General features: G+C 39.0%; 2 protein-coding genes across 2 annotated transcripts; both read right to left on the minus strand.

Annotated features, from left to right (window-relative positions):
• Window positions 1–108549: 108549 nt before the first annotated feature.
• Window positions 108550–111605, minus strand: LOC134852105 (protocadherin-11 X-linked-like). The gene is made up of 3 exons (XM_063868386.1): window positions 111419–111605; window positions 110640–111155; window positions 108550–108666 (listed from the first exon to the last, which is right to left on the minus strand). Exons 1-3 carry the CDS (start codon window positions 111599–111601, stop codon window positions 108550–108552), a joined length of 816 nt encoding a protein of 271 aa, XP_063724456.1. The 5' UTR covers window positions 111602–111605.
• A 158449-nt stretch (window positions 111606–270054) lies between these two features.
• LOC134852107 (uncharacterized) lies at window positions 270055–270387 on the minus strand. Its single transcript, XM_063868390.1, has one exon. It carries the CDS (start codon window positions 270385–270387, stop codon window positions 270055–270057), a length of 333 nt encoding a protein of 110 aa, XP_063724460.1.
• Between the last annotated feature and the right edge of the window lie 17971 nt (window positions 270388–288358).

A 288358-nucleotide genomic window follows, 5' to 3' on the forward strand; every position in this document is an offset into this window, starting at 1 on the left:
TCGACTAATCCGTTTGTCCAAGGTGCATGAGATACACGTGGTTTGTGTTTGATATTATATAGATGGCATAATGTGATTATTTCATTGTTAATGAATTCTGTTCCATTGTCTGTTACTAAAATTTCTGGTAGTCCAAATTTTGCTATCCAGTGTTCGTAGAGTGTCGTGTAAGCGTAATAAGCGTTACAATGTGGTACTGGGTTAAGTGCTACATAATGTGTAAATGCATCAACAATAACCATTATGTATGAATTTCCTTCTGAAGATGGGGAAATTGGTCCTTTTGTGTCAAATGATATTCTGTGATTGAAATTTAGACTTTGTCCTTTAAAATCTTGTTTTTGTGCTATTTTTTTTTTATTTGGATAAGGCTTTTTTAGTTGACATATTATACAATCATTGCATAATACTTTCATCCATATTGGAGCGTTTGGAAAATAAAAATTTTGTGCAAAATTTGAATAAGTTTTTTCTGATCCGGAGTGTCCTTTTGTATTTTGTGTATGAGTGATATTAAATGCTATCAATATCATACTTAAAGGAAGACAGGGGACTTTAGAATCATCTAATTGATATTCTAAAAGATCTGTGTTTTCGTTTATTGTTGCGTTATTAAATTTTCGGAAGTATCGAAGAAGTGTTTTGTTTCCTAAATTTGTGGTATCAGCTTTTGCTGGTTTTGTTTTATATTTGTGCCATGATTTGAGTTGTCTGATTACTGGGTCTAAATTTAGATATCGTTTCAAAAGTTCAATTGTGATTTTTTTCTGTTGGTGGGAGAAAAATATTGTCAATTTCTACTTTTGTTAGGGGAATTGTATCAAGTGGGTCGCGAAGGTTAAAAACTTGGTTGATATTATATTATGCGTCTTGAACTTGTGGTCCTGATAAATTTATTTTATCAGTTAAGTTTTCTTTTTCGATTGGGGGAAAAAGATCTTTTTTATGTGATTGTTGTTTGACTTTCTTTTGTTGAGTGTTGTTTTTTATCCATTGTGAGTGTGGAATAGGTTTAAATGTTGATGTATCTAGTAAATTAACTTCGTAGTGATTGTTTTGGCAATCTAGATAGAGTGGGAAATGTTGTAGATTATTTATTTGTGTTTGGTCAATGTCAGTTTTTACTGCGTATTTGCATTCTAATCGAGGTGATGTTTCGTCTTTTGCGAGATAGAATTTAATATTTTTTGGAATTTCAACTGTAGTTTTTCGTGTAAGTAGTTCTGGGGGTGTATTTCTACTTAAGGTGTCTGGTAATGCAAGGTTTTTTCCTGCTGTCCAAACTATGTGTAAGTTTTTCCTGCTCTATATACTCTATGATTTGGATTTGATTTTTGTGTAAAGAGAAATATAATTGGTTTATGATCTGTGAATAAAACTGTTGGATGCTTTGATCCAAGTATCATAAATTCATATTCTGTTAGTGTATAAATGATTGCTGTACATTCTCTCGTTAGTGTGGAGAGTCGTAATTCGGCTTGTGTAAAAAGTCGTGAATTTGCTGATATTAAACTCATTTTATTTGTTCCACTATGTGATTGTAGTAGTGCTGCGCCGATGCCAAAATTTGAAGCATCGCACATAGCGTAAAATGGTTGATTTGGGTCTGGAATTGTGTTTGATATTTGTTCCGTTAAGAGTTTTTTGACTTCTTCAAATCGTACTTGGTGTTCTGTGGTCCATTCAAAATTATTTTGTTGTCTAAGGATGTTATAAAAAGGTCTTAAGTATAGTTGCATTTTATAAACGTATTTACTTAAGAAATTTAACATTCCGAGGAATTCTTGAATCTTCTTTTTATTTGTCGGTGGTTGGAGTTTTTGGATTGCATCAATGCGTGATTTTAATGGGGTAATAGTGTTTTGTTCTATGTTATGTCCTAAAAATTTTACTCGTGTTAAAAAGAAATGTGATTTATCTGGGGCTGCTTTCAGGTTTTCTTTGTGAAGAATTTTATGATATTGTTCTAAAACTGTAAACATTTCGTCTTTAGTTTGTGATTGCATAAAGACATCGTCTAAATATGTGATTGCGTTTTTTTTAGTATTAGTGGTCTAAAAATTTTGCTCATGAAAGCTGAAAAAGCTGCTGGTCCTATGGATATTCCATAGAATAATCGAATAAATTCGTATTGTTGGTTTCCAATAACGAATTGTGTTAGACGTCGTGACTGTTCGTCTAAAGGCATTTGGTTGTAAGCACTGTTCATGTCTGCAGTTGTGAAATATTTTCCATTAATTTTTGTTAAAATTACTTGTATATGTTCAATGGGCCAATTACATTTAGATTCATCAATTAGTGAATTGAGATATCTGGCGTCTAAAACTATCTTTAGTGATTCGCCTTTTGCTAAAATGATAACGGGGTTGATAAATGTGTTTCCTTTTGGCTGTTCTTCTTTGTTTACTGGTGATATAATTTCATATTGTTCTAAATTATCTAATAATCTGTTGACTTTATCGTGTAAGCGAATTAGTACTTTACTTGCTCTTTGTTTTTTGAAAACTGCGTCTGGTTTTAATGGAAGGTGTAGGGATGAACTGACTTTTCCTACGTCAAATTTTGATGTTGCGTAGACTGATGAATATTTTAATAGCTGTTGTGCTAGCTTATCAAATTCACTTTGTGTTATTTGTGAATGCTGGAAATTGAACATAGTTAAAAATTTCTGTCGATCTTTTGTATATTTTGTTATATCAAAAGTTGGTTTGAAATATGGGGTTTTTGTGAAATAGTCTGTATTTCTTTTTTCATTACTTATTATATTATTTATAGATAAATCTTCATTAAGAATAGTGGAATGGCAAATGTCAAGTAATTGTAATATATTATTTACTCTGTAGGCTTTTTCTTGTACAGGTGAAGTTGTTGCGTTTGTTTCGCAATATCCCAATAATCCTAGGGGTAGTGTTATTTTATTTGATGTATTATTATATACGTGGAGTGAAAAAACATCTGAATTAATGTCTTTTTCATATCTTATTGATGATATGGTTATTTTGAAAAATTTATGAATTGGTCTGAATTCAAAATCTGACATAAATAGTTTTTGTCTATTTTGGTTTGTATTATATTGATGGACTTGTTTTATTGAGAACTTGTAGACCGTTCCTGATAGTGGGTTCAGGTGTCTTCGTTCTTAAATGTTAAAGCGGTATTTTTTATTTTTGTGTATTTATATTTTATGTGTAACTTACTATTTAATATATTTATGGTTGGTATATACTTAGTAATAAATGGTATACCTATGATTTTGTGTTTAATATCAGTAATATGAAATGTTTGTTTGAATGGCTTATTTAGTATTTTGTTTTGTTCCATTGTTCTTGTGGGAACAAGGAATAGTTGGAATTTACCATAGTTTGTTAACATCGATCCTTGTGCTGTCGCTAACTTACTAGATGTTACTAAGGGTTTTAGATTTGGATGTAATAACCTTATTTCATTCCATGTAGGAATATTGATGATATTTAATTCTGCGCCTGAGTCGATTAAAAAATCAATTTCAAGATCTGGTGGCTGAAATTCTTTGCTTTATGGGCTTTCTAAGAGAAATGGGATTGTCCAAATTTTTTCTCGTGGCGGTTCTTTTTGTACGTTTTGATATATGTGATTTGTGGTTAAATTTTTCATTTCGTTTTTATCAAATGAATTTTCCGTGTCAATTTTGTGTGCTTCTTGGTTGGTTTGTGTAGTATTATTATTTGGTCCTAAATAATAATTGTTAAGGAGTTCTAGTTGATTTTCGTATATGTTTGAACTAAAAGGTTCTTCATATGTGACTGATTCATAGTCATTTTCGACAGTTATCATGTTAATTAAGATATTATTATCTGTATCGCTTTCACTGTCTGTTGATTCGCAATTAATGTGATTTACTTGAAATTCGATATTTTCTGTGTTATCGATACCTGGGGGTCTGAAGTTATTTCTTCGTTTGTTTGTACTTGATTCATTTGTCGTTGATGTTTTGGTGTATTGCTTCTATGTCGATATTGGGAATTGTGATAACTATTATAATTCCTATGAGGTGATTGTGAATAATTTCTGTATCTGTTATTATAACTGAAATTTCGATTTTGTGAATTGTTTCTCGATCTATTGTATTGATTGTTATTTGATCTATGATAGTTTGATCTGTTGTATGAGTTATTCCGTGATCTATTGTTTGGATAATTATTACGGTTGTTGGAATAGCTTCTATTTCTGTTGTTTGAATAGTTTCTGTTCCTATTATTTGAATATTGTCTATTTCTATTATAAGATGAATTTCGTGATTGATTGTTTGAATAGCTTCTATTTCTGTTTTATTGGTAATTTGATGTTTGTTGTTGCATCGAGTTTGAGTTTGATCGTGGGTAGTTGTTTCGACTATTTGATCTACTATATCTATTTTGTGAAAAATTTCTTGAATTTCTTTGTTCAGGTGATCTACCTCTATGACTAGAGTTATGTGGTGATTGATTTCGAGAATGGTTTTGATTATTTTGAAGTGGTTTTCCAGAGCTATTGTTGCTGTATACATTTTTGTTTGGTAAATTTTGGTCTTTTTTCATGTATTGGTAAAATGATTTGTTTGGTTCCTTGTGTTTTGAAGGTTTATTCTGGTTATCTTGCTGTTTTTGTCTACATTCTGAGATACTGTGTCCGTATCGTCGACAAAAATTACACCATTTCCTAAAAGATGGTTTGCCTTTCCAATCTGGATTCTTTTCATAGATGTTTAAAATTTCAGTGATTTTTTCAGATAGGTCTATATCTGTTTCTTGTATATTGTTTATGTGTGTAGTTTTTGTTTCGATGTGATTAAGATATTGTAATTTCAAGTTTTCGGTTTCTTCGAGTTTCATTGTGATCTCTGCTTGTTCTAGTTTATCGACTAGTTTTCTGAAATCTAGATCAGGTTCACGAATTGAGGAAGGATGAGATGCTCTTTTCTTTATTGCAATTTTTCTTAATTGTGGTGTTAAGGTCATCATTAAGATTTCTGTCATTTTTGTGTTTTTGTAATCATGCGTATTAAAAGAATATGCTTTTCGAACTAGTGTTTCGATTCTGACTGCTAGTTGTTTTATTGTTTCATTTGGTAATCTTCTGATTTCATTACATAAAACACTTTGATGTTGTTTGTTTTTTTCAGAATCAAACATTTTTGAAAATTCTTGTGTGAATCTTTTCCAATCTGATTTTATTTCTATAGGTAGTACTGAAAACCATTTTTGTGCTGCGCCGTCTACTGTCGTTTGTATTAACGCTGTGCGGCGATGTATCCAATTTTGATGGAGTGGTGTATTTATTGGTTCAGGTCCTATATTTAGAATTAAATTTGCTGTGACTGCGTTTAAGTAATCTTCTACTGAGTATTCAGGATCTGTTCCTGTAAAAACCATGAGTGGTTTATTTGATGTTATTGATGATCCTCCCATGAGATATGGGTTCATCGTCATTTGTAATGACTCTGCGGCGTTTGGCATTTGTGAAAAATTTGTTAATTGATTTTTTGTGATTTCATGTTGTTGTAGATAATATGGTAATGGGATTTCATTTTGCATTTGATTTGGTTGATATGAATGCATAGTCATTGGATTTTGTGTTTGTATTGGTTGAAAAAATTGTGTATTATATGAAGTGGAAACTTGTGGTTGTTGGTCTTGAAAATCTAGTGGGTTTTCAGGAAAAGTTCTTTTATATTGGTTACGTTGTGGTTTTCGTGTTCGATACTCTTGTAGGTATGGTTCAAAAATATCTGGTAAATGATCATCATCTGATGATACATAATCCGTATAGTGAGGTTTTTGTTGTTTAATTTTGTTTTGTTGAAAAAAGGGGTAATTTTCACTGTAATCCTGTGTAGGACGTTGATTTGGTTGAAAATTTACTGAATTGTTGAATGTCATTGGTCTATCCCAATTGCGAGAATATATATGATTATTATTAGGTTTTCGTGGTAAATAGTTTGTTCTTGGTGGGTGTGTGTAGTTATAATTGTGTTCTGCAAAGTTGTTTCTCGTGAATATCCTCTGTGGTTTTGGTGGTCTTGTCATAGGTCTAAATGTTTGATAATCCATATGTGAAAATTTAGGGGCTAAACTGGTTGAAGGTTTTACAGTTGATTGTAATGTTATTTGTGGTGATGTCACCTTATTATTTTTTGGTGTTGTGAAATTTGGATGTATTGGTGAAATACTTTGTTGTGTAGTTGTTACTGTCGTGTGTACAATTTCTTCATTTATGAACTGTGATGGTGTTTGAATATCTTGCTGTGTAAGATTTCGAGTTCCATTGAGGTTTTCGTTTTGTATAACCGTTGAATTTAAACTATTATTTTGTGTATCGGGCAAAAATGTATTATAATTTAGAGGTGTGGCGTCAATTGTTAATGGTATAATATTTAAATAATTTCGGTGAATAGATTTTGTATCTATTGCTTGACTTGAGATAGCATTTGGGAAGTGTATAAATAATGGATGAGACCAATCGGGGTCCCAAACATAATCTGATTGTTCGTGGATGACTGTGTCGTCAGTGTTATTTTGAGGTCTAAAATTTTTTCTTGCTTCGTGTATTAAATCTATATTATGTCCGAAATAATCAATTATAAACCATGCTAGTATTTTTTGTAAATCATGTTTGGAATTTTGTGAAACGTCATTGTTTGAAAAATTTTCACGAATTGCGTATAAAAATGTAGAAAATGCAGTGATTTCATTTCTAACTTTGGTATGTCTAGATGTTTGAAGTGGTGATGTACTTTGGGTTTCTGTTGTTTCTAATATATTTAAATTTGTGTATATTATAGCAAAAACTTCATTTGTGAATATTGAGTTTGCTCTCTGTGAGTTATGGTACTGTATATTTTTAATATACTCTGTGAATACTTTTGAAAATTCGAGATCAAGATCATCTGTTTGAAGAACGTATTTCTTGTTTTCTGGTGTACAGATTCCTATAGTGTAGATACCGTATTGTTGTGTTATTTTTGCGATATCTTTTATATAGTGATCTATTAGTTGTCTTCTTATTCTTACATCTGGAAAATTTGCTTTACATGGACTGATTCCTGGTTCAAATAAATTTATGAGTAAATTTTTACAAAATTTTATTTGTCCTCTATCAGTATCTGAGTCTATAACAAAAGGGAATGCTTGTTCGTGATCTATGCTTTCGTCACTTTGAGTGTGGCTGCTCATCTTTTCGTTTGATGACTGTTAATAAATAGTTGTTAATATGTCTAATTGGTTGACTCCAATTGTACAGATGTACTGGTTTATGCTTATGTTTCTTTTTTATTCTATTTTTTCCTTTTTTTCGATGAGATTGTACTTGTTTCTGAGTCTGAAAAATATACTGAGTCCTGAATTGGATAGGATTGATTTATTGAATCTTCTACTTTGTGTGCCAGTCGGTCATATTTGGAAGTTTGACCTTGAGAAACACCAGAGTACTTGATTTTGAGGTGAAATTTAATTTTTCAAAAATTCGAATGGAGCCTGTCATGCACGATTTTCTCGCGATAACTAAAAACCGAAAATCAGAAATCAGAACAATCGAGTCACAATCGCGGGAAAGTTGCAAGAAAAATCAGTAGGAAATTGCTAATCGCAACTTCCGTTACAATAAGAACCTAGAGTAGAGCTGTCCGATCTAAAACAGAGACGAGCGTATTCCCACGAACTGGATTGTTGAGAATGGAGTGTTATTCGAAACTGGACTAGAGTGAACCTTCGGTGGAAAGGTGGACAGCTTAAGTGTCCCAATGGTTCACGAAAAACTACATTCTAGAGTATAGACTTGTTCTTGTTATCAAAACTGAAAAACATTAAAACTCATTTAGTTACTTTATTAATTCTTGAGTTGCTTACCGACTTTAATTACTCCCAATTCTTGAGCGTGCTACAATGTGAGTACTAATTTAAATTCTAGAGTGTGTTTTATGATTATTATGTTGAGGTAAGGCGAGTTTTAGGTTGATCCATCTGAAATGGATCAAAGTTCCACTGTCTAATAAAAAGAAACTTAACGGATTGTTCCGACCCGGTTTTTAACGGCGTTCATGTATTTTGGGTATTTTGAGACCTAAGTATGGGGACGTTCTTAATTCTAGAGTGGGGGGATATTTTGGTAGTGGCCTTAAGCTGTAACGGGTCGTAGTCTCATGTCACAAGCGAACCGAATTGGCTCCGACTGATTTGAGGTAGAAAAACACAAGAGATAGTGTCCCTGACTCTTGAGCCAATGGTTATAGGGCCTATTTTTCTTAAGCCTCATGTGTGACTGCAGTAGAAGAATGTTACATAGTGTTTTTATGGCGCTCCTGGGTGTTTACGACATCAAGACTACGGAGTCGAACCCACTTGAGACAGCTCCGGGCGGCATGCCCATTCTAGAGTACCGGTGGTACGGTTCGGCGGGAACGTGCAAACCTTCCGGTTGTACTATGATAGCTTTTTAAGAAAACTCGAGAAAACTTCCTGGTACGCTCTCCGAACGAGGCTTAGCTAACCGAGTAAGGGGGGGCAACTAGGGGGACAAAAACACGAGCAAAAAGTCAAAAAATGAAACAAAAACCAAAAAAGAATAGAAAAAGGAACAAAAACCATAAAACGAAAAAAGACATTGACTTTGACACCAGATTAGTTGGATCAAACCTTTATATTAATTAAATAGTATACCCATACTGTTTTAAAAGTTCGATCGTTTCGATCAACCTAGCAATTTAACCCAGTAACCTCAATAGAGTGCCCGAGAGTGGGGCGTTGTCAAGGGTTTTCAGATAGCTTGGAACTTAGCTGGACAACAAGGAGACTTGACTGGAAGAGGTGACCAGCCGAGTGGGAAAGTGGTTCAGGAGCACTTGAGCTGAACCAATAGGAGACTTGACTGGAAGAGGTGACCAACCGAGTGGGAAAGTGGTTCAACAGCACTTGAGCTGAACCAATAGGAGACTGGACTGGAAGAGGTGACCAGTCGAGTGGGAAAGCAGCCAAAGAGGATTTGGCAGTTCTCGGGTTCTCAAGCTGTGCAGAACGGGTATCGTTAAAATCCACGTTATATTATAGGAGATAAGTGTAAAATTGGATAAGCGAAATCCCCTGGTTTTGAGGAACGTTTTTACTTGAGCAGGCCTGGAGACAGGTCTACGGTTTTCTCTTGAGAGGTTTAGCACCCGGCGCTTAAGGTAATTTTAGGCTTAAGAAGGGGGGCTAAAAAGGGGGGAGGTTAGAGGTTGGCGGTTGCAAATTGTAAAAAAGGAGGAAATTAGAGTAACTAATTAATCGACATCGTTGATTTAGTTACATTAGACATTAACACGCGTTGGTAAGAATAAGTGGATATCCAAATTTAACTTGAGTTAAGACAGGTACGCAGGTTGGATTGCTAGGGGGGAACGGACATAGACAGTTTCGGTGATACCCAATAAGATCATTAGTTGGGGGGAGGAAAACGCGTGGCAATTAGGTACCAGACATTTTTTTCCATAGAAGGTTGACATTCGTCAACTTTGAATTTTAGGTGGGTTCATCTCTCTGTTTTTATTACTTTTTCTTGCTTAGATTTTTTGTTGCATTTTGGTGAGGATTTGTGTTTGGTTGTTGGTACGAACAGGTGATCACAAGATACCTGCACACAACCATTGGTGATTTTGGTTGCAAATTGCCTGGAACATTGAAAAAGAGGTAACTAGAAAAAAAGGGGTCAGCATTTGGCCTTTAAGAGAGGGTTTTTGGGAAAATTTTACTAGAGCTTGAGTGGTGGTACAAGGTACAGTGAATCAAGAAGTCCCTACAACGAAGAAAGAAAAGATCCCAACGCTCGGACACTTGTAAACAGTCTTGGGACAGTGCAGTCTTGGGACAGTACCAAAGAAGTCTTGGGACAGTGCAGTCTTGGGACAATACCAAAGAAGTCTTGGGACAGTGCAGTCTTGGGACAGTACCGAAGAAGTCTTGGGACAGTGCAGTCTTGTGACAGTACCAAAGAAGTCTTGGGACAGTACCAAGGAAGTCTTGGGACAGTGGTCTTGGGACACTAGCCTTGGGACAGTAGTCTTGGGACACTAGCCTTGGGATACTAGCCTTGGGACAGTAGTCTTGGGACACTAGCCTTGGGATAGTGGTCTTGGGACAGTGGTCTTGGGACACTAGCCTTGGGATAGTGGTCTTGGGATAGGGGTCTTGGGACAGTGGTCTTGGGACACTAGCCTTGGGATAGTGGTCTTGGGATAGTAGTCTTGGGACAGTGGTCTTGGGACACTAGCCTTGGGACAGTGGTCTTGGGACACTAGCCTTGGGATAGTGGTCTTGGGATAGTGGTCTTGGGACAGTGGTCTTGGGACACTAGCCTTGGGATAGTGGTCTTGGGATAGTGGTCTTGGGACAGTGGTCTTGGGACACTAGCCTTGGGATAGTGGTCTTGGGATAGTGGTCTTGGGACAGTGGTCTTGGGACACTAGCCTTGGGATAGTGGTCTTGGGATAGTGGTCTTGGGACAGTGGTCTTGGGACACTAGCCTTGGGACAGTAGCCTTGGGATAGTGGTCTTGGGACAGTGGTCTTGGGACACTAGTCTTGGGACAGTGGTCTTGGGACACTAGCCTTGGGACAGTAGTCTTGGGACACTAGCCTTGGGATAGTGGTCTTGGGACAGTGGTCTTGGGACACTAGCCTTGGGACAGTAGTCTTGGGACAGTGGTCTTGGGACACTAGTCTTGGGACAGTAGTCTTGGGACAGTGGTCTTGGGACACTAGTCTTGGGACAGGGGTCTTGGGACAGTAGTCCTGGGACAGTACCCTTGGGACAGGGGTCTTGGGACACTGACAAAAAGTTTTGGGACAGTACTGGACAGTCTTGAGACAGTAGAAAGAAGGTCTTGGGACGGTATAAAAATTGGAACAAAGTTGCAATAAGTGTTTCAGGACAGTTCAAAACAGAACAAGACTCTGTTTTTACCACGTTATATATTTCTTTTAAAAAAAAAGTTTTTTTTTTCACAAAAGATTTTATTCTTAGGATAGATTTGTGTATATAATAATATTGTAAATAGGAGCAATTGTAAATAGAAATAATGAGACGGAGTAGGGTACCGGTGCTCGAAAGAAGATCAACTGGATCAAACACGAAATATAACTCGTCGCTGCGCGGAACGACATCAATGGGGCCAAAGAAAGCAAAAGATTACTTTTCAGTAATCTCAAGTGAAAAAGACATCCTTCACAGACAAGTTTGCAATGATGGTCGGAATCAAATCGAAAGACAACACGGCTGAAGAAGCAAAAACAGAAAGAGCACGAACATTTGGTACAGTGAGCACGAAAGCGACAGAAGCCGGCCAGAAGGAGGAACAAGCTGGAGCAGAAGCCACGGCCGAAGACGGGAGAACGGCTGACCACGAAATAGCTACTCTTGAGCTTGGCGATCTGATGACGAAACTGAATCAGATCGACAAAAAACTAAAGTACAGTGAGGAAGATAGAGACTTAATAAAGAAAGAGTTGAAGTACAACAAACACGAATATCTGGAAAGCTATTTTAACCTGGCTAAGGCGACAGACGAAAGACTCCAGTAGATGTCGGATAAGATAGAAGCCACCAATGAAGAACGAAATAAGTGCATCACAAAAGATATGCAACAGTTGAAAAACCGATATGATGATGTCAACAGTCATTTAGGTAGCTTGGAAAAGAGGATGGATACAATGAACAGGAATCAGGCCGAAAGTTCGTGAGCAATACAGGCCAAATTGGATGCAATCTTGAGAAATTCTACCTCACAAGAAAGACCGGCTGCGGATCGCACACAAGGCACCAGAGTTGACTTTGTGGAACCACAAAGAAACAAACGGCAATCGACACCGTTGCCGTCAACCCGGGATGCGGTGAGCACAGCACCTATAGCTGCTAAAACAATCATGAAGAATGGAGCATCAAACACAATGGGTGGCCCGGGGGACTCAACAGCTAACAGCAACGCAGGACCGGATGCCATGACGTGGGCAAGCACTTGGGAGATGATGAACAGGACTCTAGAGGCCTTCGCCACGAGGAACACTGACTCGAGCGACAGGAGAGAAGGAAAATCAAGAAAGACATTCGAGAAGCCAAAAGAATTCAAAGACGACTCCGATGGATGCATTGACACTTGGGTGGAAGTGATGAGATTACATCTAGAGCAAGATAACTTGAATGACGAAAGACAAGCTTGCACAGCCATACTCAGCAACTTGGAAGGCACGGCATTAAAATGTGTGGTTGCTAAGAAAGAAGAAGAACGCGATACCGCAGACAAAATCTTTGAAATATTGCTGAATCGATTCGGGTCAGGCATGAAGGGTCACCAAGCGATGATGCGATTTGAAAAGAGAAGGCAGAGGGACGATGAGTCAATTGATCGATTCCTAGATGACCTTGAGAGCTTGAGAAGAAGGAGTGACCCAGAGGAGTCGACAAACAGAAGGAACTTTAGCATTGCCTCGAAGTTCATTGATGGGGTAAAAAGTGATGACTTAAAGACAATGTTAGCGACATACTACACATTGTCGAAAGACAGCGCACCGACCCCAGAAGAAATGAGACAGAAATCAAGAGAATACATGCTGATGAAACCTAAGAAATACTCATATTCAGAAAACAGGAGCACGCAAGGGGGAAGCCAACCTCAGAGGTCATCATGGTATAAGCCCAGAGATGACATGGACAAGCGCAGATCATGCGCGAACTGCGGGTCGTCGGATCACCATGTGGCTGACTGCACAACATACAAACAAGGCATGAAGGGTCTAGGATACGCACCGGATGAGGAATACATGAGCCAAATGGAGGAACACGAGTACTATAGTGGCTTAATCGTCAAGATAGGCGCGAGATGCTTTTTCTGTAACCAAGAAGGGCACTTCAGAATGGATTGTCCCTTGTTCTGGGAAGCGGTCAAGGACCAGAATCACCCCAAACATAAGTTGGCATTAGCGGCGGTGCAGAATCAACGGAATAGACAAAACGAGTTTGAATCAAGGAACTCAGGAGCACCAAGCACGGAACTGCCGACGAAAACAGTGAAAGCTGTAACACACGTTAATGGTGCGAGAGAATCCTCAGCCGGGAACTCTCTAGAGATAAATTATGAGAAAGCAGCGACGGAAGCAATTAACAAAGTGAAACAGGATCTGGCTGCGAAAGAAATAGAGCAAAGACTAAAACAGGAAATTGAAAGACAGAACTTCAACGAGGCATTAACTGGATTGAAGCCAACATCGGAGGTTGCATCGGGCTCGACAAAGACTGGAAATTGTAACACTGTGAAAATGGTAACGGGAAAGCCATTCGGCATATCGAAAATCGGGGCCAGAATAATGTCGATAATCACTGTGGGCGGCCACGAAGTTACGAGAAACTTGAGCGAACCATGTGACCAGACAATAATGCACATTGATGTGTACGCAGACTACTTGAGTGGCATAAGCCCGCAAACGACTTCTAGAGCATTGAGAGCACTACTCACAGAGGGGGGTAGCAAGTCGGTACGCGTTGACAACAGGTATACTGAAGCTTATGGTCCACACGAGGTGATGTTAAACATAGATGGAATCAACATCTATACCAAGACAATGATAACATGTGATGAAGACCTAATTGGGCAAATCTACGTAGGGAAAGAAGAGTTGAAAGTGAGATCGATTGGACACTGTGCCATGCTTGAAGAAGATGCGATGCACATCGGGACGGAGGCAGATGTGACAGGGCACGTGCTAGACATAAATGGCAAAAAGACTCAGTTACGTGGGTTACTCGATACGGGAGCGGTCTTGAGCGTCATACCAATTGAAACTTGAGAACGGATGGGCTTTAACAAAGGTGACTTGATAGACTCGAGAATACGGCTGTCAGCTGCAAACAAAGGGGCCCTGCGGGTGTTGGGCAGAACGCCAATAATAGCCCTCAATCTGGGGGAACGTAACCTGTGGATGAGCTTTCTTGTGGTAGAAAACCTAGATGAATCTAACCAATTTATTTTAGGCAGAGACTTCATCAGGAATTTCGACGTAGCGATTGACCTAAATAACGCAATGTTCAGAATACGGAACCCGGATAGGAGGTACGCAATCAAACCGGTAAATTTAATAATGGCAAATGAAACCAAAGCACCGGTATTCTTGAGTAGAAGGGCGAGGCTAAAGGCGAATGAAGCGGCAATCGTAGGCTTGATGATCAAAAATTTCAATGTACTAAGCGATAACAAACAAGTGTGTATAGTTCCGAATCCTAATAGTCAAAGTGCTGCTATTTTAGGAAGATCCTTCTCGATAACGAAGAGCGGCCTCTGCGTCAGTGTCTTGTTGAATACTCTTGATATACCGATCACGATACAGAGAGGGAGGAAGCTGGGATATGCTTTACCGGTTAAAACCCGATTTGAAATGACTGAGAACTCAAAACAAAATGAAGTTGTTGATTGTCCCAATCATAGGGACAAAATTTGTATCTTGAGACGATTACAGAAACTAAAAAGTTCATCAGGTCTGGTTAAATCACTTAAGTCAGTGACGGACGATGGACTGTCGAGCTGTTCGAACTTTCCAGAGCGGCCCACACTAGATGAAATGCAAATTGATAAACCGGTCCTCCCGGAGATTGAACACTTGAGGGGCAAACTGGCGGACGAACAGCTCGAAGCCACCAAGGACGTACTAGAGCGGAACGAAGAAGTTTTTTCGAAGCACAAAGCGGATATCGGGTGTTGTAATTTCGTTGAGCATGAAATTGAACTTGAGGAGAACGCGGTACCGCACAGGGAGGAGCGAGGCGCATGACCCCGCAAAAATCGGAGGCGTGTAGAAAAGAGATCGAAACGTTACAAGAGTATGACATGATAGAACCATCCAAGTCACCGTGGGCGTGTGGAGTAGTGATGACCAAAAAGAAAGGCGACCAGTTGAGGTTTTGTTGTGACTTTCGATACCTGAACTCCGTCACGGTGAAGGATGCCTATCCCATGCCTAGGATTGATGAGAGCCTCTCGAAGTTAGGTGATGCAAAATTTTTTACGACTCTCGATTTAGGCTCGGCCTTTTGGCAGGTATCACTACGAAAGCAGGACAGGGAAAAGACAGGGTTTGCCTGCGAGTTGGGTCTGTTTCAATAGAAACGGATGTCGTTTGGAATTTGCAATGCCACAGCCACGTTTCAGCGATTGATGGCACACGCGCTGATAGGCGTGACAAAGAAGTATGGCAATCTGGTAATGTGTTACGTGGATGACGTGGTAATAGCAACGCCAACATTGGAAGACCACATTGAGAGACTTGACGAGGTGTTCGCGTGCATGAAAAGATCGGGACTAAAGTGTAAACCATCGAAGTGCGAGATACTTAAGGACTCAATTAAATACTTGGGCAGGATGGTAGACAAGCACGGCATCAGACCTGATCCAGACGCCGTAGAGGCAGTCATAACCTGGAAGTCACCGAAGACGGAACACCAGTTGATGAGCTTCCTGACTTCGCTAACTACTACAGAGAGTTCATCAAAGGCTACGCGGACAAGGTGTACCCGATGCAACAATTGATGAGGCACAAGGGCAAGAAGTTCACATGGAACAACGCAGCAGAAGAGTCATTCCAGAGGATAAAGAAAGAGCTATGTGAGGCACCAGTACTGGGTATGCCGACTGAGAAAGGGATGTACGTGCTGGACACGGATGCGTCGGTAGTTGCGATCTCAGGAATTCTCCATCAGGAACAAGAGTGGAATGGGAAAACAGTCTTGAGACCAATAGCTTACGGGAGCAAAGTCCTGAGTGACACAGAAATGAAGTACGGAGCACCGAAAGCAGAGATGTTCGCGGTGGTTACCTTTGTTGAGAAGTACAGGGCATACCTGGGCAGTGAGCCATTCAAGTTGCGAGTCGACAACCGGGCACTAAGCTGGCTGAAAACGTACTCGATGGACCAGAGTTACATCGGGAGGTGGATAGTTCGCCTAGACGGATATAACATGATAATTGAGCATAGAACACGAGATAAACATCAAAATGCCGACAGCTTGAGTAAGAAGACGGAGTTCTACGAGAGGCAAGAACAAAGAGAGGCGGACAGACCTGAGATCAAAGATGGCTTCTCCTTCATGGATAAGGAAACGTACGACAGTCTTCCACTCACGAGATGGCTGGACAAATCAGGCAAGCCGATTGAAGATCATCCGGAATTACCTAAAGAACATCCAGAAAAGACCATCTTGAAGAAAAGCAGAAGGATTCCGATAGAGATAAGGCTCAGGTCCAAGATCGTGAGGGAAACGCTCAAGGCAAAAGGTTATGATCTCAACCAGGTAGAAGCGGGAACTGCTCGAATAGATGAAGACTTAATGAGGCTGCTTGAGAAACTATCAGATGACAAACCCGTGATCCAAGAGAAGGGTCAAGAAGAACCGGAAGTCACCATACTTCGGAAACAAGAGACAGTGAACAATACTGATTCCTCAACAGGGAACGTCGCTGATAGCGAGGACGTCGTGCGGTCACTAGTTGACAAAATCCCCGAAGACATTCTGGAACAGACCAAGGTTAGGAAAAAGAAAGTGGCGTTCAAAGAAGAGGCTGAACACCTGGGACTAGATCAAGAGTCCGGGGAGTGGTCCAGGTTGATGGAAGAAGAAGAAACCGGAGAAGGGAAATTGTCCGGGGAGCGTGAAGAATGGGATGAAGACTCGGATGAGAGCAGCGAGGACCAGGACAGTCTGTGCATGATATTGGCGGAAGAGAAGATAAGACAACACGACAGGGAGTTACAGACGGATCCATCTTCATCAACGTACAATCTGGACATACAAGAGGTACGAGGTGGTGAAGAACTTGAGAAGATTGCGGTTTCGAGGAAGCCATTCAGGGAACTATCATGCAACTCGAACGTCAGAACGAATCTAGTGCCAGAAGACGATATGAAAATCGTGAAAAGGATCATATGCGTAAAGCTAAGTGATGACATCCACAACCCTGGTGAGATGAATGGACAGATCATGGCGCTAAAGGAGCATGTCAAGGCGAGATATAGGCTGTCAGACCTAATAAGAGCCCAGAAGAATGAAAAAATGACAAGTAACCTCTCCAAATGGATCCAGTCGGGGATCAAGGAGAAGGGGGAACTTGAGGAAGACAGCTACAGGATCTTGAGCCAGTTCTACAAAGAAAAGAAAGACTTACTCTATCACACAGCTGATGGGGTGGTAGCGTGCAAGAGGAGAGATGAGGAAAAGATACTACACAAACACAACCTCATCATACTGCCACAATTGTATCAAACGGAGGTGCTTTTCAGATCACACGACCAGATGGGGCACCAGGGGATAGATAAAGTACAACAAAGGATACTTCATAGGTTTGAATGGCCGGCAATGAGAAAAGCTTGCGAGAGATGGGTGAATGCCTGCCTAGCATGACTTCAGGTAAAAGACCCAAGGAAGATGAAGTTTCCCCTCAAGTCTGTCGAGAGTTCAGAATTCAATGAAGTAGTGTAGATAGACCATCAAAAAATCTGCATGACGGAGTCGGGTTATAACCAAATACTGGTTATAATTGATCACTTCACAAAGTTGGCGGAAGCGGTTCCGTGCCAGACAGCCTCGGCCGAAGAGACATGTGATCATCTGATAACACACTGGATATCGCGGTATGGTTGTCCAATGACTTTTCAGTCAGACAACGGCAAAGCTTTTGTGGGGGACTTGACAAAAGAATTGATGAAGAGATCGCACATTGCTCAAGCACACTCGACGACCTATCATCCACAGACAAATGGGTTGGTAGAGAGACAGAACAGGACACTGGTCAACATGTTAAGGGTGTACTGCTGAAGATACATGACGGACTAGGACAAATACCTGCCACAGGTAGTAGGATCCTATAACAGTACTCAGCACTCAACGACGGGCATCAGTCCTTTCATGAAGTTGACGGGCAGGGAGAGGGCAATGCCTCTAACAATCTTCTATCCGGAATACGAGGGGAAGAGGACGTCGCCTCAAGCATATGTGAAGGAAGCAATCAAAAGACAACAAGAGCTAAATGAGCTATGCAGGAGAAATACGGCGCAAGCGCAAATGAGACAACGCAAGAAGTATGACGAAAAAATATTGCAAGCGAAGCCATATGAAGTGGGCCAGTACGTGTGGGTCTTCCAAAATGTCATACCAAGGGAACGAAGAAACTACTCAAGAAGTGGAGGGGACCATTCATGATAACGGAAGTACATCAAAAAGGACGGTTCTACCGCTTGAGTACTGGGCGAGCAGCACATTACGAAAATCTGAAGCCTCACGTCCCATCCCCGGAAGACTGGTGCCTACCGAAAGACATGGAGGGTCTCGAGTACCTGGTGGTGGAGCCAGCGTGTGAAGTGAATGAAAAGGGCACCAGAGAGAAAAATGATGGCAATGAAAACTTGAGCTTGGACGACAATGAGAAGATAGAGGTGGAGTCTGAAGCAGGATCGTTTGCAGAAGAAGACTGGAACGACCCGGAGCAGGATGAGGTACCGAAGTGGATGGAGCCAGATCGACCAATATCACCAGGAACCAGAACTGGCAATCGCAAACGGACCGGTATGAGGTACAACAGATACGGGATGACTTCTTGATTGACAAGATACAGCCAGACAAATTGGGAGAGGAGCTACTGAGTGCAGGCGAACTGGAAGCCGAAGAGGAATGGCAGGTCATCAACGATGATGGGCACTATCCGCAGGAAGACTACTCGGCACCAGAATTAGAGACGGATCTCGAACAGAGTGAGATAGAGAGGAGGGAGAATACGAACTTGAGGATACTAGAGTGGATGCGCGATGTCAAGAACGAAAGCCACGAAGGACAAAGCCTTCAACAAGTCGACATGTCGTCAGAAAAATATACGAAGGCGGAGGACCCTCTCTTCGGCTGGACGGCAACAGACAGGCCACTCGACATTCCACCGGACAATTCAGACCCGACACCATCGACGGGGACGTCGATAAATATTTTTGTCCGGGGAGTGGGGGTAGGACTTACCCACACCGAAAATTTGATGATAAAGAAGCTTAAGGAAGTAAGAGAAACGAGCGAATTGGAACTGGAAGAGGAAGAGCCAGAGCCTACCATAGGACGGAATTTCAAAACGAAATTTGAAATACCCAATGAATATTCGGAAAACATAATGATAACGGATAGCGACTTCATCCTGTCAAACAGGACTAGCGCGATCTGCATCACGGCGGACATGAGTTTCAAATCAAGACCGGAAGCTGACTTCAAAAGAGAATACCAGAACGTAGAGTTTCTGTTCAGACAGAGACCAGGACTGGGAGGGATGGCAGCGCTTCCACCATCAGTAGCACAAGTCCCGGGGAAATACCTGTGCTTCCTAGTGACGAGGGTCAATGACAGGAACACAATTGATCCCGAACACGTGATGTTGGCACTAACAAGACCACGAGACTTTATGATTGAAAGAGGGATAACGGAGGTCTCAATGCCGGTGTATGACCCAAACAGGGGCAAATTGAGCCCAAGGGAATTATACGCCATCCTACACGTAGTCTTCGCAGAAACCGAGATAATGGTGTATCTCCACAAGAAGTACTACTTGAGCATCGCCTGAGTCGGGTACATGGGGGTCTCGAGTCGGGAGTAAGGGAGTTGTCTTGAGTTAGGTACTGGGGTGTGGCACAGGTAGAGGGATCTTAAAAACGCAATTGGCATGACAATTGAATTTTAGAAGAATTGATGGTGCTAAAACATAAAATGAATCTGCATGCTTTTAGCGAAACTCCAATTTGAAATTGTTTTAAAGTGGGATAAAAATGATAAGATTTTAACCATACGGGTAAAAGGGGGGTTTCTAGGCTAGGAATATGGCATGGCAAGTCTTAATGCGGTTTCTGTTCTCAGATCAAATTTGAAAAACAAAGTTGAAAACTCAACCACACTCGAGCGAGAGACGGAAAAGAAAATCTTGACTGAACTCGCGATAATCGACACCTGCAACAAGTATTTGCAAGGAGACATTTCTAGAGAATTCTTGAGTTGGTATATTCTTGAGTTGGTATATTCTTGAGTGGGGTAATTCTTGAGTTGGTATATTCCTGAGTCGAATAACATTTGAACACGTCCCGGAATCACAGAAAATGGCAGACAGATTCTGGAAATCAATGCCCGCGGCCCTGAAGAAGCCCGCTCTTGATGAGTTGTACAGACGCTTAAGGGACCTGGATTATACCCAGATAGACGAGAGAATGGCGGTGATGTTGAATGCCATCCTCCAACTGGAAGAGCAGGGCGAGTGCAGGGAGTCTGCGACGGAGGCTGTCTTGATGGTAGGCTACACCACGGATGGAGTATCCAATCAAGAGCAAACCAGATGGCTGTCCTGGAACGTGGATGGGACGATAAGGGGGTTCGATTTGGCGAGGAACCCTGGCTTGAACAACAATACGGAGTATGGTGCAGGGGAATTCCCAATGCCGGTCAGAACATCATTCAGATCAACAAGCCAGAGCGCGAGTAAGATACCATCGATGACGCGAGCTCAACAGACGACTGAGGCATACCCGGATCTCAGTACTCTAAAGAAGGAACTCGAGAAGACACAGAAAGAGAGGAACAAGGCGAACCTAGATCGGGATCAGGCAAAGCTGGGCTGGGAAAAAGCTCAGCTTGAAAGGGACCAGGCGATCATTGAACGAGATCAGACTCAGAGGTTGCTTGAGATACTACGGGCTGAACAACAGCAGGCAGAAAGGGTGCGAGAGAATGCCGCGAATTGCGAGCAACCGAAGCAGGTTCTCGAGAGAGACCAGGCGAAACTTGAGAGGATCCAGAGACAACAACGCGAACTCGACATGCAGAAAGGGGCTAGGCCCAAGGAACGGGTAGTTACTACCTCGCGACCAGAATCACGAATGGAAGTGGATGAAGCACCCAGGGCAAGAGGACGGTTTAATCTTGACCGTGAGGCCCGAGAACACATGAGTGAAGGGTTGGAAGTCTGGATCTCGAATGAAGCAACGTCCTCCCTCCACAGCCTAGAGACACAACCCATACGCCCGTTGATGGATCTGGCACTGCCAGGGTACACCCCTACCTCAACCTCGAGCGGCAGTCAGATGAGCGGCGGCTCATCGCGTCTGAAGGAGCTGCACGAGAGGTTACAACGGAAAAGTCGTGAGGACTCAGCAAGGGCGGAGCTTCCCCCAACGTGGAGGGAACAACAGGTCAGAAGCGTCATGATCTCGAGCTTTAAGAAGAACACCGAAAAAAGATACCACAGGCACAATCGGTTGGATTGGAATCCGGAACAAAAGGTCAGGAGAGACTGTTTTCACGATGCAGCCTGGGTGGAATACCTTTCGCCGACCCGCGTGCCAGAAGGTGCGGTTCACCTAATTATAGGGGACAGCCTATTGCGGGTGCTGACCCGGATTCAATCGCACTGGCAGACGGATATCTTGAGTTTCGCTGGGGCAGCCTCGCCACAGATATTGGCGACACTTGATATGCTGGGGATGACGAAAGTTTACACGGTGACCTTGATGATCGGAACAAATGATGTATCCAGAGGGGAGCCTAGGAAGGTGACGAGATTGCACGACAAGATGTGCTGCCTTCTAGAGGAGCTGAGGATCCAGATGGACCCCATCCTGTTGGCGATATTCACTGTCCCCTACAACATGAGGTTCGACCAGCATGCCTTGGAAATGAATGAGAAGGTGCGAAACCTGAACACAGTGATCCGAGAGATTCATCGGAAGAGTGTGCTTCCCCTCAGATTGTTGGACGTGGCGGAACAGATGGAGCAGGCGGGATTACCTGATGACACCTCTAATGATGGCATCCACTTTGATAGACCAAGAGGAGTAGAGTGGCTGAACGACGTCTTTCAAGGACACATAAATGCGCTAGAGGCGGACCTGCTGGAGACGGCCCAATTTACTTTCGCACCACCCCCGAACCCACCATTCCTTGCCTCGGGGTCGACTCTAGAGATAGTTCAAGGAGCAACCAAGCAAGATTGTCGAGTGTCACACCAATGGAATCTGAGGAGGTGAGATCATCAACGCCCCCGAGTTCAGTAATATCCTCAGTGGTAGTGGCAGAGAGCAAGAGGGCAGAGAGGTCTGTGGAGGCTGCTCGCTTGAAGTATACAGAAAAGGTGAAGAAGCTGGATCTAGAAGACTTGGAATGTCGGCGAGAATTGGCGGAGATATTGGGCATCGATCGAGTGTCACATGAAGACTTGAGTAGACATCACTGCGTGGTTTGGCTGAAGGCTCATGAGGCGCATTTCTCGAGGGCGAAACTGATTAAGACAGCGGACTTGACAGGGATTCCCACGAAGACGATCATGGGACCCGTCAATTATAGACCTCTCAAGTTGCTGGGGAGCCCCGGATTCATATCAGAACCTCCCAAACACCGAACGAGTATTGCCAGAATCAGGTTGGCGTCTCCGGCATAGTTGATGGTGGTAGACAAGCTGCTAAATCCGGGAGAAATGGAATTGCCGGGTGCCGCCTACGAAGGTTCGAAGTTGGCGGCAGACCCTAGGTACGGGAAGCCCTGTGGGAGTACCCAGCTGGCCAAGACGTTAGCGGTATACGATAGAGCAGATCCAGCTGCTGCAAGGGTAGTCATCATAGCAGGATCCGACTTTGAAGGGACGTCCCCCAAGTTATTTTGGCCAGAGACGCTGATATACTCTTTGCCTGGAGCTGAGCTAAATCAGATGTTAACACTAGTGGTGGCAATAAATTCGGAGATGCCCTGTGAACCTGAGTTGCTCTTGTTTGCAGGAATGAATGATCACCTGCATGCGGCGGGACTTCTTGAGCAGCTGAAGGTCGGTGAACCAACACCGAGCAAGATCTGGGAAGCTATTCAGACGCTGTTCGCGGCAATGAACGAGGTGCAGGAGAATGTGGTCTCAAGATTCGGCTCCAAAACGAAGGTGGTGTTCACCACGTCCCCTGGATACGCGAGTATGTCACCTGCCCTGCACTTTGTGTATGCGGTCTTGATACTGATAGCAGAGGGAAACGAGTGGCGAATCTTGATGGCTGCTCCCAATCGGGAATTGGAGCCATCAAACCTGAGGCTCCGCAAATCAGAGTTGGCGGCGGCGTGGGCGGACATATCCCATGCACTCAGGGGCTTTTATGGACTAGCCGACATCCTGATTGTATTGGACGAAGTGCTCTTGCTGGAGATATCAAACTTTGCTCGGCAACTTAAGTTCAACCCGGTTATTGGGGACGACCACCCAGCGATAAACCAGTTGACGGCCAGCTTATGGTTTAGGAGCATGGAAGTGACGGTCACGGGTTCTACCGGCAAGTCTAGAGTGCCAAGCAATGAGAGGAGAAACGTGGCCGAAACGGAGAAGCAGCTAGAGTCAATGGCATACCGTCTGACACAAGAGAATGGTTGATGGCCATTTTTGACACCAAGGCTAGAGAAAGCCACGAACAAGACGAGGGAGGATGCACCATCCCTCGTGAAGCAAGTCTGGAGTTTCCTCGAAAAGCAGCTGGAGCTGGCCGAAAGAAGGGAGATGACGGTAGCTAGATTTGTCTCGGCAGCCAATGAAGTGACGATTGGAGGGTTCTGGAAAGAGCACGCGGAGGGCGAGCTGAGGACTAGAAAGGATCACGAAATCCTGAAGTTCTTGAGTCCTTGCTGGGGCAGAGACTTCATGGCGGAAGTGTTCGGCACCATGGCGACTCTCTTTGGAGCTTTTGTGCAGGAGATTCTAGGCAAGCCCATTAGCCTGCTATTGGCTTTATATCTGGTTTACCCCCGGTACTTGTTCAACATGGGCCCAATTTACATGTTCGGTCGAGGAGTAGAGACACTCCGGGTTGATGGGTACCTGGCACTAGTGCTCCTGACTCATGGGGAGTTGGTGTCATTTCATCGACTAATGAGATATGGGGAGCCGCTATCGATGGGCAAGACCCACTCGAGTATTGAAACCTCTTCTTACAAGTGTGCCGCGGACTGAAGACGCTGTTGGTACAGTACCTTATGATGCAGAATCGACACATGACGGGCGAGGAAAAGAATCCAAGGTCAAGAGAAGAGTGGAAGAAGATGAATGGAGGCATGCCTCTGTTGACGGACCTATGCCTGGCCATGAGGTCGGACCCGATGGGTATAATTAGAGGTCTAGAGGAGGTGGTGACTTGCATTTACGGTCCAGCAGTGACGTACGCATTTCCAGATCCCCTGGTGACAACGTATCGTTACTCTGTAACGCACTTGAGTCTGATCAGCATCCTGGATGGGATAGCGCTCAATTGGTGCCAACAGGAGGTGTTCAGGGCACAAATGAGCAACACGGTACTCTTTGGAAAGGTGAAAGATGCCGAGTTGATAGTATACAACTTCAGGGGACAGCTGCAATGTAGAATGGGAGGCAAGCGTGAAGGCCCCATCGAGGCATACCCGAAGTTCTGGAACCTGAACCCACTGACCGCGGACGGACGGGAAATCTTGAGAATTCCTGCTTGGAAAGAGAGCTTTGCAACGGTCAAGAGGGAACTGGAGACCATAATGGAGAGAGAAATCCTGCCTGCCATCATGCCTGAATTCCCAATAGTCAGGAGGATGACCTTAGGAATGAATAGTCCCTTGGTAGTCCCATCCATATTTGCAAAGGTCACGATGGAAGAAATACAGAAGGACTTCACCGATGGCTGGGACCCCTTGTTCATCGGCTACACCGCGGCGGTCTATTTCCACACGAGCGAAGCGAAAATAAACTCGTGGACGAAGCAGGCGAAAAGGATGAGAGGCTCGCTGCCACCCGGATACGAGGTGCGAAAAGTCTTGAGAACTCTTGAGAAGGAGGGACTTGAGAACATGCTGCCGGTGTGGGACGATGGCAGGATGCTCGTGAAGGAGGGGCACATTGCATTGGCGGACGACATGAAGTTCGCGACACGGAAGTACAAGGCTCCCTATGGCTTGGAACAGGTGGAAATGAGACAGGAGGGAAGAGAATTGAACGCAGCAGGTCAGCTGTATGTGGCTCTAACGGAGTACAAGAAGTTGGACCCGATGACACCGTCACCCCTGTCCGTAGAGACACCTGGAGATAAGAGGAGTGGACCCGTGGAAGACAGGTTCAAGAGAATTCTTGAGAGAAGAAAAACTGAGTCAGAAGAAGAGAGTATGGACGAAACTCTCAGCGAAGCCGGCGAGGATATGGAAGTAGGCAACACGCCAGAACCAAAAACATCAGGGGAGGAGCTTACCACTCAAGAGCTGCTGAAAGACTTGAGCGAGGAAAATTGGGCAGACACTGCCACACCACCTCTGACCCCGTCTCCCCGGAAAAACCTGGAATTGCCATTGACAAGCGAGACCTCTAATATGGGGATGATACTCTTGAGCTCGGAGGAAAGGGAAAAGAACACGTTCGAAGGCAATAAGGATATGTTCCTGGGAACTCTGGATGCCGATGCTTGGCGAAAGTTCTTGGACGAGTTCAATCAGGAAGTGGGCAGCGGGACGACGCTGGATAAGTTCAAGGACGAACTTTGGGATACAGTTGTGAAGTTCGGAGAACCGCTCCTGATGGGGACAGGCCTAGATGAAAAGGCGAGGAAGGAGTTGCTGAACAAGCTGATAGAGTTGAGGAAAACACGATCGAAGACTAGAGATGAAAAATGTGAAGACAGCTCTACTCTGAAACAAAAAACTGTAGATAAAATGATTGATGATATAAAAGGGGATAAGGTTGGGACTAGTAATATGATTAAAAATACTAATATCCTTAAGGCTCGAGCAGGGGGGAGGCAAGAGTTGGAAGGGTTGGATGTGGACAAAGAGGTCGAATCAGTGATGATAACGACGACACCCACAAGCAAAGATGTGAAGACTCGCAAGAGGAAGAGAGAAACGGAGGGATTGAGTAGTCCTTCTGTGGATGCTGTCTCGGAAGGAAACTTGAGGGAGACGGCGCCCATGGTTTTGGCGCGATGCAAAACGGCGGCATACAAAAGCAACACGGAACTTAGGAGACCACTCGAAGTAGAGAGGGAAATAGAGGCTTCCGCAAGTTCGACATCGGAGGAAGACTTCAAGCCCCAGAAGACAAACGTGAGGAGAGGTTCGACGAACGGACAGACGTGGGAAGTAGATGTCAGCAAGGAGTGGGTCTCGAAAGAACACCAGGCCACAGGGAAGCAAGTGACGAGTGACCCGCTAGAGAGGGGCAGAACAAGGAACACCTCCCGGCCATGGTGGGTGGCTCTGGAGACATTGAAGGAAATGGAAGACTGCTTGAAGAAATTGGACAGTGGAGTAGCTCGCAAACGACGCAATTGGGCCACCCAGCAAAAGGCTGAAGTTAACCAGATAGAATTGGCGAATCAGCTGAAGAGATCCTGGCAGAATTTGTTGAAAGATCATTTCGAAGAAGCAATGAGGACACCCTCGTCAGCACCACCACTGATGGCGAATCCCTTCGTTAGGACCGCAGGACAACTGATGTTCACATGGAGTCTGTTGGGAATAGAGTTGGAGACATTGACCTCGTATGACAGGTTAAAGTTGGGAAGCAAGAAGCTAGAAGTGTATCAAGCACTGATGCAACATGTGGCTAGGGATAATTCAGGCTTGAGCCTGGCCAGGCGGAAGGATGCCACGTGCTTCTTGAGATGGATAATGTCCATGATGTCGGATAGTACCATCTTGGCGTGTCACCAAAGAGCAAGCGGAGGTAAAGCCGTAGAAAAGAGAGTCTCGACGATCATATTAAACGTATATCAGAGTACTGGAATAGAGAGGGAGGATGGCCCCAGACTATCCCTAGAGATCCACCGAAAGCTGGATGAGGTGCGGAGGTTCTACAACAAGAAGTTCGAAGAGGAACACGATGTTCATCGTAATCTTACCTCGCCAGAGCAGTACTCGAGACTCAGCGAGAAGGGGGATTATCAATACGTGTCAGGGGTAATAGGGATAGCCTACAACCCCTTCTTGGATTCAGATGAGGTTGCAGATCTGCTGAAGTTTTGGACGGAAAAAATAGTGGAAATAGATGCGATGGAGAGAGAGAGGCCGAGCCTGGGCCTAATTCTTGAGAAAACACCGGAGGTGGTGAGCACTCCGCGCTCGAACAAGAGAGTTGAGGTGAACATGGGCAACGGCAATGGCTTGCTGATCACGAACTTGGGAGTGGTATGGAAACTGCTGAGACCCTCCTGGTGCCCACATCCCCACGCGAGTCTGATCGAGGAGACCACCGAGCGGGTGAGGCTAGCACCAACAGATGATGAAGATTTAGCGAAGTTGAGTGTGGTGCACAAACTGATCTTGCCTCAGGTGAAGGAAACAGGCGAAAAAGTGAGCAGTCTTGAGTCAGTAAAGAAAATGGAGCCAGGTAGTTGTCTGGATTCGACGTGTGGTAGCGGAGAGCACACTTGTGATGGACGATCGTGTGTCAGGATATTGTCCTTCCAAAAAGAAGATCTAGTCACTTGGTTTGAAGACATCACGGAAAGGGAGAAAAGTGAAGTACAAATAGTGGCGGAGTGTTACGCGAGAACTACGGTAAACCTAGCAACGGCTCTCGGATTCTTCTCGAGAATGTGTAGTTTGCAATCACTAGAGAGTCTAGAGTCTGAACACCATTTAGTGACTGCGTTGAGCGTGGAATCATGGCCTGGAGTATTGCAGGTGACTCAGAAGCACATCCGGAGCTGGAAAGTTGGTCTCGAGGCAGAAATGGGGTTTCCCATGAGCAAAGCCTATGGCTTGCCACTGAACGCGAAGTCCTTGATAGGATCAGTGATGGCCAACTTGTGTGGAAGCCACTACCCACTGCACATGGCAATGGTGGAAGTATCTAGCCAGAGAATATTAGTAGACAAAGCCTTTTCAGTGCCCAAATGCGTGAGATTGGCTCGGATGTCGCATCATTCACACAAGCTGTTGAGAAAAATCCGAGGGACAGTGCCGAAAGAGTTGAGAGACGACTTGAGTGATATCTGGGGAGAAGAACTTTTGAGGCTGGAGAGTGAAAACACGAGCGACCACGAGAGACAAAACGTGATCGGAAAACCTGTGGGGGGTGCTCCAAGCATAGAAGAGAGCGACGCGATACATGAGAAGATGATGGAGCTTGAGCCTCTCTTGGAAGCCTCGGGGAGCGAAACCTAAGGAGCATCGAAATAACCCATGGGGAATGTCCATGCCACTGTTTGGCGCAAAACGGTGTGGTATCCAGATCACAAGAACCTATGCCTGGTGTGGGATACAGAAGAAATTCGGTCGATTGGATTACCGGATCACCGGCAGAAGGTGACGCTCTTAGTAGTGAGTACGATGCTGGCTCTGAGATGGATAGAAGAAAATATAACGAAGTATCGGGAGGCGAGGACGCCAACGGCTGAGTCAATATATGCGATAGACTACAGTAGGAGACTCGAGCTGTTTGAGACTACATGCAAGGTATTCGCCATACCAATGGAAGTCAGACATGTATGGAGCCGCTTGAGATACTTTCCCTGGTTTCGAGCGACACTGACGTCTTGGTTATATATGACAACGAAAGATCACATGAGAAAATATCAAAAGGAGTATCGACAGTTCCAGGCCGAGATCGGGCCGGAAGCTTTCAAGATACCCCTGTTGACCCATCGAAATGCGATCACGACGGGGTGGAAGAGAGTGGGTAAAGTGTCTAGAGACAATACCAAAGCGAGGGAATCGATACTAGAGGAGGATTTGGCGAAGAACGTGAGCCTGAGCCTTCACAATTCCTTTTGTTTGAACCGGGAATCTAGAGTGAAGGCACTACCCAACCAGGCAAAAAGGTTGCAGGAGCAAAGGGAATGGATGCGATCCTACGAACAACTGAAGGCCTGGGAGGAGATCGTGATCAGCTCCGAGGATGAGGAGGAATTGTTGAGGCAATTTGCGGCATCCAGTACCTCAGAATCCGGAACCTCCAAGGCGAAGAGTGCGAAATGAGCGGATGGCTCGAAGAGATCTTGAGTCTTGAGAGTGAAGGGGGGCTTGAGTGTGAATCCGGATGAAATCTGGATTCACGAAAAAGAAATTTTAACGAATCAGATATTGTTATTAATATGCTATATTTACTATATAGGTCCAAATGTTGCATGACAGTTTCCTGATTAAATGGGACAAAAGAAATTTTAAAAATAACTGACTTGAAAAGCAAAGAAATCAAAGGTGCAGGTGTGTGCAAATTTTGATTGCTGTTTAGCGATAGAGTGAAAATTTTATATGGCCGTGAATTTTGGGGTGTAGATAAGCTTAAGTCTGCTGCAAACTTCTGTAAATGACCACTGGCACTGTATCTTGAGCAACACTCGGTTTTTCTGGGGCTCACTGGCAGACGACAGCACACGATGAGGACATCGATCTTGAGTCCGGGGAGTATGTGCCAGTCGGTCATATTTGGAAGTTTGACCTTGAGAAACACCAGAGACTTGATTTTGAGGTGAAATTTAATTTTTCAAAAATCGAATGGAGCCTGTCATGCACGATTTTCTCGCGATAACTAAAAACCGAAAATCAGAAATCAGAACAATCGAGTCACAATCGCGGGGAAGTTGCAAGAAAAATCAGTAGGAAATTGCTAATCGCAATTTCCGTTACAATAAGAACCTAGAGTAGAGCTGTCCCATCTAAAACAGAGACGAGCGTATTCCCACGAACTGGATTGTTGAGACTGGAGTATTATTCGAAACTGGACTAGAGTGAACCTTCGGTGGAAAGGTGGACAGCTTAAGTGTCCCAATGGTTCACGAAAAACTACGTTCTAGAGTATAGACTTGTTCTTGTTATCAAAACTGAAAAACATTAAAACTCATTTAGTTACTTTATTAATTCTTGAGTTGCTTACCGAGTTTAATTACTCCATATTCTTGAGCGTGCTACAATATGAGTACTAATTTCAATTCTAGAGTGTGTTTTATGATTATTATGTTGAGGTAAGGCGAGTTTTAGGTTGATCCATCTGAAATGGACCAAAGTTCCACTGTCTAATAAAAAAAACTTAACGGATTGTTCCTACCCTGTTTTTAATGGCGTTCGTGTGTTTTGGGTATTTTGAGACCCAAGTGTGGGGACGTTCTTAGTTCTAGATTGGGGGGATATTTTGGTAGTGGCCTTAAGCTGTAACGTGTCGTAGTCTCATGTCACAAGCGAACCGAATTGGCTCCGACTGATTTGAGGTAGAAAAACACAAGAGATAGTGTCCCTGACTCTTGAGCCAATGGTTATAGGGCCTATTTTTCTTAAGCCTCATGTGTGACTGCAGTAGACGAATGTTACATTGTATAGTGCGTCAAGACTACTGACTTCTGAGTCGGAAAATGCGTTTCGGTTCTTTCAAAATCTTTTTCGTGTTATTTGTCGTTGTTTACTTAGAATTGTTCTTTTTAGTGTTTGCCGTTTTGTGTGTATATATTCAGTTGTTTGTGTATGCTGGGTGATAACAAGATCGTATTTTTGATTTTCAATTTGACAATTGTGTATGACGATTGTTTGTTTATTTCCTAAATTTTTTAATGACATAAGGTTTAGGATGATGGATGCAAGGTTGTTTGTAAGTGGTTTTTATTTCCTAGACTGTTAGTCCTTACGATTTTTTGGTTAGCTTAGCCTGGGTCTTTTTATTCAGGGCTGGAGAGAAAGGTATATCAATTCCGGAGAATAATTTTTACTTTCTTGTGACTAATATAAGCTAAGGTGTTAATTTACTTAATCTTACTTAGGGGTAAGGATTGTGTTCAAGGGTTGGAGAATATTAAATCGATCCACAAGGTTCAGGTATAATTAGAACGCGAGTAGTTTGTTAGGTACTATTTTAAACTTACTAAGTCTATGATGTATCCTGGGTCGTATAAGAGGAGGGGGTCAAGTGAAGGATGAATAACCGAAGTTCTTCACTGTTTAGCTTCATTTGAATGGTTAATATTTGAAAAATTTCGATTAGTCCTGGGTCTTTTGAAAAGGTTGGAGAGTGAATCGACGTTTGAGGTCGTTAGACACTTGATAGGTGGGTGGGGGAGAACAAAATTGTTCTGTATGATCCAAGGATAAGCCTTGATGATCAGGATTTAAGTTAAAGATAGAAAATTAAATGAGATCCAAGGATAAGCCTTGATGATTTGGTTTTAGATTAAAAAGTTTTTAGATTTAGAAAGTATAAAGTTTAAAAGTTTTGAAATAGCAATTTGTGGCTTTTAGTTTTGATGAAGTTAGTTTATGTATGATGGCTGTTATGTTTAGGTGATGAAGCTGGAACAACAAGATGAATGATATTCACTAACAATTTATTGTCATGCTACTAATTTTAATTTGTATTTTTAATAAATTATTTTTCATATAATTTTTATATAGTACTGCAGTTGAAGGAACGATTAGTGATGTTTTTGTCAATCGTTATTGAACATTAATAATTTATTTAGCGCCTGTTGAATGCATTGAAGATTTTTCTTCATGAACTCTAAGTTTGCGAATGAAAATCTATATTCATTGCCGGTATGACTCTAAATATAAAAGTATGTTGTGGCTTTTGCCGTACTATCATGAAACTATTTGGTAAGTTTCTCCGTAGTCGTATGTCGTTTCTTGTCCGTGCTCTGAGTCCAAAACGTCGTTGTTCTAGTATTGTTCGGAAGAGTGGTTTGGATCTATTGAGTCGGAGAGACCATTCGATTAAATTATTATCGTATAACATTTTGAAAATGTTTTTTGTCTAATTTGTAATCTAATTTTTGTTAATTCTATGCTAATTTGTGTTTTAAGGTCTTGTTCGAGACTTTTGGTCGCACCAGATGAGTTAAGTCCTGTTGGTTAAACTCATAGAGTAATTTCGGATAGGGTACACCGTCTGTTCGTCACGCTATCTTATTTTCGGCCGGATACATTCGTGCAACTTCTTAGCTTATCTGCTAGGCTCAATAGATCTAGAGTATACTGGTATTGTTGCGGCTGCTGAAGTACTCGGAAAGAGTCAACTATTTTCTAAGTTAAATTCAAAACTCTCTGGTGCTGAAATTACAAGTAATTTCAGCACTTACAAATAAGTGGGTAGTTAAATAGACGGATTGTGATTGGTTAGTATTAAATACTTTACAGTGATTTAATATCTAAATTATGAATAATAAAGTATGTAGTTTGGATTAGGTTCCAAATCCTTCTTCTTCGCATCATGGAAAATAAATCTAAATTTCGATAGAAAAAATTTTATAAGAAAAGATTTTAAATATTTATTTTAATAGTTGAGCTGGAGATGTTTTGATTGAGAAAAGCTGCTTGTTTTAGAGAGAAAAGCATAAGAGACACAGGGTTTAAATTAATATCAGAAGTTTTAAGCTTATGTTTATACTTGTCGTTGAAAACAAGAAGTTATTTTCACAAGTTATTTGATAGTCGTTCGTACTTTCTTATTTCACGAATGGATACCATTTTTACTAATCTTATAAGCCCTCATCAACTTATATAAAATACTTTAAGCTTTGGTTTCCATTCTCTCTGCAAAGAACTAAAAATGACTGAGCATATGATGGCGGCTTCACGCTTTTTGAGCATAATAAAAAACTGTGTTTCTGTTTCAAAATGCTAGCGGAAAAAAAACAGCCTTCTATATGGAGAAAAAATGAAGATAAATTTTCAAATTACCAATTAAAATAGCGAGATACTTTTTTAACGAGCGAATCTTTTTTCCTTCTGGCCTAATTCGATTCATTTGATATCGTTTTAATAGAATTCACTGCAAAAAAAGACTTTTTTTGGCCTGTTACTCTCGCAAAATATGTGTACGTCAGACAAAACGCGTGCTAGTAATATGATTCTTTCGTTTTTGCATCTTAGAAAAAAGTCTAAGCTTTGATGGAAAACGTTTTTTATAAAAAATATTTTCAAACATTTATTTTAAGGGTGAAGGGGAGATTTTTTGGTTCGTTTAAGAGAAATCGGTTAGAATTATTCTCAGAAGTTTTCAGCTTATGTTTTTACTTGGTTGGAAAATTTCGCAATTTCCCATTGCAAACTTGAAGTTATTTTTTAACAAGGTATTTGATAATCGTTCATTTTTTTCGTATTTCAGGAATAAAATCCATGTTAATATTAATCCTTTAAGGCCTGAACAGTTTATTCCCAATAATTTTTAGGGAATCCCAGAGAAGTAGAAAATTACTGATAATATGATAAAATTTTCACGGTTTGTAAGCATAACAAATTCTATGTTTCTGTTTCAAAATACTTTCAGAGTATAATTAGCATTCTATATGCGGAAAAAAGTGAAGATAGATTTCCAGTTTGTTAATTAAACAAGCGAGGTACATTTCAAACAAGCGAAGCTATTTTCATTCAATCGGTGATCGTTGCTGAAGAAATTTTCTATGAATAGCAGAGGTTGCAGTTTTGGTGGACCAATTTGAGTCAGAAAACATTTGATTCCAGTTCATGATGATACCATTGATGTTCTCTTGAAAATGTTTTCGGTCTGTGAAGATGAGTTATTAAAGTGGGTGGTCACGTATCGTGATTGGGGAAGACTTTTTTCATTTGAAAAGCGTAGTTTTTTTAAGCAGCATTCTGTTACAAAGTCAAATCGTTCCTTAATAGCTATGCTTCATGTTTTTGGACACTTTCACAAAATGCCTTCCAATCTGTTTTTCACAATTGTATATTCATCCAACAGGGAGGTTTGCGTTCTTGCATTTAAACATTTTACGCGAACATACATTTTTTGGCAATCCAGGAGGGAATTAATAATGGAGTACAGTTTTCGTATTAGATGATAGGCTCATAATTGAATCGATTTATATCAGCAGTTTAAACCCACAAACGCTTAGTTTAAAATCCATATCAAATGGTACCGGCGAACTGGTCTTTAGCACCTTATAGGGTCTAACCTTACTGTTCGTTTCTCAAATTGAAAATTACTGTGAACAAAACATATTTAAAAAAAAAGGCGGGGAGGTTTTCATAGAGGTGCTCTCTTCCTTTTTAACAATTTCGAAGTCGGTGAAGATCTGCTGGGAATATATCGCAAAAAAGCCGGTGGGTAGTAGGGGTAGCAGTAGAAAAAACTGCGTGCTGAGTTGTTATTGTTGGTTGAGAAACCAAGAGGATCGATAGATGGGAGAATGGAGGGCATCACCGAAGCCTCGAATATCATATTCTAGAGTGGAATCAACAATTGTTGTCAATTTATGCTTCGGTATATCCTAGTTTGAGTAGGTTAGAAATTAGATTGGGTTGATGGGATTTTTTTTTTCAGAACAAAACTTGTTAATGGACTGTGATGATACATGCAGCCAATTTTATTTTTGTATGAATTGTTAGAGGGGATGTCTGTTTTATTTCCGACTTTTTCAATATGTTCTACTTGAGTGAAAGTCGAGGTTATTAGAGAAGTGAAAAACATATTTTACGATGCGGCAAGCATTCTTTTTGCAAAATGTAGTGAGTGGCCCGTCTTTTAGGGCTTTAAGGCTATGTAGGGCTTTCATTAAAATAATAGATATTTTTCAAGTATGCAATTAACAAAGAAAGAAGAGATCAATGTCAATAATAATTCGAATTGGAACCTAGAGTTGCTGTTTTGCACTCAGAAAATCTTTTTGAGCAATGAGTTGATTAAATTATTCAGAGTAAAAATATCGATTGATTTACAGTTTAGAGGCAAGTAGTTGACGGTAATCAAGTTAAAACTAATGTATTAGGAGCTGAGAGACGAGGTAGTTGACGGTAGTTAAGTTGAATTTAAAAATAGTTTTAGTTAAGAGAGAACGGTACTTTCAACTCGAATGCGTGGTTTAAACCAATCAGAATTGATTTTCCCTATTTTTATTGTGTTCGTGTCCAATCAAGTTCCAACATCCTTTTATGGAACTCTTTGATAGAAGTCATGTCCAATTGGTAATAAAGTTCTGTTTTGGAAAATTTTTCCACACTGTTGTTTCCAATCAAAAAATGTTCATTTCTGTTCAAGACGTCGTATCCAATCAAAAGACCTTTTTAAGGACCTAAATCTTCCAAATAAGTAAAAATAAACAAAAAAGCAATCGCAAAAATGATAAAAAAATGTTTGCTGTAAAAATGAGAAGTATTGCCAATTTTAGAAACAAATAAAGAAAATTGGAACAAAAAGCGCATTCAATTTTTTTTCATCAGTTAATTAAATTTTTTGTATCTGATCAATGGGGAAATTGCTGATTTTTTTCTGATAAAAATTCTGGAAATCTTATTCAAAACATGATCAAGCAGGTTTTCGAACTTTAAAAACACTTAAAGCATGAAGGTTTTTGACAAATACGGGCATCGAATATGGAATTAAAAGAGTCTTTGATACAGTATTGTATAAAACTTTCGAGGAAAGTGAAAATTTTTCTGTAGTAGTTTTAAGGCTTTGGTACTCAAAACTTGGTTCGAAAGTTACTTCTTTGAGAGTAAATTTCCCTAAATAAGCCTTTGTTGAGTCGGATAACTCTTTTGGACAACATAGACGTCCGAAAACTGTGAAAAAAAGTAAGAATCTACAATTATTTCACCAAAAAAGAAAACACACAGAAATTTTTCTGTTTTTTTCTCATGAGTATCTCGAGGAAGTTCAAATGTTTATTACTTGGCAGGTTTTTTTTAAATTGTTCATTCAAGGTTATGTCTAGAGTTTGCAGAGTTCTGAGTGGTTGAAACTTTTTCTGAAAAAAAATTAGAACTTTCGAAGACGACAATGATGACGTCAATTGCGTTGTTGGTGAAGTTATTTCTTTTGAAAATGACCTCATTACCATGAAAGAGAAAATGAGTGGGCCGTGACGTCATTTCTATTCAAAGAATGACGTCATTACCACAAAAAGATAATTGCGTAGGCAATGACGTCATTTTTAGTGTAAATACAACCCAAAAGTATCAATTTTTTTTTAGATAAGGCAAGCTCTTAACAGGAACGAGAAAGTAAACTGTGGAGATTATGGAATTTTTGAAAAAAGGTGCCAAAGGCGTTATTTCTTGTCCTGATTGCAAGTCTTTCATTTACAATCAACAAAAATTGAACTATTATATGGCCAAGAAGCATGAACCGTCAAGTTCGAAGCTATCGACGGTTTTTCCTTCTTATGAACAAGAGTTCCTAAATTACTAATCTCTCCAGCAACATCGGAGAAAGGAACCTAGAGCAACGGAAATATTGTGATAGAGGGCGTACTTGAACCAGATTGGGGAGGAAGAAGAGGAAAATGATGAAAACTTGAAGGATTAACCGTTCAACAGTTCCTAGTAGATACGTAAATGGACAACACTAGACAAAAGGTATTTAACTTTAAAATGTCTAAGTTAGATTTTAAAATAATCAACGAGAAACTTGAAGAATCCTCCAACGAGCACAATTCTGACGCTAAAACCAACCTTGCTCTGGATTTTCTTCTTCAAAATATATACGTCCATGAAAAAGTTTTTATTTTACAAAGCTCCCTTTTACTGTGTTCAAAAACTGACTTGATAACACTCCGAGAAAAAATAGAAAAACTTGAGGAACAATGTACCCAAAAAACGCCAAAACACAAAATGGAGATTCAAATTGATCACAAATGTGAAACATTTTCTAAATAAATGGAGCTGCAGATGAGAATGAAATTATAAGATGTTGAAGTGTCTGTCAAGGAAAAATGAAAAAGATCTTTGATCGGCTGAGCGAGCGAGATAAAAATTAATGAAGTAACAAAAAATTGAGTACAAAGATGAATGCGTTGAAGACTCGGAACAAACAGAAAAGTCAAGACAGTTTTTGAGAAATCAGAAAATCCAACCCATTGATTTGAAGCCTTATCTTGAGAGGTATGTGAATCTTGAGAAGTATTTGGGCATTTACGCTGGACTCGCAACTTTCACCACCAACTCAACAACCAACAGTTTCTACTACTATGAGTCCTTCTGCAACGCCAACCTCAACACGATCCTTTGTTGTGCCACTACCTCACACAACTTCAGCTGTCCCAATAGCTACAGCATCAAAGTCACCACCCCTAAAAATTTCATCCCCTGATTTCAAAATAATCATGGTTCTTTCGAATTCTCGAATTAAAAAGCGAACCCAGATAGTAAGACCATATAAGATACTAACGGCAAATACGCCGGTATCAACTTTTTAATATCCAATGACCATTAGGCGACAGCCCTTATACCGCACTGAATTGAATACTAAATTACATAATCAGTTAGAAAAGGAACGGTACATCAATTCTAACAGTAATCCCGGCTTCGATAGGGATCTCAATTATGCTTTGAATCCATTAACCAATCATTTAAAATTAGAAGCCTATCGCACCATAAAAATTTGTACTCAATAACTAATTCCCTTCTTGAGTATCAAAAAATCTATGTCCCATCAAAATATCTGACTGCAAAATTACAAACCCCCGATTTGGATAACTATACTGAGCAAATTCAGCGTAGTCATATACACGAAACCGATCAAGACCGGGAGCTAAAAAGCAAATACACAATTTGAAAACAAAAAATCAACAATTTGTAGTCCTGTTGGAAGGAAAACTTTAAAAATTTATCCTTTCATTTAAAAAATTGTCCTTTCTTTTAACTTAGTTATGCAGTATCTAGTACTAATTTTGCCTTTTCCAACAATTTTGATTTTTATAAAAAACAAAGAACAAAAAATACACCATTTTGCATGAACCAGTCCTCCCCTTATTACGCACACGGACACCCACTTAACATACTTCAGGACGAAAAGGAAACTTCGATAAAAAAGTATGTTCAAGGAAAAATAATTTTAAGCTAAACTTGAAATATTTCGAGAAACAAATAATTTTGATGTTTGATATTGGTTTATAATTATTTATGAATTATAATTTGTTTCAATTTTTAATTTGATATTGGATACTGCTACCTATAATGCCAACAAACTATTGATCAAAATTCGTTAGGTTGAACGAAAATAGCTTTGGTTGATTAACAATTACCCCGCTTGACTAGCAGGGTAAAATAAAATTTTTAGTTTTTAACATTCGCCCACATACTACACAGCGACGGTGCGTAGAAAAGTACCTATTAACGACTGGCAGGCGTCAGTTACCTTAATTCTACTCGTTTTTCACCGTCTCGACCTTGCCAGTTGATTTTCTGGTCTGTTTAGGGCTCAGTAAAAAGTTACTATTTTAGGCCATCAGTCAAACGACTTTTGATCAGCTTTCGTTAACATGCAAACACAACCACATAGCTGAGTCTCAGATCCTCAGTCTACGTGATTGATATTAAAAACACGGCTCGAACACCTTATTTTACATGTTTTTTTTGACAGTTCTATATTAAATCCATCGGAGATGGATTGACCCTTTCCTCTTTCTAACTATCATTATCTAAAATATCAGATTATACCGGTGTTAATTCAAAGTTCTATGGCATCCAAGTAGCTACAAAGTCAGTTTGATGCAGTCCTTCAACACATAACAGTCTCTGGGGGCCAACCCTCCGCTCCCGTATTATTCCCGAGATAACGTTGTTATCTCTCCCAAATCGTGGCACGGGAGGGTCCGTGGAATGTTCCTTCCCCACTGAAGCTTCTTTCTCCACTAATTCTCACTGCTAAGGGTCTTATCGTGTGTTTTTGCCACGATAAGAAGCTTCGTTTTTCTCGTTTTTCCGTGCGACTGTTTTCTACTATCTCTGTCATTGTTGTGTCTTTTTTCGTCCTTTTCAGTCAAAATGGACGTTTTTCGTATTTCTGAGAAATAATCCCTTTTCGATCGAAATTTAAAAAATAAAAATTCTAGAATATTCGTACCCTCCTTCGCAGCATTTTTTCGTTACTAAGGCCTTTAGTCATCGTATTCTGTGTCGCCGGAATGTTGCGCTGTGCCAATCTGGCGGAATGGCACATACTCTCTGGACAAGTCCCCATCAATGTCCCTAGTGATCGCATAACACCGGGTTATCGTCGAATAGTACTCCAGTTCTCTATTATTGATCTTACAAATCGCATTAGAAAATGAAATTTATCTACTCCACTTCAACTCACTACGTGTCAAAACTGGCATCGTACTACATTTCACTGCCTTCCAACATTCTCACAAAGTTTGCACCATGAGGAGTGTCCTAGAAAAAATTTCTTTTCTGAATACTTGCGTCATTTTGCCATAAAATTTCTTTTCGCTCTCTGTGATTAAAAAGTTGGGACGTGGCACGGCCACGCACCCGTTAAAATTAACTTAACGTCACTCACCAAGTATAATCAGTTATTTATGCGGTCCTATTTGATATTAAAACTAAGAAACTCTGTGGCTAGGAAAGTTATTGAGTTACTCACCCTTTCCGAGCGAGCTTACCCAAACTTACTACGTCGCCACACAGTGAATATGTGTCTTACACAGGGTAAAAACTTCAGTCGTGATTAAATAGGTAAATATACTCACATATATCATTCATATATATGTAAATTGTCATAACTAAAATCAACAATTTCAACAATTTTAACAATTGCAACAATTTTCAAAGTATGGTCTGACCAAACTAGATCAAAACTAAAAGTTTAACAAGTTCAATAATCAATTTTGGTTGATTAGTTCAAGTTTTAACACACAAAGACAATCAAGTTTTCCTCCTTCTCTTCCTTTATTGTTCACGTCTTCACTTATCATCTTCATTCCATCGCCTCTCCAGCGTCACTGTCTTCCAGAACTTTTTCTAACATGTCCATAGAGTTGCGGGCCGTGCCCCAACTCTCCTGTTCCAGCAGCCTCGGTTTGCAACAAGGTAGCAAGTCCACATTCACCTTTTGCTCCCAGTTCCTGCAAAAGCTGTTGTGGAGACACAGGCTCACATTCCGTTCTAGGTCAGCTCTTAAGACCCTTTCTTTTCATCTTCAGTTACACAAGGCGCTCCAGCAACTCGCTTCACCGCCGTGGTGACCGCGTTTCTGTGCATCAGGAATGCTCTCTTATAGGATCCCGGTCCTATATCTAGCTGGAAAGATGATATGCTTCCGTGTTCCTCGACATGTGACGCTTCGCGCGTTCATATATCTATGACGTCACCACTGCACGGAACCAGGGCATCAATCTTTGCCTTGACCATATTCCTTCAATGGCTTTGGGTATTCCCAGAACCTTGCAGGTGGTTCTGAAAAGATCCAGTTTGCGGCTCATCTTTACGTTACTCTTGTTTACTCGTGACCGCGTAAAGCCTCCAACCACCTAACTGCCAGCATGGCACTAACCACCAAGATTGACACTTGTTGATTCTGATCGGGTAAACCCGTAGAGTACAACATCTCCACATCCCATAACAGCATCAGATTCCCGCGCTTGGGGTACCATAACGTCTGCGCCAAACAGTGACAAGGATGCTCCCCATGGGTCCTCAGTATGATCCTTCGGGTCCGATACCTGAGGCTCCCAGCAACGGTTCCACTTCCATCATACTTCTGTGCAAATCGTTCTTCTCTTCTATAATGGGGAATTCAGTGGGTAACGCTCCACTCGCTTTCTGGTTCTGGAACTCGCTCATATTACCTTCGTTCAACCTCATGAACTCTTCGCCCACTACGTCTTGCAACTCGCCTTCAGATTTCTTCGGGACTGCCCGAAAGATCTTCGCCAACAAATCGTACGACTTTTCTGACATTCTGGCCAACCTCACGCACTTTGGTACAGAGAAAAGTTGATCAATCAACACCTGCTGCGTCCTCGCATCCATCACCACCATGTGCGTAGGATACCTGCTATTGCAGTATGGCGCGGAGCTTGAACCTACCAGATACTTTGAACCAGTAGGTCTATGATAGGCCTCACTATCCTTCAGATTCATTTCATTTTCCAGAGATTCCCGCCAGCCTCCAATCTTCTGCTCTGTCTGCAATGCTCCAGGGACTACTTCCACGCTGAGGGACGTCACTAGCTCATGGGCACGTTCCAGGCGCTCAAGCGATTCCATCGAGCTCGTCATGCTACAAAATCCCAAGGCCGTGGTCAAGTTTACCTCCGTCACCCCATGACAGTCCGCGACCAACTTCATGCCACTCTTATCCGACATGCTCAATCTTCCATACAATTGTGCCAGTTGTCGATGCTGCTCGCTCAGCATAATCAGGCAGTGTCCAAAGTTGCAAACATGTCCTTCCATCTCACTATGTTGAGCTAAACAGATGCCTTGCCTCAACCAATTGCCCGATGGACTCTCATCGGATGGCTCTACGGATGGGTTGCCCTTCCGCTTCATCGCCTTCATGGTCAGCAGATGGTGTATCATGGCCAGGTCGTGTAGACTCGCGTCATCATCCAGGTCTAACGTGATATCCGCCGCCATGTTCCAGATTAGACCGGCATTAGGATGAGGACACCAAGAAGGCTTCATGAGTTCCCACTTGGCTACTAGGCTGGTTTTCAAGGGACCGTGCCAAGAACCAGAATCAAAACTCACTTGCCCCTTCAGCTCATTAACCGAGGGTTCGACCACTCGTTTTTCCAAAATGATTCACAGATTTGGGTTGTTCCACCATCAGCATTCCCGTCTCCTTGATTCGTTCGACCCAGAAATTGAGCACTATGATTTGCTCATAGTCGTAGTACGCTTCCCTGGCTTCTTCATTCACGAAGGTATTATACGCCATCCCCGGTATGCCAGACACAAATTGGAACGACTTCAGTTTCCCTAGTGTTGCAAAATCTTTCTGTCCCCTGACTGTTTCAATCAATTCCCGGCTCACTTTCAATTCTTTGTTGGAATACCTTCTCACTTCTTCTAACTTGCGATAGCCCTCCATGTCGTTCGACTCCCTATTTGGTACAACCAACGGCATGTCCTGATATAATTCCAGGAGTGCCCTTAGGAAGTTTCAATCGCAATCAAATCGGCTTCGGCTTAGTCCCAAAGGGCCTTGTTGTGTGTCCACGCCCGAGTCCGGCCGTGCCGGTACGGTCAGGTCTCCTGCGTGATAGAAAAATTCATCATTCACCAGGAATTCTACCGACTCCTCGCCATGTGGTGCCAGGTCCTCTATCATTATGTATGAGCCTCCTCTGCGCTCTTTTGCCACTTTCAGCATCACTACTTTCACCTCTCCTGTCCACCTCAGTCTTGATAAATCATCTGTGGGTGCATACATGTCGTTCCACACCTCAGCCGTGACCTCTGGTCTCCTGGAAGGTTGTGCCTTTATCTTCTTCCTGCTCCGAGCATCGGGAAATGTGAAGTCAAATGTGTGTGCGGCTGCAACGTTCCAACTGATGAAGCGCGGCTTCATCCCTTCACTCCACTTCAGCATTCTCCTTTCTGCATCACTAGCTGCTCCGATGCGAGGGGCAATGACGGGAGACGTGACTCCCACCAACATCCTCCTTATCGGTGGGTATCGATGGCATTGGTCTGGCAGCGGCCTGGACCCAGAAAGCCACGCTTGCTGGTTTTCTTCCACGTGTGCGTAGGCCTCTGGCAGAAGTGGGACTCTCATTGCCGTTCCTGAATCCTTCATTACCGGTCTCAGATTCCAGAGCTTCGGGTTAAACTGGATATGGGATAGGTCTTCGCGGGCCATTCTGCACTTGAAGTTGTTGTTGAAATCCATCAACACTCAACCCGGCTTCGCTATTCTCCCGAACAGCCTATCGTCGCTGGCCAAACCTCTCAGCTCCTTCTGTTCTACCCAATTCAGTACAGAACAATCTACAACTGAGACCAGGTTGACATACAACACAGAGTTCCTGTATGCCTTGACTTGCACATCCGGGAATACGAAGGACATCACCGGTCCATACACCACTGTGACGAACTCCCGCAGTCAATGAATCAGAGCCAACGGATCGATCCGCATCATGACAGCCAAATCTGTCAGCAATGGCATGCCACAATACTGTCTGCACTCTTCCGCATCCGTTGCCACCTTATCTTCTCCCGTGACACTTGGGTTCTGTTGCAGGAGATATTGAAGCAGGAGAGTCCTCCAGTCCTTCATTTTCCTGAGCGAGGCGGTTTCCAACTGCGCGTTGAACTCACGACTTGTTCCCTGGAGTTGTTCGGGGTAACGCAACAACACACGCAAATCACCCAGCCGACCATAGGTCATGGCGATCAAAGTCAGGAGTCCATCCAATCTCAAATCTGCCAATGCTTGGGTGAAGAGATTCGCAGGTCCCTTCACGAAATTCTCATGACCAGACGTCACGTACAAAGCTAATATTAGGCCAATCGACAGATTTCTGATATCTTTGACGAAGCTCGCGATCAGATTCCGAGAGACCCTCGGATAGCACGTCGTCAGGAAGGATGCCGTCCATCCCACTCCCATTCTGCCCAAGATAGCATCTGATCGCTCATACTGTGCCCTCGTGGCCAGTACGTCAGCTTGGAACTTGTCCAACAACATCGTGTTCACATCCTGCATCAATTGCAACTTCATGCACCCGGCTAACTCCCGGTCATCCAACATGTTCTTCAGATACGCGTGTATCTCTTTGATCACTGCCGGTGCATGTTCGAACGCATCCTCTACCAAGGTACACAGTCTTGGTGACAAGTACAACCATGAGTTGTTGTGTGGCTTCGTGCGCAAAGCCATTGCCATCAGATCCTCTTCTGCTGACGTCATGTTTTTCCTGAATGGCCTTCCCTGTTCATTCTCTGCTTGATCCAACTGTCTGAACCAGAGATCATTAGCCACCTGTTGTACTAACAGATGATCGTCATCTACCCCTGGTCTTAGCTTTAGCAACCTAGCGAAGTTGGACAGTTCCAACCCCAGAACCTCATCTAACACCAACCGAGTTGTGCTACAATCTTTGAGTCCATGTATGGCATTGGAAACGTCAGCCCAAACGGCAGGAAGCTCAGATCGGGATGGGTAATAGTTGTTGGGGTCCACTACTCTGTTCGGGGCAGGAATTATTACGTTGAATCGTCCCTCTGCTATCGTTGCGACCATCGTGTACACAAACTGCAGGGATTTTGGCAATGCAGCATACCCAGGCGACAACACAAAGACCACAAGACCACCTTCACTACATTCTGAGTGAAACGTTGTTTTGCTGTTGTTTCTACCTCAACCATCGCCATGAGCAATGTCATTATCGCCTCTCCTATGACCTCATTGCTCGGGATCGATCCATCCGTCAAGCGAGACAAGAAACCTCTGCTTTGCAGATGATCATTCGAGCCTGCAATCACTATCACCTGCGGCTCCATGCTGACCACCCTTCGTACACTTATCAGCATGCCTACTGAATGTCCCCAGTCCAATTTGGCGCTGTCAAGAAAATTACGTCAGGCCAAAAGAGAGAACGGGGCGTATATAGATAATCCGAACTGGCCAATATCAGGTACTTGGCAGCTTTCATATCCAAGGGATCATTGGCGGCAAACAGTCCGTCACCGACTGGGGCCTTCAGTTCCCCGTAACTCCTGTCATCCCCATCCACTGTGGTCGCTCGGGGGTAGTCTCTTGAATACTCGTCAGACGTCTGACCAGGTGGTTTAGCAAACTGCCTGTACATCTTGTGATGATTGTTGTTGATGAAGAAACTAGCCCTTATGAGCAGGTGGCGTTAGTTCCCTGGCCCTCCGGCGGGCGTCCGTAAGAGATCGGGTATTCAGAGGTCCAAAGGTGATGTCCTGAGGCAATCCATTCAGGTCTGCCTGCCGGAGCATAGTCGTGGAGCTGAACTGCTCCTGCTCTGCTAGCAACCAGTCCACGCCTGGTATCCGATATAATCTCGACACTGTGGGACCTTCTCCGCCGATCATTCTCATCGCGTCTTCTCGACACATCAATGTGTTAATGTTTAACTTCGTTGACATGTCCGTCTTATATTGTCCCCAATGATTAGGGTCTGGGCGGTTCCAAAGCAGCACGCTGCCCGGTTCAACTGCTCCGTCGCCACGGCGCTTGTCGATGGTCCTGCTGTCGAAGCAGGGTTTGCTGTGGCGGGCGGATCACTCATCCTAGACACGGTCTGGGAGTTATTCCTGTTCTGGTCAACCGATCTCCCAAGTCGGCTTTCCAGCGGTTGTGTTCTGGGAGGAGGGGCAGTCCCTAACCTCTCCCTTACGTTTGAGCTCGGAGCTACGGGTGCAGCTGTAGCCGTCTCCGTTGCCAGGGGCCTTAGGCGGTTGGCAAGGGATTCGGGCACGCTTCCCCTTATTCTATCTCCCCCAGTCGAACTGGTCCAAGTCAGAGAACTGGTCGCCCTCAACTCCTGCTCCACTTCCCTCAATTGCGTCTGAAATGCGTCATTGATCCGGTGTCTCCCTTGTTGGGTATTGAAATATACCCCATCTCTGGTTAGCGCAATGTGATCAATCATGCGCAACATGTTCTCGAGACCCAGTAGTCGCAGCTCGCCAGGGTTGTTTCTCACCAGACTGCGGGTCATTTCGTTCCACAGGGTCACATTGCCATTCATAAAATCTGCCACTAAAGTGCCCACCATCGGGTTCTGTGGTATCGTCACAGCACCATAATCCTGGTTATGTACTTCTCCTTAAGTTCGTTCAGGAGGCAGACGAATAGAGGCTCCCACTTGCTCTCTGGAGTCACTGGGGCTCTCGAGACGTCGTTGGTCCCCAGTATTATCACCAGCGTGTCCAGGTAATCTTCACTCGTGAACTCCATCATCTTGATTACCTGAGCCACTGAGGCTCCTCCAAAGGACAGAGCGGTAGTCTGACCATAGACGAAGATCTCATTCAAATCCCTCACCAAACTGTCTCCTACGATCAAGTGGCGATTCCCTGGGGGGAAATACTTGGTCGCTCGTAGCGGGATTCCAGCTCATATCATTTAAGCATATTTCGTGAAATGGTCCATCATTACCAGCACCTGATTATAGCCCGTTGCTGTCATGCAGATCATTTAAGCAGGCTCGAGGATGCTCCGCGGCCACTTGTGGGATCTAGTGACGTCCCATCAGATTCTTTCCAATGTCCACCACACGAGACTTTTGAAAAACTCCGCCGTGCGCAGTCCCCGAGGACGCTACCGTGCAGGGTTCTCGCTCCGAACTATTGGATAAGTGATCACGACGTTGGGAAGGGACGATCCTACCCAGTGTCCGTCCAGTGGTTCAGTTAATCTCATCCATAGTTGATCTGGCCACTTGATTGAATGATTCCTGGAACTGGGGAGCGAGATAGGTGTCGGAGGGGGGGGGGGGGGGGTCTGGTATCGTGTTCCTTTGATTAGAAGCAGACTGTTGTGTCTGCTGAGGAGACTCGGGCCCTCTCGGTGTACACAGCTCCTGTACTCTTGCCTTGGTGCGTGTGTCCCTGGATCCCTCTGAGGACTTCATCGTCGCCAGAACCTCCTGTGACACTTGGCTCACCTTTGCCATATACAGCTCCTTCAGGTGCTTTATCTCAACCTCCTTGTAGGCCAACTGCAGGTCCTCGTACTTCTTTTTCCATTCGTCTCTTTCTCGAGCTATCGCCCTATACTCCTGGAGTTTGGCACACAGTTCACTCTGATCTCTCTCTTTCTTCTCCAACGTCTCAATCGTCTCCGGCGTCTGTATCTCTATCTCGTTGACCCTCACTCTCTTGGGAGGAGGAGCAGCTGTTGGAGAGTCGACTGAATGTGACGGGCCTGGCCCATTACCTAGTCTTTTCGCTCCGATGAGTGGCTGCCCAGGTTGGGTCGGCAAGAGCATCTCACCTAGCCGGCGATCCCTCTGTTCACCTAATCCTGGCTCACGAGCCAGGTCGTGGCCAGACATTTCTAAACGCCGCCATCGCATCAGTCGGTTTCGACCTCTCTCGGCGGTCCCGGGCTAACGGCGGTCGGCGGTTAAGGCCAACATCAACACCACTTCGGTAGGGCGATTCCCTCGACCTCCTCGTCCTAACGCATTGAGGAGCGCGACCACAAACATCGCCAGCCCCGGGTCTTCTCGTGTGAAATCACAATCGATCAGCCGCTGATAGATCTCCTCTAGAGTCGCTCCTAGACTCGCTGAGAGGAATTCCATTATTTCGTTCGTGTCACCCATTTCTTATCGTGTTGATTCTTTTCTCGTGAAGTTAATTCTGGCTCGTTTGATTCAAGGAATTCAATAAACAATCTCCGATCAATCAAGATCTAAAAAATAAGTCGCGACTTAAAACCATCATTCTTTGATTAAAACATCATTCAGATCTTTAAAACTCTTCATTGAAATTTTCTTCTCAATTCTGATTTAAAGGTTTTAGCACCAAGGTGGATCGTCCACCTGCATCTTTGCCAAGGTAGCACAAATGAGCGCTGTCACCTCGACCACCTGGAGTATTCTAGGTCTTTATAACACAAAACATAAAACATATCATAACAATAACATAGCACATAAACATCACACACCTACACTATCACATACGAACATAATCCCTAATAGCTAACCTAAACTTAATCCTAATCTAAAACTTGACCCTAACTCCTATCAAGTGAACTTAATAAAAACCACTTATCGCCAAATGCAAATCCTAGCATATGCTCAGATAGTATTTTTTATGTAAGTAAACCTCCATTTCAGTTTCTGAAAATATCACATGTACAATGGCGTACAACTCTCTCGGATGTATCTTTCCTCTACTTTGATCATATACTGGTAACGAGAGAGAAGTCACTCCTCTCTCAACCAGAAAATCTCTCAGTCGAGTCAAGGCCAATACCAAGCTCTCTGGATTTACGTGTTGCCTATCAGTAGCCTTAGTAACCAATAAGCATAAATATTTCGCTGGTATCTATGATGGAACAGGGGGCAACGCTATCATCCCTCCTACACCAGGTCTCTGTTTCCATAAAAACTCTTGTATTCTCTCTTAAAGTCAGCTGCTAGTGCTGTTTCGAAGCTTACATCCGCGGTTATCGCTATAGCGAATGTACGTTCCGTAAGTATGAACTCGCTGTCCGTTACGACGATGTTGCTTGAATAATGGTTCGGTAGGTCAAAATAAGATTCAAAAATTTGTCCGAAAGCTGGTTTTTTGGCATTCTCGCCTTCCGTTTCTAGTTCTCCGGTTTCTCTTGCCGATTTGAATTTTTTTATGATCAGGTTTTCGGTGTGGGTGAGTCCTACCCCCACTCCCCGGACAAAAATATCCATCGACGTCCCCGTCGATCGCCCAAAGTCTAGCAGATCGAGGGTGGATTGCGGAACACATAGAGGACCATCTGGGGCGACCCAGTTGGACTCGGTATTGTCATGACTGACGTATTTGATGCCGTCTTTGTCGACGTCCTGAATCGTCAGGATTATCTTTTTTGGATCTGTCGGCAGATCATGGAGCCATTCAAGCACCCGCAAGTTCATTAGTTCTTGCTCATGAGTCTGTTCCGTTTCTGGTTCGAACTCCACTTCCGGTTCTGATCGATCGTCGATCCAATCCTGATCCATATCATTCACCAGGTCGATGTCTTCTAGCACCGCTACTTCGTCCAGTCCTACCAGCGAGTCCATCATATCACTTACAACTGTACGGATTGTATTTCTTCTTGTTTTTCCCTCTCTTGCTCTGGCGTGTTTACATGGTGAGAGGAAAATCAGGCTGTATTCCTTTGTCAATTTCGATTTGTTCCGGGCAGTCCCAGTCTTCCTCGGCATAAGGTAGAGTTTCATCGTCCACCTCTACTCGCTCGGTCAACTCCAGATCCAATGGTAGGTCGCAATCGTCCACCACCTCATTCCCGTCGTTTTTGTCGCGAGTACCACTTTCATTCACCTCACAAGCAGGATCCACTATCAAATAGTCTCCCTCTTGCATGTCCGCTGGGATGCACCAGTCCTTTGACGAGGCATTTTGTGGTTTGATATTTCCGTAATGAGCTGCTCTTCCAGTGCTCAATCGATGAAAACGACCTCCTTGCTGCACATATGTTATCTGAAATTGACCTCGCCATTTCTTTAAAATTTCTTGGCTCCTTTTAGTGGAACCACTTCCTGGAACACCCAGACGTAGTCGCCAACTGAGTAGGCTTTTGCATCGGCTGTCCTTTTATCAAACCTCCCTTTTGTCTGATTTGCGCCTGTTGTGTGTGCCTCCTGCTTAAGTCTAATGACATCCGGCACATATGTTTGCGGTGCTGTTCTCTTCCCTTCATATTCAGGGTAGAACAACGTCAACAGAAGCGCTTTTTCGTGACCCATTAGCATCATGTGCGGTTTTTTCCCGTGGTGGAATGCTCCGTGCTGTTGTAGGCACCCATCACTTGCGGCAAGTGCTTGTCCCAGTCATCCATGTAGCGTGAGCAATAGACTTTCAGCATGGATACCAGTGTGCGATTTTGCCTCTCCACTAGGCCATTCGTTTGCGGTGATAAGTGGTCGAGCGGGCCTGCGCTACCTGCGACCTTTTCATCTGCTTTGCCATTGTCCGATTGGAATGTGATGGGTAGCCATGCCTCGCTATCCACACATTTATCAAATGATCGCATGTTTCTTCCACCGATGCTGTCATGCAGGGTGCTGCCTCCGCATATTTCGTGAAATGGTCCATCATTACCAGCACCTGATTATAGCCCGTTGCTGTCATGCAGATCATTTAAGCAGGCTCGAGGATGCTCCGCGGCCACTTGTGGGATCTAGTGACGTCCCATCAGATTCTTTCCAATGTCCACCACACGAGACTTTTGAAAAACTCCGCCGTGCGCAGTCCCCGAGGACGCTACCGTGCAGGGTTCTCGCTCCGAACTATTGGATAAGTGATCACGACGTTGGGAAGGGACGATCCTACCCAGTGTCCGTCCAGTGGTTCAGTTAATCTCATCCATAGTTGATCTGGCCACTTGATTGAATGATTCCTGGAACTGGGGAGCGAGATAGGTGTCGGAGGGGGGGGGGGGGGTCTGGTATCGTGTTCCTTTGATTAGAAGCAGACTGTTGTGTCTGCTGAGGAGACTCGGGCCCTCTCGGTGTACACAGCTCCTGTACTCTTGCCTTGGTGCGTGTGTCCCTGGATCCCTCTGAGGACTTCATCGTCGCCAGAACCTCCTGTGACACTTGGCTCACCTTTGCCATATACAGCTCCTTCAGGTGCTTTATCTCAACCTCCTTGTAGGCCAACTGCAGGTCCTCGTACTTCTTTTTCCATTCGTCTCTTTCTCGAGCTATCGCCCTATACTCCTGGAGTTTGGCACACAGTTCACTCTGATCTCTCTCTTTCTTCTCCAACGTCTCAATCGTCTCCGGCGTCTGTATCTCTATCTCGTTGACCCTCACTCTCTTGGGAGGAGGAGCAGCTGTTGGAGAGTCGACTGAATGTGACGGGCCTGGCCCATTACCTAGTCTTTTCGCTCCGATGAGTGGCTGCCCAGGTTGGGTCGGCAAGAGCATCTCACCTAGCCGGCGATCCCTCTGTTCACCTAATCCTGGCTCACGAGCCAGGTCGTGGCCAGACATTTCTAAACGCCGCCATCGCATCAGTCGGTTTCGACCTCTCTCGGCGGTCCCGGGCTAACGGCGGTCGGCGGTTAAGGCCAACATCAACACCACTTCGGTAGGGCGATTCCCTCGACCTCCTCGTCCTAACGCATTGAGGAGCGCGACCACAAACATCGCCAGCCCCGGGTCTTCTCGTGTGAAATCACAATCGATCAGCCGCTGATAGATCTCCTCTAGAGTCGCTCCTAGACTCGCTGAGAGGAATTCCATTATTTCGTTCGTGTCACCCATTTCTTATCGTGTTGATTCTTTTCTCGTGAAGTTAATTCTGGCTCGTTTGATTCAAGGAATTCAATAAACAATCTCCGATCAATCAAGATCTAAAAAATAAGTCGCGACTTAAAACCATCATTCTTTGATTAAAACATCATTCAGATCTTTAAAACTCTTCATTGAAATTTTCTTCTCAATTCTGATTTAAAGGTTTTAGCACCAAGGTGGATCGTCCACCTGCATCTTTGCCAAGGTAGCACAAATGAGCGCTGTCACCTCGACCACCTGGAGTATTCTAGGTCTTTATAACACAAAACATAAAACATATCATAACAATAACATAGCACATAAACATCACACACCTACACTATCACATACGAACATAATCCCTAATAGCTAACCTAAACTTAATCCTAATCTAAAACTTGACCCTAACTCCTATCAAGTGAACTTAATAAAAACCACTTATCGCCAAATGCAAATCCTAGCATATGCTCAGATAGTATTTTTTATGTAAGTAAACCTCCATTTCAGTTTCTGAAAATATCACATGTACAATGGCGTACAACTCTCTCGGATGTAGCTTTCCTCTACTTTGATCAAATACTGGTAACGAGAGAGAAGTCACTCCTCTCTCAACCAGAAAATCTCTCAGTCGAGTCAAGGCCAATACCAAGCTCTCTGGATTTACGTGTTGCCTATCAGTAGCCTTAGTAACCAATAAGCATAAATATTTCGCTGGTATCTATGATGGAACAGGGGGCAACGCTATCATCCCTCCTACACCAGGTCTCTGTTTCCATAAAAACTCTTGTATTCTCTCTTAAAGTCAGCTGCTAGTGCTGTTTCGAAGCTTACATCCGCGGTTATCGCTATAGCGAATGTACGTTCCGTAAGTATGAACTCGCTGTCCGTTACGACGATGTTGCTTGAATAATGGTTCGGTAGGTCAAAATAAGATTCAAAAATTTGTCCGAAAGCTGGTTTTTTGGCATTCTCGCCTTCCGTTTCTAGTTCTCCGGTTTCTCTTGCCGATTTGAATTTTTTTATGATCAGGTTTTCGGTGTGGGTGAGTCCTACCCCCACTCCCCGGACAAAAATATCCATCGACGTCCCCGTCGATCGCCCAAAGTCTAGCAGATCGAGGGTGGATTGCGGAACACATAGAGGACCATCTGGGGCGACCCAGTTGGACTCGGTATTGTCATGACTGACGTATTTGATGCCGTCTTTGTCGACGTCCTGAATCGTCAGGATTATCTTTTTTGGATCTGTCGGCAGATCATGGAGCCATTCAAGCACCCGCAAGTTCATTAGTTCTTGCTCATGAGTCTGTTCCGTTTCTGGTTCGAACTCCACTTCCGGTTCTGATCGATCGTCGATCCAATCCTGATCCATATCATTCACCAGGTCGATGTCTTCTAGCACCGCTACTTCGTCCAGTCCTACCAGCGAGTCCATCATATCACTTACAACTGTACGGATTGTATTTCTTCTTGTTTTTCCCTCTCTTGCTCTGGCGTGTTTACATGGTGAGAGGAAAATCAGGCTGTATTCCTTTGTCAATTTCGATTTGTTCCGGGCAGTCCCAGTCTTCCTCGGCATAAGGTAGAGTTTCATCGTCCACCTCTACTCGCTCGGTCAACTCCAGATCCAATGGTAGGTCGCAATCGTCCACCACCTCATTCCCGTCGTTTTTGTCGCGAGTACCACTTTCATTCACCTCACAAGCAGGATCCACTATCAAATAGTCTCCCTCTTGCATGTCCGCTGGGATGCACCAGTCCTTTGACGAGGCATTTTGTGGTTTGATATTTCCGTAATGAGCTGCTCTTCCAGTGCTCAATCGATGAAAACGACCTCCTTGCTGCACATATGTTATCTGAAATTGACCTCGCCATTTCTTTAAAAATTTCTTGGCTCCTTTTAGTGGAACCACTTCCTGGAACACCCAGACGTAGTCGCCAACTGAGTAGGCTTTTGCATCGGCTGTCCTTTTATCAAACCTCCCTTTTGTCTGATTTGCGCCTGTTGTGTGTGCCTCCTGCTTAAGTCTAATGACATCCGGCACATATGTTTGCGGTGCTGTTCTCTTCCCTTCATATTCAGGGTAGAACAACGTCAACAGAAGCGCTTTTTCGTGACCCATTAGCATCATGTGCGGTTTTTTCCCGTGGTGGAATGCTCCGTGCTGTTGTAGGCACCCATCACTTGCGGCAAGTGCTTGTCCCAGTCATCCATGTAGCGTGAGCAATAGACTTTCAGCATGGATACCAGTGTGCGATTTTGCCTCTCCACTAGGCCATTCGTTTGCGGGTGATAAGTGGTCGAGCGGGCCTGCGCTACCTGCGACCTTTTCATCTGCTTTGCCATTGTCCGATTGGAATGTGATGGGTAGCCATGCCTCGCTATCCACACATTTATCAAATGATCGCATGTTTCTTCCACCGATGATGTCATGCAGGGTGCTGCCTCCGCATATTTCGTGAAATGGTCCATCATTACCAGCACCTGATTATAGCCCGTTGCTGTCATGCAGATCTTCTGATGATCAATTTGCACCACTTCGTTGAATCCCGACGACTCTATTGACTGTAGGGGGAACCTTAGTTTTCGGGGATCCTTCACCTGTTGACATGACAGGCATGCGGCGACCCACTTCTCAAAAGCCTTCTTCAATCCCGGCCATTCAAATCGTTTCTGTATCCTGTTGTCTACTTTGTCCACGCCTTGATGGCCCATCTGATCATGTGAACGAAAGAGCAACTCGGTCTGGTATAACTGTGTTATAGAGGACCTTATCTTCCTCTTTACGTTTACAGGCTACAATCCCGTCCTTGTTCAGGTATAACAAGTCTTTTCTCTTCAAGATCTTATAGCTGTCTTCTTCCAAGTCTCCCTTGTCAGGTGCTCCATTCTCGATCCATCTCTTCAGACTGCTCGTCATTCTATCATTTCGTTGAACCCTTAGGAGATCCGACAGCCTGTCCTGGCTTTCAAATGCGTCTTTACCACGTTCATTTGCCCACTCATTATTTCCGGAGCATGAGCATCGTCCATCAACTTAACACACCATATCTTCTTCAAGGGTGTTGCTTCCTGAACGGACGGCTCCAGATTAGTACGGAGGACCGTACCGTGTGGTAGTAATCTGGTGGGGCGTTTCGAAACTGCTATCAGCTCGAGCTCATCCGCAGCATTGTCTACCACAGTGCCCTCTTCATCTGAGGTGTACCTGTCCCTGTCGAGATCCTGATGCATTTCTCGGTCCAGCCCGCGCTGCTTCCAGTCTACCAACAAGGAGTGGATCGTGATCTCCGATATATCGAAATTGGAAGTTGTTTCAGATGTGTTATCCCAGGACTGGGGCCTCGAGTCCTCACTTGAGCCGACTGATTCTCCAACATCATATTCCAAGTTGTCTGCGATGTTTCTCGACTCCCCGGACAAAACTCTGTCCCTCGGTTGCCTCGAATCCGGCTCCCCGGAAACATTCTACCCACAGTTGTCTAAACAGCCTCTCCCCGGACAAGTCGTCCTTTACGGGCTCAAAGGTGTCAGACTCCCCGGACAAGTCGTCCTTTACGGGCTCGACGGTATCAGACTCTCCGGACAAGTCGTTCTTTACGGGCTCAAAGGTTTCAGACTCCTCGGACAAGTCGTCCTTGCCGGACTCGACGGTATCAGACTCCCCGGACATTGTCTCGTCCACGGTCGAACAATCTGAGCTCGGCTCGTATTCTTCTCTTATATCCGTGAAATGCACTTTCCTCGTGAAGCTAGATCTCGACTTGACTCTGACTTCTTCAGTGGCTTGGGCCTGATTCAGTTTCCCATGTTCAATGAACGAAGTTCTCAACAAGACCTCCTTCCGCATTGAGCCAACCAGCTGATTGACTATCGACCTGCAATCCCGTTCAACACCTCGGCTGCGAATGGACATTGGCCTCTTCTCTGTTCTCTCAGTGACAGTCAACCGCTGCATGGTCTCCATCCACTCACGATCATGCCTATCCAAGTTCTGTCCAACAAGTCAAGGAGCTTCCCCATGACGTCCGGCACCACGTTCACCGTCCCGTTCAACAGAGCTATGCTGTTTATCCCCAGCATGGTAAGTTCTTGCTGTACCAAATTGGATCGGACTAATAGATCCAATGGAACGGGCTCGCCCCTGGCTAGAACCTTTATCTCCGCGGCCGTCTCCACTGGAAGGTCAGGGTATCCGGGTATAGGATGCCCTGACTTGTCTAACCACCTAGTAAGTGGCAGTTTGTCGTAGGTTTCCTTGTCCAGAAGTGAAAACCCTTCTTTGATTTCCGATTGGTTAGCCTGCTTCTCTTCGAGGCGCTCATACAATTATGTCTTCATACTCAGGCTATCTGCGTTCTGGTGCTTATCACGGGTACGGTGCTCTATGATCATATGGTATCCATCTATGCGCACGATCCAACGACCAATATAACTTTGGACCATCGAATAGGTTTTTAGCCAGGCAATGGCACGATTTCCACACGTAACTTGAAGGGAGCACTACCCAAGTAGGCCCTGTATTTTTCCACACAATTTATCACCGCGAACATCTCCGCTTTTGGTGCGCCATACTTCATCTCAGTATCACTCAGGACTTTACTCCCGTAGGCTATCGGACGGAGAACCGTTCTCCCGTTCCACTCCTGCTCCTGGTGAAGTGTGCCCGATATCGCAACTACCGATGCATCCGTGTCCAGCACGAACATCCCATTCTCTGTTGGCATGCCGAGGACCGGTGCCTCGCAAAGTTCACGTTTGATAATCTCGAATGAAACTTGTGCCTCATCAGTCCAAGTGAACTTTTTGCCCTTGTTTCTCATCAGCCGCTGCATGGGGTATGTTTTGTCAGCGTATCCCTTGATGAATTCTCGGTAATAATTAGCAAATCCCAAAAAACTCATCAGTTTTGTATCTGTTTTGGGTGCCTTCCAGGTCAGGACCGCCTCAACCGCTTCAGGATCTGGTCTCAATCCATGCTCTTCCACCAGACGGCCCAGATATTTTATGGAGTCTCTGAGGATTTCACATTTTGGGGGTTTACATTTCAGACCCGCCTGCTTCATACAAGTAAACACCTCATCCAACCTCTCTATGTGATCCTCAAGGGTTGGCGTTGCGATCACGACATCATCTACATTACACATGATGAGATAACCGTATTTGTTGGTCACGCTCGTGGGTGCCTGGGCCATGAGACTCTGGAATGTGGCCGTCGCGTTACACAAACCGAACGGCATCCTCATCCACTAGAACAGTCCCAGTTCACACTCGAAGCCTGTTTTCTCCCGATCTTGCTTTCTGAGTGGCTCTTGCCAGAACGCGGAGCCCAAATCCAACGTCGTGAAGAACTTCGCGTCCCCCAGCTTGGAAAGGCTCTCATCAATGCGGGGAATCGGGTCTTTTATCGTCACCACGTTCAAGTAGTGGAAATCACAGCAAATTCTGAGTTGCCCCCTTTCTTTTTGGCCATTACCACGCCGCAAGCCCACGGGGATTTTGACGGCTCGATCATATCGTACTCCATTAACATCTTGATTTCTTTTCTGCATGCCTCCGATTTATGCGGGGTCATTCTTCTCGCTCCTTCCCTATGAGGTACCGAGCCCTCTTCTATCTCAACCTAATGTTCTACAAAATTACAGCAACCTATGTCAGCCTTATGCTTCGAAAAAACGTCTGCATTCCGACTTAACACCGCCCTGAGCGAATCTAGTTCCTTGTCTGATACTTTACCCCTCAGATGCTCTATCTCGGGTAGGACCGGTTTATTTGCTGCTAATTCTGTCTCAGTCGGTCTCTCTGGAAAGTTTGAACAACTAGACAACCCAGCATCTGTCTCCAATTTCATTGAAAACAGTTTCCTGGAAGATTTCATTTCAATTACTGTCTTCAATATACATTCTTGGTTAGCATGCCAAGGACACTTAGTTACATCAAATTTTTTCAAGTTCTCCACACTCTGAAAGTCTGTGTTCAGAGGCAAAGCATAGCCAAGTTTCTTTCCCCTCTGTATTATCACTGTTGTTGCTTCTGTGTTCAACAACACACTCACACACAGTCCACTCTGAGTGAGCTAGAAAATTCTTCCTAAAACAGCCGAGCTTTTTTACTGTTTGGATTTGGTACCAGACACACCTGTCTGTCATTGCTGAGTTCATTCAAGTTCCCCATCCTAAACGTCGCTATCACGGCTTGGTTTGGTTTCAATCTAACGTTTCTATCCAAAAAATTTCTATCTGCTTGGCCTGGTTAATTAAGATCTTATTAAGAGGTTTCTTTTCATACTTTCTCTCAGGATCCTTGATCCTAATCAACCCGTCATCGAGATCGATCGTGACGTCAAAGTTGCGCAAGAAGTCCCTCCCTAGGATGAACTGATCGGATTCATCCAAATTCTCTACTACTAGGAAGCTCATCCAAAGATGTCTTCCTCCAAGCTGCAGTAAAATGATCGGGGTTCGTCCAGTCACACAGATCGCTCCCTGATTGGCAGCTGCCAACCTGATGTTTGTCGGTATGAGATCCGATTTCTCGAACCCCATGTTGGTCCAGGTTTTCACTGGCATGAAACTGACCCCTGCTCCCGTGTCTAGCAGTCCCTTTACTGAAAGTTGTCTGTCTTGCACGTCCAGCACGTGTGCGGCCAGATCGGCCTCGCAACCTATGTGCAACGCATCCTGTTCGAGCATGGCATTATGTCTGATTCATCTAACCTTCAGCTCCTCGTGACCAATGCATATCCGGCCATTATGATCACTCGCATCAGTTACGTGAGCTTTTGTGTAGATATTGATGCCATCCACATTCATTAGAATCGGGTATGGGCCATGGACTTCGATGTAATGTCCATCCATTCTCATCAGCCTCGGACTTCTTGTCGTGAGCAGCGCTCGCGCTGCCCTGGAGTCCAGTTGGGATCTTTCTCCCTCAGGTAGTCTGCATAAATGTCCAGGTGGACTAACGTAATCTCAGATGGCTCACTCAAGTTCTTGACCACCTGGTTTCCTGCGACTGAGATGATGGACATTATCTTCGTCCCTTCCTTCGTCATGCCAAAAATTCTGCCGGATATAACGTTCAGTTTTAGTCCCTGCTTGCTGGGTTCCTCCTTGTGTTCTTTTTCCGTCGTTTTACCCAGAATAATAAAATTTTCCCAAAGATCCGTGCTCTCCAGTTTCGACCTTACCCATTGCTCCACTTCTTTTGTGGCCAGCTCCTGTTTGACATTTTGCAACGCTGTCCTTGCCGACAGATCGTAATACACCTTGAGTGGGCTAGCCGACTCTGCCTCCAGGTTCGAGGCTACCACTTCGTCAGGCAATGTCTTCACCTTCTTAGTCGTATAGGTGCTCGGTATCGTCTCCTTTCTCCGAGACTCGGCCTCGTTCATCAGACGTGCTCGACTGGCCTTGACACCTGAAAGCGCATCTTCGTGGCGGAGATGTTTTGCGTCTGCCACTGCATACCAAAACTGAGTGCAATCCGACTTGAAATGTCCTTCCAAATTACAGAAGAAGCACCTCGGACCATATTTCATAATGAGCCCTCTAACGTACTCTTCGTGATCCTCGTCGGTCGCGTCGACGTCGTCGAGAAGGTAGCCTATTGCCTTAAAGTTCAGTTTGTATGCAGAACACGCGGAAACGTGATGGTCCATCGAAACACAACTCGCACACGACCTCCTCTTATCCATGTCATCGCGAGGTTTGTACCAACTGGAGTTCGCACCAGTGTTTGTCTCGCTGTAGTTACCACAATTGCTGTAACGGTTTTGCGCCCTCGAATTTATGAGTAAATACTCACCTGACTTCATAAGTAAATCATCGGGCGTGGGTACCTGGTCAAGTGACAGGGTGAAGTGCGTGGCCAACATCGTTTTCAACTCCTCACTCTTTACTCCGTCCATGAACTTCGAAGCAATCGCCAAGTTTCGCTCAGATATTCTCTCATCGGGGTTGCTTCTTCTTCTAAGCAATTCAAGGTCGTCCAAAAATTTGTCTATGGACTCATCGTCCCTTTGACGCCTCTTATCGAACTTCACCATAGCCTGGTCCCCTGCACTCCAGAGCCGAAACGATTCAGCAGGATGTCGAATATCTTGCGAGCGCTGTCTCTCTCATTGGTTCTTTTCGCCATTACACAATTTAGTGCAGTACCCTCCAGGTTGCTTGTTAGCGCGCTGCATTCTTGTTTCTTGGAGAGACTCTCTTCCTCAAAGTGCAACCTCATCACTTCTATCCAAGTGTCAATGCAGCCGTCTGACTCGTCTTTGTACGACTTCGGTTTCTCCATAGCCTCTCTCCTCTCTCGGTTGACTTCGAGAGCTTAGTGATGAATGTGTCGAGAGATCTATTCATAGGCTCAAACATCGAGGCATACATCGACGTATCCTGTGAGAATGTGGTCAGATCTGACACTGAACTGACTTGTGGCACAGTTGGCAACCTTGTCTCCGGAGTAGCATCTGCCTCCGGCGGGACCGGATTCGTCCAGCCAGGCCTTGACGGGGCTGCCCTTGGTCGCTCCCTTTTCCTAGGTTCGTAGTTCGTCCTCGAACTTTGTTGGGCCCTTGCATAGCTGCCCGTACCATCTCCATCATTCGCATGACGTGAGCGCTCCCTTGGGTTGGAACGCTCCTCCCAATTGCTCCCATTCAAGATCGCATCAAATTTCCGCATCATTAAGTCAGATTTGGCATCTAACATTTTTTCCAGGCTAGTCATCGTATGGGCGTAGGTATTATCATGATCGTTCAACAATCGCTCGATCTCTCTTGTCATCCTAGCCTCTCTTTCTTCTGACTCCTTGTTTGCCTGTGCCAGGCTGACCGCCAGGCATTGATCGGTGTTGCGAATCAATTGAGCCTGAGCAACCCTCGCCTGCGACTTCACGTGCGTCAGTTCATCTCTCTAATTCTCTCGACCCTGGTGAGCTCTCTCGTCAACTTGATCTATTTTCTTAGTCATGTCCCGTCTCAGTTCATCCAGACCGTTCATTACACCAGCGAACATGTCACTTATATCGCCAGTTGCCCCCAATGGCGGGGTTAGCCCCAGAGAAGATGAGGTCAACTGCGGCTGCAGCCTGGTACTTGATGACGCACCGCCTTTTTGCTTGTGCATCGACATCATCAATCTGTCGAACGTTGATGACGCTCCCATCGTTATCCTATCCGACATGGGCCTGGTCGTCGAGGCGGAAGACGCCTTCCTGCCCATGTCGTTCCTTGGGCACGGTGTGAAGTTCACATCCGGATGGGTTATCTCCCGTTGGTCATAACTAGAGGATAGACCTTCGGCTTGTAGTGACGCCATGAGCTCATCGTACAAAGACTTCCAACTCTTCTTTGCCTTCGAAACCGTTTGTTCTTCACTCGGACTCATACTCGACATCATCGTGTTGCTGCTCTGATTGGCCAGATATGAGTATATACTTGTCGGATGTGAAGGTTCTTTTCTCCATCTATAACTCTTAGTCTCCGATTTCGACATTCCCCTGTACAACACTTCCTCCCGAAGCCCGACCTCGGAACGCTCCGAGGTCTCCTCTGTCCTCTCGATTTCCTCCCGTTCGAGGTCCTCATCTGGCTCAAAGTCGGGTCGAATAAGCGTTCGTTCCCCTTCGTGAAAGGGGTCCACAAGCGTTTCGCTCGCGGGCCCGGCATCGGCGCTCCGCCTTTGATCGCCATCGAGGTTTTTCTCGCTCCTTAGTTTCATTTTGCTCACTGAAAGATCAGGTTGACCTTTAGTCGATTCGTTTTCAGCAAACACGTCGGAATTGCTGCTAAACGAGGATTGGCTACGCCTAGTTTTAAATTTTCGCGTGCTTTCTTGCTTAGCCTGGGAATATTAGTAGTCGATCCGAACGATTCCCTGCACTGCATACTTTTTAACAAATATTCTTGTAATTTAATGTCGATGCACACGTACCGCAAACAGGATCAAGTTAAAGTAATTAACGCTGCCTACTCAATTCCGTCAAAATGTCTCTTAGATTTCTTAATGACAATAATAGTGACTCAGCTAAAGTTACACACAGGGCCTACTCAGTATTCCTACAGTGCTAACTCAACCCCGTTGTATAGTATAACAGTATCACAAAATTTTCACAAGATATAATCAATACACAAAACACAATTGATAATCAGATAAGAATATCCTACAAGTGACAGCGACCTTTCGTCAGTATCAATTTACCGCCACACTCTTAACAAGTCACTGCTTTGTTAAAATCAAACACTCTTTGGTAAAAAGCAGTGATGTTGCAGAAATAGATCAATAAAACTTAGTCTCAAAGAAAAAAACTTCCCTCAATCGGAACGATACGAAAGAAAGAAGCCCAGGACACAGTCTTCTCAAGTGAGTGTGTATTTGCCTAATACACCCACCGAGGTCTTCTTTTAGGTGTCCTGCGATTGTCCGAGCTGTCCTACTAAGCAGCTCAAGGCAACCTCTGATCGAAAATTTCTAAAGTCTATGAAAAAGCTCCCCCACACCCGCAACGCTCCAAGTGCACGAGAGCAGGCAACAACTTCTCTTCTCAGGTGAGTGTGTATTTGCCTAATACACTCACCGAGGTCTTCTTTTATTTGTTCCGTGATTGCCCGAACTTTCCTATTAAGTAGCTCAAGGCAACCACATAACCAAAATCACAATAGAAAAAAATTGGCTCGGGTACTTCTGATACACCCAATCTAGAATCCAAAGTTGATCACGAATTTCCGGGTCAAATGGGCTCCTATGATCCCAATGAGCACACCTAAAATCCTAATATGATCCTATTTAAATGGATATTTCCCGTTTCCAAATTGCCACAGAAGGTTTCCTCAAGTTTCTAACAATGAGGGTTGTTAAGAGGTTTAAGTCAATCCGGAGGGTTACTCCGGAGGGTTGTTAAGACACTTAGCCTGCTTCGGAGAGTTACATCGGAGGGTATCTTAGCCACCCAAGTGACTTCGGAGGGTTCCTCTTCACTCACTAAGGAGGGTCAATAAGAGGCTTAATATGCTCCGGAGGGTTACCTCGAAGTGTTCTTCCAAAATTTTCGAATTTTTTAGTCTCACTTAGAAGGGTCTTCCAATAGCTTCAAAAAGCGTCAAAACAAGCTGAAAGCTCTATGGGGGGTTATTTTAACTTCTTCGGAGGGTGCCGTGGAAAATTTCCTCTGAAAAAGGAGAGTTTCTAAGGGGCTTAAGTCACTCAGGAGGGTTGCTCCGGAGGGTTGCTCCAGAGGGTTCCGCAAAAATCAAGAAAACGGGTTATTTTACCGCAGTAAAGTCTCCGAAAGCGGTCTACTTGACTTAAAACTAGGTTGGCTGACGCGGTCAACCTTCCCAGTAGGATAAAAAGATGATTTTTTGAAGTTTTATGCCGCTCGGAGGGTTCCCTGTAATTTGGACCCTCCTAGTCAATCCTAATTCTCTTCCGCGACTGTCAACCCAAAAACGGTTACGGTCCCGAAAAGTGGTCAAAATGTCGACTTATGGTACCAAAGTTTTCCCTATCGGATAGCTAGTCTTTGAGAAATCGCCAAAAACGCGTTCGTCAAAATGGCCTTTTTTGAAACTAGCGTAGTAGCCCCGTGCGGCACTGGAACAAAGCAAAACACCGGATCAAAACTGGTTTGAAGACAAAAATTTTGCCAATAACTATCAAATTTGGACCCTCCGATTCCTTCCTTTTCCAATCTCTAAGTCGTTAGCTCTGTCCACGGAGCTAGTCGGAGGGTTACCCAAAAAACTCCCTGGTAACCGAGCACGTTATTGTAGCACGCTCCTAACACAAAAAAATTTTTTGTTCTAACTCTAAAAACTCAAAAACTCGATACCCAAAACATATTGACAAAATTCGGAAAATTATCAAAATTTTGATCGAAAATTTTCGTTTTTTCTAACTTCTACTGAGTCTTTTCTCAAGCGGTTTCTTTAGTCAGGGGGGTCGAACTACGTAGCTATTCCCTATATAAAAACTTTTTGCTGTTCGGAAAAGCTCGGATATCCAAAAATTTGGGGGTCTGTAGTTTGTCGAAAATCGGTAATTTTCGACGAAATTTGGGTGTTTCTTGGGTCTAAGTAGGAGATAAGTTATATATAATAAGAATAATAACCTATTAGTAGTCGTTAATAAATATTACTATACCCTCCCTAACACCAAAATACCCGAATTAAGACCCTTAACTCGGAAATTTGTAATCGAATGAGGGTAAAACCGGACTGCGCCAATCGTGCCCCCCACCACTTAAGCTTTAATGAAATAATACCCGAACGATACTAAAATTGTTTCAACGATACCCAACAGTCGTTGTGGATGTTTTCCCTGATGTCCCTGTTGAGTGTGGAACACGTCGATCAGCTTGCCACTCTACCCTCCGGTCACCAGCAAAATCACCATTAACGTGCTTAAACACTCAAATTACACTCGAGGGAGCGTATCCAACCCTTCACCAAAACACACAATCTTTCTATCAGAAATGATTTAAATCAATCTAAAACAACAACACTGTACTTTTTTGTACTTTTTTTATTTTCAATTAAATTAGTTTTTTGGCTTTTTCTTGGTTATACACTATTTTAGTTTGGTTTTGCGCTTTCTCTTTAATTGTTTTTGGTCCCGGGACCTCGGGACAAGCGGGCTCATGACTTCCCACCTAACCCTCCGGCCCCCGGAATTTTCGGTCTTAACTAAGTTAAAAAGCTAAATAGTACTAGGCGGAGGGTACGCACATTCCCCCTAGTACAATAACGGTCATTAAGGCCTCTAACTCGGGCTTGCGCCCGGAGCGGAGGGTTCGTCGCTGAAACGCTTGCTGATCATGATGATCTTATGCATTTGACAGGCCCACCCATGAGCGCCAGTAAAACGTCTATGTAACATTCGCCCACATACTACACAGCGACGGATCGTAGAAAAAGTACCTATTAACGACTGGCAGGCGTCAGTTACCTTAATCTTACTCGTTTTTCACCGTCTCGACCTTGCCAGTTGATTTTCTGGTCTGTTTAGGGCTAAGTAAAAAGTTACTATTTTTAGGCCATCTTTCAAACGACATTTGATCAGCTTTCGTTAACATGCAAACACAACCACATAGCTGAGTCTCGGATCCTCAGACTACGTGATTGCTATTAAAAACACGGCCCGAACACCTTTTTCATATGTTTTTTGTGACAGTTCTATATTAAATCCATTGGAGATGGATTGACCCTTTCCTCTTTCTAGCTACTCATTTCTAAAATATCAAATTATATCGGTGTTATTTCAAAGTTCTATGGCATCCAAGTAGCTACAAAGTCAGTTTAATGCAGTCCTTCAACACATAACAGTCTCTGGGGGGCCAAGCCTCCGCTCACGTATTCATCCCAAGATAACGTTGTTATCTCTCCCAAATCGTGGCACGGGATGGTTCCGTGGAATATTCCTTCCCCAATGAAGCTTCCTTCTCCACTAATTCTCACTGCTAAGGGTCTTATACGATAAGAGGCTTCGTTTTTCTCGTTTTTTCGTGTGACTGTTTTCTAGTATCTCTGTCGTTGTTGTGTCTTTTTTCGTCCTTTTCAGTCAAAATGGCCGTTTTTCGTATTTCTGAGAAATATTCCCTTTTCGATCGAAATTTGAAAAATAAAAATTTTAGAGTATTCCTACACACCTTCGCAGCTTTTTTTCGTTACTAAGGCCTTAAGTCATCGTTTTCTGTGTCGCCGGAAGGTTGCGCTGTGCCAATCTGGCGGAATGGCACATTTATTTTTCCTCTCCAAATAGGAGGATGGATATGTTCTGATTTCAAATGGAAACAGAAACATGAATTATTTTATCGTGCTCACAAAGTGTGACGCCGCCGTCACCACAAATCAAATATGTTTTTTATTTGCAAAAAGAAGGGAAATGCTATTGAAATATTTCGTATAACGTTTTGAGCATTGAGAAATAAAACGACTACTCTCGTTCAATGCGAATAATAACGATTCGCCTCGTGAAATACGAGCATGTGAAACCTTATTCTCGTAAAATACGAACGCACGAATACAGAAAACGGAGTTAAGAAGTAACTTCTCATTTGATGCGAAAAAGTGGGAGATTCCCCATCTGAGTATAAATCGAAGCTAAAAACTACGGGAATTCATTCTCAACAACATCTCTTCTAACACCACCACCTTCCTCTCTAATACTTCAGTAAAATCTCACAAAATACCAACACTACTCACTTCAACCACCCTAATCATTCTCTAAAAATAACATCCATTCTCAGTAAAATTATCTCTAATCTCACCATTAAAATAAATATTGAGTCAAAAGGCAAGTTCCAAAAAATTCATACTAACTTCTTTTCTAATAAACAAATTCTCAGCGAGTTATAGATTTACTTTCAAAGATGGAAAGTAGAAAGGACCCTTTATTTCTAGCAAGCTTTTTGTCCGGCGCACATAGTGTTGTTAGCGTAATAGTTGATGTGCTTTATTGACGATGCCCTTCAAGGTGCTGACCTCCTTCCATTGCCAATTCACACTTCTGATGATTTGCATAGAAGATTTGGTCAATGGGTGCACTAAGACTACTGTCCGAAAAACTCATAATTTTGCTGAAGCGTAATTCTTGCCTGCTGTTAAGTTTTTGAAACTTAAGTTGCTTTTTTTCGACTTGCTTTTTTTGCTTTTTTTCGACTTCTGACGTTGAAAAGTATTTACTTTGAGATTTGAAGCCTGAGAAAATTGATGAGCCACTTTTTTTTGCTATAACTAAAAAAAATTCATACTGTTTTTTTTTTTGGAAAAATCTGAGAAAGAAGAAAAAACAAAATACATAAGTCAGAAAATTGTCCAGGAGATAATAAGTGTCAAAGTACATATGTTTCCTGCCTTGTTTTGCAAATCGAGAATGCTGTTGATTTGGAGCAAGGATGCACCAACCATAAATAAAGTGCTCAAGGAAGCACACTAATAATACTCCGCAAGAACAGAACTCTTTTTTGGAGACAGAGAAGTTAATTTGATTTTACTCCCTTTTCCAACTACCTTATGATAACTAGGAAAAACTTTTGTTTACTAAACTTTTGGATTTTAAAACTAGTTTTTAGGGTATGTGAAGAGTTCATTGGATATCTTTTTGCGAAAGACGTAACGAAAAATGGCAAGCCTGGTTAATGAGACAAATTGGGATGCTGCTAGGTCAAATATCGAAGACAACATTACGAGATAATCCGACCATTTTACTATCCGAGACTATTGATTATACAACCCTCTAGAGTGCTATGAGAAGATTGGCCCAAATTAAGTTTAAGGAGAAAAACTTCTTGTCAAAAGAAATCAAAACATTTTCAAAAACATACGCGTTGCTTTTTTTCAGATTCTGATTTATTTTTTCTAAATTGGGACATTTCCAATGAAAGTTGTACTACTTTTTTATCGAAGAACTTCGTTGAAAAATTAAATGTTTTTTTTTCACAGAAAAATTTTGAAGATTTTTTTCCAAATCGAGAACGAAGCAAAAGTTTTGGAAGCTGGTAAAAATTGAAAGCAGAAGAACAAAATTTTTATCAGCCCAGTCACATATTTTTTGTTAATTTTTTCTGATTGTTTGCTCTGCTTTTTTTTTCAAATAGACAGTTTTTTTCTTACCCAATTTCTTACCCATCCGATTCAAATTTTAGCTAACTGATAAGGGAAACCCAATTTGAATTGAGGGAAGTGAGGGAAACCCAAACGCTATAACAAATAAAAGCATATCGTTTTGCTTCTAGAAACGCGAAATTACTCGATGCGATGCTGTCTTACAGGATGTTTACACTTTTTAGAAAAATGCACGATTTTGAACAAAAACTACCCAAACTTTCTTCTCCTCTTCTTGAATGAATTTTTTTAAATTTTTTTTTTGAAAATCCAATGACAAAGTTTTAAAAGCTGAAATGGTCAAAGTGTTTGTTTTCTTGGTTGTTTGGCACTAATAAGAAAATTTACATAATACCTAAGAATCCCTAGTTTTCATGGAAAAGATGACCCGTCCCCAATGATCTAAAGTACTTTTGCAAATTGATGAAAAGCTTGTGTCACCATAGAATTTGTTTTGTTCGTTTTCTTTTAAAAGATTTGATCGATATGGATAAAACAAATAACACAATTGGAAAACGCTTGACATTCCTCTTTCTTTTCACAAAAATTTTTTGACGTTATTTGTTTTACTCAATTGATTTATTTATCTTTTTTTTGGATTGTTTTTTATAATTTTATTCAACGTATCCGAGTTCCTAAAACAGACTTGTTAAGATAGCCTTTAATTTTTGTAAGAAAATTTAAAGAAACGATTTAAATTCTACCGTTTTTTTCGTTTTTTTGCTCAAACCCCGCATTATCAAAAAAATACCGCAATTTTTAAACTTGTACAAAAATCGAGAAAATCAGAATGAAAAACATTTTTCTGCTTCTGACTTTGCTCAAGCTATCAGTGTCATTTGTAATTCACAAAGGCGAAGGTAATGTTTGCTTTTTTTCTTCATTTATTTGCCTGGATCAAAAACAAAAAAATTGATTTTCCAGGATAAATGGTTCTTTTGAGAGATAACCATCGTCAAAGTAATTTTTTTTCAACTTTCATTGCTCTTTCAGGAGGTCAAAAGTTTTTGAAATTTTCCATACATATGAAGCTTAGGAAAAATAGGCCCCATAACCATTGACTCAAGAGTCAGGGACACTATCTCTTGTGTTTTTCTACCTCAAAACGGTCGGAGCGAATTCGGTTCACTTGCGAAATGAGACTAAAACCCGTTACAGCTTAAAGGCCACTACCAAAATAACCCCCTCACTCTAGAAAATAAGAACGTCCCCATACTTAGGTCTCAAAATACCCAAAATACGCGAACGCCGTTAAAAACAGGGTCGGAATAATCCGTAAGGTTACTTTTCATTAGACAGTGGAATTTTGATCCATTTCAGATGTATCAACCTAAAACTCACCTTATCTCAACATAACAATCATAAAATACACCCGGGAAAATATAATTGAGTACTCACATATCAGCACACTTGAGGATTGGAGTAATTAGATTAACTTGTAACTCTAGCATAAATATAATTGGATATAACTTGAGAAGTTTGCTATCAATGAGTCCCAATCAAAGGAAATGAGTTTTTACTTGAGGATATAGTTTTGGGGTCTGAACCATTGGAAGACTTCAGTTGTCCACCTTTCCACTAAAGTTCACTCTGGTTCAGTTGTATTTCGATTTACTCTCGTGATTACTCTGTCTCCTATATCAAGATAGGACAGCTCTACTCGCCTGTTTTACTAGAATCTCGGAAATTGCGAATAGCAATTTCCCGCTGTTTTTTTGCCACTTTCCCGCAATTGTAATTCAATCGTTCTGATTCTATTTCTAAAATTTTCAGTTTTCGCGAGAAAGTTGGGCATGACATGTGCAAATCGAAAAATTGAAAGTTTCAATTTGACCCCAAAATCATGTTTCTCTCCACAATGCTCCAGGTCAAACTGCTAAATATGACCGACTGGTGCATACTCCCCAAACTCATGATCGATGTCCTCATCGCGTGTTGCCGTCTGTCAGTGAATCCCCAGAATTCCGAGTGTTGCTCAAGCTACACTGCCAGTGGTCATTTACCGAAGTTTGCAGCAGACTAAAGTTTATCTACACCCTAAAATTCACGACCATATAAAGTTTTCACACTATTGCTAAACAGCAATCAAAATCTGCATACACCTGAACTTTTGAATTTTTGCTTTTCAAGCTAATAATCTAAAATTTCTTTCGTCCTATTCAATCAGGAAATTGTCATGCAGCATTTTGATTTATAAAATAGATATAACATATTAGTAACAATATTTCATTTGTTAAAGTTTCTTTTTCGTGAACCCAGAGTTCATCCGAGTTCACCCTCGAGCCCCTTTCCTTCCCTCTCAAGACTCAAGACTCTAGAATTCCCCCTTGAGCCACCTGCTCATCTCACGTTCTTCACCTTCGAGGTACTAGGCCCAGACGCATCTGACACCGCAATCTGTTTCAACAGTGCCTCCTCATCATCGGGGCTAATCACGATCTGCTCTCAAGCCTTCAGCTGTTCATAAGACCGTATCCATTCTCTCCGCTCCTGCAACCTCTTTGCCTGGTTGGGCAAACTCTTCACTCTCGACTCCCGATTCAAACAGAAGGAATTGTGCAGACTCAGGCTCAAGTTCTTCGCTAAGTCTTCTTCCAGTATCGATTATCTCGCCTTAGTATTATCTTTTGACACCCTTCCGATTCTTTTCCATCTCGTCGTGATCGCCTTTCGAAGGGTCAGCAGAGGTCTCTTGAAGGCTTCCGGACCTATCTCGGCCAGGAATTGTCGTTACTCCTTCTGGTATTTCTTCATGTGATCTTTCGTCACCATGTACAACCAAGATGTCAACATCGCTCGAAACCACGGAAAGAATCTTACGCGGCTCCACGCGTGCCTGAATTTCATTGGTATGGCGAATACTTTGCAAGCAGTCTCAAACAACTCGAGTATTCTGCTGTAATGAATCGCGTATATCTGCTCTGCCGTTGGTGTCTTCGACTCCCGATATTTCGTCACATTTTCCTCAATCCATCACAAAGCCAACACCGTACTTCCCACCAACAGCGTCACCTTCTGCCTGTGATCTGGTAATACTAACGATCGAATTTCTTCCACATCCCATATCGGGCAGAGGTTTGCGTGATCCGGATACCACACTGTTTGTGCCAGACAGTGGTATGGGCATTCCCCATGTGTTGTGTCAATGCTCCGAAGGTTGCGCTCTCCCGAAGCTTCTAGGAGAGGATCAAGCTCCATCAATTTCTCGTGTATCGCATCGCTCTCCTCCATGTTTGGAGCACCACCCATCGGCTTCCCGATCACGCTTTGTCTCTCGTGTTCACTTGTGTTTTCACTTTCCAAATCCAGAAGTTCCTCCCCCCAGACTTCATTCAAGTCGTCCCTCTGCTCTCTCGGCACTGTTCCTCGAATTTTTTTATCAATAGCCTGTGTGAGTGATGCGACATCCAAGCCAACCTTACACACTTGGGCACCGAGAAGGCCTTGTCTATTAGAACACTCTGGCTGGATATCTCCACCATCGCCATGTGCAGAGGGACTTCGCATTCAATGGCAGACCATAGGCTTCACTCATGGTAAATCCCATTTCCGCCTCAAGTCCAACCATCCAGCTTCTGATGTGTTTCTGGGTTACCTGCAATACTCCAGGCCACGATTCCACGCTCAATGCGGTCACGAAATGGTGCTCAGACTCTAATCTCTCCAGTGACTGTAGACGGCACATCCTTGAGAAGAATCCAAGAGCTGTTGCTATGTTCTTGGTGGTATTCGCGTAACACTCAGCCACTATCTGTACTTCACTCTTTTCCCTTTCTGTGATGTCTTCAAACCAAGTGACTAAATCTCCTTTTTGAAAAGATTGTATCTTGACGCATGATACTCCATCACAAGTGTGCTCTCCGCTCCCGCACGACACGTCAAGACAACTGCCCGGCTCCATCTTCTTCGCTGACCCTAGCTTACCTGTCGCTTCGCTTGTCGGCACCAGCCTCACTCGCTCCGTGACTTCCTCGATCAGGCTCGCGTGGGGATGCGGACACCTGGAGGGTCTCAGCAATTTCCACACCACTCCCAAATTCGTGACCAACATGCCGTTCCCGTTGCCCATTTTCAATTCTATTCTTTTACTTGAGCGCGGCACGCTTATCACCTCTGGTTTTTTCTCGAGAATCATGCCCAAGCTTGGTCTCTCCCTCTCCACTGCATCTATCTCTATTATCTTCTCCGTCCAAAACTTCAGTAGCTCCGCCACTTCGTGCTTCCTGTGAGCGTTTCCGGCTTCCGAGTCCAAGAAGGGGTCGTACGCCATCCCCATTACTCCAGACACGTACTGATATTCTCCCTTCTTGTTGGGTTTCGAGTACACCCCTGACAGGATGTTTACACTTTTTAGAAAAATGCACGATTTTGAACAAAAACAACCCAAACTTTCTTCTCCTCTTCTTGAATGAATTTTTTTAAATTTTTTTTTGAAAATCCAATGACAAAGTTTTAAAAGCTGAAATGGTCAAATTGTTTGTTTTCTTGGTTGTTTGGCACTAATAAGAAAATTTACATAACACCTAAGAATCCCTAGTTTTCATGGAAAAGATGACCCGTCCCCAATGTTCTAAAGTACTTTTGCAAATTGATGAAAAGCTTGTGTCACCATAGAATTTGTTTTGTTCGTTTCCTTTTAAAAGATTTGATCGATTTGGATAAAACAAATAACACAATTGGAAAACGCTTAACATTCCTCTTTCTTTTCACAAAATTTTTTGACGTTATTTGTTTTACTCAATTGATTTATTTATCTTTTTTTTGGATTGTTTTTTATAATTTTATTCAACGTATCCGAGTTCCTAAAACAGACTTGTTAAGATAGCCTTTAATTTTTGTAAGAAAATTTAAAGAAACGATTTAAATTCTACCGTTTTTTTCGTTTTTTTGCTCAAACCCCGCATTATCAAAAAAATACCGCAATTTTTAAACTTGTACAAAAATCGAGAAAATCAGAATGAAAAACATTTTTCTGCTTCTGACTTTGCTCAAGCTATCAGTGTCATTTGTAATTCACAAAGGCGAAGGTAATGTTTGCTTTTTTTGTTCATTTATTTGCCTGGATCAAAAACAAAAAAATTGATTTTTCAGGATAAATGGTTCTTTTGAGAGATAACCATCGTCAAAGTAATTTTTTTTCAACTTTCATTGCTCTTTCAGGAGGTCAAAAGTTTTTGAAATTTTCCATACATATGAAGCTTAGGAAAAATAGGCCCCATAACCATTGACTCAAGAGTCAGGGACACTATCTCTTGTGTTTTTCTACCTCAAAACGGTCGGAGCGAATTCGGTTCACTTGCGAAATGAGACTAAAACCCGTTACAGCTTAAAGGCCACTACCAAAATAACCCCCTCACTCTAGAAAATAAGAACGTCCCCATACTTAGGTCTCAAAATACCCAAAATACGCGAACGCCGTTAAAAACAGGGTCGGAATAATCCGTAAGGTTACTTTTCATTAGACAGTGGAATTTTGATCCATTTCAGATGGATCAACCTAAAACTCACCTTATCTCAACATAACAATCATAAAATACACCCGGGAAAATATAATTGAGTACTCACATATCAGCACACTTGAGGATTGGAGTAATTAGATTAACTTGTAACTCTAGCATAAATATAATTGGATATAACTTGAGAAGTTTGCTATCAATGAGTCCCAATCAAAGGAAATGAGTTTTTACTTGAGGATATAGTTTTGGGGTCTGAACCATTGGAAGACTTCAGTTGTCCACCTTTCCACTAAAGTTCACTCTGGTTCAGTTGTATTTCGATTTACTCTCGTGATTACTCTGTCTCCTATATCAAGATAGGACAGCTCTACTCGCCTGTTTTACTAGAATCTCGGAAATTGCGAATAGCAATTTCCCGCTGTTTTTTTGCCACTTTCCCGCAATTGTAATTCAATCGTTCTGATTCTATTTCTAAAATTTTCAGTTTTCGCGAGAAAGTTGGGCATGACATGTGCAAATCGAAAAATTGAAAGTTTCAATTTGACCCCAAAATCATGTTTCTCTCCACAATGCTCCAGGTCAAACTGCTAAATATGACCGACTGGTGCATACTCCCCAAACTCATGATCGATGTCCTCATCGCGTGTTGCCGTCTGTCAGTGAATCCCCAGAATTCCGAGTGTTGCTCAAGCTACACTGCCAGTGGTCATTTACCGAAGTTTGCAGCAGACTAAAGTTTATCTACACCCTAAAATTCACGACCATATAAAGTTTTCACACTATTGCTAAACAGCAATCAAAATCTGCATACACCTGAACTTTTGAATTTTTGCTTTTCAAGCTAATAATCTAAAATTTCTTTCGTCCTATTCAATCAGGAAATTGTCATGCAGCATTTTGATTTATAAAATAGATATAACATATTAGTAACAATATTTCATTTGTTAAAGTTTCTTTTTCGTGAACCCAGAGTTCATCCGAGTTCACCCTCGAGCCCCTTTCCTTCCCTCTCAAGACTCAAGACTCTAGAATTCCCCCTTGAGCCACCTGCTCATCTCACGTTCTTCACCTTCGAGGTACTAGGCCCAGACGCATCTGACACCGCAATCTGTTTCAACAGTGCCTCCTCATCATCGGGGCTAATCACGATCTGCTCTCAAGCCTTCAGCTGTTCATAAGACCGTATCCATTCTCTCCGCTCCTGCAACCTCTTTGCCTGGTTGGGCAAACTCTTCACTCTCGACTCCCGATTCAAACAGAAGGAATTGTGCAGACTCAGGCTCACGTTCTTCGCTAAGTCTTCTTCCAGTATCGATTATCTCGCCTTAGTATTATCTTTTGACACACTTCCGATTCTTTTCCATCTCGTCGTGATCGCCTTTCGAAGGGTCAGCAGAGGTCTCTTGAAGGCTTCCGGACCTATCTCGGCCAGGAATTGTCGTTACTCCTTCTGGTATTTCTTCATGTGATCTTTCGTCACCATGTACAACCAAGATGTCAACATCGCTCGAAACCACGGAAAGAATCTTACGCGGCTCCACGCGTGCCTGAATTTCATTGGTATGGCGAATACTTTGCAAGCAGTCTCAAACAACTCGAGTATTCTGCTGTAATGAATCGCGTATATCTGCTCTGCCGCTGGTGTCTTCGACTCCCGATATTTCGTCACATTTTCCTCAATCCATCACAAAGCCAACACCGTACTTCCCACCAACAGCGTCACCTTCTGCCTGTGATCTGGTAATACTAACGATCGAATTTCTTCCACATCCCATATCGGGCAGAGGTTTGCGTGATCCGGATACCACACTGTTTGTGCCAGACAGTGGTATGGGCATTCCCCATGTCTTGTGTCAATGCTCCGAAGGTTGCGCTCTCCCGAAGCTTCTAGGAGAGGATCAAGCTCCATCAATTTCTCGTGTATCGCATCGCTCTCCTCCATGTTTGGAGCACCACCCATCGGCTTCCCGATCACGCTTTGTCTCTCGTGTTCACTTGTGTTTTCACTTTCCAAATCCAGAAGTTCCTCCCCCCAGACTTCATTCAAGTCGTCCCTCTGCTCTCTCGGCACTGTTCCTCGAATTTTTTTATCAATAGCCTGTGTGAGTGATGCGACATCCAAGCCAACCTTACACACTTGGGCACCGAGAAGGCCTTGTCTATTAGAACACTCTGGCTGGATATCTCCACCATCGCCATGTGCAGAGGGACTTCGCATTCAATGGAAGACCATAGGCTTCACTCATGGTAAATCCCATTTCCGCCTCAAGTCCAACCATCCAGCTTCTGATGTGTTTCTGGGTTACCTGCAATACTCCAGGCCACGATTCCACGCTCAATGCGGTCACGAAATGGTGCTCAGACTCTAATCTCTCCAGTGACTGTAGACGGCACATCCTTGAGAAGAATCCAAGAGCTGTTGCTATGTTCTTGGTGGTATTCGCGTAACACTCAGCCACTATCTGTACTTCACTCTTTTCCCTTTCTGTGATGTCTTCAAACCAAGTGACTAAATCTCCTTTTTGAAAAGATTGTATCTTGACGCATGATACTCCATCACAAGTGTGCTCTCCGCTCCCGCACGACACGTCAAGACAACTGCCCGGCTCCATCTTCTTCGCTGACCCTAGCTTACCTGTCGCTTCGCTTGTCGGCACCAGCCTCACTCGCTCCGTGACTTCCTCGATCAGGCTCGCGTGGGGATGCGGACACCTGGAGGGTCTCAGCAATTTCCACACCACTCCCAAATTCGTGACCAACATGCCGTTCCCGTTGCCCATTTTCAATTCTATTCTTTTACTTGAGCGCGGCACGCTTATCACCTCTGGTTTTTTCTCGAGAATCATGCCCAAGCTTGGTCTCTCCCTCTCCACTGCATCTATCTCTATTATCTTCTCCGTCCAAAACTTCAGTAGCTCCGCCACTTCGTGCTTCCTGTGAGCGTTTCCGGCTTCCGAGTCCAAGAAGGGGTCGTACGCCATCCCCATTACTCCAGACACGTACTGATATTCTCCCTTCTTGTTGGGTTTCGAGTACACCCCTGACAGGATGTTTACACTTTTTAGAAAAATGCACGATTTTGAACAAAAACAACCCAAACTTTCTTCTCCTCTTCTTGAATGAATTTTTTTAAATTTTTTTTTGAAAATCCAATGACAAAGTTTTAAAAGCTGAAATGGTCAAATTGTTTGTTTTCTTGGTTGTTTGGCACTAATAAGAAAATTTACATAACACCTAAGAATCCCTAGTTTTCATGGAAAAGATGACCCGTCCCCAATGTTCTAAAGTACTTTTGCAAATTGATGAAAAGCTTGTGTCACCATAGAATTTGTTTTGTTCGTTTTCTTTTAAAAGATTTGATCGATTTGGATAAAACAAATAACACAATTGGAAAACGCTTAACATTCCTCTTTCTTTTCACAAAATTTTTTGACGTTATTTGTTTTACTCAATTGATTTATTTATCTTTTTTTTGGATTGTTTTTTATAATTTTATTCAACGTATCCGAGTTCCTAAAACAGACTTGTTAAGATAGCCTTTAATTTTTGTAAGAAAATTTAAAGAAACGATTTAAATTCTACCGTTTTTTTCGTTTTTTTGCTCAAACCCCGCATTATCAAAAAAACACCGCAATTTTTAAACTTGTACAAAAATCGAGAAAATCAGAATGAAAAACATTTTTCTGCTTCTGACTTTGCTCAAGCTATCAGTGTCATTTGTAATTCACAAAGGCGAAGGTAATGTTTGCTTTTTTTGTTCATTTATTTGCCTGGATCAAAAACAAAAAAAATTGATTTTTCAGGATAAATGGTTCTTTTGAGAGATAACCATCGTCAAAGTAATTTTTTTTCAACTTTCATTGCTCTTTCAGGAGGTCAAAAGTTTTTGAAATTTTCCATACATATGAAGCTTAGGAAAAATAGGCCCCATAACCATTGACTCAAGAGTCAGGGACACTATCTCTTGTGTTTTTCTACCTCAAAACGGTCGGAGCGAATTCGGTTCACTTGCGAAATGAGACTAAAACCCGTTACAGCTTAAAGGCCACTACCAAAATAACCCCCTCACTCTAGAAAATAAGAACGTCCCCATACTTAGGTCTCAAAATACCCAAAATACGCGAACGCCGTTAAAAACAGGGTCGGAATAATCCGTAAGGTTACTTTTCATTAGACAGTGGAATTTTGATCCATTTCAGATGGATCAACCTAAAACTCACCTTATCTCAACATAACAATCATAAAATACACCCGGGAAAATATAATTGAGTACTCACATATCAGCACACTTGAGGATTGGAGTAATTAGATTAACTTGTAACTCTAGCATAAATATAATTGGATATAACTTGAGAAGTTTGCTATCAATGAGTCCCAATCAAAGGAAATGAGTTTTTACTTGAGGATATAGTTTTGGGGTCTGAACCATTGGAAGACTTCAGTTGTCCACCTTTCCACTAAAGTTCACTCTGGTTCAGTTGTATTTCGATTTACTCTCGTGATTACTCTGTCTCCTATATCAAGATAGGACAGCTCTACTCGCCTGTTTTACTAGAATCTCGGAAATTGCGAATAGCAATTTCCCGCTGTTTTTTTGCCACTTTCCCGCAATTGTAATTCAATCGTTCTGATTCTATTTCTAAAATTTTCAGTTTTCGCGAGAAAGTTGGGCATGACATGTGCAAATCGAAAAATTGAAAGTTTCAATTTGACCCCAAAATCATGTTTCTCTCCACAATGCTCCAGGTCAAACTGCTAAATATGACCGACTGGCGCATACTCCCCAAACTCATGATCGATGTCCTCATCGCGTGTTGCCGTCTGTCAGTGAATCCCCAGAATTCCGAGTGTTGCTCAAGCTACACTGCCAGTGGTCATTTACCGAAGTTTGCAGCAGACTAAAGTTTATCTACACCCTAAAATTCACGACCATATAAAGTTTTCACACTATTGCTAAACAGCAATCAAAATCTGCATACACCTGAACTTTTGAATTTTTGCTTTTCAAGCTAATAATCTAAAATTTCTTTCGTCCTATTCAATCAGGAAATTGTCATGCAGCATTTTGATTTATAAAATAGATATAACATATTAGTAACAATATTTCATTTGTTAAAGTTTCTTTTTCGTGAACCCAGAGTTCATCCGAGTTCACCCTCGAGCCCCTTTCCTTCCCTCTCAAGACTCAAGACTCTAGAATTCCCCCTTGAGCCACCTGCTCATCTCACGTTCTTCACCTTCGAGGTACTAGGCCCAGACGCATCTGACACCGCAATCTGTTTCAACAGTGCCTCCTCATCATCGGGGCTAATCACGATCTGCTCTCAAGCCTTCAGCTGTTCATAAGACCGTATCCATTCTCTCCGCTCCTGCAACCTCTTTGCCTGGTTGGGCAAACTCTTCACTCTCGACTCCCGATTCAAACAGAAGGAATTGTGCAGACTCAGGCTCAAGTTCTTCGCTAAGTCTTCTTCCAGTATCGATTATCTCGCCTTAGTATTATCTTTTGACACCCTTCCGATTCTTTTCCATCTCGTCGTGATCGCCTTTCGAAGGGTCAGCAGAGGTCTCTTGAAGGCTTCCGGACCTATCTCGGCCAGGAATTGTCGTTACTCCTTCTGGTATTTCTTCATGTGATCTTTCGTCACCATGTACAACCAAGATGTCAACATCGCTCGAAACCACGGAAAGAATCTTACGCGGCTCCACGCGTGCCTGAATTTCATTGGTATGGCGAATACTTTGCAAGCAGTCTCAAACAACTCGAGTATTCTGCTGTAATGAATCGCGTATATCTGCTCTGCCGTTGGTGTCTTCGACTCCCGATATTTCGTCACATTTTCCTCAATCCATCACAAAGCCAACACCGTACTTCCCACCAACAGCGTCACCTTCTGCCTGTGATCTGGTAATACTAACGATCGAATTTCTTCCACATCCCATATCGGGCAGAGGTTTGCGTGATCCGGATACCACACTGTTTGTGCCAGACAGTGGCATGGGCATTCCCCATGTGTTGTGTCAATGCTCCGAAGGTTGCGCTCTCCCGAAGCTTCTAGGAGAGGATCAAGCTCCATCAATTTCTCGTGTATCGCATCGCTCTCCTCCATGTTTGGAGCACCACCCATCGGCTTCCCGATCACGCTTTGTCTCTCGTGTTCACTTGTGTTTTCACTTTCCAAATCCAGAAGTTCCTCCCCCCAGACTTCATTCAAGTCGTCCCTCTGCTCTCTCGGCACTGTTCCTCGAATTTTTTTATCAATAGCCTGTGTGAGTGATGGGACATCCAAGCCAACCTTACACACTTGGGCACCGAGAAGGCCTTGTCTATTAGAACACTCTGGCTGGATATCTCCACCATCGCCATGTGCAGAGGGACTTCGCATTCAATGGCAGACCATAGGCTTCACTCATGGTAAATCCCATTTCCGCCTCAAGTCCAACCCTCCAGCTTCTGATGTGTTTCTGGGTTACCTGCAATACTCCAGGCCACGATTCCACGCTCAATGCGGTCACGAAATGGTGCTCAGACTCTAATCTCTCCAGTGACTGTAGACGGCACATCCTTGAGAAGAATCCAAGAGCTGTTGCTATGTTCTTGGTGGTATTCGCGTAACACTCAGCCACTATCTGCACTTCACTCTTTTCCCTTTCTGTGATGTCTTCAAACCAAGTGACTAGATCTCCTTTTTGAAAAGATTGTATCTTGACGCATGATACTCCATCACAAGTGTGCTCTCCGCTCCCGCACGACACGTCAAGACAACTGCCCGGCTCCATCTTCTTCGCTGACCCTAGCTTACCTGTCGCTTCGCTTGTCGGCACCAGCCTCACTCGCTCCGTGACTTCCTCGATCAGGCTCGCGTGGGGATGCGGACACCTGGAGGGTCTCAGCAATTTCCACACCACTCCCAAATTCGTGACCAACATGCCGTTCCCGTTGCCCATTTTCAATTCTATTCTTTTACTTGAGCGCGGCACGCTTATCACCTCTGGTTTTTTCTCGAGAATCATGCCCAAGCTTGGTCTCTCCCTCTCCACTGCATCTATCTCTATTATCTTCTCCGTCCAAAACTTCAGTAGCTCCGCCACTTCGTGCTTCCTGTGAGCGTTTCCGGCTTCCGAGTCCAAGAAGGGGTCGTACGCCATCCCCATTACTCCAGACACGTACTGATATTCTCCCTTCTTGTTGGGTTTCGAGTACACCCCTGACAAGGCCAAGTTACGATGCACGTCAAATCCCTCCTCAAACCAACCTTTTTGTTATAAAACCTCTGTATCTCATCTAGCTTTCTGTGACTCTCAAGAGACTGCCCGGAGCCATCCTCCTTCTCTATCCCAGTACTTTGGTACACGTTCAGGATGACCGCTGAGATCCTCCTCTCCATTATCTTACTTCCGACTGCTCTCTGCTGGCCCGCTAGGACGGATTACCAGTCATCACCGACATTATCCATCTCAGTAAACAAGTAGCATCTTTACTCCTTGCCAGACTCAAGCCTGACATTTCCCTGGCGACGTGTTGCAGTAGCATTTGATAAACTTCCAGTTTCTTTCCACCCATTTTCAACTTGTCATTTGAGGTCAACGTCTCCAATTTCCTTCTTACCAGGCTCCACGCAAACATCAACTGTCCCGCTGTTCTAACGAAGGGATTCGCCATCAACGGCAACGCCGATGAGGGTGTCCCCATCGCTTCCTCAGAATGATCCCGCAATAAGTTCTGCCAAGTTCTTTTCAGTTGGCTCCCCACTTCTAACTTGTTAATCTCAGCCTTGTGCGACACTCCACTATCAAGTTTCTTTAAGCAGTCTTCTAGCTCCTTCAATGTCTCCAGAGCCACCCACCACGGCCGGGAGGTATTCCTCGTTCTGTTCTTCTTAATTTGATCACTAGTTACTTCTTCCCGGTGGCCTGGTGTCCACTTGAGATTCATTCACCACAGTGAGCAACCATTCATCTCCTTCCACACATCTCTTGTTATCGGGTTCTTCTCTTCGCCGGTCATATGCCGATTCTGCATCAGGAGATACTCCACCAGCAGCGTCTTTAGTCCTGCAGCACATTTGTACGAGTAGGTATCTATGCTCGTGTAAGTCTTCCCCATCGACATTGGCTCCCCTTAATTCATCAATCGATGAAACGACATCAGTTCACCATAGGTTAGGGGAACCAGTGCCAGGTACCCATCGAAGCGCAGTGTCTCTACACCCCGACTGAACATATACGCTGGACCCATGATAAACAGATACCTCGGGTAAACCAGGTACAGGGCCAGCAAAAGGCTTATGGGCATGCTCAATATTTATTGCACAAAGGCCCCGAAAATGGTATCTTGCACTAAATACTCCAGCCATAAACTCCTTCTCCCAACAAGGACTCAAGAACTTCAGGATCTCGTGATCCTTTCTCGTCCTTAGCTCGCCCTTTGCGTGCTCCATCCAGAATCCCCCGATGTTGACCTCGTTTGCAGCTGTGACGAACCTGGCCACCGTCATCTCTCTACTCTCGGCCATCTTCAACTGCTCCTCAAAAAATCCCCAGATCTGCTTCACGAGAGGTGGGGCGTTCTCCCTTGTCTTGTCCGTGGCATTTTCTAGCCTTGGTGTCAGGAATGGCCACCTGCCTCTCTCTTGTTTTAGTCGGTATACCATTGACTCCAGTTGTTTCTCAATCGCAGCCACATTCTTCCTCTCATTACTTGGTCCCCTTGACCTGCTGGTAGAGCTCGTGATGGTCAAGTTCATGCCCCGGGACCACAGGCTGGCAGTCAAGTGACTTATTATTGGGTGGTCATCCCATATTGTCGGACTGAGCATGAGTTGTCTGGCGAAATTCGAGATCTCCAGCAAGAGGACCTCCTCCAGTACATTGAGGACATCTGCTAACTCATAGAATCCTTTCAATGCGTGGGAAACGTCCGCCCACGCCGCCGCCAGGTTCCAACGCTCGATTGGGAGCTGCCATCAGGATCCGCCATTCGTACCCCTCGGCAATTAAGACCAAAATACAGTATACGAACTGCAGAGCAGGAGGCTTGCTCGCGTGCCCGGGAGATGTCGTGAAAACCACTCTTGTCTTAGGCCCAAATCGGGAAGTGACATTTTCCTACACCTCGTTCATCGCGGCAAATAACGTCTGGATAGCCTCCCAGATTTTTTTTGGCGCAGGCTCATCACTCTTGAGTTGCTCATAAAAACCAGTCGCGTGCAGGTGGTCGTTCATCCCGGCGAACAATAGTAACTCTGGCTCACAAGGCATCTCTGATTTTATCGCGACCACCAGAGTCAACATCTCATTCAACTCAGCGCCTGGCAACGAGATTACCAGGGTTTCCGGCCAGAACAACTTCCCTCAAAGTCCGATCCCGCCACGATGATCACCCTTGCAGCTGCTGGATCTACTCTATCATAAACTGCCAAGGTCTTGGCCAATTGAGCACTACCGCACGGTTTGCCATATCTCGGGTCTTCTGCCAATCTCACACCCTCATAAGCGGCATCTGGCAGCTTAATTTCTTTTGGGTCCAGTAGCTTGTCCACTACCCCTGATTCTGTCTATACTAGTTCGGTGCTTAGGGGGCTCCACTATGAGTCCCAGACTCCCCAGCAACTTGAGAGGTCTGTAGTTGATCGGTCCAAAGACCGATCTCATGGGGATCCCAGTCAGATCAGCCGTCTCCGTAATTCTTGCTATCGAGAATTGTGTATCGTGGGCCTTTAATCAGTCCACGCATTGGTGCCTACTCAAGTCCTCGTGCGACACATAATCGAGACCCTGAGCTTCCGCCAACTCTTGTCTCTATTCCAGGTCCTCCAAATCCAGCTCCTTTACCTTCTCCAGATATCTCGTCCGGCTTGTCTCCGCCGGTCTCTCCACTCTCTGGCTCTCTACCACTACCACCGAGGACACTACCCAACTCTGGTGTGTTGGTGACGTTGCTTCCTCTGCTTCCATCGGCGCGGAACCCGGTAATCTAGTCCGGCTAACCCTCGAGCTGTCTCTAGAATCAATCCTTGCCCCCGGGCGACTGGACAGTGTTCTTGAGGCAAGGAAAGGGGGATTTGGAGGTGGGCCGAATGTGAATTGGGCCGTCTCAACCAAGTCTGCCTCCAATGCACTTATGTGCCCTTGGAAAACGTCTTTCAATCAATCCACTCCTCTTGGCCTGTGGAAGTGGATTCCATCTGAGGATGCATCTTCGGGTAAAGATCACTCCACTTGCTCGGCTACATCCAGCAACCCAATGGGAAGGACACTCCTCTGATGTATTGGCCTGACTACCTCGTTCAGGTTCCGTACTTTCGTTTTCATCTCCATCGCGTGTTGGTCAGCCTTCATATTGAAAGGGATGGTACAAACTGTGAGTATGGCGGTATCCATTTGAATCCGCAACTCCTCCAGGAATCAGCTCAATTTCTCATGTAGCCTCATGACTTTCCTTGACTCCCCTCTGGACACGTCATTAAACCCGATCATTAAAGTCACCGCGTATAGTCTTGCCATACCTAGCATCTCGAGTGATGCCAATATCTGCGGCGTTGCGGCTCCAGAGAAACTCAAGATCCCAGTCTGCCAATGCGACTGAATCCGGGTCAGCGCCCGCAGCAGGCTGTCCCCTATGAGTAGGCGGACCTTACCCTCCGGCACACGTGGCTGTGCATAGTATTCCACCCAAGTCGCGTCATGGAAACAATCCCTTCTGGCTCTTTGTGTTGCGTTCCAGTCCATGCGGTTGTGCCTGTGGTATCTGCCCTCCGTTTTTTTTTTGTAACTTGCGATTACCACATTCCTCACTCCAAGTCGGGGGTAACTCTACTCTGGCTGGACTCTCACGATTTCTCAACTGTAGCCTCTCATTCAATACTTTCAGACGCGACGAGCACCCGCTCACCTAACTGCCGCTCGGGGTTGAACTTAGAGTATACCCCGGCAGTGCTACGTCCATCAATGGGCGTATCAGTTGTGTCTCCATACCACACAGGAAGGATGTTGATTCGGTCGGTATCCATAATTCCAACCCCTCGTTCATGTGTTCTTGAGCCGCGCGGTCTAGGTTAAATCGCCCCTTTGACCTGGGAGCCTCATCCACCTCCATACGTGACTCCGGCCTCGAGCCTGCAGCCGCTCGCTCCGTGGTCGTGGCTTTCTTCTGTCTGTCGAGCTCTCGGTGCAGCCGCTGAATTCTCTCCAACTCCGACTTCAGCTGCTCCCAATTCGCCGCGTTCTCTCTCACCCTTTTCTCTTGCTGGTACTCGTCCTTCAGCATATCAAGGTCACGCCTCGCTTGGTCCCTCTCAATGATCGCTTGATCTCTCTCCAGATTCGCTTGATTCCTCTCGAGCTTCGCCTGGTCCCGGTCAAGGTTCGCTTTGTTCTTTTAGCTCTGCGCCCTCTCAAGCTTCCTTTTTAGATTGCTGAGGTCAGTATACGCCTCCTCCGTTTGCTGCGCTCGCGTCATGGAGGGCGGCTTGCTCGTGGATTGGCCTGCAGATTTTGCCGATGGTCTAACTAGCAGTGGGAACTCCCCCGCGCCGTACTCGGTGTTGTTGCTCAAGCCGGAATTTCTTTCCAAGTCGAATCCTCTCACCCCTCCATCTACATTCCAGGACAGCCACCTGGTCTGCTCTTGATTGGAAATGCCATCTGTGGTGCATCCAACCAACAAAACGGCTTCAAATGCAGACTCCCTGCATTCAATCTGTTCTTCAATCACTGCCATCCTCTCAACTACTTGGGTATAATCCAGGTCCCTCAAGCGCCTGTATAATTCATCAAGCGCGAGCCTCCTCAGAGACGCGGGCATAGATTTCCAGAATCGATCTGCCATTTTTACAATCTCTAGATGATCTTGCGCACATACCCACTTGAGAATTATCGTACCAACTTGAGTATCACTGTATCAACTTGAGTATTACCGTATCAACTTGAGTACTACCGTACCAACTTGAGTACCTGAGGAAAAACCTTTGCAAATTTTGCTGACTGTGGGTTTGTTCTTCTTTTCTCTTTCAGTTGAGTGTAGTTGGGTAGTCAACTTGACTTTGCCAAATCAATCTGAAAATAAACTTGATCTTTAGACTAGAATGCTATGTTCCTAACCTAAGTCCCCCATTAATATAGTTAAAACCTTATCCTTTCGTTCTACTGAAATATTTCAATTGGAAGTTTTCTAAGAGCATCCAGATTCATCCAATGTTTTAGCACCGTCAATTATTTAAAATTTAATTGTCACGCCAATCGCATTTAAGATCCTATTACCTGTTCCGTGCCCCAATACCTAACTTGAGACACCCCATGTACCCGACTCAGGCGATAATCAAGTAGTATTTCTTAAGCAGATGTACCATTATGTCCGTTTCTGCGAAGACTACGTGTAGGATGGCATATAACTCCCTTGGGCTCAACTTGCACCTTTTTGGACCATACACAGGCAACGAGACCTCCATTATCCTTCTTTCAATCATGAAGTCCCGCAGTCTGGTTAATGCTAACATCACGTGTTCAGGATCTATCGTGTTCCTTTCTTTGACCCTCGTCACTAGAAAGCATAGATATTTGCCTGGGACTTGTGCTACTGATGGAGGAAGCGCAGCCATTCCTCCTAGCCCCGGTCTCTGTCTGAATAGAAACTCCACGTTCTGGTATTCGCTCTTGAAGTCGGCCTCTAGTCTTGATTTGAAGCTCATGTCCGCCGTGATACAGATCGCACTAGCCCTGTCTGATAGAATGAAGTCGCTGTCCGTTATCAGGTTGTTCTCCGAGTACTCGTTGGGTATTTCAAACTTCGTTTTGAAATTCCGTTCTATGGTAAACTCAGCCTCCTCCCTATCCAGTTCCAGTTCGCTCGTTTCTCTCACTTCCCTGAGTTTCTTTATTATCAAATTTTTGGTGTGGGTAAGTCCTACCCCACTCCCCGGACAAAAATATTTATCGACGTCCCTGTCGATGGTGCTTGGTCCAAATTATCTGGTGGAATCTCGCGCGGCCTGTCTGTTGCAGTCCAGCCGAAGAGGGGATCCTCCGTTTTCATGAGCTTTCACGCTGACACGTCGACTTGTTGGATGCTTTTCCCTTCGCCTCTTCATTTCTTGAGATCGCGCATTCTTTCTAATATCCTCAAGCTAGTATTCTCTCTCCTCTCTATCTCGCTCTGTTCCAAATATGTCTCTCGTTCTGGTGTCGTGTAGTCTTCCTGTGGGTAGTGTTCACTATCATTGATAATTTGCCATTCAAATCGCCCACACTTAGCAGCTCTTCGCTTAGTTCATCGGGCTGTATCTTAGAAATCAAAAAACCATCTCAGTACCTGTTGTACCTCATGCCCCTCCTTTGCGATTGCCACTCCTAGTCCCCGCTGGTATTGATAAGTCTGGTTCTGTCCACTTTTGCACCTCTCACTGCTCCGGATCGTTCCAGTCTTCTTCCACAAAGGATTCCGCCTCAGAGTCCGCTTCTATCTTTTCATTGTCATCCAAACTCAAGTTCTCGTTGCCATCATTTTTCTCTCTGGTGCCTTTTCCGTTCACTTCACACGCTGGCTCCACCAGTAGGTACTCAAGTCCCTCCATGTCCTGTGACATACTCAAGTCTTCTGGGGATGGGACGTGAGGCTTCAGATTTTCATAATGTGCTGCTCGCTTCGTACTCAAGCGGTAGAACCGTCCTTGTTGGTGTACTTCCGTTATCATGAATGGTTCTCTCCATTTTCTAAGTAGTTTCTTCATCCCCTTGGTTAGTATGACATTCTGGAAGACCTACACGTACTGGCCCACTCATATGGCTTCGCTTGTAGTATCTTTTCATCATATTTCTTGCGCTGTCTCGTGTGTGCTTGCGCAGTGTTCCTCCTGAAGAGCTCGTTTAGCTCCTGCTGTCTCCTGATCCCTTCTTTCACGTAAGCTTGATGTGACGTCATCTTTCCTTCGTATTCAGGGTAAAAAAACATCAGGGGCGTTGCTCTCTCCCTGCCCGTCAACATCATGAAAGGACTGATACCCGTTGTTGAGTGTTGCGTACTGTTGTACGCCTCTAAGACTTGTGGCAGAAAGTTATCCCAGTCCGTCATGTATCTTGAGCAGTATACCCTCAGCATGTTCACCAACGTTCTATTCTGTCTCTCTACCAACCCGTTGGTCTGACGATGGTAGGTCGTTGAGTGTACTTGAGCAATGTGTAACCTCTTCATCAATTCTTTCGTCAAGTCCCCCACAAATGCTCTGCCGTTGTCTGATTGAGAAGTCATTGGACAACCATACCGTGATATCCAATGCGTTATCAGGTGGTCACAGGTCTCCTCCGCTGAGGCTGTCTGACACGGCACCGCTTCTGCCAACTTTGTGAAGTGATCTATTATAACCAGTATCTGGTTATATCCCGACTCTGTCATGCTGATTTTTTGATGGTCTATCTGCACAACCTCGTTAAACTCCGAGCTTTCAACGGACTTGAGTGGGAACTTCACTTTCCTTGGGTCTCTTACTTGCAGGAATGCCAGACATGCATTCACCCATCTCTCGCAAGCTTTCCTTAATCCTGGCCAATCAAGCATGTTAAGTATTCGCTGTTGCATTTTGTCTATCCCTTGGTGCCCCATCTGATCGTGCAATCTGAATAACACATCCGTCTGATACAATTGTGGTAAAATGATGAGGTTGTGCTCGTGTAATATATTCTCCTCATCTTTTCTCTTGCACGCTACCACCCCATCAGCTGTGTGATAGAGCAAATCTTTTCTTTCTGTGTAGAACTGGCTCAAGATCATGTAGCTGTCTTCCTCCAGGTCCTTTTTCTCCTTGGACCCCGTCCGGATCCATTTGGAGAGGTTCCTTGTCATCTTGTCATTCTTTTGGGCCCTTATGAGGTCCGACAGCCTATATCTCGCTTTGACATGTTCTTTCAGTGCCATGATCTGTCCTTTCATTTCCCCACGGTTGTGGATGTCATCCTTCAGCTTTAAGCATTTTATCTTCTTCGTGATATTCCTATCATCTTCTGGCACCAGATTTGTTCTGACATTTGAGTTGCACGATAGTTCCCTGAATGGTTTCCTCGATACCGCAATTTTCTCAATTTCTTCATCTCCTTGTACTTCTTGTTCATCCGAGTTGTACGTTGTTTGTAGCTCCCTGTCGCGGTGTTTCATCTTCTCCTCTGCCAGTATCATGCAAAGACTATCTTGATCATGGCTGCTCTTTTCCGAATCTTCATCCAATTCTTCACACTCCCCGAACAATTTTTCTACTCCAGTATCTTCTTCCTCTGTGGACGTTGACCACTCCCCGGACTCTTGATCTAGTCCCAGGTGTTCAGCTTCTTCCTTAAACGCCACTTTCTTTTCCTAAACCGAATCCGCTCAAGTATGTCATCCGGGATTTTGTCAACCAGTGACCGCACGACTTCTTTGCCATCGGTATTACTTCTTCTTAAAGAGTCTGCGTTGCCAACTGTTTCATTCCTTCGCAGTATCGTGTCTTCCGGTTCCTCTTTACCGTTTCTTTCGATCACGGGTTTATAATCTGCCAGTTTCTCACGTAATCTCATCGAGTCTTTATTTATCTGAGTATATCCCGTTTCTACCTGGTTGAGATCACAGCCTTTTGCCTTGAGCATCTCCCTCATAATTTTTGATTTGAGCATTATCTCTATCGGCGTTCCTCGGGTCTTCTTCAAGATTGTTTTCTCTGGAAGCTCTTCTGGTATTTCGGGGTGATCTTCTATCGGTTTGCCTGACTTGTGTAGCCATCTCGTGAGAGGAAGACTACCATACGTTTCTTTGTCCATGAAGCAGAAGCCATCTTTGATTTCAGGCTATCCCCCGCCTCCCTCTATTCCTGTCTTTCGTAGAACTTCGTCTTCTTACCAAAGCTATCAGAATTCTGATGTTTGTCTCTTTTTCTATGCTCAATTATCATGTTGTACCCATCCAGGCGAACTATCTATCTCCCAATGTAGCTCTGGTCCCTTGAGTACGTCTTCAGCCAACTGAGTGCCCTGTTGTCGACCCGCAGCTTAAATGGCTACCTGCTCTAAGTATTCTCTATATTTCTCGACAAAATAATCACCGCGAACATCTCTGCTTTCGGCGCCCCGTACTTCATTTCCGAATCACTCAAGACTTTGCTCCCCTATGCTATTGGTCTCAATACTGTCTTCCCGTTCCATTCCTGTTCTTGATTGAGGACGCCGGAAATCGCTACTACCGACGCATCTGTGTCTAGCACGTACATCCTTTCTTCTGCTGGCATCCCTAGTACAGGTGCCTCGCACAACTCTTTCTTTATTCGCTGGAAAGATTTTTCTGTTGCGTTGTTCCACGTGAACTTCTTGCCTTTGTGCCTCATTAATTGTTCCATCGGGTATACTTGTCCGCATAGCCCTTGATGAATTCCATGTAGTAGTTCCCAGGAAGCTCATTAACTGGTGTTCCCTTTTTGGCGATATCCAAGTTAGAACTGCTTCTACTGCATCTGGATCTGGTCTGATACCGTGCCTGTCCACCACCCTGCCCAAGTATTTTATCGAATCCTCAAATATCTCGCATTTTGATGGTAACACTTTAGCACCGACCTCTTCTTACATGCAAAAACCTCGTCCAGTCGCTCGATGTGATCCTCTAGGGTGGGCGTCGCTTTTATCACGATATCCACATAGCACATTACCAGAGTGCCGTACTTCTTTGTCACATCTATCAGCGCATGTGCAATCAACCGTTGAAATGTAGCCGTGGCATTGCAAAGACCAAACGGCATCCGTTTCCATTGAAACAGCCCCAACTCGCAGGCGAACCCTGTTTTGTCCCTGTCCTGCTTCCTCAGCGGGACCTGCTAGAAGGCCGAACCTAATTCGAGACTTGTAAAAAAACTATGCATCACCTAACTTCGAGAGGCTCTCATCAATCCTAGGTATGGGATAGGCATTCTTCACCGTGACGGAGTTCAGGTACCGAAAGTCACAACAAAACCTCAATTGGTCGCCTTTCTTTTTCGCCATCACTACTCCACACACCAACGGTGACTTGGATGGTTCTATCATGTCATACTATAGTAATGTCTATATCTCTTTCCTACATGCATCCGATTTGTGTGGGGTCATGCGCCTCGCCCCCTCCCTGTGTGGTACCGCATTCTCTTCAAGCTCTATCTCATGCTCAACGAAACTACAACACCCAATGTCTGCCTTGTATTTCGAAAAAAAACATCCTCGTTCCGATCTAGTACATCCTTGATGGTTTACACTTTAGCCACGACCTCTTCATACGAACAAACACCTCTTCCAGTTGCTCGATGTGATCTTGTAGGGTGGGCGTCGCTTTTATCACGATATCCACATAGCACATTACCACAGTGCCGTACTCCTTTGTCACATCTATCAGCGCATGTGCCATCGACCGTTGAAATGTAGCCGTGGCATTGCAAAAACCAAACGGCATCCGTTTCCATTGAAACAGCCCCAACTCGCAGGCGAACCCTGTTTTGTCCCTGTCCTGCTTCCTCAGCGGGACCTGCCAGAAGGCCGAACCTAAATCGAGAGCCGTAAGAAACTATGCATCACCTAACTTCGAGAGGCTCTCATCAATCCTAGGTATGGGATAGGCATCCTTTACCGTAGCGGAGTTCAGGTACCGAAAGTTACAACAAAACCTCAATTGGTCGCCTTTCTTTTTCGCCATCACTACTCCACACACTCACGGTGACTTGGCTGGTTCTATCATGTCATACTCTACAAATGTCTCTATCTCTTTCCTACATGCCTCCGATTTGTGTGGGGTCATAAGCCTCGTCCCCTCCCTGTGTGGTACCGCATTCTCTTCAAGCTCTATCTCACGCTCAACGAAATAACAACACCCAAAGTCTGCCTTGTTTTTCGAAAAAAAAACATCCTCGTTCCGATCTAGTACATCCTTGATGGCTTCGAGCTGTTCGTCCGTTATCTTGCCCCTCAAATGTTCAACGATAAAAACATCCTTGTTCCGATCTAGTACATCCTTGATGGCTTCGAGCTGTTCGTCCGTTATCTTGCCCCTGAAATGTTATCCCTCTGCATTTCATCTATTGATGGCCGTTCCGGATACTTCGAACAGCTCGAAAGTCCATCGTCTGTCTCTGACTTAAGTGATTTTACAAGACCCGACGAACCTTTCATTTTCTTCAATCGTCTCAAGATACAAATTTTGTCCCTATGATTGGGGCAATCAACAACTTCATTTTGTTTTGGATTTTCAGTCTTTTCATATTCCCGTTTTGAACGGGTAAAGCATATCCCAGCTTCCTTCCCCTCTGTATCGTGATGGGTGTATCAGAGTAGTATCAAGAAGGATCTTCCTAAAACAGCAGCACTTTGACTATTACGATTTGGGACTATGCATTCTTGCTTGTTGTCACTTAGTTCATTATAATTTTTCAGTCGCAAGCTTATGATCGCCGCTTCGTTCGCCTTCAGTCTCACCCTCCTACTCAAGAATACCGGTGCTTTCTTTTCATTCGCTATTATTAAATTTACCGGTTTAATTGCGAACCTCCTATCCGGGTTCCAAATCCTGAACATCGCATTGTTTAAATCAATCGTTATGTCGAAGTTCCTGATGAATTTTCTGCCTAAAATGAATTGGTCAGACTCATATAGGTTTTCTACTACAAGAAAGCTCACCCACAGGTTGCGTTCCCCCAGATTTAGGGCTATTATTGGTGTTCTGCCTATCACCTGCAGCGCCCCTTTGTTAGCAGCTGACAGCCGTATTCTCGAGTCTATTAAAACATCTTTGTTGAATCCCATTCGTTCCCAAGTTTCGATTGGTATAACACTCAAGACCGCTCCTGTATCGATTAACCCACGTAACTGAGTATTCTTTGCACTTATGTCCAGCACATGTGCTGATATGTCTGCCTCCGTCTCGATGTGCATTGCATCTTCCTCCAGCATTGAATCGATCCTACTTATAGTTCTGCTTTGCCCACATAGATCTACCCCACTAGATCTTCATCACATGTTCTCATGGTTTTCGTTTAGATGTTTATCCCATCTATATTTAACATCACCTCATGCGGACCATAAGCTTCTTTTTATCTTTTATCAACACGGACTGACTTGCTGCCACTTCTTGTGAGTAGCGCCCTCAAGGCTCTAGAGGTCGTCTGTGGGCTTATAGCACTCAAGTAATCTGCATATACATCAATGTGCATTACTGTTTGGTCGCTGGGTGTGCTCAAAATCTTCGTTACCTCATGGCCGCCTACTGTGATTTTTGACCTTACTCTGGCTCCGATTTTTGTTATGCCGAATCGCTTTCCCGTGACCGTTTTCGGAGTGTTGCAATTTCCACTCTTTGTCGACCCTGCTACAGCTTCTGGCACTGGCACCGAAATGCCTAACGTCTCGTTCAACTTCTGTTTCTCAATCTCTTGCTTCAATCGTTGCTCTATTTCCTTCGTCGCCAGGCCCTGTTTCATTTTTTTAATAGCCTCTGCCGCCGCTTTCTCATAATTTATCTCTAGGGCGTTCCTGGCCGTGGCCTAAATTGCACTATTGACTTGCGTTACATCTTTCACTGTCTTCGTTGGCAGTTCCGCACTCGGTGCTTCCAAGTTTTTTGTTTCAAACTCAGTTTGTCTATTTCTTTGGTTCTGCACCGCCGCCAATGCCAATTTATGCTTGGGGTGACTCTGGTTCTTGACCGCCTCCCAAAACAAAGGACAGCCCATCCTGAAGTACGCCTCTTGATTGCAGAAGAATCATCTCGCACCTATTTTGATGATCAAGCCACTATAGTACGCATGTTCTTCGATCTGGCTCATATCTTCCTCAGCGGGTGCATATTCCAGACTCTTCATGCCCTGTTTGTTTGTTGTGCAATCCGCCACGTGGTGATCAGCTGACCCGCATGATATACGTTTGTCCATGTCATCTCTAGGTTTGTACCATGACGACCTTTGCGGTTCACTCCCCCCTTGCATGTTCCTGTTATCCGAATATGAGTGTTTCTTGGGTTTCGTTAGCATGTACTTTCTTGACATCTGTCTCATCTCTTCTGGAGTCGGTGCACTATCTTTCGACAGTGTATAGTACGTTGCTAACATTGTTCTCAAGTCATCACTTTTTACCCCATCAATGAACTTCGAGGCAATGCTAAAGTTCCTTCTGTTTGTTGACTCTTCAGGGTCACTTCTTCGTCTCAAGCTCTCAAGATCATTTAGAAACCGATCAATTGATTCATCGTCCCTTTGCCTTCTCGTTTCAAATCGCATCATCGCTTGGTGACCCTTCAAGCCTCAAACGAATCGATTCAACAATATCTCGAATATTTTATCCGCGGTGTCGCGTTCCTCTTCCTTCTCTGCAACTACGCATTTCAACGCCGTGCCTTCTAAGTTGCTGAGTATCACTGTGCCGGCTTGTCTCTCATCATTCAAGTTGTCTTGTTCCAAATGCAATCTCATGAATTATACCCAAGTATCAATGCATCCGTCTGAATCATCCTTGAATTCTTTCGGCTTTTTGAAAGTTTTCCTGGATTTGCCACCTCCTCTGTCTCTGGAGTCAGTTTTCCTCGTGGCGAAGGCCTTCAGCGTCCTGTTCATCATCTCTCAGGTGCTCGCCCACTTCATGGCGTCCGGTTCCACGTTATTGTAAGTCATGGAATCCCCTGGGCCACTCGTTGTATTTGCGGTTCCACTTTTCATAAAAGTCTTGGTTCCCCCTAAATTCCCGGTGCTGTACTCGTCGAATGCCGAAGTAATGGTAACGGTACTGATTCCTGTTTGCTCTGTTTGCTCCACGAAATCAACTCTGTTACCTTGCGTTCGCTCCGTTACCGGCTTTTCTTGTGATTTAGAGTTTCTCAAGATGGCATCTAGTTTTGCCTGTATGGCATACGAACTCTCAACGTGGTCCATTCTCATTGTGTCCATTTTGGTTTCTAGACTCCCCAGCTGGCTGTTCACAGCATCATACCGTTTTTTCAGTTCTTGCATGTCTTTTTTGATGTTCTTGTCTCGATCTTCGTCAGTGGCCTCCATCTTGTTTGACATCTGTTGAAGCTTTTCCTCGGACGCCCTCGCCAGATTGAAATAGTTGTTCAGGTACTCGTGTTTGTTGTATCTTAATTTTTTCTTTATTGCCTCTCTATCCTCCTCGCTGTCCTTCAGTTTCTTGTCGATCTGATCTAGCTTTGCCATCAAATGGCCCAGTTCAAGAGGAATTGTTGTTTCATGATTAGTTGTTGCGCTCTCACTGGCTGCTGTTCCCTGTATAATCTGGTCATCATCTTGGTTGACCTCTGTTGTTATCGTGGAAACAGTTCCAAATGTTTTGCCTTTTTCGGCTTTCGGTTCTTCCGCCACTGCATCTCTCGACTTCATCCCAACCTTCTTCGCTATCCTCTCTGTGAATGAAGTTCTTTTTACTTGAGACTCGTCTTTTACTGTTTCCGGCGTGTTACCCGTCGTGTCCTCCACAGTTTATATTGGTGAGAATTCCATCGACTTTTGGTTTTATTCCTCTGCATTCGGCGTCGGTGTCGATTCCATTGTCTTCTTCTCCACCTAATCAATACTCTGGTCTGGTGTCTCCAGATCAAATTAAGTTGCGGATTTTGTTTCTCTTCAGCGCCGTCATTTTCTTTTGAACTTCTTGCATTGACCATGCTCACTGAAAAGTTCTTCTTTGTTATTATTGGGCCAACGGTTGTCACTTTTCGCTGCGTTGAGTTATGTTTGGTTTTTGACCCCATAGCTCTTTTTTCAGCTATCGGTACCCTACTCCGTCTCATGACTTTTATTTAAAATTATCTCTATTTATAAAATTACCATTTATAAAATTCTATTCTAAGGATAAAATCTCTGAGAAAAAAAATGATATAAAAATAAAAAGCAACGTTCCTTTTCCCTTTTAAGATCTATAAACAATTTACCAATTCGTGATCCCAACAGAATCGGATCAACCGCGATTTAACGTTCCGACTAGTCCTATTGCTTTTAGTTAGGCGATTAGTTATTTCGACCTGTCTTAGGACCTTTCAGTACCGTCACACCACTCTTTTATACCGTCCCAAGACCTCCCGATTTTGTCCCAACACTCCTATGTACTGTCCCAAGCTTTCTTTCTACTGTCCCAAGATTCTCGGTGCTGTCCCAGTACTTCCTGCTACTGTCCCAAAACTATACCGTCCCAAGACCGTACTGTCCCAAGACTACTATCCCAAGACTGTACCATCCCAAGACTGCACTGTCCCAAGACCGTACTGTCCCAAGACTACTATCCCGGGCCACCACCGTCCCAAGACCACTGTCCCAAGACTGCACCGTCCCAAGACCGCTGTGTCCTAAGACCACTGTCCCAAGACCACTGTCCCAAGACTGCACCGTCCCAAGACTGCACTGTCACAAGATCACTGTCCCAACACTACTGTCCCAAGACCACTGTCCCAAGACTGCACCGTCCCAAGACTGTACTGTCCCAAGACCACTGTCGCAAGACCAATGTCCCAAGACTGCACTGTCCGAAGACTGTTTTGTCCCAAGACTGCCTGTCCCAAGACTGCACTGTCCCAAGACCACCGTCCCAAGACTGTACCGTCCCAAGACAACTGTCCCAAGACTGTACCGTCCCAAGACCGCTGTCCCATGACTACTGTCCCAAGACCACAGTCCCAAAACTTTGCCACCAAGTGTCTGCTTAGTAGGACTTCTTCTTCTTCGTTGTGGGGACTCTTGAACCACTGTACCGTGTACCTCTACTCGAGATCTCTTAAAATATCTCCCAAAAACCCAATCTTAATGGCCAAAAGCTTCAAAGACTGACCCTTCTGTATTTAAATTCCTTTTTTAAAACTTCGAGTCAAGTTGAAACCCAACTTGTTCGCAGGTATCTTGTGATCACTTGTTCGTTCAAAAACCATCAAAAACTTTTTACAAAAAAAACGTTAAAAGTTTATACAGGAAAAAAATATAAAAAAACAGAGATATGAACCCACCTAAAATTCAAAGGTGACAGATGTCAACCTTTATTCGAAAAAAACGTCTGGTATCTGATTGCCACGCGTTTTCCTCCCCCCTGCTAGCGATCTTATGGGGTATCACAAAACTGTCTACTTCCGTTCCCCCCACCCGATCCGACCAGGGTGCCTTCCTTAATTCGATCTTATATTTGGATATCCGCTTCTTATAATTGACGCGTGTAAAGTTCTAATGTAACTAAATCCACGATGTCGATCAATTAGTCACTCTAATTTGTCCTCCCTTTTTACAATTTACAACCGCCAACCTCTAACCGAACCAGCCCCCCTTCTAACCTCCCCCCTCTTTAGCCCCCCTCTTAAGCCGAAAATTACCTTAAGCGCCGGGTGCTAAACATCTCGAGAGAAAACCGTAGAACCTGTTTCCAGGCCGGTTTCCTCAAAACCGGGGGATTCCGCTTATCCAATTTTACACTTATCTCCTACGATGTAATGTGGATTTTAACGATACCCGTTTTGACCAACCTTGAGAACACCCCTGCGCGTTCTTCTCTTATTGTTCTGGTTCCGTGCTGGTTGTCTCCTTCACGTGCACTGCATTTGTCACCAGCACCATCTCCCCACTTGGCTGGCCACCTGTTCCAGACAAGTATCCTTGTGGACCACTTTCCCACTCTTCTGGTGACCTCTCCCCGTTAAGTCTCCTAGTTGTCCCGCTAAGTTGCAGGCTATCTGAAAACCCGTATCAACGCCCCACACTCGGGCACCTTATTGAGGTTGGTGGGTTAGATTGCTAGGTTGATCGAAACGATCGGTCTCATAAAACAGTATGGGTATACTATTAACATAATACAAAAGGTTTGATCCAACTAATCTGGTTTCAAAGTCGCTGTCTATTTTCGTTTTACCGTTTTTGCTCCCTTTTTTCTAGTTTTTTTTTTGGTTTTTGTTTTGCTTTTTGTCTTTTTGCTCGTATTTTTTGTCCCCCTAGTTAACAGCAAGCAACCCCCCCCCCACCCCCACCCCTTACTCTGTTAGCTAAGCCTCGTTCGTAGAGCGTATCAGGAAGTTTTCTCGAGTTTTCTTAGAAAGCTATCACGGTACGACCGGAAGGTTTGCACGTTCCTGCTGAACCGTACCACTGGTACTCTAGAATGTGCATGTAGCCCGGAGCTGTGTCATGTGGGTTCGACTCCGTAGTCATGATGTCGTAAAAACAACCAGGAGCGCCCTAAACACACTATGTAACAGTCGCCTACTTCGATCACATATGAGGCTTGAGAAAAATAGGCCCTATAAACGTTGGCTCAAGAGTCAGGGACACTATCTCTTGTGTTTTTCTACCTCAAAACGGTCGGAGCCAATTCAGTTCACTTGCGAAATGAGACTAAAACCCGTTACAGCTTAAAGGCCACTACCAAAATACACCAAAATACCCCCCACTCTAGAAAGTAAGAACGTCCCCATACTTAGGTCTCAAAATACCCAAAATATGCGAACGCCGTTAAAAACAGGGTCGGAACAATCCGTAAGGTTACTTTTCATTAGACAGATGGATCAACCTAAAACTCACCTTATCTCAACACAACAATCATAAAATAAACCCGGGAAAATATAATTGAATACTCACATATCAGCACACTTGAGGATTGGAGTAATTAAATTAACTTGTAACTCTAGCATAAATATGATTGGTTATAACTTGAGAAGTTTGCTATCAATGAGTCCCAATCAAAGGAAATGAGTTTTTACTTGAGGATATAGTTCTGTGGTCTGAACCATTGGGAGATTTCAGTTGTCCACCTTTCCACTGAAGGTTCACTCTGGTTCAGTTGGATTTCGATTTACTCTCGTGATTACTCTGTCTCCTATATCAAGATAGGACAGCTCTACTCTCGTATTTTACTAGAACCTCGGAAATTGCGAATAGCAAATTCCAGCTGTTTTTATTTGCCACTTTCTTGCAATTGTAATTCGATCGTTCTGATTCTATTTCTAATTTTTTCAGTTGTCGCGAGAAAGTTGGGCATGACATGTGCAATTCGAAAATTGAAAAAAATTTCAATTTGACCCCGAAATGATGTTTTTCTCCACATATTCTTCCAAATATGACCGACTGGCACATAGAAAAGAAACTAGGGCACTTCGTAGAGCTTGATTCACTTGATATGAGAATTGTCACTGTCTTTCTATAAACAAGTCTGCACTGTTTTAACGTAAAATATTGTGTGCTTCAAGGATATTTCATTCAGATAGAGTGAATCGAATTGAACTTTCATGAAATAAGTTTTTGCTTACATGTTGGTTGCAATCGATTGGACAAGATGGGTTTTTGGTTGAAGATGCTATTCTTCCTTTAGATGCTATTGATTGTGATAGAAAAGATAATAGGGCACTATGTAGAGCTTGATTTAATTGAATTGAGAAATGTCACTGCCTTTCTTTAGAAAAAACTTTAGATTCTTTTAACGAAAAATATTATGTGCTTCAAAGATAATTCACTCAAATATAATAAATCGTTTTGACTATTCATGAAGTAAGTTTTGGTGACATCTTGGTCGCAATCGATTGGACAAGATGGGTTTTTGGTTGAATTGGTTGCAATTCGAATACACGTGTCAAGTATAACGTTAGTTTTTCTCTACATTTTAGTCGATCAACCAAGCAACCCATATGGGATGTGTTCTAAAAACATCAGTGCTATAAACATTAGTATGCTAAAGAACATTAAAAAAGCAGTACGAAGAACAAAATCGCTACTCAATAACAAATTGAATGAGAATAGTGAATATTTTCAACAAACCCAAAAAACTTGAAAAAAAACCAGGCAACCACAAAACCTTGATTTTAATCCCAGGTATGATTTTTCTATGCAATTGAACTTATCGAGAAAGGAGTGATATTTGGTCGTTTGGATCTTAACAAATACAAGCCAGCCTAAATTACCAGCAACGTCACGATTGAAAAGAGTCTTTGCAACTGTAGCTTGTCGTCAAAAATGTCTTTAAGAATTTGATCGATTAGAAGTAACTAAGTATATCTGACTTTTCCAAAATACTAAAACACTATTGCTTCCTTAAGGTAATTTTGTTTTTGTATTTAAAAAAAATCGACCTATATCTTTACTATGTTTTGATGGATCGAAACAAATTCATTGATTTATCTGAACAGGTACTTCTTGATTGAGTACAAGTTTTGTCTTTTTATTACCGTACCAAAGTCAGTCCTATTCTTAAACTGTTTTGTTTTTAACTCACCCTAACACTTCTGTTGTTTTCTCGTAAAAATAAACATAGCGAGTTCATACTGCCCAGTGTGTTAGTAGGACCATTCTTGAGAATTTATTGTCAAGCGAGATTAAATAAGTTTCTGTAATATTAGTTGTAATTTGTCATGTTTTTTGGGTTGATTGTTATGATTTTTTTTCTGATTTGTAAGATATATTCCAGGGGCACTTTATTCAGAGTTCTCTTTGCATAATATCTTGTTGATTGCTAATCCAAAGGATTCAAATATGTAATTTTAACTATGTGTTCGTGTGGGACTGGCCCTGTTTTATTTCATGAAGTCTTTATCACAACAGTTTGTGGGTCATACATTTCGAAATGCTTGTACAATGGAAAAAGCAGCTACTAGTGAAGAAATGATTCTACGACAGAATTTATTCCAGTTTTGTTAAAAGTTTTCTAAAAAGTAAATTAGTTATATTTAAGTCTAAATCAATTACATGTGTTTTTTAAATGGACTTAAAACAAAAATCTATATTGGCAAAGTTTCATCAAGTTCTCCAAAGTTCGGTTCCGCACTTCAAGTAACTAAGGCCTCTGATACGTAATCACCCCATCCAAACTGACTCTAAGTCTCCCTTTTGAAACAGCTACAAATTTTCACTAAACAGTATATCAACACAATGTTTCGTCAACACTAATTCATAGAACAAAACCTTACAAAGCCGAGCTCCCACTATTCTCTACGAGAAAATTTTTTCCCATAAAAGACCAAATGATTCGGCATCAAATTGTGCTGATTCATGGTACTTTTCACGATATCACTTCTGCTTTTCCGACTTTTTACCCCTGCTCTTGCTATTTTAGACCTTTAAATGAATTTCGACATAATGTTCAATTAAGCAATTCATTGAGATTTAATTTGCTCACTCACTGACTCTTACTTTGCTGACTCACTAACCAGTAACCACTTTCAAAACAGCAATTACTTGAATTTTCAAAACAGCAACCATTCATCGAGTCGAAGTCTCAAATCCAATTGATAAGTTGTTTGAACCTGTTTGAAAAATTAAACTACATAAATCAAGCATTCAAAATAATTACTAAAGACTTTTTCTAAGATCATATTTACTCCATCACCCAGAATGAGACTCCAAAAAACGATTTTCCAAACTAACACATGTAAGCTTCCCCAGTTCAAGTTCCTCTAAAGTCGGCTTTCAAACACATATTCTTCAGTGAATGCTCTCTTTTCAAATGATGACCAATCTCCTCACTTGCACCCATATAACTTTCGTATGCTCTCATCGCTTCTCCCCTTTCCCGTACAGACAAGTATTTTTGGTCGAAGGAACCATCATTCTAACTTAAAAGCAACAAGTAACGGTTTGTTTCCGTTTTTTTCTTTGGTGAAGATTCAAACTACTCTTTAACGTGATCACATTTGTCTCTTTCACATTTTTCATGGAAACAGTACAAAAAAAAACGCGAAGTTGAGAAGTCATAAAATTGATCTGTTTACACGACCGAATTGATACACCAAAAAATCCCAAACTCATGCTGTCTCTACTGTATGAAAACAAGTTTATGCTACACGTTCTTAAGTGTTAACTTAGGAGTGAAAGTAAGCATCCCTACAGCAAATTCACTTAGCAAAACAAAATCAGGGCAAAACTGTTGTGATGAAAACACACCTGGAAAACTTCGTATGAAAGAAACTCCAGGAAAGTTTTTCGGCTTTTTTTCAATCACTGCCTTAAATCAAATTATCTGGGTGTTAGCATCAAACTCTGTTTTCTAATAAAATAATGACGGTACTTAAATTGTTTCTATTTTGATAGGAAAAAACCCAACTTTTCCAACTATTTCCGCAGGCATCAAAAATTACAGACAACACAATAAACAAAAAAACTAAAAACTAGAAAAAAGGGAAAAGTGATGGCATATCTAATAACTCATGATGTTTTAAACCAGTCCGATTCAGATTTCAACTAAGTGATGAGGGAAACCCAAATTGAATTGAAGGAAGTGAGGGAAACCCGAACGTTCTAATATGTAAAAACGTTTACTTTTGCTTCTGAAAACGCGAAACTACTCGCTGTGATTTGCATTACAGCATGTTTACATTTTTTAGAAAAACGCTCGACTTTGAACAAAAAAAAATACTAAACTTTCTTCTCCTCTTCTTTAAACCAATTTTCCTCAACTCTTTATTTTTTTAAATTCATGTTCAGAAAACTATTAATTTTGTCTCGATACAATCCTGAAATGAACAAATTGTTTTTTTTGTTGGTTGGTTGGCAGTTTCAAAAAAATTTATATAACACAAAAGCATCCCTAGTTCTCGAAAAACAGCAAATTCAAAAAAAGATAACCCTGGCCAAATAACATAAAGTATTTTTCAAATTGATGAAAATTTTGATTTGCTCGAATATTTAGTACTTCTCAATTAAACGTGTTTACAATAGAGTTTTTTTTTCGTTTTCTTTTTCTTTTTAGTTGTTTTGATCGATTTGGATTTAAAAATTACTCAAATGGAAAACGCTGAACACTCTTTTTTATTTTACCAAGTTTTGGCTCCTTTCACCAGAAAGTTTTGAAGTTGTTTTAAGTCGATTGAGTTTTTTATCTTTGTTGGGTAGTTTAACGTATTCAAGTTCCTAAAAAAGAAATGTGAAAATAGCCATTAATCCAATTTAGAAAGTCCAAAGAAACGATTTAAACTCTACCGTTTTGTTCGCTTTTTTGCTCGATTCCCGCAATATCAAAAAAAATACCCCATATAAACCTGGAAGAAAATAAAAAAAAACAAGACTGAAAAACATTTTTTTTTGCTTCTGAACTTGTTCAAGCTATCATTTTCATTTGTAATTCACAAAGGCGAATGTATTGTTTGCTTTTTTTTCTTCTTTTTGTCTGGATCAAAAACGTAACATTTGATGTTTTAAGATAACTGATTATTTCGAAAGATAATAATCGTCAAATTTTTTTTCAGTTTTCATTGCTCTTTCAGAAGTATAAAATTTTTATTGATTTTTTTCTTTCCTGTAAGTTTCCATATCAGAGAACCTTCAACTTAAACTTCTTCCTTTAGATGCTATTGATTGTGATAGAAAAGATAATAGGGCACTATGTAATTGAATTGAGAATTGCTTGATTTAATTGAATTGAGAAATGTCACTGCCTTTCTTTAGAAAAAACTTTAGATTCTTTTAACGAAAAATATTATGTGCTTCAAAGATAATTCACTCAAATATAATAAATCGTTTTGACTATTCATGAAGTAAGTTTTGGTGACATCTTGGTCGCAATCGATTGGACAAGATGGGTTTTTGGTTGAATTGGTTGCAATTCGAATACACGTGTGAAGTATAACGTTAGTTTTTATTTACCTTTTAGTCCATCAACCAAGCAACCATATGGGATGATTTGAATCAGTGCTAAGGACAAAATTCGGTACTCAATAACAAATTGATTGAGGACACAAGTGAATATTGAAACAACCCCAAGAAACTTGAAAGTTAAACAAGGCAACCTTAAAATCTTGATTCGTACTCCCAGATATGAACTTTTTATGCACTTGAAAATAGTGAGTTAAGTCTTATGGGCTTATCTCATAGAGTAATTTCGGATAGGGTACACCGTCTGCTCGTCACGCTATCTTATTTTCGGCCGGATAGATTCGTGTAACTTCTTAGTCTAATACCGACCCTAATCTTACTCTTATTACTACTAGTCTCAGGGTGTTTAACTAGTCTCTGCTAGGCTCAATAGATCTAGAGTATACTGGTATTGTTGCGGCTGCTGAAGTACTCGGGAGAGGCAACTATTTTCTAAGTTAAATTAAAATCTCTCTGGTGCTGAAATTACAAGTAATTTCAGCACTTACAAATAAATGGGTAGTTAGTTAGATGGATTGTGATTGGTTAATATTAAATACTTTACAATGGTTAAATGTCTAAATTATAAATAATGAAACATAGTTTAGATCAGGTTACACCCATCCGGAGTTTACATAATTTTTGAGTTTTATCTCCTTTCTTCTGCAATTGAAGGATGGATGATGAACGTTGGTATGTGGCGAACATCATTTTCTTTTTTCCCTGTTTCCTGGAGAAGAGAGGTCCTTGACTAGAACCAATGTCTTAGAGAAGGTCCCGGACGCTGGAATTAGGGATATGAAGTTAATCTTCTTTGTCGTTCAACAAAGAATGTGATCCCCAATGAATCAAATCGTTTTAGATTCCAGAATCCAAAATGCTCTGCTATGTCATTTCTGCTTTCATTTGTGGAGGGTTGTTTGTGATCAACCTCGTCTGGGAATGGCGTGAAGTTCGTGTTTGGAAGGGATGCCTTGTTACTCAGATCTGTACGTATACTTGAACATCGATGTGGTCATTGGTCTGATTCAATGAGGTCATTTGCTGCGAAGTCAAGTCGTACTCTAAATCCTTTGAGTTGTGATTGTGTGTGGCATGTTGGTTGTGGTTGGTAGCCATTCTTGTTCAGATTGTGATGGGATCGTCTAGTTTTTGGATGTTCGTCTTTGCTGTTTTGTGTGATCTATATACTGCATACTATGGTTTACATCATATAATTTTTTGTTAATTGTTCTTTAATTATGATCTTGGTTAATTGTTTTCACAAAAGCTTTTTATTTTAGTTCAGTTATTTTGAAGAGTTACTAACCCTTGAGTACCTCTTATTAAAAATAAAAGTGTGGTCACAAAGCGTGGTGTAGCGCGGTGGTTTAGGCCGGCTTTAGAGCATGCTCAGGACGTCCTCTCTGGTGGGTTAGGCCAGGAGTGGGAGTATGATTTCGTGCTTTTTCTTTGAGGGGTCCTGTTTTGTGTTAACTTTATATGGTGGTTTTCTCTGGGCTTTCTTATGTTGTTTATGGTTGCGTCCTTTTTTCAAAAATCAAATTTTTTTTGTCATGGGTTTGTCTTTCGACTTTTTTGTGTTTAATTGTTTCTTTCGTTGACTTTATAATAGTCTTCAAAAGAATAAATTATCCAGTTTTAAGCTGGATTAATCCGGTTTGGGTACCGTTGGTGTCCTTTTCTTATTCATGCTGTTATTTTATGATTTGTGGTGTTTAGTCATTTGCTTTGGTTAGTTTAGTATAGTGTATAACTCCATTCCAACCGGGTTAAAGGAAAGTTGGAAACTTGATATCATTAGTGAAAGTTGTTGTTATTGAAAGCTTGGAACATAAAATCATTATTTTAAACAATTCTTCGTGGGCGAGCTGTGCGAGTATGGATAGAATTCTTGTGCGAATGAATAAAAAGGTTAGTACTGCTTTCACAATTTATAATTTTACTGCTTGAATTTTAATTTTGCTACAATTGGGGAAATTTGAAGTTATGAATTTTCATCGTATGTAAGTTTACTGCTTAGTGGGAAAAATTTATAGATTAATTTATTACACTTGTATGAATTTTAAGACATCGTATAGTGCAAAGGGTTTAGATTATTGAAATGGTTTTAGCAAATAAGTTCAATGAATTGTAGTTTCTAGAAGTTTTTATTTTTTTGTTTTTTCTAATTTTGCAGATGATGGTGATGAGAAGGCTAGAAAAATGAAATGAAACATGATAAAAAATGGTTAGTAGCTTTATATTTATTAGTGAATGTAATTAAAATATATTTATCTAACCTTCGGGGAAAAAGCCATGGGGGAAGAGGTCTTGGATTAGTTCAGATGACGTTAATAATTTAGCTAATATACGAATGATTTTTTTTAGTTTAAAAGAGTGGCCGAAGCAATTGAAGTGCTTTGATGATATTTAGTTCTTCGGTGCCAACTGCAAACTCATGAGGTGTGTTTTGAATTAGATTATAAAGTTTATGGTTATATAAAGTGTTATGTATAAATTCGAGAATGGGGATTTCAATGGGTTGTAGGAATTCATGCGGGACGAGGAAGGGTCGGGATTCTTTGTCCTGAAAAGCGTTGATGATGGGGCAAAATATATACATTTGGTGGACGGGGTCGTAATTACGGAGGATGCCGTGAAAGTTAGTGTCTTTTATACAATAAAAGAAATTAAGAAAAAACGGTGATGTGTACTTTGAGTTGATGAATTGAAAACGATGGTGAGGTTGTCGTGAGGGTGTATGTAGGTGAAAATGTTTTTGTATAAAACGATAATACGTGTAAGTATGTGTTTGTTTAGTGCGTAACATAATATCGTGGGAGCAGTGCAGATCTCGTTCCTGTAGTGTAAGAAAGTGGAAGGTTAGTGTAAATAAATTAAATTTATCTTGGAAGCTTTGATAGGCTTGGGTGTCAATGAGGGCTTCGGAAATGATGTGATTGTGTTTTTTGTCAAAAATATTAAGTGTAAATAAATATGGTGTTGAGATGAAAAATTTTTCTGTTAGTTGTGGGTTTGCAAAGCGGTCATCATCTAAAAATTGGTCTTGGTTAGGGCGTATGATGCTGTGATCGTAATATTCGTTAGTAAAGTCGTTAGCGCGAGGTGCGGTGAATTCTTTTAATAGTTTTTTGAATCCTATGAATTGTCGTAGTGTTAGTGCTGTTGTTAGTCTGTATAGCATATCTTTACATTGTTCATTATCAGTTACGTTGTTATAAAGTGGTAGGTAAAGAGGGTTAGTATAGTGATAGTATGATGTCCAATGAAGTGTTGGCATTAAGACGTATTCGTCAACAAAATTTCTGATGTCATCATTAGTAGTAGGTGTATTTAATGTGTATTGGGGAAGTGATGGTAGATTAGTTTGGAGAAATTGTTTAGTATTTTTATGTTTTGGATGATTAACATATTCTTTAGCTGTGCCTTGGTATTTTTATTCAGGGTTGGAGAGAAAGGTATATCGATTCCGGAGAATGATTTTTAATTTCTTGTGGCTAATATAAGTTAAGGTGTTAACTTACTTAATCTTACTTAGGGGTAGTGATTGTGTTCAAGGGTTGGAGAATAGTAAATCGATCCTCAAGGTTCAGGTATAATTAGAACACAAGTAGTTCGTTAGATACTATTTTAAACTTACTAAGTCTAAGAATATCCTGGGTCGTATAAGAGGAGGGGTTAAGTGAAGGATGAATAACCGAAGTTCTTCACTGTTTAGCCTAATTTAAATGGTTAGTGTTTGGAAAATTTCTATTAGTCCTGGGTCTTTTGAAAAGGCTGGAGAGTGAATCGACGTTTGCGGTCGTTAGACACTTGATAAGTGGGTGGGGGAGAACAAAATTATTCTTTTGATCCAATGATAGGCCTTGATGATTAGATGGATTGTGATTGGTTAATATTAAATACTTTACAATGGTTAATTGTCTAAATTATAAATAATGAAACATAGTTTAGATCAGGTTCCAATAGCAAGAAGGGTTGATATTTGATCTTGTAGATATTAAAAAACTACTAAAACACTAGTGCAGTCTAAATACAATTTCAATTTGTATATTTCTATATTTCTTTTTGTGTTTTAAAAAAATTGACCTACACCTTTACTCTGTTTTGAAGGCCCAAAAGAAATTCACTGATTTATCTGAACAGGTACCTGTTGATTGAGTACAAGTTTTGTCTTTTTTTTTTCGTACCTATGTCAGTCATATTCTTAAACTGTTTTGTTTTTAACTCATCCTTACTTTTCTGTTGTTTTCTCGTAAAAAAACATAACGAGCTCAGACTGGCCAGTGTTCTAGAAGGACCATTCTTGAGAATATATTGTCAAGTGAGAATAAATAAGTTTCTGCAATATTAATTGTATTTTGTCATAATTTTTAGGTTGATTGTTATGATTATTTTTTGTGATTTGTAAGATATATACTAGGGGCACTTTATTCAAAATTCTCTTTGCATCATTTCTTGTTTATTGCTAATCCAAAGGATTCAAATATGTAATTTTAGCTATGTGTCCGTGTGGGCTGGCCCTGTTTTATTTCATGAAGTCTTTTTCAAAACAGTTTATGGGTCATAAGTTTTGAAATGCTTGTACAATGAAAAAAGCAGCTACTAGTAAATAACTGATTCTATCACAGAAGTTGTTCCAGTTTTGTGAAAATTTTTTAAAGAAGATGAATTAGTTATTTTTAAGTCTAAATCAATTACATTTGTTTTTTTTTAAATGGCGTTAAGACAAAATTTAAAATTAGCTAACTTTCAACAAGTTCTCCAAAGTTTGGTTCTATACTTCAAGTTAAAAAGGCCTCTGATATGTAATTGCTACATCCAAACTGTTTCTCAGTCCTGTCTGAAACAGCTACAACCTTTCACTAAACAGTGTATCAACACAATGTTTTGCCAACACTACTTTGTAAACGAAACCTTCGATACCAAATACTGATCAAAAATTGTTATTTTAATAATCACAAACACTGATCTAGTAAATTTCTATTCTAGTGAAATCAAATCGTGTAATTAAAAGAATTATCTAAAACACTACTACATACAACTTATAGGTGAACCAAATTTGCATTGAAAATGTGGACGACACCTACAAATTGCGGATTCCACTTACATTTTGCGGATTCCGCTTACAGTTGCAGATTCCGCAACAGCTCGATTTATCTACACACATGTCTTATTGTTTGTTTGTGGACTTCACAATCTGTTTTGGATTCCGCAAACTCAACTGAGGATTCTACAAATTCGTCTATTTTTGAAGCGATTTTGAAAGGAACAGCGTTTTAAATATTTGTTTGTGGACTCCAGAACAGCAACGAAGATCAAAGAAAAGTAGCAAGGATGTGGATTCCGCGACAAGTCAGACTCTGGATTGTTGTGGAATCCGCATACAATGCACAGAATGCACAGTTTGGCCTTGTAATGTAGCCATCTGCATGATAAAAGTCTTGAAAACTATTTGTTCACACTAGAAAACCTTACTTTAGACGAAATCTAACTTTTGACTTAAAAAACGATGTATGCTTTTCTTTTGATTACACTTTCACTGTGTCAAATGGCGCCATTGAAAGAAAACTGCCTCCAATTACCGAAAGTCATGCACTCTGTTTCATTTTTATTCCACCGTCATGAAATCCACTGCTCATTTGATCAGTATGAATGAACTCTCCGTTTTTTTTCTTCAAATTATCGAACCAGCAACCACTTTCAAAACAGCAACCACTTGATTTTTCAAAACAACAACCATTCATCGAGTCGAAGTTTCAAATCCAATTGATAAGTTGTTTGGATCTGTTTGAAAACTTAAACTATGCATCTCGAGTATTTAAATTCCTTACTAAAGACTTTTTCTAAGATCATATTTACTCCTTCACGCAGAATGACACTACAAAAGTTTGTTTTTCCAAAACAACACCTGTAAGCTTCCCCAGCTCTGGTTCCTCTAAAGTTCCGCTTTCAAACACATATCCTTCAGTGAAAGCTCTTTTTTCGAACTATGACCAAACTCCTCACTGGCAGCCATATAAATTTCAATTACGCCCATCGCTTCTCCCCCATCTACCCTACAGACAAGTTATTTTTAGTCGGTGGAACACTCCATCTAATCTACTTTACAAAGGACTGTTGTGTTCTTGGTTCTCAAAACCAATTCCTTCTTTTTGGTCAGTTTTGGGTGAACCTCCCAGCTGCAAGTCTCCAAAAGTTACCATAAAGCTCAACTACTTGAAAACGCTGAACTACCAGACTATCATTAAACGGTCAATACTTCTGGTTAACTTCAGCTCACAGTATGCCCTCAATTAAAATATCGGACTGACTTTTGTCAGACCTCTGTCAGATGAGCCAATCAACCAACAGGAGCGGAGAAGAGAAGAAAAACCAATAACAAGGGAGTACCAAAAGGGACAGCATGTGAAGATATTCAAACTAAGGGCAAAATCAGCTCTCGTCAAGGAATATAGAGCGCCCTATCTCTGCGGCCTATGACAGTGTGCGGCCTATGACAATGTGGAGACAAACAACACAAAAAAAATTATTATAGCCAGCTCGGATCGTTTGAAGTCATTTTTCTGGCACAACGAGATCATGTTGGCAGCATCCAACCTAGATTGGATACACTCTTTGACACTGGCCTCATTGTTGTATTAGCAGGCAAAAACAAACCGCATCACATTTGTTTTTTTTTGTTGCTTGGTATATAACGTCTCGAAAAAACGTCTCGAAAATGTAGCCATAATTTGACAATCAATTTCGGACCATTATTAAAATAGAGAATCATCCAAATACTATAAAAACCAGAAAATACACTAGTCGATCAAGGGAGGTTATCTTGCAAGATCTTGCAAGAATCTTGGAAGATTCTTCTAAAGAGGGTGCATCTCTTTAAAAGATCTTGCAAGATTCTTGCAAGATCTTGCAAGATAACCTCCTTTAAAGATAACCTTTTTTTTGCAAGATCTTTAAAGATACAATTTTTTTGGGCAAAAACAGCTTTACACGCGAAGACAACCAAGTAGCGTTCGTGGAAGAAGGAAGCAGTCTTAGCTACGCATACATACACACAGCCCGCTAGGCGGTTCCCCCAGAAAGCTTCTTTTTTTAAAACTTTTTTTTTTGTAATAGACGGCTATCTTCAAGTTTTGATCGACTACTTATACCTTAATCTTTCGAAATAGGAAAAACACAATGTACATCAATTGAGAACATAAATTTGAAGAAATAAACACAAGCAAAGATTAAGCACAAGATGAAAATTAGGTTTTTTTTAATTCCGTTTTTTCACACAATCACGTTAAATTGCACGTCTGTCTCGTCTGACACTTCTATTTCCAGTTCGAACTCTCCCCCAGTGCAGAGGAAGTTGCCACACAGTTCTTCCCTGTCGATGTCATTCACCTGAAATTGACAAAAACAGTGAGTTGGCTAAAAAAAGACTTGAAGCAAAATGAAAAAATCACAATTACTAAAATAGCAAGTTCCTCTGAGCCGGTAACACCAATTGGCTCGGTATGTTGGATTGGGCTATACCAATAAAAATTTCACTAATTTAAGCAAAAGAAAGTTTTTGATAGTTATCACAGCTCGGGTGTCAAGCCTTTTTATATGGTACTAATTTTGCATGGAAAAATTAAATTCATCGTTCTTCGCCACATTCCGTGGTGAATACAAAAATATTATTTCTCACTTAGGGCCATAAAACTTGAGCCCTCTCAAGGCATCCTCACGAAGCAAGCGCGTTGTAGTTACTAATTGGTTATATCTTTATTTAGGGAGATTTTTTGGACCAAGTTAACATCCTCGTCCCAAAGCCGTTTAGGGGAGGAGGATATTAAATTGGTTCCGAATTCGAATTCTTCAGCCAATCACTTAGCACAATTAATTTATATTGAACTTTGGGATGGGTTAACTACGTCTATGGAGGAGGGGGGAAGGCTGTTAAATGATCCGATATGTTCAGTTCTAATACTATTTTAAACAATCATAAGCAAAAAAAAAACTTTTTATTTACAGTTGGCTGATTCAAACAAGGAAGTAAGGCATGGCTTCAGTTTCGAGAACTATTTTCTATAGCTGCCTCCCGGGTTGACCTCCATACACCGAAAATGGTTATCATACAATTCCATACATCAAGTGTATGGAAAAATGCTTGTCATACAATTTTCATACAATTTCTAAAAATGGTTGAAAACTGGTATAAACTTATTTCTGTGGATGTTTGATTCTTATAAAACAGTCTGGTGATAAAAAATTGAGGTTCTCGTTTTTTTGAAAAAAATGCATATCATACAATTCCCATATATGGGAATTGTATGACTGGAATTTTTTTGATGGCGACACAAAAAATTTTTCAAGTAATTTTGAAAATTTGGCCCAAAAACTTTTTTGTTTTTTTTTCAACCGCAAATCGAATTTCGTACGCAAACAAACATTTTTTGAAATTTTTTGCATGCAAAATTTAATATTTTGTGTGCATAACGTAGTCCTGGATACGAAAAAATTGGCTTTTATTTTCTTTTCACTTAAATTTTTTTTTTCAAAATTGCTGAAAATTCCTATTTCTTTTGTATGGAGTGTTAATGTAAGCCTTGATCAATGTCTGATAACTTGAAAATTCAAAAATTTAAAATAATCATCATTAAAAAATTTTGCCAAAAAATAAAAGTTCGTTACTTTTGCTATATCAATTGTGAAAAACATCCAAATTCAGGTCGTTTGCTATGCATTGTATATGCAAGACCGTCCAACCTTTGGTGTTTTGAGTAACCAAGGTCTTTGTTACTTGTGTTCGGTTGCGAACACAACCAAAAAACTTTTCAGAAACTAAATTTTGAAAGAAAACGTCAAAATTTTTTGGTTTATGGAAAAACACCTATCATACAATATTCATTTATGGAAAAATCTTTATCATAGAGATTTCATACAATGTTCTGTACGTATGGCATTGTATGGAATTGTATGACAAGAAGTTTTTCATAAATGGAAATTGTATGATTAGAAGTTTTGGTCAACCCGGGTTGATAGTCGCAAATAGTTGTTTTTGACGTTTGATTTGTAATTTTCCGACTTCTATAAACCATAGCCAACGTTTGATTTCACTGTAGAGAAGTTTCAATAATCGCATAACAATAAGCGTTTGCTTATTTCACACTAAAAATTAATTAACACGCTTTAGTAGTTTATTAGTAGTAATAGTAGTTTAGTAGTAACACGCCATTCCGTGGTGAATACAAAAATATTATTTCTCACTTAGGGCCATAAAACTTGAGCCCTCTCAAGGCATCCTCACGAAGCAAGCGTGTTGTAGTTACTAATTGGCCGCCAAACCTAAGTTGACCGTTAATTTATCCCTGATTACTCTAATTAATTACCTGTAGCAGTCTAGCTTCATTCCAGTTCTCCCCCTGCTTCAAGACGAACTTTTTGAGACCATTGCCAGAAGTCAACAGCCATGTGAACTGGGAGTGGTCACCCAGATGAGTGAAGTCCGCATCGCTGGCTGTGAAGGTGTGGGTGAAGGTCCTGTTGCCTTCAAAGGAACAGCAGACATCTTCCTGGACTGTGATGGAGTCAGTGGCCACATTTGGACTGAAGTAGATCTGCTCCTCATTCACATCTGTGATGGTCTGCAGCACTAGTTGTCCGTCTGCCACTTGACTGTTGCCCAGAGTGGGGTCGTCCTTGTCGTCTATCTGCAGTAGTGCCACTGCACTCCCTCTGGCCACACTCTCCACCACACTGGCCACGTAGTTCACCACTGGCGAGAACAGCGGCAGGTTGTCGTTCTCATCTGTCACTGTGTAGGTGGTTGTGCACGTCACTGCACTGCTCCCGTCGTCCGCTATGATGTTGATGGCCACTGGGGAAGTCAGTGTCTCCCGGTCCACCTGCAGTGCAGAAAAGTAATGCAGTTTAACAGTATTACCTTCTTCGTAACAATCAGTTTTACCATCCGAGTTATTTGAAAGCATATGATAATTTGGAACCATATGACAAAAATAACGTAGCAATTAATTTGAACGCTGCAAAACAACACTTGCTGAGGAAATATTACCGCTCAGACTCGCCATTTAGTTTATTTAAGTCTAATTAAATCGCAATTTTATTAGACGGTATTTATCAAGTTTGAAGTCTTGAACGTTTAGACTACCTTTTTGGCCAGTTTGATGATTCCGGTGGTAGGCTCGATGTTCAGGAAACCCCCTGCGTTGCCGGTGAGTGTCCAAGTGAGTGGGGAGTAGGGATTGTCTGGATCTGAGGTGGACAAGGAATTGTCTGTCGTCTCAAACCAGCCATTTCCAGGCACATTAAATACAGTGGATCCCACAGACATTGCCTCACTAAAAAAAGCTCACAGATAAAAACCAAGTAATTTTTCTTTGAATTGATGTTTTTTTTCAAAAACAATAAAAAAAACCCTTACACGCACGTTGATTTCACAGGTACTGATTTCAATAAGGAATTGCTAAGTTCTCATCATAATTCTGCAGATTCTTGCGCTAAATTGATTTTAAAATTGTTATCAGATCTCAAAATCTATCAGAATGAAACTTTTGATTTTCCATGCAGTTTTCTGTTGAGGATGAACTCGTGCTCATTGGTGTCTTTTAGCCGTAGGGGGGGAAGACCAGTCAGCGAGGGACCTGCAATAACGCACAACACAAACAATCATGTCACACAACAGAAACACACAACACTTTCAAAACTAGAAACGATCACGTTTTTTGCGCTAATTCCAGATTATTTTTTTACGTTAACTTTCAGCAGATGAATTGCAACTGACTCTCGTGAAAAAAAAAACAAAAAAATCAGCAAGACCTATATCAGAGTCTTCACTAAGTTCATTACTCTTAAAAAGCGTTATGAAGGATAACTAGAATTCAAGTTTTCTAAAAAAAAGGTATCTTTCTGAAAACCAGAAAGAACTTCACATCTCGAAAACTACCAAGATTTGAGATGTTATGTTTGATGGCAATAGTTGCAAAATTTGAAATTACTCTGACAGCACACAACTACAGGGTTAGGAATTTCACTTAAGTGAAATATTTTGTAATTTGAGTTTTCTGAAAATTTTCAGAAAAAATCACAAAAATTTTTGTATCTCCTTAATTAAAAAGATCAGGATTTTCTTAATTGGAGGCCAAATTTGCAACTCCTGAGTTTACCCTGACAGAGCCTCACTACAGAGATATTAACTTCAAGTTCTATAAAAAAAAACTAAACCTAAGTTTTCTGAACATTTTTGAGAAAATCATAAAAAAACGTCATATCCCAAAAACTACAAGGATTTGAGAAGTGAGATCTGAAGGCAGGATTCGCAACCCCTGAGAGTACCGTGACAGCACCCAATTACAGGGTTAGAATTTCAAAAATTGAGAAGTTTTTTTAATCAATTTTCTACAAATTTTTGAAAAATCTCGAAAATTGCCTATCTCATAAACTAAAAGGATTTGGCTATTCATACGAAGACCAGAATCCCAAAACCTGGGAAAACTCTGACAACATCCATCTTTTGGGTTGCTAGTTACAATTTTGATGAAATAAACACTGAACTTAAACTGGAAAACCGAAAAAAAACCTTAACCATTGCAATATACGATATAGCTTAAACGTGAAAAAATTCTTGTGTTAAACATGAAAAAAAAGTACGTTCAAAAAGCTTAAACATGGTGAGGTAGTAAAGTCCACATTTAAATCTATAAAAAAGATAAAAGATTTGATATATGAAAGTTAGAAAATTAGGAACCGGGTAGACAGGCATAATCAAATTAATTTAAAAAAAAGCAGTTATACAGACAGACAGACTTAATTTGGCCTCGAAAAAAATTACTGAAAAACTAATGACCTTGCGGAAAACAAATTAAAAAAATTTTCCTAAATATGATATAGTTTAAACATTTTTCCGTTAAACAAGCAAAATTATTGTGCTTAAACATGGGAGATAGCTGTCACTAGCATTTAAATATAGTATAGATAGTATAGATATAGATAACCAGAAGCCATGCATTGGAAAAAATGAGAATTTAATGCAATTTTTTTCATCTTTAACTGAAAGTTTTGCGGAGACAAAATTGGAAAACTAAGAACTATAATTACTCGTTTGAAAATGAAAAAAGAGAGTACTTTAGGAATCCGTCAAAAATTGGGACGAAATCAATAATATCGACAAAAAATCAATTTTTTTTTGAAAATTGTTTCAACTCTGGACCCAGTATTGCTAGACCAGCTGTTAACAATGCAACTTGGAAAATTTGTGCTGACGTGCAATTTGGCGAGATCGGAAATGGAGATCTTAAAATTGAGATCTGTGAACACAAAGTTATTTACGAGAAAAAAGTCTAGTACCCGATTGCAATACCCTTGCTATCAGTCAAAAAAATTATCAGGTCGATATCAGCTAAGCTTTAAAATTTTAGAATTGATTTGAAGCAAGCAATTTGTTCACGTCTCACAAAAAGTTATCCACGCCAGAGTAATCATGCGTTCATTCCATAACCAGAGATAATCCACTACGCGGAACTTGCAATTTTGAAGAAAAAAAGAGAAAGGCATACTTATTTTGGCCTTGAAAAAAATAACTGAAAAATTACTGACCTTGCGGAAAATTAATTAAAAAAATTTCTGAAGCATTGCAATATATGATATAATTTAAACATTCTTTCGTTAAGCAAGCAAAATTATTATGCTTAAACATGTGATGTAGCATTTAAATATAGTATAGATAGATGGAAAAGCAGCGGAATATGGTCAAGCATAATGCATAACTTGTAAGAAGACCTCAACGATGTGGATAACAAAAAAGATGGCTACATGAGATACAAAACCTATTTATGCTTGAAACTTTTTTGATGAACAAAACACATTTTGAGAAAACTGGACAAATAGGTAAAATTTTTATTCCGCTGAGAAATCTTAAATTGAATTCCTTTTTCGATACAAGATGTGGCTCCCGTTTTTCGTGAAATTTGCACCTTTTGTGTTCGATAGTGTAGTTTGCCTTCCTTTTAACAAAGGAAATGAAGTGAAGTTACAAAGCAATCAAAACCAAACCGCGAAAAATCAAATTTAGCTTGAACAAATTTCCCGAAAAAAAAACTTAAAAACCAAGACCTATATAAGAGTATTGAGTACGGTCTTGATCCTAAGCATAGCTAACAGACAAAATTCATAACCAATTGCGCAGCGTCCGGCTGTTATTTCTTCCCTTTTAAGTTTCAGGAATCCATTATTTGGCTTCATCGGATGTTCCATGCAATTGCGAGATAGGACATGCAGCTTTTTCTCCGATTCCAAAATCAGATTTTGAACGAACATTCAAATACAAGTCAACACAAGGGAAATCAACTAAAGCTAGTTGACTGGATCCAACACAAACAGTGCATCTATTAGACAAAAGTATCTACCATAAATGAAACGATGCAATGCAAATCAAAAGCAACATGAAAAAGCATGCTCTGATTGCAAACAAGTTAACCGCATTTTGAATTCACTCAACTAACATGTGAGCAAACTAATCGAATTTGTTTTATTTTTATTATACAATGAAAATTTTCTGATAACCAATCAGATTTTGTGTCAGGACAACCTCACCAGTTTTTGAGGAACCCTATCATCGGTCCTTTTCGTCAACCTTCCTTTCAGCCAAAATGCAAAGTTACTATGAAAACTTAAATTGCAAAGATACCCAAACTTGTTGGGAACGCAACGTCCGAAGAGGGTTTTTTCCGCATCACTCCTCAATTCAATTTTTTAAATAATAATATTTAGAGAAAACCTACCCGTCTTAACTTTTGAATGCAATCTAAACAGTTGAACCTGGGACATTGTCGGAGGATACCCGGGAGGGATTTGAACCCTCGCCCATTGACCAGAGTCAACGTCATGGACATCTAGACCACCGTGTATTGTGTTTTAACTGATAACTGACCAAGTTCAACTGCTTCGATGACAAGGACACGACTGTAAGTGTCATGTCCAGCTTCAAATCATTTCATTCACACACAATATATAATTTTCCCTATTTTGGGGACCTGTTATAATTTCTTTTTTGTCATTATTCAGCATATTTTCCCAACATTATATACTAAGTTCTGCTGTCACTTCAAAATGTCCTCTGACATTAGTCGCGCGTGTGTACGCAGGTAACTTTAAGCCGTTAGTGCTACAATATATCCACACAGAGCTCAGATTTGACACCTCGATAGGAGCACACACGGTCAACATCGGTTTTGAGCTCATTCTATTGAAAGTTAACCTATCTTTTTTGATGCATAAGATCTTGCAAAAACGACTAAAAACTAGCGTGTAACGCACCTTCGGTGTATCGAACAACTCACAAAATCGCGGATATTAGAAATTATTATACGAGAGATCTACACGCACAGAAGACAAGATATTCTCTTTATCAGTTCCTTATTGCCATTTTTTCTAGAATAGGTCATTTTTTAGGGTATGAATTTTATGGAGCAGTAATAACATGAAAAATTGAACGTGATAAAAAAAACGGTCTATAATTTGAATTTTTTTTGTGAAAATCATCCCCCACATGCCATATAAAGAACAAAGTGATAAACTTAGCACCTAGTTACAAATCAATTATGGCAAATAGCCTTCCTTCAATCAATTTGGAACGATTTCTAAGACGGAACTAATCTCCGCTTACGCGTTAATAGCGAGAAACACAACTGCTTTAATTGTCGCAAATTAGCCAAAATGACAATCTTTAAACCCCCACAACTTTACGAAAAATGATGAAGGTGAAATATCTTTTCAAATTTGAGATCAAGACAACAATACTTTTTGAATGATACCATTTAGTAAATAGCTTTAACGAATTTTCAGAAATTTTTTCTTTTTTGGTCATAAAATTTGGTGTATCGTCATGAAAAAAAATTTTGGTCAAAAAATGTCAGTCATATAATTCAGAAAATTTTTTGGGTCCGTTAGCCAAAAATGGATATCCCAAAATAGTACAAAGGGGTACCCTTTGGATCGGCAGGGGGCCGGATCCCTGAAAGGAGGGCGTCCGCCTGCCCTAAATCCATTCCAGTGTTTATGCATTTTACACATTTTAACCAATTTCACATTTTTTGGAAAAATAACTTTAGCGAATTTTCAGAAACCTTTTTTTTTGTTTGGTCATAAAATTTGGTGTATCTTCATGAAAAAAATAATTGGTCAAAAAATGCTAGTCATATAATTTCCATATATGGAATTTTTATGACTAGCATTCTTTTGATGGAAATTTTTAAAAGCTAAGTCATTTATGATGCATTTAGAGTACCAGTCAATTTGACGAAACTTAACTGAAATCTTAACTTTCTGTACAACCAAAATCTTGTGATAAAACACTAGCGCTAAATTGCACTTACGAAGGATTACATACTCCTGATGGCGCTAACAGATGCACTAGGATCTCCTCGAACTGAACCACCGAAGACTTCATACACCTAAATTCACAAGCGGCAGAACCAAAGCAACGAAATCAAATAAGAACTCTATAAAAAAGCGGGCTCTCCAGCTCGCGATGGAAATAATTCTTAAAAAGTGGGCTCTCCAGCACACTTTGCGAACACCTTCATAATAAAGTTCACAATCAAGCACCGTAATAAAGAAAAACAAAATGTAAAGTTAGCAACATAATGACTCAAGATGCCTGCCAAATATTAACATCAAAATAAGAAGAGTGACGAAAGAGTTTTGATTTGAAAGCTTAAAAAAACATACAAGAAGACAATAGAGTGAATACAAAATGAACATTATCTTGCCAAATTGAAAATGCAAATAAGAATAAAGACTAAGCGAAATCCACATTTTCTTAACTGATTTCCTCTGAAGTAAAATCAAATGATTTAGTCATTATGTGACATTTTCAGCGCAGTTGGCAAGATTAACTAAAGTGTTACCGAACCAAAAACCAACAATATTCGTTAATTTTTGAAGTGTTGGTTTATTTAAACTTCTCAACATGATTGTTCCGGAGATAAGACTGCTGTTATTTCGAGTGAAAATCAAAAATTATCAAAAAAATTAACCATTCGGTAACACTTGATAAGATAAAAAATATCCAGCTTTTCTAGAACAAAACGAAAATATTATTTGAACTTGAAAATTTGAAGAGGCTTGGATAGTTCCTGATAGATTTTTTTAGTTTTTCCCTCAAACTTTCGTGTAAGAAACACGAAACTATCAAGCCATTGAAATCAAACTTGTGGAAAGATCATCTCAAAAACAGTTCTAGACAAACCAGGTATTTTTTATTTAGAATCCAAAGTTCTGAACAATAACTCTGTTCAACAATTCCAGCACGTTCAATTGCCCCATGGCATTCAAGTGAGACCGGTCATTTGGTAGGAAATGCTTTCGAGCAATTCTGGGTTTAACATAAACCCCTTGAGGCAACCAAGAAACGAGATAGCCATTGGTTTCAGTGGCAACGTCAACAGGAATGTCCAAGCGTTTGAACACTCCCACCAAGGCTACAACTAGTCCATTATTTCTCAGGAACAAATTAGTTGCCGTTTGCAGAGGAGTATAAACGGGCAGATTTTTCCATTGAGACAGATCGTTATTTCCCACTATAATAATTACATGAGTATGCAATCTGGCCATCTCGACTTCTTGCTGCCCCAAGTGGTAGGCTCTCAGGCCACTTACGCCGTGTACCGTGATGGGATATCGCCAAAGGAGATTATCATTTACAATTCTATCCTGCATGCGCTGGGTATTTGAATCTCCAATTATCAGAATGCTAAAAGCAAAGCACAGTAGTCAAAAAAGACGAAGCTAGAGATAGAAAAACTTTGACTGAATGAATTGAAAATGTTTTTTAGTTATGTTCAAACCCTTCCCGCATTACGCTCACAAAAATTTTATCCCCAAGTGGAAGAACAATTGACTTGTATTTCAAATTATCAAGGGGTATTACTTTAAAATCACTCAAATCAGACAGCTCGTAAAAAAAACCTATAAAAGTTTGAGCAGCTTCAAGAAAATTTACTTCGTTGACGGTTATATATTCTTTCACAACAGCGAACAAAGAACTCGAAGAAGAAAAAAAAACTTCGATTCTGAAAAAAGCGCCAAAGGTATCCTGAATAACGCACTCTCCTTAATTTCCGGAGAGTCTTGTGTACGACATAGAGCCTATTTTGAGACCCTCATTTTTTAGATACCGACCAAAAAAAAAGTCTATTTCGAGATCATGGCAAAAATTTCTTAATTCAACTGCAACTTGCGTATAACTTCTTAAACATTTTTCAATATTCGTACTTTTCGCCAAACTAATGTTCTGTCGTCTTATAAAACGCTCAACCATTTTTTCAGGCGTTTTGATAGTTCCAGACACGGCTGCAATTAAATGATGGTTTGCAGACTCGAAGGCAAAAGCTGAAAAAAGCCACAATGGACCATTTCGCCGAACTTGCTCTGGTAGATGTCGCATCGTGTGAAAATTAAAAGATTGGGAACTTTTCCCATATAGTTTTACAAAGTTTTCAAAAAATAGAGTTATAAGACTTTCTACGAGACTCAGTTTTTCAGATGTAACATCAACTTCCGAGAGTAACCTGATAGCAAAACTAAGCTGGCAAAAACTGATGAACTGCGATCTTGGGACCGAAAATGATTTAAAAACAAGAGCTCCTATGTGAAAAAAAAATAATTTGAAATCATAATCTTTCCAAAACTGAACTTCGCCTACACGTTTTGGACGATGCAAAATGTCTTGGGGTACTTTACAGCTCAACTTCAAATCGTCCAGTAAAGTGATGAAATTTCTTTTAACAAGTGAAATTAACATTTTCGTTAGAGTTTTACCCGTTCCCAAAAAAACCTGGTGCATAGGATCTATAGGACAATTCCAAGGTAAATCAATCAAGTAATTCATTGGAGTATAGGACTTAATGCCATAGACAATTTCTTTTTGTTTCTTAGCTTTCGTTCCACAAAGCTTAAAACTTTTTGTTTCTCGATGAATAAAACTTTTAGCACCATTGAAAATCATCTTATGATACGCATATTCGCCTAAAATGAAACAATGAGGGCAGCTGTTATAACCATTAAATTGATTCATACACAACATATTTGCTTTGGCAGGCATGTCACAGACAATTGCACGAAGTTTAAACCTAACATATCCCAAATCTGGTATATTAACATTGCGTTTACAGAGTGACTCTATCTCAATTTGCAGCGAAGGCAAAAAATAATCAAAATCGGGCTTGGTGACTCCGTGCCATAAACCCAGAAGAGGCATGTTCGAAAAAGCCGATCTTAGCCTTGGGGGCAGATTAAAAACTTGCACCCATATTGGCCAAACTGACATTTTTCTTGACTTAAACACAGGGACACCATCCACATTGAGCACTAGCTGAATTTCACCTCTAATATAGCAATCCACATCAGTTTCCCAAGTACAACCACTTTCCCAGGAAACTTTTATATACCGAGAGTTTCTTTTACAAATAAGCGATAACTGATCGAGGATGTCAATAAGGATGAACTTCGAGTTTTTATGTGTCAAACACGTAGTTAAGGGAAGTTGCTCCACCGGCAGATCATCAAAAATACTATTCGGTTGCGGTAGGTTTTTTGCAAACAATTTTAAACAGTCCTTCTTAGCAGCATCAGATAACTTATGAACTTCTACTAATTGATTAAACTCAGCGTGAAAATTCTCATGTGTTACATCAGAACCCTCGAACAAAAAATTGAAAATTGCGTCTTGAAAATCTTCCGGAATTTCATCGAGAGTGGTTAAATTGTTTTCGCAATGGTCTTCGAACTGATCAAGAAAAATTGGAGACGAGCACTTAATTTTTGAGGCTAAAGGCGAACACGAAGACTGGGGAGTTTCGAAAATTACAGATGGCGTGAGATAATTAGGTGAGTGATTGACAGCCACGGAACTCAGGTCAATGGAAATCAACGTTTCATTGGCTTTTTTTTCTTCATTGGGTTTTTGATAACGGTTGTCGGAATTTTCTAAGGTTTTATAAATACTTTCATAGGTTAAATATTTTTCTGTTGCTAAACAATCTTCAAAAACGATTCTGCGAGATGGAATATCAGAACTGTACTTTTTGTTAACGGAAAAAACTGGAGTGTTTTCTTTCATGATTAAATTTTCTGTTGAAAAAACTTCAATTTTTTTCTTCTTTCGAGGAGGCATGTGATCTGGAAATGGGTCCCCGTGAAATGATTCATGTGGACATTTGCAATCAATGTTGTAAGGACCGAAAAAATGTTTGTAGTAGGATACTACAAGTTCCTCTCCCCTTTTAATATTTTTCAGTGGTGCACATGCCATCACTTTTCCTGGTCTTACATAAGCTACATTCGGGACACAAGACGCGTTTACAAACGAAATTGGTCCTAACATCAGCCATTGCAGTCCAACTCTACTACTATAAATAACGGAAAAAGAATTGAACTTTTCGATGAGGTCTTCTTCTTTTATGTCCGCTAAAACACCTATGAGACCATCAATTTCCAATCCAACTTCTATATCTTCCTTTGCAAAAACTCCAAGGGGCGTGTAGGTAAAACTTTGTGTATCATCCTTTAAATATTCAACTTCACGCAAACTTACACTTTGTCTAGATGTCCTGTAAGCCATTCCCAGTGCATCTTTCAGCTCATTTACATTATTCCCCAATACATAGGAACAAATTTCAATTTTGTGGGATTTAAGCTTCCTATCATCAACCCACTTCTCTGTTAGAGCCCCGTCAATAATAGATAAATCCCTCCAATTGAAAACGACTCGCTCTAAGGTTTTGGAAACAAACTTGTACTTTTTGTACTTGGAAACGTCTAACAACGACATTGAAAAATGAAAATAACAACTTAATATAATCAATGATATTTGAATGATAATTGAAACAAGTATCTTTAAAAAAAAGAAAAACACTTCAGAGCAAAAAATTTATTGCTTGTTGATATTCTGCTGCCTCGCCCGTAGACCATAAGCATTTGCGGAATCACGAGCCCTTTTAAGGGCATATTTGTGGTTGCCACAGAAACTCCTGACCGCCGCTAAAACACACCGAAATAAAAATGGAAAAGGATTAAATTCTACTCTCAAAGCGAAAAAATAAAAACAAGTAGATTTGTAAAGAAAACCAGCTCCTCCAAGCCACTAAAACAAAAAATGTTATTACAAGGTTTTTCGAGGGACAAACATCTTATCAAATATGGAGGTCCGCAAAATCACACGAAAACCAAACCTTCAAAATATTTTTCCGCTTCAGGATCTGCCGGCATTCTATTCATGATGTTGGCATTAGAACGCAGCGGAAACCAACACACTTTCTCTCTTTCCTCAAGCGTCAACATACATCTCGACAAGTGCCGCCCAAATCCCTCAAAGTCGGACCTACTCCCTTCATAATTTAGCAGATTTTTGCCTTTATACTTCAACTGGTAGGTTCTCGGCAACTCCGAACGATGACGATTCACTACTTTTTTGTTCTAAACAAAAAACCAAAGGAATCGGTTTTAAAAAAATATATGAGCAAAATAGTTTCAATCTGGTAAAGTACATCATTCAAAACTCGCTTGTATCTTGAAGTGATCGAACCAAAAAATTTTCTGAAACTACCGACTTTTAAAACTCGAACAAGTTTTAGTTCAGCTGAGTAAAAAAAACCAGTTCCTCCGAACCAGCCTTTGTAACCAACATGATTTTCCAAGCTCTTCGCGACGTATAACATCGTGTTTCTCGTCTCGACTTCCCGCTGGTTCAGCGGACGTAAAATATTTTCCAGGCGCTCCAAATTCATGATACATCTATCCAAGTTATCTGCCAGCAAGTTATCCATCCTAATCTTAAGCGCAGAAACAGATAGGCTAAAACATTGCTTAAAACTTGTCCGAAATGGCTATTTAACACCGTAAACTATCAGGAGCCCATTTGAATTAACCGAAACGTTAAAAATACAAAGAAATTTAGCTCCGGGGTCTTGTTTATGCCTGAGACATCGAGTTTTTTTTAATGTCTCTGCCTCTCTGATTCACCAGATAGAGAATTTCTTTATACAGTTTCCCCGTGAACCTCTGCCCCAAAATTTGTCGCGTCGCTTCTTTAAAAACCTCCGTTTTATCCGGGTCAGTTGGCCCACGGACTCTAGAATTTTCCTTGGCTGTTCTCTTGGAGTCTATACATTGTGTACGGAGTTCATCTAGCGTCCAAATGTTTGTTGCCAGAAGCCAGATTTTGTCGGCATCAATGCAGCCTCCAAGAGCCAATAGATTAACTTGACCCTTCACACCATCATAAAGCAGCTGTGGCTCTTCGCCTTTTGGTTCAGTGTCAGTTTCTCTTTCAACACTCCTCAGATTCGCTCCCGAATCGTCGGAAAGTCTCTGTATTTCTTCTAACGCTTTTTTAGCAAATTTGGCTAGATCTTGCATAATGACTTCACTCGTGTCCATCCTCGATTCCAGTCTGCTCATAATTTGCTCAAATCGCTTCCATTTTAACTCCTACAACGAAATCGTGCTGCCATGTTTCAGATTTTCAAATTGAATGATTGTCTGCTGGCTCCTCCGAGCGAGCAGAGTTGTATATTTACCTTTTCCACTTCGTCTAATCGATTGCAACGATGACAGCAGTTTTCACCCAGGACACTATCCAATTCGTCCGATAAATCGGGTAGATCGGCCGTTAGCTTTTCAGCTTCCTCAGATTGTTGTCCAGGCTCCTCATATTTTCTCGATTTCAGCGGCGGCTCAACCTCATGTTGAACTTCCAACACATCGTCTCCCTCGAGTTTTTGGCGCCAATACTCGTATTGAACAGTGATGTCCAGTTCGTTCACTTTCAACCCGTCCAGAAGTCGATCATTCATCCAAGACGCCACTTTCGACACGACATTGACTGGGCCTTGGGTTATAATTTCTCCTGAATGAGTAACACTTGGGCGCCCGGTTTTGTACTCTATTTTATCTCCATGTTGCAGACCAAGCTTGTCGGCATTGGTCAGATATGCTGGCCAACGGTTGTTAGAAGCATAGATCAGATCATACTCCTGATCTATGTCGAAGAAAACTAGGAAGACGTGATCGTCTGGTAACATGATTGCATGTTGTTTTCCCTGCTGACGAGAGGAAACTCTCCGAGTGGCTTGCGAACTATTGTCATCGTTTGCGCCTAGCGGTTCAACTAGTTTATCTTTCGGTTGCGAATTTAAACGTTTTTGAGATGACATTCTAAACAAATTTGCTGTTTTTATTAAAGCTAGATTCAATTTCTACTTTCAACATAAGATAGAAAACTTTTATCATACAGATGCAAAGCGGAGCCTCGCAACATTTTCGACACAGTTAAAATATAGAACTGTAGATTAACAGACAAACAATCTGACAGTTAGACACCTAGTCGAAGAAAATTTAAAAAAAAAACATCAAAAAAACTACAAGTACAAAAATTTCAAAACAAAGGCTGTTCAATTTAAAGAAAACCCGTCGAGTAACAGAATCAACAAGTTAAAAAGCGTTCCAAAACATTAATCGAGCTGCAGCTAAGGCGAGAAAGACTAGGAAGGCCACAAGTTGAAACCCTAATGTTATACAAGTAAGAACTAAAAATTACTCGAAGTAAGAAAATTCTGTCAGAAGGTGGAAGTTACTCGTTGAAATAAGCATCAGAAAAAGATTCATTCACCTGGTTTAACGCATTACCGCTGAATCGACAGAATTTCTGTTTAACAAAGGCAGAGTTCAGAGACAGATTTGGGCTAAGATATGGATGGGAACCAAGTAAAACCCCCGCAGAAATGCACATGTGATGAGCGTTTTACTGTTAGTCATGCTTTACATTACCCTAATTGTGGATAAACTAACATACGACATGGTGAGATATGAGGTTAATTTGAGGATTTAATGAACGAAGTGTGCTATGATATCGAATTGAGCCGCATCTTCAACAGCTAGATGGCGAAGCCTTTACTTACAAATGTACTATCACTGTAGATGAAGCAAGATTCCATATATAAGAAAATCGATTATCAGGAGTATGCTATGATGTTGAAACAGAGCCGAAACTTCAAACGTTGGAAGGCGAAAGCTTCCACAACAAAAGAACCTTTCACGACTACTGAAAATGACGCTCGACTTGACATCAAGGCAAATGGACTCTTGGGAGGCCGATTCAGTCGAACCTTTTTCGACGTAAAAATTCTCACCCCACATGCTAAATCCTGCCCTAACACTATATCTGACGCCTACAAACATCATGAGTGTCAAAACATTAAAATACCCACTAAAAATCTGGATGTGGAACACAACAGCTTTGTTCCACTAACTTTTGCGTGTACCGGAGGAGCCGCACCAGGCTCTACAAAAATTGTCCAGAAACTAGCAGAAAAACGGCACGAATCATACTCGGACACAATAAACTTTAGAAGAGCAAAAATAGGTTTTGCACTTCTGAGGAGTGCAATCCTCTGCCTCAGCGGTGTAAAAAAATCTTAAAAACACATTCAACATAGACATTTCTATCTGTGCTACAACCGAGGAGGGTAGGTTTCAATTGACAAAACTCTGGATGCATTAAAATCGACTTGATTTATTCATTAAATTTTGCCATGTATTTATCCGTCGCATGACGGAAGGGCCCATCTTCATTGATCCATATGCTCACAAAACTCAAATAAGCTGAAAAACGAGCAACGAATTGTTGATGTCGAGCATGCTAAACTTGACACTTTTATTTTGCCTGTACTGTAGGGGCAGTGCCATTTTCCTCGCGTGTCACTGAAAAGATAAGCTGACAAATTAGCCAAGAAAAGGACGACAGCTACCCAAACGTCATCGCTGACATCCGCACGCAGTTGGGCTTTGCACTTTTAAGTAGCTCCGTGCCTTGCATACGTGGATCGCGTTTGCTCCAAAAACCACTACGCCAGTTTCTTCATCGCCAGTAAACATTGTTGAGGATGGGGGGCTTAATTGCTAAAAAAATTTTAAGGAAGTAACTTGCTTTGATTTATCAAAAAAAGTAAATTATAAAAGAAGCCCTTCCGTTTAGGTACGTTCGTGCACAAGCTGGATAGGGCCCATACCAGCATTAGATAAATCCATCAATAAACAATATTGCAGGAATTAAGTCAAGTCAGCATTTAAAGCATTGTCATTAAAAGTATTTACTTCAACTGTCACTCCTCTACAACAGCACTAGTTGAATTGTCTATGAATTACGTCTTAAGCAGTGATTTACAACCCCGTATACAAAGGATAGCGCTCCTGAGCAGCGCGAAGCTTATCTTAGTTCTTATATAGTTTATTGTTTTTGCGTAGCTTTCATTATAATGATTTATAAAATTGTTGTAAGTTGATGTTTTTTTATACTGTATAGATTTTAATTAACACCTTTCCAGAGAGATAGTCAAATGATGTAATTTTAAGCTAAAATCTCATATCGTTTAATCATTCAGTCAAGGTTTTGAAAAATAATCTAAGTAATTAGACTTACCTCATGTTTTAAATGGTCTAGAAATTAACAGAACATATAAATCTACGCACACTCGCTTTAAAGTTGCAATTTTGTCGCAAAATTTAGTCGTCATAAAAAAGCACTTAAAAACCTAGTAAACAACCAGTGACTCACATGATTACAGATGGAAAGTATAGTCCAGGAGATCGAAATAAACAGAGCAGATCTGAAAACACATTGCATCATAATATTTCAACATACCGTAGTAAACAATTGAAACATTATCAACACACCCTAAATGATGATTGAAGTTTACAACACAACTAAGCTATTACAATGACCTAACGATAGAAGTAAACAGCTTTCAAAAGGATGCAGTAATATTAGGGTTATCGGCGATTGTCTGCATAAAGGCAGGATTGACCAAAAATTACTTATATTTCAGTAAAACAAAATTAATACCTCATCTATAAGCTCGATTAGGGACACAAAATTAGTTACAAAAATAAGCTCTGTTAATTTTTTGATGATTGCAATAAACCGCTTTCGAAACTATGCATTATATTCCGAGTTAGAGTACGTTATCAGCCTTAAACCAGGATGACTAAAAAATAAAGTTTTTTCGCCAAAAAATCAATAACTCGAGAACGAAGGCGATTTAGGAAATTTGTATTGCAACGAACTAAGTACTGACGACTGCCTAACAAAACACATAAACGGATTTCAAGTGTTCGCAATATTTTTAGAGTTATAGCTCATTATCTGGAAAAAAACCAGGATGACCAAAAAAGTTGGTTTTTTCGCTAAAAAATCAATAACTCAAAAATGAGGCCGATTTAGGCACAAAAATTTGCAACAAAACTAAGACATGAAAATTGCCTAACGCACCCAACAAACATATTTTAAAAATCCGCAATATTTTCAGAGTTATAGTTCATTACCTGCAGAAAACCAAGATGAACAAAAAAAGTGTTTTTTTTTGCTAAAAAATTAATAACTCAATAATGAGGCCGATTTAGGAACCAAACTTTGCAACAAAACTAAGGCATGGGTATTGCCTAGCAAACCCAACAAACGGATTTCAAAAATCCGCAATATTTTCAGAGTTATAGCTCATTATCTACAGAAAACCAGGATGAACAAAAAAAAGTGTTTTTTTCGCTAAAAAATTTATAACTCAATAATGAGGCCGATTTAGGAACCAAACTTTGCAACAAAACTAAGCCATGAGTATTGCCTAACAAACCCAACGAACGGATTTCAAAAATCCGCAATATTTTCAGAGTTATAGCTCATTATCTACAGAAAACCAGGATGAACAAAAAAAGTGTTTTTTTTTGCTAAAAAATAATAACTCAATAATGAGGCCGATTTAGGAACCAAACTTTGCAACAAAACTAAGGCATGGGTATTGCCTAGCAAACCCAACAAACGGATTTCAAAAATCCGCAATATTTTCAGAGTTATAGCTCATTATCTACAGAAAACCAGGATGAACAAAAAAAGTGTTTTTTTCGCTAAAAAATTAATAACTCAATAATGAGGCCGATTTAGGAACCAAACTTTGCAACAAAACTAAGGCATGGGTATTGCCTAGCAAACCCAACAAACGGATTTCAAAAATCGGCAATATTTTCAGAGTTATAGCTCATTATCTACAGAAAACCAGGATGACCAAAAAAAAGTGTTTTTTCGCTAAAAACTCAAAAACTCAGCAACAAGGCCGCATTAGAAAAACGTTTAGAAGAAAACAACAAAGCGCCATTAATGATCATCGATTACCAGTAAGCAGATTCAGAAAATATTCATTAACTCCTACAAAATAAGCAAGAAAAAATTGAAAAACCTGGTTTTCTGGAGATTTTCAGCCCCCCAAAATATTGTTTCCATAAGGAATTAGAAGAAATTTTAATATTTTTGACACTAAATTTCCGTTTCAGAAAATTGTTAATCAAGAAACATTTCTATTCCAGAATTTTAGGACTTTCGGCTATGCAATATCAAAAAATTATCAAAATTTTTTTTGAGTAGGGAAAAACAAAATGTAACCTTTTGAGACCTCAAGAAAAATCTCCTTTTTCTAGGAAAAAAGAATTTTTGCTCTTTTTTAGTGAAAAAGCATAAGAACATCTCGGTAATAGTAATTTTGATTGAAAAGACATGTTTTTCTGCTCGGGTGAGACAAACTTCCATGAAACTTCAAAAAAAAAGACCTTCATGAGGTCAGAAATTGTCACTACACATGTCTTTCGTCAATTCAACCAGTCTTGAAGCAAACAGAACTTTATAGATGTAAAGAAAATCAAATCAACTTGACGGGATATGAATAGCCAAACGATTGGAAAAAAGTCCACCAGATTGAGGAAACTAACATTCGCACAGAATCAACCGAAGTTAAAATAGTCTCAAAAAGATTGACATGATATGAAGCTATGGGTCTACAGATGCTTATAATCGGCTAAGTTCACGTTTCTTTGGCTCAATAGAAAGCATTTCCACGAGAGAAGGGTTAAATTATACAAGTGCGTAGAAAATAAGCGAAAAACTCAATGATTGGCAAAGATGTCCATCGTTAATGAAGCCTTCAAGAATTTAAGTCTCCTCGTTGAGGAGAATATTTTTGATGTAAGGTTTTTGAGCTGACATAGTCAAGCTTGTGAAAGACATTTTATACAAACAATCATTTCAAAGCGTAAAAATGCACTACAAAGACAATCATCAAGTAATTATTAATTTTAAACTGCATTACACCACATGAAAACATTTTTGCTCACATTCTGATAACTTCTTTGATAAATTGACGACTCAATTTTTCAGACAATTCAAGAAAACCAGACCTCACAATTGACCAGAAACAAGCCTGTAACTCATCGATCAGCTGCTTGATGAAATTTTGCGCCACTGAATATTTGTCGAAAAAATATTTTAGAGAATTTCCATATTTGCAGATACGTCGATAAAAAAAAATTAAAAAAAAAAAAAAAATTCATCATTTCTTTAAGCACATATGCAAAAAGCAACATTTAGAAAACAATCAGACGAAAGCTGTGCTTTGGCCTAACCAAAATATAAAACTTTCAAAATGAGTTAATGAAGACGCTCAAATATGTGTCGAAACTCTCCACGAGCCACGACTAATTAACATCAAAACTTCAAAAAAATTAATTAGAAAAACCACTTTGATCGTCTTTATTATACTCAAAAAAGCCGTAAACAATCTTACGACCTTAAAAGTGACAATTTTGTTGTTGATTAACAATCATTTTGAATTTGTATAAGATAAGGAATGGTTTCGTGCAAAAACTATCCTTAAAAACAAAAGTTTTTGTCTGATTATTGGAACCGCGCAACTTTTTGAAATCAAAAGCTGATCTTGAACACGAAAGATGACTTTTGAGAATTCTTAAGATCTATCTTCATTTTTTAAAATAACAATATTTTTATATATACTTGAGCATTTTTGGCCATACATATACAAAAAACTATTAAAATTTTTTTGAGTAGGGAAAAACAAAATGTAACCTTTTGAAATCTTGTAAATGTAACCTTTCTCGAAATGTAGCCTTTTGAAAACGAAATTTTGCTGCTCGAATTTTTAGTGAAAAAGCAATGAATCATGTCGGTAACCGTATTTTTGATTGCAATGACATGTTTTTTTGCTGGGGTGTGTCAAATTTCCTCGAAACTTCAACAAAAACGACTTAATGAGTTCAGAAATTGTCACTCTCATTGAATTACTACACATGTCTTTCGTCAATTCACCCAGTCTTGAAGCAAACAGAACTTTCTAGATGTAAAGAAAATCAAGATCCACTTGGCGGAAAATGAATAGCCAAACGATTGGAAATCAAGTCAACCAGATTGAGAAAACTAACATTCATACAGAATCAACCGAATTAAAATAGTCTCGAAAAGATTGACATTATATAAAGCTATGGGTCTACAGATACTTATACACGGCTATATTCACGTTTCTTTGGCTCAATGAAAAGCATTTTTACGAGAAGAGTTTAAATTTTAGAAAACATGAAAACTTGAGAAAACAAGCGTAAATCGCAACTTATATAGCGAGGGAGATCCTCTGCCTCAGAAAACCACAAGTCTAGGTGACTCGTTACACAATCTGAATCTTTTTCAGACCTTAGCTTGCTAAGTCTCAGTTTTTTAGTTGGTGAAACCCTCAATATCACGGAAGAATGGTTGATATTTTTATCCATCGTTAATAAAGACTTCAAAAATTTGAATATCCTTGTTAACGAGAGTATTTTTGATGGAAGGTTTTGAGCTGAAATAGTCAAGCTTGTGAAGGAACTTTTATGCAGACAATCATTTCAAAGCGTGTAATTTTAGGCGCACAATTTTTTGTTTATATGTTCCTGATTTCCAGAGACATGTTGTCAAAACCTGTTGAAATTTTGTCAGAACGAATAAAAAGAATGAACGAACAATATAAAAACAAAAGGACCGTCTTTGTTGGGGGTTCCTTTCAGATTTCACAGTTTAGTCTCGTAGTTTTTTTGAAACTATTAAACTGACAAAAATTTAGGCTCATTAAAAACTAATAAGAACTTGATCAAATTTTTTTTTCAATTGGAAAAACAAAACAAACATGAAAATTATTTGAAGTTTTTTTTCTGAGCATGGGAAAATTTTAATTACTGCAAAACAGAAACCATTTGATTTATCGGGAGCACTGTCTGCACAATTTTTAACGATTAAAACTGTCAATTTTGAAAAAAAAAATTTTGAGATCAATTCGAAAAAGTTTTGGATTCTCGTTCTAGAAACAATTTTTTTGATCTTACACCTAATTTCTGTTATTTTTTTCGTGTTTTTCGACAGAAACTTTGGGATGGTTATCTTGCAAGATTCTTGCAAGATTCTTGCAAGATTCTTGCAAGATAGCCTCCCTCTTTCAAGATTCTTGCAAGATAACCTTCATCTTGCAAGATCTTGCAAGATAACCTCCATCTTGCAAGATCTTGCAAGATAACCCTCTTTTGCAAGAATCTTGTAAGATCTTGCAAGATAACCTCCCTTGATCGACTAGGGTAAAATCCCATGAAAGCGACTGATGCAACGTTAAGCGGTCATCGCTCAGTTAAGTTTTGCGCGAACTAAATCAGCTAGGTCATTTGATTTAGTAGCGTCGAAACATTTTTTTATGCTATTGCACAGCATATTGCAAGGAAATTATTGTTCCTGGAGATTCTACTTGCTTACTTGTTTCCAATACTTATTAAACTACAAGTTTCTCGAGCGTTCAAGATTTTAGAATTTCAGAACCAAAGAATTTACCCAAAAATACCCTGATTTGGGCAAACCTCGATTTTGACTTCCTTTGTCAATATTTTAAAGACATTTTTTCAGCCATCCCAACGGTCAGGTGTCTCTTTACGAAGAAGCAAAAAACTAGCTTCGACGCTCCCGGCTTGTGAAGACCTCCATTTATTAACATAGACTATCCGGTCTTCACCCATGTATTAACATAGGCTATTGATTTCCCAATGTATTAAGATAGGGAATAGGTTTCCCAATGTGTTAAAATACCAGAATTCAGATGGTAAGTTTCAGATGGTAAGTTTTTTTTCGGCCCCCGATTTCCCATGTATATTGTCTAGATTTCCCTATGTATAGGAAATTCATTGTAGGGAATTAAGAACTCATTAGGGAGTAGGATTCCTAATGTATTACGATGGTAAGGTTTCAGATGGTAAGATGGTAAGTTTCAGAAAAATTTTTGGTGCCCGAATTTTTCGAGCTCGATTTTGTCGATACTTGCGTTTCTTAGCTAACTTCTACGATTTGTGATATGTAGGTAATAACTCGATAAGTAGGCACCACATTAACAATAACCGTAACCTGAGTAGTGAGAAACTTGAAATTTGAAATTAAGGTATAGGAAAAACCTTTGCGCGATCGTATACTGTAGACGGAACGGATCCGAGGATATAGAGGAAAGTTTAGGTTCAACAGGTATTCTCGTTGTGAACGTCGTTAAAGACTTAATCTCTAAGCGTACGGCTACGGACCAGGTATTAAATGAGAAGTACAAAGTGCTTCACCAGCCTCATTCCTTTGATTTAAAGACTCTCCTCCTTCTAAGGCGTTATAGCGCTAATCTTAACATCCTTAAGACACGTAAGAAGCGGAACCGCTTGCCCCTCAAAGCTCGGAAAGCTATAATTTTGTCAAGTGTTACGCAAAAATATAGACAAATCGGAATATAAATCGGAATCAAATCGAAATATAAACAAGAGGTATTGGACTAGTTTTTGGATTGGTTTATGAATCGAGCCTGCTGACCAAAATTTTCCGAAACATATTGTGAAAAAAACTAAAAAATTGCCAAAAACTCCTCAAAACATCCCCAGAATTCTGCGAAACTGTGCTGTAACATGGCGCCAACTTTATCGTAAGTGGTCTGGTAGCAAAATGTCAGGCAAAATAAGTTGGGTTTTTTCATCCTCAGGTTTTTTCCGCGTGTGTTGTTGGAACTTAACCAATTTCCCTGATCCCCCACCCACAATTGGTGAAACTAAAAGCCAGTTCGCTTCGAGTAAACCAAAGCTGTTTCAGCCGTCCGATTATTGAGTTCGTTGCGTGACAGTATTGTTAAGTGGTCACGTACGGTGATATTAATTGAGTTAAGTTGAATTCTTTTATCCTCAGGTTTACTCAGTGTGTGTTGTTGGAGTTCAACCGACCTTACTTAATTTTCCAACTCCATTGGTACTTAAGCGTAACGAAGCCGTCGCATAGGTACTTTAAGTATACGGTATTCATTCTAGGAGCTAGTTCCTTGGATCACGCGCTCCCAAAACTTCCCGCTTCGTCCCAGAAGCGCGTTAAAGATACTTGCTTTACAGAGCCAGGCTTAAGTTTGAACTTTAACGCTAGGGACTCTCAGAAAACAAAACAGTTCTACCTTTATCACTACTTGTCTCACCGTAATGACCTTGTAGTTTGCCACGACGCCATTAATAACTCGATAAGTAGGCACTGCAGTAACAATAACCGTAAGCTGAGTAGTGAGCAACTTGTGAATTTGAAATTAAGGTATAGGACAAACATTTATGCGATCGTATACTGTAGACGGAACGGAACTGAGGATATAGAGGAAAGTTTAGCTTCAACAGGTATTCTCCTTCTGAACGTCGTTAAATACTTAATCTCTAAGCGTACGGCTACGGACCAGGTATTAAATGAGAAGTACAAAGTGCTTCACCAGTCTCCTTCCCTTGAGTTAAAGACTCTGCTCCTTCTAAGGCGTTATAGCGCAAATCTTAACATCCTTAAGACACGTAAGAAGTGGAACCGCTGACCCCTCATTTTTTGATTGGTTTCTAGAAGTGAGCATCCGTAGAAAATTGTCAATCTGTGAAAAACATGGACAAAAAATGCCGAAGTAAGATACGCAAATAATTCGAAACCCGTCTAAATCTAGAAAATGAGTTGCTTAAAGGCATTCATTATTACTTTAGTACATTGAGAATAAAAGTCGCACCACAAAAATTGATAATGCTGTTTACAAATGTAAAATTGCGTTGGAAAAAGCTGTCGACGTCAATAAGCAATTAATTAGGTTAGCGGGAAAAACGGAATACCGTGAAAAATTTTTTGCTCAGCAAGACCTTTGGCCTGAGAAAGTAATCGAAATGAGCGATATAGTAATGCTGAGAGTTACAAGCTGAGCCTTGAACATTCGTCATTTCCAGCAGCCGGTGAGCAAGGGATCTTTACAACAAACTAGGTCTGAGACATCCTCACGGTCGCACAAAGCAAGAGATTCACAAGCACGATTATCTGAAAACAGGTCTAAGGTCTCTAATAAGTCTAAGGATAGTAGAAAGCTTGACTCACAGTCTGATAAATCTGCTTCCACTCGTCATAGGTGAACTGTTCGTACTATGTGATCAAGTGAGAAACGGCATGAATTAGCTTTAGTAAAACGACGCCATGAGGAGCTGGAAAGGCAGTATCAAGTATCTTTAAGACCTAAAGAGCAAGAGAACCGTCTTAAGTTCGAACAAAGTCAGCTGGAACTAGAGAGAGCATTTGGCTGAAAGTCATAAAAAGCAACTAATTGAAATTGAACTGAAAGCATTTGAACTTGAGGACAGTTCATCTGAGGTCAGCGAGAAGGTAGCGGAAAGTAACTCGACAGGAGTAAGTCAACCTATTTCAAAAGTAGCAACCGATCGAACTAAAGATTACATAGACTCTGTTAGTTCAGAGGCACCTCCTGACCTTGTAAGTGCGCCAGGTTTGCTGGCCTTCACTCATGTACCCATTTCGTCAGGACCGACTACTTCCGCCATCCTCGCTCATGCAATTCAACCAGTAAAAGTCATAACCATGAGCACACAGCATTGAGCAACCCTGGAATCCATAGTTATGGACATCGGGATATGCCTCAATTTCGCAGTGCAAGTATTTTGCCATTGCAAGCTTCTTTTCCATTTCCAGTTAACAATATGCATTCTAGTGCACACGTGTTACCACCAACGTCTGTTGTTCTTTTACAGACCATGAGTTCAAACATAACTAATGGCAGTTTTGCCATCGCGCAACCGGAATGATTACCTGTCCCAATGTTACCGGCACAAACCGGTTCCGGTTTTGTTTCTTTGTCACCTGCATTCGCTGTTGGTGGCTTCTCATCTTCTGGAGTAAACTCAACGCCAGTTTTCTTTTCGGCATCTAATTGCCATTCAGCGCCAGTCCAGATGCAACATAATACTCCCTTTGTTCCGCATACTGTGTCACCTAATATCAACGATTACTGCACAAGTGATGCAACTTATGGTGATTGGCAGCTACAACCCCAATCGTCACGCGTGCTCAGTGTTGTAATGCCTGAAACATTTTTTCTAATGTGACAACTGTTGTCCCATCGTGTAACACCGCCGTATACTAGTGGTTGGACTGTGTATTTTAATACTCACCCAAATCATCCACAACATGTTCCGCATTTTGTCAATCATACTAATACTCGTTATCAGCCAGTCGACGAAGACTAAGCATTGTCTTCCGCTTATCCGAACCAAGGTTGTTCATCGGATCGACCTCTCTCCGCTCGTAAATTGGCGGAATTACTGATGCATAGCCGCAAAGGTTATCATCCTGAAAGGAAAATAGCCCAGTTTGACGGCAACCAGTTAAATTGGCACGAATAGTTTGGTCAGTTTAAGTCAACCGTTGGTTCCGCTGTTCTCACCGATGATACGAAACAGACATACTTAAAAATGCGCGAAGCAAAACCGCAATTGCGGAGTTTAGTTTTAGTGGCGTTATAGACAAGGATGCACTGGCCAACTTGCAACGGAAATTTGGGCAACCACATGCCATTGTTGGTGCGCATCTTGATACCTTGAATACTATTCCTCCACTCAAGATGCACAATTCGGAAAATGTCATTAGTTTCTCCTCTGCCATATCTGGCCTCGTAGCAGTTTTCAAATCATTGTCTTTCAACGATGATCTAAAGAGTGTTAACCTGTTAAACCAAGCTGTTAGTAAACTTCCGCCTAACCTCAAGGAGGCTTGGTCAATGCATACTGTTAGACATAATTGGCAGCAACCAACACTCTTAGACTTTAACAACTGGTTGAAAGAAAAGACCGAGGGGCATGAAAGATTACGTTTACTCAACTCTAAGGCAAAGAACGAGTAACCAGTTATACTAAAAACAACCAAAGCTTTTGCAGCCAATAGCCAGGTAACTAGTAAAACTCAGGATAAGTCTAAGTTTCCGCCGTGCGTTTTGTGTACGGGTAGTCAAGCATTGTGGAATTGTGCTGTTTTTAAGGAAAAGAATGCTACTCAGCGAGCAAAATACGTAGCTGAACAGAAACTTTGCTTCGCTTACCTCAATGACAATCATAGTTTCCGGCAACGTTCTAGAGCGAAAAAGTGCCCGAAGCCAGAGTGTGATAGCACACATAATGTCTTGCTCCATGGAGCCGAAAGAATATTTCCTCGGTAGGAAAATTCAAATGTCTCGAATAAAACTGGAACAAACAAGTCCAAGGAGAATACAAACACTTCCACCCATGCCGCTGTTAGTGATGTACATGACATTGAATCTTCTAAAGGGTTGTTGCCAATTCCAACACTTGGTGTATCCGGTAACCTGTCAGGGGAGCCCGGTAACCTGTCAGGGGAGCCCGGTAACCTGTCAATTAGTTGTTTCAATTCAACAACCGTTTTTGAGACTCAGAAAGTCAAGTTTACAGTTTCCAATAATAGTGATTTCGTATTTTCTCTCTATGCATATGTTAAAGACAATATTCGGATTGGTTCCGAATTAATCAATATTGCTGATTTGCAGAAAAATATCCACAATTAGCACCTATTAAGCCCACTCAATATACTTATGAGGACGTTGAAGTTATTATCGGACAAGACTACTACCACGCCGTTAGACGTATTGAGTTCATCTTGGGAGATGACAAAATTCACCGTGTTCCGTTCGCCTACCGATAGATGGGGTCATAAGTGGTCCGTTGCCGCCGTCCGTTAATTCCACTTCTTCGTGTTTCAAGTGTGTTGTTGAAGATTCTTCTCTGACCGACCACATAAAGTCCTGATACGAGTTGGAATCGTATGGTGCTTTCAAACAAGTCGACGCCCGTTCCGCCGCGGATAAACATGCTTTATCCATCCTAAATCCTGATACCGTTCACAATGGCGAAAGACATTGTGCCTATGCTTTGGATTGAGAGTAATGTCAGTCTACCAAACAACTACTTTTCGTCACTCGCCCAATTTAAAACATTGGAGAGAAGGTTAAGTAAATACGCTAAGCTGCGCGAAAGATACGCAGAAACAATTAGAGAGGACGTTAGGAAAGTCTATGTCTTTACCGTCGAACCGCATGATCCACGTAAGCGTTCCGATCGCGAGTGGTAACTTCCGCACCATCCTGTCGTAGACCCAAATAAGCCGGGTAAGGTGCGCCGAGTCCTTAATGGGGCTTCTAGGTTTCACGGCACATCCTTAAATAAGTCCTTTTTGGTGGGTCCGGACCGACTCCAAAATTTAACTTTTGTACTTTTGCGATTCCGTCATTACAAGTACGCCGTCTCCGCGGATATAGAGGGTATGTTCCTCCAGGCAGGAGTCCTTGCCCGCGCTCAAATTTCGCTCCGTTTTCTTGTGGCGGGAGGATACCACTTCCGATGTGGTAGTTCATCAGTACACTCGCCATATATTCGGCGCACGGGATTCGCCTACGTGCGCAAATTTCGCGTTGCAAAAAACAGCAACTGATAGTATGTCAACAAACCCTGAGGCCGCATCAGTCGCAAATGAAAAATTTTACATGAACGATTACTCGGATTCTTTCGAGAACTTTACCCATGCAATTAAAATTAGTCGCGATTTGGTTTGCTTACTAAAATTGGGAGGATTTAATTTGACTAAATTGGTCAGTAATGCTGATGAAATCACTTCAGCAATGAACCCCGAGGAATCCGAAACCTCGTCTTCACCCATCAAGGAAATATGTAAAGGTGCCGAACAATCATCACACGTCTTTGGTCTTAATTGGGACCATGTGAAAGACACATTGATTGTTAGCAGAGGCGTGGATCTCCCTCTCGATAAAGCAATAACTCAACGAACCGTCTTGAGTTTCGTCTCTTCTGTGTTTGACCCTGTTGGGTTAGTAGCTCCATAAACAGTTCGGGCACCTCTTTTACTTAAAGATAATTGAAAAGTCAGTGGTCAAAGTTGAGACGACGAATTGCCAGAAGACATAAGAGATAAGTTTCTCGAGTGGCAATCCGGTCTCCCTCTCTTAGGGCAATTGACTATTCCCCGTTGTTACTTCACAGAGCCTATTGATCAAATTGAGCTACACATGCTCGGTGATAGCTCGTAGGACGTTTTCTGTGCGGTTGGATTTTTGCGTGCGCGACTCTCGACCTCGCACAAAACTCAAATATCCTTCATCTTTGGTAAAGCTCGCGATGCGACCATGAAAGCGGTATCTATACGGAAGCTAGAGCTTCAAGCTGCTCTGCTCGCCACACGACTAAAAGATGATATACTGACCGCCCTTACCGTCCCTATTAAACATATCTACATGTGGACAGTTAGTACAACCGTTTTGCAGTGGCTAGCCCTAGTGAATACCGACATTGATACTAAACACCCAATCCTGCTCGACGCCCGATATCCCAGTTCGTTTGTTGGCCCGCAGCCTCCACCATAAGCATTTTCATCAAAGATTAGATTACATGCGCTCCGTTTTGAATATGAAATGTGCAATAATTGGGTTGCGTCGACTACTTCGGTCTACCGAAAATCAATGTGTAACATGCAGTAAACGCAAAGCAAGTACCATCCAGCCAAGTATGTCCAATTTACCTGTCGGACGTCTCGAATACAAGCAACCACCCCTCAATCATACGGGTGTGGATTACTTTGGACTGCTTTACGTTCCGGTTCGCACAAGCACTGAAAAAAGATGGGGATTTCTTATTACTTGCTTCATCAACGATGCTGTACTACTTGAGATTGTATCATCTCTGGACACCAGTTCTTGTGTCATGGCATTGAACGGTTCATTGCACGTCGTGGTAAGCCAAGCACAATCTGGTCGGATAACGGCACGAACTTCTTTGGTGTGGAAAAGGAATTGCTTGCCTGCATCAGGAGCTGGAATGGCATGGCTCCGACCATTTTTGTCTTACTTGGAAACTTAACCCGCCAGGCGCAGCCCATCATGACGGCTCATGAGAACGCCTCGTCCGAAGCGTGAAGCGCGTGCTGTACGATATTCTAGGCAGTAGGCGAGTCACTGAAGAGATGTAAGGAACAACACCCTGCTTAGTTGAGCAGGCTTTGAAATCGAGGCCAACCACTCCCGTTTGTACTGATTCACGTGAGTTAGAAGCGTTAACCCCATCATTTTTGCTTGGACAACATGCCACAAGCTTTCCTTCATTCGCTTTTACCCGGGGAGCACTTGGATCACAAGAAAAGGTATGTGCGAGCGCAGTCAAATACTAACGCGATTTGGTCTCGTTGGCTTCGAGAATATATTCACTCGCTGAATAAGCTTGTCAAGTGGCACACTCATTCTGACTTCACTCAAAACAGGCGATCTCGTGTGGGTGATTGAGCCCGATAGTCCGCGTGGGTACTACCCTCTCGCCCGAATCGTCAAGCTAAGCCACGGAAAGGACGGTTGCGCCCAATCCACCCGTGTCAGGACCGCAACCCGTGAAGTCACGCGGCCGACCGTTAGGCTCGATCCGGTTCTTCTTTCTTCGGGGGGGGGGGGGATGTTGCAATGCAAATAAATAGTATAGATGCATATTAAACAAGAGTATAAATGCAAATAAAATAGTAGAGTTGGCCAAGCGGACTAAGACAAAGTAACGTAACAAAACAGTTGACGTAGGTTCGAGTCTGTCACTTGCCCATGTTTTAATATACTAAAAACGTGGGTTATATCCTATTTTAACTGTTTTTTGGTTCTAATTCGGATCAGCCTTGATTAAGGCTGACCGCCAGAAAAAGCAATTTGTCTCAAGGACATTATCGACCGGTTCTTGTGGCTAGCTTGTGCCGATTTGTACCGAAACAAGTGAGGATTGAAACAATACGATAATTATGCCCAGTTTTGACGAGTTTTTGCCGAAAAATGCTCTCATTAATTAAAAATTCTTGAACATTCTTTTTTGTTGATTTACGGAGATTGAGTGCACAGAATGGATACATATCAAATGCTTCCGGATATTCTTCAAAACTATACCCCTGACAAGCAAGTATTCCTTTGTTACTCACTGCCGACGAGTTGAATTCGTTCGATATTTGCGCTTTATGAGGATATAATCCGTTCGCGTTGTAAACCATTGTATTATTAAAATAAATTTTATAATTGGAGAATGAAGAATGTAGTAGATTGTTTATATAAGATAAGTAAGTTTGTGGTTCCTCGTCTGAATTTTCCTCCGACTTTGCTTTAGGTTCTGCTTTTTCTTTTTTATAAAGTTTCGGACAATCTTTCTTTGAAAAATTGAAGCTTTAAACAGAATAAAGATTATGGTCCGTTTGAAAATCAAACTCAAAACTGCTTTCCTCTAGAGAGGTACTGGGAAATACTTCTTGTATGAATGATGAAATTTTTGTTTCCAAAATTAGGGGCTTTATCACAAATCTCCAAAGAAGAATTTGTAAAAGCTCCGTACCAAAAATGACTACTTTGATTGACACTCATTTTATTTTGTCAAAAATGACTTTGCGAGAGCGACTGATTTTTGACGCTCTTTCGGGAAATGACGCTGTTGTTCTACGCTTGGATTTCTTTTTCCACCTTCCAAGTTGGTCCACTTTGGTCCTACTAAGGAAAAAAAATTGTTTTTCGGTAGATATTATTTTATTCATATCTTTCGAGAAGCTAGAATATAACCGACTGTACTAGATAATATCGCTACCCAAACTAATGTTTCTTCACATGGATAAATTAATTCGAACGATTGCACATACTAGCATCAAAACTACAATGGCACAAAAAAAACTAAAAGAGATCAATTACATGTACGCCCAAACAATTTCTATGATTTTGTTCATATTTTTCTTCATAAAAATTGAATTTCCCTGAATTTACGGGCTTGTCACATTGATCATCCATCTTGATCCTTCACGTGACTCTAAAAACAACAAATTGACAATGAAATTTAATCAAAGTTTGAAAATGTTAGTACAAAAAGATTATCATAAATTAAAAATTGTTAAAAAAACATCGAGTCCTTCTTCCGTATGCAAATGCTTTTCTTTTCGCACAGTGAATAGTTTTTGCATGGAGAATTGGGTAGTTCCTACACCTACAGTCATATTCTTCAACTTCGAATATCGAAAACTGAACTTCAGGGCAAGCGTAGTCATCCAAATTAAAAATCATTGCTTCCAATCAATCTGACATAATCTTACATTTATTTAAAACAAGTTGCAAAAAACTCCATTTCTGTGGCTTCAAGCTTTTTCATTTTTTTTTTTCAAATTCAGTATATTTTTTGTAACCATTGCTCCAGGTGATTCCAAGACGATGCTGTGTACTCCAAAAAAGACTGGGGTGCTTGTTTGATTTTTTTTGGAGGATGAAATGATTATCCTACAGTGTGTCCATCCTTATAAACTCCTAACTCTTTATCTATATTATTTTCAATAAATTCAATATCCAAAACAACCAGACATATTCTGTTAACTGTTTTCTCTGGAGCTTTTTGGTTAAAATGATTCACAATCAAACAATGCATATACTGATGAAGCAAATACTTTAACGAAAACACAGAAAAATAAGCCAGACTCGTGACCAAGAAAGCTTGAACTGGTAAGACAAGGTGCAACATAACTTTTTGTAGTAGATTTCACAGATCCAGGTGAGTCGTGTTAAATTGCATCTAGTCTAAAGATTTTGGAATTTGCAAAAAAAATAGTCCAAACAGGAATTTCCACATCCAATTCGACCTCCAAAAGGAAGTTTTGGTCCATCCAATTTGGATCTCCAAAAAGAAATCTAAGTCCGGGTCCAAAACAATACATGTACAGAAACGTAAGTATTTTGTTTTCGTATTTGACGGAAATTCTTGCTTTATAATTTCAAAAATTCTTAGAATTTCATTCAATTTCAGTACGTTCATTTCCTACAGTGCATTCGTCAATAATGATGTCTCTACATAACCTAGTAAAGAGGGAAGTATATCGAGTAAGTAAGCATATTCTTCTGTCTGTACTTGTAAAGATTGATTAGTTTTCCATAGATTTCAACTTCTACGACATTCTAAGAGTTCTGTTTTTTGGTATCAGAGATGTATTTTACGTGAATTTTTCTTCTACCGTTATGCAGAGTCCACTCAAAAGGATATATTTGTGACTCTACGTCACAATTCTGCAAGTTTGGTAAAGTTTGTGATTCCATTATTGTTAGTGATTTTTTTGGGGTTTTTTCTTCAAGAACAATTTGAAAAAGTCCCAATTTATTGCGAAGTTTTAAGATTAGTATTCTTGAGAAACAAACATTCCAGCTCAAACTGCTCAACTCGAATACAAAAAAAATTGATTTTGTGGATAAATAATTAATTAACAAGACAAAAAAATCATAATTAACACAATTTATTGTGCATTGAAGTTCTCAACAAACAAAAAGTCTCCCAAAATAGTAATAACTTTAACAAATACTGGAAAATCAATAGAAAATTGATTAGTGCTTTAAGCCGATTTTGATTGAGAGTATGTTTTGTCTGACTTTTCCTTAGTTATGCTACTTCTAAATAAACACTTCAGTGAGAAAAAATACTCTTGATCCCATAATAGTTCAATTAATAAATATACAAAACATCACAAAGCGGTACTGAGTTTTACTATTATCAGCAAACATAAAACCTCTCAAAGTTTCGGACAGTTCCTTGAATTCTTTCAAAGTATAGTTGACATAGGCAACTTGTTTCATTGATCCATTCTCTTTTGCGGCGAACAGTCGAATCTGAATGTAGGGATGTTTGTTAACATTGTACTTCTTGATCGTGACACAAATTTGTCTTCTTTTGTAAGTTGCTATGTAAAACACTTTGTTGCAGTTGACAAGCTCCTGATTCATAGTTGACTCCTTGTCAGAAGTGAATTCCAGTATAGGAACGAGTCCAAGGTTTTCAGCATCGTGAATAATAGTATTTCTAATTGCCGAGAGTGCTTTTCCTCCTTTTTCACCAAGACAGACTTGTTGTCTTTTTTCGAATTGTCTTGAACATTTTTCTTGAACAATTGAAAGCAAGGTTCAAAATATTTTTTTTCCATTGTAGGATTGTTGGGACCAAGCAAATCTCCCAATTCTTGTTTATTTTTTAAAAATTCAATATAATTGGGACTGGTGTCTACTCTTGAGTATATTTTTGAAAAACAGACTGATCAGATAAAGAGAAATGAGAGAAATGATATTGAGATTATATGAAAATGGAAGTAAACAATATAAATCATTCAATTAACCCTTAAAAATATAGAACTATGATTGGAATTTTTGAGTGAAATTTCCAAATATGGAATTGTGTATGTATTAGTGTTTCTATTTAAATCAACAATTCTTAGCAAAAATCCTTGTTCCAGATGGCTGCAGCTGTGTATGAAGCTCTTCCCAGCTTTTATTCCGATTATTGTCAAAACTTGCTATTTATTTCCGTTTCCAGTGATTTAAGGAAAAATATACAATAACCAATAATTTTTGTGTCTCCCACAAGTAACCCACAATTCTTACTGTTATTTGGAAAAATGTAGGTTCCACATACATTTGATTGGTTCATATTTCGATCATTTTTTACTACGGTTGGGTAATTTTTAATTTACATCGACTGTCTTTACAGATTTTATTCGAATGTTAACTCATCAACTGGCGTAGTTTTCAATCAACTTGACCGCGCTGTTCATCACAATTTGAAATGGAAAGGATCATAAAAATGCCAAGTGGTGCAATGAAAAGACTGTTTCGCAAAAAACTCAAATATCACTTTTTATGTTCTAACCAGAAACTAGCTTCCACACAAACAATTGGTTCAGCTTTTCTAGAAAGAAATCTTAAAGTACAAAATTCAAAATATGATCATGATTTGATAAAAACAATTTACTGTTTTAAATGGTGATTATGGATTTTTAAATAGTGATCATGTCACTTTTTTAATAAAAATTTTTTGATAATCCATCTATTTTGTCTAATATGTTTAAGAAATTACCAAAATTACCAAAAAAACTCACAGTTGCCAAAAAATTTGCGAAAAGCATTTCAAACATGTAAGAAAAATGTAATGTAACTTTTGAATTTCAAGAAGTTGCAAAACACGTTTCGAAAAGTCCGAAAAGTGTATGAATACTTTTGACAAAATGCGAAAAACGTTTCACTTTTTTCAACAAGTTATAAAAAAAATGTTTCAATTTTTTTGATAAAATGCGAAAAGTGCATGCATTTTTTTGACAAAATGCGAAATATGAAGAAAAAGTTTTCAATTTTTTTTTTGACAAGACGCGAAAGTGTTTCACTTGTTTTAACAAGATGCGAAAAGTGTCTCATTTTTTTGACAAGATGCGAAAGTGTTTCACTTTTTTTAACAGGATGCAAAAAGTTTTTCACTTTTTTCCTACAAATGCGAAAAGTGTTTCACTTTTTCGACAAAATGCAAAAAGTGTTTTACTTTTTTCGATGAAATGGGAAAAGTGTTTCAATTTTTTCTACAAAGTGCTAAAAGTGTGTACAAGATGCAAAAACCGTTGGAAGACTTTTTACTTGTGTATAATTTTTCTAGTGTTTTTCCGAACATGTGTGCAAAATTATTCGACTTTCTTAACATATGTGCGAGTTCGGAGCACTAAATTAATTTCTAATTGTTTTTCAATGGTTTACCCTGATCCTCTCATCTATTCTCATAATTAAAATCCGATTGAAGGAAATAAATAATTACAGAAAACGAAGTCAATACCAAACAACAATTCTTTATAAAAACAATTAATCAAAAAGCTGTCGAGCAACAGAAACGTTCTGGAGGTTCTCTATAGAAGCAGAGCTGGACGAGGGTCCATTGCTGTTTTTTTTGTTGAGCTGGAGGTTTCATTGGTTCTGAGAAACCCTCATCTTCATCTATTGTGATGGGGTTTTCGGCAGATCCTGCCTCCTCCCGAGGAAAGAGGAAGTCGTCGACTGGTTGAGCTAAAAACCTTGAGACAGGAATCTCGGGGTAGTTCATTTCTACATGATCAGAAACTTCATCCATCATTTGCATTGTTCCAAGTTGGTTCTTCGTGATGGGGAATTGCATCAAACGATGTTCATTGAAATCCCATCGCATCACTTCCATCATGTGCCAGACTTGGGTTGGGATGTCCATTCGTGCCAGAAAAACTCCATAGTTTGTTTCTCGCACTTGAATTTGTCCTAGATCAGGCGGAAATTCTACAGAGTACATTAGATTGCTGTTTTGCACTGAGAAGAGCAATTTGAGCAATAAACTGAGTTATAGAATAAAAAAAAAAGAAAGAGCTGAGAGAGGGGTAGCTGACAGAAGATAAGTTGAATTTTATGTATTTAGATCTGGGAGAGTAGGTAGTTGTTGGTGGTTAAGTTGAAAATAAAATGAAATTTAGTTAGGAATTAGGGGTACCTTAAACTCGAATGTGTGGGTTTGACCAATCAGAATGGATTTTCCTTATTTGGATTGTAGTCGTGTCCAATCAGATTTCAGCTTCCTTTTATGACATTCTTGGATAAAAATCGTGTTCAATCGGAAACAAAGCTCCATTTTGGATCTTTTCGTTTCCAATCACAAAAACATTCATTTTTGTTCTGGTTGTCGTACCCAATCAGAGAAAATGTTAAGGACTTAAATCTTCCAAGTAAGTGAAAATATACACAAAATCAATTGCAAAATTAAATGACCAAAAATTGTTTGCTGTAGAAGTAAGAAATATTGCCGATCAAAGTAACAAAAAAAATTAATAAAAAAAACACCTCTGCTTTTTTTCATCAAATTAATTGAGTTTTTTGTGTATAATAGATGATAAATTGGTAATTTTAGAGTAAATAGTCAATTTTTTTTTATTTTTATGTAATTTTGGGAGGATAACTCATATTTGACAAATTTTTCAAAGCAAACCTCTGGAAACCTGATTACAAACCGAATCAAGCAGGATTTGAACTTTGAAAATCATTAAAGAAATGAAGGACAAGAGAACTTTGCAGGGAAGTTTTTACAAATTTGAGTTTTGGGCAGGGGATAAAAAGAGTTTTTCATATGTTTTTGTACAATTTTTTGTTTATAGTCAAATTCTCGAAAATAAACAAAATTTCTTTCCTTGTTAGGTGCAAATCAGCCGTAGGTTTAAAACTTTGATACGCAATATGTTGATCAAAAATAAACTCTTTGATTGAATAAGTTTCTCTGAAGAGACCTTTACTTAGTCGGATAACTCTATTTTGTAAAAAAAGTCCAGAAAAATATGAGAAAAGTAAGAGTCAACATCTACTTTTTAATAAGAAAATGAATTGCAATTTTTGTTTTTTCTTTTAAAGTAACTCGAGGAAATTCGAGCGTTTTTGATAGACATTTTTCAAATAATTAATAATTTTTTTTAAATATTAAACAGTTCACTTTTCGAAAATGCTGGAACTTGATTGGCTGATTTTCAACAAACAGTGATACATAAAAGAAAATTCTGGTTGATTAATTTTCTCTAAGTATTAGTAAATAAAACTCTTTTCACTCAGATGTTCTTTTACATTGAAAGCAATTGCTCTAAGCTTTTCACAACTAATTGAAAATTTTTTCAATATTTTTGAACTATTCAAAGTAAGTATAATTTAATATTTTTCGGGACAATTTAAATCTCCGATTTTAGTAGGTACAACGTATTTTTATTCAATTCTGCTGCAAGCTAAATATCCCACTTTTTTCAGATGGCAACACTCAGCAAGAATGAGAAAGTGAAATGCGAGGAATGTATGTTCGTCAAAATGCTGCCCGACATCGCAAGAGTTGCGTGCCAGGTATAATTTCTTGTCCGGAATGTAATTATTTTACTCAGAACCAGCAAAAAAAAAATTCCGTACGAGCAAGAAGCACGTAAACTCAACCCAAAAGTCAACAAAGTATGTATCGTGAGAGAAAGAATTTCCCAGCTACTATTCACTTCAACAACATCGCAAGAAAGATCACGGGTTGAAGGCGAGGAAAACTAGCGATTCTGTAGCTGATTTTAATGAAATCTTGGAAAACGAGGGGGATAGTGATCAGCTTCGAGATTAGTTGAATGCCTGTCAACACTTCTTGACAGATTCGGAGATGGAAAATGGACGCCACAAAGTATTCAATTTTTTGAACTTTCAAAACTAGATCCTAATCTAGTTTATGAAAATCAGGATCAATTCTTTGAAAAAATATGTGCAGCAAAAATCAAGATGTGCAGGAATCATAGATTGTGCAGGATTTGTGCTAGGCAATATAGAATTGGGTGAATATCGTTATTTCTACGCTCATGAAAATAACACCCTCTTTGATAAATCCATACTGCTTTGTACAGAAGCAGACTTGAAGACTTTACAGAACAAGGTCAATAAGCAAAATATCATTGAAATTTGTACACAAGAGAGACAAAATACGAAATGGCGATTCAAGCTGATCACTAATGTGACAATTTTTGCTGCCCTACTGAAAAACGTACCCATGGGTTGTCCATCTTCTGTGATTCCCGAACTACTTCTGATTAATCACCAGGTTAATTGTTTGATTTCGGATGCGCACACGCAACAACCATACAACTTGCAGTTCATTTACATGGAACAACTAAACTTAAAACATCCACCTCCATGATTTTTAATGCTTTTCTTGAAAAAGTGGGCTGTGATCCAAAACAATTTCGTGGAGTTTCGATGGATAATTTACCAAAAGTTGAAGATAAGTAGAGAAAAACATCTTTCTCTACGATATCGACCTTGAGGACGGAGATTTTGTGGGAGAATTAGCTCGGAGAAGTATTGGTAAATTCGAGAATACAGTGAAATTTCTGCAAAACAACAACCACAATTTCTACGTCAATAACAACGACAACTTCTTCGAACGATTCCGATGCCCAACTTGCGATACATTTTTCCACAAAGCAGACAATTTCAACCGCCATCTTCTCTGTTGCAGGGAGCGAATCGAAAACCTTTAGCCCAAAACGGTTTACGCTCTACGAAAGACTTTGTTGGAAAGTTTGGATGGGTGCAAAAATGAGTACACCAAAGAACAAACATTATTCAGAAATGTCGCTGTATTTGACTTTGATTCAATTTGCGTGCCATCTGAAGAACTTAAACCAACCAAAACAATAACTCGGATCGGGAATCATGAACCTACTTCAGTGTCAATTTCACCCAATTTACTTGACAAACTCATTTTTTTGTGTGACAAAGATCTCCAATCCCCCATTATCTACTCTGTCGCAAACTTGGAAATGTTGGCGGAAGAAAATAAAACCCTAATGCGATCAAAGTTTCTGGAATTGAAAATAACACCATAACCGACTACACACGATTTTCAACATCCTTAATGAACGAGGCAGTTTCAATAAGAGTGAAGCATGCGAGTACGCAGACGAATGTATTGAGGATGAGGAAGAAACAGACGCATCCACGCACTTTCTCAGAATCCAAAAAATTCAATTGATTGATGTGATGCAACATCTAGAGAGATAAGCCAATACTCTACCAGTATTTGGATTCAAGAGAGGTCAGTATGATATAAATTTCATTCAATCATACCTCATTCCCTACCTCATCAAAAAAAAAAGAATTGAATCTTCAGTTATCAAGAAAGCAAACGACCTCAGTCTTCGGATCTGGATATGTTCAGCTTCTGGATATAATGAAGTTTTTGGGTAGAGCTACTACTTTAGACTCTTCTCTAGAAGCTTAAAAAGCCAGTGCGATCAAATGATACTTTCCGTACGTCTGGTTTGATATTCCCAGCAAGCTTTATGACCAACAACTGCCCTCGTATGATGACTTCTACAGCAAACTGAAGATAAAGAGTTCGATGGTTATCAAAAACTTCTTAACACTGGGATAACTGAAGAACACGCCTTGAAAAAACTCGGCCTCAGCACCAAACCACCTACGGGATTGGAAAACAACAACTACCTTAAATCTATCTGGAACAGGAAAAGATGAGAACATTTCGCGAATTTCTACGGTGGTATAACAACAAGAATGTTGTTTTTACCATTGATGCTATGCAGAAAAAGATCGAATTTTACCATGACAAATGCATAGACATGTTAAAGCTTGGCTGCACACAACCGAATCTAGCAAATATCTGTCTGCACAAATCAACCGACTATAAGTTTTACCCAATCTTTTCGAGTGATAGTGACTTGCTTGAAAAAAACGGGAAATTAGACTTGTGGGCCCTCAATTGTTTTCACAAGGGAAGCAGTAGCCTATGAAACCTTTACTGGAAAATCAAACAATTTGGGTAAAGCAATCGTTGGTATTGATGCTAGTCAGCTCTATCCTTATTCTGTTGTTCAGGATATGCCCACAGGTTTGTATACGAGATGGGACGACGATGAAGAAACACAAAAATTCAAGGCAATGCAAAATCGAGTTCGAACCTTTGAAAATATGGTCGTACCATACTTTCAGGCCACCAGAACTGAAAGTAAAATTGAGAGTTACTACACTACAGGAAAACAGAAAGAAACAAATAGATTGCTTCAGTGTTGATGATTGTTGCAACCCTTGTTAGACTGTATTTCGTCCTTATCAAGAAGCTATACCGAGCCTAACTTATGATGAGTCAGCATTGTTCAGACTGATTTTAGTCGAAGACAGATGTTAATTGATCTGAACGACTGCTCTGATCGACAGATTTGCAGCAAAACTATCGCTTTGTATTTCCAGAAAACTCTCCGCATCCCTCTTTTTGTAGGCGACGACTTAATCTAATTCAAATCGTCATTGATTGTGCATATCACACTGTATCGAGAAACAGTAATTGTGTTACTCCAGACATTCTTCCTGGAGCTCCATTTTCGATCCACCTCCTTGAGCTAATTATCATATGATAGTTTCCCTGAGCTCCATTTACAAAAACTAAGAGTCTCCATTTTGCTTGCAAATGAGTTTTTATGACACCCCGTTGGCAGTTTACCTCATTTGGTATTACCTTCCATATTGTTATTTTCATATGGTTCAAGGTCGACTCTGACTGGTTCCTCCTGCAGTAGCAGGCTCACGTAGCGTTTCGATACTACTATGCCAAACCATTGGCTGCATTGTTCAGACTAATTTTAGTCGAAGACAGATATTAAGGGCAATCGTTGCTCTGTGTGCCTATACTCTTATCGCTGTTCGAGTCCGCGGAACAAATTTCTTGTTCCGAATCATTGATTACAGCCTAAATCAGTGGTGAGTCGAACGTCTGAAAGTGAATGTCTGAAAGTGAATGTCAGAAAGTGAACCTATGTTTTCTTCGAACCTAACCTGCCTCTTCTCGCAAGGTTTCTTATCAAACTACTTAAGGTATCAGAGGAGACCATATGCAGATTGACTCTCATATAATTTTTATCGTTCTAATGACGTTTTGATGAAATGATTGGAATATTCTCGCTGAGCGCTAACGAGGTTATTGCTGTCGCCCGCTCTGCGTATTCATTGTTTCCGTCTATTCCAAACAATCTACCTGACATCCGCATCACCACTTCCACCCTTCTGTCTAACAATGAATAGCCAGCCCAAGGTCACCGGGTTTTTTTTTGGTCAGGAAAAATATATCGACTGCATTTCCCATCTGTAGTTCAGGGTGATTAATCAGCTTGTCGATGAAAGTGTTTCGAAGGTGTCTGAGAGTAGCGATTTTATCTAAGCCTGGTTGGCTTCCTGCTGTTCCAACCTCTCATAAAATCGGGTCTTCTTGCTGAGGCTGTCAGTGTACTGGTGCGAATTGAATCAGCTGGTCGGATTATCCAACGACCAATGTATTCTGGTCCATTGAGCACTTCTTCAACCAGGACAAGGCTGTGCAACCAGACAGAGCAGGTTTTCTTTCGGATTTTTGCCCGACATAAATTATTTCTGTGCGAACATACACCTCACTTCCATGTCCGATGGGACCGATAACGCTAGTTCCATTCTATTTTTGTCTACTGCAGTTCTCGTTTTACTCCAACTTCTTGTATTTTTTGCGTATCGGTTGCTGCACTAGATACAGTTTGTGTCCATGCCCTCTCAGAATGTATGCATACCCTTTTGCGAATCCTAATGGGAACCTTCCACGTCAGTGCGACAACTGGCCTCACTCATTTCTTATCCACGATACTGCCTAGGTAAATACTGCTCCCTGAGAATTTTGCCCTTAGAGGGTTAGTATTTTAAATCTGCTCTTTTCTTACAGTCAAAAAATTCATTTAGCCTGTCACTGAGATCCTTCAAGGTGGTAGCCGCTATCACCACTTCACGAAGTTTACTTACTTCGTTAAAAGCTAGCTTAAGGTTGTGCAAAGAGTCTCTGAAAGGCCGCTGTCGCATTGCACACGCCGATGGACTTTCTCTTCCACTGGCGAAAACCCAACTCAGACTCAAAATCCATCTTCTCTGTTGTTTTTGCAGGGGCACTGGCCAAAAGGCAGAATAGAGTTTATGAACTTGACCTCCCCAAAATTCGACAGGCTATCATTTATGTGCCTTCTCTATCATCATAGCGTTGAGGTAGAGAAGGTCAAACAAAAATCTCAATTTCGCCTTCTCTTCTAGGCCATGCTGACTCAACAACTCCAAAGCAATTTACAGGGCACAGTCAAGATTTAATTGACCTAGATTTTATCTCTGCTCGACAAGCTTTTTTGTAGGACTTTTCTGTTGACGTTTTGATGAATTGATCCGAGCATTATCGCTGACTGCCAACGAGGTAATCACTGTCATCCGCTCTATGTAGTCATTTTTTACTTATCTTACTAACAATCTACCCAGGATCCGCATCACCACTTTTACAAATCTGAGTCGCAAGGTCTTTTTTACTCAGGATCTTCAATTCGACTGAATTTAACACCTTTAGTTCAGAGTGTCTAGTCATTTTGTCAAATAAAGTGTTTCGTAATTGTCTGAGAGTCGTTCTTGTATCTCAGCCTTGTTGTATTCATGCCGTTCCAACCTCTCATTAAATTGGATCTTCTTGCTTAGGATGTCAGTGTCCTGGTGCTTTACATGTTTCCTGTAACCGACTACCACATCGAACCAGCTGGTCAGAGTAAGCAACGGCCATTGCTGTTTTTTGGTCCATTGAGTACTTCTTCAACCAAGACAAGGCTCTTAGAAGAGAATGGGCGATTTTTTTTTAAATTTTCGCTTGGCATATTTTATCTCTCTGTTACCCAATACCTTACTTCTATGTGTGATAGGACGGATAACGCTAGTTCCATTCAAATTTTTTTCTGCTGAAAAGTTCCAGAAATGGTAATCCTTGAAGCAAGAGTGTTTGTGATGCAGTATTCGGGACGCAGTATCCTTGTTCCTGAGGCAATATTCTGTAGATGGCGTTATTAAGGTATAGCTTATTTCTGCAGACTTACATAAAACTGCTGCCTTGCACAGATGTCGTTTTACGTTCTCGAAAGTCGCATGAGCCTCCTCATTCCACTCCAACTTCTTGCACTTATCTATGCCCTTTCACAATGTATGTATACTCTTTCGCGAATCCTATGAAGCTCATCATGTGCGCCTTTTCTGGGAACCATTCTCGCCTCAGTTCATTCTCGTCAACGATACCGCCCAGGTAACTTTACGGGTTCCCTGAAGATTTTGCACTTGAAGGGATTCCTTTTTAAATCTGCTCTTTTCTCACAGTCAAAATTTTCTTTTAGCCTGTCAATGTGATCATTCAAGGTGGGGACCGCTATCACCACTTCACGAAGTGTCCGTATTTTTTTTCACGATGGCCAAAGGATCTCACATTGGGTCTCTAATGCACATGGGCTTTCGCAATGCACACGACGATGAAATTTCCTTATCTTGATGGAAGCCCAAATCACACTCGGAAATCCGCTTATCTGTAGGTCGTTTTCGCAAAAGCAGTCGCCAAAAGGCAGAACTAACGTTTATGGTGGTTATGATTTTGGCCTCAATCTCAATTTCCCACTTTCTTCTAGGACATGCCGAATTCACAGATCAAGGGCATTTTTGAGGGCATTTCAAGATATACTCGAGCTGAATTTTATTCGGCCCCGGGCACGCCTCTTTTTTGTGGGATTTTGTGCGTTTTGCTCCCTACCTGTGGGAAACCGCACCTTCTTCAGCTACTATCTCAAGCTGGACAAATTACAAGAACTAATATCCGCTTCGTGTTTCGAAAAAAAGAACGTCTGCTTTCCGATAAGAGACCTATCTAAACATCTCAAACTCATATTCCATTTTCTTTCCTTTTTCGCTGATCAGATAAAATAGGTAACTTTGATTTAAATTTGAATGAAAAGCGGCGCACTGTAAAATTTGAGCAATTGGCAAACTATCATCTGTAACATACTTCAATTGAGCAAGCAAACTTTTCAGAAAAAAAACTAAATCAGTTCATAAAAACAAATATGTCTCTATTTGCATGGGTAGGAGATTTCTCCACCCACTGAGTTTTGGATTCCGATGACTCCTCAAAAACCGTCCCCGTCGGAAAATCGTAGCGATTTTTTCTTTGTTGGATCAAACCGGTATGTCCAGTGTTTTCAACATAACACCCATACACCGTCCGCTTCTTGCAAAACACCCGGACACAGTCCGCTTCCGTAGACAAAAGATAACCGGCCTAAACCTACTGGACTTCAAATTTAGGGTCGGGCACCAGGCGAGTCTGTTTGCCATTATTATTTGTTCTCAAATTTCTCAGCTCAAAAGTAGCTATTACTGCCTGCCTGGGTTTATTTTGACCCTATTGTCAAGAATTTATTTTCATCCAATTTTATCCAATTTTCAGACGCTTAAACTTTTTTTCGCGGTTTGCTCATTCGTATCAGTTCAAATCAAATCAACCTTTACTATGAAATTCCGGACGTAGCCACATTCTAAAATGAATTGATTCGAATCGTTCATGTTCTTCACTACCAATGCTCATCCAAAGACTCATTCCTGACAACAGCCAGACTATTTTTGGAGTTCTCCCAGCCACATGGATGGCACCACTACACGCAGCTGCCAATCTCATGTTAGTGGTTGTCAGCTCGTCCTGACCCATTAGCTCACAAGTAATGATCGGAATCTTACTGACGATTTTTCCTCCATCTAATAGTCCCGTTATTCCTATCTTATTTTCCCTAAGCCAAGTAGTAGTGCCTCATATTTAATTCGAATACAATGTAAACAGCATGATACTTCATCATAACGTCGTGGAAAATTCTCAGTAATTTCAACTCCTTTTGAACCATTTATGTTTGCTCGCTGCCAGTTGTGGCATATGTCTTTGTGTAGATGATGAGACAGAACCCACGTAACGCCCATTCAAGTCCATGGCCCATGTGCTGTAACTAACAGAGTTCACACAACCCTCGATTCGACTCGCGGTTCTGCTTGTCTGAAATAATCTGCGAAAAATGACTAGTGTTAATCCTAGTGTTTGTATCGTCTGGTTGGCATCGTATTCTTAGCATCTCCAGGATCTTTGCATCTCCTCCTCAAGATCAAAGACGAAACTGTCGTCTTTTTTACGGCTTTTCGTTTAAAATGCGCATCACTCTACGATACCCTTTCATTTTTGAACCAAAACGGTTCAAAGCTGTCTTCTTAATAGATATCATCTCCGTAGTTTTTTTTTGATATCGTTTATCTGCATCACATAATTCCAGACTGTTGTTCCCAAGCTACTGGTGAGCTACCGGTGTGTCGTTTTGTCAAGACCACCCTATTTTATCAGACCCAATTGAGACCTTGGATCTTATGGATCATCTTGTCTACTAAGTTTTGTCGCCTGAGCCTTCTTCGGGTTCTAGTTTTTTCATCGGGAAGAGAGGTGCAATACACTTCCATTTATGGTAGTTTAGTTATGGCTGATGTGTTGCCAGTTGAACTTTCTCTGGAAACTTTTGCTTCCTTCCCAAGTATGTGAGTCGAAGTAAAGTTTTTAGCTGCTAAACTTATTGTAAATCATTCCATTGTCTGTTCAGCGTTGCGAACATCCTTTACCATGTAGTAATCTGTTCTCTCCACCGTGGGTTTCTCTTTGTGGCCAGCTTCCTAGCTGTTACAAAAATTTTCCTCTACAGAAATTTCTGGCACTGATTTTTGAGAACATGGTCAACTAATCATGCTAGCCGGCAGTTGTTGTTGCCAATATATTTTTTTGAATCCTACATTCCAATTGAGTTGATTGTTCTGACTGACCCAGAGCGGTTTGAGGAGCCATTTCCTGTTGTCAGGTCTTTTTCCTCTTCATCTGTCGAACTGATTAGCCTTATTGGTGATATGTGGTGATCATCCTTTTTATTGTCTTTCGGGTGCCAGCCTTGTCATCAGCCCGTCCCATGGTGTTCTTTAGTCTTGCCGAGAAAGCAGGATTCGTGGCCATTCTTCACGGCTTTCTATAAATCATCAGGACAGCCTTTGGTGAATTTTCAATCGCTTTTTTCGATCGAAATGTTGCACAACTCTGACACCTCCTCCCCCAATCTAGAGTTCCAGTTCGAGAGCTGAGTCAACCACTGGCGTTCTTGTCCTGGTCTTCTCAGTTCTAAGTTTCCGACACCCTTTACTGTGATCTGGACATCAAGGTATCTCTAAATCACTTTTGCGTGTTTTTTTTTGTCTTCAAAGACCTTTTCACTCCTTGTGTCGACCAGTTCTTCTGAAGTTTTCTTTTCTTTATTCATCATATGCTCTTTTTTCCCAACATAAGACACACTCAGAGAGGATCTCCCATGTTTCAGTAGAACAATTCTAGAGCCAATGCTCAAATTCGTTATTTTTCATGTCTAGGCTCATTTTCAATGACTCGCTATGACACTCAGATGTCCGAGAATTTCACAAAACACTACGTAACAATAATTTTTGGTGGTAAAATTGCACGATAAAATTCTAAGGTTGAGTTTCTAGTGACCAGAAATCTGTCGATATATAAATCTATACAGTGTACACAATTTTTTTTTGCAGCCGCATGCTATGGATATGATGTTAAATACAATATGATAACACATTAATAATATGATGTCACAACTTATTTGAAAAGACTGAACAGTTTTTCTGAATTTTCTGTGAATCATTTTTGTTTGTGGTTTGTTTTATTTTTCTGTTCTATTGAAAGGTCGCATATATGTCACTTTTTTCTTGTCTTTATTTGTGTTTTTGGTTGTCTAGATCAAGCATCCAATGCATGAGGAAGCTTTACCGGGAGTGAAAGCCAGCAAGGCTCGCCAATTGAGTGAAGCGGAAGCGTGCAAAAAAGAAAAACCGCAAGAGCTGGCAACGAAGAAAATGCAAGCGGTAACAGAAGAGACATGTGAACCGGGACCGGTAACTGCGGCCGACGACTTCAAGATTGATTTTAGGGCAGCCGCGAGGGATGCTCTAAATAGAGTGCAGCAGGAACTGGTAACGAGAGAGTTCAAGCTGGAAGTGAAGCTCGAGTTGGAAAATGAGAAACTACAGGAGAAGCTGAATACCTTTGAGGCATCAGAAGTCGAAGAAACAAAAGCACCAAGTAGTTTGAGCATGAAACTCAATGTGATCTACGGGCAGCGATTCGGTATTGTGCCACAAACAAGTAAAATACAGTCAATAATCTCGGTAGCAGGACACCAGGTAATCAGAAGTCTGAGTGAACCATCAGAGTTCACTTTGATGCATTTGGACACATATGCAGATTATCTCAGGCAGGTGGAGCCACGCACTGAGTCAAGAGCTGTGCGAGCACTACTAACAACGGGTGGCCCTCGCATAAAGAAGCTTCATGCGCGCTACGTGGAAGTCTATGGACTGTATTAATTGATTCTGGAAGTAGATGGGATCAGTATTTATACTAGAACATAAGTAATAACAGACAGTGACCAGATAGGGCAGATCTCTTTGGGTGAGGAGGAATTCAAAGTCCGCAGTATAGGCCATGACGCCATGATGGAGCATGACGCAGTACACATTGGATACGAAGCAGATGTGACTGCACATCTGCTCGACACCAACGGAAAGAAAATCGGAGTCACAAGACTTCTGGACACAGGAGCGGTAGTGAGTGTGATGCCGATAAAAACTTGGGAAAGATGGGCTTCACGAGGAAAGATCTAATTCCGACAAATCTCCGACTGGCCGCAGCTAATCGAGGAGCGATTTACGTAGCCGGAAGAACACCGATAACAGTGAACAGAGTGTGTCACAGAGTTTGTGAACAGAGTGTGTCAAGTTGCCCTGGCCTTTTTGGACCCAGAAAGTGAAAAGGGAAGAAGGCTTTGAACGAACTGAAGGCTTTATGCTGGAAGGGTTGGGAGCCGAACGGACTGCGTCCTTCTTGGCGAAAGTCTACCCAAAACTCTCATGATAATTGATAAAAGAACTCCTCCAAGTAGTGGAAATATCAATCGTTGAACTACCAGCCTTGTTCGTGACGTCTGGAGCCAAAAACTTCGTGAGAGGACCGGTGGTACTGCTCACTGAAGGAGTTCCGAACTTGAGGTTAGAGTGACTTCTAACATTGATCGCGATAACACATGGAAACTTGGGAGGATTGATGAATTTGACACGTTACCCAGAGCAGGTGAGAAAGAGAGTGTGAGGATATTCGACGTGAAGAAATCCACGGATTCGTGGAACAAGATAAGAGATATGAGACATACCCTTATCCAGTATCTCCTGCTGCAGAATTGCTTTGGAACAGGTGAGGATGAGACGATTGAGAGGGAGGAAGACGTGAAACGACATGTTGGGGGCAAGTGATCTGAGCTTAGCTATGATGACAGATCCCTTAGCATTGATCAGAGGAGCCACGGAGTTTGTGACAGTGATATATGGACTAGCAGTCACGTTTGAGTTCCCTGATGTCAAAGTGGAAACATACAAGAGGTCGGTTCTGCACCTGAACCTCATTTCAGTATTGGACGGGAGTGGGCTGAACTGGTGTGAGCAGCACGTATTGCGGGAACTCATGAGCGAAGATCTGTTAATTGCGAAAATATCAGAGCCAGAAGTGATGGTCTTCAACTTCGACGATCACTTCCGTGATCGTATGGGATAAGTAGAGAGAGGGCACATTGAGGTATATGCGAAGCTGTGGAATCTAAGGCACTACGACAAGACAAATGGTGAGATCACTAGGATTCCTCGTCTCACTGAAGCATACCACAAGGTGAGAGAATAGACGAGGGACAGGGGTGATTACAAGAAGCTATCATAGGAAATCCCTGAATTCCCTCTGAAAAGAATGATGTTGATCGAAGCATTCTCCGTAGTACAAACTTCTAGATTGAGGGCGTTTCAGACCAATGAAAGAAGGGTAGCGAAATTCGCGGAAACGATGGATCCGTGTTTTTGGGTAGAAATCCCGCAGTGTTACAGCATAAACAATTTGCCTACACTGGTCCATCAACGTGAAGGCGAATAAGCAATGCCGCGACTCCTAAGCCTGGATAATTTGACAGGGAAGGGGCGGACTTTAACCTAGCGCCTATGAGGATGAGAGGAAGAGCCAAATTACCTGAGGCCTCCCTGATTTTAACTACTGTGAAACCGGAGTTAACAGTTGGAGGAGCGCTGCAGACGAGAACCTTCCTGGCACCCTTTGGCTATCAAAGTAGGAAATCAAAGTAGTCAAAGTAGTCGAGGAAATCAAAGTAGTCCAAGGAGAGGAGGAAGGTAAAACAGCCGGCAGGCTAATCATACCGAAATTTCCGGAAGGGGCCAAGACTAAAAATCAAGGACCCTCAAAATCGAAAGATACATCAGAAGAAGATGATGGGTAGGGAGGAAGCCGTCGATCGGATGAACCTATGCAACAGGACACCGATCAAGTTGAGGAGGAAGACGACAAGGCATCGACAGGAGGAGTATCCAGTCTGGATTTCAATTTTCTCAGTAACTTTGAAAGCAACGCGGATACGTTGGAAGCGACTGAACCAGCAAACGAAGGTACTTCGACACTGGACCCTCCATCCGCGTTTGTGGAAATGAACCGGAATTTGCCGGAGAGCAGCTCTCCGGGCAATTCTAAAGACAATGAACAAAGACTCCTCATAGAATCACCAAGGAGAAGTAGGATAGAAGGCGCTGTCAGAGTACCCTTCTTGGGAAAATTACCCAAAGAAGAGTGGGAGTTACATCAAAGAGACCATAAAAATAGGAGGGGATGTAGATTGGACAGAGTGGTCTTCATGGAGGAAGTCTGGACAGTAGTTCAGAGATACGGAACACAGTCCATATTGAAAGTAGGTCTCAAACGACCACTGATGCGGGAAGTCCTGGACAAACTCGACAAGTGTGAAGTGAGATTGAGTGAGTTGTTGATTGACTCAGCCACTGACGAAAGTGAAACAAACTCTCCTATCAAGATGACAACCTAAAAGGATAAACGAGAGGTGGTATGTCTGTCAAGAACCAGGAAAGGAACGATGCGATCGAAATTGGTGATTGATAAGATCAATGAGATGAAGATGTAAGTAGGCAGCAAAGTGATACCGAGGAGAGCGGGAAAAACGAAGGTGGACTCGGAAATATCCATATAATGTGTCAACTCAGCGAAAAGGAAACGAGTCGAAGAAGTGATGGATTTAGGACAAGGTGATGACCTTTTGACTGGCACAGACAGAATGCTGACGGATGTAGCAATGGTGCCACCCATTCTTATGGCAGGGATACAATCAACAGGTTATAAGTCCAAAAGGAGTGACCGCACTCTGACTGGAGAAACGTTTGAAAATTGAAATACTAAGCCAATGTGGAGAGAGTACCAAGAAACACTTTAAACCGTCTCCCATGAACCACGGAAAGGGAAGTGTTGTAGGACAGTTAGTGCCAGTGGAATATAACCGAATGACAGTGTCAGAGACTCTATCAAAAGATAAACCCGCTGGTGAATACATGGAGTTGTTGGAGTACAGAAACTCGGCAAGAGGACACTTAATGGCTCTGGAAGACGAAATTGTCATCGAAGGTTATCTGGAGACAATGATGCAGGGCAACACCCTCAAGCAGAAAGCTTACGGGACTCTAGCGTTGTCTGAGATGCAGGCAGAAACGATCGAGCAGTTGGTGAGCCTTCCATGGAAATCAGTAGTGTTACGGTACTTTGATTAATAGATGAGGACTACGCCGAGAAAACACGCTCTGATAGCAGTACCCTACGTGAGAACTGGATTACAGCTGAGGTTCGCCTGGTGCCTGATCGGAGAGACTCGCGGGGAAAATGATTCAGAAGAAAGGAAAATATCAAAAGAAGAAAAGGTATTCCGGATGACGAGCATGAGGAATCTGATAACAGAAGAGGGAGCAGCAGTAGCGTGCTCGAAACGGAGAGACACTCTCTGTTTCATCCAATTCATGATAGAGCAAAATTCAGTGTCAGCATTGAACACTTGTGTCGAAATGCTGAGAGAGGGCGATGAACGAAAGAGAGCCTTACTCTTGCGAGCACTGCTGGATATGCATCAAAGCAAGCCAATGAGGTCGAACATGAAAGAACCCGGGGAGCTAGAACCCATGAGGAAACTAGACGAAATCAGGAGATTTTCAAACAAGGAACTGAGGCTCACTAAGGAATATATGGGAGCACTGTCGAAATCCAGTGAGTACTGAGGACCGATCAGAAAGAAGTCATACAGTTACGTTTCCGGAGTCATAGGGATAGCGTAAAACGCTTTCCTCAGTGAAGACGTACGCGATTACTTCTTTGATTATGAGCAAGCGGTGAGGCTAAGGTTCTGGACGTCGAGAGATGAAACAATTAAAAGCCCTGCTAATCCGCAGACCAAACTAGGACTAGTTTTAGAAGAAAATGTGGCTGCACCTTCCGTGCCAGAATCCAACAAACGAGTGGAGTTTGGAATGGGATTCTCAGATGAATTACTAAGAATGAGCTTGATGGTATTGTGGGAACTGATGAGACCATCGTGGTGTCAGAGTCCGATGCTGTTTCGATACTAAAGGCAACACAAGATGCGCAGAGTGAACTAAATGCAGACTGTAACCTGCGTGATCTTATTATCATATACAATGTGATGACAAAAGCCTCTAAGGGAAACCGGGAAGACAAAGTGGAGTTGTCTGGCTGGGGAACAGAAGTCTGGGTCAAATCTGGTAGCTGTCTGGCAGAAGTCTGTGGACTGGAAGGTCACCTTTTTGGAAGTCTGGATTGCGTGAAAACTCTAGAGAGACAACAAAAGCAGTTGACAATATTGTTTGGGAACATTGTGATGAAAGCAAAAACGGATACGGAATTGATCGCAGATTGCCATGGAGGATCCGAGGTGAATCTAGTGATTGCACTACAATTTTACATCATGTTTGATTCTTTAGAGTCACTATTGAATCTAGAAACGAAGCATGAGATGGTCACGGCCATCAGTGTAGAAGTGTTCCGGGAGTTTTGCAAACTGAGCAAAAGCACATAGGAAAATGTAAAGAAGCGATCGAGGCGGAAATGAATATCAGACACAGTGAAACTTATCGTAGACCATCGGGAGCACGATATTTGGTGGGATCGACGTTAGCTCCAATGTGCAAGAGCAGATACCCAGTGCATTTCGTAGCTGTAGATTTAAAAAGTACGAGAACGATCGTGTATCAAGCCTTCTCAGTGCCAAAGTGTGTAAGACCAGCGAGAATGTCAGAGGAGTCTTACGAGTTACTGTGCAAAATGTTCTCAGCAGTTCCAGAGAGAATTATGGAGGAGTTAGAATCGATACTAGGAAGGAATTTCATGGGATACGTCACTGGGAGCTTCAGTGACATTGAGAGACAAAAACAGAGAGGATCAACCGTTTCGGATTACAATACAGTAGACGAGAATGATGAAGTCCACGAGTGAAGATAGAAGTGGAAACACTCCTGGAAGCTTCGGTAAAGCGTAATTGGAGGAGCATCATGTTGACACATGACGAGTTTCCTTGTCATTGCTTGCTGCAAACTTGGTGGTACCCATAACATAGTAATCTGGTGTTGATCTGCGACTCTGGAGAGCTGCTCTCCATGGGTTTACCAGATTCATCACGGCCCATAACGATAATGATAGTGAGGGTTATGATGGCGATACGATGGATGGAAGCTCATATGAAAGAGAACAATAGACAGGAGTCACCAACGAGTGAACAATTGCAGAAATTGGATTGTCTAAAAGATTTAGATATTTTTGAGACAATGTTCAATATTCTGAACATTCCGATGGAAGTGAAAAGGATATGGGCAAGAAGACGACTGATGCCATGGATTAGAGCCAACATGACTGCATGGTTGTACGATTATGCCAAGAAGCATATGTCGAAGCACGGCAGAGTGTACAGTGTGTATCAGCCGGACATTGGGGCAGGAGCTTTCAAACGAGCTTTCGTAACTCATCGGAATGCAGTGACCACCGCAAAAAAGAGAATTTTCAGGACGAGTGAACTAAATGGAAGGGAGAAAGAAGAGATGTTGAAGGAAGATTTGGAGATAAATGTGACGTTGTGCCTCCACAACAGCTTCTGCAAGAACAGAGAATCTAACGTGGATCCCCTATCTTGTTGTAAACAAAGGGTAGAAGAGCAGAAATGGTGGGGGACTGCTTCGAACTGCGTCAGAATAGCTAATGATGTGTTGCAAGACACAGAAACTGAATGTGCAGAGTCAAGGTCGCAGGATGAGGAGATGGAGAATTGACAAAAGGCCAAAAAAAAAGATGCAAAAAGAGAGAAAGTTAGAAAAAATTAAAAGTTTTAGAAAATTTAAACGACGAAAAAAAGAAGAAACAAAGAAGTGTCGAAAGAGAGGAAGTTAAAACTCAGAATTGTTTTATGTAACAAAAACTCAAGTGGGGAACCAAGCAACCAAGTTGTAATGAAAACTGAAAGAAAACATTTAGTTGAGTTTTGAACATTAATGAATTTGTTGCATTTATAAATTTGCGTTTTGATTTTAGTTAGTGGCTTTAGTGACACTTAATATTGTTTTAGAGAGGCGTCGGTGGAGAGTATATTTAAATATTCCAGCCTGCATGATTGTTTTTAATCAACTAGGACGACTGATCGCTTTGTGATAAAACGAAAGACTTGGGTAATCTATTGGAGAGAGAGATTGTTTCATTGTTTTTACTAACCACAGAGTTCTTTGATTTTAATATTCAGGACCAAAACGATCAAAACTTCTGAAGGGAAAAAGCATAGTAGGATAACTTTAGTTTGTTGGTCGGCAGGACTGTTCTGCAAATGAACACCTTTTAAAACCTAGGAGAAAAAGTTTTAAGATCAGTGCGTTGACATTGGAAGTCAGAAAAAATGTTTTATCTTATGTCATATCCTCAAAGTGCAGAATAGTGAAAAAATTTGGAAGGCTATAGTAGTGTAGTATGATGCCATTTATTTTCTGCAGTGAGTCGATATGACATGGATAAGAGTAATTTCGTGCATTTTGTAATTTCTGTTCGATTACACTGTACCATTTTTACGAACCTTGCGAGATTCAATGGGGACATTGACCGGACTGTACTGAGAGGATGTGATAATCGACCAGAATGGACGAAAATGCAGATTTGTATTATTAGCAGCTAACCTTCTGAATTAGCAGTTTTGAGGGATTAACAGTGTTGTTGGAACGATTAGTCAACCGGTGAAGGCTAGAATGTTCTGGTATTTCAAATTTTTAAAGTTTCGATTGATGACGTCATATTTCTGAGAAATGAAAAAAACGGCCGTTGTGGAAGAAAATCCGGAAATAACACAACAACAATAGTTGCAACGGCGACAACAACGATAGTTCAGAGGAAAAAACGAAGATACGACAGAGTGTTAGCAGAGACCGCTTCGAGTTGCAACGATTGTGTCGCTACAATCGTTACAAGGCCATTCACAACAACGGTAGAAAACAGCCTTCCGGAAAGGAGATACGAGTGTTATTTCCCCGGATTCAGGATTCCGGAGGGGTCTCGGGATTTGAATTAAAATCATTTTATATAAACTTTTAGCTTCCCAATTTTGTCCTGAATTGAATTTATTTATCATTTGAATTTTTTTTCTGACGATGAGAAGCTAGGAGTTGGGGGAAAGGGTTGATCCATCTTCGATGGAGATGATGATTTTTCTCTACTGAACAAAAACAATCGTAATATAACGAATAGTAGTAGTCCTGTTCTCAGGAAGACCTCGTGGTCTGGGGATACTGAGACCCAGCCATGAGCTCACTATTTTTGCTTGTTATTAAGTCAATTTGAGCGTTCTGGTCGAAGCCGGAGAACGTTAACATTTTTGTCGACACGATGTTGAAAAAACCACCAAAAGAACTGGCTTTGGCAGAGACGGTGAAAGCTCTGTTTAGACCTTGGCCAGCCGTCGTAGGACCTAGCTTTATTTTCCGTCGCTACGTCGCAGCACAACCAAGAAAAAGTCAGGGAAACGTGGAGCTGGCCAGTTAGAGACTTTTTATTGCAATAACGGACACGCTGAGCCTACCGGAACGCGCCTTCAGTTAATTAGGTGGATAGAAAATCGAAAAAAAAGATGATCCTATCTAGGAAACTTCATCGGGTTCACTATATAAAATAGGAAAACTTATGCTAAGGTAGTTTCATCTAAAATTTCATTGAAAAACACTGTTAGGGAGCAATTTTGAGAGATAAGTTAATTACTCGGCTAAACTAACAGCGCCAATAGAACTACTTTTGACACTTTTTCATCTGGTCGTTTTTGGCAATTGAAACGGTTGCACGAAAGATAAATGGCGTCGATTCGATTATAGAGTTGTTTGAAAGGTTGAAAATGAAGAAACACGTTGCTGTGATTTGACCGTCATGAGGACTTGCGTTTAAAAAACAAGTGACAGACAACCTATCCATAAATTTGGGTGGCAGCAAGGATTTTCAACAGCGAATATCCTATGAACCACTGAGAACAAGATTGTTATTAGTTCACTACTAATACAGACTATTACTCGCATGATTTCAATTTAGTGTTCAATCTGGTGAGAATAATATCTGGTTAGCCATAATGTAAGCCAAGTAAACTCAATTGGTTTTTCAAATTGGGCTTGTTAAACTGGTTAAGACTGGAAAAAGAATGACCCTTTAACGATGATCACAAGGTCGGGTAAGTGTTGCAGTACACTGTGTACATGATTTTACAAGTCAACGTCAACAAATATTGGTATAGTTTGAAAATATGAAGATGAAAAAAGCTGATGTTGGACAAATGTCAGTTTTTTAAGGATTAAAATGTGAACATAACAACGAGCATGGATTCTACAAAATGTTTAATCTATTAGATTAATCTTTTACCCGAAAACAAAACTGAAGGTATAGCAACGGTCATCAATTTGACGTCTCTCTAGTTTAATGCAAACGGAATACATTTTTTTTTGGAAAATTGATGCAATGTGCTTCGGATTTTCAAACTGAGTACTTTTTTCAGGTGAATTATTGTGAAGCATCTGGTTGAAAAAAAAATTGCTACTCTTCAAGAAATAGCGAGTGATGCACTTCAGGTGATAATTGTCAAGAGGTGAAAATTGGATAACACGCAGTTATACTGCAGCTGAGGAAAGTGGTAAGGTACTGTGTGAATATGAGAAAAAATATGACAAAGGATTCAAGGCCTCAGTTCAACACTGTAAGGAAAGCTATACATAATTATCTTGTTCTAAGATAATTGAAACCTAATCCAAACTACATATTTTATTATTCATAATTTAGATATTTAATCACTGTAAAGTATTTAATACTAACCAATCACAATCCATCTAACTAACTATCCACTTATTTGTAAGTGCTGAAATTACTTGTAATTTCAGCACCAGAGAGATTTGAATTTAACTTAGAAAATAGTTGACTCTTTCCGAGTACTTCAGCAGCCGCAACAATACCAGTATACTCTAGATCTATTGAGCCTAGCAGAGACTAGTTAAACACCCTGAGACTAGCAGTATTAAGAGTAAGATTAGGATCGGTATTAGACTAAGAAGTTGCACGAATCTATCCGACCGAAAATAAGATAGCGTGGCGAACAGACGGTGTACCCTATCCGAAATTACTCTATGAGCTAGACTTCCATACCTAACTCATCTGGTGCGACCATAAGTCTCGAACAAGACCTTAAAAAACAAATTAGCTTAGAATTAACAAAAATTAGATTAGAAATTAGACAAAACACATTTTATATAATTATAAAAAATAATTTATTAAAAGTACAAAAAAATTAGTAGCATGACAATAAATTGTTAGTAAATATCATTCATCTTGTTGTTCCAGCTTCATCACCTAAACATAACAGCTATCATAAATAAACTAATTTCAACAAAACTAAAAGTCACAAATTATTATTTTAAAATTTTCAAAACCTTAATATTTTCTAACTCTAAAAACTTTAATCTAAAACCAGATCATCAAAGCTTATCCTTGGATCTAATTTCATTTTCTATCCTTAATTTTAATTCTGATCATCAAGGCTTATCCGTGGATCAATAGAACAATTTTGTTCTCCCCCACCCACCTATCAAGTGTCTAACGACCTCAAACGTCGATTCACTCTCCAACCTTTTCAAAAGACCCAGGACTAACAGAAATTTTTCAAATATTAACCATTCAAATTAGGCTAAACAGTGAAGAACTTCGGTTATTCATCCTTCACTTGACCCCCTCCTCTTATACGGCCCAGGATAAATCATAGACTTAGTAAGTTTAAAATAGTATCTAACGAACTACTCGCGTTCTAATTATACCTGAACCTTGTGGATCGATTTACTATTATCCAACCCTTGAACACAATCACTACCCCTAAGTAAGATTAAGCAAGTTAACACCTTAGCTTATATTAGTCACAAGAAAGTGTAATCATTCTTCGGAATCGATATATCTTTCTCTCCAACCCTGAATAAAAAGACCCAGGCTAAGCTAACCAAAAAATTGTAAGGACTAACAGTCTAGGAAAAAAAAACCACTCACAAACAACCTTGCATCCATCATCCTAAACCTTATGTCATTAAAAAAGTTAGGAAATAAACAAACAATCGTCATACACAACTGTCAAATTGAAAATCAAAAATACGATCTTGTTATCACCCCGCATACACAAACAACTGAATATATACACACAAAATGGCAAACATTAAAAAGAACAATTCTAAGTAAACAACGACAAATAACACGAAAAAGATTTTCAAAGAACCGAAACGCATTTTCCGACTCAGAAGTCAGCAGTCTCGACGCACTATACAAAGTAGAAGATACAATAAATCAATCTTATCCGATTCAAGACTCAGTATATTTTTCAGACTCAGAAACAAATACAATCGCATCGAAAAAAGGAAAAAATAGAATAAAAAAGAAACATAAACATAAACCAGTACATCTGTACAATTGGAGTCAACCAATTAGACATATTAACAACTATTTATTAACAGTCATCAAACGAAAAGATGATCAGCCCCACTCAAAGTGACGAAAGCATAGATCACGAACAAGTATTCCCTTTTGTTATAGACTCAGATACTGATAGAGGACAAGTAAAATTTTGTAAAAATTTACTCATAAATTTATTTGAACCAGGAACCAGTCCATGTAAAACAGAATTTCCAGATATAAGAATAAGAAGACAACTACTAGATCACTACGTAAAAGATATCGCGAAAATAACACAACAATACGGTATCTACACTATAGGAATCCGTACACTAGACAACAAGAAATATGTTCTTCAAACAGACGATCTTGATCTCGAATTTTCAAAAGTATTCACAGACTATATTAAAAATATACAACACCATAACTCACAGAGAGCAAACTCAATTTTCACAAATGAAGTTTTTGCTATAATATACACAAATTTAAATATATTAGAAACAACACAAACCCAAAGTACATCACCACTTCAAGCATCTAGACATACCAGAGTTAGAAATGAAATCACTGCATTTTCTACATTTTTATACGCAATCCGTGAATATTTTTCAAACAATGATGTTTCACAAAAATCTAAACATGATCTACAAAAAATACTAGCATGGTTTATAATTGATTATTTCGGACATAATATAGATTTAATACACGACGCAAGAAAAAATTTTAGACCTCAAAACAACACTGACGAAACAGTCATCCACGAACAATCAGATTATGTTTGGGACCCTTATTGGTCTCATCCATTATTTATACACTTCCCAAATTGTATTTCAAGTCAAGCAAAAGATACAATATCTATTCACCGAGATTATATAAATATTATACCATTCACAGTTGATGCCACACCTCTAAATTATAATTCATTTTTGCCTGATACACAAAATAATACTTTAAATTCAACGGTTATACAAAACGAAAACCCTAGTGGAACTCAAAATCCTACACAACAAGATATTCAAATACCATCACAGTTCATGAATGAAGAAATTGTACACACGACAGTAACAACTACACAACAAAGTATTTCACCAATACATCCAAATTTCACAACACCAAAAAATAATAAAGTAACATCACCACAAATAACATTACAATCAACTGTAAAACCTTCAGCCACTTTAGCCCCTAAATTCTCACATATGGATTATCAAACGTATAGACTTATGACAAGACCACCAAGACCACAGAGAATATTCAAGAGAAACAATTTTGCAGAACATAATTATAACTATACACATCCACCAAGAACAAACTATTCACCACGAAAACCTAATAGCAATCATATATATTCTCGCAATTGGGATAGACCAATGACATCCAACAATCCAGTAAATTTTCAATCAAATCAACGTCCTACACAGGATTACAGTGAAAATTACCCCTTTTTTCAACAAAATAAAATTAAGCCACAAAAACCCCATTATACGGATTATATATCATCCGATGATGACCATTTACCAGATATTTTTGAACCATATCTGCAAGAGTACCGACATCGAAAACCACAACGTACCCAATATAAAAGAATTTTCCCTGAAAACCCACTAGATTTTCAAGACCAACAACCACAAGTTCCCAATTCATATAATACACAATTTTTCCAACCAACACAAACACAAAATCCAATGACTATGCATTCATATCAACCACTTCAAATGCAAAATGAAATTCCATTACCATATTATTTACAACAACATGAAATCACAAAAAATCAATTAACAAACTTTTCACAAATGCCAAACGCCGCAGAAACATTACAAATGACGATGAGCCCATATCTCATGGGAGGATCATCAATAACATCAAATAAACCACTCATGGTTTTTACAGGAACAGACCCTGAATACTCAGTAGAAGATTACTTAAACGCAGTTACAGCAAATTTATTCCTAAATATAGGACCTGAACCAGTAAATACACCACTCCATCAAAATTGGATACATCGCCGCACAGCGTTAATACAAACGACATTAGACGGCGCAGCACAAAAATGGTTCTCAGTACTACCCATAGAAATAAAATCAGATTGGAAAAGATTCACACAAGAATTTTCAAAAATGTTTGACTCTGAAAGAAACAAACAACATCAAAGAGTTTTATGTAATGAAATCAGAAGATTACAAATGAAACAATAAAACAACTAGCAGTCAGAATCGAAACACTAGTTCGAAAAGCATATTCACTTAATACGCATGATTACAAAAACACAAAAATGACAGAAATCTTAATGATGACCTTAACACCACAATTAAGGAAAATTGCAATAAAGAAAAGAGCATCTCATCCTTCCTCAATTCGTGAACCTGATTTAGATTTCAGAAAGCTAGTCGATAAACTAGAACCAGCAGAGATCACAATGAAACTTGAAGAAACCGAAAACTTGAAATTACAATATGTTAATCACATCGAAACAAAAACTACACACATAAATAATATACAAGATACAGATAAAGACCTATCTGAAAAAATCACTGAAATTTTAAACATCTATGAAAAGAATCCAAATTGGAAAGGCAAACCAACTTTTAAGAAATGGTGTAATTATTGTCGACGATACGGATACAGTATCTCAGAATGTAGACAAAAACAGCAAGACAACCAAAACAAACCTTCAAAACACAAGGAACCAAACAAATCATTTTATCACTACATGAAAAAAGACCAAAATTTACCAAACAAAAATGTATACAGTAACAATAGCTCTGGAAAACCACTTCCAAATAATCAAAACTATTCTCGAAATCAATCACCACATAACTCTAGTCATAGAGGTAGATCACCTGAACAAAGAAATTCTCGAAATTTTTCACAAAATAGATATAGTAGATCAAATAGTCGAAACAACTACACACGATCAAACTCAAACTCGATGCAACAACAATCATCAAATTACCAACCAAACAGAAACAGAAGCTATTCAAACAATCATTCACGAAACTCATCTTATAATAGAAATAGACACTATTCCAACAACCTTAATAATTATCCAAACAATAGATCATGAAATAACTCATACAACAGATCAAACTATCATAGATCAAATAATAATCAATACAATAGATCGAGAAAAAATTTACAAAACCGAAATTCCAGTTATAATAACAGATACAGAAATTATTCACAATCACCACATAGGAATAATAATGGTTATCACAATTCCCAATATCGACATAGAAGCAATACACCAAAACATCAAAGACAAATAAATCAAGTAAAAACAAGCGAAGAAATAACTTCAGACCCCCCAGGTATCGATAACACAGAGGAATTACAAGTAAATCACATTAATTGCGAATCAACAGACAGTGAAAGCGATACAGATAATAATATCTTAATCAATATGATAACTGTCGAAAATGACTACGAATCAGTCACATATGAAGAACTTTTTAGTTCACACATATACGAAAATCAATTAGAACTCCTTAACAAATATTATTTAGGACCAAATAATAATCCTACACAAATCAACCAAGAAACACACAAAATTGATACGGAAAATTCATTTCATAAAAACGAAATAAAAAATTTAACCACAAATCATATATATCAAAACGTACAAAAAGAACCGCCACGAGAAAAAATTTGGACAATTCCATTTCTTTTAGAAAGCCCAAGAAGCAAAGAATTTCAACCACCAGATCTTGAAATTGATTTTTTAGTCGACTCAGGCGCAGAATCAAATATCATCAATATTCCTACATGGAATGAAATAAGATTATTACATCCAAATCTAAAACCATTAGTAACATCTAGTAACTTAGCAACAGCACAAGGATCAATGTTAACAAATTATGGAAAAATCCAACTATTCCTTGTTCCCACAAGAACAATGGAACAAAACAAAATACTAAATAAACCATTCAAACAGATATTTCATATTACTGATATTAAACACAATATCATAGGTATACCATTTATTACTAAGTATATACCAACCATAAATATACTAAATAGCAAAATACACATAAAAGATAAATTCACAAAATTAAAAATACCGCTTTAACATTCTTCCAAAGATTAAACAAGCAACCACCATTTTTCTCAAAATTCTATCCAATTTTTAACCAAGAACGAAGACACCTGAATCCACTATCAGGAACCGTCTACAAATTCTCAATAAAACAAGTCCATCAATATAATACAAACCAAAATAGACAAAAACTATTTATGTCAGATTTTGAATTCAGACCAATTCATAAATTTTTCAAAATAACCATATCATCAATAAGATGAAAAAGACATTAATTCAGATATTATTTCACTCCACGTATTTAATAATACATCAAAGAAGATAAAACTACCCCCCCCCCCAGGATTATTAGGATATTGCGAAACAAACGCAACAACTTCACCTGTACAAGAAAAAGCCTACAGAGTAAATAATATACTACAATTGCTTGACATTTGTCAATCCACAATTCTTAATGAAGAATTATCCAAAAATAGTATAATAAGTAATGAAAAAAGAAATACAGACTATTTCACAAAAACCCCATATTTCAAACCAACTTTTGAGATCACAAAATATACAAAAGATCAACAGAAATTTTTAACTATGTTCAATTTCTAGCATTCACAAACAACACAAAGTGAATTTGATAAGCTAGCACAACAGCTATTAAAATATTCATCAGTCTACGCAACATCAAAATTTGACGTAGGAAAAGTCATTTCATCCCTACACCTTCCATTAAAACCAGACGCAGTTTTCAAAAAACAAAGAGCAAGTAAAGTACCTATTCACTTACACGATAAAGTCAACAGATTATTAGATATTTTAGAACAATATGAAAATATATCACCAGTAAACAAAGAAGAACAGCCAAAAGGAAACACATTTATCAACCCCGTTATCATTTTAGCAAAAGGCGAATCACTAAAGATAGTTTTAGACGCCAGATATCTCAATTCTTTAATTGATGAATCTAAATGCAATTGGCCCATTGAACCTATACAAGTAATTTTAACAAAAATTAATGGAAAATATTTCACAACTGCAGACATGAACAGTGCTTACAACCAAATGTCTCTAGACGAACAGTCACGACGTCTAACACAATTCGTTATTGGAAAACAACAATACGAATTTAATCGATTATTCTATGGCATATCCATAGGACCAGCAGCTTTTTCAGCTTTTATGAGCAAAATTTTTAGACCACTAATATTAAAGAAAAACGCAATCACATATTTAGACGATGTCTTTATGCAATCACAAACTAAAGACGAAATGTTTACAGTTTTAGAACAATATCATAAAATTATTCACAAAGAAAACCTGAAAGCAGCCCCAGATAAATCACATTTCTTTTTAACACGAGTAAAACTTTTAGGACATAACATAGAACAAAATACTATTACCCCATTAAAATCACGCATTGATGCAATCCAAAAACTCCAACCACTGACAAATAAAAAGAAGATTCAAGAATTCCTCGGAATGTTAAATTTCTTAAGTAAATACGTGTATAAAATGCAACTGTACTTAAGACCTTTTTATAACATTCTTCGACAACAAAATAATTTTGAATGGACCACAGAACACCAAGTACGATTTGAAGAAGTCAAAAAACTCTTAACGGAACAAATATCAAACACAATTCCTGATCCAAATCAACCATTTTACGCTATGTGCGATGCTTCAAATTTCGGCATCGGCGCAGCACTATTACAATCACATAGTGGAACAAATAAAATGAATTTAATATCAGCAAATTCACGAATTTTTACACAAGCCGAATTACGACTCTCTACACTAATGAGAGAGTGTACAGCAATTATTTATACACTAACCGAATATGAATTTCTGATACTTGGATCAAAACATCCAACAGTTCTATTCACAGATCATAAACCAATTATATTTCTTTTTACACAAAAATCAAATCCAAATCATAGAGTATATAGATTTCAACTAATCCTAATGAAATTCCCAAACTTACACATAGTTTGGACAGCAGGAAAAAACCTTGAATTGCCAGACATCTTAAGTAGAAATACACCACCAGAACTACTTACACGAAAAACTACAGTTGAAATTCCAAAAAATATTAAATTCTATCTCGCAAAAGACGAAACATCACCTCGATTAGAATACAAATACGCAGTAAAAACTGACATTGACCAAACACAAATAAATAATCTACAACATTTCCCACTCTATCTAGATTGTCAAAACAATCACTACGAAGTTAATTTACTAGATACATCAACATTTAGACCCATTCCACACTCAAAATGGATAAAAAACAATATTCAACAAAAGAAAGTCAAACAACAATCACATAAAAAGGATCTTTTTCCCCTAATCGAAAAAAAACCTAACTGATAAAATAAATTTATCAGTACCCCAAATTCAAGACACAAAATATACAATCAACCAAGTTTTTAACCTTCGCGACCCACTTGATACAATTCCACTAACAAAAGTAGAAATTGATAATATTTTTCTCCCACCAACAGAAAAAATCACAATTGAACTTTTGAAACAATATCAAAAATTAGACCCAGTAATCAGACAACTCAAATCATGGCACAAATATAAAACAAAACCAGCAAAAGCTGATACCACAATTTTAGGAAACAAAACACTACTTCGATATTTTCGAAAATTTAATAACACATCAATAAACGAAAACACAGATCTTTTAGAATATCAATAAGATGATTCTAAATTTCCCTGTCTTCCTTTAAGTATGATATTGATAGCATTTAATATCACTCATACACAAAATACAAAAGGACACTCCGGATCAGAAAAAACTTATTCAAATTTTGCACAAAATTTTTATTTTCCAAACGCTCCAATATGGATAAAGGTATTATGCAATGATTGTATAATATGTCAACTAAATAAACCTTATCCAAATCAAAAACAAACAGCACAAAAACAAGATTTTAAAGGACAAAGTCTATTTTTCAATCACAGAATATCATTTGACACAAAAGGACCAATTTCCCCATCTTCAGAAGGAAATTCATACATAATGGTTAGTGTTGATGCATTTACACATTATGTAGCACTTAACCCAGTACCACATTCTAACGCTTATTACGCTTACACGACACTCTACGAACACTGGATAGCAAAATTTGGACTACCAGAAATTTTAGTAACAGATAATGGAACAGAATTTATTAACAATGAAATAATCATATTCTGCCATTTATATAATATCAAACACACACCACGTGCATCTCATGCACCTTGGACAAACGGAATAGTCGAAGGCATGAATCGTTCTTTACAAGAATGTCTAAGATGTATCATAAATGGAAATGACACAAAATACACAGAATGGTCAACAGATGTAAAGCTATTCCCATTAGCATACAACTCACAAATAACGACAACTTTGGGAATGTCTCCATATGGAATGGTTTTCAACCAAAAACCAAGATAACCAATAATGTTCACCGCAAATGCACATAAAAATGCACAAGGACATTGCACACCAACTAAAGATTCAATATGCTATAATCTAGCATTGCATACACATGATGAAGATCATTTTCATCACCCACAAATTCTCAAACTAGCCTCCGGTACACACACCGAATGGATTTTAAATAGAGATAAAAAGCATAATGAAATTTACCAAAAAGTAGCAAAAAAATTGTTACAACGACAAAACATTAATCAGCAAATAAATCAGAGATTTACACCAGCCACCGATCTAAAAATAGGAACATTTGTTTTAATACCCAATTTCCAAACACAAAAAGGAATTTCTAAAAAATTACAACCACTTCGAAAAGGACCCTACCAAATAATTGACAAACCAACTGAAGTCACATGTAAACTTATAGATACAGCGAAAAAAGAAATTGTTCAACACAGAAACAACTTATTACCTTATTATCCGAAAGAATACGCTTTACGCGAATTAACTCAATTATATTCTTTCACCGGTTTGAAAGTTATTCAAAATAATACACAAATAAAGCCAAAATTAAATGAAAATCATAAAAATCAACATACACAAATTCAAAAACAAGACAGAAATCACAAAGACGCAAACACTCAAAAAACAAATTATTCAGAAAAAGAAAGAAAAAATAGGAAAATGATAGAAAAAATCTTACCACAAGAACAGAAAGAAAAATCTACACATAGAGAATCATCAAGACTTAGAAACCAACCACAATAAATTATAAAACATTCATCCCACAATCTAAAATATTAAAGAAAGTTGAATTTCACAACTAAAACTATTTTCTTCCTTACAACATTTTCACCTCCATATCCATCTAAGACATTTTCACTTTCCTAATTTCAAAATAACATGCTGAAATAAACACCAAAATTCTAGTTCAAAATCAGCCAATAAGATTCACTCAAATCAACCACTTTCGAATCTCTAAAAATATCAACCTCTTAGCAGATAAATATTAATCTCCAGGCATATCTGTAACTATAACTTTACAACCTCCAGGTCAAAATTAAGCAACTCGCTAAACTTTGACAACTAAAATAAATACCACGATAATCTTCCAACCCTCCCCTATCTAATAACCCAAAGATCAACAATTTTTTCCCAAAATTACCTTCCAAAACCCCCCAACCAAAAATGGCAAATTAGCCTAAAGAAAAAATGAACCATGATCATTTAGCCTAAAGTACAATTTTCTAAAAAAAATACCTCAGATTACCCACCAAATAAAAATAAAGTCAAGAAGACCTCCCGAGCACCATAAAAATAAGCCCCCAACAATTTTTCAAGAAACTCAACCCACTTGTCAAAAAATCAATAAATAATCCGACCACACTTGAACATAGCCTCAGCAATTCAAAAAATATTCGACGAACGGATCATTTTCTCAAATGCTTCTCTCTTCTACAGTTCTCTTCCTAAAAAATATATTTCTAAACATTTTTCTCAAACTTTTCCTTATCTCTAAATTTTTCATCATACTTTGTACCGATATTTTTGAACTTTTTGTAGTAATTCTAATAATTTTTATAAACATAATTTTGATTTTCTATACCCTCTACGCCCTATATTCCCATTGTTCCCTACTTATTGACCATATATACAGGTACGATAACTTCAAATTTATTTAAATGATAAGAACAATTTTTAGTAGAACAGACATTTTTCTCCTATTTCTAATCTTTCTCACATTTGTAACATCCCTAATTATGACAATATGTAAATGTATAAAAAAGGCAATATTGACATTTATTCAGAGCTCTCTTTTATATCATATTTTGTTTATCCTAATCCAAAGCATTAAACTTCGTGATTGTGACTACCATTTCGTGGGCTGACCCGGTTTTTTTTCGTGAAGTCTTCTTCACAACAGTTTGTGAGTCATAAAATTTGAAATGCTTGTACAGTGAAAAAGTCAGCTTTTAGTACTGAACTGATTTAACCGCAGAAGTTGCTTCAGTTATGATAAAACTTTTCCAAAAAATACAATAGTTGTTTTTAGGTTTGAATCAATTTAAAAGTTTTAAAAGCAGGAGCTGGAATTTTTATCAGTAGCAGTGCAAAATTGAAAATCAAGGACTTAACCACTTTCAGTGGAATCCACGAACAGTTTGTGTTTCCAGAATACTTTAAGATGACATGCAGCAATTTAGGTAACCAAGTCGTAGATGTCATCTTTTAGTAGATTGGAAACACAAGAACGAATAATTGAGTCATTGAGTTGCGAGTGTATGGAAAAAAAACACACAGCATATCGCCAAATTAGGTCAGTGTTTAGGATTGCGTCAATTCCAAATACTGATTTTGGAACCATTAAGACGAATAATTTCATTAATTGTAGCCATTGAGTTCAGAGTGTATGGAAACACATCACACAGCCTCTCGCAAAATTAGGTCGGTATTTGTGATTCTATCGATCACAAACACTGATCAGTATTTGGGATTGATGGAATCCCAATAAAATGGGATAATATGGAAAAAATATGGAAAAATATCATTATTTGGAGGTAGCAAATCGTCGAACTAGCTCAGTAGTAAGGGTTTCATCGATCTCAAAAACTGGTCAGTAATTGTGATAACATTAGTCCTAACATCGATCTAACAAGTTCCTGTTTTAGTGAAATCAAATCAGATATATATATATAAAATATATAATTTTAAACGCTACTACATATATACATTTATGCAATCGGAGTCCGCATAAAAAAACAATTGTACAAAAAATTTCCTAAAAAGTCAAAAAATGCACATCAAGATTTGTATTCAAGATATGTTTTTCTGGTAAAATTTAATTTGAATTGAATGATGAAAAGATTGCATACAATCCATGCAGCTTTTTGAAAATTTCTTGGAAACCTTCGCGGTTACTTTTTTGTTAGAAAACAACAAGTTGTTCTTTTTCAACCCCAAGAGTCTGCAAAATAGCAAGTTTTGTCCAATCGGGCTACCATGATCCAGTGTTCTCCTCTTTCAAGCCTTGGATCTAAGCTGATGATTGCAAAATGTATTTTGTTAGTTCAGGTGCTTTATCAGAGGGTAAAATCACGTGTACTTGAACCTGAGTGTAATTTGAGTTAGAACAGTGTAAAAAATAAGATTAAAAACAAGGGTAAATAAAAACAGTTTTACAGTCCTGTCTGTAAAGGCTTCTCGGGTTGTCAATTAAAAAACGTTCATTGTCTATTTTTTCTGGATGTTTAGGTCTGAAGAACAACAAAATAGTTAGCACAGAAACAATATTGATGAAAAGTCCCAAAAAGTTACAACAACTCTAGAGGAATCTGAAAAACCTAAAAAAAAACTGAAAAGTCTCATTAACTGTTTCAAATCCTTTAGTTTGAACTTTTGATAGTCTTTCTCCCATGACTATCAACTCCGTTAATAGCTCCAAGAAAAATTGAAAAAAATTTCAATATCTCAAAAATTATCCACTAAGTTCTGGTTATTGCAACTGTTCAGCTGCATCTGTAGTGAAGTCAAGTCGAAAGTAGGATTATAGTGACTCTGAAAGCCTTCCATAGAAAGAATAGCATTGCTTTCGTTGATGTAACATAGAAGCGACAAGGAGAATTTGAGCCCAATGAAACAGTTTTTCTTCTTTACCGAATTATCTCGAGCCCTCCGAAATGAAATTGTTGATAATTGGAGTTCTTCCTAAACTTTCCACTCAATTGTATTACGCAGGTTCTCACTCAGTTTCCATTGCAAGTTTTGACAGCTAGAGGCAGCTAGAAAAACTCAGAGTTTTGGTTACAGAGATTTTCTGACTACCATTTGGATTATCAGACAGCATGTAATTCGAACTTTGGTATATGACAGTAACAAATTCTAACAAGTGAAGAAATCAATGGCGAGCCTTTCATAGAGTAAAGAATTTGTACCTCTTCCTGAACAACTTGCTATATCTGTGAACGGATTCAGAACAAATGCGTCCGGAGTTTATTTCAAACTAAATCCCTGATAAGCAAGTATATCTTTACCACTCACTGCCGACGAGTAAAATTCGTTCATTACTTGTGCTTTAAACCTCTGGCGTTGTAAACCACTGTAGTGTTATAATACGTTCCATAATTGGAGAACAGATAAGGTAGTCGATTGTTTACAAAAAAACTAAGATTCTAGTTCTCCAGCTGTTTTTGTGGAGTATTCAGTTTTTTTGTTCTTGAAAGCATCAAAAACCCTTCCATTCAGTAATTGAAGTTTCAAACTAGGAAGGGTATCACGTATGTGCAAGAAGAGATTGCGATTCGTTTGAAATTCAACCTCAACTATCTTTTCATCTCGAGAAGTACTGGGGGATTTTTTGCTGCGTGCAAGATGAAACAATTGTTTCCAAAAATGGGACTTGAATGAAACGCTCGGAGAAGATTTTGTGAAAGCTGGAAAATGGCTACCATTGTGTTTGTTTTTCTTTTACCTTGACAAATGCTTTTTTCGAGGACGACTTTTTTTCGCACTACTTTTCCGTGTAATGGATCTGGTTCTCGTGGTTCTACTTTTGAATTTTTCACCTCCTAAATGTTTCCGAACTGTTTTTCTTCCCACATATTTTGGTTCCACAAACAAATTTCACATTCTATGGAGTGTCGATTTTAAACAAATCTACTCAATTTCTTTCTGCAGCTGGGACTATAAATGTTTTAGTAAAGGGAAATGCAGTTCTCCCAAGATTTTGGGCTAGAGCCCCAAAAATTTATCCGTGTCGTCTTGCATTTCGAAAGATGAGAAAATCAGCTGAACTTTTATTAACATTTTTGTATGAAATATTAATCAAAACAATTATTCGAAATCTTGCGGAACAAGGTAACAACTACTGTAATTCCCACGGATACAAAATCTCTTTTTTCCATCTTGTTACATAGGAAAAAATTTTTAAACTAATTTTGTGAAGTGTAAAAACTGTCCTGTACATATTATATCTTCATGTTATAATATATCGCGATGAATGAATTTTTCTGTCACCAGCTATTGTATAACCCTTAAACTCACTATACATCAACAGACAATGTCTTCTTTTTGTCGTAACTTACTGAGGCTAATGTGGTCATCCTCCACTCAAAACAACCTCTGTTTGATTTTGTTCTGAGTCAAGACCAAAAATGTGGCTAAAAACTAAACTTTGAATATTGAAGACTGACTGATCCTCAACTAAATGAACGGCTATCTTTTGAGTAATTTTATCTATTCATACCTATACTGCGTTATATTCAAAAGCTCGTGCACCTATACGTTCTCTACTTTTGTTATTCATTGCTACAACTACATCAACAAAACTTGGATCCGACATTGGTTCAATTTGCATGAACTCACTCTTTTTTCACTTCAGAACCGTCTATTCCATCTGTGATTGTAAATTTACCCGCTTTAACAATCTGGTACTAAAAAGATTAAGATATTTCTGAAAATGCAACTTCCCAAACTCCTTTTGTAGGTTTTTGTTCGTGCTGAAAGTGTGTAGAAGAACATTGTGTTTTTTTTGGAATTATTAACTAAAAGAAGCGTAGGCAACTAGCTCAATGGAAAAATTACGTGACAGTTGATTGAAACGAACGCAAATTTAATGATTTAACTTAAATCTGAAAATCATCCTTGCTTTTTTACAGCTTTTTCCCAGAATATTTTTTCTTTGCCGAGATTTTCGATGATGTTTGTATGATGGCATTTTGTAGACTTTGCTGTTATTTCAGAAGTTTCATCTTCAAAATGTGTCTATGTCCATTTCAAAAAGAAACAAACTTCCCTATAATCCTCACTCCATCCCCAACTTTGAAATTTCGTTTCTTATTTTTTGTTGTTTTTAGCCCAGAACTGAACAGAAATCAAAATTCTTGGCATCTCCAGGTGATTTGCCAACGGATCTAATGACTAGAAATTTCAATGCAAAATAAATTGAGAAAACTTGTGAAATTTTTCGCATTGATATTTCTGTGTAGCAGTAAATTATGTGATTTACTGATTCAACTGATGTCTCTGCAAATGCAGCTTTTGTTTCACTCATTGTTGAGTAATTTTCAATGTGTTTCTCTCGCAGTTTTTTGGGAAAATTCCACCCGTATAATGATCCATAGTCCACCCAAATTTTTCAGGGTTGAATTACAAAAAATATTTTTGAAATCTTGCAGAGTGTGTTGGCATATTTCTTACTCCTTGTTTGAACTCTGATAATTTGTGAAAAAAATCAACAGCAACCAATAAATATTTGCCTTAAGTGTTCAAAAACCCTAAAATGTATACAAATTGACAAAACCACGCACCAATTTTCAATTTTTTTTTTGAAAACTTGAAGTCTTTGGAAAGGACTGAATGGTGGACCAAATTTAGTATATGATGACTTGCTTTGTAAAAAACTTTTGCTTTCTTTTTTGATAAAAAAGCTCGCTTTAATCAAGTTTCGCAGCACTACCCTTAGAAAACACTCTTTAAGCAATTAGGTTCTCAGAGTTTGAAAAAAACCTAAGCTTCTCTGTCTTTTGCATTCGCATTTATGTTGATAACAATTTTAGGTGGAGTTTAGGTTGCGCTCAATATAATAAAGTAAACATCAGCAAAAATGGTTTTTCTTGCCTCAATGCACAAACAAATCTTCAATACTTTCTTTTAAGTCGTTTATATCTCATATGATATCGTCTGATTGGCTGATTTCAGTTCTAGGATAGCTCAAAAATAAAAAAAAAACAGATGCTTATTGATATTTTTTCTCAATCTTACCTCTACAGCACTGTAAGTATACTCAAAATCGTGTGGTACAACCTCTTCGTTTTCCTACGTTTGCTCGGGTCTTTTGAGCTTAATTTAGTATGGATCAGTTTAGTATAGGTCAGTTCAAAACACTTTAATCTATACTATGACAATCCTTCAATGACAAAAGGACTGGAAAGGTATGTTATTTGTACGCCTTTTGTTGGGCTTCAAATTGCTCCCATACTATGTACTGAAGTGTTTCTTTGTATGAGAGATCTTATAATTCTCTTCGAAGTTTTACTACTTCTACTTTTCTATCATCGAAGCAATTTTACTAGATATTCTCTGAAGAATTGAATGAATTTTTTGGGCAATGTAGGGTTAATTGTTTTTCAAGTGTTTCGGGAAATCTTTAAATTATTGGTATAGAGGTGTATTGCATTATCATCGACCGAAAACTTTGTTTTTGTTCCGATACGAGTCGCTGTTTGTGAAATATCTTTTAAATAAAATCTTAGCGATTCAACTGTTTTTCGAGTTCAACCAATAAGTAAATGAACATAAGGAAAAGATGATGAATTGAATTGACAAGATCCAAGACCTTTATTGTTGATCTAGTTTTTTCTGAAATTTTTAAATCATCTCTAGGAAAATTGAGCAAAACGATGTTGTAATTTTTTAATCAAATTTTTTTTGAAGTTAGAATTTCAACGTTTCAATTTGAAAACATATTTTTTTTGTTAAAGTTATCATAAAACGATTTTTTCCCCAATGTTGAGAAGGTTTTCAATTAACTGAAAATCAAGTCTTTCAATAAATGTAAAAGTTTTTCTGTACATTTGTCCATGAAAATTTGATAATATTGATAAAAATAGTTCATTTGGTTTATTTGAGTTGAAACGTATCATTTTCAAGATAACTGAATTAATATGCAGTTTTCTAGATCCAAATGAAACAGCTAGCCAATTTAAAAACTGGTTTTCTGTTAGAAATTCCATTATTCATAGTTTTGGTGAAGATAAATTAAAACCAATGGTACCTATTGAAAAAGCTACCAAAATTTCTGTTTCTTCATATTTAGTGCATCAAAGTAATCAAACAATTGTGCAGCTGGTATTACAAGTATGTCAAAAAATTTGGCAAAGAACAACTTAAAGAGATTTATTACATGTAGATCCAAAAAGCTTAATTGCTTGTCTTTTTCATCACTTATCTTAACTTTGAAATGAAAAAGTTTTTTATTAAAGTTGGAATGATTATCCGAACGTTGGAATTAATATCATTTAAGCTGCATTTGTTTTAATGTTGGATTTATTATGATTCAACTTTTATAACAGAAGATACTACAAAAAATTACTATGACTTAAACTTTGAAAAAAATATATGCAAATCTATGTTCTGTATGCAAATGCTTTTTCTTCTGCAAAGTGATGGTTTTTGCATAACGGAATAGTTAGTTTGCCTCAAGTCATAATGTTCATCTTTGAAAATCAAGTTTTGAACTATTGTGCAGGGGTAGTCATCCCAGTTTGTAATCTTCGCTTTCAAAAAATCTAGCAGATTTTTACGTTTTTCATAATTTACATAATGTACTTATTTAACTACATAACTCATGTTTTATATTTTACTCTGTTTCTAAAGCTTTTTATTTTCGAATTTTTTTAAAGCTCAGCGTAATAATATTAACCACTTGTCCAATCAATTCCCTGAGGAGGCTTGAAAAATCAAGCAGATTGAGATGTTGCTTCAAAATTTTTGGACGAAGAAAATAATATTCCACAGTTTGTTCGAATTTATAAACTTTCAATCCGTTCGCTATTTTGTTCATTACAGTCAATATTCAAAACAATCCTGACATTTGGAACACGTCATATTACTGAGAAATTACCTTACGTTACTAAGAAACTAAGTACTACGAAATCTCGGTAAAACACAACACTGACCAGGTCCCTTATGCGTAGTATGTTTCACAGATCAAGCTGCATTCTTTAGAATCGCATGAAGTCTGAAGATTTTGGAATTTGCCGAAAAAAGTATTCCACACAGGAACATCCGTATCAATTTAGACCAACGAAACAAATTTTGCGTTTCAAATAATACAAAATAATGTTCAGGTCCAACAGAAAACAGGTGCAAAGAAAGAATTTTTTTTTTGCTTTTGATGAAAAGTCAGGCCTAATCAAATCAAAGTTTCTTAGAACTTCCTTTACTTTCTGAGCTTATATTTTTCTTAATACATTTGTCAAAAGTGACCTAATTTTTTAGAAAGTCTCGACATAAGACAAAACCGTTCTAACTATTATTGACATAGATAACTCTATTCGTTTCTTCATTCTGTTTTGCAGTGAGAGTCGAATTTGAACGTAGCGAGGCTTTTTCATCTTGTACTTCTCCATTGTGACACACACCCTCATCTTCTTTTGTTTTTCGATGCAAAACATCCATGAAAAATTCGCATGTTCCTACTTCAGTGTAACATTTCTGTCAGATTAGATTTCCATCATGCTTCAGCATATGACTTCAGATCAAATGACTTCAGCATCGTAAATGATAGTGTCCCGTATTGCTGTTTTCCGTTCTCATGATTTATTTCTAGATTTGCTTAAATTTTTTGAGTTTTCTCGATTCATTTTTCTTTGCCATCGGGAAGAAATGTTTAGAAGGTCTTTTTTTGTAGAAGGCTTTTGCAGAACCAAAAAAAAATGTCATTTTTTTATACTTTTTTCAATATAGTTGGGAAAAATATTTTTTCAGGCACCCATTTTTGATATGAGACACAGACCTAATTGTTCAGGACTGGAAACTCGATATAGATGGTGTTTGGAAATTGACAGATGATATGAAATGTAGATGAGTTATTTTAGATTCCAAATAAGGTTTGAATACCTTACATGGAAAAGTGAGTAGGTGATGATCCAATTTTGGACATTGCGTATGTGCTAAAACTTTTATGTAAGCAATTCAAAGTAGATAAAACTCATTTTCAACAAAAAGAAAGGTATGCATTTGCTATGTGTCAAGCATATCCCACTTTTATTCGGAAAACAACGCAAAATCTTTTTTCATCTTTGTGTCAGAAAACTTTTTAAAACACATTGTAAGTGAAGTGTTTTGTGTATCTAAGAATTTGTGACTGTGTGGAAATATATATGTTTCACTTAGTGTTATTCGACTCATAGCTCGAACAAGTTTTGCAATGATCAGATAAAAAAATTTCTCTCACAAAATGTTGACTTTATAAACACTTTGTACAAATGTTTATTCTATTCCAATGTTCTTTCTTAAAGAGGTTAAGTTTTCAATAAATTGAGTCGTGCAGTCAAAAACGTTTTGAAAAGACGAACACTGGAAAATTTACCAATCGTTGCAAAGAAACACAGATGTGAAAAACCTCAAAAGACATCCTCTCATCTCTGTAAAAAAGCTTGCGTCTAAGTAGACTCTTTGATCAGCTTTTTTCGGAAAATTTGGAAAACTTCAAAACTCAAAATATAAGTCTGATTTGTTCTAAAAGGGTTGATTATTTAATTGACGGTTATTGTTCTGTTAAAAGTGAGCTTGTCAATTTTTATTTTAACAGTTCAATAATTGTTGTCCAATTCTAGTAAGTCGTCATTTCCTTTCATTTTGATATTTTTCAACAAAAAAAAATTTAATTTTCAAAAAATGCGCAAAAATTTTGACTTGATTCAAGTCAAAATGAAAATGTTGATTTCATTTTCTTCAATAAATTATCAAAATTTATTTTTTTTTGCCAAGATGCGAAACTAATTTTAGTTCTTTCAAGTGTGAGAAAATTTGCGTGACTGTGTAAAATGCAGGTTTGTATTCGTTGTTTCTCAGACTTCTTTTTCTTTTACAAATGCCCAATTTTTTTTGCTTGTAAGATAAAACAATTGTTTCCAAAACTGAGACTTGAATAAAACTCTCGAAAGCAGTTTTTTTGAAGTCCCCCCGCCGAAAATGGCTACTCTTGTCATTGTATTTCTCTTGTCAATTCTTTTTGCGAGGGCGACCGTTTTTCAAACTACTTTTCCGTGCAATGGATCTGGTTCTGGTGGTTCTACTATTGGATTTTTTCCACCTCTTAATTGTTTCCGAACTGTTTTTCTTCCCACATGCAAATTCCACAGTCTATGGTGCAAATTTCCGCCAGCAATTTTCACAATCTATGGAGCGTCGACTTTAAGCAAATCTACTCGATTTCTTTCTGCAGCTGGGACTATTAATGTTTTACTACAAGGGACTGCAGTTTCCCAAGAGTTTGCACTAGAGCACCAAAAATCATCCATGTTGTCTTGCAATTCCTCGAAAAATGGGAAAATCAGATGGATTTTTAGTAACATTCTTGTATGAAGTTGTAATCAAAATGATTAATCGAAATCTTGCAGAACAAAGTAACATCTAATGTAATTTGTTAGGGGACAAAATCTCTTTCACCCATCTTGTTAGATGGAAAAAAGTTTTTAAACTACTTTTGTGAAGTGTAAAAAACGTCCTGTAGATATTATATCTTCACCTTTTACTTAGGAGATGAGTGTAAAACATCGCAATGAACTTTGAATCATAAAGACTTACTGTTTCTAAACTAAATGAACGGCTTTCTTTTAGGTATGTTTATCTATCCATATCTATACTCCGTTATATTCAAACGCTCGTACACTTAGACGTTCTCTATTTTTTTTATTCATTGCTACAACTGCATCAACAAAACTTGGATACAACTTTTGTTCAAAATGCATGGGCTCAGTCTTTTTTCTCACATCAGAACCTTTCATTCAATCGGTGAATGTAAAGTTATCCGCATTAACAATCTGGTACTAAAAAGATTATGCTATTTCTGAAAATTAGCTTCCCACACTCCTTTCGTATGTTTTTGTTCGTGCTGAAAGTGTGTACAAGAATAATGTGTTTTTGGGGGTAATAGCTAAACGAAGCACATGAAACTAGCTCAATGGAGAAAAATTACATGAAATTTGATTGATATGAACTCAAATTAAAAGAATTCAACTTTAATCTGAAAAGTTTCCTGTCTCTTTTTCACAGCTTTTAATCAGAATTTCTTCTCAGTCCAGATTTTTGATGATGTATATACGAGGCATTTTGTAGATTTAGCTGGTAATTCAAAATTTCCATCTGTATACCGTGGGTTTTGTCCATTTCGAAAAGAAACAAACTTCTTAATCATTCTCACTCTATATCCAACTTTGAATTTTCGTTTCTTATTTTTTGTTAGTTGTTTTTAGCACAAAACTGATTAGAAATCAAAATTCTTGACATATCTAGGTAACTTTCCAACAGATCTATTGACGAGAATTTTTGTTGCAGACAAAAATGAATGTAATTTGTCAAATATTTTGCCATGATATTTCTGTGTAACAGTAAATTATGTGCTTGACTGATTCAACTGATGTCTCTGCAAATGCAGCTTTTGTTTCACTCATTGTTGAGTATTCTCAATGTGTTTTTTCGCAATTTTTTTTGGAAATTCCACCCATTTAATGATCCAATGTCCACCCAAATTTTTGCAGCGGTGATTTACCAATTTTATTTCTTAATCTATGTTTGAACTCTGATAATTTGCGAAAAAACATCAACAGCTTCTAATAAATATTTGTCTTAAATGTTGAAAAACCCTAATTTGTATACAAATCGCCAAAATCACGCACCAATTTTTAATTTTTTTTTTTGGAAATTTGAAGTCTTAGGAAAGATGTGACTGGTGGACCAAATTTAGTATAAGATGACTTGGTTTGTTAAAAGAAATTGCTTAATTTTTTGATGAAATTTTACTTAAACCAAATTTTGCTGCACTACCCTTAGAAAACACTCTTGTAAAATTTACCTACTCAAGTTCATCTGTAGTTTTGTATTCGCATTTATGTTGAGAACAAGTTTAGGCCGAGTTTACGTTGCGCTCAAACTAATAAAGTAAACATCTGCAAAAATGTTTTTTTTTTCTCGCCTCTTTGCACAAAGTAATCTTCAATAAATTTTTTTTTGTGGTTTGTATCTAATATCTCAGTTAGGCTCAGTTCAATTCTAGGAGAGTTCAGAATTAAATCAAACAGTTGCTCATTGATACTTTTTCTCAATCTTGCCTTTACAGCACTGTAAGTGTATTCAAAATGTTTGGTACAACATCTTCGTTTTCCTACTTTTATTCGTGCTTTTTTAGTTTATTTTAGATTGGATCAGTTTAGTATAAATCAGTTCAAAATTTTCAATCTATTCTATGCCAATCCTTCAATGACAAAAAACTGGAAATATATATTATGTGTAGGCCTTCTGTCGAGCTTCAAATTGCTCTCATACTAGGCACTGAAGGGCTTCTTTGTATGAGATCTGATAGTTCTCTTCGAAATCTTACTACTTCTTCTGTTCTACCATCAAAGCAATTTTACTAGATAATCTCTGAAGAATTGAATGAAACTTTTGGGCAAGGTACGGTTAACTGTTTTTCAAGTTTTTGAAGAAATGTTTGAAATATTGGAATTATAGAATTGTATTGAATAATCATCGACCAAAAAGTTTGTTTTTGTTCCGATTCGAGTCTCTGTTTGTGGAATATCCTACAAAGTCTTACCGTTTTTGGAGTTCAACCAATAAGTAAATGAACATAGGGAATAGATGGCACATTTTGATACCACTCTTGTAATTGAGAAGATCCAAGAACTAATTGTTGATATTTTTTTACAAGTTGTATGTCATCTCTCGGTAAATTGAACAAGACGATGTGAGTAGTAGAAGTTGGAGCGAAAGTGGGGGCAGGAGGGTGACCTCCCACGTATTAAGATAGGGAATAGATCATCTGGTCACCCAGCTATGTTTTAAGATAGGGTATAGAGTGTACAATGTTTTAAGATAGGGAATACCAATGGTGAGGTTTCATGGTTTGTATGATGGTAAGATAATGGTAGGAAAAACTGAAGTTTTTTGGTTTTTGTGTGGCAATGTCTTTTTTTTTGCAAAAGTTTGCGCGGCCATTAGCTAACTGTTAAATATCACTGGTTAAATAGGAGTAGATTGTGGACTGAAGGTCTTTTAAATAGTATTTAGGTACATGGTGTCAGAAAACTTTTTAAAATACATTGTAAGTGAAGTGCTTTGTGTATCTAAGAATTTGTGACTGTGTGGAAATATATATGTTTCACTTAGTGTTAATCGACTTATAGCTTGAACAAGTTTTGCAAAGATCAGATAAAAAAATTTCTCTTACAAAATGTTGACTTTATATACACTTTGTACAAATATTTATTCTATTCCAATGTTCTTTCTTAAAGAGGTTAAGTTTTCAATAAATTGAATCGTGCAGTCAAAAACGTTTTGAAAAGACGAACACTGGAAAATTTACCAATCGTTGCAAAGAAACACAGATGTGAAAAACCTCAAAAGACATCCTCTCATCTCTATAAAAAAGCTTGCGTCTAAGTAGACTCTTTGATCAGCTTTTTTCGGAAAATATGGAAAACTTCAAAACTCAAAATATAAGTCTGATTTGTTCAAAAAGGGTTGATTATTTAATTGACGGTTATTGTTCTGTTAAAAGTGAGCTTGTCAATTTTTGTTTTAACAGTTCAATAATTGTTTGTCAAATTCTAGTAAATCGTCATTTCATTTCATTTTGAATTTTTTCAACAAAAAAAATTTAATTTTCAAAAAGTGCGCAAAAATTTTGACTTGATGCAAGTCAAAACGAAAATGTTGACTTCATTTTCTTCAATAAATTATCAAAATTTATTTTTTTTTGCCAAGATGCGAAACTAATTTTAGTTCTTTCAAGTGTGAGAAAATTTTTTTTGCTTGTAAGATAAAACAATTGTTTCCAAAACTGAGACTTGAATAAAACTCTCGAAAGCAGTTTTTTTGAAGTCCCCCCGCCGAAAATGGCTACTCTTGTCATTGTATTTCTCTTGTCATTTCTTTTTGCGAGGGCGACCGTTTTTCAAACTACTTTTCCGTGTAATGGATCTGGTTCTGGTGGTTCTACTATTGGATTTTTCCACCTCTTAATTGTTTCCGAACTGTTTTTCTTCCCACATGCAAATTCCACAGTCTATGGTGCAAATTTCCGCCAGCAATTTTCACAATCTATGGAGCGTCGACTTTAAGCAAATCTACTCGATTTCTTTCTGCAGCTGGGACTATTAATGTTTTACTACAAGGGACTGCAGTTTGCCAAGAGTTTGCACTAGAGCACCAAAAATCATCCATGTTGTCTCAATTCCTCGAAAAATGGGAAAATCAGATGAATTTTTAGTAACATTTTTGTATGAAGTTTTAATCAAAATGATTAATCGAAATCTTGCAGAACAAAGTAACATCTAATGTAATTTGTACGGGGACAAAATCTCTTTCTCCCATCTTGTTAGATAGAAAAAAGTTTTTAAACTACTTTTGTGAAGTGTAAAAAATGTCCTTTAGATATTATATCTTCACCTTTTACTTAGGAGATGAGTGTAAAACATCGCAATGAACTTTGAATCATAAAGACTTACTGTTTCTAAACTAAATGAACGGCTATCTTTTAGGTATCTTTGTCTATCCATATCTATACTCCGTTATATTCAAACGCTCGTACACCTAGACGTTCTCTACTTTTTTATTCATTGCTACAACTGCATCAACAACACTTGGATTCAACTTTTGTTCAATATGCATGGGCTCAGTATATTCTTTCTCACATCAGAACCTTTCATTCCATCGGTGAATGTAATTTTATCCGCATTAACAATCTGGTACTAAAAAGATTATGCTATTTCTGAAAATTAGCTTCCCACACTCCTTTTGTGCTGAAAGTGTGTACAAGAATAATGTGTTTTTGGGGGTAATAGCTAAACGAAGCACAAGAAACTAGCTCAATGGAGAAAAATTACATGACAATTGATTGATATGAACTCAAATTAAAAGAATTCAACTTTAATCTGAAAAGTTTCCTGTCTCTTTTTCACAGCTTTTACTCAGAATTTCTTCTCTGTCCAGATTTTCGATGATGTATATAGGAGGCATTTTGTAGATTTAGCTGGTAATTCAAAAGTTCCATATGTATATCGTGGCTATTGACCATTTCGAAAAGAAACAAACTTCTTAATCATTCTCACTCTATATCCAACTTTGAATTTTCGTTTCTTATTTTTTGTTAGTTGTTTTCAGCACAAAACATATTAGAAATCAAAATTCTTGACATATCTAGGTAACTTTCCAACAGATCTATTGACGAGAATTTTTGTTGCAGACAAAAATTAATGTAATTTGTCAAAAATTTTGCCATGATATTTATGTGCTTGACTGATTCAACTGATGTCTCTGCAAATGCAGCTTTTGTTTCACTCATTGTTGAGTATTCTCAATGTGTTTTTTTTCGCAATATTTTTTGGAAATTCCACCCATTTAATGATCCAATGTCCAACCCAAATTTTTTGCAGCGGTGATTTACGAATTTTATTTCTTAATCCTTGTTTGAACTCTGATAATTTGCGAAAAAACATCAACAGCAGCTAAAAAATATTTGTCTTAAATGTTGAAAAACCCTAATTTGTATACAAATCGCCAAAATCATGTAAAACTTTTAAATGTTTTTTTTTTGGAAATTTGAAGTCTTAGGAAAGATGTGAATGGTGGACCAAATTTAGTATAAGATGACTTGGTTTGTTAAAAGAAATTGCTTAATTTTTTGATGAAATCTTACTTAAACCAAATTTTGCTGCACTACCCTTAGAAAAAACTCTTTTAAAATTTACCTTCTCAAGTTCATCTGTAGTTTTGTATTCGCATTTATGATGAGAACAAGTTTAGGCGGAGTTTACGTTGCGCTCAAACTAATAAAGTAAACATCTGCAAAAATGTTTTTTTTTTCTCGCCTCTTTGCCCAAAGAAATCTTCAATAATTTTTTTATGTCGTTTGTATCTAATATATCAGTTAGGCTCAGTTCAATTCTAGGAGTGTTCAAAATTAAATCAAACAGTTGTTCATTGATACTTTTTCTCAATCTTGCCTTTACAGCACTGTTAGTGTATTCAAAACCGTTTGGTACAACATCTTCGTTTTCCTACTTTTATTCGTGCTTTTTTAGCTTAACTAAGATTGGATCAGTTTAGTATAGATCAGTTCAAAGTTTTCAATCTATTCTATGCCAATCCTTCAATGACAAAAAACTGGAAAGGTATATTATGCGTAGGCCTTCTGTCGAGCTTCAAATTGCTCTCATACTAGGCACTGAAGGGCTTCTTTGTATGAGATCTGATAGTTCTCTTCGAATTTTTACTACTTCTTCTGATCTACCATCAAAGCAATTTTACTAAATAATCTCTGAAGAACTGAATGAAACTTTTGGGCAAGGTACGGTTAACTGTTTTTCAAAATTTTGGGGAAATGTTTGAAATATTGGCAGTATAGAATTGTATTGCATAATCATCGACCAAAAAGTTTGTTCTTGTTCCGATTCGAGTCTCTGTTTGTGGAATATCCTACAGACTCTTACCGTTTCAACTGTTTTTGGAGTTCAACCAATAAGTAAATGAACATAGGGAATAGATGGCACATCTTGATACCACTCTTGTAATTGAGAAGATCCAAGAACTAATTGTTGATCTTTTTTTATAAGTTGTATGTCATCTCTCGGTAAATTGAACAAGACGATGTGAGTAGTAGAAGTTGGAGCGAAAGTGGGGGACAGGAGGGTGACCCCCCACGTATTAAGATAGGGAATAGATCATCTGGTCACCCAGCTATGTTTTAAGATAGGGTATAGAGTCTACAATGTTTTAAGATAGGGAATACCAATGGTGAGGTATCATGGTTTGTATGATAATAAGATAATGGTAAGAAAAACGGAAGTTTTTCGGTTTTTGTGTGGCAATGTCTTTTTTTGCAAAAGTTTGCGCGGCCATTAGCTAACTGTTAAATATCACTGGTTAAATAGGAGTAGATTGTGGACTGAAGGTCTTTTAAATTGTCTTTAGGTACATGTCAATGGTAAGAGTTTTTGGGTAAAATTTTTTTTCATAAACTTCAAAACGCGATAAGATTTGCTATATCTTGACCTATTAACCAATTTTTTAGATAACCTTACTTTTTGAAAAACCTTCTTGAAGAAATGCTAAAAGCTACTCACATTTCGAAAAAAGTCAAATTTTCGAGAAAAAAAATTAATTACAAAGAAAGTATATAAATCACTCCAACGTATTTGTCTTTTACCGTAATTTTATGATAAAACTATAAACAAAATACTACATTGTACAAAAATTTATTACCTTGAATCACTTGTTTTGAATTGATCACTTTGCATGAGTTCTTATAAGTTCAATGGTTTTCAATGAGATCAATAAATTCAATTGTTGAAAAACCCTAATTTGTATACAAATTGCCAAAATCACGCACCAATTTTCATAGGTTTGTTTTGAAAACTTGAATCTTCGGAATGGTGGACCAAATTTAGTATAAGTTGACTTGGTACGTAAAAAAAATTGCTTTATTTTTTGATAAAAAGCTTGCTTTAACCAAATTTCGCAGCACTACCCTAAGAAAACACTCTTTTAAGACTTACCTTCTCAGAGTTTGAAAACAAACTAAGTTCATCTATGTTTTTTGTATTCGCATTTATGTTGAGAACAAGTTTTGGCGGAGTATAGGTTGCGCTCAAAAAATTAAAGTAGGCATCTGCAAAGAATTTTTTTCTCGCCTTATTGCACAAAGAAATCTTCAATAAATTATTTTATGTCGTTTATAACTAATATCTCAGTAGGGCTCAGTTCAATTCTAGGAGAGTTCAAAATTAAATCAAACAGTTGCTCATTGATACTTTTTCTCAATCTTGCCTTTACAGCACTGTAAGTGTATTCAAAACCGTTTGGTACAAAATCTTCGTTTTCCTATTTTTGTTCGTGCTTTTTTAGCTTAATTTAGTTTGGATCAGTTTGGTAAAGATCAGTTCAAAATATTCATTCTATACTATGCCAATCCTTCAATGACAAAAAACTGGAAAGGTATATTATGTGTACGCTTTCTGTCGAGCTTCAAATTTCTCTCATACTAGGCACTGAAGTGCTTTTTCGTATGAGATCTGATATTTCTTATCGAACTACTTCTACTGTTCTACCATCAAAGCAATTTTACTAGATAATCTCTGAAGAACTGAATGAAATTTTTGGGCAAGGTACGGTTAATTGTTTTTCAAGTTTTTGGGGAAATGTTTGAAATATTGGGAGTAGAGAATTGTATTGCATAATCATCGACCAAAAAGTGTTTTTGTTCCGTTCGAATCGCTGTTCGTGGAATATGCTACAAAGTCTTAACGACTCAACTGTTTTTGGAGTTCAACCAATAAGTAAATGAACATAAGGAATATATGGCACATCTTGATACCACTCTTGTAATTGAGAAGATCCAAGAACTAATTGTTGATTTTTTTTTTATAATTTGTATATCATCTCTCGGTAAATTGAACAAAACGATGTGAGTAGTAGAAATTGGAGCGAAAGTGGGGAGCAGGAGGGTGAACCCCATGTATCAAGATAGGGAATAGATCATCTGGTCACCCAGCTATGTTTTAAGATAGGGTATAGAATCTACAATGTCTTAAGATAGGGAATAACAATGGTGAGGTTTCATGGTTTGTATGATGGTAAGATAATGGTAAGAAAAACGGATATTTTTTTGGTTTTTGTGTTGCAATGTCTTTTTTTGCAGACGTTTGCGCGGCCATTATCTAACTATTAAATATCACTGGTTAATTAGGAGTAGATTGTGGACTGAAGGTCTTTTAATTAGTATTTAGGTACATGGTAAGTCAATGGTAAGGATTTTGGGTAAAAAACTTTTCAAAAACATCAAAACGCGATAAGGTTTGCTATAACTTGACCTTTTAACCAATTTAAAAGAAAACCTTACATTTTGAAAAACCTTCTTGAGAAACTGCTAAAAACTACTCACAATTCGAAAAAAGTCAAGTTTTTGAGAAAAAATTTATTTACAAAGAAAGTATTTAAATCACTGCATCGTATTTGACTTTTACCGTAGTTTTATGATAATACACCAACGAAATACTACTTTGCACAAAATTTTATTTCACTGAATCACCTGTTTTGAATATTACTTTGCGTGAGTTCTTTTATGTTCAATGGTTTTTGTATGAATTTCATCATCTTGTACTTGTCTTTTTAGATAAAAATAGCTTAGCCATTTTTTGTCTGTTCAAACGTGGCCACCATATGTTTTATAGTTCTGAATCCTCTGTTAGTAGATGTAAGGTTAATTGCTTCATCAAGCACTCTCTTGTTTTTGGACATGGGATCATCTCCAGAATCTTCTTCTTTTCATTTATTTAATCATTTACTGCTAAATTGGACTTGTTGTCATATCAGCAATATGTCTTGCTACACAAACATAGCATTTCTGTACATCTAAATTATTCTTTGAAAAGATTTTTATGCCTACCACAACACGTTCGAGGGAAGAAATTAGATTTTGCATCCGCTTTGAATGAGTCTCTGCAGTCATTTTCCCTCATTGTTTCCCAAGCAGCTCTCTTATCTGGTTAGATACAGTCGTATAAATTCTCTTCCGCAAGAGCTAACCAAAGCGAGTCTGTTTCCATCTCTAACTCTTCGAAACTGTTTACATCACAGTACTTGTCAATTAAGTTATATTACAGTTCCAACATTCTCAGTTTCGCATACTGCAGTATGAAAAATCCAACAATGATGGATTCTCTAAACTCAATGCTTGATTTCAACAACTCCACCTCATACAAGTCTTTTTCAACGGTATTCAATCTTTTGAACAATGATTCAATGATGACCTTATGCTTTTATCATCGTTCATATATTTTGTGATTGTATGTTTCGACCTATCCATGATCTGATATCCATACGAGGAATTACCCAAAAATTTCATTGTTTCTGCTACAACTCCTGATAGAGGGTTTTCATTTCCTTCTCTTCTAGCATCAACGAAAGACAGAACAAAATTATTGAACTTTTTCCGTGGAGTAAACTGAGCAAAGCAGAAAATTTTGATGAATTGCAAGCCGAGCTCCAAATAAAAGTTGAACATAGGAGTTATAACTGTTCCGTTTTCTAGTTTGAAACTAGATATCAGCATTTTCTGAGAATGTTTTAACGTTTCGTTCTCGATTGAATGGCTCTTCATATAGTCCCCAATATCGTTGATTCCAATTTCAGTGTTTTTGAATCTCAGAGGGATGTCGGCAAATTTTGACTTTAGCTCATCTGGAACAACTAAATTGCACTGAACGCAGTCAAAAGGAGTTCCATCTTTTTTTTCGCCGAATGGGAATCTGTAGAAAGAAGTGTTTTGTAGGCAAAATGGGTTTTGATGTGAATTTGAACTTCTCATTGGTTTTGAAATTTTCCCACCACTCACACTCCCACATCTCTTCAACTTTGTATCCTTTTTCTTTTATGTTTTCCCGTTTCATATCATCTCTCTCTTGCTGTTTCCTCGCTCAATATCCTGATCTGTTAACGATGGGCGAGCTTCTTGACAAGAACAGAAATAGTAGTAACATCCCATTGCTTGGAGCACTGTTTTACAGTGATTGCAGTAACCGTCCACTTTAAAACAGTCGATTTTTTCTTGTTTTCCAGATGTAAAAAGGCTCTGAATTTTACATTGTGGTCTTGTTTCTTTATGAAAAGACATGACCATATTCTCAAAAATGCAAGTTCGATATGTCTAGCCTTGAATTTCTGCATATCAGTGTCAGTTCTGTGTCAATTCCCATCTTGTGTACAGTTCTGTTGGCAGTTCTTGACATATTGAGAAAGGGTAAAGCTGACTTGCATCAATTCCCACGATGGATTCACAGACATTTGTTGAGTTTCTGATGAATGTTCCATCAACTCTAGCTTTTCGAGTGTTTACAATGTAGGGTCCACCAGTCATGTCTTCGCGAATTTTTTCACACAAAACTTCATCACTTTCGCAAAAAGGATAAAACTTGTAATTTGTAGATTTGTGTAGACATGTGTTTGCAAGATTTGGAAGTGTGCATCCAAGTTTCTACAATTCTATCCCATTGTTATGATAAAACTGAATCATTTTTTACATTGCCTCAAGGGTTTGAACTATATCCATGTTGTTGTACCATTTCAAAAAGTATTCGAACACTGTCATTCCGTTTGTATTCCAAGTCTCTTGAAGTAATTTTAATTATCCAAACCAGATGGAGTAACAGTCTTGATTTGAAGCTTTTTAAGTGCCTGTTGTTCGTCTGTTGTTCGTCTAGTCCACTCTTTCTCGGCTTCTCATAATCAATGAAGCCTTTGTCCAGAGGACAATCTTTCATTGACAGCTACTTCAATATCTTGAAATTTTGTTCTCATATCCACCTTACTTTTTTCAGCCAACAGCTCGAGTTTGCTTACAAAATCATTCATCAAGTTCTGTGGATCCTTGTTGTACAAAAATATTGGTTCATCAATCAGATTCGATGATATAGAGACTGAAACCCGTACTTGTTTTTCCGATCCAGTTAGTAGTTTGCGTCTCTTTTAGTTCTTCTGTAGGAATACAAATGGCTAGATTACAGAAAAGATTGTTGTCTTCAGAAACTGGAAGACTGAATCCTTCTAGCTTTTCAAACAAGGTTTCTCGAAGTTCATACACGTTCTTTAGGTAAACATGTTTCACTCGGTCCTTTCATCTCAGAAGATGTTTGTTGAAATTGTGGGATTTACAAAAGAAAGTGCCAAAGCTAGGGCATCGAAAGCACTTAAAGAAACTATCTATATCATTTGTCTGAATAATATGGTTGTTGAATCTCAGTAATTTGACTGTTTTGTCAAATCTTCCAATACTTCGTCGAGCTATTTCTCCCACATATTTTCCTTCTTGGACATCGAAATCGTATATGAAGATGTTTCTTTGAACAATTTCTTCGACCACAGTTAAGTCATCTACTGAAACTCAACGAAACGAAAACTTTTAGGATTATAACCAGACTTTGATAAAATTCTGTAAAGTATCCAGAAGTATGAGAGTCGAGATCATTATGGCCGTTCATATGCATGGCCGTTCATCTGTATGTAAGGCTCCTGGTCTTTGTTAGATAAAAGACATTTCACTTGCGTATGTCGCAGTAAAGGTTCGGGTAAGACAGAGTCTTTACATCCCATTGGAATGTTTTTGAGCAAAGCAGCAAAAATTGGGACCTTAGTAATCAACTTGTATTGCCACTTTGTGGTTTGAAGTTTTTGGGTACACTGCTCGACAGTATCAATTTTTTCCCATTTTCCTTGGGTTGTTATCAAATACGCTTTTGTACGAAATAAGAAGGATTTTTCAAAAAGAGTACCGTATCCACCAGAAATTTTTGACAAGCATTGAGTTCCTCCATTAGTTTTTCACCATCTTCCCCTTCTTCCTCCACAATCTTGTTCAAGTCGGCCACCGTATCACTGGATTTCCGTTATTTTGCTCCATGTTCTTTTCTCCGATGTTTTTGGAGAGAGTGGTAACTTGGGAACTCTTGTTCATAAGAAGGACAAGCCGTCGACTGCTTCGAACTTGGTTGAGCATGCTTCTTAGTCATATGATAGGTCAATTCTTGCTGATTGAAAGCAAAAACAGGGCAAGAAAAAACTCCTTTAGCACATCTTTTTTGATGTCGATCTACATGCGCTCTAACATACATATTTCCACAGTCTCCACAGTTCACTTTCTCGTTTCGGTTAAGTGCAGGCATTATCTAAAAACAAATTTTGGGATTTTAGAAATGTTCCATAATTCAAAATTCAAAGTAACATAAAAAAAAATTTTAACTTACTTTTTCTTTCCGCGAAGCAACGAATTGTAAAATTTGAAGTAAAGTTCAAAGTCTTGCATGATCATGTTTGGAATCAGATTTCCGGAGTTTTGCTTTGAAAAACTCATCAACTTCGAGCTATCCTCTCAAATCTAAATCAAAATCAAAGAACTTGACTATTTACTCAAAAATCAGTAGTTTCTCATCGTTTATATACAAAAAAAAAATTAACTTGATGAGAAGACTTGTAGAGATGCTATTTTTATTAAGTTTCCATCTTTTGTTAATTATATCAGCTATATTTCTTATTTTCACAGCAAACAACTTTTGGTCATCTATTTTTGCGATTGTTTTTGTGTATATTTTCTTTTGCTTGGAAAATTTAAGTCCTTAAAAGGTAAACTTTTGTCTGATTGAATACGACAACTTGAGAAAAAAGAACTTTTTCGTGATTGTAAACAACAAGACCTAAAATGAAGCTTTGTTTCCGATCGGACACGAATTTTATACAAAAGTACCACAAAAGGAAACTGAAAAATGATTGGATACGACTACAATCCAAATAAGGAAAATACTTTCTGATTGGTTAAACCCACACATTCGAATTGAAGGTACTCCTCTCTCTTAACAAAAATTCGTTTTTTTTTCAACTTAATTACCGTCAACTACCTCCTCTCTCAGCTCTAAATGTTTTAATTCCAATTTAACCACCGTCAACTACTTCTCTCGCAACTGTAAATTTTGTTTTTACTCTGAACCTTTCACTTATTCACCTCCCCTCGCAACTTATTGCTCAACTTCGCAGTACAAAACAACAACCCTATGTTTTCGGTAGATTTTTTGGCTGATTTCGTACAAATCCAAGTGCGAGAAACGGTTTGTTGAGTTTTTCTGGCACGATTGGACATCCCAAATTAAGTCTGGCACATGGTGGAGGTGATGCGCAGGGATTTCAAGGAACATCAAGTAACGCAAGTACCCCCTACAGAAAACCAACTGGGGGAATGCAAAAGATAGAGGAAGTGGCTGCGTATGTGGGAAAGAACTACCCCGAAACTCCTGACTATAGAAATGTGGTTCAACCATTCGATCATTTCCTCTTTCTTTGGGAAGAGGGATCTGTGGACAACCCAATTAACATCGAATAGGATGAGGGGTTCTCTGAACCGAGAACTGTAGTCAGCGAACCACCAGTAATGGAGGCAAGACCAGCTTTGCAAGACCAGCAAGGCCAGTAAAGACCAGCAAGACCAGCAAAGTTTGGAGAACTCAGCTGCTCGACAACTCTTTAATTTGTAAATGTTTTGGGTGTTGTCTTGTGTTTTGTAATTTAAATTCTTTGAATCTAGTTTTTTTAAAAAAAGAAACACTAACAAAGAGATAAGGTCATACAAACTATTCATGAAAATTTTTGCACACTCTTGTGAAAAAAATCTGAGTTAATTTTTGCACACGTGTCGGAAATTACAATTTTATTGGTTGAAAAAACTTTTGATTTTAAATAAAAACTTTTCTTAACAAGGTTTTCGTTGAACAACTATTCATTTATTATTAGAAAAATAGACACGTTCACTGTTTACAGCACCATAACCATCAAGAAAACAATCAACAATTTTCAACAAATCAACCTCATACATTGAGTTTTGAACTTTTCGAATCCTTTCCAAAAAGCTGATCCAAGAGTCTGAGTGGCCGCAAGCTTCTGAGCAGTTGTGAGATAATGCCTTTTTATTATTTTTTCGCAGCAGACGTTTATTTGCAACACTGGGTAATTTTTCCGGTATCTACATTTCAAGTTGTGTTCGACAGCACGATTCAATTGATAGAAAACTTCACCTCTTGATGAAAAAATATTGGAATAAAATCTGTATCTGTATCAAGTATTTATACAGTCGACAATTTGATACGTGAAATGATATTTATCTAATCTTTGCAAAATTTTATCGAGCGATGGTCCGCTTGATTCTAAAAGAAACTTGCAAGTTTCCACTGGGCAGAAGGATGAATGGTTAGATACACAGTAGTCTTGGGTGACAAAAAATTTTTCACAAAATATTTCTGAGAAAGAGATAAAAAGAGACTTTGCAGTGTAGTCCGAATAAAAAGTGGGATATGCATGACACATAGCAGATGTAATCACTGATTACTTGTTCAAAAATTATTTTTTTCACAATGAATTGCTTATATAGTAGTTCCGTCACCTACGCAATGTCCATAATTGAATCATCACCTACACATTATTCCATATAGGGTAATAATACCTTAATTGGAATGTACAGTGAGTTATCTACATCTCCTGATTTCTTTTTATTTACCAATATCATTATTTTGGAATATCTACTACTGATCAGTTGACTCTGAGTCTCAAATAAAAAATGAATTCACGAAAAGTTATCCTTCCCAACTATATTGAGTTTGCTAAAAACCGAAAAAGAATTGGGAGATTGTCTTGGTCCCGAAAACCCTACAACGGAAACATTTATTTTGAACCTTGTTTCCAATTGGTTGCAAAAATGAATCGGGACATATCGAAAACTTCGCGCAAGTCTATCCAGGTGAAAAAGAGTGGAAAGGTATCAGCAGTACGGAATACTGCTATTCACGATGCTGAAAACGTTGGACTCGTTCCTGTATTGGAACCATGATCTGACAAAGTTTCAACAATGGATCAGGAAATTGCGAACTGTCATGCGGTGTATGACGTAGCAGTATACAAGAAGAGAAATGTGTGTGTCACAATCAAGAAGTACAATGTGAGCAAGCCACCCTACATTTAGATTCGACTCTTCACTGCAAAGGAGAACGAAGTCTTGAAGCAAGTTGCCTATGTCAACTATACTTTGAACGAATGCAAAGAACCTGCCCAAGTCTTGGGAGATTTTATGTTTGTTGAGAACTGTGATGTTCAATATTTATGTTAATATAGTAGTGTAATTCAATTATTCATCTTATTGAATCATTGTTTAAAATTGCTTTGAGCTGAGCAGTATGAGTTTGAACATTGGTTTTTTTCAGAAATCTTGTTTTAAAGATTCAAATAATTTTGGGACTTTCTATATCGTCTGACAAGGAAAGTCCAAATGTTTTCACTAACCGTTTTGGAATCTGAAAATTTACCAAAATTGACAAATTTGGATACAGAATCACAAATTTCTCAATTTGAGTGAACTTTGCATTATGGAAGATGAAATTTTTTTCTAAAATACCGTTCCGATTATGAAAAAAGTTCTTAAAGGGTATCGTAGAAAAAGAAACACTTGGAAAAAGAAGAGTATGATAAACTGGTTGATTTTCTCCATTTTTTTTTATTTTTTACGTAGAAACATACAACAAGTTTTGTATCATTATTGACCAATGCACTGTTGGAAATGAACGTTCAGAAAATGAATGAAATTCCCAAAAATTTTGATTTGATGAAGTATGATTGTCCATTAAATACAATAAGAAGAAACTACTTTCTTTTAACCTGTATTGTTTCGGACCCAAACATAAATTTGAAAGAAATGAACCAAAATTTTCCTTTTGGGGGTCTTATTGGATACGAACGATGCAGCTGGATCTGTAAAGTCTACTACTTATAAGGGACCTGGCTTTTGTTATGTTTTATCTAGATTTCCAAGTTCTTGTTTTCTTGGTCACGTGACTGGATTGATCTTCTTTTTTTATGTTTAAATTTTGCCTCATCAGTTAATGCATTGTTCGATTGTTAGTCATTTTAACTAAAATTTTCAGCGGAAATAGTTACTATCTGGAGTCTAAATGTTTTGGATATTGAGTGTTTTGAAAACAAAATAGTGAAAGAAGAAAGAATTTATAAAAATAGACAAAATGTGGGATTTTCCTTTCTTCCTCTCAAAAATTTAAAGCTATATCTCAGTCTGCTTGGTGTACGAAGCATCTTTATGGAACCATTTGGAACAGTGGCCAAAAAACATACTGAGTTTGAAAAAATATTGAAAAATCAAAAGCTCCACAAACGGAGTTTTTTGCAAAAGGTTATCAAAAATCTAATTTTCGTTCTGAAATTTTGGAAACAGAGGTTACAAATTTGGATGACTACGCATTTCTAAAAGTTCAGATTTTGATTTGAAAGATGAAGATTAAGATTGGAGGTGTAGCAATTTACCATTTCGTCATGCAAAGACTCTTCAAATTGTGGAACAAAAGTAATTGCGTATGGAACTTGGATTCGATGTTTTTTAATAAATTGTTAAAAATCTAAATATTTTTGTATTATCGTGTTTTTGAAATTTAATGGTAATCACTATCAATTTTTTCATTCCAAAGTTGAGATGGGTGATGAATGTGACAAGCAATTCAATTTAGCAAGTTTTGTTTTTGATTAGGAGAAATACGAACAAAAATCATGGAAGTGTTTTCGAAGTATGTGTAATAGATCTCTTTTGTTTTTAGGTGCCAATTTTTTGTCATAATTTTAATACTAGCATGTTCAATCGTTCGAATAAAGTTATCCACTACATGCGAAGAAACCACAGTTTGGGTAGCAGTTTTATCAAGTACAGTCGGTTATATTTTCCCATCTCCAAAGCTATTAACAAAACAATTTTTAATAAAGAACGAGTTTTTTTTCGCTAGTTGGACCGAGTGGATCGCATCTCAATTTTGCGTGTTTAAATATTGGTACATTTTAACCAATGTTGACTATTTTTTAATTTTTATCAACATTATCAACATCTTTATGTACGAATGCAAAGAAGAAAAATTAAGTTTATCCAAGGAGTTGACTTTGAACTGATTGAAAACCTTCCCAATAATAGAACAAAATACTTGTTAATATTTGACGACTCTTGTGAATAAATTTCAAATTCGAAGCAGTTTGTAAAAATTGCTACTGCTGGAAGACACAGGGGACTGAATACCATGAATACTAAGCATAACTTGTTTCATCAAAGCAAATTGTGAAGATATGTTGAGTCACAAAATGCACATATAGTCTTGTTCAAGTCACCGAGAGATGTTATACAAATCAATACATTCAGTCAACAACCAGGTTTAGGATCATAATTTAAAGAGTGGTGTCAAGATGCAACATTCACTCCTTATGGTCATTTACACATTGATTTAACTCCAAAAACAGTTGATTCGCTAAGATTTTGCACAAACAGTGGTTCAGTTCCATCCAAATTTTATCTACCAGCAGGAACAGAAACAACGTTTATGGACGATGAGCGAACAATATGTCTCTATACTCCCAATTTTTCAGGCTTTTCCCAAAAATTTCAAAAACCATTTATCCTCCATTGACCAAATTGTTTCATAAATTTCCTCAGCGAATGTCTAGTAAATTTGTTACGATGCGAGCTAAAAAATCTTCAAAATATAGAAGTAGTAAAGTAACAAAGAAAAATATCAGAAATCACGCGAAGAAGAACTTCACTGCAACTTCACGAAGAAGAATGACAAATCGAAAGACAGAGGAACTTAGATCCCTTTCAAAATCTGAAAAGATAAGTCTGAACAGATTGTATTCTTGGGGTAGAGCTGCGTACGGTTCTGTGCGAAACTTGAGTAAGCCAAGCGGATTGTCAAAAAAGAACGTTGAACAATTTTTACAAACCAACACATCGTATATAAAACAAACAAAATTTGTCCCCCAATCAAACTTTTCCGAAAGCTTCAAGCACTTTCAAAATATATAAATGAAATTTGATGTTTGGTTTTGGCATTGGTGGACAGACTAGCGAGTCAAAACACGGTAGTCAAATATTCATTGGTTGCTGTTGATGTTTTTCCGCGATTTGTCAGAGTTAAAACAATCAAAACTAAATAAGCCGAAATAATTTTGCAAGCTTTCAAGAAATTTTCTTATGAAAAAACATTCTTGAAAGGATTTGGACTGACAAAGGAACGGAATATGGTAGAATTTTCGAAAAAATTTTGCAAAGAAAAAAACATTGAAGTTTACTCGACAATGAGTGAAACAAATTTGCATTTGTAGAGAGAGCCCTTCAATAAAAGACCTTATTTACCGCTACATAGAAGATTATTGTGAAAAATTCATTCACAAGTTACCGCAATTTCTGTCTACAAAGAAATATCGCATCAATAGATCTGTTGAGAAATTACCTAGATGTCAAGAATACTGTTTTCCTCTCAATTCTATATAATATACTTCCAACGAGGTATAAGAAACTAAAATTCAAAGTCAGAAACAAAGTGAGAATTTCAAATAACTTTAGGATAAAAACTCTTTCCGTTCCGAAAAAGATAAAAATCACAATTCACAGATGAATTTTTTGAAGTTTTTGAAAACCTCCTAAATACATCATCAAAGATCTCGACAACGAAAATTTTATCTCTCGGGAAAATTTTATGAAAAATAGCTGAGAACATGATCAGACTAAAGGTAAATCGTTTTTTAAACAAAACTTTTATCAATCAGCTGTCATGGATTCTTTTCTTGGATTCTGAAGGAAAGTTAACTTTCGTAGATGAAACAGAAAGTTTTGAGAAGAGAAGAAAAATTGTACAGATACAAAAATTGTATCCAAGTATTGGTGATATAGTTGTAGCCATGAAAAACAAATTTTGTGAAAATATTGCTTCTCAAACATTTGAATATAACGGAATCTATGTGTCAGTAGATAAAATTACACAAATGGTTGCCGTTAATTCACCTGAGAATCAATCAGTGTTTATCATTCAGAGAGCTTGTTTGAGTCACGTTTTTCGTTGTGATTTAAAACAAAATTAAACAGAGGTTATAATGAAAGGAAAAGGACCACATACGACATTATAAGAGTACTTTCTTTGATGAGATAGAGTGATTATAGAATATAGCATCCTCGGTGAAACAAAAACTACCTTATTGCGTTGTATTCCATTCATCTCCAAAGTAAACTTAGGAGACATAATTTCTAAAGGGCAGTAATCGAATTATCAGTCTTTTACAAAATTACAGTTTAAAAAACTATTAAAAATTTCTTTCCATAGTATCAAGATAGAACTAAAAGATAGTAAAAAAAATGCTTTTGTGTCAGTAGGAATTACTCGAGTCGTTCTATTGTTAGGCAGGATTTCGAATAATCTTTTTTGATTTAAACTTCATAGGAAACGTTTGCTCAAAATTCATCTGATTTCCCCATTTTTCGAGGACATGAAAGACAACGTGGAAGATGTTTTGGAGCTCTTGCACAAACTCTTGGGAGAGCTGCAATACCCATTATTAAAAAAGATATAGTCCCAGCTGCAAGAAGAAACTCCAGAGATTGGGTAAGTTGTAAGTGGTCGTAAAAAAGTCAAAATATTTGCAAAAGATGTGGAAACAAAAACAGTTCGGAAATATCTGGGAGGTGGAAAAAAGAAATCAAAGCGTAGAACTGGTAGAACTAGATCCAATTCCCGAAAAGTAGATCGAAAAACAGTCACTCTCGCAAAGACATTTTTGATAAAAAATTGAGTGTAAACAATAGTCAATTTTGGTCCGGGGCTTTTACAAAATCTTCATTGCGAATGTTTGATAAAGTCCCAGTTTTGGAAACAATTATGTCATCTCAAACACAAGAGGTATTCCCCAGCACTTCTCTGGATGAAAGCAGTGTTCATTTTAAATTTGACTCGGATCTTAACCTCTACTTGGATATGCGTGATACCCATCTTAGTTTAAAGCAGCTTCAACTATTCATGGGAAGATAGTTTGATGCTTTCAAAAAAGAAAAAGCAGAACATAGAGCAAAATCTGAGGATGACTCAAATGAAGAACCACAAAGCTACCTAACGTATGTAAAAAATCTACTACATTCACTATTTTCCAATTGTGAAGTTTTTTTAACAATATAGTGGTTTACAACGCCAATGGATTATATCCTCATGAAACGCAAATATCGAACAAATTCAACTCGTCAGCAGTGAGTAATAAAATAATACTTGCTTGTCAAGGATACAGTTCTGACGAATATCCTGATGCATTTGATACGCATCCTTTCACTGATATAGCAAAGTTTTTGTAAACAGGGATAACTTTTTCATTCTATGGGAGGCTCGCTATTGATTTGTGTACTTGCGAAAAATTGTTGCTACCAAACATCAAAGTTCGAACTAAACTTGTTTGAGCTAGACCTAATTTTTACATGCTATCTGATAGTCCAAATGTCACTCTGAAAAATGTTGATTGTTTGTTGTTTACAAGAAAAACTTTAGTAGCTAAACCTAATCATCAATAGTTGCAATGGAATCTAGAAAGAGAACCCGCTCAATACAACTACATGGAAACTATAGCAAGAACCTTCATCATTCCATCTCGTCAAAACCAATTCATACAAGAAAATATTTTCAATAACGCTCCAAAAAGAAGAATAGATGTTGCAATGATGACAAGATCAGCTGTTGCGGGATCTTTTCATGAAAAGCCTTTCAGCTATCAACAATTTCATTTGAGAGATCTTAGAATTATTTTGGGTGGAACAGCAATTGTTTCATTAGATACAATTTCTCATCGTCGTCATTATTGGAACCTGATCTAAACTAAATTTTATTATTTATAATTTAGATATTTTACCACTGTAAAGTATTTAATAGTAACCAATCAAAATCCATCTATTTAACTACCCATTTATTTGTAATTCCTTCAATTACTTGAGAGAGTAATTGAATTTAACCCAGAAATTAGTTGCCTCTCCCGAGTATTTCAGCAGCCGCAACAATACCAGTATACTCTAGATCTATTGAGCCTAGCAGATACTAGTTAAACACCCTGAGACTAGTAGTTATAAGAATAAGATTAGGATCGGTATTAGACTAAGAAAATGCACGAATCTATCCGGTCGAAAATAAGATAGCGTGACGAGCAGACGGTGTAACCTATCCAAAATTACTCTTTGAGATAGACCTCCATATCTAAACTCATCTGGTGCGACCATAAGTCTCGAACAAAACCTTAAAAAACAAATTAGCTTAGAACTAACAAAACTTAGAATAGAAATAGACAAAAACATTTTCAAAATGTTAAACGATAATAATTTGATTGAATGGTCTCTACGACTCAATAGATCAAAACCGCTATTCCGAACAATACGAGAACAACCACGTATTGGAAACAGACCTCGGACAAGAGACGACATACGACTACGGAGAAAGTTACCGAATAGTTTCATGATCGTACGGCAAAAGCCACAACAATCTTTTATATTTAGAAATTTAATGGCAATGAATTGAGATTTTCTTTCGCAAACATAAAGTTCTTGAAGTAAAATCTTCAATGCTTCTACCAGGCGCTAAATATAGTATTAATTTTCAAAAAAAAAACATCTCTAATCGTTTCTTCCTCTGCAGTACTATATGAAACATATTCGAAAAATAATCTATTCAAAACAAAATAAAAATTAGTAGCATGACAATAAATTGTTAGTAAACATAAATCATCTTGTTGTTCCAGCTTCATCACCTAAACATAACAGCAACCATAAATCAACTAACATCATCGAAACTAAAATTCACAAATTGTTATTTTAAATCTTCAATTTTATATACTCTAAACTTAAAACTTTTTAATCTCAAACCAGATCATCAAGGCTTATCCTTGAATCTAACTTAATTTGCTATCATAAATTTTAATTCTGATCATCAAGGCTTATCCTAGGATCAAAGAACAATTTTGTTGTCCCCCACTTACTTATCAAGTGTCTAACGACCTCAAACGTCGATTCACTATCCAACCTTTTCAAAAGACCCAGGACTAATCGAAATTTTTCAAACATTAACCATTTAAATTAGGTTAAATAGTGAAGAACTTCGGTTATCCATCCTTCACTTGACCCCTCCTCTTATACGACCCAGGATAATCTTAGACCTAGTAAGTTTTAAATAGTACCTAACGAACTACTTGCATTCTAATTATACCTGACCCTTGTGGATCGATATAATATTCTCCAACCCTTATGAACACAATCACTACCCCTAAGTAAGATTAAGTAAGTTAACACCTCAACTTATACGGGCCACGAGAAAGTAAAAATCTTTCTTTGGAATCGATATACTTTTCTCTCCAACCCTGAATAAAAAGACCCAGGCTAAGCTAACCAAAAATTCGTAAGGGCCAACAGTCTAGGAAAATAAAATCACTTACGAGCAACTTTGCATCCATCATCCTAAACCTTATGTCATTAAAAAACCTAGGAAATAAACAGACAATCGTCATACACAATTGTCAAATCGAAAATCAAAAATACGATCTTGTTATAACCCCGCATACACAAACAGTTGAATACATTTATACAAAACGGCAAACACTAAAAAGAAAAATCCTAAGAAAGCAAAGACAAATAACACGAAAATTTTTTTCAAAATATCGAAATGTTTTTTTTTCGAATCAGAAGTCAGTAGTCTCGATGCACTATACAAAGTAGAAGACTCAAAAAATCAAACTTATCCAATCCAGGACCCAGTATATTTTTCCGATTCAGAAACAAATACAATTTCATCGAAAAAAGGAAAAACAGAATAAAAAAGAAGCACAAACACAAACCAGTACATCTATACAATTGGTTTCAACCAATTAGACATATTAATAATTATACATTAACAGTTATCAAACGAAAAGATGAGTAACACACAAAGTGACGAAAGTCCCGATGAAGAATACGTTTTTCCCTTTATTATAAACTCGCTAAGCGATAGAGGACAATCAAAATTTTGCAAAAAATTACTCATAAAATTATTTGAAACAGGAAGCAGTCCATGTAAAATTGAATTCCCAGACGTAAAAATTGAAACACAAATTCTAGAACATTTGGAATTCTAGAAGATATATGTAAAATAACACAACAATATGATATCTACACTATAGAGATCAGTACACCACAACCATATAATAAAAATATAATTCAAACAGATGACCTTGAATTAGAATTTTCAAAGGTAATCACAGAATACATTAAAAGCATACAATATCATAACTCACAAAGAGCAAACTCAATCTTCACAAATGAAGTTTTCGCAATAATATATACTTATTTAGTTTTATTAGAAACAACAGAAGCCCAAAGTACATCACCAATCCAATCGTCAAAACAAGCAAAAGTCAGAAAGGAAATCACTGCATTTTCTACATTTCTAAACGCAATTCGTGAAAATTTTTACAGTAATGATGTTTCACAAAATACCAAACTTGATTTACAAAAAATACTAGCATGGTTTACAATCGATTATTTTACACATAATCTTGACTTAATTAGCCAAGCAAGAAAAAACTTTAGACCCCAGAGTAACAACGACGACACTGTCATTGCTGAACAATCAGATTATGTTTGGGACCCTGATTGTTCTCACCCATTATTTAAAAATATCCCAGTTGACATCTCAAGTCAAGCAATACATACAATATCTATTCATCCAGATTATATAAAAGTAATACCATTAACAATTGACGCAACACCTCTAAATTATAATACATTTTCACCCGAAACAAAAAACAACAGTTTAAATTCAACGGTAACACATAGGTAAAACCTTAACGGAACCAGAAATCTTACACAAAAATATATTCAAACACCAAAGAAAAAAGCATCTCATCCCTCCTCAATTCGAGAACCAGGTCTAGATTTCAGAAAACTAGTCGATAAACAAGAACATGCAGAAATCACAACGAAACTCGAAGAAGACGAGAATTTAAAATTACACTATGTTAATCGTATTGAAACAAAAACTACGCACAATAACAATGTACAAGAATCAGATGTAGACCTATCTGAAAAAATCACTGAAATTTTAAACTTCTTTGAAAGGAACCCAAATTAAAAGGGCAAAACAGCTTTCAAGAAATGGTGTAATTATTGCGGACGATACGGACACAGTATCTCCGAATGTAGACAAAAACAGCAAGACAATCAAAATAAACCACCAAAGCACAAAGAACCAAATAAATCATTTTATCAATACATGAAAAAAGAATAAAATCTACCAAAAAAAATGTATACAGCAATAATAGCTCTGGAAAACCACTTCCAGGTAATCGAAACTACTCTAGAAATCAATCACGATATAACTCTAGTTATAGAGGTAGATCACCCGAACAAAATAATTCACGAAATTTCTCATAAAATAGATATAGTCGATCGAATAGTCGAAACAACTATCCACGGTCAAATTCAAACTCAACACAATTTGTTTCAGCATCCAGTTCGCATTCAAATTCAAGAAATAGACACTTTTCCAACAACAGATCACGAAATTCATCGTACAATAGAAATAGAAACTATTCAAACAACAGAAATAGAAAATATTCAAAATCAAAAACAAAATCAAAACAACAGATCAGGAAATAACTCATATAATAGATCAAATTATCAAAGATCAAGTGATAATTACCAAAACAAGTCAAGAAATAGTTCACAAAATCGAAACTCAAGCTACAACAATCGATATAGAAATTATTCCCAATCACCTCATAGGAATAATAGTCGTTATCCCGATTCTCAACATCGATATAGAAGTAATACACCAAAACATCAAAGACAAATCAATTAAGTACAATCAAATGAAGAAATAACTTCAGACCCCCCAGGTATCGATCATACAGAAAATATCGATTTACCAGTAAATCACATAAATTGTGAATCAACAGACAGTGAAAGTGATATAGATAATAATATTTAAGTTAATATGATATCTGTAAAAAATGATTATGAAACAATCACATATGAAGAACCCTTTGATTCACACAGATATGAAAATCAATTAGAACTCCTCAATAACTACTATTTAGGACCAATTAGTAAAGATACACGAACCACTCAAGAAGTAAACAGAATAAACACGGAAATTTCACCTGACAAAAATAAAGAACAAAGCTCAACTACAAATCACATATACCAAAATATACAAAAAGAACAGCCACGAGAAAAAAATTGGACAATCCGATTTCTCTTAGAAAGCTCGAAAAATAAAGAATTTCAACCACCAGATCTTGAAATTGATTTTTTAATTGATTCAGGCGCAGAATCAAATATCATTAATATCCCTACATGGAATGAAATCAGATTATTACACCCAAATTTAAAACCTCTAGAAACATCTAGTAAATTAGCAACAGCACAAGGATCAACATTAAAAAATTCAGGAAAAGTCAAATTATTCCGTTTTCCCACAAGAACAATGGAACAAAACAAAATTTCGATTAAACCATTCAAACAAACATTTCACATTACCGATATTAAACATAATATCATTCACATACCATTTATCACTAAATACGTACGGACAAAAAAAACAGTGGCCAAAAAATATACTGAGTTTGAAAAAATATTGAAAAATCAAAAGCTCCACAAACGAAGTTTTTTGCAAAAGGTTATCAAAATCTAATTTTCGTTCTGAAATTTTGGAAACAGAGGTTACAAATTTGGATGACTACGCATTTCTAAAAGTTCAAATTTTGATTTGAAAGATGAAGATTAAGATTGGAGGTGTAGCAATTTACCATTTCGTCATGCAAAGACTCTTCACTTTGTGGAAAAAAAAGCAATTGCGTATGGAACTTCGATTCGATGTTTTTTAATAAATTGTTAAAAATCTAAATATTTTTGTATTATCGTGTTTTTGAAATTTAATGGTAATCATTATCATTTTTTTCATTCCAAAGTTGAGATGGGTGATGAATGTGACAAGCAATTCAATTTAGCAAGTTTTGTTTTTGATTAGGAGAAATACGAACAAAAATCATGGAAGTGTTTTCGAAGTATGTGTAATAGATCTCTTTTGTTTTTAGGTGCCAATTTTTTGTCATAATTTTAATACTAGCATGTTCAATCGTTCGAATAAAGTTATCCACTACATGCGAAGAAACCACAGTTTGGGTAGCAGTTTTATCAAGTACAGTCGGTTATATTTTACCATCTCCAAAGCTATTAACAAAACAATTTTTAATAAAGAACAAGTTTTTTTTCGCTAGTTGGACCGAGTGGATCGCATCTCAATTTTGCGTGTTTAAAAATTGGTACATTTTAACCAATTTTGACTATTTTTTAATTTTTATCAACATTATCAACATCTTTATGTACAAATGCAAAGAAAAAATAATTAAGTTTATCCATGGAGTTGACTTTGAACTGATTGAAAACCTTCCCAATAATAGAACAAAATACTTGTTAATATTTGGCGACTCTTGTGAATAAATTTCAAACTCTAAGCAGTTTGTAAAAAATGCTACTGCTGGAAGACACAGGGGACTGAATACCATGAATACTAAGCATAACTTGTTTCATCAAAGCAAATTGTGAAGATATAGTCTTGTTCAAGTCACCGAGAGATGTTATACAAATCAATACATTCAGTCAACAACTAGGTTTAGGATCATAATTTAAAGAGTGGTGTCAAGATGCAACATTCACTCCTTATGGTCATTTACACATTGATTTAACTCCAAAAACAGTTGATTCGCTAAGATTTTGCACAAACAGTGGTTCAGTTCCATCCAAATTTTATCTACCAGCAGGAACAGAAACAACGTTTATGGACGATGAGCGAACAATATGTCTCTATACTCCCAATTTTTCAGGCTTTTCCCAAAAAAACTCAAAAACCATTTATCCTCCATTGACCAAATTGTTTCATAAATTTCCAAAGCGAATGTCTAGTAAACTTGTTACGATGCGAGCAAAAAAATCTTCAAAAAATAGAAGTAGTAAAGTAACAAAGAAAAAAATCAGAAATCACGCGAAGAAGAACTTCACTGCAATTTCACGAAGAAGAATGACAAATCGAAAGACAGAGGAACTTAGATCCCTTTCAAAATCTGAAAAGAAAAGTCTGAACAGATTGTATTCTTGGGGTAGAGCTGCGTACGGTTCTGTGCGAAACTTGAGAAAACCAAGCGGATTGTCAAAAAAGAACGTTGAACAATTTTTACAAACCAACACATCGTATATAAAACATACAAATTTGGTCCCCCTATCAGACGTTTCCGAAAGCTTCAAGCACTTTCAAAACATATAAATGAAATTTGATGTTTGGTTTTGGCATTGGTGGACAGACTAGCGAGTCAAAACACGGTAGTCAAATATTCATTAGTTGCTGTTGATGTTTTTCCGCGATTTGTCAGAGTTCAAACAATGATAACTAAATAAGCCGAAAACATTTTGCAAGCTTTCAAGAAATTTTCTTATGAAAAAACATTCTTGAAAGGATTTGGACTGACAAAGGAACGGAATATGGTGGAAATTTCGAAAAAATTTTGCAAAGAAAAAAACGTCGAAGTTTACTCGACAATGAGTGAAACAAATTTGCATTTGTAGAGAGAGCCCTTCAATAAAAGACCTTATTTACCGCTACATAGAAGATCATTGTGAAAAATTCATTCACAAGTTACCGCAATTTCTGTCTACAAAGAAATATCGCATCAATAGATCTGTTGAGAAATTACCTAGATGTCAAGAATACTGTTTTCCTCTCAATTCTATATAATATACTTCCAACGAGGTATAAGAAACTAAAATTCATATCGGAAACAGAGTGAGAATTTCAAATAAATTTAGGATAAAAACTCTTTCCGTTCCGAAAAGGATACAAATCACAATTCACAGATGAATTTTTTGAAGTTTTTGAAAGCCTCCTAAATACATCATCAAAGATCTCGACAACAAAAATTTTATCTCTCGGGAAAATTTTATGAAAAATAGCTGAGAACATGATCAGACTAAAGGTAAATCGTTTTTAAAACAAAACTTCTATCAATCAGCTGTCATGGATTCTTTTCTTGGATTCTGAAGGAAAGTTAACTTTCGTAGATGAAAGAGAAAGTTCTGAGAAGAGAAGAAAAATTGTACAGATACAAAAAATGTATCCAAGTATTGTTGATATAGTTGTAGCCATGAAGAACAAATTTTGAGAAAATATTGCTGCTCAAACATTTGAATATAACGGAATCTATGTGTCAGTAGATAAAATTACACAAATGGTTGCCGTTAATTCACCTGAGAATCAATTAGTGTTTATCATTCAGAGAGATCGTTTGAGTCGCGTTTTTCGTTGTGATTTAAAACAAAATTCCACAGAGGTTATAATGAAAGGAAAAGGACCACATACGACATTATAAGAGTACATTCTTTCATGATATAGAGTGATTATAGAATATAGCATCCTCGGTGAAACAAAAACTACCTTATTGCGTTGTATTCCGTTCATCTCCAAAGTAAACTGAGGAGACATAATTTCTACAGGACAGTAATCGAATTATCAGTCTTTTACAAAAAAAACAGTTTAAAAAACTATTAAAAAATTATTTCCATAGTATCAAGATAGAACTAAAAGATAGTAAAAAAACGCTTTTGTGTCAGTAGGAATTACTCGAGTCGTTCTATTGTTATGCAGGATTTCGAATAATCTTTTTTGATTTAAACTTCATACGAAATGTTTGCTCAAAATTCATCTGATTTCCCCATTTTTCGAGGACATGAAAGACAACGTGGAAGATGTTTTGGAGCTCTTGCACAAACTCTTGGGAGAGCTGCAATACCCATTATTAAAAAATATATAGTCCCAGCTGCAAGAAGAAACTCCAGAGATTGGGTAAGTTGTAAGTGGTCGTACAAAAGTCAAAATATTTGCAAAAGATGTGGAAACAAAAACAGTTCGGAAATACTTGGGAGGTGGAAAAAAGAAATCAAAGCGTAGAACTGGTAGATCTAGATCCAATTCCCGAAAAAGTAGATCGAAAAACAGTCGCTCTCGCAAAGACATTTTTGATAAAAAATTGAGTGTAAACAATAGTCAATTTTGGTGCGGGGCTTTTACAAAATCTTCATTGCGAATGTTTGATAAAGTCCCAGTTTTGGAAACAATTATGTCATCTCAAACACAAGAGGTATTCCCCAGCACTTCTCTGGATGAAAGCAGTGTTCATTTTAAATTTGACTCGGATCGTAACCTCTACTTGGATATGCGTGATACCCATCTTAGTTTAAAGCAGCTTCAACTATTCATGGGAAGATAGTTTGATGCTTTCAAAAAAGAAAAAGCAGAACATAGAGCAAAATCTGAGGATGACTCAAATGAAGAACCACAAAGCTACCTAACGTATGTAAAAAATCTACTACATTCACTATTTTCCAATTGTGAAGTTTTTTTAACAATATAGTGGTTTACAACGCCAATGGATTATATCCTCATGAAACGCAAATATCGAACGAATTCAACTCGTCAGCAGTGAGTAATAAAATAATACTTGCTTGTCAAGGATACAGTTGTGAAGAAAATCCTGATGCATTTGATACGCATCCTTTCACTGATATAGCAAAGTTTTTGTAAACAGGGATAACTTTTTCATTCTATGGGAGGTTCGCTATTGATTTGTGTACTTGCGAAAAATTGTTGCTACCAAACATCAAAGCTCGAACTAAACTTGTTTGAGCTAGACCTAATTTTTACATGCTATATGATAGTCCAAATGTCAGTCTGAAAAATGTTGATTGTTTGTTGTTTACAAGAAAAACTTTAGCAGCTACACCTAATCATCAATAGTTGCAATGGAATCTAGAAAGAGAACCCGCTCAATACAACTACATGGAAACTATAGCAAGAACCTTCATCATTCCATCTCGTCAAAACCAATTCATACAAGAAAATATTTTCAATAACGCTCCAAAAAGAAGAATAGATGTTGCAATGATGACAAGTTCAGCTGTTGCGGGATCTTTTCATGAAAAGCATTTCAGCTATCAACAATTTCATTTGAGAGATCTTAGAATTATTTTGGGTGGAACAGCAATTGTTTCATTAGATACAATTTCTCATGGTCGTCATTATTGGAACCTGATCTAAACTACATTTTATTATTTATAAATTAGATATTTTACCACTGTAAAGTATTTAATAGTAACCGATCAAAATCCATCTATTTAACTACCCACTTATTTGTGATCCCTTTAATTACTTGTAATTTCAGCCCCAGAGAGATTTGAATTTAACCTAGAAATTAGTTGCCTCTCCCGAGTATTTCAGCAGCCGCAACAATACCAGTATACTCTAGATCTATTGAGCCTAGCAGATACTAGTTAAACACCCTGAGACTAGTAGTTGTAAGAATAAGATTAGGATCGGTATTAGACTAAGAAAATGCACGAATCTATCCGGTCGAAAATAAGATAGCGTGACGAGCAGACGGTGTAACCTATCCAAAATTACTCTTTGAGATAGACCTCCATATCTAAACTCATCTGGTGCGACCATAAGTCTCGAACAATACCTTAAAAAACAAATTAGCTTAGAACTAACAAAACTTAGACTAGAAATAGACAAAAACATTTTCAAAATGTTAAACGATAACAATTTGATTGAATGGTCTCTACGACTCAATAGATCAAAACCGCTTTTCCGAACAATACGAGAACAACCACGTATTGGAAACAGACCTCGGACAAGAGACGACATACGACTACGGAGAAAGTTACCGAATAGTTTCATGATCGTACGGCAAAAGCCACAACAATCTTTTATATTTAGAAATTTATGGCAATGAATTGAGATTTTCTTTCGCAAACATAAAGTTCTTGAAGTAAAATCTTCAATGGATCTACCAGGCGCTAAATATATTATTAATTTTCCAAAAAAAACATCTCTAATCGTTTCTTCTTCTGCAGTACTATATGAAACATATTCGAAAAATAATCTATTAAAAAAAAAAATTAGTAGCATGACAATAAATTGTTTGTAAACATAAATCATCTTGTTGTTCCAGCTTCATCACCTAAACATAACAGCAACCATAAATCAACTAACATCATCGAAACTAAAATTCACAAATTGTTATTTTAAATCTTCAATTTTATATACTTTAAACTTAAAATTTTTTAATCTCAAACCAGATCAACAAGGCTTATCCTTGAACCTAACCTAATTTGCTATCGTAAATTTTAATTCTGATCATCAAGGCTTATCCTAGGATCAAAGAACAATTTTGTTATCCCCCACCTACTTATCAAGTGTCTAACGACCTCAAACGTCGATTCACTATCCAACCTTTTCAAAAGACCCAGGACTAATCGAAATTTTTCAAACATTAACCATTTAAATTAGGCTAAATAGTGAAGAACTTCGGTTATTCATCCTTCACTTGATCCCTCCTCTTATACGACCCAGGATAATCTTAGACTTAGTAAGTTTAAAATAGTACCTAACGAACTACTTGCACTCTATTTATACCTGACCCTTGTGTATCGATTTACTATTCTCCAACCCTTATGAACACAATCACTACCCCTAAGTAAGATTAAGTAAAGTTAACACCTTAACTTATATGGGCCACGAGAAAGTAAAAATCATTCTTTGGAATCGATATACTTTTCTCTCCAACCCTGAATAAAAAGACCCAGGCTAAGCTAACCAAAAATTTGTAAGGGCCAACAGTCTAGGAAAATAAAATCACTTACGAACAACTTTGCATCCATCATCCTAAACCTTATGTCATTAAAAAACCTAGGAAATAAACAGACAATCGTCATACACAATTGTCAAATCGAAAATCAAAAATACGATCTTGTTATAACCCCGCATACACAAACAGTTGAATACATTTATACAAAACGGCAAACACTAAAAAGAAAAAATCCTAAGAAAGCAAAGACAAATAACACGAAAATTTTTTTCAAAATATCGAAATGTTTTTTTTTCGAATCAGAAGTCAGTAGTCTCGATGCACTATACAAAGTAGAAGACTCAAAAAATCAAACTTATCCAATCCAGGACCCAGTATATTTTTCCGATTCAGAAACAAATACAATTTCATCGAAAAAAGGAAAAAACAGAATAAAAAAGAAGCACAAACACAAACCAGTACATCTATACAATTGGTTTCAACCAATTAGACATATTAATAATTATACATTAACAGTTATCAAACGAAAAGATGAGCAACACACAAAGTGACGAAAGTCCCGATGAAGAATAAGTTTTCCCCTTTATTATAAACTCGCTAAGCGATAGAGGACAATCAAATTTTTGCAAAAAATTACTCATAAATTTATTTGAAACAGGAAGCAGTCCATGTAAAACTGAATTCCCAGACGTAAAAATTAAAACACAAATTCTAGAACATTTAGAATGCTAGAAGATATATGTAAAATGACACAACAATATGATATCTACACTATAGAGATCAGTACACCACAACCATATAATAAAAATATAATTCAAACAGATGACCTTGAATTAGAATTTTCAAAGGTATTCACAGAATACATTAAAAGCATACAATATCATAACTCACAAAGAGCAAACTCAATCTTCACAAATGAAGTTTTCGCAATAATATATACATATTTAGTTTTATTAGAAACAACAGAATCCCAAAGTACATCACCAATCCAATCGTCAAAACAAGCAAAAGTCAGAAAGGAAATCACTGCATTTTCTACATTTCCAAACGCAATTCGTGAAAATTTTTACAGTAATGATGTTTCACAAAATACCAAACTTGATTTACAAAAAATACTAGCCAAGCAAGAAAAAACTTTAGACCCCAGAGTAACAACGACGACACTGTCATTGCTGAACAATCAGATTATGTTTGGGACCCTGATTGTTCTCACCCATTATTTAAAAACATCCCAGTTGACATCTCAAGTCAAGCAATACATACAATATCTATTCATCCAGATTATATAAAAGTAATACCATTAACAATTGACGCAACACCTCTAAATTATAATACACTTTCACACGAAACATAAAACAACAGTTTAAATTCAACGGTAACACATAGGTAAAACCTTAACGGAACCAGAAATCTTACACAACAAAATATTTAAACACCAAAGAAAAAAGCATCTCATCCGTCCTCAATTCGAGAACCAGGTCGAGATTTCAGAAAACTAGTCGATAAACAAGAACATGTAGAAATCACAACGAAACTCGAAGAAGACGAGAATTTAAAATTACAGTATGTTCATCGTATTGAAACAAAAACTACGCACAATAACATTATACAAGAATCAGATGTAGACCTATCTGAAAAAATCACTGAAAATTTAAACTTCTTTGAAAGGAACCCAAATTAAAAGGGCAAAACAGCTTTCAAGAAAAGGTGTAATTATTGCCGACGATACGGACACAGTATCTCCGAATGTAGACAAAAACAGCAAGACAATCAAAATAAACCTCAAAAGCACAAAGAACCAAATAAATCATTTTATCAATACATGAAAAAAGAATAAAATCTACCAAAAAAAATGTATACAGCAATAATAGTTCTGGAAAACCACTTCCAAGCAATCGAAACTACTCTAGAAATCAATCACGATATAACTTTAGTTATAGAGGTAGATCACCCGAAAAAAGAAATTCACGAAATTTCTCAAAAAATAGATATAGTCGATCGAATAGTCGAAACAACTATCCACGGTCAAATTCGAACTCAACACAATTTGTTTCAGCATCCAGTTCCCATTCAAGTTCAAGAAATAGACACTTTTCCAACAACAGATCACGAAATTCATCGTACAATAGAAATAGAAACTATTCAAACAACAGAAATAGAAATTATTCAAACAATCAAAATCAAAATTATCTAAACAACATATCAGGAAATAACTCATATAATAGATCAAATTATCAAAGATCAAGTGATAATTACAAAAAAAGTCAAGAAATAGTTCACAAAATCGAAACTCAAGTTACAACAATCGATATAGAAATTATTCCCAATCACCTCATAGGAATAATAGTCGTTATCCCGATTCTCAACATCGATATAGAAGTAATACACCAAAACATCAAAGACAAATCAATTAAGTACAAACAAATGAAGAAATAACTTCAGACCCCCCAGGTATCGATCATACAGAAAATATCGATTTACAAGTAAATCACATAAATTGTGAATCAACAGACAGTGAAAGTGATATAGATAATAATATTTAAGTTAATATGATATCTGTAAAAATGATTATGAAACAATCACATATAAAGAACCCTTTAATTCACACAGATATGAAAATCAATTAGAACTCCTCAATAACTACTATTTAGGACCAATTAGTAATGATACACGAACCACTCAAGAAGTAAACAGAATAAACACGTAAATTTCACCTGACAAAAATAAAGAACAAAGCTCAACTACAAATCACATATACCAAAATATACAAAAAGAACAGCCACGAGAAAAAAATTGGACAATCCCATTTCTCTTAGAAAGCTCGAAAAATAAAGAATTTCAACCACCAGATCTTGAAATTGATTTTTTAATTGATTCAGGCGCAGAATCAAATATCATTAATATCCCTACATGGAATGAAATCAGATTATTACACCCAAATTTAAAACCTCTAGAAACATCTAGTAATTTAGCAACAGCACAAGGATCAACATTAAAAAAATCAGGAAAAATCCAATTATTCCGTGTTCCTACAAGAACAATGGAACAAAACAAAATTTTGATTAAACCATTCAAACAAACATTTCACATTACCGATATTCAACATAATATCATTCACATACCATTTATCACTAAATACATACCGACAATAAAAAAATTAAATAGTATGTTACACATAAAGGATAAATATACAAAAATGAAAACACAGCTAAAACTTTTTCAAAGATTAAACAAACAACCACTGTTTTTCTCTAAATTTTACCCTATTTATAATCAGGAACGAAAACACCTGAAACCACTATCAGGATCTATCTATAATTTCTCCATAAAACAAGTTCATCAAAACGACAAAGGTCAAAATAGACAACAACTCTTTATGTCAGATTTTGAATTCAGACCAATTCACCCATTTTTCAAAATAACAATATCATCAATAAAATACGAAAGAAATACTAATTCTGATATTATTTCACTACACGTGTACAATAATACACCAAATCAAATAACACTACCCCTAGGATTGTTAGGATACTGTGAAACAAACGCAACAACTTCACCTGTAAAAGAAATATCATACAGAGTCAATAATATATTACAACTACTCGATATTTCTCAATCAACAATTCTTAATGAAGAATTATCTATAAATAATATAATAAACAACGAAAAAAGAAATGCAGATTATTTCACAAAAACCCCATATTACAAACCCACATTCAATATAACCAATTATACAGAAGATCAGCAGAAGTTTTTAACAATGTTTAATTTTCAACATTCACAGTTTACACAAAATGAATTAAATAAGTTAGCTAAACAGCTAATAAAATATTCATCAGTCTACGCAACATCCAAATTTGACGTTGGAAAAGTCAGTTCATCCCTACACCTTCCATTGAAACCAGACACAGTTTTCAAAAAGCAAAGAGCAAGCAAAGTTCCATTTCACCTACATGACAAAGTCAACAGATTATTAAACATCTTAGACAATACGAAATTATATCACCAATAAAAAAAGAAGAACAACAAAAAGGTAACACATGTATCAACCCTGTTATCATTTTAGCAAAAGGCGAATCACTCAAATTAGTTCTAGACTCTAGATATCTCAATTCACTGATTGATGAATCTAAATGCTATTGGCCTATTGAACCAATTCAAGTAATTTTAACAAAAATAATTGAAAATATTTCACAACCGCAAATATGAACAGTGCTTATAACCAAATGCCATTAGACGAACAGTCACGAAGTTTAACGCAATTCGTTTTTGGAAACCAACAATACGAATTTAATCGATTATTCTATGTAATTTCCATAGGACCAGCAGCTTTTTCAGCTTTCATGAGTAAAATTTTCACACCACTAATACTAAAGAAAAACGCAATCACATATTTAGACGATGTCTTTATGCAATCACAAACTAAAGACCAAATGTTTACAGTTTTAGAACAATATCATAAATTCCTTCAGAACGAAATTCTGAAAGCAGCTCCAGACAAATCACATTTCTTTTTAACACGAGTAAAAATTTTAGGACATACTATAGAAAGAAATAATATTACTCCATTAAAATGACGCATTGACGCAATCCAAACAGTTCAACCACCAACAAATAAAAAGAAAATTCAAGAAATCCTCGGAATGTTTAAAATTTCTTAAGTAAAAACTTCTATAAAATGCAGTTATACTTAAAACCGTTTTATAACATCCTTAGACAACAGAATAATTTCGAATGGACCACAGAACATCACACACGATTTAAAGAAGTTGAAAAACTCCTAAAAGAACAAATATCAAACACAATTCCAGACCCAAATCAGCCATTTTACCCAATGTGCGATGCTTCAAATTTTGGCATCGGCGCAGCATTACTACAATCACATAGTGGAACGAATAAAATGAATCTAGTATCAGCAAATTCACGACTTTTTACACAAGCCGAATTGCGACTCTCCACACTAATGAGAGAGTGTACAGCTATAATTTACACACTTACAGAATATGAATTTCTGATACTTGGATCAAAACATCCAACAGTTTTATTCACAGACCATAAACCAATTATATTACTTTCTACACAAAAGTCAAATCCAAATCATTGAGTTTATAGATTTCAATTACTTCTAATGAAATTACCAAAGTTACACGTAGTTTGGACAGCAGGAAAATACCTTGCATTACCAGACACATTAAGTAGAAATACACCACCAGAACTACTTACACGAAAAACTACAGTCGAAATACCAAAAAATGTTATCATGTTCGATTTACCAACTGAAACATCACCCCGATTAGAATGTAAATACGCAGTAAAAACTGATATTGATCAATCACAAATAAACAATTTACAACATTTCCCATTCCATCTAGATTGCCAAAATACTCACTATGAAGTTGATTTATTAGGTACATCAACATTTAAACCAATCACAATGGATAAAAAACAACACTCAGCAAAAGAAAGTTAAGCAACAATCGCAGAAGAAAGACGTTTTTCCACTAATTGAAAAAGAAAACTTAATTGATAAAATGAATTTATCAGGACCACAAATAAAATACACAAAATATACGATAAATCAAGTTTTTAACCTTCATGACCCACTTGACACAATTCCCCTATCAAAAGTAGAAAATGATAATATTTTTCTTCCACCAACAGAGAAAACCACACTTGAACTTTTAAAATGATATCAAAATTTAGTAGATATCAAAATACGACAACTCAAATCATGGCACAAATATAAAACAAAAAAGCAAAAGCTGATACCACAAATTTAGGAAATAAAACACTTCTCCGATATTTTCGAAAATTTAATAATTGTTTAATAATAACAACAATAAACGAAAATACAGATCTTTTAGACTATCAATTAGATGATTCTAAAGTCCCCTGTCTTCCTTTTAGTATGATATTAATAGCATTTAATATTTCTCATACACAGAATACAAAAGGACACTCGGGATCAGAAAAGACATATTCAAATTTTATACAAAATTTTTATTTTCCAAACGCCCCAATTTGGATAAAAGTATTATGCAATGATTGTATAATATGTCAATCAAAAAAACCTTACCCAAATCAGAAACAAGAAGCACAAAAGCAAGATTTTAAAGGACAAAGTAATTGTTACAACGGCAAAATATCAATAACCAAAATATTAGGTAGATCACCCGAACAAAGAAATTCACGAAATTTCTCAAAAAATAGATATAGTCGATCGAATAGTCGAAACAACTATCCACGGTCAAATTCGAACTCAACACAATTTGTTTCAGCATCCAGTTCCCATTCAAGTTCAAGAAATAGACACTTTTCCAACAACAGATCACGAAATTCATCGTACAATAGAAATAGAAACTATTCAAACAACAGAAATAGAAATTATTCAAACAATCAAAATCAAAATTATCTAAACAACATATCAGGAAATAACTCATATAATAGATCAAATTATCAAAGATCAAGTGATAATTACAAAAAAAAGTCAAGAAATAGTTCACAAAATCGAAACTCAAGTTACAACAATCGATATAGAAATTATTCCCAATCACCTCATAGGAATAATAGTCGTTATCCCGATTCTCAACATCGATATAGAAGTAATACACCAAAACATCAAAGACAAATCAATTAAGTACAAACAAATGAAGAAATAACTTCAGACCCCCCAGGTATCGATCATACAGAAAATATCGAATTACAAGTAAATCACATAAATTGTGAATCAACAGACAGTGAAAGTGATATAGATAATAATATTTAAGTTAATATGATATCTGTAAAAATGATTATGAAACAATCACATATAAAGAACCCTTTAATTCACACAGATATGAAAATCAATTAGAACTCCTCAATAACTACTATTTAGGACCAATTAGTAATGATACACGAACCACTCAAGAAGTAAACAGAATAAACACGGAAATTTCACCTGACAAAAATAAAGAACAAAGCTCAACTACAAATCACATATACCAAAATATACAAAAAGAACAGCCACGAGAAAAAAATTGGACAATCCCATTTCTCTTAGAAAGCTCGAAAAATAAAGAATTTCAACCACCAGATCTTGAAATTGATTTTTTAATTGATTCAGGCGCAGAATCAAATATCATTAATATCCCTACATGGAATGAAATCAGATTATTACACCCAAATTTAAAACCTCTAGAAACATCAAGTAAATTAGCAACAGCACAAGGATCAACATTAAAAAATTCAGGAAAAATCCAATTATTCCGTGTTCCCACAAGAACGATGGAACAAAACAAAATTTTGATTAAACCATTCAAACAAACATTTCACATTACCGATATTAAACATAATATCATTCACATACCATTTATCACTAAATACATACCGACAATAAAAAAATTAAATAGTATGTTACACATAAAGGATAAATATACAAAGTGAAAACACAGCTAAAACTTTTTCAAAGATTAAACAAACAACCACTGTTTTTCTCTAAATTTTACCCTATTTATAATCAGGAACGAAAACACCTGAAACCACTATCAGGATCTATCTATAATTTCTCCATAAAACAAGTTCATCAAAACGACAAAGGTCAAAATAGACAACAACTCTTTATGTCAGATTTTGAATTCAGACCAATTCACACATTTTTCAAAATAACAATATCATCAATAAAATACGAAAGAAATACTAATTCTGATATTATTTCACTACACGTGTACAATAATACACCAAATCAAATAACACTACCCCTAGGATTATTAGGATACTGTGAAACAAACGCAACAACTTCACCTGTAAAAGAAATAGCATACAGAGTCAATAATATATTACAACTACTCGATATTTCTCAATCAACAACTCTTAATGAAGAATTATCTATAAATAATATAATAAACAACGAAAAAAGAAATGCAGATTATTTCACAAAAACCCCATATTACAAACCCACATTCAATATAACCAATTATACAGAAGATCAGCAGAAGTTTTTAACAATGTTTAATTTTCAACATTCACAGTTTACACTAAAATGAATTAAATAAGTTAGCTAAACAGCTAATAAAATATTCATCAGTCTACGCAACATCCAAATTTGACGTTGGAAAAGTCAGTTCATCCCTACACCTTCCATTGAAACCAGACACAGTTTTCAAAAAGCAAAGAGCAAGCAAAGTTCCATTTCACCTACATGACAAAGTCAACAGATTATTAAACATCTTAGACAATACGAAATTATATCACCAATAAAAAAAGAAGAACAACAAAAAGGTAACACATTTATCAACTCTGTTATCATTTTAGCAAAAGGCGAATCACTCAAATTAGTTCTAGACTCTAGATATCTCAATTCACTGATTGATGAATCTAAATGCTATTGGCCTATTGAACCAATTCAAGTAATTTTAACAAAAATGTTTGAAAATATTTCACAACCGCAAATATGAACAGTGCTTATAACCAAATGCCATTAGACGAACAGTCACGAAGCTGAACGCAATTCGTTTTTGGAAACCAACAATACGAATTTAATCGATTATTCTATGTATTATCCATAGGACCAGCAGCTTTTTCAGCTTTCATGAGTAAAATTTTCACACCACTAATACTAAAGAAAAACGCAATCACATATTTAGACGATGTCTTTATGCAATCACAAACTAAAGACCAAATGTTTACAGTTTTAGAACAATATCATAAATTCCTTCAGAACGAAATTCTGAAAGCAGCTCCAGACAAATCACATTTCTTTTTAACACGAGTAAAAATTTTAGGACATACTATAGAAAGAAATAATATTACTCCATTAAAATGACGCATTGACGCAATCCAAACAGTTCAACCACCAACAAATAAAAAGAAAATTCAAGAAATCCTCGGAATGTTTAAAATTTCTTAAGTAAATACTTCTATAAAATGCAGTTATACTTAAGACCGTTTTATAACATCCTTAGACAACAGAATAATTTCGAATGGACCACAGAACATCACACACGATTTAAAGAAGTTGAAAAACTCCTAAAAGAACAAATATCAAACACAATTCCAGACCCAAATCAGCCATTTTACCCAATGTGCGATGCTTCAAATTTTGGCATCGGCGCAGCATTACTACAATCACATAGTGGAACGAATAAAATGAATCTAGTATCAGCAAATTCACGACTTTTTACACAAGCCGAATTGCGACTCTCCACACTAATAAGAGAGTGTACAGCTATAATTTACACACTTACAGAATATGAATTTCTGATACTTGGATCAAAACATCCAACAGTTTTATTCACAGACCATAAACCAATTATATTACTTTCTACACAAAAGTCAAATCCAAATCATTGAGTTTATAGATTTCAATTACTTCTAATGAAATTACCAAAGTTACACGTAGTTTGGACAGCAGGAAAATACCTTGCATTACCAGACACATTAAGTAGAAATACACCACCAGAACTACTTACACGAAAAACTACAGTCGAAATACCAAAAAATGTTATCATGTTCGATTTACCAACTGAAACATCACCCCGATTAGAATGTAAATACGCAGTAAAAACTGATATTGATCAATCACAAATAAACAATTTACAACATTTCCCATTCCATCTAGATTGCCAAAATACTCACTATGAAGTTGATTTATTAGGTACATCAACATTTAAACCAATCACAATGGATAAAAAACAACACTCAGCAAAAGAAAGTTAAGCAACAATCGCAGAAGAAAGACGTTTTTCCACTAATTGAAAAAGAAAACTTAATTGATAAAATGAATTTATCAGGACCACAAATAAAAGACACAAAATATACGATAAATCAAGTTTTTAACCTTCATGACCCACTTGACACAATTCCCCTATCAAAAGTAGAAAATGATAATATTTTTCTTCCACCAACAGAGAAAACCACACTTGAACTTTTAAAATGATATCAAAATTTAGACCCCGTAATACGACAACTCAAATCATGGCACAAATATAAAACAAAAAAGCAAAGTTGATACCACAAATTTAGGAAATAAAACACTTCTCCGATATTTTAGAAAATTTAATAATTGTTTAATAATAACAACAATAAACGAAAATACAGATCTTTTAGACTATCAATTAGATGATTCTAAAGTCCCCTGTCTTCCTTTTAGTATGATATTAATAGCATTTAATATTTCTCATACACAGAATACAAAAGGACACTCGGGATCAGAAAAGACATATTCAAATTTTATACAAAATTTTTATTTTCCAAACGCCCAAATTGGATAAAAGTATTATGCAATGATTGTATAATATGTCAATCAAAAAAACCTTACCCAAATCAGAAACAAGAAGCACAAAAGCAAGATTTTAAAGGACAAAGTAATTGTTACAACGGCAAAATATCAATAACCAAAATATTCTACGATTTACGCCAGCTCCCGATTTAAAAATAGGAACATTTGTTTTGATGCCAAGTTTCCAAACACAAAAAGGAAAACCTAAAAATTACAACCACTTCGAAAAGGACCCTACCAAATAAATACTAAACCCACTGAAGTAACATATAAACTCATAGACACCACAAAAAAGGAAATTGTTCAACATAGAAACAATTTTTACCTTATAATCCGAAAGAAATTTCACCGGTTTAAGAATCATTCAAAATAACACACAAATAGAACCAGAAATAAATGAAACTAATAAAAATCAACATACACAAATTCAAAAAGAAGACAAAAATCACAAAGACGCAAAAATACTAAATTCAGATAATTTAGGAAAATAAAGAAAAAATAGAAAATTGATAAAAAAAATTTTGCCACAAGAACAAAATGAAAAATCTACACATAGAGAATCATCACGACTTAGAAATCAACCACGTAAAAAATATAAAACATTCATCCCACAATCTTTTAAAGAAAGTTGAATTTCAAAAATGAAACTGTTTCTTCTTCTTAGAATTCATACCTCATATACAACTAGAACAATTTGAACTTTCATATTTTCAAAACAACATGCTGCAACAGACGCAGTAATTTTTTTAAAATTCAACCAATAAGATTCACTCAAACTCAATCGCCTTCCATATCTCTAACACCAGCCTATTAGCCGACAGACAATAATTTCCAGGCATATCTATAACTATAACTTTACAACCTCCAGGTCAAAAATAAGCAACTTGCTAAAATTTGACAAATAAAAAAAATACCACAATAATATTCCAACCCTCCCCTATCTAATAATCCAAAGATCAACATTTTTTTGCCAGCTTCGTCCTCAAAAATCCTCCAACCAAAAATGGCAAATTAGCCTAAAGTAGAAAAGAACCATGATCATTTGGCCTAAAGTACAAATATCTCAAAAAGACCCCTCTCCCACCAAATAAAAATAAAGTAAAGAAGACCTCCCGAATACCATAAAATAAGCCCCCAACAATTTTTCAAGTAACTCAACCCACTTGTCAAAAAATCAAAAAATAATCCGACCACACTTGAATTAAGCCCCTGAAATTCAAAAAAATATTCGACAAACGAATCATTTTCTTAAATGCTTCTCTTCTCTACAGTCACCCTTTTTAAAAAATATAATCTTAAACTTTCTCATTAAATTTTTTCTAATTTCTAAACTTTTGATAATATTTTTTATTGACGTTTTTGAAGTTTTTATAGTAATCTTACTAATTTTTTTTAACCTAACTTTAATTTTCTACAACCTATACGCGCTATATTCCCATCTTTCCCCACGCATTAACCACATCTACAGGTACGATAATTTACAATCTATTTAAGTGATACGAACAATTTTTAGTAGAACAGATATTTTTCTCCTATTCATAATTTTTCTCACATTTTTATCATCCCTAATCATGACAATATGCAAATGTATAAAAAAGGCAATAGTCACATTCGCATTCGCTACAATCCTTTTAATTATATTCATCGAAGAATTTTATAACAAACACAAATCTTCTCACCAAATTTCGAAATCTTTACAAAACACATTTCCAAAATTGCTGTCCAACCACCACCAAATCAGTCTTCACCGGCATCTCCCCAGAAAAACCCAACAGTACCTACAACTACTCAAAACATCTACACGAAATTCATTTCAAGATAACCCGTACACTTTTGAACGACACGCCCGCTTATCTGAACTTCTCGAACCAGTTCAAAGACAAGCATCACTAAGAGAAACCAACATATAACTTATACCTTACACTACAACAAGACTTAAATCGAATTCGACACATTAGCCAAAATCAAAGTACAATCGAAGTAAATAGACAAATAATACATCCAATAAGAAATAGGGATTTTCAAACTCCTAGAATCACATTTAGCATACCTCAATCTCAAACCCCATCAAGTTCCGAATATTCTAGTATAACACTACCAGATACTCCAACGCTAACTCCTAATATTAAATCAAAACATCTAGGATCAACACGAACATCAGCACAAATACGTGAAAATCCTTTTAAACAAAACTAACCCAAACGAACGTTTACCCTATTGGACAACACAACCCTACTCACACGGACAACTAAACTTAGAGAATGACCCAATAGAAACTCCATCAGATACAACAAAATCATCTTTACCAGAAACATTATCACTCCCATCGACACCATCAATAAGTCAAATTTCACCATCATTTTTCCCTTTAAATATTTCACACGATATTGATACTCGTTACAGTGAACAATCTACAAATATACCTCTAAGATTAAATTCGAACACGTTTGTAGCACCTCCTCCACATTCGGACATCATAACGGAAGCCACCGACTACACAGTTGGGCACTAAACTTATTACAATATAGACAAGATATCCACGAAGATATCCGAGAACATAACGTTCAGATATTAAATCAAAAAAGCCTTCAACCAAAACTTGAAATTACAGTTTAACTTAATAATATTAAACAACATCCTTATCCACTAAGCCCCTCAAATATTGCAGCTCAAACAATACCACTACCATTTATTACAGCGGAAGTAATATATAAATACGATAGATATACAAAAACCACAATCGGATATATAACATTATATAACCCATATTCAGGACTATCATACACATGTATATTTTAAGGATACTAACACCTCAACACGTCTTTTTTCTTACATTTTCCGACAAAAACACAAATCCATCTCCTCGCACAGGACCTCAAGATTTACTAGTAACACACTATGATTGTGAAGAAAATGAACAAAAAACACTACAAATGTAACTTTCGCCGGGAAGATACATATCGACGGAAAACAAAACTAAGTCCTAAGACGACTGGCTAACGTCTAAACAGAGCTTTGCATGCTTTTCACCGTCTCTACCAAGCCAGTACTTTCGGTGGTCTTTCTAACATCGGGTCGACAAAAACGTTACTGTTCTCCGGCTTCGACCAGAACGCTCAAATTAACTAAATTAAATGCAAATAGTGAGCTCATGGCTGGGTCTCAGTATCCCCAGACCACGAGGTCACTCCTAAAAACAGGGCTATTAATATTTATTGAATTATTATTGTTTTTGTTCAGTAGATAAAAATCATCATCTCCATCGAAGATGGATGAACCCTTTCCCTCAACTCCTAGCTCCCCATCCTTATCAAAACTAATCCGAATATCAATTAAATTCAAGTCAGGACATGACAGGAAGCTAAAAGTTTATGTAACAGGATAAAAGTTTCAGTTCCTTTACCCTTCCGGATTCTTGAATCCACTGAATCAAGCTCGTTAATCTTGATTTCTTCTTAATCCGGAGGGCTGTCTTTCACCCTTCACCGTTGTTCGCAACGGCCTTGCAACTATTGTAGCGGCACAATAGTTGCAACTCGGAGTGTTCTCTGTTACTCTGTAACTCGTTGTCGTTTTTCAATCTCGATTTTCGTAGTTGTTGTCAGCGCAGCTAATTTTGTTCTGTTTCTTTTCAGCTTTTTAGCCAAAATGGCCGTTTCTGACGTTTCTCAGAAATGTTACGTAATCACTTCGAAAATTTAAAATTTTGAATTCCCGAATCCCTCAACCTTGACGTTTTGCTCACTCGTTCAAATAACGTTCTTAACTTCTAATAATCACCAATCCGGAAGGCTCGCTGCTAAAAATTCGAATTCTGCAGAGATTGCATTTTTCACATTCTGGTCGAATGTCACATACTCCCCGGACAGTCCGGTAAATGACCTCATTGAATCTCGCAATGTTCGTATAATCGGCACAGTGTCATCGAACAGAATTTACAAAATGCACGAAATCACTCCTATCCACGTCACATCAAATCACTGCAGAATACAAATGGCATCATACTACATCACTATAGCCTTCAAATTCTCTCATTAATCTGCACACTGAGGATATCACCTAAGATTAAAATGTCTTTTCTGACTTCCGATGTCAATGTCCTGATTAAAAACGTTTTCTCTTAAATTTTAAAAACATATGTTGGTTTGCAGGACAGTCCTGCCAACCAACAAGCTAAAATTATCCTACTATGATCCTTCCCTTCGGAAATCTTGCTTGTTCATTGTCCTGAAAATTAAAACTAAGAAACTCTGTGGTTAGAAAGAACAATGCAACAATCTCCCTCTTCAAGAGATTACTCAAGTCTTTCATGTCACCACAAAGTGATCATTCTTCCCAAGTGATTAAAAACAATCATGCAGGCTGGAATATTTAAATATACTTTCCTCTTAATCCTTTCTAAATAAATAATAAGTGTCTCTAAAGCCACTTCGCTAAAAATCAAAATGCAAATTTATAAATGCAACAAATTCTCCAATGTTCAGAACTCAACTAAATGTTTCAGTTTTTAATTACAACTTGGTTGTTTGGTTTCTCACTTGAGTTTTTCACACACATAAAACAATTCTGAGTTTTAATTTCTTCTTTCCATCACTTCTTTATTTTCTTCTTTTTCGTCGTTTAGAAGTTCTAAAACTTTTAAATTCTTCTAATTTTCTTTCTTGTTGCCTCTTGTTTTCTCGACCATTTGTCAATGTTCCATTTATTCCTCCTGTGATACTGACTCCGCACTTTCAGCTTCTGTGTCTTGTAACACATCGTTGGCTATCCTGACGCTGTTGGAAGCAGTCCTCCAACACTTCTGCTCTTCTACCCTCTGTTTACAACAAGGTTGGGGATCCACATTAGATTCTCTGTTCCTGCAGAAGCTGTTGTGGAGACACAACGTCACATTTCTCTCCAAATCTTCCTTCAACATCTCCGCCTTCTCCTTTCCACTACGCTCACTAGTCCTGGAAATTCTTTTCACTGCGGTGGCCACTGCATTCCGATGAGTCACGAAAGCTCGCTTGAAGGCTCCCGCTCCAATGTCCAGCTGATATCCACTGTACACTCTGCCGTGCTTCGACATATGTTTCATAGCATACTCGTACAACCATGCAGTCGTGTCAGCTCTGAACTATGGCATCATCCGTTTTCTTGCCCATATCCTCTTCACTTCTATCGGAATGTTCAGAATTTTGCACATTGTTTCAAAAAGATCTAAATCTTTTAGACAATCCAACTTCTGCAACTGTTCTCTCGTTGGCGCTTCCTGTCTGTTGTTTTCTCTCACATGAGCCTCCAGTCATCGTATCGCCATCATAACTCCCACTATCACTATTGTTATGGGATGTGATGAGTCTGGTAAACCCATGGAGAGCAGCTCTCCAGAGTCGCAGATCAACACCAGATTACTATGTTATGGGTACCATCAATTTTGTAGCAAGCAATGGCAAGAGAACTCATGATGTTTTAACATGATGGTCCTCCAGTTACGCTTTTCGACGCTTCAAGTAGTGGTTTCACGTCCATCACCACTCTATGGACTTCGTCATTCTCATCTACTGCATTGTAAACCGCTGCTGTTTTTCCTTTCTGCATCTGTCTTTCAAAATCACTGAGGTTCCCACTGACGTATCACATGAACTTCTTTCCCAGTATCGGCTCCATTTATTCTTTGGTCCTTTTGGAACTGTCGAGAATATCTTGCATAGCAACTCATAAGACTTCTCTGACATCCTTGCTAGCCTTACGAGTTTCGGTACCGAGAAGGCTTGATCCACAATCAACCTCGTACTCTTCACATCCACCGCTACAAAATGCACTGGGTATCTGCTTTTGCACATTGGAGCCAATGTCGATCTCACTAAATATCGTGCTCCCGACGGTCTGCGATAAGTCTCACTGTTCCGGTTATTCATCTCCACCTCAATTGCTTCCCTTCACTTTCCAATATATTTTTGTTCAGTTTGTAAAACTCCCGGAAAAATTTTTACACCGATGGCCGTGACCATCTCATGCTTTTGTTCTAGATTCAATAGTGAATCTAAAGAAACAAACCTGCTGAAAAAAAAACTAGCGCAGGATCTAATATCACCTCAGTTCCTCCGTGGAAATCTGCAATCAATAACTTTTCCATTTTTGCTTTCATTACGATCTTTCCAAACGAGGTCGTCAATTGCTAGTCTTCACACAATCCAGACCTCCAGAAATGTGACCTTCAAAACCACAAACTTTCACCAGACAGCTACAAGATTTGGCCCAGTGCTCTGGTCCCCAGCCTGGCAACTCCACTTCAATTTCTCAGTTGCTCTTAGAAGCTGTCGTCGTCAAATTGTAAATGATGTTCAGGTCACGTAAGTTACAGTTTGCATTCAATTCTCTCAGGCCATGTTGTGTCGCCCGCAATATCGAATAGCGCTTCTTATCATCGCAATTCTAGACAGCCAGAATCTTAGTCACACTGCCTGTTCGTTGTCGAAAAAGCAGTCGCAGATGTCTTCATTAATAAAAGGGTTGTATGCCATCCCTATAATCCCAATTACAAAAACGTAGGAAATCTTCCTGGTCGGTCCGCAGTACTCACTGGACATCGGCAGCGCTCCCTTGGACTCTTTGGTGAGCCTCAGCTCCCAGTTCGAAAATATCCTTATTTCGTCTATCTTCTTCATTGGTTCTAGTTCCAGGAGATCTTTCATATTCACTCGCATCGGCTTGCTCTGATACATGTCCAAGAGGTCTGGTAAGAGTAAGGCTTTCTTTTTCTCATCACCCTCCTCCAACATCTTGACGCAAATGTTCAATGCTGGCATTGATATTTGCTCCAGCTAAAATCGAGTGAAACAGAGGCCTTCTCTCCGCTTCGCGCACGCCTCCGCTGCTTCTTCTCGAGTCATTAAATCTCTCATATCCGTCACCAAAAACACCTATTTTTTTCAATCTTTTAATCTTTTCTGATTCATATTCCGCGCACATCAACCCAATCTTGCATCAAGCGAACCTGAGTTGCAGCTCTGTTATCGTGTAGGGTATCGCTATCAGAGCATGTACTTTCGGACTGGTTCTCATTCCTTTTTCAAAGTGCCGTAACATCACCGCTCTCCATGGTGGACTCACTAACTGCTCTATCGTTTCCGCGTGCGTTTCAGAATAAACGAACGTGCCACATGCCTTTGCTTTTTAGTCGTGCCTTGCATCATCGTCTCCAGGTAATCTTCCATGGCACCTTTGACTTCCAGAGCGATTAAATGCCATCTAGCCGAATTTCTGTACTCCAGCATCTTTATGTATCCATCGAAAGGCTGACCAATTGAGATGTTGTCTGACACTGTCAATCGGTTGTGCTCCATTGGAATTAGCTGTCGCACTACACTCCCCTTTTCAAGGTTCATGCTGGATGGTCTGAAATCTTTTAGGGTGCTTTCTCCACATTGAATCAGTATCTTCATCTCTAGCGTGGCTCCAGTCAGAGTGCGATCAACCCTCTTAGTTTTGGTAACTGGTTGATCTTAATCCTGCCATCAGAATGGGTGGCACCATCGTCTTTTCGGTCAATTTTCTGTCCGTGCCCGGTAATCGGTCATCACCCTGCTGCATATCCATGACTTCTTCGACACGCTTTCTCTTGGATGAGTTAACGGATTTTGTTGAGATTTCTGAATCCACTTTCGCTTTTCCGGTCTTCCTCAAAGTCACTTTTCTGCAAAATTTCATTTTCATATCGTTGATTATGTCTATCACCTTTTTTGATCGCACTGTTATTTTTCGAGTTCTTGACAGAAATACTACTTTGTCATTGTCTTCTCGCGGTGTTGCTTTTATGGGAGAGTTTGCTTCACTTTCATCAGTGACCGAGTCGATCAGTAACTCGCTCAATCTCCCTTTACACTCGTCTAGCTGTCCAGATCTCTTCCATGAAGGCAAATTTGTCCATATTAGATCCCGTCTTATTATTGTAATCTCTGTGGTGAAATTTCCCAAGAAACGTACTATGGCAGATCATTCTAAACATCTTCTCCTCGGAAACTCAATTAAAAGCTTCTTTTCGAAATTATAGAATTGCTAGGAGAGCTGCTAGCTTCGGTCTAATTCCATGAAGGCCGACGGAGGTTCCATTGTGAAGTTTCATCCTCTACTGGCGCAGTCGTTCGTCTCGCTGTCGCTGTGCAGTTCTCAAAATCGCTAAGGAACTTGAAGTCCATCTAGGCATCCCGCGTGTAGAGGCTTTGTCAACCCTTCCCCTCTCGGTCTGATCTTGATCTTGCTGCATCGGCTCCTCAGATCGACGGATTCCTCCCTGTTCAAAGTCTCGCCTCTGATTTTTTCCTGAACTTGAAGGGCCTTGCTCATCATTTCCTAATTCATCTGCATATTTTGCTAAAACTAGTCTGCCAGCTGATCGATCTTCGTTGCCTCATCCTTGTTTCATCTTTAAAGACTAACTGCCTACACTGCAGATCGGAAACGTTTCGGCCCACGAAGCACGGATCCATCGTCTCAGAGAATTTCGCCACCCTCCTTTCGTCAGTCTCAATAGCTCTCATCCTGGGGTTATGCACTGTGGAGACTGCTCCGAGCCACATCCTCCATTTTAGAGGTAATTCAGGGATTTCTTCTGGCAGTTTCTTGTAGTCACCCCATCCTTTCGTTCCTTCTCTCACTTTGTGGTACGAGGCCATTAGACAAGGATTTCTCGTAACTTGTCCGTTCGTCTTATCACAGGGCCTTAATATCCAGAGCTTTGGGAACACCTCGATATGTCCTATACCCACTTCTCACGGTCGCGGAAACGATCGTCAAAAATGATGACAGTCAATTCTGGCTCTGATACTTTTGTGAACAATAGGTCTTCGCCTATGATTTTTCACAATGCATGATGTTTGAACCAGTTGAGTGCACTTCCGTCCACTGCTGAGATGAGGTTCAGGTGGAGCACAGACCTCATGTATGCCTCCACATTAACGTCAGCGAACGCAAATTTGACTGCAAGTCCATAATGACCGTCACGAACTCCGTGCCTCCTCTGATCAGCGCTAAGGGGTCGGTCCTCATAGACATGCTCAGATCAATTAACAAGGGCATGCCCCCTGAATGACGTCGCACGACTTCTTCCCTCTCAATTGTTTCATCTTCTCCTGTCCCGAAGCGATTCTGCTGCAGTAGATACTGGATAAATATGTGTTGCAATACTCTTATCTTTTCCAGGAGCCCGTAGACATTTACATTTTCTCTCATTTGCTGCGGGTAGCGAGTCAGGTTCATTATTCCCACCAGGTTGCCGTGTGTTATCGCTATCAACGTTAAGAGTCCATCAAGCCGTAAGTTCTGTATTCCCTCAGTGAGCAGCACCACCGGTCCTTTTACGAAATTCTTTGCACCGAATGTCATTGGACGACTTCATGACTGCCTGAAAGAACCCCCCAATCAAGTATCAGGTGAGCGAAGGGTAGATTTTACCAGGAAGGACGCGGTTCTTCCTGCTCCCAACATTTCCAGCATAGTGTCCGTCCTGCCAAAGCGTCCTTTTCCATCTACATTCTACGACCAAAAAGCTTCCAGGGTAACTTCGCTCATCTTGTTCACGAATTCGGCCGACTTTTCTTCTGCGTTTTCTTCTAGGTTCATTTTTTCACTAGATAGGCATGATTTTTCGTGATTGTCACTGGGCCTCGCTCAAAGCGTCCGCGCCAATTCGGTTATCCGAGCGGTAGAATGCAGCCACTTGTTGGCATCTGACTTTGTTCACAAAACCATTGCCTCCAGGCGGGCTCTTTTCTCTTTGAAGTTCTGTCTTCTTTCTCCCTCTTCTTTTATCTCCCTTCCTCGGAACCACAAGTCTTTGGTCATCGCCATAAACACTCGATGGTCATCGCCAATTCCTGTTTTCATCTTGAACTGTCGGCTTCATCTAGCATGAGTATATGTAATGAATGGTCTGTAAACCCTCGCATTGCATTTGAGATGTCCGACCACCGACCATACTACCGGTTTTCACATCACGTTTTCCTTCCGAGAGCAACGCCACCATCGCAAACAGGAACTTCAATCCATCCCGGGGATTGTGCAAACACAGGCTTCGTTTTCTTTTTCTGGAATGCACTTTCTTTCAGTGTATCAATTATCTCACCCATCGGCTCGAGGTTATCTTTTATGGCTGGCCATGCCGCGTCTCCCGCCGTCGTAGGCTCTCTTAATCTGCTCAGGAAAACCCTACTGTGTACTTGGTCGTTTATGCCGGCAAACACGGCTGTGATCGGGTGCATTTCTGTTTTTCGCTGCATTTCAATAGACATTGATAGAGTCTGCATCAAGTCCAGGTCAAATGTTGCCAGAAGTATCACGCGAAGTCCGTACTCGCGACCACCAAAATCTTCGCTTTCTTCATTTGCGCTTTATCGTATGCCGCGAAGACAGCTTCATCCTTTCGAAATTTCATCCCACCATATCTCTCGACATCGCCTTCTTGAGTAACCTGCTTTGGGTAAGCCCTTTCTTTCACTTGAGATGGGCGTGCTCTTATTTGTTTAAAAAATTCACATGTTATCCTATCGGTGCTGTCGTTGTCAGAAATCTTTCTGGTCTTTCCTCTCGATTTCCTTCATGTGGTTCAATTTCATGTCTTGCTCCACGCTCCATGCCTTGCTCCATTCAGCATCTTCACGGTGTCAGCTGCAAACTTTACCGTCTGAAGATTCAACTTCATCGGGTTCTGCTTGTAGACATGCAAATGGGAAAGTTATGGGCCTTGACCACATCAAAGAATATCTGCCTGGTCGTCGTTCTTCTGGGATGGTACTCGCAGTTTCTGAGTTCGAGGTGCCTGATGTGTCCGTTGTCAAATTTATACGTCCTAGCCTTCTATATGGACGAATCGTCCTTCTCACTGGCGCTTCTCCCAGTCTGTCAAAAGTGTTTGTCCTTTCCACTGGCTCGCTGGAGCTTTGCGGCCTCTGGGTCACGGCTGGGCCTAATCCGAAACATGATTCTAGGCTAGGGGGTACAAAAGTTGACAGTGTCGGCTCGTTTGTGGCTTCTTCGTTCTTCAGTACTCACGTGTCAAAGAGCTTGAATTCCAGACCATCCTTCGCTCCTGGAAGACTCGATTTAACCAACCTTGTCCTTCTATGCTGTCAAAGTGGTTTCCATCGGTGGTTCTGGAGTACTCTCATCAAATTCACCCAGTCTCAGATTTGCTTTCCCAAGTGGCAGTTGTTGACGGTTTATTGACGGACTCCAAATCGATCGATTGAAGCAGGCTCGCGGATCCGTAACCGGACCTGTGAAGTTGTTTTTCACCTGGTTGTTCTTCTTCTGCACATCAATTACACGGGACACTTTCTTCATCGGCATATCTCTTTTCTTCTTTTCCGGGGCTTTATAGGTCTTTGTTGGTTGCGTTGTACTGTTATCCCCCGTTCTTCTCATCTTTTTTGGGAGAGTTGCACTCTGCCCGTATCGTCAATTGTTCCAAAGGGTGCAGTCACCCCGGAACCTAGTGCATTCCTGATGGCGACAAGTCGTTCAGCTGTTTCTATCAGCTTCTGCACTGTATGTTCCTTTACTTACCTAGTGTATCATTGTGTTGTAGTTGGGATTTTCACACGAACAGTTGTAGTTGGGAGTCGCGTCTGCGTCGGTTGACTCAGTTCGCGAGGCTTCAAAAGCTCCATAGGGGACTGCCCATGAGGAATATTTCTTGCAGGTATCGCTCTTTCTACAGATATCTTCAACTCCAGCCGCTCCGATCTTTATACACTCGCCTAAAGCGCTCTATTTCCTCGTTCTGTTTTTTTTTTACAATCTTCAAACAGTCTTTTCCACATATCTCTTTCTTCTTCTGCACTGAGCATAGCCTTTGTCACTTGATCTAGCTCTTTTCTCGTCCTTTCTAGCTCTTGTACCGTTCCGTTCAGATCCTGAATGGTCTCATTCGTCTGACTTTATTCTTCTACACTTGCCCAGTCAGCCATATTGTTCATCTCCTGTTGCATCCTTCTCAATCCAGGCCTAGGCTTGGTAGGCAGAGACATCTGACTTGGTTGGTAGGTTCTTGAACTTCCTAATTCAGGCTCGTTCGCCAAGTCACTTTCTGAGAAAGCCGCATTTCTCCACCTCATCAACCTCAATTTTGGGCGGTCTAGTACCCCTCCAGCTCCGTATGCGGCCATCAACAAGACTTCCGTGGGGCTTTTCCCCACGGTTGTCATGCCCTAAGATGTTTACTGAGTCGACCAGCCACATGGCTATCTTTGGTTCCGCCGCAGCGAAATCTCGATCTGTTAGCCGACGATAGAACGCATCTAGCATCGCTCCCACATTTGCCTCCGCTCGGTCCATCAATTCAATCAAGTCGAATTTGTCCAGTTCTTTAGATTCGATTATTTTATCAGTTTGCTCAATTGAAGTCTGGTGAAGAATTAAACGATCAATCAGGATCTAGAAAAGAGGTCAAGAGTATCACATCTGTCAACTTTTGCCCAATTTTGTATAAAACTCAATTTAAAATAGGCAGATAAAAAGATATTGATATTTAAGTTTTAATAAAGTCAATCTGTTGCTGAAAGTCTGTATTTGAGGTAAGGATGGACAGTCTAAACTTTCCTAAGATCGTCGTTCATTCATGGCCACTAACTCTTCCATATCGGTCCTAATAACATAACATATAACACTTAACCTACATAACAAAACACCTCATACACACAGCCTAAACTCAACCTGTACTCAATTATTTTTTCTTGTGTAAGTATACTTCTATGTTTGTTTGAGAAAAGGTTACGTGTATCAGTGCATACAACTCCTTCGGATGCCTTCGTCCTCGGTTTGGATCGTAGACCGGGAGCGAGAGTCCTCATCTTCCACTCCACAAGGAGGTCTTTCAGTCTGGTCAGCGAGAGAGCCCATTCCTCAGGCTTCACATGCTGCCTATCCGTCGCCCTCGTCACCAAAAAGAATAACTACTTGCCTGGTATCTGCGAAGCCGCTGAAAGCAAGGCAGCTACATCTTCTATACCTGGTCTCTGCTTCCACAGAAATTCTATGTTCCTATACTCCCTTTCGAAGTCTGCTGCTAATGCTGTCTCAAAACTCATGTCCGCTGTAATTGCTATCGCACATTTTCTATTTGTAAGTATAAAATTGCTATCCGTTTTTATTATGGTACTTTGTTATTCGTTTGGTAAGTTAAAATATGACTCCACTACTCTCTCATGTCCGGTTTTTTAGAATCCTCGCCTATTTCAGCTTCTAGGTCACCTGTCTCTCATGTTATTCATTTTTTTATAAAATCTTTTTTCAGTGTGGGTAAGTCCTACCCCAACTCCCCGAACAAAAAAATCCATCGACGTCACGTCTATCGCATATCAGAGATTAAATCGAGGTTGGAAGCGGGAATGAGTAGTTCCCCTCCTGGGCAGCCCAGGAAGGATCATCCTTTTCGGTTTTAATGTCTTTCAAGCTCTCACAGTCTACATCTTGATTCGTGACACTGGTCTCCTTCGGGTCCAACTTATTTTGTTCAACCATTCCAACACGCGAAGATTCGTCGAATCTTGTTCGCACTATTGCTGTTGCTCATCTTCGAATTCTACCTCGCGATTTGACAGGTACTCGACCAATTCCTCGGTTAAACCCTCCTTGGTCGTCGACTAAGTCAATGTCCTGTGACACAATTATCTCCTCTAGACCAACTATCTTTATCAGATATATCCTGTCCACTACGAAGTCAACTTTGTAAGGGTTTTATTTCTTCGTGAACTTTTTCCTGTCACCTTGTCGTGTCTGTATCACAAAGGGTAGGTCTGTTTTAAAGTTGTCCGGGACCTCTATCTGATTAGCGCCTTGCCAGTCCTCTTCTGCGTAGGGTAAGTTTTCTTCATTCGCTTCGATCACCTCATTGGGATCCAATTCTAGTGGTAGATTTGATCCTTCTTCTAGGAGTTCATTCCAATCAGTATTTCCTCTGATGTCATTCTCATTGACCTCGCAGGCTGGTTCCATCATCATCTAATCCCCTTCTTCCATATCTGCAGGTATACATCAATCTTTCGTAGATGGGTTGTGTGGCTTAATGTTTTCAAAATGAGCGTCTCGGTCGGTGTTCAACCTATAGAAACGTCTCTCCTGGTGCACTTCCGTAATCATGAAGGGTCCCTCTACTTCTTTAGGAGCCTTTTTGTTCCTTTCGGAGGTATAACGTTTTGGAATACCCATACATAGTCTCCTACCGAGTAAGCTTTTGCACCAGTTGCTTTTTTGTTGAACCTTTTCTTTTGCCTTGCCTGTGCCTGCCGAGTGTTCCGTCTGCCCAAGTCGTTCAGTTTTTGTTGACGTCTAAGCCATTTGTTTGGGTATGGTATGTTGTGGAATGAGCTTGAGCGACCTGAGAGCGTCTCATGAGCTCTCTAGTAAGTTCTCCTCAAAAAGTTGTTCTATTGTCCGATTGAAACATCTCTCTGTTCACGTATTGATCAAGTAATTGCACCTCTTCTCAGCTAAGGCAGTTATACAGGACATGGCCTCTGCGTATTTCGTGAAGTGATCTATCATGACCAAGACCTGATTGTAACCACTATCTGTCATACATATCTTCTGGTGATCAACCTGCGCCAACTCGTTGAATTCAGATGACTCGATCGATTGTAATAGAAATCTCAATTTCGTTGGGTCTTTTACCTGTTGACATGGCAGACACGATGTCACCCACTCCTCACACGCCTTCTTCATTCCAGGCCATTCAAAGCGCTTAGGAAACATTTGTTATACTTTATCTTCTCCCTGGTGCCACATCTGGTTATTCGACGTGAATAAAAATTTCTATCTGATACAGTTGCGGCAACACTATCGTGTAATATTTTTTTATGACTTTGTCTTCTTCTATTCTTCTACAAGCAACATTTCCGTCCATTTTCAGATATAACCTTCCCTCCTTCTGCATGAAGTTTTGTCTCAGAATGCGCTACCCTTGCTCGTGTTATATTTGTTTATGACTTTGTCTTCTTCTCTTCTTCTACAAGCAACATTTCCGTCCATGTACAGATATAACCTTCCCTCCTTCTGCATGAAGTTTTGTCTCAGAATGCGCTACCCTTTTCTTCCAGGTCACCTTTGTCTGGAGCTTCATTTTCGATCCATCTTTTCAGAATGCTCGTCTTGCCGTCATTTCTCTGCACTCTTAGTAGATCCGAGAGTCTGTATCTCGCCTTCAAGTACGTCTTCATGACACTTATTTGACTAAAAGCTCATTGGGATGTTGCGTGTCATCTTGCATCTTGACGAACTAAACCTTCGCCAATGGCTGTGTTTCTTGTCTGAACGGTTGAAGATCAGTCCTGACTACCTATTTCTGTGACAATAAAGCTGTCGAACGTTTCGATACCGCTATTGATTCTGGATCATCCGCTGCGTTGTCAAAGACTCTTTCTCTTGGTATCAGATAGCGATCACTGTCAGGTTCGAGATACACCTCACTTGCTCGAGTCTCAACTATTAATGAGTGTAACGTTAGCTCTGACAGTTCCGATTATGTTCCTGAATTTCTGTCAGAGTAGGTGTAGATTCTTGAATTCCGGGAGATGTCATCAACTGATGAGTCAGCGATGGAGCACGTTCCTTCTTCCGGATCAGTCTTTTGCGCTCTGCTCATCAACTTGAACTCCCCGGACAAAATTTTATCCTCAGTTTTTGTTCTTCACTATGAACATTTTTCTCTACATCAGACTGCCCCGGAAAAACTTTCATGACCCAATTCAATTCATGAACTCGTCTACTTTCCTCCCCGTCCTTCCCCCCTGACAAAAAATCTTGCTCCAGGTTTCTATCAACCTCTTCGCATTTCTTTTCCTGATCTTCAAAGGTGACGATTTTCTTTTGTGTACCATTCTCATTTTTTTTCGTTTAAATGACGTACTTGTCAAAACGTTTGGGGTATCGAGAATAGTAGTTGCTGAACAATTGTCCTACGATCCCTTTCATTTTCATTGTGTTGATATTCTGATGGCCTTATCTTCACTTCCTCACTGACTGTCAGTGATGCCATGGCTGCTGCCCACTCGGGGTCATTTCAAGTCACTTCTCTCTCCAAAAATCCACCCAGCATCCGCATCACTTGCGGCGTGACTTGCACCGTTTTATCCAATAAGGTGAGGATGTTTATGTTCATGCGAGAGAGTTCCTGTTGGACCAAGTTTGAGCTCAGTCTTCCTGTTGAGGCTGTAAGCATTCTGGTGTTTATCACACATCCTGTGCTCGATTATCATGTGGTAGTCATCTAATATTACTATCAATCTACCAATATAACTCTGGTTCATCGAGTATGTCTTCAATCAGGATAACACTCTGTTGTCCACAATTAACTTGAAGGGAATGCTTCCCACGTATGCGCGGTACGTTTCCACGAATGTGGCTACTGCAAACGATTTTCCATCTCAGTGTCACTTAACACTTTAAATCCAATAGCAACGGGACGGAGAACAGTTCTCCCATTCCATTCTCGCTCTTGATGTAGTTCTCCTGAGATAGCTACTACCAATGCGTCAGTATCAAGAACGTACATTTCTTTCTCCGTAGGCATGCCTAGCACTGGCTCTTCTCACAGTTCACGCTTTATGTCGTCAAAGGCTGCTGGAGCCTTTTCGTTCTACTCAAACTTCTTTCCTTTGTCGAGCATCAGTTGCTGCATGAGGTACACATGCGTTCCCTTTTATGAAGTCTCGGTAGTAGTTGACCAATCCAAGAAAGCTCATGAGCTGCGTGTCCGTCATGGGTGCCTACTATGTTAATACTGCTTCCAATGCTTCCGGTTCCGACGCTCGCCATGTCTGTGTTTATTGAAGACCTCATCCAGTCTGTCTATAAGGTCCGCTAAGGTAGGTGTTACAATGAACACGTCGTCTACGTAACAATCATAATATTTCCGTACTATTTCCTCACTTCCGTCAAAGCCTGAGCCATCAGCCTTTGAAAAGTCGCAATTGCGTTGCACAAGCCGGACATCCTCTTCCAATGGTACAACCCCATTTCACATGCGAAACCAGTTCTCCCTCAAATGAGCTTCCAGCCATCGTATCGCCATCATAACTCCCACTATCACTATCTATATAGGCTGTGATGGGTCCCAGATCAACATCCGATTACTGCGCGCGAGAAACCACCATGTTTGTATCAAGCAATGTCAAGGGAACTCACCATGTGTCAACATGATGCTTCTCAAATTACGCTTTCCCAACGCTTCCTGTTGTGGTTTCACTTTCATCATCACTCGGTGGATTTCATCATTCTCATAGACTGCATGTAATCCGTTGCTGTTGATTCTTTCAGCCTCTGTCTTTTAAAATCAGTGAAGTTCCCATTGACGTATCCCATGAACTACTTTCTCATTAACGGCTCTAACTATTCTTTGGTCCTTTCTGGAACAGCCGAGAACTTCTTGCATAGCAACACGTAAGACTTATCTGACATTCTTGCTAGTCTTACTCGTTTCCGCACTGAGCAGGCTTGATCCACGATAGTCCTCATACTCTTCACAGCAGTTTATGTTGGTGGCGATCAGGGGGAGGTGGGTGAACCCCATGCCTTAGGATAGCGAATAGAACATCCGGACACCCAGCTATGTATTAAGATAGGATATAGAGTCTACAGTGTATTAAGATATGGAATACCAATGGTAAGATTGCATGGTTTGTGTGATGGTAATATAATGGTATTTCGGTTTTTGTGTGGAAATGTCTAGTTTTTTTTCAAAAAATTTTGCGCGCGTTACCTAATTGTTAAATATTACTGGTTAGTTATAAGAGGATGATGGTAATAAGCTTATGTTTTAAGTTTTTTGGTACATGGTTAGTAAATGGTAAGAATTTTTGCTCAAAAATTGGAAATTTTTCATGAATAATATGACACGATAAGGTTCGCTGTAATTCGATCTATTTTATTAGGTAATCTTATTTTCTACCTACCTGAAACTATATTGAAAATTTTTGAAACTTCGAAATGGTAAAATAGTGAAAAAATGGTAATTTTTAAGAAAGTATAAAAAAAATCAAATCTCTCAAAATTTTCCAGTTTAAATTTTTTTTGGTAAATAACTGATTTTTTGTTCAATTCAGGTTGAATTGAAAAAAGACTCTCTATTCAAATGAACGATAAAAGCAATTTTCAACGAAATTTCTAGAAGAAACTCCTTGATTTAATTCTTCATCTGTTTTTCTCAATGATTAACTCATATTTGTACAAAAAATCCAACTTCTTAGAAATTTTCCAGTTAATAATATAGAATTTTAGATAATTGATGACAAATGAACATTTATTTGCTAAAACTGAGTAAAACTGGGATAAATTATTCTTAGAAGTTCTTTCGATATTGGCTCAAATTCAACAAAATCTTCTTCATAACTGATGATTACTCTTCGTTGCTTCTGCAAAATAATTTTCATCTTTTTCCGTAGAAATGTTCTAAGTTCAAAAATTATTCTTACTTTATGCTTATTACATGTTTTTGCCTTGATTACACTATGCAAGAAAATTTACTGAGAACTGGAGAATCTAGAAGGAAAATAGTATCAATTGAACGAACAATTTGCTGGCAGACATGAAATTAAAACTGATACCGTCTGAATATTACGATAAAAATTGTAAATGTCTTCCTCAGGGTTCCCTTATTCAGTTGTTACCGTAAGCCTTTTAAGCAAAAAAACTATTTATGGGTCAAAAACCATCACTTTTCTTGCAAAACAATTATTAAATTGCATTTTATTCTTAATTTACGACGGAAGTTTTCTCAAAAATATTGAAGTGAGAGAGAATCCGTGCTAGTTAAAACATTCAAAAACATATAAAAAAATTGAGACTTTTAATTTATTTTTTCGATTTAGGAACAAATTAGGAGCAGCTCTATTAGCTATAATCTGAAAACCTCTAAAAATACGCAAGGGAACCTAGTTCCTAACATCTACAATATCTGAAAACTTCTAAAAGAGCGCGTCTCAAAAAATTGATTTAGCAAAGGAAATCAAGGTGCAAACTAGAACAATTTTTTTATTTCCCCATTTTTATTAAGCGAAATCTCTATAGTTAAAATATTGAAATGTATATATTAAAAGCAGTTTTTTGATTTATGCTTCATGCATCTTCCTCCAAAAGATGTCGGATTAGGTTTTTTACCAAAAGTGTCCTCAAAACATCTGATTTCTTATATAAAGTTACATTATAAAACAAATGATAACAAACTTTCCTATTGAATTACACATATAGACAAACCTTTGACACTTTTTATGTCGGATTTTTTCTCAAGATATATTTATAAGCTAAATTTTAGTAAAATTTTCTCAAAACTCCTGAGGTTCTTTCTCAGTTTAGCACTTTCTCAGTTTCTGCTTCATCTAATATCTAACAATTTCATCCAATTTGAAAAAAATTTCACTTAAAAATTGAACTTTAGATTTTTGGTTGATGATTATTTATTTTGTTATCGTGAAACTTCCAAGCACCATTTTTTCATCTTTTCCAGATCAGTTATCAATTGTTTTACTGAAATTGTCAAAAAAACAGTAGAAAACAAAAATTCCGAATAAATCAAACACTATTATTTGTTAAAAAACGCACTACTTTATGAACACTTTAACAAGCACCCAACAGGGAAAACATTTAAATGGCAACTAGACACAATTTTTCAATTAGTCGCTGTTTTACAAATATCCATTTTTTTCAGTTTTTATAAAGTTATTCAACCGCTCATTAGCATATAATATTACTTTACTACAAACTTATCGCAACAAAGACTCCGCAATATTGCAACCAATGGAGTTTTTACTGTTGGTTAAAGATTTTCGGATCGATTTCCACAGAAAGATTCTCGACAATTTGAAGTTGGTTTTTGCTGTCTGTAATTTCAACCAAGACCTTAGAATACAAAGAAATGACAGATCAAGAATTGTGATAAAAAACTGCCTAAATTTACTTGATTTTTCCAAATACAGCACAATTGTGTTTCATGTTTTACAGTAATTTTTATATTCATAATGAAAAAAATAGTCCTACATTCTTTTGAAGTGTGTTTGAAGACTACTGAGTACATAATTTTAACTTTATTTTGACAATGCTTCTTCTTGAAATGAATAGTGAGTTCCCCGCTGCTATATATATAAAAGTTACAATTCGAACCCTTCAAAACACCATTGATTCTACGATGTCTTGATGCATCTTTACATCGTATTGTCTGCTAAATTCAAAACATGCAACTCTGTCGTTTCTATTCAGTGACGGCATCTGACGAAAGAAACTGAGATCAAATGGGAGATTTTAGAAAGTCCTAAAATTTTAGATAAGAACTGTTGAATAGCTTCAAAAAATGAATAAAAAAGAAAAAAAACAGCAATTTTTTCAACCAATTGTTTCCAACAAGAAAAAAATCAGAATGGTTAACACTCGATTTGATCAAATTAAAAAAAATCATGACCAACCAGAATCAAGCTTTTTTCTTATGAATTTTTTTCTTCGATATCAACCAATCAGAATTGAGCTTTCCTTCACATGCAATTTTTGTAATATAAGGCAATCAGAATGAAGTATTCGCAGTTTTCAAAATATTTCACAGATCAGAACAAAGATATGAATCTTCCTAATCAATCATTTTTATTGAGAAAAATTTTCTAACATAACTAACATATACTTTTAACACCAAAGTGTGACTTCTTTTCTGGTTTACACGATTTTTGCGATACTCAATTCTAATTTCGAAATTTCGGTCAAAACCTTCTCGATTTTTTCTTTTTCTAACCAGTGAAAAAAATTACAAAAACATAGCTTTTTATCGTTTTTTTTATTTTGGTATATTGTACTATAAACAAGCGGAAGTAAATGACTGTTGGATAAACGATCAAAAGATATTCTGACAAATCTAGTCCCAAAATTTGGGATAAGAATTGTTGAATAGCCTCAAAAAATGAATACAAGTAGGAAAAAACAGCAAATTTTTTTCAAACCATTTTTTTAGCATGGAAGAAATCAGAATGGATTACACTCGATTTGATCAATTTGATAAAAAATCATGACCAATCAGAATCAAGCATTTTTTTAAGGAAGTTTTGATCTTTTTCGATATCAGCCAATCAGAGTTAAGCTTTCCTTCACATTTAATATTTGTAGTACAAGGCAATCAGAAAGAAGTATTCACAGTTTTCAAATTTTTTTAAAGATTAGAAAAAAAATTTGAATCTTCCTAATCAGCCATTTTTGTTGAAACATTTTCTAACAAAACTAACATATACTTTTGACACTAAAGTGAGATTTCTTGTCTGGTTTAAAATTTTTTTGCGATACTCAATTCCAATTTTGAAATTTCGGTCAAAAATTTCTCGATTTGTTCTATTTCTAACCAAGGAAAAAACAAATTACAAAAATAAAACTTTTTATGGTTTTCTTTTTGGTATATTGTAATATAAACAACCGGAAGTCTATTAATTTTGGATAAACGATAAAAAGATATTCTGATAAACGATCAAAAGATATTATCTTCCTTATCTACTATTTTTGTTTCATAGGCTCTTTTTTTGTTTTTTTTTACTGACCACTCTACTTAAAAAAACATTGTTAATATATCCTGCAGTATTGTTTTTTTTTCTGAAATCTGCTCTCCATCTTTTTAACAATTTTTGAACTTATTGAAGTTTCTGTGTTTTTATACAAATTAAAACTAATGCAATCTCCATCAACGTCAACTGTCCATCTTTCTTTTAGGTTTTCGTAGTAGTTCAGTTTCAAAATCATATAATTGTCCATTTCCGACATTGAAAACGTTTTTGATAGAAAACTTATTTTTTGAAAGAAATCAAGAAAAATGAAATGTTGAATAGTTTTTAAATTAGTTTATCGTAATAGTCGCCTTAAAAAGTTTTCCTTTATTTACAGTCCGGTTAGTTTATAGGAAACTCAAGCAGCTTATCAAAAGTTAAAGTTTAGGTAATCAAAAAAGAAAAAAACTAAAGAAACTGACAATTTCAGAAAACAATGATAATGTTTTCATTTACTTTCTTGTTTGTTATTTTGTTCAAATAAGGCACACTTTACTGAATTTGAAAAAAAGGGACAGTTTAGATAAAATCAGTAATTAAATAAGTTTTTCTGTAATTTCTTAAACATATACTCGAAAATCATTTGATGATTGGATATGTCAATTGGGTTTTGATGATTGGATATGTCAATTAGATATGAGTGTTTTATGTCAATTTTGGTTAAGTTGTATGTTTTGTCCACCATTTCCTCAGATATCCTATCTCTAATCTTGCACTTCCTTGACAGAAAACCTTTTGAACAAAAAAATATTTGAATTACCATACATAATAAACATTTCAAAGCTTTACTGAGGTTTCAATTATCAACAAACTTCGGACAATTCTTTCATTTCGTTCAAAGTATTGTTTACATTGTTTGCAAGGCATTTTGTTTCTTTGCTCCATTCCCTTTTACTGCGAAAAGTCGAATCTGAAAGTATGGAGGTTTGTTATCATTGTACTTATTGATTCTGACACACCCTCCTCATCTTGTATGTTACTATTTCATATACTCTATTACAGATGTCGAGCACATGATCCATGGTTGATTCTTTTCCAGATTTGGCTTCATATGAAGGTATGAGCCCAAGGCCCAGTGTTCCGGATTGCCTATAATGCTTCTCCTTCTTTTTCACTAAAATAGACTTGTTGGGATTTTTCAAATTGTCCCAAATCATTAATTTTTAAAAGTTGAAAGCAGGGATCAAAATAAAATTTCACCTTGTCGTATTTTTGGAACTAAACGAATCTCCCAATTTTTGTTTGATGTTTTGAGAGTTCAAAGTAATTGGGACGAGAGTATTTCCTTGAGTAAATTTTTGAAGAGCAAACTGATCAGTTAAAGAGAAATGAGAAAAAGATATTGAGGTTAAATAGAAATGGAAGTAAATGATATAAATCATCATGATTTCCATATAAGGAAGTAGTACCAAATATGGAAAGTTTAAAATGAAAATTCCGTGTGTCGAAACTGCGTAGGCGTTTTTTCTACTATATAAATCCACAATTGGTAGCAAAAATCATTGTTCCATATGGCTGCTGTTATATGTCTATCTCTTACCAGCTTTTATTCAGATTATTGTGAAAAATCAAAAATTATTTTAAGTTTTGAATCCTTTGTCACCTCCTTCTTCAAGTGCCACACCATGTTTTTTTTTTCTAAACAAAGCTAAGTTATCCTGTTAAACCTTCAATTTTTTTGTACATTCTTTCACGAATTGTTTCAATTTTACGCCAATCATGTAGCGAAATTTTTGAAGGACTAAAACATTTTTTCGGATCTCTGTAAAAGTTATCAAATTCAACCATTTTTTCAAAAATAGTCATTTGTAATGAATGTTCACTTGTAAGCAAATGAAAACTAATTCCTTGTCCCAGATTTACATTTTCATCAAAATTTTTACGTTTGAATCATATGAAAACCCGTATTTTTTCGAAGGTGAAAATGACATAACCAATTTTTTTCTAATTTCTCTAAATTGTTACGCTCGAGTTCTCTCTATTCTGAAAACTCTATGATATTTTGCTCTTGGAGGTTTTTTTAATTTTGTGAATCTTGACAGTTTTGGTACCAATCTCAAACTGGATGCAGGAACTCGCCCGTTCTATTATGATTGGTTTGAAAGTTTGAGATAGATTTCTGTTTCCTTTAAAAAGTCTACTCATGTTGATAGAATGAACTGAACTGTGGAAGGTTTTCAAATGAAATGGAAAATAATACTTTCACCTGTAGATATTTTTGAATTTCTCATAAAAATATCTGAACTCATTCAAAAATTTTTCAACAGTTGGTTGATTTTAATTGTTTATAAAGGATTTTGTAGAATATTAATATTTCTTTGAATAGGTTTTTCGACAAGACAAAAATTCCTCGAAAACTATTCCTGTTGTATACCTCGGTTGAGTCTCTTTATTTAGTCTTAAAAACTAGAAAGTTAACTAAAATCCATACATTTTTTCATAAATCTCATAACCTTAGAGTTAGTTCTGGAATTCTAATTGGTTAAGTTCTTACTAGATAATTCTAGAAATTAGAAAATTCAGAGAAAATCTAGAATTTAGTGTGTAATGACTTCTTATGAAATTTGATAGTTGATGCTGCAGATTCTAAAATTTAGATGATTTTAGAAGTTTTGAAAATTGATGGTAGTTGCTCTGATGGAAACATTCTGCAACATTTACTGTTCTATAAAAAAATAATATGATAAATGTAATGACTTCAATTTCTCAGGTGGAGTTACTTTTTTTTGCCTGATTTTTTTAAAAAAAGACAAGTTTTTAGCTGTGACGAGTTTGATGAGTCTCGGATTGGTTTTTTTTCAAATAATTTTTCGTTATAAGTTATGTTTGCTATAAAAATCTTGTCAAAATTAACTTTTTTAACTATATTATTTTTGTTATTATCTATATTATTTAGAGTGCCGAAAACTCTCTCAAGAAAAATTGCAAGATGCATTAAAATTTTCGAAATCTTCTAAGTGTGCGAAACTATTTATTTTTTTTTGTAAAATGCATCTTTTTCTGGTTTTTTTTTCAGAAATTATGCAAATTTTTAACTTAATTTCTTAAATGATTAAACAAAAAACTCAAAATTTTATTGTAAAAAAACATGTTTTATTAAGTACTTACAAAACTTCTGTATTGATGACTTTTAGCGCTATTTCTTATGTTATTACATTGGTTTTCTGATCAACAGACATGTAAACATCAGTTTTCTAAAGGATTAAGTTTTGAACAAGGTTTTCTTAGAGGCTAAAAATTAAACGTGCAAGAAAAAGTGTAATGATTTATTTCGGCATTATGCTGAAAGTGTTTCTCAGTTTTTTCTACAAAACTCGAAAAATGTTTCTTTTTTTTTAAACAAAATGAGAAATTGCTTCACTTTCATTTATGTAATACTGAAATTGTTTCAATTTTTTCAGCAAGATGTGAAAAAAGTTTCATTTTCTTCATGCGCATGTGAAAAGTGTTGCATGTTTTCCTACAAATGGGGGAAGTGTTTCACTTTTTTCTAGAAAATACGAAAACTGTTCCAGTTTTTTTGTTAGGATGTGAAAAGTGTTTCAATTTTTTTTTTGGCAAAATGCAAACTGCTTCAGTTTTTTTTGACCAAATGCACAAGTGTTTCACGTTTTTTTTTAAAATGCAAAAATAGTTCAATTTTTTTTTGACAAAATGTGAAAAGTGATTCAATTATTTTAACAAGATGCAAAAAAAGTTTCATTTTTTTGACAATATGCAAAAATGTTTCCTTTTTTTAAACAAATTGTGAAAAGAGTTTCGGTTATTTTGACAACATGCAACGTACCATCAGGTATTTATTATTTATACAATTTTTCTTGTGGTTTTCTAATATGGGTGCAAAAACTAATCAAATTTTTTAACATGTGTGCGAGTTCGGAGCGCTAAATTAGTTTCTGATTGGTTTTCAATGATTTACCCTGAACCTTTCATCTCTTCTCATAATTAAAAGGTTATTGAAGAAAGCAAATAACTACAAAGATCAAAAATGGCTTCTCTAAGCAAAATGTGAAAAGAGTTGCGGTTATTTTGACAACAGGCAACGTACAATCAGGTATTTATTACTTGTGTACAATTTTCTTGTGGTTTTCTAAAATGGGTGCAAAAACTAATCAAGTTTGATAACGTGTGTGCAAGATCGGAGCGCTAATCTTTTTTCTGATTGGTTTTCAATGATTTACCGTGAACCTTTCATTTCTTCACATAATTAAAAGCTTGTTGAGGAAAATAATTAATTACAAAGATCAAAATTAATATCGAACAACAGTTATTTACAAAAAACTTTTAATCAAAGAGCTGTCGAGCAGCAGAAGATTTCTGGACGTTCTCTCTAAAACGCAGAGCTGGACGAGGTTCCTTTGCTAATTGTTGTTGTGAAGGAGCGTTTTGAGTTGTCATTGTTTCTGAGAAACCCTCATTTTCATCTATTGTGATCGGGTTTTCGGCTGATTCTGCCTCCTCCCAAGGAAAGAGGATGTCGTCGACTGGTTGAGCCACAAATCTTGAGTCAGGAATCTCGGGTTAGTTCATTCACAACAAGAGAAACAAGAGAGAGATGAGAGAGGGGGTAGCTGACGAAAGATAAGCTGAAATTAGGGTATTTAGAGCTGACAGAACAAAAAAGAGCCGAGAGAGGGCGTAGCTGATGAATAATAAGTTGAAATTAGGGTCTTTAGAGCTGAGAGAGGAGTTAGTTGACTGTGGTTTATTTGAAAAAAAATCATTTTTAGTTAGGAGTGAGGGACACATTTAACTGGAATGTGTAGATTTAAGCAATCAGAATCGATTTTCTTTATTTGGATTGCAGTCGCGTACAATCAGATTCCGACTTCTTTTTATAGAGTTTTTCTATAAAAGACGTGTCCAATCGGGGAAACAAAGCCCCATTTTAGGCTTTGTCGTTTCCAATCAGACAAAAGTTCACCTTTTAATGACATAAATTTTCCAAACAAGTAAAAATATACACAAAAACAATCGCAAAAAGAAATGATCAAAAGTTGTTTGCTGTAAAAATGATAAATATAGCTGATATAAGTAAAAAAAAAAGAAGGGAACTTAATAAAAATAGCGTTTTTTTTTCAACAAGATAATTGATTTTTTTTGTATGTTACCGATGAGAAGTTGTTGATTTTTGAGTAGATGGTCAAGTTTTTTGATTTTGATGTAGATTTGAGACAATAACTCAAAATTGATGAATTTTTGAAAGCAATCTCTGGAAATCTGGTTCCAATCCGAATCAAGCAGTATTTTGAGCTTTGAAAATCTTTAAAGAAATGGAGGAACAAAGAACCTTGCTGGGGAGCTTTTACAAATTTGGGTATCGGGCAGGGGATAAAAAAGAGTCTTTGACATGTTATTGTACGACTTTTTTTAATAATATCAAGTTTTTTAAAATAAATAAAAAATCTATCCTCGTGAGGTGTAATTCAGCCGTAAGTTTGAAGCTTTGATACGCAATCTATGGATTAAAATTAAACTCTTTGGTTGAGTAAGTTTCCCTAAACAGACCTTCATTTAGTCGGAAAACTCTATGTTGGACAACATAAACGTCAAAAAAAAACATGAAAAAAGTAAGAGTCAACATCTATTTCATCAAAAAGAATATAAATTGGTTTTTTTTCTTTTTTCCTGTGAAGTAACTCGAGAAAACTCAAATGTTTTTTGAAGACGTTTTTCAAATAAAGCTTAAATTTTTTTAAAACATGATAAACAGTTTCTTTTTAGAAAATGATGGCGTCTGATTGGTTGATTTCCAACAAACAGATATTCTAAAAAAATAGTCAATTCTGATTGGTTGAATTTCCCCAAGCAACAGTAAATAAAACATATTTATTTCTGCTTTTCTTTTATGTTAAAAGCAATCATTCTATACTTTGTATAACTACTTGAAATTACTTTCAATAAATTGAACTGTTCAAACTAATTATAAAACTGTTAATTTTTTTGGGACATTTCAAATCTCCCACTTCGACATGTACCAAGTACAGATTCCTTTGTATTGAGACTTAATGATTCTTCCATTTTTTAGATGCGGTCGCTCGATAGAAACGACAAACTGCAGTGTAGGGACTGTGGAAACATGTATGTTAGAGCGCATGCAGCTCGACATAAAAAAAAGGTGTGCTCAAGGAGTTATTTCTTGTCCCGACTGTAAGTTTTCCACTTATAATCAACAAGAAATGAACTATCATATGGCCAAGAAGTTTGAAGCAGTCAACGGTTTCTTCTTCTTTGTTTGTTACTACTCTCTCGAACAGCATCGGAGAAAAAAACATGGGGCGAAACAACGGAAGCCAAGTGATACGGTGGCAGACTTGAGCAAGATTGTGGAGGACGTAGGGTAAGATGGAGGGAAACTGAAGCATCAATTGAGTGCTTGTCAGCATTTCCTGGTGGATACTGAGAGGGAGAATGGGAGACACAAGGTATTTAATTTTAAATGTCAAAGTTAGATAAAAAAATTATCAACGAGAAGCTTGGAGAAGTCTTTAACAGAATGGATTCCGCTGCAAAAGTCAAAATTGTTCTTGGATTTGTTCTTTGTAATGTCAAAACCGGAGAAAATCGGTTGACTACGCACATGAAATCATACGCAAACTTTATTTGAAAAATCGCATTTAGTGGTTACAAATGCGGATTTGATTACAATCCCGGGAAAAGTTGAAATATATGATAATGTGGAGCAATGAACTCAAGAACGTCAGAATACAAAGTGGATGTTTAAATTGATCACAAATGTTACTATTTTGCTGCACTACTTAAAAACATCCCAATGGGATGTCCAGACTCTGTCTTGCCTGAACGTTTGCTGAAAAACCATTCGGTAAACTGTCTTTTATCGGACAAAGATAAACAACCATACAAAGATCAAGATTGTCATTTCCGTGCGGTAACAATGTACTTGCAATGGCCATAGTAACATCCATGCTCATACATCTCAACTGTTTACAGAGTTTTCATCAAAATCTGGATACGATCCTAACAACTTTCACGGAGTGTTAATTGTCGATCTACCTCTTGTGGAGGAAATTGCTAACGTAACATATTCTTTTACGATTTTGACATTCAAGACGGAGAGTATGTTGGAGATTTTTATCGAGGAGCAAATTTGGAAAGTTTGAGAAAAAAAGGTGAAGTGGTTCAGATTCAACAACCATATGATTCATACGAATGATTTTGATTCTTTTTTCAAGCTGTGACTGTTTCTTTTAAAGATCAGACTTTTCAACAATCATCTAACTAGAGTGCGACATATTTTAGATAGAGTGCGACATATTTATCCGAAAAACGCGTACACATTACAGTAAGCAATATTCGTGAAACTGGATGGATTCAACCTTCCCTATACTGAAAATCAGAAATAATAGTAATGTAGCAAAAATTATTTAGTACATGTTGACTTCGAATCCATTTGTGTTCCCACAGAAAAATTGAAAGCAACCGAAACATCTACTCGGATTGGTAAACATGTCCCTTTTTACGTCTAAATATCTACATATCTGCTAGATTATCCAGTTTTCTTGTGTGAAAAGATCCAGAATTCTTAATAAATGCTTTTGTTTCCAGCTTGGAAATTCTGGATGAAAAAAAGTTACAAATGAGAACCAAGCTTCAAGAAATCGAAAAGAATGTCAAGGATCGAGTCATTTTTTTTTGATAAACTCAACGCTAGAACTTTAACTAGAAGTCTAGAAGTCTTCGTTTATGAAGATGAATGTATTGAGGATGGCGAGGAAGATGACATGTCGACGCAATTCTTAAGAATTCAAAAAAAAAAATCAGCTGATCGTCTTGAGACAGCATTTAGAGCGCTATAATAAAACCTTACCAGTGTTCGGCTTCAAAAGCGGCAAATACGATCTGAAACTTATTAAATCTAATTTGATTCCATACTTTATATGTGATAAAGAAATCGAACCAACAGTCATCAAAAAACCAAATGATCTCACATCATTCAAATATGGAGATGTTCAGTTTCTGGACAGAAGTAATTTTCTTGGAGAACCAAAAACATTGGCTTCGTTTCTGAAGGCATACAAAAAAGTGAAACCGAAAGTTTTTTTCCCTTACGAATGATTTGACAGTCCAAACAAGCTTGACTGTACGGAATTGCCTCCATTTGAAGCCTTTTTTAGTATACTGAGAAATCGGAACCCGAGAAAAATTTCAACGATTATCAGAACAGTTTAATTTCGGACTTGATCAAGAGCATGCGCTGAAAAAGTTACGTACTCAATCACATCCACCAACAGGTTTTGAAAGTTACTCTTATTTGAAAAACATCTGGGAACAACATTGCATGATTACTTTGAAAGATTTCTTTGTTTGGAAATAATATTGGAATCGATATGCTGAAATAGGGATGCACGCTTCCAATTTCTGCAAAAATCTGCTGACCCAGATCGACAAATCGCAAATTCTACCCGTTCTTTGAAAAAGATAAGGATTTATGAGAAGAAAATCAGTGAAGACATGACTGGGGGTCCATCAATAGTTTTTACGCGAAAAAATGTTGTCGATCAAACTTATAATGGTAACTCGCCAAAAGTTTGCAAGACAATAGTTGGAGTTGACGCTAGCCAATCATATCAATTCTCAATGTGTCAAGAGATGCTGACCGGAGTTTAAAGAAGATGGAGGTATGACTCTGAAACTGATCTTTTTGGAACTAGAAATAATAAAACGAGAATTTTCGAGAACTTGCGTATGTCCTTATATCAAGAATTGAGATCATAGTGTAAAATTGAGAGTTTTTACACAACCAGAAAGCAAAAGAAAATTGACTGTTTCCAAGTTGATGGCTACTGCGATCACAGTAAAACAGTATTTGAAGCTATGTGTTGCTCCTATCACTTTTGCTCATGCAAAGAAACCCGTTCACTGTTTTCAGAACATGAAGCTAGCAATGTATGAGTTGAGACGAGAGTACATACAAGAAAAACATTACAATATTCTGTCTGGAAATGTGGGAGTGTGGGTGGTGGGAGAGTTTCAAATCAGATTCATCAGAATTCTGTCAAGACAAACTTTCCATACAAAAGACATCTGTCTCTGATTCTTTACTTGAAAAAAAAAACGAACGGTTCTCTTTCTGGCTATTTGCAACGCGATTTATTATTTCCCGACAATTTGAAGCCTACTTTTTCAAATTTTTCTTCATTGTTCAAAAATTTTGACGTCTATCGTAATGTTATTAGAGAACCCATGAAAAACTGCCGAAGAAAACGATTTGCTGAAAAACCAACAAAGAATGTTGATTTCCAGTTTTAACTTAGAAAATAGTAGAGTCTTTACTCCCCTTCTTAGCTTCTATCTAAGTCTTGAACTTCAGTGTACAAAAATTTATTGGTTTGTTGAGTACTAACCTAGGAAATGTTTCAACAACATTGTTCAGTCTACTGTTGAGGCACAACGAGAAGAACACAAAAATCCACACTCTGGAGTTGTTGCTGAGACCTTGAAGCTTATCGGTAACAATACGTATGGTTATCAAATAATGGACAGATCCAGACACACGATAACCAAATATCTCAGCGATGACAAGACAAACGAAGCAATAAAGGAGAAGTTTTTCAAGCGTTTGAATGTTGTGAAACAAGACTTATATGAAGTAGAACTTTTAAAGTAAACAATTGAACTTAGAGAGCCATTTATTGTAGGCTTTTTCATTCTTCAATGCGCCAAACTTAGAATGTTGGAGTTATACTACAGCTTCTCCCACGAGTATTGCGATGGGAATAAATTCGAGGGGTTGGAGATATATACTGACTCTTTGTATCTAGCATGAGCAGAAGATAAACTGGACGATTGTCTATTAACTTAGCTCATTGTGTATATTACATTGAGTAGCTCACATCAATGTTTCAGTATGTTTCAGCATAGGTTCAGGTAGATTGAAAATAAGATTATCCAGAAAAATAGATCGAATTACAGCAAATCTTATTGTGTTATAAAGTTTTAATGAAAAAGTTTTAACTTTTGTGACAAAAACTCCAAGTTTTTGCCAAAAAACTCTTACCATTGACTTACCATGTACCAAAACCTAAATAACCTTAATTCCACAAGCTACACATAATTAACCAGTAATAATTAACAATTAGATAACGCGCTCCAAAAGTGTTGCGAAAAAATTTGACATTTCCACACAAAAACCGAAAAACTTTCGTTTTTCTTACCATTATCTTACCATCACACAAACCATGAAACGTTACCATTGGTTTTCCCTATCTTAATACATTGTAGACTCTATACCAAATCTTAATACAAAGCTGGATGACCGGGTGATCTATCCCCTATCTTAAATAATGGGGTTCACCCACCTCGCCCCTCCTGATTGCTACCAACATAAACTACTCTTCACATCTGGGTATCTGCTTCTGCACATTGAAGCCAATCTCGGTCCCACTAAAAATCGTGCTCCCGACGGTCTGCGATAAGTTTTACTGTGCCATATGTTAATCTCCGCCTCGATCGCTTCCCTCCACTTTCCCTCCATTTTCCCCACGTTCAGTTTGCAAAACTCCCAGAAACACTTCTACGCTGATTGCCGTGACCATCTCTTGCTTTTTTTCTAGCTTCAATAGTGACTCTTAAGAACCAAACATGCTGTAGAATCCTAAAGCAGTCACCATATTCACCTCAGTGCTTCCGTGGCAATCTGCAATCAATTCCGTTTCTGTTTTTGTTCTCAATATGATGTTTCCAAAAAAAGTCGTCAGTTGCTTGTGTTGTTTCGTCAGAATCTTCACACAATCCAGACCTCCACAGATGTGACCTTCAAAACCACAAAGTTTCGCCAGACAGCTACCAGGTTTGACCCAGTGCTTTGGTCTCCAGCCAGGCAACTCCGCTTCATTTTCTCCGTTGCTCTTAGAAGCTGTCGTCATCAAACTGTAAATGGTGTTCAGGTCACGTAAGTTACATTCTACGTTCAGTTCCCTCTGCACATATTGTGTCGCCCGCCATATCGAATCGGCGTTAGGACCCGGGCACCATGATGACTTCATTAGCTCACATACCACCATGAGACTCGTTCTCAGTATTTCGTCCGAGAATCCCAATCCAATTTCTAATAGGTTGTAGGATTTTGGCACTGGAGGTGCAGTCACCTTCTCTTCATGCATAAATCCCAGCGCTTCTAAATCCCGCAGCGCTTCTAATCGTTGCAATTCTAGACAGCCAGAATGTTGTTACTAGACAGCCAGTAATACTGCCTGCTCGTAGTCGAAGAAGCATTCGCGGTTCTCTTCATTAACAAAACGGTTGTGTGCTATCCTTAAAATCCAAGATACATAACTGTAGGATTTCCTCCTGATCGGTCCACAATATCCAGTGGACTTCGGCAGCACTCTCATGGGTTTTTGGTGAGCCTCAGCTCCTTGTTCGAAAAAGTTTTTATTTCTTCTAATTTCTTCATTAGTTCTAGTTCCACGGGCACTTTCATTTTTCACTCGCATCGGTTTGCTGTGATATATGTCCAAGAGGTCTGGTGAGAGTAAAGCTTTTGCTTTCTCATCACCCTTCTTCAACATTTGACGCAAGTGTTCAATGCTGGCATTGATATTTGCTCCAGCATAAATCAAATGATACAGAGAGCGTCTCTCAGCTTCGGGCACGCCACCGCCGCTCCTTCTCGAGTCCTTAAAACTATATATCCGTCATCAAAAACACCTTTCCTTCTTTCAATATGTTTCTGTCTTCTGATTCATATTCCTCGCGCATCAACCCAATCATGCGCCAAGCGAACCTGAGTTGCAACTCTGTTCTCGTGTAGGGTATCGCTATCAGAGCATGTTTTTTCGGACTGGTTATCATTCGCTCTTCAAAGTGACATAACACCACCGCTCTCCATGGTAGGCGCACCAACTCCTCTGTCGTTTTAGCGTGAATTTTCGAGGATACGAACGGGCCGTATGCCTTTTGCTTTTTAGTCGTGCCTTGCATCATCGTCTCCAGGTAACCTTCCATGACCCCTTTGTCTTCCAGATTGATTAAGTGCCCTCCTGCCGAACTCTTGCACTCCAGCATCTCCATGTATTCAGTAGCAGGCTCATCAATCGAGGCGTTGTCTGACAATGTCAATTGGTTGTGCTCCACTGGGATTAGCTGTCCTACTACACTTCCCTTTCCATGGTTCATGCTGGTTGGTTTGAAATCGTGTAGAGTGATTTCTCCACATTGAGTAGTATCTCCATCTCTAGCATGGCTCCAGTCAGAGTGCGATCACTCCTCTTAGTTTTGTAACTGGCTGATCCTAATCCTGTCATCAGTATGGGTGGTACCATCGTCACTTCGGTCAATTTTCTGTCCGTGCCTGTAATCAATCATCACCCTGCCCCATGAAAATAACTTCTTCGACACGTTTTCCCTTGGCTAAGTTAACAGCTTTTATTGAGGTTTCTGATTCATTTTCGCATTTCCGGTCTTCTTCAAAGTCACTTGGCTGCCAAGTTTTGTTTCATATAGTTGATTCTGTCTTCACAATTTTTGATCGCATTGTTTATTTTCGGGTTCTTGACAGATATACTACTTCGTCATTGTCTTCTTGGGGTGTTCCTTTTATAGGAGAATTCATTTCACTTCGTCAGTAGCCGAGTCGATAAGTAACTCGCTCAACCTTCCTTCACACTAGTCTAGCTCGTCGAGAGTCTCTCACATCAATAGTCTGTTGAGACCTGTTCTCAGCATAGATTGAGTCCCGTAGCACTGAACTACTGTCCAAATCACTTCCATGAAGGTACCTCTGTCCATAATACAGACAGTCCTACTCTCGTGATCTCTGTGGTGAGCTTTCCACTCAACTTCGGCCAACGTTCCCAAGAAAGGTACTCTGACAGAGCCTTCTATTCTTCTTCTAATCGGAGACTTCATTGAAAGCTTCTTTTCGACATTCTTAGAATTACTAGGAGAGCTGCTCTCCAGCAAGTTTCGGTCTATTTCCATGGAGGCCGACGGATGTTCCAGCGTAAAAGCTCCCTCCTTTTCTGGCTCAGTCGTTCCTCCCGCTGTCTCTATGCCGCTCTAAAAATCGCTAAAGAAGGTGAAGTCCTGGCTAGACATCATGCCTGTCGAGGCTTTGTCATCCTCTCCCCCGTCTTGATCTTGAACTTGCTGAATCGGCTATTCCGATCCACGGTTTGCTCCCTGCTCATCGTCTTGCTTCTGATTTTTTCCTAAACTTGAAGGGCCTTGCTCATCATTTCTTAATCCATCCGAAAATTTTGGTACAACTAGTCTGCCAGCTGATCGATCTTCTTCCTATCCGTGCATCATTTTGACTTCTTGCAGCCGAAGGGTGCTAGCTTAGTCCTAGTATGTATTTTCCCACTCACTAAATACACCTGCTTCACGCTCGTTAAAATCAGTGAGGCTTCTTACAAGTCTGCCTCTTCCTCTCATGACTATTGGCGCCATGTCCAATTTTGTCCATTCCTCTTCAAATCGTTCGAATTTCGGAGTGGCTACATTATTCATCCGCCTCCCCGTTGTCTCATCAGTGTAGACAAACTGCTTACACTGTGGCACGGCAAAGTTTCTGTTTTCAAAGCACGGATCTATCTTATTAAAGGAAATTCAGGGATTTCTTCCAGCAGTTTCTTGTAGTCACCCCAGCCTTTCGTTTTTCTCTCGCCTTGTGGTTCGAGGCCAAAAGACGAGGAATTCTCGTAACTTCGCCGTTCGTCTTACTTATTATAGGGCCCTGAATTCCAGAGTCGTGAGAACTTCTCGATATGTCATCTATCCGCTTCTTCCTTACGGTCGCGGAAATGATCATAAAAGTTTATGACAGCCATTTATGGCTCTGATTTTTTTGCGAACAATAAGTCATCGCTCATGATTTCTCGCAATGCATGCTGCTCGTTGAGTGCACTTCCGTCCACTGCTGAGATGAGGCTCAGGTGCAGCACCGTCATCCTGTATGCGTCCACTTTAAGTTCAGGGAACCCAGGTCCGTAAATGAGCTCCGTGGGGCCTCTGATCAGCGCTAAGGGATCGGTCCTCATAGCCAGGCTCAGATCAGTTAACAAGGACATGCCTTCTGCATGACGTCACACGTCTTCTTCCTTCTCAATTGTCTCATCTTCTCCTGTCTCGAAGCGATTCTGCTGCAGAAGATACTGAATAAGAGTGTGTTGCAAATCTCATATCTTGGTCCAGGAGCTCGTAGATCTTTTCATATCATTTTTAAAAACGTTTCTCTCATTTGCTCCGGGTGGCGAGTCATGTTCATTATTCCTCACAGGTTGCCGTGTGTTATCGTTTTCAACGTTACGAGTCCATCTAGCCGTAAATTGTGTTTTCCCTCAGTGATCAGCACCACTGGTTCTCTTGCAACAGTCGCCTACTAAAGACACTTATATGAACTTAAAGAAAAATAGACCCTATAACCATTGGCTCAAGAGTTTTTCTATCTCAAGCGGTCGAAGCCAGTTGGGTTCATACCATGAGATTTCCACATACAGGTCTCAAAATTCCCAGAACATGCGAACGCTGTTAAAAACTGGATCGGAACATCACGTATAGTTACATTTTATTAGACAGTGGAACTTTGATCCATTTCAGATGGATCAATCTAAGACTCCCCTTACCTCAACATAACAACATGAAACACAACCAAGAAATTTAAACTACGTACTCACATACCGGCCCACTCTCTAGAATTGAGCAACTTAATTGTTAAGTAGTTCTAGAAAAAACGGGTAATCAAGCTTGATTCGAGGAGTTTTAAATGAATAAATTTTGGCTTCAGAAAAAAGTTTTGGGGCTGGGCCATTGGGCAACTTCGGTTGTCCACCTTTCCGCCAAAGGCTCATTCTGATCCGCCATTGATCTGCTTTCTTCTCTACTCGCGATCACTCTGCCTTCTGTTAAGAATGAAACAGCTCTACTCTCTTACAATCTTATATCTGGAAATTGCGAATAGCAGCTTCCCACTGTTTTTTCTACTACTTTCCCGCGGTTGTAGTTCAGTTCACCTGTTTTCTTTCTGATCTTTTATAGTATCGCGAGAAACTTGAGCATGCCTTGCTCAATTCCAAGTTTTGAAAAAAATTTAGTTCCCCCCAAAACCACCTCCATTGCGTTGCTCAAGGTCATACTTCCAATTATGACCTACTGGCACATACTTCCCGGACTCAAGATCGATGTCCTCAGCGCGTGTCGCTGTCTGTCAGTAAGCCCCCTGCATGTTTGAATGCGTCTCAAGAAAAAGTGCCAGCGGTCATTTACAGAAGTTTGCTGCAGATTTAATTTTATCTATACCCCAAAATTCACAACCATGCAAAATTGTCACACCAGCACTAAACAGCAATCAAAATCTACATCCACCTGCAACCTGAAATCCACCTTTATAAGCTAATCACTAAAATTTCTTTGCTCGAAAAATGTCATGCAGCATACTAATAACAATACTTTGGTTTGTTAAAAGTTATTTTATAATGACCCCAGATTTCATCCTAGTTCTTTACTCGAAGAATGTCATGCAGCATACTAATAACAATACTTTGGTTTGTTAAAATTTATTTTATAATGACCCCAGATTTCATCCTAGTTCACACTCATGTCCCTTTTTCTTTCCGGCTCAAGACTCAAGAATCCGATACTGAGCATCTTGCTCACTTCGAGCTCCTCGCCCTTGAGGTGCTGGGCCCTGTTGCACTCGACACTGTATCCTGTCTTGACTGCTCATTGTCGGAGCTGATCACGATCTCCTCCCAATCCTTCAGTTGTTCGTAGGATCGCATCCACCTTCTCTTCACTTGTAATCTTTTCGCCTGATTTGGCAAACCCTTCACCTTGGACTCACTCTTCAAGCAAAAGGAGTTACGAAAGCTTAGGCTTACATTCTTCGTGTCAGCTGGTTCTGTCGTCCTCGTCTTCCTTTCTTTCTGCTTCGCGAACTCTTTTTGCTTCCCCAGTATCTTTTTAATCTCTGACTTTGTCTGTTCGCAGTTCGCCGTAATATCGCGCAACTTCTGTGCTTGCTGGTACTCCGCCCTGATCAGATTCAGGTGTCACCTTGCCTGATCCCTCTAGAGAATCGCTTGATCTCTCTCCAGGTTCGCCATGTCCCTACCAAAATTCGCGCCATCTCTGGCAAGGTTCGCCTTATCTCGCTCCCCCTGAGCCCTCTCCAGTTCCTTCTTTAAGTTACTGAGGTCCGGATATGCCTCCATTGTTTGCTGAGACCGTATCATGGACAGTGTCCTGCTTGTAGATTGGGCTGCGAATCCTGCTGGCGGTCTGCTGGCAAGGGGGAGTTCTCCCGCACCATATACTGTGTTATTACTCGGAACTTCTTGCTAAGTCAAATCCCCTCAGGCCTCCATCCACATTCCAGGATAGCTATCTGGTCTGTTCTTGATTGGATATCCCCTCCGAAGTGTAGCCAACCATCACCATGATTCTCTACATGATTCTCTACATTCACCTTGCGCTTCTAACTGTAGGATAGCGTTCAACATCACCGCCAATCTCTTATCGACTTGGGTATAGTCGAGATCCCTCAACCGCTTGTATAGCTCGTCGAGAGTAGGCCTTTTCAGCGCTACCGGCATAGACTTCTCACGTATCAACCAACACAAGAAATACTTTCCCAAACCAACTCGAGAAGTACATTATAAGTAAGACTCAAGAAATACCTTTCCCAAACCAACTCGAGAAGTACTTTACCAGTTAGACTCAAGAAATGCCTTTCCTGACACTTGAGAAAGGTTTCCTTTTGGTGTTGCTATTGGAGAACTTAATCAAGCTCTCCTTCTTTCTTCAAATGAATGAGGCTTGATTGTCACTTCAATTTTGCGAAATAATCAGAAAAGTAACCCGTTTTTAGACCAAAAAATTGTTCTTTGCATAAGCTAAGCCTCCCCCAGTATTATGTTTTAAAACATTATCCCAACAATTCTCCACTAAAATTATTCAATTATTGGTTTTAGGAGCATGCATGTTCATTCTATGTTTTAGCACCATCAATTCTCTAAAATTTAATTGTCATGCCAATTACCTTAAAATCCATCTACATAACTCATGCCCCCTTGTACCTAACGCGTGCCCCCTTGAACGTAACTCGAGATTTTTTTGCTACCTAACTCAAGTCTTTCCTGTCCGCCCAAAGCTCAGGCGATACTCAAGTAGTATTTCTTGGGTAGGTCCACCGTTATATATGTTTAAGCAAAGACCACGTGTAGGATGGCATATAATTCCCTAGGGCTCAACTTGCCCTGTTTGGGTCGTAGACCGGCATCGAGAACTCCAGTCAATTTTCAATCATGACTTTCCTCAGTCTCATTAGTGCCAACATCACGTGTTCGTGGTCTATCGTGTTCCTTCCGTGGACCCTTGTTACCAAAAAGCAAAAGTAGTTGCCCGGAACTTGCGAAATTGAAGGAGGAAGCGCAGCCATTACTCCCAGCCCCGGTCTCTGTCTAAATTGAAAGTCCACCTTATGTTATTCTCTCTTGAAGTCGGCCTTTAGTCTCGTATTGAAGCTCTTGTCGGCCGTTATGCAGATCGCACTTGTCCTGTCTGACAAAATGAAATTGCTGTCCGTAATCAGGATGTTCTCTGAATATTCATTGGGTATTCCGAAATTTTGTCTTGGAATTTCTCCCTCAGCTTCCTCCTGATCCAATTCCAACCCGTCGGTCTCTCTCACTTCCCTGACCTTCATTATCATCAAATTTTCGGTGTGGGTAAGTCCAACCCCCACTCCCCGGATAAAAATTGCTGAGTCTAAATTATCCTGTGATATCTCAAGTGGCCGATCGGTATCTTTCGTATTCACATGTTTTTCTGCTGACACCTCGACCTGCTGGATTTCACAGGTTGGCAGCAAAACTGGGTATAATTAACAGTTTAATTAGAGAGCGATAAAAGAGTAGTAAATCAACTTCTATATATATATGGAAAGTTAACCGCCTGTTGAGATCTGATCTCGTGATATGACATCGCGCGATATCTCATGACATCGTGCGATATCCTATCATGTTCTTATTTAAACCAAAAAGTGGGAAATGACTTCTCTATAAAGTGAGAGGTCATTTCTCCGAAAATTAACACTCCTCCTTTCAAAATAAGTACTAAATCAGAGCCTACACTAGTCTGGAGGTTCAGTTTTACCATGTCCCATACGATGTTTGTTAAGAGCAATATTACTGTTTTTCCGTCCTATGTCAAATATCCGTTTTAATTTGCCTGCTCTGCTTTCAAACTTTTTACGCTCCCTTAGCTTTTAACCTAACTTCATGTCAATACTCTGAAATTTCTCAACCTCGCATTAGTTTCTCGACTCCTCCTCACCTCGTTCATTTAATGACGTTATAGATTTTGGATGGGCTCTAGGTTCATTTTTCAGCTCAACTTCTTTCCTTATATCATCGTCTTTTATCAAGTTCTCCTTTTGCTCATCAAAACTATTCTTTTCTGTTTCTCTGCAAAAACAAGTCTTACTGACTCTGAACTCAGAAGATTTGTTTTGCATTTTTTCAACACTTAATTTTTTGTGATTTCCAAATCCTAATATTTTCCAAATGAAAAGATTACCTCGCTCACTAAGTGGATAAACAGTCCATTTCCTTGCTCAATACATTACTTTTCTCCAAAAACTACTTTAGCTCCTCCTCTACTAAGTTTTGACACTGTCACTAAATTTTCTGAGTTTTCTGGTACATAGAAACAATCATTCATTGAAATTTTTTTTCGAATTTTCTTGACAATCTTTCACAAAAAATTCAACTCTTCCTTTACCTAAAACCTTAGACTCCGTTTTGTTAGCGTTTTCAACAGTTTCGCTGAAACTCTGGTCAAGCTCAACAAATAAATTCTTATCCTTTATCATACTGCATGTTGCGCCTGAATCTAAAACTAGGTTACCGTCGGCTCTCTCAGCCGAGTTGTAAAAGATAAAATGAGTTTCAATAGTTTCAGCTAACAGCTGGTCTTCTCTCACGCTTTTCTCTCAAATTCCTTCTTACAATCCCTAGCTATGTGACCTATTTCTAAGCACCGGAAACATTTCACATGATGTCTGTCACTAGATGACTGGTTAACCTTATTCACTAACTTAGATCTACAATAAGCTGCTATGTTTCCTGTCTTATTGCACCTAAAACATGTTTTTATTCTCGAAATAAACGAATGTTCAGTGTCCTCCTTCTCATTTCTATGATCACTTTCAAATTTTAGGAAATCTTTCTTAATTTCGCTTGAACTCTTATCATCTTTGCTAAACTTAACCAAGGTACAAAACGTATTGAACTCTTTTGGTAGGCCTTTAAGAATGATTGACACAGACATCTCTTCACTTAAACCCTCGTCTACTTCATCTAAATTATACTGCAACTCTTCAGCTCTAGTGATATAATCGACTACTGTCTCATTAGCTTTCATTCTTATCGAAGTTAAATCTGAAATCAATTGCTGCAGTCTAGGTCTCTCGGCGCTTTTGAACCTTTTGCACAAAATTTCCCAAGCCTTACTTCCCTCGCCTTTATAAGGTCTTAAAAACAAAACCAACTCATACCAAACATGCAATTCTTTTTCACCTAAAATTTCCCTCCCTTTTCTTAAAGATGCCTCTATCTGTTGTACAGTAGCATTATTCCTAACACTGGGTGCAAAATCTTTCTCAACTACTGCTCTATTGATAACTTTATTCAATTTAAGATGAAAAAATCTAGCCTCAAATTGCTCTGCAAAATACAAAAAATCTTCTTCTTTTCCTGAAAACACTATTCTCTCTGACTTAGACATTTTTCACCTAAGCCGTATTGCTCTGAACAAATACCTTATGTTCCACGTACTTTTCAATGACCAAAAATTCAGTCTATATTTTATCAGCAAACATATCGCATCGCATAATATAAGTATTCATGTATCTCATTACCTAAGTCTGATCCAAAACAAACCTAACGGTAAGCGTACTGAATAACACATCAGCTATTTAGCAAAGCTAAGGTTACTTCACAGACTTCATACTTAGCAATATATATTAGCACAATAGAAATTTTGGAGTGTTTTTTTGTGGAACTTTTTCTCTCTTTTTCTCTCTCTTTCTTTCTGTGTGTGTATCTCTCTTCCGTGTGCTTCTTTCAGCTTTCCGTGTGACTCCAAACTTCACTGATCACTGAATTGTCTCAATGCCCTGTCTCACTGATTCTTTGTTTTGCTAGTTCACTATCTCCAGTTCACTATCTTCTTTTTGACTTTTTCCTCGTTTGTCTTTTTTTTGTGACTTCAACTGTGTCAACGCTTTACAGCTTGCTCTCTCAATATTTTTTGTTAAGTCAATCAATCTTGACTTCTGACACTTATTTTAGCAGCTGGGCCCATAACCTATCATGCGATATCCAATTATTATTCTGAACCAAAAAGTGGGAAATGACTTCTCTATAAAGTGAGAGGTCATTTCTCCGAAACTTAACACTGGATACTTAGCGCTTCTTGTCCCTTGTTCTTGAGGTCACGCATCCATTCCAGTATCCATAAGCTTGTGTTTTCCCTCCTTTCTATCTCGCTCTGCTCCAGGTCTATTTCTGGTATCGAGTGATTCTCCTCTAAGGAGTGTTCGCTGTCGTTCATGATTTTCCATTCCTCATCGGCAACCAACTCGCCCACATTCACTAACCCCTCGCATATCTCCTCGGGTTGTATCTTGTCAATCAAAATTCATCAGCATACCTGTTGTATCTCATGCCTGTCGGCTTGCAATTGGCATTTCTTGTCCCTGCTGTCTTCGGCAATTCTGGATCCGTCCCCTTTGGCACCTCGTTCTGCTCCGGATCATTCAAATTTTCCTCCGCAAAATATCCCGCGTCTGAATCTGCATCTATGTTCTCATTATCATTCATGCTCACGTCCTCCTTGCCGTAATTCTTCCCAGGATAAGAGGTTTCAGATTCTCATAGTGCGCTACACGACCTGTACTCAAGCGGTAGAATCGCCCCTGCTGGTGTACATCCGTTATCAAGACCTGTCCTCCCATTTCTTTAGCATGTTTTGCGTGCCTTTTGGAAGTATGATGCTCTGGAACACCAAGACATACTGCCTCACTGCATACGGCTTCGCCTGAATTACTTTTTCATCGTACTTCTTCCGTTGTCTCATTTGCGCTCCAGCCGTGTTCCTCCTGCAGAGTTCTTTTACTTCCTGTTGTCTCCTGACAGCTTCTTTCATATTAGCCTGAGGCGACATCTTTCTCCCTTCGTATTCTGTATAGAAGAAGGTTAGGGGCATCGCTCTCTCCCTGGCAGTTAACATCATTAAAAGGCTGATTCCCATTGTCAAGTGGTGCGTGCTATTGTACGCCCCTACCACTTGCGGCACTATCCCAGTCTGTCATGTATCTCGAGCAATACACCCTCAGCAAGTTCACCAGCGTTCTGTTCTGTCTCTCCACTAATCCGTTAGTCTGAGGATGGTAAAATGTTGAGTGTGGTTGAGCAATGTGCGATGTCCTCATCAACTCTTTTGACAGGTAACCCACGAAGGCTTTCCCGTTGTCCGTTTGAAACGTCATCGGACAATCATATCGCGATATCCAATGCGTTATCAAATGGTCACAAGTGTCATCCGCTGAGACTGTTTCACATGGCACTGCTTCTGCCAACTTCATATAGTGATCTATCATGACCAGTATTTGACTATATCCCGTGACAGTCTTTCAGATCTGCTGACGGTCTATCTGCACGGCCTCGTTAAATTTCGAGATCTCTACGGACTTGAGTGGGAAATTCATTTTTCTACGGTCTTTCACTTGCAAACATGACAAGCTTGCATTCACCCATTTATCGCACGCCTTTCTTAACCCTGGTCAATCAAACCTGTGTAGTATTCTTTGTTGTACCTTGTCTATCCACTGATGTCCCATCTGGTCGTGCGATCTGAATAACACTTCCGCCTGGTATAACTGTGGTGGTGTGATGAGATTATGCTTGTGTAATATATTCTCCTCATCTGTTCTTCTACATGTCACCATACCATCATCTATGTGATGGATTAAATCTCTTCTCTCTCTCTGTAGAATTGGCTCAAGAACTTTTTTCAGTCTTCATCCTGATCCCCTTTATCTTTGACCCCTGTCCGGATCCATTTAGAGAGATTGCTAGTCATCTTGTCTTTGTTCTGGGTTCCTTTCACATTCGACAGTCTGAATCTCGCTTTGACGTGCTCCTTCAATTCCAGTATCTGACCATTCAGTTCTCCAGGACTGTGGATGTCGACCTTTAACTTGACGCAGACTATCCTTCTCAAGACCTCCCTGCCCTCATCTGGCGCCAGGTTTGTTCTGATAATTAAACTGTATGAAAGCTCCCTGAACGGTCTCCTTGAAACTGCTCATTTTGTCTTCCGCCAGTATCATGCAGAGACTGTCCTGGTCATCGCCGCTCTTCTCTGAGTCTGTATCCCATTATACGGACTCCTCGGACAATTTCTCTTCTTCAGCAGCTTTTTCTGATGTAGAACACACCTCGGATTCTTTACCTAGTCCAAGATGTTCGACCTCCTCCCTAAATGACACTTCCATTTTTTCAAAACGTAGTCTGCCTTAGTATCTCTTCCGGGATTTTCTCAACTAATGACTGCATGACTTCTTTGTCATCAGGTTGCTTTTCTTTCAATGAGTCCTCGGCATTAGTTGCTTCTTTTCTTCTCAGTATTGCGAGTTCGTGTTCGTTCATGTCATTGTTCCGACCTACGAGTTTATCGTCTGCTAGCTTCTCGAGCAATCCCCTCAAGTCCTCATATATCTTCACCCTTTCTGTATCTACTTGATTTGAGATCGTAGCCTTTTGCCTTTAGTGTTTCCGTCACTATTTTTCACTAGAGCATTACTTCCATTGGCATCTCTCGGTTTCTCTTCAAAATTAATTTCTCTTGACGCTCCTCTAGTAGCTTTGGATGATCCTCTATAGGTTTAATTGATTTGTCGAGCCACCTCCTGAGTAGAAAGCTGCGTACGTTTCCTTTCCATAAATGAGAAGCCATCTTTGTATTCTAGCCTATCCGCCTCCCTTTGTTCCTGTCTCTCGAAGAATTTACTCTTCTTACTCAAGCTATCGGCATTCTGATGTTTGTGCCCTGTGTTCAATGATCCTATTGTAGCCATCCAGGCGAACTGTCCATCTCACAATGTAGCTCTGATCCATTGAGTAGGTTTTCAGCCAGCTGAGTGCTCTAATGTCGACCCGTAACTTGAATGGTTCGCTACATAGGTACACCCTGTATTTCTCTACAAAGGTGTTAACCGCAAACATTTCTGCCTTGGGTGCCCCGTATTTCTCTCGGTATCATTCAATACGTTGTTCCAGTATGCTACCGGTCTCAAGACTGCTTCCCATTCCAATCCTGCTCTCGATTGAGTATGTCAGAGATCGCTACCACCGGTGCAACCGTATATAGCACGTACATTCTTTTTTCAGTTGGCTCACCTAGCACAGGTGCTTCACAAAAATCTTTCTCTATTCTTTGGAATGACTCTTCTGCTGCGTTGTTCCACGTGATATTCCTACATCTGCGCCTCATGAGTTGTTGCATCGGGTACACTTTGTCCGCATAGCCCTTGATGAATTCCCTGTAATAGTTCACAAAACACAGGAACTCATCAGTTGGCGCTCCGTTTTTGGTGATTTCCAAGTCAGCACCACTTCTACTGCGTCTGGGTTTGGTGTGATGCCATAACTATCCACCATCCTCCACAGGTATTTAATTAAATCCTTGAGTATCTCGCATTTCGATGGCTTGAATTTTAGTCCTGGTCTCTTCATGCAAACGAGCACCTCGTCTAGTCGCCGGATGTGGTCCTCTAGAGGTGTCGCTGATATCACGTCATCCACGTAGCACATCACCAGGTTACCTTGTTTCTACGTTACACTTGTCAAGGCGGGTGCATTCAATCGTTGAAACGTAGCCGTGGCCTTGTAAAGACCAAATGGCATCCTCTTCCAGTGAAACAGCCCCTGCTCGCAAGCAAACCCTATTTTGTCCTTGTCCTGCTTCCTCAGTGGTACCTGCCAAAAAAAAACGACCATGAATCAAGAGTCGTAAAAAAGGTGCATCCCTTAATTTCGAGAGGCTCTCATCAATCCTAGGTATGGGATAGGCATCCTTCACCGTAACGGAGTTCAGAAAACGAAAGTCACAATAAAACCTTAATTGGTCTCCTTTCTTCTTAGTCATCACTAATCCACACGCCCACGGTGATTTGGATGGTTCTATCAAATCACACTCTATTAGGGTTTCTATCTTCTTTCTGCATGCGTCTGATTTGCTAGGGTTCATACGCCTCGCCTCCTCCCTGAGCGGTACCGCCAATTCCTCAAGCTCTATTTCGTGTTCAACAAAATTACAACATCCATGTCTGCTGTATGTTTTGAAATTTGGCCTGGTACCGACCTAGTACATTCTTGATGGCTTCGAGCTGTTCTTCCGTTACTTTACCATTCAAGTGCTCTATCTCTGGTTTATCCGTTTATCCGTTTTTAATTCTTCTAGTGTGGCTCTTTCCGGAAAATTGGAACAGCTCAAAAATCCAGCTTGACTTAAGCAATTTCACAACACTTGATGAGTTTTTTTTCTGCAATCTTCTCAAGGTTCAAATCTCATCCCAATGATTCGGGATATCAAGAACTTCATTTTCTTTCACATTTTCAGTCATTTCATATCGAGTTTTCACAAGTAGAGCGTATCCCAGTTGCCTTCTCCTCTGGATTGTTATAGGTATATCAAAAGTATTCAGCAAGACACTTACGCAGAGGCCACTCTTGGTTATCGAGAAGGGTCTTCGTAAAATGGCAGCATTTTGACTAATTGGATTTGGGACTATGCATATTTGTTTATTGTTACTATAAATTCACTATAATTTTTCATCCGTACTTTTACTATTGCCGCTTCGTTTGCTTTCAGCCTTACGCTCCTACTCAAGAATACTGGCGCTTTACTCTCGTTCGCTATTATCAAATTTACCGGTTTAATTGCATACTTCCTTTCCATTACTAAATTTTGAACATCGCATTGTTTAGGTCAATTGTTACTTCGAAATTTCTGAAGAAGTAACTTCCTAAAATGAGTTGGTCCGACACATCTAGATTTTCCAGCACGAGAAAGCTCATCCACAAGTTTCGTTTCCCCAAGTTTTTGGCTATTATTTGTGTCATGCCTAGTACTCGCAGCACCTCCTTTGTTTGCTGCCGACAGCCGTATTCTCGAGTCTATCCTCGTATTACCATCCTCTTCCATGTTTCGATTGGTATGACGCTCAAAACCGTTCCTGGGTCCAATAACCCACGCAGTTGAGTCTTCTTTCCGCTTATGTCCAGTACGTAAGCAGATACGTCTGCCCCAGTCCCGATATGCATCGCATCTTCTTCTAACATAGCACAGTGTCCAATCGATTTTACTTTCAATTCTTCTCTACCCACGTAGATTTGTCCGGATAGGTCTTCATCACGTGTTACCATGGTCTTCGTGTAGATGTTCATTCCATCTATGGTCAGCATTACATCATGCGGACCATATGCTTCCGTGTACCTATTGTTGATGTGAACTGTTTTGCTGCCACCTATTGTGAATTGTGTCCACAAGGCTCTAGAAATTGTTTGTGGGCTTATTGCACTCAACTAATACGCCTCACACATCAATGTACATTGATATCTGATCGCTTGGTTCGCTCAGGTTTCGTGTTACTTCGTGACCGCCCACTGTGATTATCGACACTATTCTCACTACAATATTCGTTATGTCACATGGCCGCATGTGGCACTGGCATCGTCCTGCATAATGTCTCATTCAATATCTGCTTCTCTGTTTCCTGCTTCAGTCGTTGCTCGATTTCTTTTGACGCTAAGTATTGTTTCACTTTGTTGATAGCCTCTGCAGCTGCTTTCTCATCGTTTATATCCAGTGAATTCCTGGTCTAAGCCTCCGTGGCAGTTTTGACGTGCGTTAAGTTTTTCGCCGTTCTTGTCGGTAGTTCCGCACTCGCTGCCTCCTTGTTCTTTAGAACAATTTCGACTTGCCTGTTCCCCGTAATATTTACCGCAGCCAGTGCAAACTTGTGTTTGGGATGATTTTTTTCCTTCACTTCACCGCCTTCCAAAACAAGAGACAGTCCATCCTGAAATGGCCCTCTTGGTTACAGAAGAAACACTTTGCGCCTATCTTGATCATGAAGCCACTATAAAACTCATGTTCCTCCGTTTGGCTCATTTCGTCTTCATCCGATGCGTATCCCAGACTTTTCATGCCTTGTTTGAATCTCGTGCAATCAGCTACATGATGATCTGCTGATCCGCATTTTGCGCATGACCTGCGTTTGTCGATATCATCTCAAGGCTTGTACCAGGACAATCTTTGTGGTTGGCTCCCCCCTTGCATGTTCCCGTTATTCGAATATGAGTGTTTCTTGGGTTTCATTAGCATGTACTCTCTATACTACTTTTGTCTCATCTCTTCTGGGATTGGTGCATTATCCTTTGATAGCGTATAATACGTTGCCAACATCGTTCTCAAGTCGCCAATCTTTACCTCGTCGATGAACTTCGAGGCGATACTGAAATTTCTTCTGTTCGTTGAATCTTTCGGATCATTTCTTCTCAAGCTTTCAAGATCATCCAGGAACCGATCGATTGACTCTTCATCCCTCTGTCTTCTTTTTCGAATCTCATCATCGCTTGGTGACCCTTCTTTCCTGATCTGAATCGAATGAACAGTATTTCGAAGATCTTGTCTGCCGTATCACGCTCCTCTTCTTTGTTTGCTACTACGCATTTCAACGCTGTGCCCTCGAGATTGCCCAGTGTTGCAGTACAGGCCTGCTTTTCGTCATTCAAGTTATTATGTTCTAAATTTAGTCTCATGACTTCTACCCATGTGTCTATGCAGCCATCGGAGTGTAGTCATCTTCAAACTCTTTTGGTTTCTTGAAGGTCTTCCTGGACTTACCACTCCCTCTTTCACTTCAGTGTTCCTTGTCGCGAACGCTTCCAGTGTCATGTTCATCATTTACCAGCTGCTTGCCCACGTCATAGCGTCAGGTGCTACATTAATTTTCGTGCTGGAGTCCCTGTATGGCACAAGAACTTTCAGCATTGTCCTTGTTTTTTACATCCATTCTAATCTCAAGGTTCCGCAATTTCACATTCACAGTGTCGTACCGTTTCTTCATTTCTTCAATATCTTTTTTGATATATTTTTCGCGCTCTTTGTCGATAGTCACTAATTTTATCCTCTGTGGCCCTTTCCTTGCAATAGTAGTTAACCAGGTTCTCGTTCTGGTTGTGTCTTATTTCTCTCTTTAATTCTAGGCGGTCCTCTTCACTGCACTTCAATTTTTTGTCTATCTCAATCAATTTTGTCATCAAATCTCCCAGCTCCATCGAGGTTTTTATTGTTTCCATAGTTCGATCATCTGGGCTAACTGCTGTTACTTGCGAGTCATCCCCCATTTCTTTCCTGGTTTACGTCGTTATCGTACAAGCAGTCCCAAAGGTTCTGCTCTTCTCGATTGCCGTTGTTGCCTCTTCAACTCCTGATTTGGTTCCGACCATCGCAGCAAACCTCTCAGTGAACGACGTGTTCTTCGTTTATTAGTCGTCTTTTATCGTCTCTGGTGTGTGAGTTGCCTCTTCTTGGGTGCATATTGGTGAGAACTCCATGGTGTTCTTTTCTTGTTCCACTGTGTTTGGCATCAGAGTTGATTCCGTTGTCTTGCGTTCTATCGCATCTATGTTCTTTACTGGTGTCTCTATATCTCTCTCTTTTGCTGGTTCTGCTCCTTGAAGCTTCTTGTGCTGACCCAACTCGCCAATTTTTCTCATCATTCTTGTATTAATTGGTGTCGGTTTCTTCTTCATTGAGATATGGCTCTGTTTAGGTCCTGTTCCTTTTCATTCAGTTAGTGATACTCTGGTTTTCTTCTTTTTTTCATGTACAGTTTTTATTTCCGTTAATTCTAATTTGTACAAGTTCCTATTCGAAAATTTGAAAACAAAAAAAAATAGATTCCTAGTTCTTGTAAGAAGAAACCATTCGAGTTCGCAATCCTGTTAGTTTGTATTTTTCTCTATTTTTGAGGTTTTGGATCATGGTGCCTTTATTCGAGTGTTGGGACACTTCACACTATCCCAGCAGGTCTTCTAAACCTACGCTCAAGTGTTGAAACACCTCGCACCGTCCCAAGACCTTTTTGTTCTAGTGTTGGGACACTTCACACTGTCCCAAGACCTTTCACCAAGTTTTGAGGCACCTCGTACTGTCACAAAACCTCCTGCTTAAGTGTTCGTACACTTCACTCTGTCCCAAAACCTTTCTTCTCTAGTGTTGGGACACTTCGTACTGTCCCAAGACCTCCCTGTTCAAGTGTTGGTACACTTCACATTGTCTTAAGATCTTTCTTCTCTAGTGTTGGGACACTTCACACAGTCCCAAGACCTTTCTATTCAAGTGTTGGGACATTTCGCTCTGCCCCAAGATTTTCCTGCTCAAGTGTTGGAAAACGTTGCACTGTCCCAGGCCACTCCCACGAGTGTTGGGACACTTCACACTATCCCAGCAGGTCTTCTAAACCTACGCTCAAGTGTTGAAACACCTCGCACCGTCCCAAGACCTTTTTGTTCTAGTGTTGGGACACTTCACACTGTCCCAAGACCTTTCACCAAGTTTTGAGGCACCTCGTACTGTCACAAAACCTCCTGCTCAAGTGTTCGTACACTTCACTCTGTCCCAAAACCTTTCTTCTCTAGTGTTGGGACACTTCGCACTGTCCCAAGACCTCCCTGTTCAAGTGTTGGTACACTTCACATTGTCTTAAGATCTTTCTTCTCTAGTGTTGGGACACTTCACACAGTCCCAAGACCTTTCTATTCAAGTGTTGGGACATTTCGCTCTGCCCCAAGATTTTCCTGCTCAAGTGTTGGAAAACGTTGCACTGTCCCAGGCCACTCCCACGAGTGTTAGGACACTTCGCACTCTCCCAAGACCCTTCGTCCAAGTGTTGTGACACTTCGTACTGTCCCAAGACTACCTGCTCAAGTGTTGAGATACTTCGCACTGTCCCACGACCTCCCTGTTCAAGTGTTGGTACACTTCACACTGTCTTAAAACCTTTCTTCTCTAGTGTTGGGACACTTCACACAGTCCCAAGACCTTTCTATTCAAGTGTTGGGACATTTCGCTCTGCCCCAAGACTTTCCTGCTCAAGTGTTGGAAAACGTTGCACTGTCCCAGGCCACTCCCACGAGTGTTAGGACACTTCGCACTCTCCCAAGACCCTTCGTCCAAGTGTTGTGACACTTCGTACTGTCCCAAGACTACCTGCTCAAGTGTTGGGACACTTCGCACTATCCCAAGATATCTCTATTCAAGTGTTGGGACAATTGGCACTGTCCCAAGACTTCCCTGCTAAATTTTACCCAAAACCCCCATTTTTTCTCAAAAAACCCAATCTTACTAATCAAAAAGTTCTACATACTACCCCGGTGAAATTTCCTCTTTTTTTTATTCCGATGCAAGTCGAAACACGACTTGTTGGCAAGTGTCTTATGATCACCTATTCGTCAAAAGCCGATAAAATTAGATCCGAAAACGTAAAAATGTAAGCTAGAAAATTGATGGAAAAAAGAAAGACGAGAACACCCAAAATTAAAAGGCGACCAATGTCGTCCTTTAAAAAAAGAAATGTCTAGTTCCTGATTATCACGCGTTTGCCTCCCCACTGTTAGCGTTCTTATGGGGTATCCTCTTTTTGGGTTCCCAAAAACTGTATGATTCCGATCCCCCTACCCGACCTTAGTTCGATCTTAAAATGTAGATATCCTCCCACTGCAACTCTTGTTATGAGTCTAATTATGGATTATCCCAAAATCTGGGTCTACCAATGCAACTAAATCAACAATATCGATTGTATAGGTACCACAATTTATCCGCCCCTTTTTTACAATTTTCAAACACCAACCCCTATCTTAACCAGCCCTTCTTCTAATAACCCCCTTATTTAGCCCCCTCTTGAGCCAATAGTGACCTTAAGCGCGATGGGTGATGAACCTCTGGAGAGAACCTCTGTTTCCAAGCTCTACTTAAGTAAAAACGTATCTTCAAACAAGTGGGTATCCGCTTACCCAACTTTGAACTTATTCCTTATAATGCAATTTGGATTTTAACGATACCCGATTGACCAAAAAGAACAACACTGTGTGCTCGTCTCTCTTTGCTCTGATTCCGTGCTGGATGTTACCTTGGCGTATCCAGCACCTCTCAGGTCTCTTTCCTGAGAACCACTTTCCCACTTGGCTGGTCGCCTGTTCCGCTCTTTGTCGATAGTCACTAATTTTATCCTCTGTGGCCCTTTCCTTGCAATAGTAGTTAACCAGGTTCTCGTTCTGGTTGTGTCTTATTTCTCTCTTTAATTCTAGGCGGTCCTCTTCACTGCACTTCAATTTTTTGTCTATCTCAATCAATTTTGTCATCAAATCTCCCAGCTCCATCGAGGTTTTTATTGTTTCCATAGTTCGATCATCTGGGCTAACTGCTGTTACTTGCGAGTCATCCCCCATTTCTTTCCTGGTTTACGTCGTTATCGTACAAGCAGTCCCAAAGGTTCTGCTCTTCTCGATTGCCGTTGTTGCCTCTTCAACTCCTGATTTGGTTCCGACCATCGCAGCAAACCTCTCAGTGAACGACGTGTTCTTCGTTTATTAGTCGTCTTTTATCGTCTCTGGTGTGTGAGTTGCCTCTTCTTGGGTGCATATTGGTGAGAACTCCATGGTGTTCTTTTCTTGTTCCACTGTGTTTGGCATCAGAGTTGATTCCGTTGTCTTGCGTTCTATCGCATCTATGTTCTTTACTGGTGTCTCTATATCTCTCTCTTTTGCTGGTTCTGCTCCTTGAAGCTTCTTGTGCTGACCCAACTCGCCAATTTTTCTCATCATTCTTGTATTAATTGGTGTCGGTTTCTTCTTCATTGAGATATGGCTCTGTTTAGGTCCTGTTCCTTTTCATTCAGTTAGTGATACTCTGGTTTTCTTCTTTTTTTCATGTACAGTTTTTATTTCCGTTAATTCTAATTTGTACAAGTTCCTATTCGAAAATTTGAAAACAAAAAAAAATAGATTCCTAGTTCTTGTAAGAAGAAACCATTCGAGTTCGCAATCCTGTTAGTTTGTATTTTTCTCTATTTTTGAGTTTTTGGATCATGGTGCCTTTATTCGAGTGTTGGGACACTTCACACTATCCCAGCAGGTCTTCTAAACCTACGCTCAAGTGTTGAAACACCTCGCACCGTCCCAAGACCTTTTTGTTCTAGTGTTGGGACACTTCACACTGTCCCAAGACCTTTCACCAAGTTTTGAGGCACCTCGTACTGTCACAAAACCTCCTGCTTAAGTGTTCGTACACTTCACTCTGTCCCAAAACCTTTCTTCTCTAGTGTTGGGACACTTCGTACTGTCCCAAGACCTCCCTGTTCAAGTGTTGGTACACTTCACATTGTCTTAAGATCTTTCTTCTCTAGTGTTGGGACACTTCACACAGTCCCAAGACCTTTTTATTCAAGTGTTGGGACATTTCGCTCTGCCCCAAGATTTTCCTGCTCAAGTGTTGGAAAACGTTGCACTGTCCCAGGCCACTCCCACGAGTGTTGGGACACTTCACACTATCCCAGCAGGTCTTCTAAACCTACGCTCAAGTGTTGAAACACCTCGCACCGTCCCAAGACCTTTTTGTTCTAGTGTTGGGACACTTCACACTGTCCCAAGACCTTTCACCAAGTTTTGAGGCACCTCGTACTGTCACAAAACCTCCTGCTCAAGTGTTCGTACACTTCACTCTGTCCCAAAACCTTTCTTCTCTAGTGTTGGGACACTTCGCACTGTCCCAAGACCTCCCTGTTCAAGTGTTGGTACACTTCACATTGTCTTAAGATCTTTCTTCTCTAGTGTTGGGACACTTCACACAGTCCCAAGACCTTTCTATTCAAGTGTTGGGACATTTCGCTCTGCCCCAAGATTTTCCTGCTCAAGTGTTGGAAAACGTTGCACTGTCCCAGGCCACTCCCACGAGTGTTAGGACACTTCGCACTCTCCCAAGACCCTTCGTCCAAGTGTTGTGACACTTCGTACTGTCCCAAGACTACCTGCTCAAGTGTTGAGATACTTCGCACTGTCCCACGACCTCCCTGTTCAAGTGTTGGTACACTTCACACTGTCTTAAAACCTTTCTTCTCTAGTGTTGGGACACTTCACACAGTCCCAAGACCTTTCTATTCAAGTGTTGGGACATTTCGCTCTGCCCCAAGACTTTCCTGCTCAAGTGTTGGAAAACGTTGCACTGTCCCAGGCCACTCCCACGAGTGTTAGGACACTTCGCACTCTCCCAAGACCCTTCGTCCAAGTGTTGTGACACTTCGTACTGTCCCAAGACTACCTGCTCAAGTGTTGGGACACTTCGCACTATCCCAAGATATCTCTATTCAAGTGTTGGGACAATTGGCACTGTCCCAAGACTTCCCTGCTAAATTTTACCCAAAACCCCCATTTTTTCTCAAAAAACCCAATCTTACTAATCAAAAAGTTCTACATACTACCCCGGTGAAATTTCCTCTTTTTTTTTATTCCGATGCAAGTCGAAACACGACTTGTTGGCAAGTGTCTTATGATCACCTATTCGTCAAAAGCCGATAAAATTAGATCCGAAAACGTAAAAATGTAAGCTAGAAAATTGATGGAAAAAAGAAAGACGAGAACACCCAAAATTAAAAGGCGACCAATGTCGTCCTTTAAAAAAAGAAATGTCTAGTTCCTGATTATCACGCGTTTGCCTCCCCACTGTTAGCGTTCTTATGGGGTATCCTCTTTTTGGGTTCCCAAAAACTGTATGATTCCGATCCCCCTACCCGACCTTAGTTCGATCTTAAAATGTAGATATCCTCCCACTGCAACTCTTGTTATGAGTCTAATTATGGATTATCCCAAAATCTGGGTCTACCAATGCAACTAAATCAACAATATCGATTGTATAGGTACCACAATTTATCCGCCCCTTTTTTACAATTTTCAAACACCAACCCCTATCTTAACCAGCCCTTCTTCTAATAACCCCCTTATTTAGCCCCCTCTTGAGCCAATAGTGACCTTAAGCGCGATGGGTGATGAACCTCTGGAGAGAACCTCTGTTTCCAAGCTCTACTTAAGTAAAAACGTATCTTCAAACAAGTGGGTATCCGCTTACCCAACTTTGAACTTATTCCTTATAATGCAATTTGGATTTTAACGATACCCGATTGACCAAAAAGAACAACACTGTGTGCTCGTCTCTCTTTGCTCTGATTCCGTGCTGGATGTTACCTTGGCGTATCCAGCACCTCTCAGGTCTCTTTCCTGAGAACCACTTTCCCACTTGGCTGGTCGCCTGTTCCAGTCAAGTATCCCAGTGGACCACTGAAGTTGCAAGCTATCTGAAAACCCTTTACAACGCCCCACACTCGGGCACCTGTATAAAGTTGCTGATTTGATCGAAGCGCTCGTTCTTATGAAAATTATTTGGGTATATATTTTAATTAATAAAAAGGTTTGATCCAACTAATCTGGTATCAAAGTCACTGTCCTTGTGTATGTTTTACAGTTTTTTGTTCATATTTCTTTTCTTTTTCGGTTTTTTGTTTTGCTTTTTGTCTTTTAACTCGGTTTTTGCCACCCTGTTGCTCAATTTGCTCAATTTTGCTCAATTTTGCCACCCGGTTAGCTAGGCCTCGTTTCAGAAAGCGCATCTGGAATTTTTCTCAAGTTTTCTTAAAAAGCTATAAAAATACAACCGGAAGGTTTACACGTTGCCGCTGAACCGAACCACATGTAGTCTAGAAAGCGCATGTAGCCCGGAGCTGGGTCAATTGGGTTCAATTTCGTAGCCATGATGTCGTGAGAACACCCAGGAGTGCCGTAAAAACATTATGTAACAGTCGCCTACTTAAGTAACATATGAGGTTATAGAAAAAAAAGGCCCTATTACCATTGGCTCAAGAATCAGAGACACTGTCTCTTGTGTTTTTCTCCATCAAGCGGTTGGAGCCATTTAGGTTCACTTTGTAATATTCGTCTACTTCGGTCACATATGAGGCTTAAGAAAAATAGGCTCTATAACCATTGGCTCAAGAGTCAGGGACACTATCTCTTGTGTTTTTCTACCTCAAAACGGTCGGAGCCAATTCGGTTCACTTGCGACATGAGACTACAATCCGTTACAGGTTGAAGGCCACTCCCAAAATACCCCCCACTCTAGAAACAAGAACGTCCCATACTTAGGTCTCAAAATACCCAAAACACACGAACGCCATTAAAAACAGGGTAGGAACAATTCATTAAGTTACTTTTTATTAGACAGTAGAACTTTGATCAATTTCAGATGGGTCAACCTAAAACTCGCCTTATCTCAACATAACAATCATAAAACACACTCAAGAAAACTAAATTTGGAATTCACATGTCGACATACTCGAGAATCGGGAGCAATTAAATTGATGAGCAACTCGAGAATTAAATACAATAATTTGAGGAGTTCAATACTAATCAGTTTTAATAAAGGAAATAAGTTTTGACTCTAGAATTGAGGTTTTAGTCTGAACCACTGGGACACTCCAGCTGTCCACCTTTCCACTGAAGGTTCACTCTGGTTCAGTTCGAATAATTGTACTCTTCTCTCGCGATTATCTCGTCTCCTATTTCACTCCCAAAACCATGTATCTCGTGTTCCGAAAGGTCAAACTTCCAAAAATGACCGACTGGCACATACTCCAAGGACTCGAGATCGATGTCCTCATCGCGTGCTGTCCCTGTCAGTGTATACCAGAAAACCGAGTGTTGCTCAAGGTACAGTGCCTGTGTTCACTTACAGAAGTTTACAGCAGACTTAAGTTTATCTTCACCCCAAATTTCAATACCATGTAAAATTTTCATACCATCGCTAAACAGCAATCAAAATCTGCATACACCTGCACTTTTGAATTCTCGTTTTTTAAGCTAACGGTTTAATCTTTCTTTTGTCCCATTCAATCAGGAAATTGTCATGCAGCATTTTGATTTGTATAATAGATATAGCACATTAATAACAATATTTGATTTGTTAAAATTTCTTTTTTGTGAACCCAGGTTTCATCCGAGTACACCCTCGAGCCCACTTCCCTCTCAAGACTCAAGATTCTAGAGTTTCCCTTTTGAGCCATCTGCTCATCTCGCGTTCTTCGCCCTCGAGGTACTAGATCCAGACTTATTTGACACCGGAAACTGTTTCAACAGTGCTTCTTCATCATCGGAGCTAATCACTATCTCCTCCCAAGCCTTCAGCTGTTCATAGGATCGCATCCATTCCCTTTGCTCATGCAATCTCTTTGCCTGGTTAAGAAAACCCTTCACTATCGATTCTTGGTTCAAACAGAAGGTGTTGTGATTGCTCAGGCTCACGTTCTTCGCCAAGTCTTCCTCTAGTATCGACTCCCTCGCCTTGGTGTTGTTTCTGGAGACTCTACCGACTCTATTCAACCCCGTCATGATCGCACTGCGATGGGATAACAGAGGTCTCTTGAAGGCCTCTGGTCCAATCTCGGCCTGGAACTGTCGATACTCCTTTTGATATTTCCTCATGTGATCTTTCGTTACTATGTATAACCAAGACGTCAACGTCGCTCGAAAACAAGGAAAGAACCTCAAGCGGCTCCACACGTGGCTGACTTCCATTGGTATGGCGAATACCTTGCATGCAGTCTCAAACAACTCAAGTCTCCTGCAGTAATCCGTTGGCGTCTTCGTTTCCCGATACTTCGTTAAATTTTCTTCGATCCATCTTAGAGCCAGCATCGTGCTCACCACCAAGAGCGTCATTTTTTTCGGTGATCTGGTAATCCTATCGACCGAATTTCTTCCACATCCCATACCAGGCAAAGGTTCGTGTGATCCAGATACCACACGGTTTGCGCCAGACAGTGGCATGGGCATTCCCCATGTGTGATTTCAATACTCCTGAGGTTGCGCTCTCCCGAAGCTTCCAGGGGAGGTTCGAGCTCCATCATCTTCTCAGGTATCGTATCGTTCTCCTCTAGGTTTGGAGCACCACCCACCGGTCTTCCGATCACGTTTTGTCTCTTGTGATCAATTGTGTTCTCGCTCTCCAAACTCAAAAACTCTTCCCCCAGATTTCACTCAAGTCGTATCTCTGCTCTTTCGGCACTGTTCCTCGGATCTTTCTCAACAACCGGTGCGAGTGGTGCGACATCCGAGCCACTCTCACGCACTTGGGCACCGAGAAGGCTTTGTCTATCAATACCCTTTGGCTGGATACCTCCACCATCGCCATGTGCAGTGGGTAGTGGCTGCTGCACAGGTTGGCCATCACTGACCCTACTAGGGATTTCGCATTTAATGGCAGACCATAGGCTTCGCCCATGGGAAATCCCGTTTCCGCCTCGAGACCGACCTTCCAGCTCCTGATATGTTTTTGAGTCACCTGCAACACCCCAGGCCACGACTCCACGCTCAACGCAGTCACCAAATGATGTTCCGACTCTAGCCTCTCCAGTGATTGCAGGCCTCACCTCACTCTTCTCCCTCTCCGTGATATCCTCAAACCAAGTAACTAGATCTTCTTTTTGGAAGGATTGTATCCTAACGCATGATCGTCCCTCACAGGTGTGCTCTCCACTCTCACACGTCGAATCAAGACAACTACCCGGCTCCATCTCATTCGCCGACCTTAGCTTATTCGTCTTTTCGCCTGACTCCTTCACCTGGGGTAAGATCAGCTTGTGCGCTACACTAAATGTTGCTAGATATTCATCTTCCGTCGGTGCTAACCTCACTCGATCCGTGACTTCCTCGATCAGGCTCGCATGGGGATGCGGGCACGAGGAGGGTCTTAGCAATTTCCACACCACTCCCAGATTCGTGACTAACACACCATTCCCATTACCCATATTCAGTTCAACTCTTTTACTTGAGCGTGGCACGCTTATCACCTCTGGCGTTTTCTCGAGGATCAAGCCCAAGCTCGGCCTCTCTCTCTCTCCACTGTGTCTATTTCCACTATTTTCTCCGGCCAAAACTTCAATAACTCCGCTACCTCGTGGTTCCTATGAGCGCCCCCAGCCTCTGAGTCCAGGAAGTGGTTGTATGCCATCCCCATTACTCCAGACACGTACTGGTATCCTCATTTCTTATTGGGTCTCGAGTACTCCCCTGACGAGGCCAAGTTACGGTGTACGTCATGTTCCTCCTCGAACCTTTTGTTGTAAAATCTCCGTATCACGTCTAGCTTTCTGTGGCTTTCTAGAGATTGTCGAGAACCAGCCTCCTTTTCTATCCCAGTACTCTGGTATACGTTCAAGATGACTGCCGAGACTCTCCTTTCCACTGTCTTACTCGCGATCGCTCTTTGTGGCATGCTAGGTTGGTACTATCAGTCATCATCGTCATTATTCACCTCAAGAAACAGGTAGCATCTTTTCTCCTTGCTAGACTCAAGCCTGAATTGTCCCTGGCAATGTGTTGCATCAGTACTTGATACACCTCTAGATTCTTTCCCCCCAATTTCAACTTGTCGTACGAAGTCAGCGTTTCTAGCTCTATTCCCACCAGACTCCAAGCGAACATCAATTGTCCGGCAGTCCTTATGAATGGATTCGCCATCAACGGCGATGCCGATGAGGAAGTCATCATTGCTTCTTCAAAATGATCCCTCAACAAGTTCTACCAAGTTCTCTTCAGTTGGCTCCCTAACTCTAGCTTGTCAATCTCAGCCTTCTGCTGAGTAGCCCAATTGCGTCGCTTGCGTGCCACTCCACTGTCGAGCTTCTTTAGGCAGTCTTCCAGTTCTTTCTGTGTCTCGAGGGCTACCCACCACGGCCGGGAGGTGTTCCTCGTTTTGTTCCTCTCAAGAGGATCGCTCGTTACTTGCTTCCCAGTGGCTTTGTGCTCCTTTGAGATCCACTTTTTGCCAACATCCAATTCCCATGTCTGTCCACTCGTTGAACCTCTTTTCATGTTCGTCTTCTGGGGTCTGAAGTCTTCTTCAGATGTCGAGTTGGTGGAAACCGCCATCTCCTTTTCCATTTCGAGTGGTTTCCTGGGCTTGCAGATACTCTTGTAGGCCGCAGTATTGCATCGCGCCAGGACCATGGGCGCCGACTCCCTCAGGTTTTTCTCGGAGACCGCATCCGCCGAGGGACTACCCAATCCCTCTACCTCTCTTTTTCTCTTGCGAGACTTCACGTCTTTTTTCGGGGGCGTTGCCGTTATCATCACTTATTCGACTTCCTTGTCTCCATCCAACCCTTCCAACTCTTGCCCCCTCCTGCTCGAGCCTTAAGGATATTAGTACTTTTAATTATATTAGTAGTCCCAACCTTATCCCCTTTTACACCTTCAACTATTTTATTAACAGTTTTTTGTTTCAGAGCAGAGCTATCTTCACATTCATCATCTCTGGTCGTCGGTAGCGCCTCTCTCAATTCGACCACTTTGCATAGTAGCTCTTTCCTTGCCTTCTCGTCCAGCCCGGTGGCCATCAGGACAGGTTCTCCGAACTTCACCACCGTGTTCCACAGCTCTTCTCTGAAGTCGTCTAGTACAACCTCGCCATTCACTTCTCGATTGAACTCCCTCAAGAATTCTCGCCAGGCGCCTTCGTCCAGAGTCTCTAGGAACATAGTCTTGTTTCTTTCAAAGGTATTCTTTTCGCTTTCTTCACTACTCAAGAGTATCATTCCCATGTTGGAAGTCTCGCTCGTCAGTGGTAACTCTAAATTCTTGCGGGGAGACGAGTTCAGAGGCGGTGTGGCAGTATCTGCCCAATCGTCTCCGCTCAGATCTTTCACCAGTTCTTGAGCGGTGAAGTCTTCCTCAGCTGGCTTTGGCTCAGGCGTGTTTCCTACTTCCATTTCCTCGCCTGCCTCACTGAGAGTCTCATCCATGCTTTCTTCTTCTGACTCTGCCTTGCTCCTCTCAAGTATTCTTTCAAATCGATCCTGCACCGTACCACTTCTCTTGTCTCCTGGAGTACCCACTGACAGGAGTGAAGGTGTCGTTCGACCCGGTTTCTTGTGTTCCGTCAGAGCCATGTACAACGGACCTGCTGCGTCCAGCCCCTTCCACTCCTGTCTCATCTCCACCTGCTCCAGCCCGTAAGATGCCCGGTATTTTCTTGTCGCAAATTTCATTTCAACATTCAACGCAATGTGACCTTCTTCCATGATCATCCAGCCATCGTCCCACACTGGTGACATGTTCTCCAGTCCCGCTTCCTCGAGTGTTCTCAAGACTTCTCGCACCTCGTCTTTTTCGCTTGAGTCGTCCATGAGTTTTTTTTAGTCTCACTAGTGTGAAAATAAACTGCTACAGTGTAGCCAATGAACATGGAATCCCAGGAATTAGTGAACTCTTTTTGCTGTTCTTCCGCCGCTGCTCTCGAGAATCCTAGGGTCATTCTCCTGACCGTTGGGAACTCGGGAATGGTCGTCGGCAAGATCTCCTTTTCCAGTATTGCCTCTAGCTCCCTTTTCACTAACTGGAAGCTCTTCTTCCATGCAGGAATCCTCAGGATCTCCTGTCCACTCGCGGATAGGGTTC

The sequence above is a fragment of the Symsagittifera roscoffensis genome, chromosome 7 (assembly GCF_963678635.1).
Source record: "Symsagittifera roscoffensis chromosome 7, txSymRosc1.1, whole genome shotgun sequence".
NCBI classification, from domain to species: domain Eukaryota; kingdom Metazoa; phylum Xenacoelomorpha; order Acoela; family Convolutidae; genus Symsagittifera; species Symsagittifera roscoffensis.

What these genes read in the sequence shown, in the direction of transcription:
- LOC134852105 (XM_063868386.1), bottom strand. Translation starts at nt 111,601, where the DNA reads ATGTCTGTGGGATCCACTGTATTTAATGTGCCTGGAAATGGCTGGTTT. An exon ending in TCATCAAACTGGCCAAAAAG is followed by an intron (nt 111,156 to 111,418) that starts GTAGTCTAAACG and finishes TCTGCACTGCAG; the next exon opens with GTGGACCGGGAGACACTGAC. An exon ending in ATGAAGCTAGACTGCTACAG is followed by an intron (nt 108,667 to 110,639) that starts GTAATTAATTAG and finishes TGTCAATTTCAG; the next exon opens with GTGAATGACATCGACAGGGA.
- LOC134852107 (XM_063868390.1), bottom strand. Translation starts at nt 270,387, where the DNA reads ATGATAGATCACTATATGAAGTTGGCAGAAGCAGTGCCATGTGAAACA.